This window comes from Xiphophorus maculatus, chromosome 14 (assembly GCF_002775205.1).
Source record: "Xiphophorus maculatus strain JP 163 A chromosome 14, X_maculatus-5.0-male, whole genome shotgun sequence".
Taxonomy (NCBI): Eukaryota; Metazoa; Chordata; class Actinopteri; order Cyprinodontiformes; family Poeciliidae; genus Xiphophorus; species Xiphophorus maculatus.
In genome coordinates this window covers 21,353,872-21,642,229 of record NC_036456.1, presented here as the reverse complement: position 1 = coordinate 21,642,229, position 288,358 = coordinate 21,353,872, and the positions used below count along the sequence as shown (strand labels likewise).

Here is a 288,358-nt window from a genome sequence, read left to right as displayed (position 1 = left end):
GTTTTCAGTGAGAGAACGTTTTGTGATGGTTGCTGTTTGTCCAAGTGGGTTAAAAGATAAAAAACTTTCAAAGATAACAGGAAGTGATGCGACAGGCGACATCATTTACAGAGACATTGGAAATATTCACACCCTTACTGATAACCAGGTCCAGTGTGTGTCCTTGAGTGTGTGTGGCTTGTTTGACATGTTGTGTTAGACCAAAAGTCTCTAAAATATTAGCGAGCTTTTTTGCCCCTCTGTCTTGGGGGTTGTCAACATGAATGTTGAAATCACCAACAATTATTAAACAATCATAATCAATACATATAAGAGATAGAAGTTCATTCAAGTCAGTAAAGAAATTTTCCACAAAAGTTGGAGTTTTGTATAAAGTTACTATCAAAGTTCGTTTGTGGCCTTTAACCTCATTTCCAAGATACTCAAAAGAGGTGAAGTGACCCAAAGAGATTTTACTACAATTTATGGTATTCTTAAATATTGAAGCCACGCCTCCTCCTTTTTTATGTTTTCTATTCTCACTGAAGAAATTGTAGTTAGGAGGCGCAGATTCAATTAGTACGATCGATTCATTATTATCATTCAACCATGTTTCTGTCAGAAACATAACATGGATATTATGCTCAGTGATGAAATCATTAATTAATAGAGCTTTAGCACAGAGAGATCTGGGATTTAAAAGAGTTTAAGTGACTTGGAGGCCAAGAGTTCTTCAGTCTGATGTTTGAATTAGGTCCCCTGTATTTTATGTTTCTGTTTCTTGTAAATTTTCTTGTAGTGATCTGGACAGGTAATGTCCTGTTCTGCAGTGCCGAGGGGCCAGACACATTCTGGAGCAAGAAGGGTGTAAAGATAAAGTCTGGACCCTCAGACCTCAGAAACGCAGAGTGATGGATCCTCTGGGACGTTAGAGTCAGGTGGCTTAAAGGAAGTGAGGTCTGCTATGTGAGCGCTAAGGAGAGACGTCCCAAGTACAACCTGTTGATTCATTCCATCTGTAAATTTAAGAAACTCCGGTCCAGAAGACATTTCTCCATGTGTATCTTGTGAATCCTGTGAATGAGTGGGTGAGCAGAGAGGGAGGGGAGAAGGAGGAAGGGAACCAGTCGCTCCGCCTCCAGTCGATGTATCAGTTTGTTTTTGTTCCTGATAAGCCGACGGTTCCTTCCTAGTCAGAAATCCTTGAGCCTGTTCTTCTGAAGCGATGATCACGTTGCTGTCCTTGTTGATAAAGTAAAAAAGATTTGCAGTGAGCAACTTTATCCCATGTTTATTAAGATTGCGTCCGCTTCTTCCAAAGAGGTGAAAGCGCTGCCAATAGATCCAGAGGTTATCGATGAAGGTCACTGAGTTGGCAGAGCAGCTTTTAATCAGCCATTTGTTTATCATGTCCAGCCTGGAGTGTTTTTCGTCTCCCCATTGAGGTGATGGAATTGGACCACTGAGAAATAACTTCATTTTTAACTTTCCCATAGTGTTCAGTAGAATATTAAAGTCCTTTTTCAGAATCTCAGATTTCTGCTTTGCCACATCGTTGGCTCCAATATGCACAACTAAAGACTCAATATCTGGCTGATCAGTGGTCAGCGAAAGAACTTTACGAGTTAAATCAGATACAGTGTCACCAGGAAAAGAAATCACTCTCGTTTTCTTAAGATTGCAAACGTGACTGATTCCATTTACTGCCTCATCTCCAACAATAAGCACTTTTGGCATACCTTTCGTTTTCCTGGTAGCCGCTTTGTCCTTTGGAGCTTTGGGGGGTGGATGTGTTGGTCTTTCCTCATTGTTGATGTTTGAAAGCGAGGTTTCACTCAGAGGGTCAGGCTGGAGTACAGAAAATCTGTTTTTCAGTGGGATTCCCACAGAGTCAGAATGTTTTGAGGCCCGGGCTGGTCGCTCTGTCCTTGGGTGCGGGGTCGGTGGAACCGTTTTGGTTGCAGCTGCTTGTTTGTTTTTCTTTGGTGGAGCAGGTGTTGAGGTTGAAGGTGGGTTTCGGCTCAGAGCCGGCCACGCTGATTCGTCCAGGTGAGGGGTTCTTCCTGTCAGTCGCCTCATCGGATCTGCGGTGTGAGACGTTCGCTTCGGCTTGGCACCCAGAGCGTTCCAGGGTGGGCTGCTTGATGCGAGGCGTACAACCTCTCCGTTGATTTGAGGAAGAGTTGTCTGATTTCCATAGTTAGCGTTGATTTCAAAGTTAACCTCCAGCTGTTTGATCTTCATTTCTATAGACTGAAGTCGTTGTATAATACTGCTAATGTCCTTGGGGTCGGCCGGAGGCATTTTGTCCTGGTTCAACTTGGAAATGAAGAAAAGTAAGGTAAAAATAAAAGTAAGAAAATCCCCCAATCCTTAGGTTTGTAGTAATCCAGTTATGATGTTGAAAATGTGAATATAACTATAAAAACTGTCTCTTTAAAAATAACTCAGGCAAAGTTATCAGTAAAGACGGGAGAGAGCAGGACAAGCTGTTGCTCCTTCAGCTGCCACACATGAACTAATTATCTGTTGATGTTTCTGATTTGATCTTACAGTCTCTGTATTTTCTCCTGATTGTTGCATCTGATCAGGTTTTGTGTCGTTGATAACACAAAAACATGAAACTATGGCAACACACCAAGCAAACACATCAATGCTGCAAAATGCAACAACAGAAAAATGTTCCAACCAGAGAAACAATCAGAGGAAACAGAAGCAGAAACCAAGAAAAATAAAAGATCCTCCAGACTCAAATAATACATAAAATGGAAATATTTATTTCTTGTGCGCTCCGGTACCAGGTGGCCCATGGACCGGTACCGGTTGGTCCATGGACCGGTACCAGTTGGTCCATGGACCGGTACCGGTCCACGGCCCGGTGGTTGGTGATGTAAAGCACTTTGATCTGCCTGGTTACTGACATGCCAAACAAATAAACTTCATTTATTGATCGATTAATTGACAGAAGATCATTTTCCTCCATTAATTTCTCTTCATTGATTGTTAAATCCAGAATAAAATGTAAGATTCTCCTTCTCACATATAAAGCCTGTAATCATCTCATCAGCACCAGAGATCTGGTGGCTCCAGATGTTAGTAACAGAACATTTTGGTATCAGCCTGCAGGAGATAAAGTCTGGATAGACGGTTTCCTCTGGCTCTTCCTCTCATGCCTCATTCTGAGCTTTAGGTTCAGAATGAGAGTGTGTTTGGTTTGATTCCAGATCAGAACAAACCAGATTCTACTTGTTCATTTCTCATCAAACTGGTTTCTCACTCAGTTCTCTGGAAAGTTCAGAGGAGCGGCTACCTGTTACAAGCTCCGCCCCTACCTGGAGGTGTTACATCACTTCCTGTGTCTGTAGTCCTGATATCTGCATAACTCACATTATCAAACATGTTGCTGCCTGTAATACAGCAGCTGCTGCTCTCCTTCATTCACCTTCAAGGTTTAGTTTGATCTGATCTGATCAACAGAAACAACCTGATCAATAATCCATTCTGCTGGGCTCCACACTCTGCACCTCATTAAGAGACAGAGACATTTTAACATTCATTTCAAAAGTTTAAATACAGCAAAACGCATAAAAGGCCGTTTTCTCTGCAGCTGCTCTGCTCAGCTGGTGCTGCCAGCAGGGGGCAGCACCGACCGTCCAGCTTCCAGAGCCTGAAACAGCAGAGAGCACCTCTGACCTATTGACCCTCTGAATCACAGCTGCCCAGCTCTGCTCCTCATGTTCAGGTTCACCTGCTGCTGCTCACCTGATTTAAATAAATGATTATCAGAATTCAGCAGCAAAGAATCAGAGTTAAAAAAGGAACAAGATCTTAAAACCCTGAACAACAACCCATATTAATCAATAATCTAATATTTAATCAGATCAAACTGTATCATGTGAACAATGAGAAGATAATCTAGTTTCCCTGATTTAATGTTTCTGTTTCTGCTGATCTGAGACTGAAGCTGTTAAACAAACCAGAGGAGAAAAGGTCAAAGGTTATGAAGTTATGAAATAAAAACATTTGATGATATTTTACTAAATAAACCCTGATAATATCAGGATGTCTGGTTCTGACCCACAGCGGTGGGACCGACTCAGACTGCATGTGGCGAACATTTAGTGAAGCACTGGGGCAGTTAGTGAAGCACTGGGGCAGTTAGTGAAGCACTGGGGCAGTTAGTGAAGCACTGGGGCAGTTAGTGAAGCACTGGGGCAGTTAGTGCAGCACTGGGGCAGTTAGTGAAGCACTGGGGCAGAATGATGAAGTTGAAGTCAGAGGTTTCTCTGCAGCTGAAACATTTCTGTGTTTAGGGGAGAATAGGTTTTTATTGCAGGACAAAATAAATGAAAATGTTTTTTCTAACTTCAGCATCAGACGCACGTTTTTATTCACAAGATCAGATTTATTGTCATTGTCATCAACAGATTACAGATTGAGATTTGCTCGACTCGAGTTAAGATGCAGGTTATGTGTATATACATAATATACCAAGATAAAGAAATAAATAGTACAAAATGAGAAATAAATAGACATCAGAAGATGGTTGCAGCGCCTGGAGGTGTCGCAACAGAATTGACATTTTTAACAAAGTGGTGTCAAAAGCAGAAGTTCTTATGCCTTTGAATTTAGTGCCATGATTGCCATCGGGTAAAAACTGTTTTTTAGGCGATTTGTCCTGGTTTTTATTGCTCTGTATCTCTTGCCTGATGGCAGCAGCTGGAAGAGACCATGGCCAGGGTGTGAAGAGTCATTTAAAATGTCCAAAACTTTCTTGTGGAGCCTGGAAATGTAAATCTGTTCCATAGTGGGGAGGGGGCAGCCTGTGGTTCTCTCTGCTGCCCTAACAACCCTCTGGAGCGCCTTCTTGTCCGCGGATGTGCTGCTGCCGTACCAGACACACAGACCGTATGTGAGCACACTCTCTATGGAGCAGTGATAGAAGGCCTGCAGCAGGTCTGAGGGGAGACGGTTCTTCTTGAGTATTCTCAGAAAGTACAGTCTCTGCTGTGCCTTCTTCAGCAGCTCCTTGGTGTTGGTGTTCCAGGTTAGCTTGTCCTCCAACTCCATGCCCAGAAACCTGAACACTGGGACCCTCTCCACACAGGTCCCACTGATGGTGAGAGGCTGGATGTCCGTTTTGTTCTTCCTGAAGTCGATCACCAGCTCCTTTGTTTTGGAGGTGTTGAGGAGCAGGTTATTGACTTTGCACCACTCTGACAGGTGCTTCACCTCATCCCTGTACTCCAGCTCCCCCTTCCCGCCTGAGATGAGACCAACAACAGTCGTGTCATCTGCAAACTTTATGATCTTGTTGCTGAGGTGGTTGGAGACACAGTCATGAGTGTAGAGGGTGTAGAGAAGTGGGCTGAGCACGCAACCCTGTGGCGATCCGGTGTTCAGGCTCAGAGCAGTGGAGGTGTGGGGGCCCAGTCTGACCCTCTGGGAGCGACCTGTTAGGAAGTCCAGGATCCAACTGCAGGTGGCTGATGGGAGCCCAAGGTTTGCTAGCTTGGACACCAGACGTTGGGGAAGTATGGTATTAAATGCTGAGCTGAAGTCCACGAAGAGCATTCTGACGTAGCTCCCCTGCTTCTCTAAGTGGGTCAGGGCAGCATGAAGTGCAGTGGATACAGCGTCCTCTGTGGACCTCTTTGCTTTGTAGGCAAATTGGAGAGGGTCCAGCTCAGCAGGCAGGCCAGCGAGGATGTGACTCCGCACCAGTCTCTCCAAGCACTTCATGATGATCGGTGTGAGTGCCACTGGACGGTAGTCGTTCAGGGTGTTGATGTTGGTTCTTTTCGGCAGGGGGACAACGGTAGAGGACTTTAGGCAGGGAGGGACAGTGGCTTGAGACAGGGACTGGTTAAAAATCTTTGTGAAGATTCCAGCCAGTTGGTCTGCACAGTCTTTAAGCACCCGTCCCGACACACCGTCAGGTCCCGCAGCCTTCCTTGGGTTCACCTTCCTCATCACCTGCCTCACCTCACTCTCCTCTACTGTGGGAGCAGAGCTGCTGTGGACATGCAGCTGTGGTGGAGCTGTGGTAGGTGTCACCTCAAAGCGGGCAAAGAAGATATTCATCTCCTCTGCCAGGGAAGTGGTTCCCTCGTGCGTGGCTGGTTGCTGGATCTGTAGCTTGTAATGTGCTGGACACCCTGCCACACCTGCCTGGTGTTGTTGCTCCTGAGCTGCTTCTCTATTCTCCCTCTGTATGATGCCTTAGCTTGGCAGATGCCTCTTCTCAGGTTGGCTCTGGCAGAACTGTAGAGTGCTTTGTCCCCAGACCTGAAAGCAGCATTCCTGGCTTTCAAGAGGCCCCGGACCTCCTTAGTCATCCAGGGTTTCCTATTCGGATAGATCCTCATGAGTCTGTTCCTGGTGACATTGTCCGTGCAGAACCTGATGTAGTCCAAGACTGCTGAGGTGTAGTTCTCCAGGTCCTGATGTGCAGAAACCTCCCAGTCAGTTCTCTGGAAGCAGTCCTGTAGTTGGTGAGAGGCATCCTCAGGCCAGATGGTGACAGTCCGGGTTGTACTGGGGACACGTTTCCACAGGGGGGTGTAAGCAGGGATCAGTAGCAGGGACACATGATCAGACTGGCCAAGGTGTGCTAAGGGTTTAGCCCTGTATGCTTGTCTGATGTTTGTGTCCAGCTTGTCCAGAGTTTTATCACCCCTGGTTGTGCACTTTACGTGTTGATGGAATTTGGGGAGGACTGATTTCAGATCAGCATGATTAAAGTCCCCAGAGACGATGTGAACTTGTTCTGGTTGTTGCTGATAGTATCATGCAGGAGTCCCACGGCCGAGCTAGCGTTAGCATCCGGTGCTATGTAAACCGCAGTGAGTAGAATGGCGTTGAACTCACGTGGGAGGTATCGGGGTCTGCATTTAATTGTGATGAACTCCACGCCTGGAGAACAGTGGCTAACAACTACTGTGGAGTACATAAACCATAGTCCACCTCCTCTTTTCTTATCGGAGCTCGCTGATCGGTCCTGTCGGTGTGCTGTGTAGCCTGCTAGCTCGATCTCCGGTCCGGTATGGTTGGATTTAACCACGTCTCCGTGATCAACAGAATGCAGCATTCCTGGATGAGGTTGTCGGTTGCAATCCACAGTTTCCATTCGTCCAGTTTGTTAGCGAGAGAAAAATGCTTGGTAGCGGTGGTTTGTGTGGCTGTTTCCTGAGCCTCGCTAACACGCCGCTGCGATGCCCCCTCTTTTGTTTACATCTCTGCGCCGTCGCCCTGTCGTAGATACTGGGATTGTAATCCAGGGAGAGCCCGGTGTCCGAGCAATATCGACCGGAATGTTGTGGACACGGAAAAGCTCCTGTGACAGACTTCCCCCGATTGCTTGACCGATGGCCAGTAAATTTTGTCAGTTGTAGGTGTTTTTAACCGAGCAAAGTGGAAAAGACAAACTTCGAGTCGGTGAGCACAGAGCCGCTGCGTCTACACGCGCCGCCATCTTGTTACCAGCCAGTGAATGTTTTAAAAAATAATCTTATCTTTCCATAATCTGATAGAGGATGAAGTTCTGCCCTCCTCTTCCTCACCATGGAGTCTGAACAACATGGAGGCAGAAACTGAGTCATTATTAGACTGAGGGCAGCCAGACTAGTTTATTTAGAGAAATTATTATATTTAGATCAATATTATTGCTGAGGTTAACAAGCAGGCCTTCTGACACACAGATAAAAAAATAAAAATATAAATAAAGACACTTGGGTCTCAAGGATAGATGGGGCCTCAGCCCCCCGCTGGCCCCCATTCTGTACGTGCCTGATGGGCCCAGATGTGTCATGGCGGAGGCTTTGGAGGCGTCTCAGATGTTGTGTTGATCTGATCCAGAGAGTTTTTCTCCCTCATCATTTTCCTGTGGAATCAGGACAGACTGATCTGGTTCAGAGGATGGATGGATGGATGGATGGATGGATGGATGGATGGATGGATGGATGGATGGATGGATGGATGGATGGATGGATGGATGACACACATGCAGCACATGGATACATGTCTGTGAAAATAGACACCAATAATTTATATAAACTAATATTTGTCTGATATCCTAATTAATGTTCATATAATAAACCATGAAAGTTTTTTCTGTTATTCACTTTGTCTTCCTGAACATCTCTTTCCAGCAGCTCCCACCAGGGGGCGCCACAGCAGATCCTCTTTCTCCATCTTCTGTCCTCCTTTATCTCCTCTCTCTACATCAGGGGGTCCAAAGTGGGTTCTGGAGGTTCTGGAGGTTCTGGAGGTTCTGGAGGTTCTGGAGGTTCTGGAGGTTCTGGAGGTCCGGCATCCTGCATGTTTTAGTCTCTCCCTGGTTTAACTCACCTGGATCCAACGATGATCATTAGAGGCCTAAGATGAACTTTGACCTGCTGAAAGGTTGTTGGTACCAGCAGGGAGGAACCAGAACCCGCAGGATGCCGGGCCTCCAGGACCCACTTTGGGCTCCACTGATCTACATCAGGAACCTTCTCTGGTTTCCTCTGTCCCTCCTCTACAACATCTCCATGTTCAACATCCTTCGTCCAATTGTACTAATGTAGTGAATCATTTATGTCAGATATTTGGACACATTTCCATTTAGTATTGAATATAAACAATAGTAAACACTGTCCTGCTTTTCATTGCTGTTATTAAGGTGGTTCCTGAGTGAAATGTGAGTTTCATCCTGTGAAGGTTTGTCTGCTGCTCTGATCCCTTGATGTGGAGGAAGGAGGCGGGTTCAGCTCAGTAACAGCAGCTGAACTGAAGCTGAACTGATCAGTCAGAGCTACGATGAGACCAACATCTCTAGCAGCTTCACTCTGTAAGTACAAACACTTTATGATCCGTTTGGGTCAAACTGCTGCTGGCTTTCATGATTCTCAGGGTTTTATTTTTAATCCCTTCAGAAATCAGAGCATCAAAGAAAATGAGCAGATTTATAAATTTATAGATTTTCTGTTTGACATTCAAGTTTTTCAGATTGTAAATTGTTTCAGATCTTGAACTAAAAATGTTCATTTTTCTTTAGTTCTGACCTTCTTGGTTTCCTGCACAGAGGCTGAAGGTTGGTTATACTCTGTAATATTAACTTTAAATGTTCCAACAAAATGTTTCAGAAAGAGAAATGAAACAAATCCTGATTTAAACAATTAAATACAATGCAACATTTTAAAAACGGATATGATGATTTTATTTTCCAGTCTTCCCAGTTCGTCTGACTGTGAGTCCCAGCAGATCTCAGTTCTTTAGAGGAGAATCAGTGACTCTGATCTGTGAGGATGAAAACAGATCTGATGGATGGACTGTGAGGAGAAACACGACCAGAGGAACCAGGACTGAGTGTAAAGATGGATGGGGAGAAGCTGATGGTTCTACATGTAACATCACCTCCTTGTATCCATCAGATACTGGTCTGTACTGGTGTGAGTCCATGTCTGGATCCTCCAGCAGCAGCAGCAGCATCCAGCTCTCTGTCTCTGGTAAGATCAGACTGTGGAGTTAGTGTTGCTGAAGCTGTGTGGAAATGGATGAAATGCTGTAGTTTGTCTCTGTGTTGAGGTGGATCAGTGATCCTGCAGAGTCCTGTCCTCCCTGTGATGGAGGGAGATGACGTCACTCTGAGCTGCAGAGCAGAGAATCCAACCCACAACCTCCCAGCTGCTTTCTATAAAGATGGCTCCTTCATTGGTGATGAAACTACTGGCAACAAGATTCTCAACTCAGTGAAGAAATCTGATGAAGGCCTCTATAAATGTAATGTCAAAGGTCATGGAGAGTCTCCATCCAGCAGGATCTCTGTCAAAGGTCAGAGGTCATCCTCTAACAGTGAATCTCATTGATAATGTCTGAGAATCCACAACCTGGTGATATATTTAATCAAACCTCTTTATTCTAGAGAAACCTCCAACCACCTCTCCACCTTCCTCCTCCTCCTCTTCCTCAGGTGAGCAGCTTCTCCTTCAGCTCTGAGTCTTGATGTTTACAGCAGACGGTTATTTAGCAGCTTCTTCTTTCTAGAGAAACTCACCAACATCTCTGACTCTACAGTCACACCTGGTCCAGGTTCTTCCTCCATCCTTCCCCTTGTTGGATCTGTTAGTGGTTTGGTTATCCTGGTGTTGCTGGTTGTTCTGGTTTTACTGGTGAAACGACTTTATAACAAACCTGAAGGTGAGACAAACCTCTTGGTTAAATCTCTTGATTTCATTCAGTGAAACTTTTCAGATCTTCCTGAAAAACTTCCTGGTACCTTTGGATTTATTTCAGGTGATGAAGGAGGAAGAGGAGAGGATGACATCACTTCCAGAAACATCAGGATGTTCCAGAGGAAACAGAAGAAAACCAAACGGTTTGGTGATAATGTTGATTATGTTTGTAGGAGCTATTTCTCCATTTTCAGTTAAATCTTAGAATTTAGATTATTTAGTTATTTGTATTTTTTGCTTATTTTCTAGCTGATCTATAATTAGAATTTTTGTTTAATTTGTTATTCAGAATAGATTTTTGGCTAATTATTCACTTAATTGGTTAATTAATTTCAGTGTGGGACGTGGGTGTGTCACGGTATAAATAGGTCTTGGATGGTCATATGGTTTTTTTTATCAGTTGTCAGTCGATCAGTAAAAGAACAGGTGCAGGAATCTGAGCAGAAGTAGCAGAATCCTGTGAAACCTGTAACCGCTTTTGTCTGAACATTTAAATAAAACAAAGAAAGAACTGCATTTTGACCCTTTTTGATCTTGTGAACTGCGTAAAGCAGAACCCACGGTGCATCAGTGACTATTTGAGTTGAATTCACTTTTTGTTTTGATCACATTTAAGTCTTAAGTTTTTTATTTTTTGTCTTGGAAAAAAACTATTTCCAATCACTGTTCAGGTAAAATCACTCAGTCAGGTTTATTCATATATTGATCAGAATACAGAGACAATCAGTGATGAAGCAGGTCTGGATGAAAAGCTGCCAGGCAGAGAAACACATGAGTTTTATACCAAAGATAAAGAATTAAAACAAAGGAGAGACAGTCTGGTTCTGATGCAGCTGCAGAAAACAACTTCCAACCTTCTACATGGAACCAAATAGTTCTTTTGGTGAGAGTTCACAATCATTCATATAACATGACTAGCAGATGTTAACTTGTAGTCATTTTTCCATCACACTCCTATAATTGATGGAGATATATAGATATTATTTATAATGTAAAAGTATTGTTTGTCATTTAATTAGCCCTACATCCTTAAGAAAAGAACAAAATATGGTGTTTTATAAGATAATTTATCTTTTACGGTGCCAGTAATGCCGAAAGAAGTAATAAATAATAAAGACTTTGTGGTATTCTGATATAGTAATGTAATTATATTGGTTGTGTTACCACCCCACGCCACTAGAGGCAGTATCAGGCCCGAAAAGATACAACACAGATTCAGAATTTCACAGAAAGCTACAGAATTAGTTAAAACTGTGAGCTGCTCTGAAGTAAATAAAAGAGAGAAGTTCAAATACATGCTGAGAGTGAAAATCCTTACTAAAGGTGAAAATATATCAGATTTCAAAAGAAAATAAAAACGGGAGACCGCGGATAACATAGGAAATAGCGCCCCCTTCACTTCCGGAATGTAATAGTGCCATTTCCAAATAAGGTCTGAGACTGACAGCGGTCCGTCCCGCCCCTTCCTGTTTGCTCCAGCGAGGTCCTTCTCAATGGGCTCTTTGCAGCTGGCGCTCTGACGTCACAACTGCATGCGCAAATGCGGCTCTCTTTTTTCGCTCTGAGTTACTATGACAGCTAGAAAAGACAAAGTCTTATTTCAGACGCAAATAAAACAATACTATGAACATTGCTGCCTTCCTAATATAATGGGCTTTTAAGTTTTCATGGATTTCCAAACAATCCTGAATTAAGAAGATGGTGGCTTGTAAATATTCATTGTTACCAGTTAAAGCTAAAGCAGCACAGCAAAGTTTACAGCCTTCACTTCACTCCGGATCAACTTGTTCAGCCTAAAGCAGAAGGTAAAGGAGCCTCCTGTGTTATTTCCATGGAATCACTTCTGTATTCAGCCTGAAAGGGTTTATGGGAACCAGAGAGCAGACCAGAGCCAGACAGCCGAGCTACTGATCCGCCTGTACACACTGCTGTAAACACCGTCCTGCTTCACAAGAAACATGCAAAACTAATAAAGCCAAATAACACGGAGACCTTAAGGAACACGGCCATATTTTTCTAAAAGCAACAACTGAACCTGAACCGTCAGCTGAACTAGAACTCCGACACCAGAGCTGCTCTACTGTTAAGCTATGGGCTTGTTGTTCCTCAGGCTTCAGAAGCAAAAAGCCTGAACCGTAAAATCCCAGTTACTTGGTCTCTGACACTAACGACAATAAACCACGTAATATACTTGAACACAAGGTAAAAACATTGTCCGTTAGAATGGATGAAAAATGTTCAGATACTTAAATAGCACATTTTTACAAGACAAATGTCTAGCATAAGCTAAAGCTAATGTTAGCCACAAAGTTTAAAGAAAGTAAAACTCACCTTCGTATCTGTGTATAACGAGCCGAACATCTTAAAACCTTTCTCCAGCTTATTGTTGGGGCATCATATCGATGTTCATCATTAATTGTTACCTTGGACAAGCCCTGCAAACACCCAGTGGAAAGAGCCTTTTTCAATAGGCTCTTTGCTCCTCAGCTTCCGCGTTCGGGGAAAAGCGGCTCAATCTTTTCCGATCTATTGCAAAAGGCTCTTTCCACTGGGTGTTTGCAGGGCTTGTCCAAGGTAACAATTAATGATGAACATCGATCCGAAGCCCCGACAAGTAGCTGGAGAAAGGTTTATTAAGGAAGAATAATTTATAAATTAACTTTGGACAAAACGTTTGGCTCTCTCTTCCTTAAACTTCCAGGTCCTCTCAGCGGGCGGTGTGCGGCCACAAGGAAACAACAACACTGCGTGTTGACGTCACAGAATCACAGAGTTTAATCCCATACAAAGCAACGTATAAATCAACAACAAACTGCAGAGGAACAGAGATATACATTCTTTACCTTATACAGACAAAGACAGACAAGACAAAGACAAACAAAAAACAAAACAAAGACGCGTCTTTGTAGAGAACGATGCAGAAAAGCAAAATAGTGGCAGCTCTCTGAATTTTTACTCCTGACACGAAGTCTTATACTAAAGGTGTGTCTTGTCTTTTTAATATATTCACTTAAGGCGTAGCTCTCGTCGGCCAACTGGAAACTACCTTGGACACTCAGAGAAACTTAGAAACTCCCCCTAATTTTACGCCAAAGATCAAAGACCATTTGCTCTCTGGTAAAAACAAAAGAGCCAACAGCTGCGTCCCGGCCCCCTGTGGTTCTTAAATCCAGTAATTTTGGTTCAAGGAAATGTTATCTTTACAAACCCCAGTTTTGCTCCTCTGCACCCAGCACCTCAAAAGATTGAGTCCTGCCAAAAATAACACATAAAATCAACAGAACAAAATGAGGTATAATTCCTGAGCAATTTTCTAATACTAAACAAAACATTTTCATTCAAACAATTTCCATTTGATTCCGATATAGTCACAGATAGTACAATTTTCAAATACATTCATCATTTCCTAGATTAGTAGTTTTAAAATGAGATAATACAATCTTCGATAAAAACATGCTATTAATACTTAGAAAAATGTCTTAGAAATTAAATGTTAGTGGTTTCAACCTTCTATGTTGTATTCAGTTTCACACCATCCCAGATGTTGGTTTCTGGCAGGCCTTTGATCTTCTGTGAACAGAACAGGCTTCTCTCCCCCAAGCTCCAGTGATTCTGCCCTGCAGGATATGCTAATTTTATGGCCTCCTGTCCTCTGGCAGCACAGCAGGAGACCCCATTGAGAGATCTGCATTTGGCCCCTGTTGTCTGAATGCTTGGTCATCTGGTCTAATTTTAAATCCTTAACACAAACCTGTTCAAAATAAAGAAATTTGTTCAAAATAAGAGTGTTCAATATACCTCTTACACATGCCGTAAGATTAACTGTATTAAGCACTAAACATAATAATTTTTCCTCAACAGGTTTTAAGATGTTCGCCTCGTTATACACAGATACGAAGGTGATCTGTGTATATTACGTGGTTTATTGTCGTTAGTGTCAGAGACCAAGTAACGAGGATTTTACGGTTCAGGCTTTTTGCTTCTGAAGCCTGAGGAACAACAAGGCCATAGCTTAACAGTAGAGCAGCTCTAGTGTCAGAGTTCTAGTTCAGCTGATGGTTCAGGTTCAGAGTTGTTGCTTTTAGAAAAATATGGCCGTGTTCCTTAAGGTCTCCGTGTTACTTCGCTTTATTAGTTTTGCATGTTTCTTGTGAAGCAGGACGGTGTTTACAGCAGTGTGTACAGGTGGATCAGTAGCTCGGCTGTCTGGCTCTGGTCTGCTCTCTGGTTCCCATAAACTCTTTCAGGCTGAATACAGAAGTGATTCCATGGAAATAACACAGGAGGCTCCTTTACCTTCTGCTTTAGGCTGAAGAAGTTGATCCAGAGTGAAGTGAAGGCTGTAAACTTTGCTGTGCGGCGTTAGCTTTAACTGGTAGCAACAATATTTACAAGCCACCATCTTCTTAATTCAGGATCGTTTGGAAATCCATGAAAACTTAAAAGTCCATTATATTAGGAAGGCAGCAATGTTCATAATATTGTTTTATTTGCGTCTGAAATAAGACTTTGTCTTTTCTAGCTGTCATGGTAACTCAAAGCGAAAAAAGAGAGCCGCATTTGCGCATGCAGTTGTGACGTCAGAGCGGCAGGTGCAAAGAGCCCATAGGAGGGAGGACAGTTCCAAGATGGCCGCCGTATTTCCTGCCCCAAGCAGCCAATCAGGGTCTATTCTTTGAACAGACAAGTAATTGTTAGGGAAGCACAAATATAAAAAAATGGGCCGATGTTGATATCCGATATTAATACTGATGTTATGGCAGCAATTACCAATATTTTACTTGATCAAACTTTTCATTGATTACTTGATTAATAAAATAATTGTTTGCAACATCCTTAAAAACATCAAACAGCCGCAGCACCAACATGTTATCGTTGCTCTTCGTTATGAAATCAGGCCAGTTTCAGAAAGTACATCATTAGTTTAAAGATTCAACGGGTTTCTGGGTTGATGTTGCTTCATCCAGGAAGTTGCAGCAACCTGCAGCTCAGGTTGCTTCATCTCCTCTGAACTGGTTCAGCAGATCATCATCACAGTTCATTTTGTTGTAAACCAGCTGAATTTTAGTTCAGTTTATCGTTTCAGGATCAGATTTATTTCTGTTCTCCGTGTGATGGTGACGATTCTCTCTGGGTTCTCCTGCTTCCAGAAACATCTCTGGTATTTTAACTCTTTAAATTATCCAGGTCAGTTCAGATCAGGTCCAAATATTAAAACCAGAAATATTCACATTATTTAGATCAGTGTTTCAACCAGCAGGGGGCGCTGCAGGCTCAGAAAGATGGAGGGAAGATGAGAAAAAATATATTATAAATTTAAAATCATAATTCCTGTTCATCATAAAATCTAATCTGTATTTCAACCTTTATTATAAAATTAAAACAATTTGACCTTTGCCCTCTGGAGTCAGGTTCATTTCTGCTCAGTTTGTTGAAGCTCTTCTGTCGTATCACAATAAAATGAAAAACGATTAAATTAATGATCTGAACTTTTTTATTAAAATGTTTATTTCCTCATAATTTAATTAATAATAAATTATTTAATTAATGCATTTTGCTGATAAAATTATGTCTCTATTATATTAATATTCTCATAATTAAACAAAACTTATCTTTGTCTGGCAGCTCACAGAAAAACTGATTAAAATAATAAAGTTTCTGAACTAATTTGTCCTTAATAAATTATCATCGAGATCATTTTAATTCATCATGTGATCAATTGATTAATTGTGATCAGGTTTTTCCTTTTTGTGAATTAAAACAAAAATCTCTGTTAATTAAAAACTGCAGAATCTAAAAGTCACTGAAATAAATAAGAACCAGAAATGAATCAGAATTAATCTGTTAGCTGGAGGTTCAATAAATTATTAAATACAGGTTATTTACATCAATTCAGTAAAATCAGTGCATATTAATGTTTGGATGTTTTAAACTTAGTAATCAGTTTAAATTTCCACCAAACATGAATTTAAATAAAACCAGTAGAATAAATGTAATTTTAGATTAAAAATATAAAGTTTATCTGAAATGTTGATCAGGAATCGGATTTAAAGAAGCAGAAACTCGATGAGTCCAGAAATGTTTATGATGTTAATCCTCCGAGTTCATCTTCGTCTCATCATCTTCATCATCGTAGTCATCATCATCCTCCTGCTGCTGCTGGGCCGCCGGGGCTGCAGGAGGACAGACAGGGTGAGCCGGGCCAGCGGCATTATGGGTAACGCAGTTCCACTCACTCACCTGAGTTGAAGTAGTGTCTGTACTTATACACCAGGACAGTAGTAGCAGTCAGAGTCACACTGAGCAGAACCAGCAGAACGATGACCCAGGGAGGAAACGGCTCTGTGGAAACACACCGGCGGACCAGTCAAAGTAACACAGCATGACCACAACCTGGAGAGACTACAAACATGGACCAGTCAAAGTAACACAGCATGACCACGACCTGGAGAGACTACAAACATGGACCGGTCAAAGTAACACAACCAGCAGATATTACAAACATGGACCAGTCAAAGTAACACAGCGTGGCCACGACCTGGAGAGACTACAAACATGGACCAGTCAAAGTAACACAGCATGATCATCATGCTGTGACCACGACCGTTCTGAAATGTATTTGCCAGTACAGTTTGTGAAAAGCAGCATGAACTAGAACTTAGTTATGAGATACTAGAGGAAGCTTGATGTTGAAACTTTACTTCTGCAGCCTGCAGTGTCGGATATTGTGGAGGGACAGGAAGTTGTCAGAGCTCAATGCTTCAGATCCATGAAGAAAAATGAGGAACCGCACAAGCTGCAGGTTTGAAACAGTCAGAAAGCCGGTTGGCTCTTGGTTGGTAGTTCAGTTCCTGTTCATATTTGACAGCTGAAGAACTTTAAGTACGATTTCTGGACTCAGAGCTTATTAACATCTTCCTGTTCAGTTGTTACTATTTGTTTTCTGTTTCTGTTGCAACATAGTCTGTTTTTTTCTGCTGTTGTTGAACCTTCAAACTAGAATCTATTACTTGTTTAAAGCTAAACATGCTGTATGTATTGATGTATATATGTGTTGCTAAAACACTTGTCTATTTTAGATATCACTGGATGTTGGAAAAGAAAAGGCTGAATTATTGGATTATTCCTGTAGCTGTGCAGCTGGTAAAGGTTTTTGCAATCATGTAGTTGCACTTCTTTACCAGACTGCACACTAATCCCAACTCCAGCTGCCAACTGATCCTCCTGCACAACTGATTTACTAAGATGGTACAAACCAAGAACACAGGTAAGAAAAACACAGTGGAACACTTTGTCCTGATATGTGATATCCTACCCTACCATATACTAAATTACATATACACTAAATTACACATACAGTGAACCCTCGTTTTTCGCGGCGGTTACGTTCTGAAAATAACCCATGATCGGTGAAATCTGTGAAGTAGGAACCTTTATTATTTTACATTTATTATACAATAAAATATTCCATAATACATTGAAACCAGAGAACAAAACCTTTTTACAGGCCCAAACATTTGTTTAACAAATAAAAATACTGTATAAACATTTTTTTTTTTTTTTACAAATAACTACTGTACTGTAAAATAATAATTTTAATACAAACTGAAAGCGGATTCCCGTGCCCGAATTGCGGAGATCAGCGCCGCCTCACCGGGACCTGAGTTATTGGATTAGAACGGGAGGAAATAAAAAATGATTATGAAAAACAAAACAAAGTACAGTAGCACAAATAGTGACTATCATGTATTTCACTGCTGTTCTGACTGAGCCGCTGCAGCCTGACTCCACTCAGTAGCGTTTTTTCTTCTAAAGCCCGCGGTGCAGGTGGGTTTTTTCAAGAGAAAAACATAGTTATCAGTGGTTGTTGTTGCTCTTTTTCCTTCTGGGCAAAAAGATTCTTGAAATTGCAAGAGAATTTGCCAACTTTAATTTGGCAAGCTGTTTTACGTACATATTAAACCGCGACGTTGTTGACACACAGGTAGAGAAGAAGCGGAGAGACTGTTTAGCCAATCAGAATGCAGAACACAATGCAGGTGGAAATCCGTGAAGCAGCGAGACGTGAAAGGTGAACCGCGATATAGCGACGGTTCACTGTACAGTCAGATATATGATCTTAAAATAATAGTACTATAGGAAGCCCAAAACTATGAGGAAAAGATATCTGCACTCCACACTTTACAGAGATTACACAGGTATAACGTTTGGTTTATTTTTTTGTATATATATTTCCTTTGTCAAAACTTATTATGATTATTATGATTTTGTCACTGATGTTTGTAGGACCACTTCCAGATCCGACATTCTGGCATCAGGAGAAAAACTACGCCAGCTGGAGTCCCAACCCCTTATGGCTCTGGTCCTGGATGGTCTTTCAAATCTGGAGCTGGTTCCATCCAGATCTGGGCCTGTGCCCCAGGGCTCACCAGTGTCTGATCAGTGCCCACCTCACAGTCCTCTGGTAGCATCATTCTGCACCACATGGCTCCAGACGTCCTTTCTCTTCCTTTGATGCTGCAGTCTTCTGAATATGTGTTTTGTGCCCAAACTCGGTCAACTTATGCATCTTCAGTCTCTGCAAGCATCACTGGAAATGTCTTATGAAATAGAGGCCAGAACAAGACAGCAGTCCAGATGTCCTGCAGGGGTACAACTTCAACAACCAAGACTCACTGCCAGCCGTTTCCCTGATGCTTGCAGAGGAGGAGTCTGCTGCCGCAGCACTGGCATCTCGGATGATCAGGGGTCACTAGACAACCTGCTGCCATGAAGCTTGGTCTGCAGATGGAGTCTGAGCTGCTGGCAAACTCTGCTGAGCCGTTGAGGGTCAACGTGCTCCCTGTGGGAATCATTGTTGGCCCTGACACATCAGATCTTGGTGCAACTCCAGATGGCGAGGGGTATGACCCGTCAGAATCAGCCCCGTTTGGACTGGTTGAGGTGAAAAGCAGCATGAAGAATGATGTGTCTCAGGTTGCTCAGCTCAAGGTTCAGGATGGCCAGGCTGTCTTGAGGAGTTCACAGGCAAACTACTGGCAGGTACAGGGTCAACTGGAAACCAGTGGATTGGAATGGTGGGACTTTGTCACGGCGTGACGAGTCTTTCAGAGATCAGATTAAATCTAAACTGGACTTATTTTACTTCAACACCTTGATTGATGTGTTCATGTCAATGCAATAAGAATTATAAAATGTGTAACTTACCCTTTTGTTCCTTTGCATTTCAGATATCCAATCTCAAATAGTAGTTCCTCATGAAACATACGCAGATGTTAAAATTTCTTTAAAAGGCTTCTGCATATTTTACGAAAATTAGTTTTAACTTGTGTGTTATTTCGCAATAGTCAGCTCCGCCCACTTCATCACAACTCCCTTGGGCTGACTACTGACCAGTTCTCCGTCTAACAGGTCCGGAAAATCTCTGAGACCTGGGTATTACCCTTAAAGAGATCTGTGAGAGATAATCTATTTAAACTGGTGGCGAAAGCGACTCGTCTAGTTCTAACTACCTTCGATCCAGAAGTTACGACCCTTTACAGTTAAGAAACAATCAGCTGAGTAGCCCTCGCAGCTGCATAATCCCAATAACCACTTCTGTTAACGGTAGCTCGCTTTCTGAACATAACTCACTCTTGGAACCGACTAGATAATTTTAGTGACTTGGATATAAGTCCCAGGGTCGTTATTTGCACTCACTAAAGGAAAGTACGAAGCCTCCTATTTACTAGAATCATGTACATTAGTTTTACCTTAATTAAAAGAAATGAAAAGTAATTAGATGACTCAAATAATCCCAATGTCCACCAACCTCACTAGAATTTTATAGTATAAATTTATTAAGCAAGCTTAAGCAGGGATATGTGACATACAGATCAATAATCAATTGTATATAATTTATAAGCAGTATAATAAAATCAACATGTATAATCATACCATACTGCCTCCTTTCCCTAACCTATGTCGCAGTTTTCTAAGATTGGCTTTTAGTCAGCAGATTCAACTCATACCCAGATGATGGTGGATCTTTTAGCAACAGGAATTTCTAGCCTCCTTGGTCGAAGTCTTTGTCTTGTGTGGAAAGTCCTCCTTAGAAAGGAAGCAAAGCAGAACGGGTCCAAATCCTTTTGCAAAACCCAGTTCCTTATCCCTTCGGGGTCTTTGTCCTTCCTCCAAGTCTTGTTGCAGAATTTGGGATTGTTGGGTTGAGACGGGACCGACGGTCGAATTAAGAACCAGAGCTGAGGCGATGGGATCCAGTCCTTTCTTAGCTGCGTGAAGTCCGAGCTTCCCCGTGGTTCCGAAGTGCGGTCCGTTACTCAATCTGCTTTTTCGTGTTGTCTCTTCTTCAGCGCCGCCGGACTAGGAACCCCGTTTTCTCCCTTCATTCCCTTTTTATATACTTCTCTACCATAGATGTGTATGGGGAGGTTTGGTCTGTGTGGTTTCCTGAACATCTGCTGAGTTTCACGGAAAACCCCGACGGCCCCTCCTGTCTGCTGACTAGTGTGGAAAGTCCCGTCCTTCTCCAGCGTGTTGTTCTTAGCTAACCACACCGCTCCACCCATCCTGTGCGTCCTGGCCATCTGTTCAGAACTGCTTGCGACAGCAGGAACTCACCCCTAAATTCCTCTTTTTTTCTCTAACTGACTATAGTATCTGGTACTACTCATTAAACACATTCAACCTGTATTAAGCAACATTTGACTTGATTTTCAAATCATCACACTTTGACATTCATGAAGAATTAGTCACATCTTTCACTTATTATAAATCATCAAACATAATCATTTCATTGTTGTTGCCGTTACAGATCATTATTCAGAATTACATTACAGAAAGTTATTCAGTGATTACTTATACTCATTCTACTAATTGATAATTATACATATTCAATTTAATTATTATCGTAATCATTTCACAAGACTGCTCTTTCAAGCCTTTATGCACCTTTTCTGCGTGTACCTGGAAGGATCTCACAACCCCATGCCAGTTTTCTTGACAAACTGCAGTTGTTGTGTAACCTGTTTTAAAAATGTTTCTTCTTAAGGTTATCTTTCAGTATTTGCAACTATTGTTGTTTAGATTTGATATACCGTATATTAATTTGCAGCATAATTTAAATTAATGTATGGTGTACAATGATAAGATATGAAATAGTTGAAGGTTTTTTGTTTTTACTAGATATTGTAAATTGCACTCGATTTGTTTTCCTTCCAATTAAACTTAAACAATAAAATAGAAAACAAATAGTACAATATGCTGCTCAAGTGTGTTTTAACTGAATATATTTATTTAAAGTCTAGACATTTAAATAACTTTTTACATAGCACTACAACAATTAACATACAGAAATAATTTAGTCTGCAACACAAAATGGGCCTTGATAATTTGCCAAAACACAACAGTTGTGCCAGATTTGATTGACAGTTCCTATTAAAGTGAGAGGAACCGGAGAATCCCAGATGTGGCAGAACTTTACTCTGGCGATTGTTCGCTCTACAATGATCCCCAGTCCAGCAATGGTCTGGGTCTCCTCTGTCTCTTTCTTGCTGAACTGGCCTGGATGCCTAAATGGAGGAATGATGAGTTTGGCTCCAACTTCATGAAGGAGGTTTTGAATGAGGAAGCCTTTATCTGCCAGGACTTCATCTCCCAGCTCAAGCAGAGCTCTTGCAGTAACTATTCACTAAGTGTAACTTTTTATATAGATTGATTCCAAACTGACTGAAGTATTCCAGCCTTTATTTCTGATGATGATGATTTTCCACTGAGCAGCTTAGAAAACTATGACAGTTAATTATTCTATCAATAAGAAATATTTATAACAAAAATCTGGGCTTAATGTGAAGTATGTTTAAAATCTGCAAACTGCTGCTAACTACTTCCTCTTAGATGATACACAAATACATAAAATAATAGATGATACACAAATACCACATAATGAAAATAAATGAATGGAAATATTACAGATTGTGTGGGATAAATACAGATATTCCTTAACATATCACAGATCATCATCATCATCTGATCTGAAATCCAGAACCAGGAAGCAGCTGCAGGTTCTGATCCAGAGACAAACTCTCACCTGGCGGAGGGGGCGGAGCTACATGCAGGTTGACTCACCTATTACGTCCAGGTAGACCTTCCTCCTGAGTTCCTCCCCGTGGGCCGTCTGAATGACTCGACATTCAAATAGTCCCGTATCGTTGGCCTGCACTTTCTTCAGAACCAAAGACACGTCTCCACCCGTCATCTCAGAATCCAGCAGTTCCACCCGGTCCTTAAAAGACGGATGCTGCTTGTTTACATCCGTCTTCCCGTCTTTGAACAGGAGGACGAATTTTGCCCCCAGGCCGGGTCTGCTCCACTCTATGACCTGGATGGGGTTATTGTCAGGGTCGCTGCATGGCAGAGTGACGTCCTCTCCAGCTGTAGCTTTGATGTTGGTCTGTTCTGATGGAGAGGAAACACAGAGAGGTCAGAGGTCACAGTGGGCCTCTATCCTTCCACATCAGCTTTCAACAGACGGTGAGCGAAAGAAAGGATCCGATCTCTGAACTCTGAGGTGTGTTTTAGTTTTAGCCATAATTTAGTCATCAGAATGTTTTTAGTCTAGAGCAGTGGTCCCCAACCCCCGGGCCATGGACCGGTACCAGTCCGTGGACCAATTGGTACCGGGCCGCGCAAGAAATAATTACCGTATTTTCCGCACTATAAGGCGCACCTAAAAACCTTCAATTTTCTCAAAAGCCGACAGTGCGCCTTATAATCCGGTGCGCCTTTTATATGGACCAATATTGAGCCACAACAGGTCTCGCAACTACGGTAAGCAGACACCGTCTTCATTTTCCCCCGTAGAAGAAGAAACGGGAAAGCAGCTGCCAATGCAGCCAGCGGTGCACGCTGGGTTTTGTGTAAAGACCCCAAAATGGCTCCTATTAAGAGACACGCTTACAATGCAGAGTTTAAGCTCAAGGCGATCAGTCACACAGTAGAACACGGGAATGGGCTCTTTGCACCTGCCGCTCTGACGTCACAACCGCATGCGCAAATGCGGCTCTCTTGTTTCCGCTATGAGTTACCATGACAGCTAGAAAAGACAAAGTCTTATTTCAGACGCAAATAAAACAATACTATGAACATTGCTGTCTTCCTAATATAATGGGCTTTTAAGTTTTCATGGATTTCCAAACAATCCTGAATTAAGAAGATGGTGGCTTGTAAATATTCGTCGCTACCAGTTAAAGCTAACGCTGCACAGCAAAGTTTACAGCCTTCACTTCACTCTGGATCAACTTCTTCAGCCTAAAGCAGAAGGTAAAGGAGCCTCCTGTGTTATTTCCATGGAATCACTTCTGTATTCAGCCTGAAAGAGTTTATGGGAACCAGAGAGCAGACCAGAGCCAGACAGCCGAGCTACTGATCCGCCTGAACACACCGCTGTAAACACCGTCCTGCTTCACAAGAAGCATGCAAAACTAATAAAGCGAAATAACACGGAGACCTTAAGGAACACGGCCATATTTTTCTAAAAGCAACAACTGAACCTGAACAGTCAGCTGAACTAGAACTCCGACACCAGAGCTGCTCTACTGTTAAGCTATGGGCTTGTTGTTCCTCAGGCTTCAGAAGCAAAAAGCCTGAACCGTAAAATCCTCGTTACTTGGTCTCTGACACTAACGACAATAAACCACCTAATATACTTGAACACAAGGTAAAAACATTGTCCGTTAGAATGGATGAAAAATGTTTAGATACTTAAATAGCACATTTTTACAAGACAAATGTCTAGCATAAGCTAAAGCTAATGTTAGCCACAAAGTTTAAAGAAAGTAAAACTCACCTTCGTATCTGTGTATAACGAGGCGAACATCTTAAAACCTTTCTCCAGTTTATTGTTGGGGCTTCGGATCGATGTTCATCATTAATTGTTACCTTGGATAAGCCCTGCAAACACCCAGTGTAAAGAGCCTTTATCAATAGATCGGAAACGATTGAGCCGCTTTTCCCCGAACGCGGAAGCTGAGGTGCAAAGAGCCCATAGAGCAGCAGCAGAGAATTTAACATGAACCAATCAATGGTGCGGAAGTGGAGGAAGCAACAGCTGTTCATTTTGGGAATGAACAGAGTTTTCAGAACGCTGGTTTGTAATCTATTAATAAAGTTTGACTGACCTATCTGACTATTTTGTCGACATTCCCTTTAGCGCAGCTCCATCTAATGGATGCATAACGTAACCGCAGCCTCTACTGTAGCCTCTAGTCTATGAGCCTTATAGTGCGGAAAATACGGTAAATATTTCCTTTTTATGTATTATTTGAGTCTGGAGGATCTTTTATTTTGAAAATCCTTTAACCGGATTCTCTCGGTTCCGTCTTGCCGCCAACATGGAGCCACAAGCAGCAAAATGAGTCAGAAACGGATCAGATTGTTTGGAAAGTTTCTTTATGAAGGGAGAAGAGACAGGAGGATGGATTTATCCCGGTAGGTGATTCCCACAGTCCAAGCTCTGCATGATATGGTGACCGGATGTTAATGAGGAAATGAAGCTTCAAGCTGCTTCTCCACTAGAGACCAAGAACCCTGAGCATCAGCAACACTTCCGGTCTCATTGTCTCTCATCTCTCCCAGATGGGAGAAACAAGCTCAGGGCTCCACTAGTCGTTATCGTGGGTTAAAATTTTCAGAAAGTAAAATGTTTGTTTTTGTGGCGCATCTGTATCTTATTTTGAAGGAATATGTAAACGTTACCATAGCGACCAGAGTCAAAGAGCGTTAGGGCAGTGGAGAGACGATGGAGAGAGATGGCACGATTTAAGGATTGTCGGTTGATTTTCCAAACCTCTGTGACCACAGAGCCGATAAAAGTCAGAGACTCTATAGGCACCCTTCTGTCAAATTTTAATCGGAGTTTGATGGATGATTGATTGATGACTAATAGATTTTGATTTCCGGTCACAGGATGCCCCTCCCCCTCCTTTCCCACCCATCCCCCCACACAGATCCGTTTTTCCCACGCCTTCAGACCTGTATGAGTTGTAAGAATAATACAAGTAAAGTATGGAAATTATGAGTTTTAAGAATAATACAATGAAAGTATGAAAAACAATAAGTGTTAGATAATTGAGAATAATATACAATATAGTATATTTAAATAGGATGTTGTAGTTACCCCCCGGTTTTAAACGGAATATCCTCCTGAGACACTGCGGAAACGGGGAAGGGCTCTGCGAGACAGGTTAAAAAAAATCCTAGTTGGGTGATTCTCATGACCTTTGGGGTCAAAACACATGTTGTGCAAGGAAACTCTATGTCACTGACATCCTCTGGCAAAGAATTGATAACAATGATGGTCAGTCTCTGGTTTTAAAACGGAATATCTTCCTGATCGGGTCTGCTATCAGCTCTTGGAATCTGCATATGTCCCCACTCAGACCCCCCTGCCATGGGTGCTTGTCTGTCTGTGTGTGTGTGTGTGTGTGTGTGTGTGTGTGTGTGTGTGTGTGTGTGCGTGCGCGCACCCGTAAGACTGAACACATACCTCTACAGAAAGCCTAGAGTTTTAACTGTTTTACTGCTTTATTTTATGGTAGCACGATTAGGCAGTGTTGACTATGAGTTTGTGATTTCCTTCATCACTTAAATTTTAAACTCTTATAGATTTTTTTTCTGTAACACTTGCTAGTGTGAAACATGTCAGTAAATGTTCCTCATTTGTACACGTACTTCTGAAGAACATGTGACAGACAGTAAACAGGCCTACGTGAGGCTGCTCAAATTTAACTTTTATCTTTCCGCAGTTAAAGAATTTGTCCAGACTTTTCCAGAATTTGTCCCGGCATCATTGTGAATGATTTTGTTCAGGTTTTTTTCTTGCTGTTGAATCAACACTGATCTTCCCACCAATTCATGTTTTCTCCAAAATAGTAAATCTTGGTTTAAATACATTTGAAACTCATAGATTTTTTTTTTTTTTTTTCTGTAACACTTGCTAGTGTAATACATTTCAGAAAATGTTCCTCATCTGTACACGTACTTCTGAACAATATCTGACAGGGACTAAACAGGCCATGGTGAGGTTGCTCATATGTATCTGTCAGCTTTCCCTCCACCCATTATCTTACACACTTTAGTGTGTTCACTAATAAAATATAGTACACCTCTAATTCTTTAAATTTTTCATTATTAAAACTTTTAAATGATCAATGTGAACCATCAGTCTGTATTAAAATAATTAATATAATTCATATTATTTATTTAGATTTGATGTTTTAATGTGTGCCCTTGGATTTATATTGATTTATTCAATGTGTAAATATTTATCAAACTGAATAGCCATTGCGTTTTTTATATAGTATTTTTTTCTTTTGGTGTTTGTTGCACAAATTTAAATATATGCTGGCTATCAGCCAACAATTAAATCAGTGAATTTGTGTTTTTTCTTAAATACTCCCTCTCACCGATACTTACTTACATCTTCTGACAGCTAGCCCAACTTATGATAACATTGACTAAGTTTGCTATTGGTACACTTTACCTAAAAATTAAAATTAAACATACTCACTACACAACCATGCTCCAAGAGTTGCTCACAAGATGGTGAATTGTTTTGTTACCTTTAAAATGATCTGCAGCTTTTGTTCCTTGGTCCTAATGATGCTGTTCACTAATGTTCACTAACAGACAGTACAACACCTCTTGTGATTGATAAGCTTATAAATGATCAATGTGAAGCATCAATACGCGCTAAAGAAGATCATATCAGTCAGATTAAGTAAAATATCATTAAACTCAAAGCAATCAAAATTATATTTCTCTGAAAGGTCATTTTTCCTTTTCAGGGAGCCTAGGCTGAAAGGAATCAGTGAAATATACTATGAAATATTTAATTTGCAGAATCCCCATAATAAAACTTCAATTGTGAATTGAATGATTACATTGCATCTAGATACAAAAGAATCAACCGTTAATTAGTAATCATACTGACTAACAAGATCTGATCAAACAAGAAACTTGACGACTTCAAGGGATTTTCTCACATCGGAGAATAAACCGTCTGACTTTCTTTAGCCACTAAATTTAACCTTACCAAAGTTTTGCCGTAAAGCAAACAGGTACTGAGTTTGAAGCGGATCAGACGCCTTCAGCCATCTGCTAAAGCTAGACTCCGGCCTTCCTCACTGTAAAATAAAACATTAGACTTAAAAAAAGTTCAAGCGAACATCACTTAATTATCATCGACTTGTTGTTTGTACTCATCTTAAGCAAGTGGCAGGAACATTTGGATATATAAAAAAAAAAATGCTTTATAAGTTAATATATTTAAGTTGAGTCCATGCAACAACTAAGATAAAATAAAAAGTGAACTATTTGAAAGTAGTGAGGATTTAGGGTGGTAAAAGTTGAACATTTTAACAAACCCAGACACTACGCCATTTCTGCTCAAGCAAACCAAAAGGTTTTGAACAGAACAACCATGTCAAATAATGAAACCATGAATCTTTAATCTATGTAGCAAATATATTGCTGCTGCTGCTGTAGGCAGAAAATAAAAGAAGTTTTGTGGAGAATAATATTCCGGATGAGTTTAAGAATATTGTTTGCCAAAATCACACGGTGTAACTACACTTGTCTTTTATATGTTGCAGTAATTGAATCTTTTTGAGGCAATTGGTTTGCATAAATTAAAGTAAATATGACCTATTTTCCTGCTCCCCATACTTAGCTAGTAATTTGCCAGTTAGCTTCCCAGTCTGAACTTCTGGGCAATGTCTTGATTCAGTCAAATCTTCTATCCTGTATATGCTGAACGCTGATATTCTACTATATCCACTCTGTGATTGTTTTGCTTGCTGGTCTTCATCATGCTTTGAATGGAGTATCTCGTTTCTCTTACTTTAACCCGCCCAACTTGCACCTGATTGGCATGTTAGCCTTTTGATTCCCTCCCAGCGAGGCGGTGCTTCACAAAGCAAACTGTTTGTCAAACTGTTGATCTGCCTGATGGCTGTTTAGAAGATATGGTGACTGAGTTTTAGACAGTACTAGCCAGCTCATGCAGCTTGTTTTTACTAGATGGCTGTCCTAAAAGTACATATCTTTAAAATATGAATAAATACGTACAATTCCATAATTATTCGATCCAACGGTTATAGAAGTTTTGTAATAATGCAATTCAGGTATTTTACATTTTCTGGACTAAAGGAGGATTTCAGTTCAACACCTGTGGTTTCTTAATGTAAGTGTTTCTGCTACTGGACAAGAAACAGGGTTAAAAGAGGATTTAGAAAGCAAAATACAAAGATGATAGTTGTTTTTACCGAGAGCAAGGCTGTGACTAGTTATCAGGACAGAATGAGACCTGTAAAACTGTTGGGCCCATATGACCAAGGAGGGAACCAGTCATCTGCTCCAATAATTTATTAGCCTTTAGGAAATATTTTTTGGACACAGCCATCCGCAGGAGCAAGATGAAGCAAGAACATCATAACATCAGATGTATTTTTTCATCCTTATATCAGTGATTTAAAACTATTTTTAATTTTGTGTCATCTTAAAGATGGAAAGAGTCAATTATTTTTCACCCATGGAAAAGTGTAAAGTGTTTATTATGAGTAGGATTAACCAAGCTGAAGGAAAATAAAGAAAAAGGATAAATAAATATTCATTGATACAGAACCGAATCAGCAAATATGAACTTATGAAACTATTGAAACCTTCAAGAATTTTATGTTGTGTAAGATATTTAAGAAACTAATATTGAATCTGCGCTCATGAATTTCTTTATTTGATCGTTATCTCTAAAATACGTTTACCTTTTGTTTTGTTGAACACCAGACATCTCATCTCTTTTCCACAGTTTTTTTCCACTTAGTTCCACTACTGCTGTGGATTTTATAGTCAATGTTTAAAGCCAACAGAGTCTGAAGCGATGGAGGAAATTTACGTCAATATGGAACCTGTTGGAAAAACTGCATCTAATCACACAGGTAAGAACAAAGTTACAGAGAAATCTAGTATGTATTGAATTCAATTTTGCTAAGGTTGAGGTTTTTGTTAAGGTTGGAGCAGCTCCAAAGAGGCTCTGCCTCCGTGCGGCTGTCTGTTTGGGAATCCTGAATGTTTTACTTTTGGCTGAACTCATCGCCCTCAGTGTACACAGTGAGTCTTGTTCTAGTCATCTTAAAGATGTAAAAAGACTAGATTTTATGTTTCTGTTATATTAAAAAAAAATCATTGTTCCCCTTTTGAAACCAAACTGACCAAATAGCAAGGGTTTAAAAAGAATAAAGCTTAGTGACTCAAAGTTTTGCAGAGAGGTGAAACATTACACTAAGACAAAACATTACACATGAGTTTGATTCATTTTCAACAATGGTTGCATTTGCAGCCATTTAGGTTAGCGTGTCTTTAATATCTTTTCTTTTTTCAAACTATTTACCCAACGATTTATTGTTCAGTGTTACCTCAGTTTAAATTCTACAGGCATAACCAAAATCATGAAACTATCTTATAAGTCTTAAGTGAAAATACGGTCTTGCCACTTCTTTTTGCAAACATGGTTGTTAATTTTTTTTTTTTTTTTTCAGCTCATGACATGACAGCAGATTTTTCTGACATCAGCAACATTCTGACCGAGCAGAACAGCAGCAGCAAGTTTCCCTCCATGAACGCTAACTTCACTGAAACGGCTCCACGAGCTGAAGACACTTTAAGGTTGGTCAAAACTTTTAAAAAATTCGGATCTCGTTAAAAATTGAATTCTACTCTGAATTGTAGAGTATAACTAATAACTTTCCTTTTTGGTCTAATTGAATATAATGTAAATGAACAACTTTTATTTTAATTTATTAAGCGCTCTATCATTTGCGTGTGCTGAAAAACAACAATGTAAAACAAACTAAACTTTGATTTTTTTCTCCTTAAAGGGAAATTGTGTCCTACAGAACGGACAAACATCAGTTGTTCCTGTTCATCCAGGGGCTGCGGAAGAAGAGAAGAACAGATCCACTAGTGATGGATGATATTATTCACCAACAATAATGTAGCTTACAGTGTTACATAAAACCCTAAATATAAAATGTTCACTCCCAACTGTTGTGACCTGCGTCTAATAACACAACAATTTTACCGGTTGTACTCTGTGTTTTTCTTTCTTGTTAAAATTCTGACGTGATAAACAAACATTAGAGGATGGTTTTGTGCGGAGGATCGGTTTAGCATGATGCGCTCTGAATGTGTCTAAATGTGACTTTTACTACGAAACTTTATGGAGTTCCAGTTGTGTCCGGTAATATCGGATTAAGTTCTATCTTGGTAAAATTATATTTCCAACTAGAAAATTTCGGAAGAAATTTAGCCGGGGCCTGCCAAGGCGCGCCCGTGGCTCTGGGCCCGGCGTTGTCACGCTACAAATCGGCATCGACGCTAAAGAACACCGCAACGTAATCAGTGGCATGCGGAGAATCGCAAGAACGTTAAGTAAGGCGGACGCGCACCATTCAGTATGATTTAAAATTTTCTCAAGGCTTTTATTTTGGAAGTTTTGTTAAACTTAATTTCAAAGGGCCAAACTAATCCCATGCGTAATAGTCCTTGGGTTAAAATAGTTATATAATGCTCAAAACACAAGTAGCTGATGTAAAAATATTCAAGGCTTTTATTTTGAAATTTTCAGTATGCTTCATTTTAAAGTTCTGAACTAATACCACGTGTAAGAGTGCTTTGGATGAAAAAGTCAAATAAAGCCAAAAAGAGCAATTACGTCATGTAAAAATATTCAAGGCTTTTATTTTGAAATTTTCAGCATGCTTCATTTCAAAGGGCCAAACTAATACCATGTGTAACAGTGCTTTGGATGAAAAAGTCAAATAAAGCCAAAAAGAGCAATAACATGATGTAAAAATATTCAAGGCTTTTATTTTGAAATTTTCAGTATGCTTAATTTTAAAGTTCTGAACTAATACCACGTGTAACAGTGCTTTGGATGAAAAAGTCAAATAAAGCCAAAAAGAGCAATTACGTCATGTAAAAATATTCAGGGCTTTTATTGTGAAATTTTCAATATGCTTAATTTTAAAGTTCAAAACTAATCCCATGTGTAACAGTTACTGAGTTAAATCAGTTATATACAGCCCATAGCAGCAATTAGTTCTAAAGGCCAGTTCAGTCAACCTCTGTTTCAACTGAGTATTCCACTATAGATAGAACTACAGTGATGCGTATTTGTAGTCCTGACCACCAGCCAATAGCCTCTTGAGTTCCGTTGCCATGGTAAATAATGGTCTCAGCAGGTGTGAGCTGTGAGTCATACATGCTCAAACACACAATTGTGTTTTTGAGCCAACACGTTTTACTGAAAAAAAGCATTGGAAACAAATCCTTCCTGTGCGGGAACCGTAATACATATTCGAAAAGCGTTTAAAGCGTATCAGAGGGCTATGTGTCTTCTGCGATAGTCCCGAGATTCATATCTGTACCTCAGTCAGAGCATTTACAGCGATGAGAGAAAGAAATGTTGTGCCCAGATCTGAAATTCTATTCAAATACATGGGAGAGAGCCTCAGACAGCCTCAGAAAATCCTGTCGCATGACTTTGCTCTGAAGCACACTGAGAAAAATTTGACCAATGGTTACTTAAAAAAATTGTGGCAACAAAGTGACACGTAATATAATTGAATAGATTTTAGGTTATACAATTTTGATTAAAACGTATTGAATATGTTAACTTAACTTAACTTAAAAAAATTAAGTACATCTTAATAAAAGCAACAGCTGAAATGTGTTGGATTTAGTAATATCAAGCCAAATGATAAGTTACATTGCCAAAAAATATTTAGTAAATCCAAGTCAATTTTACAAGGAAAACTTATTTTTATTTACTAAGTATCTGAGCAAAAATGATTTAGATTTACTAAATATCTGGGGGAAATTGATTCCTATTTACTGATAATCTAGGTGAAATTAACTTATATTTATTAATTAAATGGGTGAAATTGATTTAGATTTACTAAACATCAGCATAAAAATTATTTGGATTAAGTAAATAATATAAATGATATCAACTCATATTGTAGCACATTATTGCTTAATTCAACACATTAACACTGTTGTTCTTATTTATCTGTAGCTAAAATAATTGATAAATTTTAAGTTTTTATTTGTATCATAGGACTTTAAATCTATTCAATAATATTGAATGTCACTTTGTTGCCATAATTTTTCTGTGTCTAATTTACCCAATATCCTGACCAAACTTGAGTGGCATCAAAAAACAACAAATTACAATGCATAAAACAGCAGCAGCATTTATTTGTGCAACTTTATAAAACGTGTTTATCCAGCACCCAACAAGTGCAAAATTCTAAAATACAACAATAAAACAGAGAAGGGGCAATATATATCAGTATCAAGTCAAAAACATAGTGCCACTCTGCTCAAAGTATAGTTAACATGATTTTTTAGAACCATCACATCAACAACAATCAACTTGGACTCAGTTAAGCTTGCTTCAACAATTTATCAATCACATAAGAGTTCACTTTATGTTTAAGAGGCATGCAGAGCACAAAACAAGTATGCACATAAAACGTACCTGGGGAAAACACATGACAAGATGTGAGAGATGTGCGAGACCTTTGAGGCATAAAAACTTCCATTTTCTTTTTTTGTATGTTTATGCTACATCTTGTCACTGTGTTGGGGCCCTTGGCTCCATGACACTTATTTTCCTTTTCGAAAAATAAGTTGAAAGACAGAACTGAACAAAAACATATTATATAAAGTGCAAATGAAACACAACAAAGTTTTGCAGTCTGCAGATCATCACCCTTCAGTGGTGAAGCCTGCATGGACTCTCCAAAAAGGCAATAGTGGATGCTCTATGGTCTATAAAAGGCACAAGGGCTCATGTGACAGACCTGAACAGATCCAAAGCCATATAACAGGCCGCACTACCACATATGAGAACAAGGGGTCAGTCCTTAGAAAAAGGGTGGTTAACTGTAATGTACTGCAAGAAAAAATACACATGCAGAAATCCACTGAACTGAAAATTACCCTAATTGTAACTAACTTCACAGAGCATTTCACAAAGTTTTGCGTGTTGGTTTTCACAGTGACTTTGACTTGTCTATTCCCTTTTGTTTAGCAAGGGTCCGTTTTCTTAAGCCAGTAGTTTATTCCTGAGGCTGTTCACTTTTGGGGAGAGCTTTGAACTATCCAGCCCGAGGAGAAGTTTCTGAAACACTTCAAACGTGTATCTGAGCTCCTTTGGATAGGCAAGATTCACAGCATATGCCAACCCAACAAGCAGGGAGCAAGCCCTTGGAAAGTTACCCAGAGCAGTTAGAATTTTCACGCCGTCCACCACGATACCGATGTCTGGATCCTCTGACATGTTAGCTTTGACATTGTAGATCTTCAGGCTTTGAACAGCAAGGTCCTGTGACACACTGTCTTCATCAGCATCCTGTAATAGCAAGAACATTGTGCATATCAGACAGTACAGCCAAAGGAGAAGGTTCCATTTCCCAAATTGCTTACAACTGTTTGGACAAGAAAATCTGGAGTTTGTCAGCCGTTGCTTGTAATGCACTCTATTTATGTCAGTGTTTTAGACAAATCTGAGATAACACTAAAAAAAATGCACATCATTTAAAAATGAAAAAAAACCCAAATATAAATCAATCATAATAATATATTATATTATTATAATATAATCAATTATACAATGATGAGCTGAACAGTTACAAATATTTCTAAATGAAGTTTCTGAAATTAAATCACATTACACTATTATTTCTTCCTGGCACTGTCTTGATGAATATCTTATTCTGCATTGCCTCAGTCTTTCTGTAAAAATGTCTTTGTATTCACAAAGCAGCGTCTTGGCCATCATTTCTTAGCTCGCTTTTAGGGACAAATTGCAAAGACTTAAAAAAAATCAAGTTATGGTTAGGTAAAGCATTCTTAGGAAAAAAATTACATAAATTACTGACAAGTTTTAAATTATGCCAGTTGGTGAAATCAAATTGAGATAGCATTCTGCACTAGCACTTAAAAATTCCTTAATGGAAAATAAAAATGTAAACACACTTAACAGAGGACAATGATATAGCTTGCCAATAACTACTGGGAGAAATACAGTTATGACTATTTTGTGATTTGACTTTCCAACGAATACCAAGTAAAAGAGATGAGAGAAATCACCTACTTTATATTTTAACATCTACTTCAACTTACATCGTACTCTTTTAAGAGTTGATCTGTAGATTCCCCAAGGTACAGCATCAAACATCGAATGATAACATCTCTGGTCATGTTGATGTCAGGATTGCTTGGAGTCTGAAACGAAAAAAATAAACACCAGGTGGTTTATATTACTGTTAATAAGCTCAAGGATCCTTCCTGTGCCGTCTTGGGGACCAGTGTAATAAAACACTACTGAAACAAATTCTCATGCGATTATTTCATATTCCATTTATAAAGAGAATCACAGGCTAACCTCCAGTAAATTTAAGTAATGATATTCCAGAAGTTTAAACACAAAATTTTGAGAATAAAATATTAGCAACCATAATGCTCAATGAAGGATACCTTGAGTAGGATAGCCTGCAATCTCAACCCCATGTTTCCGCCCTTGGAGTGGAAGAGGTTCAGAAGTCGAGGAGTATATTCATCCAGTTTGGACATGAACTTTGATTCAAGATGCACCATTGTGATTCTGTGAAACTCATCCTGGATCTGAAAGACAAATCATGAAACCAGTTTTAAAGCCTCAAATATTACAAACATACATACTGTTCTTACGACATTTTTCAAAAGCAAGAAGACGGATCAAATTTGATCTATAAAATAGATGACAGTAACGCAACACATTTTGTATCAAATAGCTAAATGCAGAATCACAAATGCAATCCTTCACATTGACTAGGAACATTTCTGATTAGCATGCACTTATAACTCACGTGAGATGTCTCAAATAGAGCGGGCCATCTGGCTTTGATGTCCCCTATACTGGGTGATTGGTTGATGATTTCGTTTCTTCTGTGTGCAAATGTTTTGGCCATTTTTTCTTTTATCAATGCGTTGTTGTCCTTTTTCTTTACTTCAGTAAGCAACTGAATCCTCTCTTGTTCTTGACTTTCTTCATCCTCTCCAGCCGGGTAAGGAGGAAGGAAATTTACCTCTGCTTTTCGAGGCTTTTTTACATTCTTTGCAGACTTCTTGTCCGCAGGGGTCTTGTGTTTCAGTGCATTGCATAACACCTCAGGAACACCGTAGCCTCTGAGTTTGGTGCGATAATTTGACATCTTGTATTTAAGGCTTTGCTGCCAGCCATAGTAACCTGCAAAGGAACCGGGTTCCTTGAGAAAAGGATATTTATTGACAAGTGCCTGAGCAACATCACTTATCTGTGAACCTGATGGATAGGCTGTATAAGTATATACAGTTTCAGCCAGTTTCTCAAGTATGTCTGCCTTGATCTTAGAGGTAGTGAGAAGTGTTCCATTCTTCTTGTAGTCCTCATTGCCTCTTTCAAGGTACATCTCAGTTTCGTATGCAAACTGTGGAATGGGGAACTGCTTTGGCCATGGCTGACAGCGTTCTGCGGTACTGCGCCCAGACAGGATAATGGTGTCCTGTGAAGAAGATGTTCCAGCAGATGACTCTGCATTTGATGCAGTTGACTCTTCAAACGATGCAGAGTCACAGTCAGTGGACTGTTGAACAAAGGAACTGTCCAAACTTTCATGAGCTGCATACAAGTTCAGAAGAATAGGAGAAGTGTGAACAACCTTTATAGTGCCTTTGTGTTTGATAAGATCACTGTTGTGAAGAGTAAAATAATCTTCAAATTCCAAGTCAAAATACTGAAGACTGAACTCAGTAGAAATCCCAAAGGTCTCCTTCACAATATTATGCAGCTCCTCCACAGTGGGCGGGATTCCTGATGGAAGGACCAACTTCTCAATTCGGTCGTCAATTATTACTCTGAGTTTTGCCTCCATCTCTGCCATCCTGACAAGAATAGACAAAAGTTAAATATATTCTTATACAGTACATGAAAAAAAACCTGTATAAAAAAATGTATAAATAAAATCTGTACTTATTTAAGTGGAACACCACACTTATAATCATAACATTAAATGTGTGTTCCATAATTATGATTATTAAATTCCTAAAATGTCAACAAAAAAGGATACTGTTGTTATATTTCCAGAACAATGGGTTTAAAAACAGATGTTATGAGATGTAAAGGTTACCATAATTTATCAAACTTACCTAAAACAAATAACAGATGTGACGTTTGAGTGTAACCAAGCGTTTTCCTCCCACACTGTATGCAGCCAAGGGGTACACATCACCAAGTTTCTGCTGCTCAACAAGAGCCATTTTCCCAGTGTTCTCTAGTTGAAAAGATCTAAGATGCTCTTCATACCATGCATCTAGTAACTTTACAATAAAATGTGCACGGTTGTTTAAAATGGCTATCTGAATAATCTCAGCAAAGTCAGGAAGTCCCCCAGTAGAGCCATACGGCAAGATCATCCCAACAGTGTACTTTGTTCCATAGCAGGTGACAGTGTTAGCTAACTGCACGGAAGACAGAAGCGGTGATGTTTCTCTTAAAGCTTCCTGTATGTCTGAATGCAGCACATCTAAAGGCACCACAGATATTTTTGTGACACACAATGGCTGTTTTCCAACATCTGTATGTAAATGGCATGCCATCATCATCTGATGTTTTGTAGCAAGGGTCACCAATATATTTTTGAAGTTCTTTGTGTGCCTCACAACTTGCTTGAAAAAGCTGTGTTTCGCTTCAAAGCGCATTGTCCATACACCAACCAGAGGCCCATACTCTGCAATCAGTGCAGGGTAATGTTCTAAATAATGGTGTTTGGGTGTCAGTGTCTCTTCAGGAAAAACTGCTAAGAATCTGTCACGATGCTCAGATATTTTAAAGTCAAGGTATGCAATAGTTTCAACTGTATGAACAGGGGCAACCACCAATTCAACTATGTCTTTTAAAGTCAGAAGAACCTGCCAGGCAGCATCATCCTCAGGTACCCGTGAACCAACAATGACTGGCAACAACCGTATTAGGGCCCAATTTTCATGGGCATTTCCTCCTATCGTTCTGCGACGAATGTAGTTTTGAGGGACTGCTTGAGGGCTGTTGGCTTTGTCTGAGCCCTTATAGGGAAAACGTGTGATTAACTCGTTGAGTTCAGTCAAATTAAAGTACTTCTTCTTGGTGAAAGTCTGAAAACACAATGCTAGTTCTCTTGGGACTATTCCTTCAAAAAGGTCATGTAGTGCATCTGGTGGATACCCAGACACAAAATGAAAGTGATTCAGTTTATCAGTCAATGGACACGACCGCTTAACGCCAAAGCAATGGGTTAAATTTGGATTTTCTCTCACAGTTTGCACATGCAAACTATGGTCCTTCTTTGTCCGAGGTGGAAACACTCCAGTCCGCACTTCGTGTGTCTGGTACTCTGAAGAATGTCCAAGACAAAATCTACAGATGTACGGCCCCGTGAAACTTTCAACTAGTCCACTAATTGAATGTGCACCGAGATTATCGGCTACAACACAGTGTACAGTTCCTTTAACTCTTTTTCCAACACTGGAAATGAAAATCCCGTCCTGTTCTAGAGTGGCAAGATCTTTCAAGAGGGGTTCCAAAACTGCTTTGTATTCAAACTGTTTGACATCAACAGCTTTGCAAAGTAAAGCTAGGTGTATCGACGTTAATGCAGACTGCAACTGGAAAGGTACATTTGCCAAAATCCAATAAACGGCTGTTATTTTGTGTTTTTTTTTTTGAAGTTCCTAGTGGGTTGCACACCTCAAAGTCATCGACATAAAGGATTATAGAGAGTTTTGTCTCTTCTCCAGCATAGAAGGCATTTTGCTTGAAAAGTTTGCCATCAAAAGTTGACGTAATATATCCAGTACTGTTTAAATGTCTGGATGAGATTCCCTCTGCAATGTGTTTATTCTTCAAAACCTTCTGCAAAGTCTCGAGAATAGGTACATATTGAAAGGTCTTGTTCTTTTGGGAATCAAGAATATATTCAACAGGATCAACACACTGGAAATGCTCCTTAAAATACCTTCTTCTCTTAAAAGCTGAACCAAGTGGACCACCTACAGCAAGTGCTGTACTAATGGGATGGAAGTTGCACAACTGTTCTGCCAAGTCTGTTATGATGGCCTGGTCAACAATGCTCTTATTTAACTTCAATGTTGAATCAAGTATATCTCTAACAACTTCAACAGATGCTGAAGATGAAATGAACTGAAGGTCTTCAACCAAGGCATCAATGCACTTCACTGAGGCATTATAGACACTTTCTAGCTTCAGCAGAAGTAAACCGATTCTTTGAAGAACCAAGTATGAAGCACTTTCCTTATCACAATCTAAACTTGTGCCCTCATTATCACTGGCCTCTAATGAATCAGAATGGTCAACAATCTGATCGTGGTGACTCTCATACACACCTTGCTTAAAATCGCTCGAAGAATAGGATTTGTGTGTTCTACTTTTGTGTTTCAAAAATGTATTGTATATATTTGTCCGAAAGCTGCATCCTTCAAATACACAAAAGACAGTTTCGTGGCTCTTCAGGTGATTTCCTATATGCTGAAAGCAGTCCCTCTCTGTAGAACAACTAGCACTGCAAACTAAACACTTAAAAGCAGAGATGATTCCTGGCTGTATACTGACATGAGCTGTATGATACCTGGACAAATGTGTGCGAAGGGCACCCTGTGTTTTAAATGTGCAAGGACAACTGTCATATAGACATGGCTGGGTTTGCCCACGACCAAATGTTGCGTGTTGTAGTCTGTAATGTTTTAGTAGATTCCCCTTTGTTGCAGACAAAGACTTGCAGATCTTACACTGCCACCCCATAGGCCAGAACCTAAGACAATAAGAAAAAAAGGTGTTTTTAAATTAGTGTATAAATAGTAGCCTACATCACTAATAGATCTAGTAATTAAATAATGTGCCAGGGCTGAACAATTAATCAAAATTTGATCAAAATTGCAATACAGCCTACTGCGATTTTCAAATCACAGGAGGTACAATATTTCTTAAATCTTAAAAAAATGATTTTAAATGAAATGTTCTGCTGCAAAGATGTCCTGGCCTACACATCATAATCTAGAGACTTAAAAAAAAACATCTGTTACACATCCCTGCAAGAATCGTGCCATAATCATCTTAATATTTTCAATGAAAATAAGAAAACAATTATACAAAATTATATTTCCCTCAGAAATTGCAAATCATTTCGCAACTGTAATGTCACTGAAAAGATCATCACAATTAAGTATTTTTTCAAAATCATCCAGCTCTATAATATACCAACTATGGATGAATACCTCATCCAATCCCACTTCAAAAAATGAACTATCGTTTTAAGATGTTAGACAAAAATATGAAACAGATTTTAAAGTAATATGCACATCAACAAATGCAAAACAATAAATATTAAAATCAAAGATGCCCAAAACGGACTAACGAAACATTTCTCTCACTCTCTCTGTGGCAGATCAGAGTCAGTACGAAGCTCTACGTACTGATTTCAACCCAACATTCACAGACGCACCTCACTGTAACTGTTTATCTGTCAGTGTGAGCTGCAACCACAGTTTGAAAGCATAACGTTTTTCCGAGAAAACAGGAAAAAACGAGGAAGCCGTTTGTGCCATCTGAATGTAACTAACGTAACGTTAATGGAGAGCCTCAGTGAGAGCCGGTGAACTTGGGTTTAGCAAAACACCAGCCTTTGTGCTCAAAACACAATAACAGACTTTCGATGAAAATAACGCCAAATTAAAAGAAGAAAGAAGAAACAGCGCACTTTGTCTCAAAATGTAACTATGCAAAACGGCTTCCGAAATGTGTAACGTTATAAAAACTGATTAGAAATCTGCTTTTAACATGCTACTTGAGTAAAAATGTTACTTGAGTACATTTTAATTGTAAAAACTAAATGCAGTAACTTTAAACGATTAGCCTTCTCACCGTTGAAAACAACGTCTGTTCCTCCATTATGGTGCCAAACATGCTAGCTAGCTTGTTAAGGTGGGGGAGGGGGAGCTTGGGCTGAGGCCAAAAAACTCAATTAAATAAAAGAGTAGCTTGTATTCTACGGCCACTATATAACGGTATGACGTTAGTCACATTAAATTGTGACATTGAGACTACTTTTTCAATCATTGCAATGCATTTAGTCAAATCAAAGACGACATAGATTGACTTCGAATAACTTAATTGACTTGCTGTACAGTAAAGTTGCTATGTTTGGTAATTTGCAGTAACTTAAGACAATGTTTAACTGCTACAGACACTTGAATTGTTTAACTAAGAACAATTAAAACATGTCTTACCTTTAAGCAAACGGTAGTCCATGAAATGCCAAGCAGACTCGGTGTTCCTGTGATGAAAATGCCTTGGGCGGAAAAATCAAGGCCTCCCAAATGAGTAAAATTTATCAATTTTCTGCACTTTTGACTTTACCAATGAAAATAAATAAATTCTACTTATTGTTTTTCTGCTGATTTTATTTAAATAAAAACAGAGTAAAATGCAATTAAAAAAATGTTCAAATTTGGTTAATTCAGCTCAGTGAGATTCCAAACTGCACACAGTCTTTTTTATTATGTATAGTTTGCTCTTATTTATTTAGTAAATATTAATTAACCCTGATCACAGTTTTTTCAGTGCACCGTGACAGAAAACCGTACGGTCTAGATAAATTTCGAAAACATTTTACCGGAGCAGACAGGCGTATCAATGTCAGGACCGATTTTGATACTAATCGTGCGATATTTGTGGGCGTGATGGCGATTTCAAAAATGATTGGGGCTGAAAAAGTTGTCTTCATCTCTCACTCTAAGCAGCCAGAGACGCACTCTAACTTTAGGAAAAATGAGAAACTTTGGGTCGCTTAGAGGCAAATTGTGGACAAACCGTAACTGGTATCGACGAGCCGTCTTCACTTTCGAAGAGATCACAGACGTATCTACAAAATGAAATTTGAATGGCATTTCTAGGTGAATTTGTGACGACACAGAAAATCCTCAAAAATTGGGTATTTCTAGGATTTTTCCCATTGACTTATAATGGGGTTTTTTTCGTAGTTTTTTGCGAATTATGTCGCCACGTTAAGCCCAAATCCCACCAGAAGTAATAGCTGGAATGGCGTGAATTTTCTGCACGTTTTGATACCTCATTTGTAGGTGTGCACCAAGCGGTATGAGCCGCATTAACGGTTACGGAAGAAAAACAAAGAAGAAGAAAGAAACACTTTCTCCGACAATAGTAATAGGTTCCTGCCATTGCTTTGCATGGCAGGCCCCAATTATTTACTATCATTTGTAATAAAGTGATGCCAACACCACGGATTCAACAGTGAGGAGTTTGTTCAAGTCATCTTAAAGATGGAAAGAGTCAATGTTGTGCTGATTCTGAGTAACTGAATGATTAACTGAATGACTTTTTATTCATTTCAGAGTTCAATCAGCGAGGTTATTCATTTTGTGATGGTCCTAGTCTAAGAAAGAAAGAAACAAAGAAAGAAAGCAGCAAATGTACATGTTGGTTCCCCTGAAAATACGGATAAATTAAGTCATTGTAGGGTTAAAGTAATTTGAAGAGGGAGAAGCGTATAAACAAGTCAAGTCAATGACGAGTCAATGACTTGATGCATTCTGCATTTTTAACTCGGTTAACTTAACTTTTTGTTTTTTTACTGACTTTAATACATTTAAATCGCTACGTTGTTTGATAAGTAGAATGGAAATGACTTTCTTTGAAAATTGCTTTGTAAATAAAATTTAAGATCATGGTTTTTGACAACCTGTACCTGCTAAAACACCAGGCAACGGTATGTAGGAAAATGCAATTTGAAATTTTTAGAAATTTCTTAGTTTTGCCTCAAAAATGAACTTTTGATGTTACAAAAAAAAAATTAAAAATTAAAAATACCAATCTTTGCTTTATAAAACCCAAACCCAAAAAACATTGCTCATCATTTCTCTTCAGTCCAATCCGATGGTCAAATTTCTTAATTCAATTCAGTTGATTTATAAAACGCTAATTTACAAGACCATTTACAAAAAAAGTCATTTCCATTCTACTTATCAAACAACGTAGCGATTTAAATGTATTAAAGTTAGTAAAAAAACAAAAAGTTAAGTTAACCGAGTTAAAAATGCAGAATGCATCAAGTCATTGACTCGTCATTGACTTGACTTGTTTATACGCTTCTCCCTCTTCAAATTACTTTAACCCTACAATGACTTAATTTATCCATATTTTCAGGGGAACCAACATGTACATTTGCTGCTTTCTTTCTTTGTTTCTTTCTTTCTTAGACTAGGACCATCACAAAATGAACTAGAAAATTTCGGAAGAAATTTAGCCGGGGCCTGCCAAGGCGCGCCCGTGGGGTTTGGGCCCGGCGTTGTCACGCAACAAATTGGCATCGACGCTAAAGAACGCCGCAACATAATCAATGGCACGCGGAGAACTGCAAGAACGTTAAGTAAGGCGGACGTGCACCATTCAGTACGATTTAAAATTTTTGTCAAGGCTTTTATTTTGGAAGTTTTGTTAAACTTCATTTCAAAGGGCCAACCTAATCCCATGAATAACAGTCATTGGATAAAATCAGTTATATAATGCTCAAAACAGCAATAATCTCATGTAAAAATTCTCAAGGCTTTTATTTTGAAATTTTCAGTATGCTCCATTTTAAAGTTCTGAACGAATCCCATGTGTAACAGTGCTTTGGATGAAAAAGTCACATAAAGCCAAAAAGCGCAATTACCTGATGTAAAAATATGCAAGGCTTTTATTTTGAAATTATTATTATGCTCCATTTTAAAGTTCCGAACTAATCCCATGTGTAACAGTGCTTTGGATGAAAAAGTCACATAAAGCCAAAAAGCGCAATTACCTGATGTAAAAATATTCAAGGCTTTTATTTTGAAATTATTATTATGCTCCATTTTAAAGTTCCGAACAAATCCCATGTGTAACAGTGCTTTGGATGAAAAAGTCATATACGGCCAAAAAGAGCAATTACATGACGTAAAAATATTCAAGGCTTTTATTTTGAAATTTTCAGTATGCTTCATTTCAGAGGGCCAAACTATTCCATTGTGTAACAGTGCTTTGGATGAAAAAGTCACATAAAGCCAAAAACAGCAATTACCTGATGTAAAAATATTCAAGGCTTTTATTTTGAAATTATTATTATGCTTAATTTTAAAGTTCCAAACTAATCCCATGTGTAACAGTTCCTGAGTTAAATCAGTTATATACAGCCCATAGCAGCAAATAGTTCTAAAGGCCAGTTCAGTCCTGATCTGTTTCAACTGAGGGTTCCACTATAGATAGAACTACAATGATGCGTATCTGTAGTGCTAATCAGCAGCCAATAGCCTCTTGAGTTCCGTTGCTATGGTAAATAATGGTCTCAGCAGGGTGTGAGCTCTGAGCTCTGAGCTCTCAAACACACAATTGTGTGTTTGAGCAAACACGTTTTACTGAAAAAAAGCATTGGAAACAAATCCTTCCTGTCCGGGAACCGTAATACATATTCGAAAAGCGTTTGGAGCGTATCAGAGGCCTATGTGTCTTCTGCGATAGTCCCGAGATTCATATCTGTACCTCAGTCAGAGCATTTACAGCGATGAGAGACAGAAATGTTGTGCCCAGATCTGAAATTCTATTCAAATACATGGGAGAAAGCCTCAGACAGCCTCAGAAAATCCTGTCGCATGACTTTGCTCTGAAGCACCGTGACAGAAAACCGTACGGTCTAGATAAATTTCGAAAACATTTTACCGGAGCAGACAGGCGTATCAATGTCAGGACCGATTTTGATACTAATCGTGCGATATTTGTGGGCGTGATGGCGATTTCAAAAATGATTGGGGCTGAAAAAGTTGTCTTCATCTCTCACTCTAAGCAGCCAGAGACGCACTCTAACTTTAGGAAAAATGAGAAACTTTGGGTCGCTTAGAGGCAAATTGTGGACAAACCGTAACTGGTATCAACGAGCCGTCTTCACTTTCGAAGAGATCACAGACGTATCTACAAAATGAAATTTGAATGGCATTTCTAGGTGAATTTGTGACGACACAGAAAATCCTCAAAAATAGGGTATTTCTAGGATTTTTCCCATTGACTTATAATGGGGTTTTTTTCGTAGTTTTTTGCGAATTATGTCGCCACGTTAAGCCCAAATCCCACCAGAAGTAATAGCTGGAATGGCGTGAATTTTCTGCACGTTTTGATACCTCATTTGTAGGTGTGCACCAAGCGGTATGAGCCGCATTAACGATTACGGAAGAAAAATAAAGAATTATAACTAGAAAATTTCGGAAGAAATTTAGCCGGGGCCTGCCAAGGCGCGCCCGTCGGGCATGGGCCCGGCGTCGTCACGCTACAAATCGGCGTCGACGCTAAAGAACGCCGCAACGTAATCAGTGGCACGCGGAGAATCGCAAGAACGTTAAGCGAGGCGGACGTGCACCATTCAGTATTATAAAGTAAGTATATCAGCTAAAATCAGCAGAAACGCTAATGTTAGCGTCATTGCTTTCATCAGTATGTGGGAAATCACTAGGATATTTTCTGTAATTGAGTTACTCCATTCAGTATACTAAACATTGCTAAAAAGTAAAATAAATAGCTAATAGCTTATTGAAGCTAAAATGCTAACGCTAATGAACCTTGCATTGAACTGTTTAGTAACAGTTCAATGCTCATAAACTGCAGGAAGGCAGTTCATTAGCATTTACCTAATGATTGTCACAAATATAAATTTTCAATAACGCACACACACACAACATATTACAGTTTAAAAATATATATTGACCTTATGTTAAAGATTTCTACAAACGTTTTACAGGTAAAGTTTACAATGAACCAAAATTACAACATTTAAAGAATACCATAAATTTAAGAATCTAATGTCTCTGCAATAAAAAGAAATTGCTATCTTTTTTATTTTTAAACAACACCTCATATTGTTAAATAACTGATTTTATGTATTCAAGTTTTAAATATTACATTTGAGTTTGCATGGATGTAAAATTACTGCTCAGTTTAAAAATTACAGTATTTTTAAACTGAGCAGTTTAAAAATATGCTCAGTATTTTTAAACTGCTCAGCTAAACTTCGCTCTTTAGCTCGTTAGCTTGTCGATGTTTCAGTTTTATTCGCTGGGAAAATTAATAATCAGCTTGAGGTGACTCTGCTGCACTCTAGTGGCGAGAAGCCGTAATGTTGGTTGGTAAGAATCGGAAGGCATTATGGGATATGTAGTTTGTAGTCAATTCGTGCTCAAAACCTATTTTAAGTCAATCAATGGGGCTGTAAAACGGTGGTAGGGGGGAGAGGGCCACATAAAATGATGTAGCCGGCCACATGTGGCCCGCGGGCCTTGAGTTTGACACATGTGCAATAGAGGATCTATCTGCTGCTCATGCAAAACAGTCTATTTTAATCCCATGTGTAATAGTCATTGGGTTAAATCAGTTATATAATGCTGAAAACGCAAGTAGTTGATGTAAAAATATTCAAGGCTTTTATTTTGAAATTTTCAGTATGCTTAATTTCAAAGTTCCGAACGAATCCCATGTGTAACAGTGCTTTGCATGAAAAAGTCAAATAAAGCCAAAAAGAGCAATTACATGATGTAAAAATATTCAAGGCTTTTATTTTGAAATTTTCAGTATGCTTCATTTCAAAGGGCCAAACTAATACCATGTGTAACAGTGCTTTGGATGAAAAAGTCAAATAAAGCCAAAAAGAGCAATTACATGATGTAAAAATATTCAAGGCTTTTATTGTGAAATTTTCAATATGCTTAATTTTAAAGTTCAAAACTAATCCCATGTGTAACAGTTACTGAGTTAAATCAGTTATATACAGCCCATAGCAGCAATTAGTTCTAAAGGCCAGTTCAGTCCTGATCTGTTTCAACTGAGCGGTCCACTATAGTTAGAACTACAGCGATGCGTATTTGTAGTCCAAACCAGCAGCCAATAGCCTCTTGAGATCCGTTGCTATGGCAAATAATGGTCTCAGCAGGGTGTGAGCTCTGAGCTCTGAGCTGTCAAACACACAATTGTGTTTGAGCAAACACGTTTTACGGACAAAAAGCATTGGAAACAAATCCTTCCTGTTCGGGAACCGTAATACATATTCGAAAAGCGTTTGGAGCGTATGAGAGGTCAATGTGTCTTCTGCGATAGTCCCGAGATTCATATCTGTACCTCACTCAGAGCATTTACAGCGATGAGAGAAAGAAATGTTGTGCCCAGATCTGAACCGAGATCGGCTCTCACTCTAATTTGAGCAAAAATGAGAAACTTTGGGTCGCTTAGAGGCAAATTGTGGACAAACCGTAACTGGTATCGACGAGCCGTCTTCACTTTCGAAGAGATCACAGACGTATCTACAAAATGAAATTTGAATGGCATTTCTAGGTGAATTTGTGACGACACAGAAAATCCTCAAAAATAGGGTATTTCTAGGATTTTTCCCATTGACTTATAATGGGTTTTTTTTCGCAGTTTTTTGCGAATTATGTCGCCACGTTAACCCCGAATCCCACCAAAAATAATAGCTCCAATGGCGTGAATTTTCTGCACGTTTTGATACCTCATTTGTAGGTGTGCACCCAGCGGTATGAGCCGCATTAACGGTGACGGAAGAAAAATAAAGAAGAAGAATATTAAAGAGACGCTTCTCTCCGACAATAGTAATAGGTTCCTGCCATTGCTTTGCATGGCAGGCCCCAATAACTTCGCTGATTGAACTCTGAAATGAATAAAAAGTCATTCAGTTAATCATTCAGTTACTCAGAATCAGCACAACATTGACTCTTTCCATCTTTAAGATGACTTGAACAAACTCCTCACTGTTGAATCCGTGGTGTTGGCATCACTTTATTACAAATGATAGTAAATAATTGGAAATATAATTTTACCAAGATAGAACTTAATCCGATATTACCGGACACAACTGGAACTCCATAAAGTTTCGTAGTAAAAGTCACATTTAGACACATTCAGAGCGCATCATGCTAAACCGATCCTCCGCACAAAACCATCCTCTAACGTTTGTTTATCACGTCAGAATTTTAACAAGAAAGAAAAACACAGAGTACAACCGGTAAAATTGTTGTGTTATTAGACGCAGGTCACAACAGTTGGAAGTGTACATTTTATATTTAGGGTTTTATGTAACACCGTAAGCTACATTATTGTTGGTGAATAATATCATCCATCACTAGTGGATCTGTTCTTCTCTTCTTCCGCAGCCCCTGGATGAACAGGAACAACTGATGTTTGTCCGTTCTGTAGGACACAATTTCCCTTTAAGGAGAAAAAAATCAAAGTTTAGTTTGTTTTACATCGTTGTTTTTCAGCACACGCAAATGATAGAGCGCTTAATAAATTAAAATAAAGGTTGTTCATTTACATTATATTCATTTAGACCAAAAAGGAAAGTTATTAGTTATACTCTACAATTCAGAGTAGAATTCAATTTTTAACGAGATCCGAATTTTTTAAAAGTTTTGACCAACCTTAAAGTGTCTTCAGCTCGTGGAGCCGTTTCAGTGAAGTTAGCGTTCATGGAGGGAAACTTGCTGCTGCTGTTCTGCTCGGTCAGAATGTTGCTGATGTCAGAAAAATCTGCTGTCATGTCATGAGCTGTAAAAAAAAAAAAAAAATTAACAACCATGTTTGCAAAAAGAAGTGGCAAGACCGTATTTTCACTTAAGACTTATAAGATAGTTTCATGATTTTGGTTATGCCTGTAGAATTTAAACTGAGGTAACACTGAACAATAAATCGTTGGGTAAATAGTTTGAAAAAAGAAAAGATATTAAAGACACGCTAACCTAAATGGCTGCAAATGCAACCATTGCTGAAAATGAATCAAACTCATGTGTAATGTTTTGTCTTAGTGTAATGTTTCACCTCTCTGCAAAACTTTGAGTCACTAAGCTTTATTCTTTTTAAACCCTTGCTATTTGATCAGTTTGATTTTAGAAGGGGAACAATGCCTTTTTAATATAACAGAAACATAAAATCTAGTCTTTTTACATCTTTAAGATGACTAGAACAAGACTCACTGTGAACACTGAGGGCGATGAGTTCAGCCAAAAGTAAAACATTCAGGATTCCCAAAGATACAGCCGCACGGAGGCAGAGCCTCTTTGGAGCTGCTCCAACCTTAACAAAAACCTCAACCTTAGCAAAATTGAATTCAATACATACTAGATTTCTCTGTAACTTTGTTCTTACCTGTGTGATTAGATGCAGTTTTTCCAACAGGTTCCATATTGACGTAAATTTCCTCCATCGCTTCAGACTCTGTTGGCTTTAAACATTGACTATAAAATCCACAGCAGTAGTGGAACTAAGTGGAAAAAAACTGTGGGAAAGAGATGAGATGTCTGGTGTTCAACAAAACAAAAGGTAAACGTATTTTAGAGATAACGATCAAATAAAGAAATTCATGAGCGCAGATTCAATATTAGTTTCTTAAATATCTTACACAACATAAAATTCTTGAAGGTTTCAATAGTTTCATAAGTTCATATTTGCTGATTCGGTTCTGTATCAATGAATATTTATTTATCCTTTTTCTTTATTTTCCTTCAGCTTGGTTAATCCTACTCATAATAAACACTTTACACTTTTCCATGGGTGAAAAATAATTGACTTTTTCCATCTTTAAGATGACACAAAATTAAAAATAGTTTTAAATCACTGATATAAGGATGAAAAAATACATCTGATGTTATGATGTTCTTGCTTCATCTTGCTCCTGCGGATGGCTGTGTCCAAAAAATATTTCCTAAAGGCTAATAAATTATTGGAGCAGATGACTGGTTCCCTCCTTGGTCATATGGACCCAACAGTTTTACAGGTCTCATTCTGTCCTGATAACTAGTCACAGCCTTGCTCTCGGTAAAAACAACTATCATCTTTGTATTTTGCTTTCTAAATCCTCTTTTAACCCTGTTTCTTGTCCAGTAGCAGAAACACTTACATTAAGAAACCACAGGTGTTGAACTGAAATCCTCCTTTAGTCCAGAAAATGTAAAATACCTGAATTGCATTATTACAAAACTTCTATAACCGTTGGATCGAATAATTATGGAATTGTACGTATTTATTCATATTTTAAAGATATGTACTTTTAGGACAGCCATCTAGTAAAAACAAGCTGCATGAGCTGGCTAGTACTGTCTAAAACTCAGTCACCATATCTTCTAAACAGCCATCAGGCAGATCAACAGTTTGACAAACAGTTTGCTTTGTGAAGCACCGCCTCGCTGGGAGGGAATCAAAAGGCTAACATGCCAATCAGGTGCAAGTTGGGCGGGTTAAAGTAAGAGAAACGAGATACTCCATTCAAAGCATGATGAAGACCAGCAAGCAAAACAATCACAGAGTGGATATAGTAGAATATCAGCGTTCAGCATATACAGGATAGAAGATTTGACTGAATCAAGACATTGCCCAGAAGTTCAGACTGGGAAGCTAACTGGCAAATTACTAGCTAAGTATGTGGAGCAGGAAAATAGACCGTATTTACTTTAATTTATGCAAACCAATTGCCTCAAAAAGATTCAATTACTGCAACATATAAAAGACAAGTGTAGTTACACCGTGTGATTTTGGCAAACAATATTCTTAAACTCATCCGGAATATTATTCTCCACAAAACTTCTTTTATTTTCTGCCTACAGCAGCAGCAGCAATATATTTGCTACATAGATTAAAGATTCATGGTTTCATTATTTGACATGGTTGTTCTGTTCAAAACCTTTTGGTTTGCTTGAGCAGAAATGGCGTAGTGTCTGGGTTTGTTAAAATGTTCAACTTTTACCACCCAAAATCCTCATTACTTTCAAATAGTTCACTTTTTATTTTATCTTAGTTGTTGCATGGACTCAACTTAAATATATTAACTTATAAAGCATTTTTTTTTTATATATCCAAATGTTCCTGCCACTTGCTTAAGATGAGTACAAACAACAAGTCGATGATAATTAAGTGATGTTCGCTTGAACTTTTTTTTAAGTCTAATGTCTTATTTTACAGTGAGGAAGGCCAGAGTCTAGCTTTAGCAGATGGCTGAAGGCGTCTGATCCGCTTCAAACTCAGTACCTGTTTGCTTTACGGCAAAACTTTGGTAAGGTTAAATTTAGTGGCTAAAGAAAGTCAGACGGTTTATTCTCCGATGTGAGAAATCCCTTGAAGTCGTCAAGTTTCTTGTTTGATCAGATCTTGTTAGTCAGTATGATTACTAATTATCGGTTGATTCTTTTGTATCTAGATGCAATGTAATCATTCAATTCACAATTGAAGTTTTATTATGGGGATGCAGCAGATAAAATATTTCATAGTATATTTCACTGATTCCTTTCAGCCTAGGCTCCCTGAAAAGGAAAAATGACCTTTCAGAGAAATATAATTTTGATTGCTTTGAGTTTAATGATATTTTACTTAATCTGACTGATATGATCTTCTTTAGCGCAAACTGATGCTTCGCATTGATCATTTATAAGCTTATCAATCACAAGAGGTGTTGTACTGTCTGTTAGTGAACATTAGTGAACAGCATCATTAGGACCAAGGAACAAAAGCTGCAGATCATTTTAAAGGTAACAAAACAATTCACCATCTTGTGAGCAACTCTTGGAGCATGGTTGTGTAGTGAGTATGTTTAATTTTAATTTTTAGGTAAAGTGTACCAATAGCAAACTTAGTCAATGTTATCATAAGTTGGGCTAGTTGTCAGAAGATGTAAGTAAGTATCGGTGAGAGGGAGTATTTAAGAAAAAACACAAATTCACTGATTTAATTGTTGGCTGATAGCCAGCATATATTTAAATTTGTGCAACAAACACCAAAAGAAAAAAAATACTATATAAAAAACGGAATGGCTATTCAGTTTGATAAATATTTACACATTGAATAAATCAATATAAATCCAAGGGCACACATTAAAACATCAAATCTAAATAAATAATATGAATTATATTAATTATTTTAATACAGACTGATGGTTCACATTGATCATTTAAAAGTTTTAATAATGAAAAATTTAAAGAATTAGAGGTGTACTATATTTTATTAGTGAACACACTAAAGTGTGTAAGATAATGGGTGGAGGGAAAGCTGAAAGATACATATGAGCAACCTCACCATGGCCTGTTTAGTCCCTGTCAGATATTGTTCAGAAGTACGTGTACAGATGAGGAACATTTCCTGAAATGTATTACACTAGCAAGTGTTACAGAAAAAAAAAAAAAATCTATGAGTTTCAAATGTATTTAAACCAAGATTTACTATTTTGGAGAAAACATGAATTGGTGGGAAGATCAGTGTTGATTCAACAGCAAGAAAAAAACCTGAACAAAATCATTCACAATGATGCCGGGACAAATTCTGGAAAAGTCTGGACAAATTCTTTAACTGCGGAAAGATAAAAGTTAAATTTGAGCAGCCTCACGTAGGCCTGTTTACTGTCTGTCACATGTTCTTCAGAAGTACGTGTACAAATGAGGAACATTTACTGAAATGTTTCACACTAGCAAGTGTTACAGAAAAAAAATCTATAAGAGTTTAAAATTTAAGTGATGAAGGAAATCACAAACTCATAGTTAGCACTGACTAATCGTGCTACCATAAAATAAAGCAGTAAAACAGTTAAAACTCTAGGCTTTCTGTAGAGGTATGTGTTCAGTCTTACGGGTGCGCGCACGCACACACACACACACACACACACACACACACACACACACACACACACACAGACAGACAAGCACCCATGGCAGGGGGGTCTGAGTGGGGACATATGCAGATTCCAAGAGCTGATAGCAGACCCGATCAGGAAGATATTCCGTTTTAAAACCAGAGACTGACCATCATTGTTATCAATTCTTTGCCAGAGGATGTCAGTGACATAGAGTTTCCTTGCACAACATGTGTTTTGACCCCAAAGGTCATGAGAATCACCCAACTAGGATTTTTTTTAACCTGTCTCGCAGAGCCCTTCCCCGTTTCCGCAGTGTCTCAGGAGGATATTCCGTTTAAAACCGGGGGGTAACTACAACATCCTATTTAAATATACTATATTGTATATTATTCTCAATTATCTAACACTTATTGTTTTTCATACTTTCATTGTATTATTCTTAAAACTCATAATTTCCATACTTTACTTGTATTATTCTTACAACTCATACAGGTCTGAAGGCGTGGGAAAAACGGATCTGTGTGGGGGGATGGGTGGGAAAGGAGGGGGAGGGGCATCCTGTGACCGGAAATCAAAATCTATTAGTCATCAATCAATCATCCATCAAACTCCGATTAAAATTTGACAGAAGGGTGCCTATAGAGTCTCTCTAAAGTCCAACAGGTTCGGTCGGTTCGTGAGTCCAGCAGCAACAGCAGACAGCAGAAAGGATCATCGGGGCCCCCCTTCCCTCCATTCAGGACATTTCATCCCAGCGCTGCGTGTCCCGAGGCCGAAACATCGTCAGTGACCCCTCACACCCCCACCATGGACTGGTCTCCCTGCTGCCCTCTGGAAAGAGGTTCTGCAGCATCCGGTGCAGGTCCACCTGGTTCTGAAACAGCTTTTTCCCATTTGCTATCAGACTGCTGAACTCTTAACTGGACTGCACTTAAAATCTGGTCTCCACTTTATACCTTGCACATGTACAGAGCTAAGTAACTTCCTTTTTACTGTCAGTCCTGCACTTTATATTTTATATTTATATTCATATTTTATACTGTATTTTATTTTATTCTGGAGTAACCTCACAACATTAGAACCTCAAAACATTGTTCTGAGCCGTATGCAACGAAATTTGGTTCTGTATACACCCTGTGCATGCAAAATGACAATAAAGTCAGTCTAAGTCTAAGTCTAACACACCACAGAACCGATTCCAGTCACGAACATCTCGATTCCAGAAGAAAATCCAGTAAAACCCCCAACAGACCAAACATGAATGTAGAATAATCAAACACAAATGACGATGTAGAAGCAGCAGTCATAGTTTATGGACTCATTTCAAGCGATAAAAGACGAAACAAAAAGAAAAGGGTTTGATAAAGACAGCGGGAGCAGCTGCTCTATTTACTGCTCTCTGATTTGGAGGTGAGTTGTGTTTTTTCATAGTTAACATTTTTAACTGAATAAACATAACCACATATAAAAAACATATAAAAACATATATGTAAAGTGACCTTACATACAGTAATAAACATTTCCACACATCACCTCCGACTGCCAGTTGCCACGCCAGCTGTTTGGGATTCCCCTCCGTGCTTACGTCACCCCGCTTTCTGATTGGCTACCTGTCACATTCAACAGGCTGCGTTCTCACTCCCAGTCAGGGAAAAACCCCACAGGCTGAGATAATCGGGCCAAGACCATGTTGAATATGAACACACCACACACTACAGAACGTTGTAAGATTTTGTAAAGTGAAAATCGGGGCGTGCCGGCTTTGCCAACATGCAGAAGCATTATCTGACGCACCCCCCAAACCCCCGGGCCGCAGTAAAATTGCCAAGTCTTGACCGGTCCGCGGTAATAAAGAGGTTGGGGACCACAGGTCTAGATTATCTAGATAGACAGTTCTTCAGAATATGTAAATAAGTCAAAACGCCACGTGGCGGTTTGTTCTTGATTTTCTTGTGGCCACTTTGATAATAGCAATATGACAAACACACACTTAGAAAGAATGACCTAAACCCAGAGAATAAAAACGTCTCTAACAGCTTTGTAATGGGGATTTTTAAAAAATGCCACTCTCAACATGGCGGAGATAAACGTTAGTGATTCGAGCCGACTAGTTTGATGGAAAACCAGCCATCCGTGTGTAACTGAATCTCACCTGTAGCAGAAACAAACTGCCAGAAAACCACAGACAGCAGGAACAGAGACGTAGGAAGAGAAGAAGCCATTTCCTGGTTGCATCGATCGGAGAGATCGATTATTAGTATAGCTATATAAATTAGATTCATGCGACGTTTCTAAGTGGAAAATGTTTCCAGGAAACACCAAAAAATATAATTTGGCTGAAATAACTGTTAGAATTGCGGAGAAATTAGGATAAATAAAATAAACTGAGAAAAAGTCATAACTCACAGCGCGATGAGACAGAGCCCTCAGAGGCGGGAAACCGTAGAGATAGAGCTAGCTTACGGTTAGCACAAATCGTTAGGTGCACATTACCGCCACCAACTGGTGCATGATGTGTACTGCAGCAACGCTCAAAATAAATGAACAAAAATCTCATATCCTTCAAAATAAACGATTCAGTCTGAGATAATTTATCAAACCTTGAGAAATTGAGATATTGCACTTCTTTGTAATTATTCAATATGATTTAATCTTATCATTTTAGAAAGAATATAAATTAGCTGCAGCTAACGATTGTTATAGTAATAGATTATTATGTTATTTTGTTTTATTTTATTTACTTATTATTAGTCTTATTAGTTTTTTCTTTATTTTTTTTATCAACTTATTCGTTTTGTACATCACTTTGGTGCAGTTTTAAACCTGTTTTACAAATGCAATTGAAAAAAATGTGACATTAGTTGGATATACACTTTGTTCAGAGCTGATCTGGCGGTTATTTATTGATTAACTGATAAATAGTTGGATGCAAAATGTGCTTGATGGGAGAATTTTCTTTTTCAAAATCTGAACCAGATGAAGCTAAAACTGCCACTTGAGGAGTTCTGGGTAAAACAAATTTACAGGCAAATGTTTTTTGGTTTTTTACTAAATTTATATATTTGTTTGTAGGTTTGGTGTGTTGTTCTTTCATCTTGTTTTGTAGTGATTATTTGTTTACTAAAGTAGTTGATGGTTATTTAAAAAATCAATTCATCACAATTAATATGATTAATCGTTTCATCTCTAATCTCTATATTTCTGACAGAGGGAGAATAATCTCCATTTACCTTCTTCATATTCATTACATTTACTGTATTATAGTTGGGCTGCACGTTCTGTGCATGGTGGGGTTCTCTCCGGGTTCTCCGTCTTCCTCCCAGTCCAAAAGGTCTCTCTAAATCAGGGGTCACCAACCTTTTTGAAACTGAGAGCTACTTCATGGGTACTGAGTCATACAAAGGGCACCAGTTTGACACGCTCTTCTGAAATAACAAATTTACTCAGTTTGCCTTTAGTTATACATTATCAATAATGATTAATGATACTCATCTATGAGAAGACACTGATCATGTTAATGGTTTCTCCCAATAATTAGCAATGAAAACAAGGTGGGAAACAGATATCAATATTCAGCACTTTATCTCTTTTAATCTCAGTAATTGTCACATTTTTAGATAATCACTTACATCACTACATTTCATAGGAAAAATGTCCAATTTTCACTAGCCACTCACAAACATTTTTTTAGCAAATCATGAACTATGTTGCACCATGTTTCAAAAAGTTATCAATTATGTAATGTTAAAGAAAAATCAACTTACATATTTTTAAATAAATCTTGTCACATTTTGAACTCATGACCAAATCTGCTGCATTTTTAACAAAATTATAACTTATATGTCATGAACACACTTTTAAATTGAACACAATTCCTCAATATTTTAATTAAACTTTGCCATGACACTTCCATGTTGCCACTAACATCTGGCATTGGTTTCTTTATTAGTGAGAAGACTGGCATTGCATGCTGTTCACCAGTGCACTGTAATCTGGTGTGTAACTTGAAACTGCAACTGTGAGTGCATCTTTCAGATGTGCATCAGTGAGGCATGTTCTGTGTTTGTTCTTAATGAAGTTCATGTCAGAAAACGCTGATTCACAGAGATAGGTTGAACCAAACAGGCTGGCAACCTTCATAGCTGCTGTGCATACACCACTGTACTTCTCTGTGTCAACAAGGGACCAAAAGTTTGGTGCAGTCTGGTAAACTTTGAGGTGTAGGTCATTTTGCAATGTTATGATTTCCATCTCCACCTGTCCAGCATCCAAGTTGAATGTTGCACTTAGTTTCTCAGCAAAGTATGTTGTGTCCACATTCATGAAAGGATTGGAAATGAATGACACACATGGCTCAAGCTGATCAAGATCACAAAACCTATTCTCAAACTCTTGCCCAAGTCTGTTTATGACTTCACAGTACTTTTCTGCAACTTTGTCAAATGTCTCAGATGCAGAAGCATTGTTTTTCAGCACCAACTGCACAGAGGGAAAGTGCAGCACTTTTTTTCTCTGTAAATCCACAGAGAAAATGTTCATCTTGGCTTTAAATGCATTTAAAGCACTTATCATATCAACAACAGTTTTACCTTTGCCTTGCAGCTCGCAGTTCAAGACGTTTAGTTTCCCAGTAATGTCCGTCAAAAATGCAAGGTCAAGGGTCCACTCTGTGTCTTCTAGCAGTGAGACGTCTTCGCCTTTGGACTGCATGAACTCTTTGATTTCACCCAAAAGTGACAAAAAACGAAATAAAACTCGTCCTCTGCTGAGCCATCGGATTTCTGTGTGTAGCAGCAGTTCACCATATTCAGCTGACATCTCCTCCACTAGCACCTTGAAAATCCTGTGCTGTTTATGTTACACAGCAGGAAATGATGGGCCGAGTCACTCCTCGTGCAGCATATTTATTCAGTTTAAACTGTAAAAAGAAAATACAGCGGTTACAGTAGCGCTCCCCACATCCGCTGCAACAAGCTGTCCTCTCTGCAATGGCGGACTCCTACAGCCTGCCAGAGCGTCACCCGCTGTTGTATGTGGTACTGAGCGCCCTCCGATGGCGAAACCAAAACATTGTTAAATCTAATAAACATTAACTCTAATAAACATTGTTAACTCTAATAAATTCTAACGAGTGATCATCACCAAAAACAAAATGTGGGGGGGCTAGTTTCATGCCTCACTTTCCTAGTGCCACACTCTCCCCCACAAAATTAAATGTCTCCTGACATTTCTGGTTGCACAGTACACTCAACTATAAACTTGACACAGACCCACAGCCCATGGTCTCCAGAAGGCATTACTCTCAATAACCTGAGTCTTAGTCACCTTGCAGTCCCTCTGAACCAAAGTCGGCTGACCTAAAGTGTCATAACTCAGTACAAGCGGTTTTTGACTTTGTCTATGGGGTCGCTGTCTCACAGAGTCAGTCTCACCTTTGTTGGCAGCTGAAATGTCAATCACTGCCTCACCGCTCTCTGACCTCCCAAGGTCAATGTCAGGGCCGTCCTCTTCGCTCTGTAGTGGCACATCCTCTTCGCTCTGTAGTGGCACATCCTCTTCGCTCTGTAGTGGCACATCCTCTTCTTGAACGTGAAGACTTGTTTCAGGCTGGAACGGCTCCGCCAAAGGGTTGAGTGGAGTCTGCCTCCGTCTCCCTGGAACATCTCGGAAGTACCACTGGTACGTGCCGCTGTGGTCATCATCTGATGTGTCACTATTTCCTAGATGTTGCTCTACACGTGGACGTCTCAGCTTTTTCTTTGTAACAGCCGAAGCATCTTTTCGGGGCTGAACAGTCTGTGTTGATGGCTTTTCAAGTGGTAGGAAGTCGCAGGGCAGTAGGAGGTTCCTGTGCACCACCTTGTCTCTCCCTCGACCAGTTTCAGGGCAGATTCGATACACCGGGCTATCATCTGCCTTTCTCTCCATCACTTTGTAGATCTGGTTCTCCCAATAAGATTGGATCTTCGCAGGTCCACCTCTGGGAGTGAGGTTTCGGAGGAGGACTCTGTCACCAGGCTGAAGATCTCTCCCTTTCACTCTCCTATCATAGTATGCTTTCCCTCGAGCAGCTTCCTTGGTAGCCGTCTTGGAAGCTACTGTGTAAGCCTCCTGCATTCTCTTCTTCCAGCAGCTAACATAGTCATCATAGTCCACATGAGTTTCATCTTTTCTCAGATTGAAGAGCAGATCGATAGGCAGGCGGGGGGAACGTCCGAAGATGAGGTAATATGGGGCGTAGCCTGTTGCCTCGCCCTTCGTACAGTTGTACGCATGGACAACCTTAGCCAATGACTCTTTCCAATCCTCCTTCTCCTTGTCCTCCAGGGTCCGTAACATGGACAACAGGGTACGGTTGAATCTCTCCACCTGTCCATTACCCTGTGGATGGTAGGGTGTCGTATGAGAACCCTGGATACCTGAGAGTTCTTTCAACCGTGCCATGAGCTTGTTGTCAAATTCTTTACCCATGTCATGGTGAAGTCTGGTCGGGAAGCCAAACTTGAGTGCAAAGTCATTGAAGAGCTTGTCAGCGACAGTTTTAGCTGCTTTGTTCTTTGTCGGGTAAGCTTGGGCGAACCTCGTGAAGTGATCCATGACAACTAGTATATATTCATAGCCATGCTTGCACTTTTCCAGGTGGAGGAAGTCTATGGATACCAGTTGGAACGGGTAAGTTGACTGGATCGAGGTCAGAGGAGCACAGTTCTGCTTACTCGGCTTCTTCTTCTTGAGACACTCGCATTCTTTCGTAACAAAGTGTTCAATGTCTTTTGCCATCTGCGGCCAGTAAAACCTGTCTCTGATCAGGGCAAGTGTTCTTTCCACCCCTAAATGGCCCATGTCTTTATGGAGCTCTTTGAAAACCAGGGGATGATAGGCTTTAGGGACCAATAGCTGCTCTCGGTGAGCTGTTTTGCGGTGCAGGATACCATGTTGGTCGACGTGGAGCTTCAACCACTGCCTGAGTAATGTAGTTACTGCAGGAACCTCAGACTTCACCTCGATCCTACTTGGTCTCCTACCCTGTGACTTGTACCAGAGCACTCTTGACAGGACCTCATCTGCTTCCTGGGCTGTGCGGATCTCGTCTGGTGTAAGAGGCTGATTGGTGTTAGAATCTTTGATCAGCTTCAGAGCCCTAACCTGGATAACACCAATGCCTTGACACGGGTAACTCTGCTCCACCACCACAGACTCCATAGATGCGCTTATGGCTTCCTGTCCCACTTCAGCTGTACAGCTCTTCATGTAACTGTCAATGTCCAACGGCATTCGCGACAGGCCATCAGCGTCGGTGTTGGTTTTGCCTGGACGGTAGCGGATGGTGAAGTTATAGCTGGCCAGCTCCGCGACCCATCTGTGACCTGTGGCATTGAGCTTTGCCGTAGTGAGCACATATGTTAGCGGGTTATTATCTGTGTACACCACAAATGATGGTGCATGGTACAGATAATCTCGGAAACGTTCACATATGGCCCACTTCATTGCCAAAAACTCTAATTTGCCAGAGTGCAGGTGGTACTTTTTCTCTGCTGGACTCAAGGTGCGGGAACCATATGCTATAACTCTCATCTTGCCTTGCTGTCGCTGGTATAAGACTGCACCTAACCCAACTTGAGATGCATCACAATGTAACACAAAGGGCTCTGTAAAGTCGGGGTACCCAAGGACAGGAGGTCTGGTAAGTGCATCTATGAGCTGGCTCAATGTCACTTGGTGGGCGCTAGTCCATTGAATGGGTGACCGTGAAGGTAAGTGGCCTCTACTTTTCTTCACCCCCTTCCTAGTCTTGTCACCTGGGACTGAAACAGAGTTCTCAGAGGATGGAGGACTAAGCAGGCTATAGAGTGGATGGGCTATGCGGGAGAAGTTGGCGATGAAAGGCCTATAATAAGAGAGAAAACCAAGCATTTGACGTACCTCTCCGACAGTTGCAGGTGTTTTTTCCTTTAAGGCCATCACCGGGGCCAGCTCTGCTGGGTCCATTGTGTAACCCTGGCCTGTAACTAGCTTGCCCAAAAACTTGACACTTCTCCTGAACAGGTCACATTTCTTTGGAGTCAGCTTAACACCATGCTCCCTGTAACGCTGGAGGACAAGGCGGATGTGTCCTAGGTGTTCTTCAAAATTGCTGCTGTGCACCAGGTTGTCGTCCAGGTACGGAAGGCAAATAGTGTCTCTGAGACCTGCCATGCAATGTTCCATGCTCCTCTGGAACTCAGCGGGTGCGGAGCTCAGGCCAAAGGGAATGCGCACCCATTGGTAGAGCCCCCAGGGTGTGATGAAGGCGGTTAAGGGGCGGCTCTCATCATCCAAAAAACCCTGGTGGTACGCCTTGCCTTGGTCTAACACTGAAAACCAGGAGCTCCCGCCCAGTGCATCCAGCATATCCTGAATTCTTGGTATTGGATGACGGTCCGGAACTGACTTGCGGTTGAGCTCTCTGAAGTCACAACAAAGCCGAAGAGTACCATCCTTCTTACGGACACACACCACCGGTGATGAGTAGGGAGACCTTGATGGTGTGATCCAGCCTTTGTTAAGTAGATCCTGCAGATACTCTTTTACTTCATTGTGGAGAGGTTTTGGGACCGACATGTAGGTTTTCTTTACAGGACTTGTGTCATGAAGGGTTATATGCATTTTCAGGGAAGGGATACAGCCCACATCATCACGGTCGTATGCGAATGCCTCACATTCTTCCCGCAACATCATCTTCGCAGCTGTTTGTTGACTTTCTGTCAAGTGTTGAAGATCCACTGGTGGATCCCATGACTTTGGTCTCGGTTGAATGTTGTCTGACTGTGTGTTATTCGGGATGTGTGACTTTAACTTTGAACTCTGTTTTTCCTCTTGTGTCCACTCATTTACTTTTGTCTGGATGTCTGCTGCATATACAGTCTTTATTGGTTCAAGACGTCCGATCACTTTACGACTCATTAAATAAATGGTGTGGTCTGTGGTGTTAGTCACTGGGATAGGCACATATGGCACTTTTCTGTCTGGAATTTGCACCAGTACGTCACTGAACATGACGCCCTCTGGTGGTGAGTCAACCATGTCAGCTAAAAAAAACATGTCTTGACCCAGAGCATGTGGACTAACATGTGCCCGTGCATAGACTGTGGTAACTTGGTTTGCTCTCAAAGGCACTCTCTTTACTCCAGTCCTTACCACACCTGCCTCTGAGTCTTTTTTGCTGTTCTGCACCAGTCTGACAACATTATGTGCAGTTTGTACAGTTATTTCAAATGCTTTACTTACATAGTGTGCAAGTTGTTTTCTTCCACCTTTGGTCTTTACTTCTCTTCTGTTGACAACCGCCTCAATAACATTGTAGCCAATGATGGGATCACTGGCCACGGCTGGGTCACTGGCTACCAATATTGGCACTTGCAACTCACTGGTTGGGAAGCAATCACTGTCTAGTCTGAAGCTGACTTCTATCCATCCAGTGTAGGGTATGGTTGTGTCATTTGCAGCAAACACTGTGAGTGTCTCGTTATCTAACAGTTCTGACACAGGTCTGACAACTGTGTGGGGAAGGTGGTTCTGCCGCCAGTTTTCATTTACAATGCTGGACTGTGCCCCTGAATCCCACAATACTTTGACTGGATGGTTGTCCATAAAACAGTTAACAGTACAGCGGTTTCCCACCAGGCTTACTAACCTTGACTTGTGTTGAGGGGGTAGATAATGAACTTCAGTTACAGCTGATAAGGCAGCAACTGGCATTTCATTGGAGGATGGTGGTGGGCTTGACTGCTCATTATGGGACCGTGGATCCTGGACTACTGCTGGTCCCACCTCAGTAGCCCTTCCTCGTTTCCCATCAACGGTCTCGGTGCTCGGCATCCACGAGAGTAGTGGCCCTCCCGCCCACATTTGAAACAGTGCATACAGTTGTCTCCTTTTCCCTCTTCTCTGCACTTCTTACAGCCTTTTTGTCTTTGTTTTGGTGCCATGGTGTGGGAACTGGTTTCCATAGCAGCCACAAACATCTCTTTCATTTCTTTGCGAAGTTCTTCTATGATCTGCTGTGGGTCTGTTTTAGTCTCTTTATTTTTAACTGTTTTCACAGCCACTGTAATGGGGGATTCTTTGGGTTTCGGGTGGCTTTGAACAGATGTCAGGGCTGTCTGGCACGCTGTTTGGCGCTCTTGTACCTTGGGAATCTTGACTGCAGTGGACCTTCTTCGTTTCTCCAATCTTTCATTTTCTAGTTTTGAAGCTTCGTTAACCTTCTCAATCAGTTCTTCATCTGTTATGGTCATATTACTTAGGAGAGGCAGCAACTGATACTTAATGGAGTCACTGAGTAGCCCAGTTTCAATGGAGCGGAGAAACTTACGCTGAATTGTGGTCCTGCTGTACAGTTCATCGGTCTCCTCATTTGCTGCTTTCCAGAGAAGTTTTTCTTTGAGCTCGATAGCACGAAATACAAAATTTAGGGCAGTTTCTTTGGGTTCTTGGGAGATATTGAGAAGCTGATGGTAAAGTTCAGTGGGGCTATCGACCCGGTAGTGTCCCTTTAGTATGGTGAGCAGTTTGCTAAGGGTTAACCCACGTTTTATCTCCAACATGTCTCTTAGGGGCATTCCTGGGCTGATGGCCCTAATTACTGCTTCAACTACTTCAACCTCGGAGTGTCCTTTTTCAATCCCGTTTTCGATCTGGCGTACTAAACTGAGGTAGGACAGCTTATCCTTCTGCCCACTCTCTCCAATCTGCCCAGAGATTTTAAACTCCCTCCTCAATGTTACCTCCTGCAGAGCTTGTTTTGGCTCTGGTCGGGTTTTGAGTGGATAATCTGTTGCCTGGACTGAAGGGGTGCATGGAATAGTGTCCTCTATCTGTGACACAGACTTTTTAAATGAGGATTCCTCTTCGGACTGACACATTACTTTACTTAGTCTCTGGATATACGTGGCTGTTTCTTTATAAAACTGTTCCACTTGATCCTCTTCTTCACTTTTCTCTATCTCATCAAACATGTCCTCTGCCAATCTGATGAGTGTCCTTTTGGTTTTACTTTGAGGCTCTCCGCTGTCCAGGCCGGAACACTTCAGTCGCCTGCAGACGTCCACGAGATGCTCTCTTTCCAACTGCCACAAGGTTGCACTCACTCGATCGCGCAGAAGCTGTGCTGCTTCCATCTTTTTTTCTTTCTGGTTCGTCTCTTGTGAAGGAAGGTGGTTGGTGATGGTGTTGATTCACTAGCGCCACCTCCTGGCTGGCTCGCCAAAATATGTTACACAGCAGGAAATGATGGGCCGAGTCACTCCTCGTGCAGCATATTTATTCAGTTTAAACTGTAAAAAGAAAATACAGCGGTTACAGTAGCGCTCCCCACATCCGCTGCAACAAGCTGTCCTCTCTGCAATGGCGGACTCCTACAGCCTGCCAGAGCGTCACCCGCTGTTGTATGTGGTACTGAGCGCCCTCCGATGGCGAAACCAAAACATTGTTAAATCTAATAAACATTAACTCTAATAAACATTGTTAACTCTAATAAATTCTAACGAGTGATCATCACCAAAAACAAAATGTGGGGGGGCTAGTTTCATGCCTCACTTTCCTAGTGCCACATTTAGCTTTGGAGCGGATGTTGTTAATGATTTTTACAACGGGAGTCATCACGTGCTCAAAGCCGATCACTTTTGCACATAACGCCTGCTGGTGAATGACACAGTGATAATGCAGAAATGTTGGGAAGTCTGGGTCACCTTTACAGTGAGCGATGAAACCTGTATGTCGGCCGATCATAGCAGGAGCCCCGTCTGTTGTCACCGCCAGCAGTTTTTCCAATGCTACCTTCTTCTGCACGAAAAACTCCTTCAGCGTGTTATAAATGTCAACTCCCCTCGTAGTTGTCTTTAAGGGCAGTAGTGTCAGGAGTTCTTCTCTTGTGGAGAAATCTTCAAACACCATCCGGATGAAGACCAACAGCTGAGCTGTACTGCTGCTGTCCACGGACTCGTCGCACTGGATGCTAAACCACCTGCACTTTGCCAGATCCCGGTCCAGCTGATCGCCCAGGTTACCAGACATAGCTGACACTCGTCTAGCCATCGTAGATGCCCCCAGTTGGACGTCGGAGAGAGTACAGATTAGATCGGTTCCATTTTTGTCATCTTTCAGTACAGTGTTAGCTATTATCATCATTGCTTCTTTGACAACTGCTCCATCTGAAAATGCCTTCTTCTTCTTGATCAGAAAATGTGTAGCTCTGAACGAGGCTTCGGTTGCTTTTAATGACTTTTTTCCCGCCCTCGTGAAAAAAGATTGTTGCTTACCCAAAGCTGCCTTTAGCTCACTGGCTTTTTCTGCACGTACTGCGCTTCCCGGTGGGTAGTTAGCGTGGTAATTTTTGTGACACGTAGTGAAATGTCTCTCAATATTGTGCCGCTTTGCCGTCGCTACGGTCGCCCCACAAATGAGACACACGCAGGTTTCTTTCACAACCGTAAAAAAGAACTCCTTCTCCCATTCCTGTTAAAGTGATAAGTTTTCTTTCTTTTTTCAGCCATATTTTTGGGGAAAGAAAATGCATTCAGCACCCATCTTCGCTGTGTCCGCTAGCCTACGTTCCATTGGCACTGGTTTTGTCATGCGCACAATACTGACCATTGAATTAGAACTAGAGTAAGTCAGAGTTCACCCTAACTTTTCTAAACGTCATGTATAATGAGGATATTTTTAAGATACTGTCATTTTTAAAGCTATATAAATGCAAGTGTGATTAAAAAAAGAATAGCAACAGAATAAAAAAAATTTTAGACACAGCTCACTAGTGAGTTGTCCTATTTTTAGAACGGGCTTGCGGGCGACCAGGTGCCCGCGGGCACCGTGTTGGTGAGCCCTGCTCTAAATTCTCCCTATGTGTGAGAGTGTGTGTGCACGGTTGTTTGCCCTGTCTGCCTTGTGTTGACCTGTCCAGGTGACCCCGCCTCTCGCCCAGAACATTCACTGGACCAGCACCTCCTGACCCACTAGGGACAAAGGTGTTAGAAAATGGATGGATGGATTATAATTCCCTATTAAGGCTAAAGTACTATTAAAATCTTTAGTGATAATTTCTTCTATAAATCCATCAACATATTTCTTCTGTTTGCCTTTGCTTTAATCATATTTTCTTCATTTTCTTCTTCATGAAGTTGTTGATGCGGAAAACATCCCAACTTGTTCTGGTATCAAAGAAAACTCACCCACTGTAGATCTCAGGAGAAACCAGGTCAAAGGTCAAACCCTATTTCCACCATGTGAGAAGAAAAGGATGAGGAATATTCAGGGCTTCCACTTTTCCAGCATCAAATTTTGGATTTCAAACAAATTAACTAAGAAAAGATCATTTCAATTCACAATTATTATATAATTTATTACTGTTACCATTACAGTTTACAACAGGGACAAGGTAAATTAAAATATAACAACATTTTATGTTTTTAAATGTATCACACAAACAAAAACAAAATCTCCCAATTTCAATAGAGTTGTTTAATGTATAAATATAAGACAATTTTTATTTTAATTACATGGATCAATAATTCACAGAGACATTAGGAATAATAAATATTCATTACAATGAAACAATGTAAACAAATTGTGTTAACATGATTTGGTAAATATTTAAATATTCTGTTAAAAACTCTGAACACCTGTTAGAACTCCTATGATTCATTTTAAACGAACATTTCTGGTAAAATATGAAAGATGATTTTGAATAACATATCTAAATTCTTTGGCTATTCCTCAGGTGTAGGAGCTTAATGCTCCTACACCTGAGTAAGATGCTCCTCTGATTGGCTGAGAGGTGATGACTGACATATGAATATATGTTATGTAATTGTTTACATTCATCGCTGCCATGACTTAATGACTTATTGCATGAAAAAACTTTTTCACATGTGATTTTAATTTAATGTCTTATTTAATGGAAACAACACAACTGCAAAACAGCTTTTTCCCAACATTAGCAGAAAATAGTCAAAGATTTGTACATATTTGTAATGGAAACACAGCTATAGAAAACCAGAGTCTTCAGTCAGAGGATTCTTCAGAGCCGCTGTAATACAGACTGCTACAGGAGACTTTATGCCAACAGCCTAGTTTAGAAGTTTGTTCTAATGTAGTAAAATAAACTAGTCTGGCTGCCCTCAGGCTAATAATGACTCTCAGAGCCTCCATGTTGTTCAGACTCCATGGTGAGGAGGAGGAGGATCTGTTCCTCTATCTATCTAATTATGGGCAACAATATTTTCATTAACTGGTTTGTGAATAAAAACGTAGGTCTGATGTTGACGTTAGAAAAACTGTTTCTATTTATATTTTTATAATCGTCCTGCAATAGTGGGACAAAACCCGCCTCACCACTAAACTCAGAAATGCTGCAGAGAAACTTCTGACTTTAACTTCATCATTCTGCTAAAAGCCCGGTTCACTACAGGCAGTCTGGGTCGGAACCACCGACAGATAGAAAGAATATCTGTCTTTATATCAGACATCCTGATATAAGACACTGAGACTGTCACCGCGAGTCGCAACGCAGCTCAAAGCCCCGGTACCACCTGGTACCACCCGGTACCACCTGGTACCACCCGGTACCACCTGTTCTCTGCTTCTCCTTACCGTTTCTACCAGGCAGGTTAAAGCCGCTGGAGGTTCTGGGCTGTAAACAGAAGTTACTGCAGAACCTCAAGTGTTAAAGGAAGATTCGGCCCAATTAGAGTTCATGAAATAAACATCAGAGAAAATATTGTAGCAATAATCAGAACCGCAGCAAAAAGCCAAACATGCCACAATGAAATGAACCAAAATGTCTCCAAAGCATCGGGGGACTGACAGGGGCCACCGGGGGATTCCAGGTGGATTCCAGGTAGATTCCAGGTAGATTCCAGGTGGATTCCAGGTAGGTTCCAGAGATGTGCATGGCAGCAGCTGTTCCTCCAGGGCCGGCCCAAGGTAATATGGGGCCTTAGCCAGAACCCCCCGTCCTACTAAGAACCTCAGCATCACTAACATGTTTAAATGTCGATCAGGTGAATCTGTGAGAGGGAGACCAGGTTTATTGGCCCAGTTTAAAATCAATCACTGATTATTGGTTATTGGCTGTGATGTATTTGTGAACAAACCCAATTCAAACACAAAGATTACACCATATTGTAGCCATGGCAACACAACAATCAAACTATCAAGATGATTCTTTAAACTTTTACAAAGTAAACGTCCTAGTTAAATCCTAAATGTACTATTTATTTTTCTCAGCTGATGCATTAAATAAAATGTAATAACATTGTTATTCTCTATAAATGATGCTACAGGTTTAGATCTATGGTCTGTGGTACAATTAGACCATTTCTAGGGGCCCCTGAATGTCTGGAGGCCCCTGAATGTCTGGAGGCCCCTGAATGTCTGGAGGCCCCTGAGTGTCTGGAGGCCCCTGAGTGTCTGGAGGCCCCTGAATGTTCTAGTGCTTTTCTTTTATTTTTAAAGGTTAATCTTTTTAAATATGTTTTATACCAATGTTAAATTTCTGGAAAGTCTAATATTGTCATGTTGGGTTTGAATGTTAGCCCAAATGCAGAACACAACCACAGGAGAAGTGAAATCAGTTTTAAATGATTTATTAAAGATCACACAATAATCAAAGAGAGAGAGTCGGGGTGGTCTGGTCCAGGGGAATAAACAGTAATGGTAGCAACAGTTCACTGGGAGGGAAAAAAGCAGGGTGGTTAGTTCAGGGGTCGTGGGAGAGTGGAAAACTCTCGGGGGGAAAAGACGGGTAGATCTTACTTGTGGTTGTTGGAGCAGAGTTGTGGAGGGAAACTGGGTTGGTCCGGGGTCTCGGTCCCTAATGGATCCAGGGACAGCGGAGGAATGCGGCGGGGAGCGGACAGGTAGGCTCGGGTGAAACGGAGACACGGAGGAGTGGAACGGCCGCCAGCCGTGGAGTCCAGAGGAGATTTGCAAACAGCAGAGAGGTGAGTCTGGGAACTCGGGCAACCTGAAGGCAACGGAGAAGAACGAAAGATTCACTAGAAGGTTCAGGCAACAAGGAACTCTAAGAAAAGCTAAAGGGGGGCTCAGAGGTACCGTGACTGGCACAACACTCAGGCGACGTTGGACTGACGGCCCACTCCTATGACTGCTCCGCTGATGAAGGTGATCGGGAGCAGCTGGGGAAAATAATGACGTCACCGCGCTCCATCCGAAACCTGTCGCCTTCTGGTGGTAATATGTAGAACGGCGCGCAGGCAACCCCACCAATAGGACAGAGAGCCCCGGAACACAACAAATATATTTTATAAACTAACAGCAGCCATTATAGGTGGGTGTAGTACCCAGATGTGATACTCTAATGACGAGTAGCACTACTTCAATATAGTTTTAGTAAGTAACTGCAATAAACTACACTAGTAAGAGTAACAAAGTATTTGGTGAAATGGCTATTATTAACTACTGTTTTACTGATCATAATGTGTAATGTGATATTACCCATTTATTTCAGCAGACATGAATAAAAGTGAAGTTATCTGCACTGGTGGGTATTTTAAAACCAAAAATGAAAAATATTAATACAAGACAACAAATTAAGGTTAGAAGAAACAAACATTTATCTGTGTATCGTGTTTTATTATTTTATGGATTAAAATGTGTTCTTCACTCAGTTAAATTACTTGCATTAGGTTGCATATCAACAAAAGTTACAGAGTAATTGAGTAAATCTAATTAGCTAATACCTGCCTTTGGCTGTTTGAGCAATATCACTTTTACAATTTCAATTAATTTTTTGCAGAATATATATTTGGTATCTGGAAGCCATTGTGACTCAAAAATTAATTGTTAAATCCTACAAAACAGTAACAATAATGTTAAAGAATCTACAGTGATTAATTCAAACATGCCTTTTGTATATTTCCTGATGTGTAATAACCTTTATCTTTTATGTTAGTAGTTGTTACGTTGTGTTCTTGCTCTATTCTGAGTGGGAATGAACCACGTCTTGTTTAAACATATCTACAATGTATATAGATGTTGTCTCACATCTGTCTTGCATTCTCATACATGTTTATAATTTCTATGTTGTGAAATATGCCCTTGAGAATTTTTTACTTAAAAACTTTGTATGATCAGAGAAGTCTGTCTTCAGATGTCAGATGGACAGAATTTGCTGGCAATGATGTTCAGGTGAGATGTTCTGATTGGGACACTTGTGGTTCTGCTTATTTCCAACCGTTCCTGCTTTAAATGTTTAGAATCAATACTGTGGATATGCACAAACGTAGCACAAACGTAGCTGAGTTAATTGACACCCATTTCGTCTGATTTGAAGAAGGTGGGGGGGCTGGTTGACCTTTGATGACCTCTAAAAACATTTCTTTATATCTTTAAAATGATAGCAGCACAAACGAACATTTTTGCTGCACAAACGTTTGACACCAATTTTGTCTGATTTGAAGAAGGTGGGGGGCCAACTTCACTCAGGTGGTGGAGCTGCAGAGAGGTGGAGCTGCAGAGAGGTGGAGCTGCAGAGAGGTCCTATGTGGAGATGGAGCAATGCTTCTTCTTCTGTGATGTTTACTGGCGGTTGGGAAACAACGAAGATGGTGCATTACCGCCACCAACTGGTCTGGCGCCAGTAAAAAATAAAAAGCAAAACCAAAATCTCAGCCGAATCTTTAACTTGCTAACTAAATATTTAATGCTAAATATTTAGTTTGGAACACTGACATTTATAAATGTAGGAGTAAGCTGGTGACTGAATTTTCTTCATGACAGGCTAAATAACTACTGTACTGTTTATAAACGTGCGGCCCAGTGTCCAATCAGTGGTCAGAGCGACACTTCCTGCTGTTGATGAAGCTCCCAGTTTAGCGCCTTTAAGTATTTGTAATTATTGGGAAAGTTAAAACTTTGCTCCATGAAGTGCATTAAATCACAAAAGCCCTGAAATGAATTTTGCCTCTTGGCATTTTCTGATTTTTCATCATTTTTCTCAGTCGTCTTCTGCTTGTTCTGGAAGTTAAACTTCATCTGGTGCTTTGGTCTCAACTGGCTCTTTCTTTGAAGGACAGTTTTGTTTCCAGAGACTTCATGATTCATTTTATTTTTTAATATTGTTGTTTGTTTATTTTGGATATTTAAAATGTCTTCCAGTTCCAGTGTTAAATGCTCATTAGAAATCATTTTATTGATCTTTGTGAATGTGTTCTTATATTATTATGCCTTTACCACTGTCAGTAAATGGTCTCAATATAATATTATTCTGGGACAATTTATCATCCAGCACAATCTGGAGTTCTCTCCAGATTTCTCAGTTCTGTTATTTCTGTTTCATCATCTCCAGCTGATCTGCTGACTCCTGGCTGTAGAGACAAAGTGTTTGATCAGAAGGTTCTGATCAGTTCTGATCCAGATTCTGGATCTGAACCTATGAGGAGAAAAGATGGAGGATGTGTTGGTGGGCGGGTCGCTGTTCTGGCTGTGTCAGAGGATCTTCACTCATTGGCTGAATTATTTTAATGTGACATAACTCTCCAAATACAGTTTAATATCAACTTGTTTCCTGACCAGTCAGATGTATACAGATACAAAACCACAACATTTACCTTATGTCCAAATAAAATATTTTTTCACTAATGGAATTTATTAACTCCTGTTATTTGTTTTAATTGAAACTAATAACAATAACTCAGTCATAAAATGGTAAATATCACTAAAATTAAACGTTTGACTCATGGAATTGATCAAAGCAATGGACGTTATTATAAACACATCAATCACCACTACTATTAAAATGTTAAAACTTCACCTTCATGTGTAAACTGAGAATAAGCTTTAAGATTATTCAGGTGTGTTGAAGCAATAAAAGCTCAAAAAGAATCTAGAGATGTTTCAGATTAAAGTTAACGTTTAATATTTCAGAGCCTCGGCGCCCCCTGCAGGATGAACCTGCGGATGTTGCAGCGGATCACAACAGTCCAGCGATCAGAGCCAGCAGAGCCAGCAGGCCCACTGGCAGGACGGTGTTGGGTCTCAGCTGCACGTCTCCTCCGGGCCTGGGCCCACCTGCAGAGAGGAGCCAGCAGACAGGACAGGTTAACATCCAAACACTGGAAACACTGGAAACACTGGAAACGTTGATGTGTTGTTGTGACCGAAACAGAGGACTGATTCAGCTCTGAAACAGAGACTTCCTGCTCCATCCTCAGCTTCCTGTCCAGTTCTGTCTCACAGAAACGACTTCCAGACACACAACCAGCTCACATCATTTCCAGCAGTAACCTTCCTGACTTTTCACTACCGTTCTGAATATTTACAGAATTTGCTTTGACTCAGTTTTAACTGTAATGAGAAACTTGGAGAGAATATTTCAGGTTTAAAAGATGTTAGTTCCACCAGAGAATCATCAGCCTGCTGGGCTGCCGGGTTTTATTGGTGGTATTATTTTTAGTGGTGTGTCACTTTGTCTCCAGTAACAGTGACACATGGATGAAGTTGGTTTGTGGTTGAACGGTGAACTGGGCGCTGACTGCGCCCCCTGCTGGCCTCACGCTGTTAGTCCCACAGCATGATGCTGACTGCTCCTAGTATGTTCAGATACGATACCAGCATCAAGGACTGGTTCTGGTAAAGGCAGGCCGTTCCTCCTGACCCACACCAGTTTGATCCTGTGGCTAGACATCCTCCACACCAGGCGGGGGCGCTAAGGCATAAACCAGTTACCTACTGCTGGTGGGTAGCTGTGACCCTTGACCCCAGGGTTCAGCAGGAGTAGAGAGGGAGGTTCTGATCCAGAAACAGACTGACCTTCCACTTTCAGCATAACGATGCTGATTGGGTCACTTGTCAGAAAGGTTCCACTTCTTCCTCCTCTGCCGCCTGACCGGGGCTGCTCTATCTCTAGCTCTTCTTCTTCGTCTCCCGATCCTTCCAGTAAAACTCGGCACTCATACTTTCCGGTGTCTCTGCCCACCACTTTCTTCAGCACCAGAGACAGGTCTCCTTTCTCTGCGGCCAGCAGAGACGTGCGGCCCTTATAGGCAGCCAGCTGATTGTCATCCACCTTCTTGTTCCTGTAAAGAAGAACCGGCGCCAAGGTCTGGTCGGGTCTGCTCCACTCTGCCAGGACAACAGCTTTGGCCCCAGCAAATTTACACGGCAGAGTGACGACTGCTCCAGCTTTAGCTTTGACTGAGACCGGATCTGCAGGAGGGAACAACACAGAGGTCAGAGGTCACACCTCAAAGCATCAAATTAATGATGTACTTTCTGAAACTGGTCTGATATCATTTCAATCTGGAGAGACTCAGACGGAGAAAAGGGAAGCAATTAGAAAGTTTATTAACAGCATGAATTAAATCTTTGGCGCTCGGGCCCCGGCTGAGGACATTGATTATCGCAAACTTTGCGATGGGCTCGGATGAGCTTTCCATATGCTGTTAGGAACATCATCCCCCAAAAAGAGGTTGAGGCCGGAGAATCGGGGATGGAAAGCGCTAAAGGACAGGAGGTGCGCTGACTTAGACTGCGAGGTAAAAACCAAACAGAAGGAGGTGACGTCACAGTGACAGCATTCCATATGCTGATAGAAATGCCATCCCTCGAAAGAGGTCAAGGCCAGGGCCGAGGCCGGGGGTTAGGAGACTGGACGGTAAAGAGGAGAGGAGCTGCGCTGACTTAGATTGCAAGGTAAGAACCAAACAGAAAAAGGCAGCATGACAGCGACGGGAGGGGAGAGTGAGAAAGGAAGGCGAAGACCAGCAGGGAACATAGCGGGGCAACGGGAGGTAAGATGCACAGAACACAGGGAATGGGAAGCACAGAATGCAGGGCAGGGCATGGGGTGCTGGTAGATGAGAACCAGCTGGGGATGCTGCAGGGCGTGGGATAAGGGGATGCTGGTTATAAAGCCAGCATGAATGCGGCAGGTCATGGGATATGGGGACTCTGGAAAAGCCTTCGAGGCGTAGGGTGATGTAACACCAGGAGAAGAGAGCCAGCTGAGGGTGGAACAATTAGTATAGAAATGAGAGAGAGAAAGGTGCTAGCTAAGAGTTACTGAGTTAAAGGATGAAATGGTGAGGGAGAACTTAAAAGAGAGGTATAGACTGCTTCTTACAGAAACGGGAAGGTGGAGTAGGAATTAAACTCACGGTATATGGCCGAAAGAGGCGGGCGATAGGAGAAAATACTTCTGAAAGAAACCTGAAATGAGGGCGAAGAGCGGAAGGGGAAGGTGGCGTCACGATGTAGGGAAGGAGCACGTGCTTAAATGAGGAAGACCATCCACCACCAGCGGTTTGCACAGTGCTTATCAGGCACTGAAGGAGCTGCGAATACTGAGAACGAGATACGTATAATTATATGAAGAGAATACTGGAGATGACTACGAAGCTGTTGGCGTAAGGTCGAGAGAATACCTTGAATACTGGTTAAATGTGATCTAAAGAGTTGAATGGTGTCGTATAGATTATAGCCTCAAGGTTGCGAAAATGCAGGGGCTTGGAATGATGGATGAACACAAAGAGAAAACTAAGACTGGAAATGAGGATGAGAAACTGAGGAACTATGGAGAATAAAATTACGGTGCGAGACGTGGATGAAGGTTTGAAATGAATGATTTTGTCTAGTAGCTGGACTGGACTGAATGAAGGCTGGGAGAGACAGCTTATCAGCGAGTGTTAAAATGGCCAGATCTTTAATAAGCAAAGGTGATTAAATTGATTAATGGCAATTGGTGACAATAAAAAGGTGGGGGTTTGGCTTTGTGGGTCGAATATAACAGCTTATGGCGGAGAGCAGCAATGCGGGGACGCTTGCAGAGACCTAGAAGTGACGGGATGGCCTGGGAAATGATAACGTGCGAATTCGGATGATCTTGGATGGGAGATGAAGCCTAGAAGCGCCAGAAGGGACATGAGCTTGAAATGTGGGAATACGAGGCAGTGTACTGTTGGCCCCGGTTACAGCAAGTAACGGGGGGCTTAGACTTATTCTGGGGGCAAAATGAATCTGCGTAGCTGAGTGTAGGTAACGACTCAATAGCGCAGGCTACTTGTTAACAGGCTTAAGGCGCTGTAATATTAGCCGAGTTTCTTTTAGCTGACATTACCTGCATCCGACAGCGTTACTCAACTCAGTCAGTTAATTTGGGGGAAAACTTAGCAAAGTTCTGCGTTTGCTGGTATGATTATAATGCACATACGCCGCTCTGCACAGCAGCAGCGAGTCTCCTTCGCTGCCACACGGGTGTAAACCCAGCAAGTGTCTCAGCATTCAAGTTGCGTTTGAGGTCGGCTCGGAAAACGGGTTACAACGTTTTAACGGATTAAACAGTTTTAACTGCTAATAGTGATGGGGGACGCAGATACAGGTAAAAGCCAGTAAATTAGAATATTTTGAAAAACTTGATTTATTTCAGTAATTGCATTCAAAAGGTGTAACTTGTACATTATATTTATTCATTGCACACAGACTGATGCATTCAAATGTTTATTTCATTTAATTTTGATGATTTGAAGTGGCAACAAATGAAAATCCAAAATTCTGTGTGTCACAAAATTAGAATATTACTTAAGGCTAATACAAAAAAGGGATTTTTTAGAAATGTTGGCCAACTGAAAAGTATGAAAATGAAAAATATGAGCATGTACAATACTCAATACTTGGTTGGAGCTCCTTTTGCCTCAATTACTGCATTAATGCGGCGTGGCATGGAGTCGATGAGTTTCTGGCACTGCTCAGGTGTTATGAGAGCCCAGGTTGCTCTGATAGTGGCCTTCAACTCTTCTGCGTTTTTGGGTCTGGCATTCTGCATCTTCCTTTTCACAATACCCCACAGATTTTCTATGGGGCTAAGGTCAGGGGAGTTGGCTGGCCAATTTAGAACAGAAATACCATGGTCCGTAAACCAGGCACGGGTAGATTTTGCGCTGTGTGCAGGCGCCAAGTCCTGTTGGAACCTGAAATCTCCATCTCCATAGAGCAGGTCAGCAGCAGGAAGCATGAAGTGCTCTAAAACTTGCTGGTAGACGGCTGCGTTGACCCTGGATCTCAGGAAACAGAGTGGACAGACACCAGCAGATGACATGGCACCCCAAACCATCACTGATGGTGGAAACTTTACACTAGACTTCAGGCAACGTGGATCCTGTGCCTCTCCTGTCTTCCTCCAGACTCTGGGACCTCGGTTTCCAAAGGAAATGCAAAATTTGCTTTCGTCAGAAAACATGACTTTGGACCACTCAGCAGCAGTCCAGCTCTTTTTTTCCTTAGCCCAGGTGAGACGCTTTTCGCGCTGTTTCTTGGTCAACAGTGGCTTGACACGAGGTATGCGGCAGTTGAAACCCATGTCTTTCAAGCGTCTCTTGGTGGTGGATCTTGAAGCACTGACTCCAGCAGCTGTCCACTCCTTGTGAATCTCCCCCACATTTTTGAATGGGTTTTTTTTTCACAATCTTGACTAGGGCGCGGTGATCCCTATCGCTTGTACACTTTTTCTGACCACAGTTTTTCCTTCCCTTTGCCTCTCTATTAATGTGTTTGGACACAGAGCTCTGAGAACAGCCAGCCTCTTCAGCAATAACCTTTTGTGTCTTTCCCTCCTTGTGCAATGTGTCGATGGTCGCCTTTTGGACAGCTGTCAAATCTGAAGTCTTCCCCATGTTTGTGTAGGCTTCAGAACTGGACTGAGAGACCATTTAAAGCCCTTTGCAGGTGTTTTGAGTTAATCAGCTGATTAGTTTGTGGCACCAGGTGTCTTCAAAATTTAACCCTTACACAATATTCTAATTTTGTGACACACGGAATTTTGGATTTTCATTTGTTGCCACTTCAAATCATCAAAATTAAATGAAATAAACATTTGAATGCATCAGTCTGTGTGCAATGAATAACTATGATGTACAAGTTACACCTTTTGAATGCAATTACTGAAATAAATCAAGTTTTTCAAAATATTCTAATTTACTGGCTTTTACCTGTATGTGAAGTGCAGGAACCCCTATAGCAGGGGTGTCAAACTCCAGTCCTCAAGGGCCGCTGTCCTGCAACTTTTAGATGTGCCTCTGCTGCACCACACCTGAATAGGATAATTAGGTCATTAAGGCTCTGGAGAACTGATCTACACAAAGAGGAGGTAATTAAGCCATTTCATTTCAATGTTTTGTACCTGTGGCACATCTAAAAACTGCAGGACAGCGGCCCTTGAGGACTGGAGTTTGACACCTGTGCCCTATAGTATCAAATCGATATAGGAAAAACTGAGAATTTCCCATTCTAAGGTGGAAACAAACAGCTTCCGGTTCAGGGGGTGAGGAGGGGCACTGTTGACTCTGGGCAAGCGATACCCTTCGAAGCTCACCCGTACCGCAGGGCCTGGCGGGGAAGCAGGTAAAGTTCTGAGACCAGGGATATACCCAGAAAACGACTTGGACAATCCTAAAAACTTAAGCTAAGAAAAGGGGACATTTTGTTAAAGGCCTGGTGAAAAACCACTGCCAGATCATTAAGGTCTTCTACTTTACTCAGTACTGCACGTCTGGGATGAAACATGAAATAGCAATCAGCTTCTATGCATAATAAAACAGGGAGAATTACTGTAGGTCAAACACCAAAACGCATATTCTTTAAATTGATGATAAACCTCCTTCTATTTAAAATTACCTTTGATGAGTAGTGAATGGAACATTAAATGAATTTTGATGAGAAACGATGATGGGATGATAGCCCTGGCAAAAGACGATTAGTGACTTGGCTACCAATAGGTGAAAGCACTGAGCTGACTTGTACCGATGTGCCCTGGAGGGATTATTAGCCAGCTTCACGTTCTACGGCGCATGTTGCCTACTACTGAGACAAGAGGCACAATTAGGCTAATGATAATTTACAACTCGCAGTCAGTGCGGGTCGCCTCTCTTCTGCCAGCGTACAATTGCGAACGGCTGTCATAAAATGATGATGTTTAATGATGAATAAACGGTATGATGATCCAAAACAGTCCTAAATCCCAGGCAGCGCTGCTGAGCGGAACCCAGGGCTCGGCACAGGTGCAGCAGGGTGAACGAAGGACCGAGAATGCATGACAAATGACAGCTACGAACAGAGGACAAGGACCCGACAGAGACGCTGAGACATAGGTGACATTAGATGCACAGGGAGTAATCAGAAAACAGGACACACCTGGAAACAATCAAGGGGAGAGGGACAACACGGAGACTCGGAAAACACATGTTGAAGCAGAGAAATTAACGCAATAACCATGACAACCCGTAAACGGCTCTATGTAACTGGGTGTACATCGTCTAATGCAGAGGTGTCAAACTCGAGTCCTCAAGGGCCGGTATCCTGCACCTTTTAGATGTGCCTCTGCTGCACCACACCTGAATAGTATAATTAGGTCATTAGCAAGGCTCTGGAGAACTTATCTACACCAGGAGGAGGTAATTAAGCCATTTCATTCCAGTGTTTTGTACCTGTGGCACATATAAAAACTGCAGGACAGCGGCCCTTGAGGACTGGAGTTTGATTCCTGTGGTCTAATGCGAATAAACGTGACCAAACACAGCCGCTGACTTGAGAGGGACGGGAAAAGGAGCAGGAAGTCCAGTGCGGGCAAGATAAAGTTAAAGGAGGAACATATGGGGCTTAATGACAGTGAATGACAGAGGTTACTACGAAGAGCGAGTAAAAGAGGTTGGCGATCCACTTTGGGTCACCGCTGGGAGGGATGCTACTATTTGCTAATTTATTTATGCATTCATTCAATTAAAAGCTCTGAAGCACTTGAAATGCACCCGGGTGGCACATGCGAATAGGGCCTGCAAGTTCGGGAAGGGGATAGACTAAGTTCTGCGTTTCCTAACGCTGCAAAACATGAATGAGACATGTGAGGCTACGTCTTACCCTGAAAGCCCGAGGTGGGCGTAGCATGGGAAATCCGAAGGGAGGAGCTGATGACCGGGCTGCCAGCAGCTATGCGGAAGTGAGTGAAGCTGTTGAAGTGGCTGAACCAGAGCGAGGAACCGGTGGAAAGGCGATGTGATGAACGGCGGTGGAGAGATGATGAACAATGAGCTGGGAGGGCGACGGAGATCGGTGCAGCGAGACCTTGGCGGGTCGGCCAGGGCCTGAGGCGAAGAAAGATGGCCCGGGGATGAAGACAGTGGGATTATGTGTCCGCTTGCCAGAGACAGACCGTGGAGTGGGTGGCGCGGGAGCAAGGGACGGTGGATCCCAGTCAGGCGAGAGAGCGGCGGGAGAAGCTGCTTGGAATGAATGAGGCCGGGGCGAGAGTAATTCTTCTTCCATCTGAGGAGCGTCTGAGGGAAAGGAGGAGCCAAGCAAGCGGCTTTTATGATGGACATTAGAGGTGGAAGGACGAACAATCACGAAGAAAAGGATCTGGTGAGATAGCTGACTGAGGAGCTGAAGAGTGCGGCTGAACAGGTTGAGCTCTGCTGGAATGCTCAGGACGCCATGGATGGTGGTCCTTATCAGCTGGGGCTTGGACGGTGATTGGACGTGACAAGTCTTGGGACCGGCGCTGATCAATCAACGGTGATGACCCGGAAGCTCTGGTTGGATGATGCAGGTGGGGCTAAAAGAGTCTTCCAGTTTGAATTTGCGCCTAGGCTTCATAACAAATATGGCGGCCATCTCGGAGCGGTCGTCCCTCCTACTTGTCTCAGCACTGCCAGATATTTTTGTTCAGATTGACAGTCTGTTGACGTGAGATCTTGGGGGATAACGTTTCACAAGTAAGGTGGACATATTACCGTTTTGTGAATAGAATATTACTAAACTGTATTTATGTTCACCGGCAAAATAACAGCTGATATTAGCTTTAGTGTTTGGTGTAATATTGGGGTTCAGCCCCCGTTATGAAAGCTAACAGAGAGTCAGATTATCTGATACAAGAGCCAACCTTAGAAATAAAACATTATATATACCATTATAAATATAATACTATATGTTATAACATTCACTGGTTTACACAGGTGGCAAACTTTATTATTTATATATAATTCTTTCACTCTATCAAATGTAAGATACCTAAAAAACTCCTCTTTTTATTTTGAAGGCTTCCTAACGGCAACGATGTGAGGAAGAAATGGGAATTCGTCTTTAAAGAGAGACGAATTCATTGCACAGGATGAATCTCAGCTGCTGAATCACTAGGGCCAGAAAACATGGGAAATAACCTATATAGATATATACAGTATGTATGTACAGGTTTGCTATTTAGTAAGTTGTTCTTAATTAAACGCGCTGATACTTCATTGCGCCTGGCAAACAGATAATGCTGAGTGGAGCAATCGACCGGTCCAAGATGGCGGCTCTACGTCACGTTAGCTACAACAGGCAAGAGCGTTCCATATATGTTTCTATCAATCAATCAATAAATCAAATTTTATTTGTATAGCACATTTCAGCAGCAAGACATTTCAAAGTGCTTTACATCATATCAAACACAGAAACACAAAGCAACATAGAATCAATAATCAAAACGCAGCATTAAGTCAAGTTCCATCAATTAATTTGTAATTGATTACATTTCAAATACAATCCTAAACAGGTGGGTTTTTAGTCTAGATTTAAAGGAAGTCGGTGTTTCAGCTGTTTTACAGTTTTCTCGAAGTTTGTTCCAAATTTGTGGTGCATAGATGCTGAAAGCTGCTTCTCCTCGTTTGGTTCTGGTTCTGGGGATGCAGAGCAGAACCAGAACCAGAACCTGAGAGGTCTGGAAGGTTGATACAACAACAACAGATCTTTAATGTATTGTGGTGCTAAGCCGTTCAGTGATTTAAAAACTAACAACAGTATTTTAAAGTCTATTCTTTGAGCTACAGGGAGCCAGTGGAGGGACTTTAAAACTGGTGTTATGTGCTCTGTCTTCCTGGTTTTAGTCAGAACGCCAGCAGCAGCATTCTGGATCAGCTGCAGCTGTTTGATTGATTTGTTGGACAGACCTGTGAAGACGCTGTTGCAATAATCAATACGACTGAAGATGAACGTATGGATGAGTTTCTCTAGATCTGGCTGAGACATTAGTCCTTTAATCCTGGAAATGTTCTTCAGGTGATAGAAGGCCGACTTTGTAACTGTCTTTATGTGGCTCTGGAGGTTCAGGTCAGAGTCCATCACTACTCCCAGGTTTCGGGCTGATCGCTGGTTTTAGTTGTAATAACTGAAGCTGTACATTGACTCTAGATCTATAACTCTAGATCTATAACTCCAGATCTATAGCTCTACATCTATAACTCTAGATCTATAACTCTAGATCGTTCCTCTTTAGGTTCAAAAATAATAACTTCAGTTTTGTTTCTGTTCAGCTGGAGAAAGTTTTGGCACATCCACACATTTATCTGTTCTAAGCTTCTGTTCAGTGATTGGATGGGGTCAAAGGTCACCTGGTGACATCGTAATGTAGAGCTGTGTGTCATCTGCATAGTTATGGTAGCTAATATTATTTCCTGTTATAACCTGAGCTAGTGGGAGCATATAAATATTGAATAAAAGGGGTCCTAGGATTGAACCTTGGGGTACCCCACATGTGACCTTTGACCTCTTTGATGAGAAGTTTCCAATTGAAACAAAGAAATCCCTGTTCTTTATGTAGAATTCAAACCAGTTAAGCACTGGACCGGAGAGTCCGACCCAACTCTCCAGTCGATTCAGTAATATGTCATGGTCAACACTGAGGTCCAACAGAACCAGCACTGTGGTTCTGCCACAGTCTGTATTTATATGGATGTCATTGAACACTTTGACTAGGCCAGTCTCTGTGCTGTGGTAACCATGGAAACCAGACTGGAAGGAGTCAAAGCGGTTGGTTATTGTTAGGAAACTATTTAATTGTTTAAACAACTTTTTCAATATCTTTGCTGATGAATGGGAGGTCAGAGGTCAGAGGTCGGCCTGTAATTCTGCATTAGTGATTTGTCCAGATTGTTCTTTTTTATCAGTGGTTTGATTACTGCTGTTTTCAGAGCCTGGGGGAAAACGCCTGATGAGAGCGATGAGTTACTATCTGGATCAGATCAGCAGCAATAACAGGCAGGACTTTCTTAAAGAAATGTTCTAGAGTTATAGATCTAGGACATCCAGACAGCAGGAACTGGAGCTTATTGACTTATAATTTCCTGTAGGGTTTTATAATTAAGTAGTTGAAATTGGGTCATTTTTCCTGTATTTGTTTTGTTTGGGCACAGCATTGGTACTGACTTTATAGTGGATGTTCAGATTAATCCTCTGATTTTTTGAATTTTCTCTGAAACGAAGCTGAAAACTGGTTGCAGGCGGCAATACATTGGAATTCAGGCGGTAACGTCACAGGAGGGTTTGTGATTCTGTCAGCTGTTGCAAATAAAGCTGGAGCATTGTTAATGTTTTTGTTTATGACATCTGCAAAGAAAGCCTCTCTTGCATGTTTTAGTGTTAAATGATAGTTACGTAGACTTTCTTTATAGATGTCACAATGAACGTGGAGTTGAGTTTTACTCCATTTTCGTTCTGCCCTACGGCAGAGTTGTCTTGCAGATCAAACTGTTTGTGCATTTCTCCATGGAGATTTCTTTTTACCAGACACAACCTTCATTTTAATGGAATCAATAATATCTGAGACTTTAGACTGAAAATCTTTTACCAACTTATCTACATCATTACAGCTTAAGGGTGAGGAAGAAGAGTAGATTTGATTAAAAGTTTCTGCTGTGTTTTCAGTGAGAGAACGTTTTGTGATGGTTGCTGTTTGTCCAAGTGGGTTAAAAGATAAAGAACTTTCAAAGATAACAGGAAGTGATGCGACAGGCGACATCATTTACAGAGACATTGGAAATATCCACAGCCTTACTGATAACCAGGTCCAGTGTGTGTCCTTGAGTGTGTGTTGCTTGTTTGACATGTTGTGTTAGACCAAAAGTCTCTAAAATATTAGCGAGCTTTTTTGCCCCTCTGTCTTGGGGGTTGTCAACATGAATGTTGAAATCACCAACAATTATTAAACAATCATAATCAATACATATAAGAGATAGAAATTCATTCAAGTCAGTAAAGAAATTTTAGAATAGAATAGAATTCAACTTTATTGTCATTGCACTGTCACAAGTACAAGCAACAAGATGTAGTTTGCATCTATCCAGAAGTGCTCTACGAGATATAAATATTTATTTACAGATGTACAAGACTATGTATGTATGGACTATAAGGGGTTATAGCAAGAGATATAGATATTGTGTATAAATATAAATAAGGGAGCTATATGCACAGAATATACAAGAATGTTAGGGAATGGATTATAGATAAATAATGGCAGATAAAATTTACCAGTTGTATGTGTGTGTGAAGAAAACAGTCCGTGATGTGTGTGTGTGTGAGGATAGTCCATGTGTTATTGTTGTATGAGAGGATAGGGGAGTACAGTCCTTATAGTTTATGTTTTATGTCAGGAGGCGTTCAACAGCGTGACAACTGTGGGAAAGAAGCTGTTCCGGTGCCTGGTGGTTCTGGTCCGTAGGCTTCTGTAACGCCTCCCAGAGGGCAGGAGGGAAAAGAGTGTGTGTGCTGGGTGAGTGGAGTCCTTTGTGATTTTCCCGGCCCTTTTCAAACACCGCTTCCTGTAGATGTCCTTGATGGCAGGGAGCGGTGCCCCGGCGATATACTGGGCAGTTTTCACCACCCTCTGCAGCGCCTGCCGGTCGGAGACAGAGCAGTTCCCGTACCAAGCTGTAATACAGTTGGTGAGGATGCTCTCAATGGTGCAGCGGTAGAAGTTCGTGAGGATCTCTGAGGACAGGTGGTTCTTCCTCATATATGTTGGAGTTTTGTATAAAGTTACTATCAAAGTTCGTTTGTGGCCTTTAACCTCATTTCCAAGATACTCAAAAGAGGTGAAGTGACCCAAAGAGATTTTACTACAATTTATGGTATTCTTAAATATTGAAGCCACGCCTCCTCCTTTTTTATGTTTTCTATTCTCACTGAAGAAATTGTTGTTAGGAGGCGCAGATTCAATTAGTACAATCGATTCATTATTATCATTCAACCATGTTTCTGTCAGAAACATAACATGCATATTATGCTCAGTGATGAAATCATTAATTAATAGAGCTTTAGCACAGAGAGATCTTGTATTTTAAAGAGCTAGTTTAAGTGACTTGGAGGCCAAGAGTTCTTTGCCTCCTTCTATTGTGTGTAACAACTGAATCTCACCTGCAGCAGCGACAAACTGCCAGAAAACCACAGACAGCAGGAACAGAGAATCAGTCAAAGAAGCCATTTCCTGGTTGGGTCGATTTCTCCGTCCGAAATTTAGGGTCATGCGACGTTTCTGAGTGGAAAATATTTCCAAGAAACACCAAAAAACCCTTACATTTAACTGAAAACACAACAGTCAGTTAGAATTGCGGAGAAATTAGGATTAATCAAATAAACGACAGAGCCCGCACAGGCGGGAAAATATGGAGGTGGAGCTAGCTTAGCCGAGCTAGCTTAGCCGCGCTAGCTTAGCCGAGCTAGCTTAGCCGCGCTAGCTTAGCTCTGCTTCTTTTATTTTTAGGTTTTGTTTGCAGTTTAGCAAAAACACTTTAGCAGCGCAATACCGCCACCGTTTATTTTGTAACCGAAATACAACGGAACGTTTTTATAAATGAAATACAACAGAAGGAGAAAATACATTACTGGCCAATAGTTTAATCTTAATTCTACACTCAGACCGGTTTTAGTGACGGAAGGAAATATAGCCGATACGCAAATATTAACGGTACACTCAAAAATTACGTACACTGCTCTATATTTTATGAACCAAGGGAAAAACAACCACACGTATTTCTGAGTCTTTGTAAAACATAAATACTTACAAAGACAAACGTTTTCCGAGCTACGAAGCGTGTAATGTAAGTTCAATGTTCACGACCCGCTTACTTTCTCCTGACTAAATTACTGTTGACAAGGTTACTGGAGAAAAGTACGTCAAAGATAGTTTGTTCCTAAGAACGCTCACTCGGTCATGTTTCTAAAAATACAATACGATCTTCTACGTTTGCACAACATCGTGTTATTATAGACAACATGTAACATTATAATTACATGATTTTATTAATAACAGGTTCTGTGGGTCATTGGTCTGAAGCATGAAGCTCCAGGGCTGAAAATAAGTCCCAATGTTATTCCATTTGGTCAAATACTGTAATATAATTTGGTGGAAATTAGTTACATCAATAAGTTGGTAGTGAAGTTCATAATTAGTGCATAACAAAATTCATTCTAAGAATAGGCAAAATACTTCGGGTTTAAAATTTAATCAGAGTGTGACATATTGACTTAGGATATATTGTATTTGTAGAACCATGACCGAGTGAGCGTTCTTAGGACCAAATTATCTTTGACGTATTTTCTCGGGTAACATTGTCAACGAGAATTTAATCAGGAGAAAGTAAGCGACTCAAACACTGAATGTACATTAAACGCTTCATAGCTTGGAAAAGTTTTTTTTTGCAAGCAGTTATGTTTTAGGAAGACACAGACATGTGTTGTTTTTCTTTGGTTGATAAAATATAAAGAAGTACAATCTTTAAGTGTAACATGATATTCCTCGGCCCTTAAAGTCATGCTGCCTTTACGTGCTGCTGGACGGCTGGATCATCTGAGTGATCATTAAATTGATGCAGTATTTCCTTTGTTATTAAACTCAGTGATAAACCTTTTCTCATTGTTCCACATGTACATGTGGACAAGTACAAGTACAAAAGATGTTAATGGACAACATCACTGAACCTGCATCTGGACCACGGGCAGTTCCTGTAGTCATTGTGAATGACGATATTGGATGATATTGTTGTTGCGTCACCAACTTTCGAGCAGCATCTACTTGACCTAGAGGAGGTCCTTACAGGCTTAAATCTGCTGGCCTCTCATTGAAACTGAGCAAATGTCAATTCTGCCTTACAGAACTCACCTTCCTCGGCTACCGTGTTACACCATCTATCATTCATCCTGACCCCGACAAGGTGAGAGCTGTGACTGAGTTTAAAGTGCCAACCACTATAAAGCAGGTGCGACAGTTCCTTGGCCTAACGGGTTACTACCACCGCTTTGTACAAGACTATGCCAGTCATGCAGAGCCACTCTTCGCTCTCACAAAAAAAGATGTGACGTTCAACTGGAGTGACAAGTACCAAGCAGCTGTGGACTTTCTGAAACATTCCATAACTTCGGCACCAGTCCTCAAGTTCCCAGATTTTACGTGTCCGTTCTTCATCCACACTGATGCATGTGATGCTGGAGTTGGAGCAGCATTGATGCAGAAGGATGAGGATGGCAAAGATGTAGCTGTGGCTTTTGCTAGCCGTGCTCTGCATAAATCAGAAAAGCCCTATTCGACTCCAGAAAAAGAATGTCTGGCTGTTATCTGGGCATTGGAACATTTCCGTCCCTATGTCGAAGGTTTACATGTGACTATTTACCCTGACCACAGCAGCCTCAAGTGGTTGATGTCTCGACCCAATCCCTCTGGTAGGCTTGCCAGGTGGTCTCTTCGCCTTCAGGATTTCGACTTCAGCATCATTCACAAACCAGAAGAACGTAATAAGGTGCCCGATGCCCTTTCACGTAACCCCCTCCCTGATGTGGATGCACCTATTGATCTTCTTCCTCCCTATGCCATGATCGGAAGCATGGATCTTCGCGCTCTGCCTTCTGTGATTGTGTCTGACCGTCCTCATGTTCATCAGTTGCAGCTGGAGGACCCAGTCACAGGCACCTTGCTCCGTCAACTCGAAAATGACCAACAGAGTGAGGAGGATAACCAAGATCTGCAACAGCACATTGCACAAGATGGACTCTTATGTTTCATTGATCCAAAAACAAAGTGTGGTCTTCACCCACTCAAGCAGATTAAACTTTTTGCTCCTACTGCACTCCATAGTTATCTGCTCAAGTATTACCATGATCATCCTACAGCCAGACATCTGGGCATTGCAAAAACTCTGGCACGCTTGCGTCTCAGATACTTCTGGCCAAACATGAACTCTGATGTAAAAAAATATGTGGTGTCATGTTGTTCATGCCAAACCACTAAGCCAACTCAGAGAAAACCAGCAGGTCTTATGGTCCCAATCCAACCACAGAGACCATGGGAGTACAGGGGTGTGGACTACATTGGCCCACTACCCTGCACTCAAAGGAGAAATGCATATATCCTTGTTTTTGTGGACTATTTCTCCAAATGGATTGAAGTGAGCGCTGTGAGGGAAGCAACAGCTCAAGTTGCTGCTAATAAGTTCATCACCGATATATTTGCCCGACATGGTTCTCCATCCTACCTTATATCAGACAGGGGAACACCTTTCATCAGTGAACTGTTTGAGCATGTTGTGTCAAAACTTGGAACTGAGCACAGACTGACAACTGCCTACCATCCCCAAACTAATGCAACTGAACGTGTGAATCGCACACTGAAAACAGCCATTCGAGCATATATTGAGGATAAGCACACTTCATGGGACAAATATCTTCCCCAGATCTGTTTTGCACTGCGTACTGCACCTCATGAGAGTACAGGTTTGAGCCCATCAATGATGCTCTATGGACGGGAGTTGGACACTGCCTTGGACCTCATCACTCAGGCGTCGTGGGAAGGAATGGACGACCCTGAGACTTCTTACTCGGATCACCTGAGAGCTTTGATTCAAGATGCTCATGACCATGCTCGTACGGTTCTCGCAGAAAGTCATACAAGGCAAAAGCATTACTATGATCTAAGACGACGCCCAGTCTCTTTTAAAGTTGGAGACTTGGTCAGAGCAAAATCACACCCAAAGTCAGATGCATCATCTAACTTTTCAGCAAAGCTAGCACCTCTCTACAGGGGTCCCTACCGTGTCTACAAAAAGATGTCTGATGTGAACTATTGTCTAACCAAAGCAGACACTGGAGAGAAAGCTGGAGTATTTCATGTCGCAAACCTTCAACCATTCTACACCTGGGCTACAGCTCCATCTGACAAACACTCAAGGCGAAAGGCTTCTGCAGATTTGGATTTCAGTTTGCCAGACAGCAGTTTGCCCCCTGCTGTTTTGGACCCAGAGCCTGACTGTGATGTTGTCGACACTGCTATGGTCTCTGGCGACGTCCCAGCTGAAACTGACTTTGACTACATTGACCCTGTTTCACCCTTTTTGGACCAAAACTCTGTTCAAGACACTGACACTGCTTTGGAGACAGATGTTAACAGTTCACCCCCTGCTAGCAACGGGTGTGCTGTTGGGGTTTCTTATAACTTTAGACCAAGATGTGTTCCGAGGGTCACCACTGACTGGTCAGTCCATAAGTGGACCAACCCTTTTCATACTTCCAGGTTTGACCTGAAGTGACCTTATTTGCATTTTATGTGTTCATTGATGTTATGACTGTTGTTTAAGTTTTGTATGGACCATGTTTGAATGTTTCTCACATATTGTTCTGTGATTCAAAAAAAAAAGTACAAAACAGGAATTTCATTTTGTAATTGTCCTGAATGCTCTCAGTCTATTTTCGTTTTACAATATTTGTCCAAGTAGACATTCACTTTGTTGGAAACTGTCATGTATGCCGGCTTTTCAATATTGTGCTGTATATTCCCTGTTTACCTTTAACAGCTTATCCATGTATGGAGGCTGGTGAAGTATTGACTGTGCATTTGCTGTGTTCGGCTGAGGGCAGCCTTTTTTTGACCAGGGGGGAAAATGTAACAGCCGTAATTGTGTAGTTTCTCTTTAAGATACTCTAGTATTGCTAATGATGTCACAAGTACGTGCCAAGGCTTCTTTTTTTAAATTATTTTTTCTTATTAAACAAACAGTATACAAAGACTGGTTGAGGTATAAGAACATTGCAACATAGGTAGAAAAAATAAACAAAAACATGGAGCTAAGACTAAAGACAAGCACATAAATAGTAAGACAAATGAATAACAATAGGGCAAGATTTTAAAACAAAAGAAAAGTAGAGACACTGGCAGTTACTTTTTTGCAGAAACAGATTTCAAATGTTTTAATGAGGTGTAATACAATTTAAATTAAAGACCGAAGAGCATTCTGACGTAGCTCCCCTGCTTCTCTAAGTGGGTCAGGGCAGCATGAAGTGCTGTGGATACAGCGTCCTCTGTGGACCTCTTTGCTTTGTAGGCAAATTGGAGAGGGTCCAGCTCAGCAGGCAGGCCAGCGAGGATGTGACTCCGCACCAGTCTCTCCAAGCACTTCATGATGATCGGTGTGAGTGCCACTGGACGGTAGTTGTTCAGGGTGTTGATGTTGGTTCTTTTCGGCAGGGGGACAATGGTAGAGGACTTTAGGCAGGGAGGGACAGTGGCTTGAGACAGGGACTGGTTAAAAATCTTTGTGAAGATTCCAGCCAGCTGGTCTGCACAGTCTTTAAGCACCCGTCCCGACACACCGTCAGGTCCCGCAGCCTTCCTTGGGTTCACCTTCCTCATCACCTGTTGTATATTCGACTAATTGAAAGACGAAAAGGAGTCGGATGGATTATTCAGATGAACTTTAGTGAATTAAAAAAGGGATGAACGAATCGTACAGAGTTTAGTCATTCAGCTAACAGCTCTTTTCTCGGAAAAAAAAACCCAACGGTCCTAAGCTCACTTCTTCCTCTAACCTCAAGTTCTTCTTCTACTAGTTCTAAAGCATCATGGGATATAGAGTCCATTCTGTTAAAGGTCCACAATAGTCATTTTTGAACCAGATACTAACTATCAAATGCTAACTAGATTTATGAAACAACTGCAACTAAACTCATATTAAATTATAGTATCCCAAATAATAAGTCTTAAGCAAAACCTGCTTAAACCCAAAACAAATTCTCAACATCCTCCCCCCCGAAAAACAACAGTTTATCTAAATTTCCAAAGGATATAGCAGTTGGACTGGTCTCCGCCATACAGTCCCAGCTGTCGTTCGGACAGCACACGATCTCACCAGCCCGTCACGGCCTGGAAACAGTTCTTCAATTCTCCCCAGCTTCCAGCTCTGCCTCGGAGTCTTGTCCTCTCCAATGAGCACTATGTCTCCCACCTGCAGCTTGGACGGCGTCGGGGTGTCGCAACGATGCGCTGATCTTAAGTCCAACAAGTATTCCTTCCTCCATCGATTCCAGAAGTTGGTCATGAGTCTTTGCCTGTACCGCCATCTCCGGGTCATCTCTTCCTTGGTTGCTGTTGGATGCTTGGTATCAGCTGGGAATGCTCTTGGAGGCAAACTAGTGAGTCTTTGACCCACTAAGAAGTGAGCAGGTGTCAGAGGCTGTGGCTCATCCACCTCATTGTGCATGTATGTCAGAGGTCTAGAATTTATTATAGCCTCTGCTTCAGTAAGGGTCGTCCACATTTCTTCAAAACTTAGTTTTGCTCTGCCGAGTACCTTTCGTAGAATTACTTTTACTGACCTGACGAGTCTCTCCCAGAATCCTCCCCACCAGGATGCTCGTTCAGCAATGAATCTCCAGGTGATGCCCTTCTCAGAGAAGAAGTTTCGCAGCTGTGGGTCTTTAATGCTCTCCCAGAGCTTCTTTAAATCCTGTTCAGCTCTCTTGAATGTCATGGCGTTATCTGAGTAGACCACTTTACACAAACCTCTTCTTGAGATGAATCTTTTTAGAGCCAGCAGAAAGTTTTTCGTGGACAGATCTGAAACCAGCTCCAAGTGCACTGCTCTAGTTACAGCACAGGTAAACAGTGCAACATATGATTTTCTCATGGAACCTTGTTCCTTTACATAGAGCGGCCCAGCAAAGTCCACACCTGTGACATTGAATGGTGGAGATTCTGTTATTCTATTTTTTGGCAGTGGTGCAGTAGTCTGTTGTCCTGCCTTGGCGTTGAATTTCTTACAAAATGTGCATCTTGAGACAACCTTCTTGACTACTTGGCGTGCTCTCACAATCCAATATCTTTCTCTAGTTTGCACTAAGGTGTCTCGTATACCTGCATGCATCATTTTCTCATGTTGACACTGCACCAACATTTCTGTGTATCTGTGATGACCAGGCAAAATCCATGGGTGTCTTTCTCTGTATGAAAGTTCAGATTGTTGCAGCCTTCCTCCAACAGAAAGCAGCTCATCTTCATCTACACTGTTATCCTTTGCTGTATTTTCTACAGTTAAATACCACAAAATGCCCAGTAAAACTACCATAAGACATCTTTACAAGTAGTTACTGTAATTTGCATTGCATTATGGGTATAGTACATAGTATTACAGTAACTTACTGTATGTTTTGAATTTGCAGTAATTTACTGTTTACACATTACAGTAGTGGTACTGTACTTATAATATACAGTAAGAATTATATTTGATTCCCAACGGTCATCATACACTGCTAGCCTTTGCTGTATTTATTACAGTTAAATACCACAAAATGCCCAGTAAAGCTACCATAAATAGGGTGACCATATTTTCAGTTGGGAAAACCAGGACACGTTGTAGCGAGGGGGGTGGGGGGGTATGAAAACGGGGAAACTCTTTTGTAAATAGTAGGTAAACATACATTTGCGCTTTCGTATGTTGTTTTCGTACTGACAGCCACGCTATCTATCTTCTGATTAAGAACAGGGCTGCCCGCACTGACGCGGCTCAGGGATTACGTCACACGCAGGGCCGTGCGCAGTGCCCTAGTGCCTGTAAATATAATGGTCCAATGAAGGTAATTTAAAAAACAGGACATTTCCTCACTTTCTAAAAAAACCCCGGGACGCCCGGGACAGGACGTGAAATACGGACATGTCCCGGGAAATACGGACGTTTGGTCACCCTACCATAAGACATCTTTACAAGTAGTTACTGTAGTTTGCATTGCATTATGGGTATAGTACATAGTATTACAGTAATTTACTGTATGTTTTGAATTTGCAGTAATTTACTGTTTACACATTACAGTAGTGGTGCTGTACTTATAATATACAGTAAGAATTATATTTGATTTCCAACGGTCATCATAGCTGCTTCATCGTGGTTCCCTGTTTCTGTATTTTTACTCCTTTAGTGGTTAACATGTTTTTAAGGCAGAAAGAGAGCATGTACTTTTGTTTTTTTCACATCCTAGCTAACATTAATATGCAGTTTATCTAGCTACGTCATCAAGCGTGGCTTCGCTTCCAACTGTTTTCTGATGACGTTTGTTTTAAACTCCGAAGCTTTTCTCTCCAAGTGCAAGTGCAGCTCTGTCTCCGTGCTGTGGGCTCACACTGCTTCAGCTCTTCAAGACAGGTAAAAAAACACTTCTTAGAAAACTGTTTGAAGCCAAAGCCTAGTCTGGAAATGTACATTTTAGATGGAGTTAACGTAACTTATAGCATCATGCTATAATGCTATAACTTAGCATTATAGCATGAGCTCGTTTGTGCTGGTTAGCCTGGTAAAATAACGTTACCTTTACTAACTCTGGTGTTTTATATAACTGGCATATTGCAACCTTATAAGTTACGTGTCTGTAAATGAGGTGAAAGAAAGGAAAATATGATGGTGTTATTTTTTGAGCTGGTTCGGAATTAACGTTAGCAAAGGTGCTAATTTTACCGCTGAAGGTTTTAGCTTGACTTTTGCCGCTTAATCTTCCTCGGGCGGCTTTGGGTTGAGATGAGCTCAGTGCTGAGTGTCTGTTAGCATTGTTGTTACATCCTTTGTCGAACAATATAACCTTAACTGATAATTGATCCCCCCCCCTTCTCTTTTTTTTTTTTACATCTAATGACTGTTCATTTGTTTAAACCATGATCTTGCAGATGTTAAAAGTGCAGATTAGCTACGTAGGTCAGCAAGGATGAATTTCTAACTTTGTTCTTTTTTTTCTTTTCTTCAGATGACCTTTTTTTTTAACTCCCAAGCTTTTTCCCTCCAAGTGGCTGTGCAGTTCTGTCCTGCTGACTGCTAACATAGCTTCAACTCTTCAAAAGACAAGACAACAGGTAAAAAGCTCTTCAAACATATTTGAAGCCACAAAATAGTCTGGAAATGTAGAGGAGCAGCTAACCTAATCTATAACTTTGAGCTTGCTACAGCTGGTTAGCCTGCTAAAGTACCATTACATCTCCAACATAGTGTATAAGAGTCTGTAAATGAGGACAAAGGTGAAAAACATTAAAGTAGTTTCTGTTATTTTTTGAGTTGGTTCAGCCACAGTGGCAGGTGGACAAAAAAGTTAATTTCCAACCCTGGTTACATATAAGGACTGTTCACATGTTTAAACCATGCTCCTGTAAATTTAAAGTTAAGTCAGTACTAACAGGTGCAACTATGTACAGGTGTAAATTCTGCAGCATTTGTACTTCAGAATTTACAGAATTTTGTAGTCATGTGAAGAAACATCAACACACAGCTAATTATCGGTTTGCATGTGGAATAGAGCAATGTCCTGCTTCCTTCAGAACATTTTCTGCATTCAGGTCCCACATGCACAGGAGTCACCGCCATTGTAGAAGTCAGACTGAACACTTGTGGAATGTAATGCTTTAAAAAATGCATTTAGCCCCACAAACTGTCATTCACATCCGCTGTTTCAGAGTGGTAGCAGGATGTAGGAGTAAAATCTAGTCTAGTCTCCGGGATGAGGTTCTCAAAAACCTGTTGTAATCTGAGTGAACTGGCCCTTTAAATATAAATTACTACCAGTAATTCATATTTAAGAGAGTTTTCCTTTTATGTTTTAAAGGTATCTTCCACCAAGATGTCTGTTGAAATGGAAATGACCTTACCCACTACACCAAGGGTAATCATGCTTGGTAAGAGGAATATTTTCTATCACTATAATTTTTTCGTAGCAATGTATGTAATTGTTATGGTAGTCTGTACTTTTACTCACTAGCGTTAGCCTGACAAGGGTTTGTCTATTTTAGGAAATAGCTTGATGTCTGCAACCCGGTGGATGGTCAGTATGGAGGAGAAGGTATTTTTCCAGCCTGAGCAACTGCATGACTTTGCCAGCGTCCTTGCTGTCTTTTTTGGGTCATATTATGTCTTCAATCTGGAGTATCAGGAGTCAGCATCCACCACGCTGGAGATGATACAATGGCAAGTACTCTACACCAAGCCATTTATGAATTAAATTTAATGACAGTTTGACTGATGATGAAGAACCATAGCTGATTGCTGTATTGTACGTCTTCATTAAAAAATACAATTAATATATTTTATTTCTGTTAAAAGATTCTTTGTGAGGATCAATCCAGATGTTGGTACCAAATGCACAGCCAAAGTCGGTACAAGCCGCAAGACGGGAAGTCTTGTCAAGAAGAAAGTAGTCAGTGTCAACTCCCAGATCACCACCTTCTTCCAACAACTTGCTGAATTTGAATGGAGGACTTCCAACTAGGTAAGTATTTTACCAAATGTTTATTATTTTGTTGTCTTTTCCTCCTATCTTGCATGCTCTGACTTTACTTTAGCCTTTTTAATCTGATTTTAATGATTATTTATAAATGGCATGTGATTCCTACACAATAGCCCTTTAGAGTAGCCTGCATCTTTTCTGTGTCCGTGGTAAAAAGTGGATGTCGCTGCATCTCTTAATAAATCACAGAAATGTATAAGTGTGTAGTCGTTTAAGTGTGGTGTATTTTTATACTATGCAGTTTTCAGTTTATTAGGCACACCTTTGCAGTAATCCGTCAGCACCAACAAAATGACTAAAAAGATTGTTGTACTTCATCGTCCCCTTGGGGACATTTGTAGTACGCAATCTTTTGAATTACTGAAGACTGACTGCTTTTGCCATAAACAATCCAAAAACCTGAAGTGAAGCCAGTCCTGCTCATTCTTTATGCAGCTTCTATTATCACTTCAGTCCAATTGATTTTTTTTTAAAACAAATTATCAACTTAATGCTGCTTTATGACAAAGATTTTATGCATGTGAACATTGTCACTTCAGCTTAATTTGTCAACTTCCTGTCGATTTGAAAATGTAGATAACTTCCTGACCATCTCATGACCTCCCACATTGTCTGTCTTATTCTTTACAGTTCAGCTTCCACAAGATGGATCCCACTGATTTTGTTTGACGAATGGAATAAAAGTTCTTCTGATGTAGGAAATGTGTTCTATGGTTTTGTTGTTTTATAGCACATTATATTGTATTGTGACATTGTTTTTTATGACATTGCGAATATGTAAATGGATTTTATTTCTACAAATCTGCTGAAAATAAATACCTGTTATTCACAGTACTTGGACTAACATTTCTTTTATGAAATTTTTTGGTTTATGGTAAAATATTCTTATATTTAAAAAATGTAAACTTTAATTTACAGTAAAACTCTGACATTATGTTGTGAAACAAGTTTACAGTAGACCAGCTTTCCTGTAAAATACAATTACTGTATTATACTAGAACCTACATTTACAGTAATGCAGTTATAACTGTAAAGCACACTCACAGTAAAAATTAACTGTGAAATATCATAACAGTAAAGGTACTGTAGAATGGTAATTACAGTAACTTACTGGCAACACTGTTGCCAGTAAGTTACTGTAAAATTACAATAAAAGGTCTAACAATGTTGCTGTGGACACAGAAACGCTCCTGTGACAGACTTCCCCCGATTGCTTGACCATTGGCCAGTACATGTTGTTGGTTTTAGGTGTTTTTAACCAAGCAGAGTGGAAAAGACAAACTTCGAGTCGGTGAGCACAGAGCCGCTGCGTCTACACGCGCCGCCATCTTAGAATATTAAAATTGTTTAAAATATTGAATATGACTCAAGTTTCACAGAGGACAGTGTGTCTCATGTAACAGCATGAATTAGCACTTTTAGTGTCAGTTGGTCACAAAGGTTTTATTAACATTAGTTTGTCAGCAGAGTTTGGGTCGGACATTTGTTGACGGTCCCTGAGTGAAGCTCCAGCGTTGAGGAGAGCAGGGTTAGAGTTATGATTTATGTCTTTACCATAATAATATATTTGCATCTCTATCAACTACAGGAAAAAGGAAATAAAGGAGACATGAGAAGCAACATTATCAACTATAATAAAAACATTTACAATGTACATATTTCAGTTATCAATGAGTCCAAGATGAGAAATTGTGTTTTTTAGAAACTTATTTGAGAAAAAGTCAAAAACAAACCAATGAGAAACCAGTAAGCTTGCTGTGGGTTCTGTGGTCCTGAGTGGAACCAGCCCAGAAGGTTTATTATCATTATAATAATTATTATAAAATGATCTTAATTATAATCTTCTTCCAGTTGCTACCACTAGGGGGCGCCTGTCTGCGTCTCTTCCCTAATCTCTACTGCATCAGCAGCCTTCAGCATTTTCTTCTTCATCACCTCCATCACCTTCTCCATAGTCTTCCTCAGTTTGCCAGCTGAAGCTCCTCCATGTTCCTTTAGTCCAGATTCATTCAGTGTTTCTGTCATTTGGGTCCTCAGGTCCTTTTGTCCTGCAGGTTTTATGTTCCCCTTCTGTCACAGAGCTGAACTGAATCAGTGGCTGATGATCAGGCTACTGCCTGATTCTGCTGCAGAGGAGCTTCTGCAGTCATTAGAACCAGCTGTTGTGGACAGAGACACTAAATGTCCAACATGCTGGTCAGGAGGCCTGAGCAGCAGAAACACTGCTTTGGTCTATTAGAGTGGAAGAAAAGTGAAGTTTGTGAAGGAACCATGAGTGATGAAAGTGTCAGTAACCTGCAGCCCCTCCTCTCTCAGTGTCTCCATAGAGCAGCAGACGGACTAGCAGCAGGAAGAAGGCGGGCTCAGCTTCAGCTTCTCAGCTTCAGTGAAACATCGTCAGGTCAGATCACTGAGAAGAACAATGGAAGGCACATCTCACTGTCTGATCTGTAAGTAGAGCAGTTTTAGTCTCTTTCTGCTGGATCAGCATTTCTCTCTGTCTGACTGACACTGGAAACATTTGACTAAATGATCATCTGATAATAGAATTACTGTGGACTTTATGTTTCTGTGTATAAAATGGATCTGGTGTCTAATAAAGGGCCAGGAGATGAATTTAGTGAATCAGCTGTTTCAATAAACAACTGAACAAAACAATCAGTTATAATGTTAGAAATAAAAGCAGGTCAATACTAAAGTAAAGCTTTTCAAAATAAAAATAGTCTGAATTACACAGTTTCAGAGCTTTAATTTCTAATAAACATCTTTTTATTTCTCTCTAGTTCTGATCTTCTTGCTGAGCTGCTCAACAGATCCAGGTTGGGAAATTTATGTTACATTAAAATGATTTTTAATATTCAGAGATGTAGTTTGGATTAAAGGTTACATCTGAATTTATAAATAGTGGAAAAAAGTTCATTTGGATAATTACTGAATATAATGTTATTTATTATTATTAAGAAGTGAAATCATAATAATTGTATCTTTCCAGTCCTCCCAGTTCGTCTGACTGTGAGTCCCAGCAGATCTCAGTTCTTTCTATATGAACCTGTGATTCTGACCTGTGAGGATGAAAACAGATCTGATGGATGGACTGTGAGGAGAAACACAAGCAGAGAGATCAGGAACCGATGTGGAGATGGATTTGGTAACTTAGCTGTTTCTACCTGCACCATCAGTTACCTGTTCCCATCAGATACTGGTCTGTACTGGTGTGAGTCCATGTCTGGATCCTCCAGCAGCAGCAGCAGCATCCAGCTCTCTGTCTCTGGTAAGATCAGACTGTGGAGTTAGTGTTGCTGAAGCTGTGTGGAAATGGATGAAATGCTGTAGTTTGTCTCTGTGTTGAGGTGGATCAGTGATCCTGCAGAGTCCTGTCCTCCCTGTGATGGAGGGAGATGACGTCACTCTGAGCTGCAGAGCAAAGAATCCAACCCACAACCTCCCAGCTGCTTTCTATAAAGATGGCTCCTTCATTGGTGATGAAACTACTGGCAACAAGATTCTCAACTCAGTGAAGAAATCTGATGAAGGCCTCTATAAATGTAATGTCAAAGGTCATGGAGAGTCTCCATCCAGCAGGATCTCTGTCAAAGGTCAGAGGTCATCCTCTAACAGTGAATCTCATTGATAATGTCTGAGAATCCACAACCTGGTGATATATTTAATCAAACCTCTTTATTCTAGAGAAACCTCCAACCACCTCTCCACCTTCCTCCTCCTCCTCTCCACCTTCCTCCTCCTCCTCTTCCTCAGGTGAGCAGCTTCTCCTTCAGCTCTGAGTCTTGATGTTTACAGCAGACGGTTATTTAGCAGCTTCTTCTTTCTAGAGAAACTCACCAACATCTCTGAGTCTACAGTCACACCTGGTCCAGGTTCTTCCTCCATCCTTCTCATAGTGGAGCTCCTTGTTAAATCTGGTTGTGTTTTGGTTTTCCTGGTGTTGCTGGTTGTTCTGGTTTTACTGGTGAAACGACTTCATAACAAACCTAAGGTGAGACAAACCTCTTGGTTAAATCTCTTGATTTCATTCAGTGAAACTTTTCAGATCTTCCTGAAAAACTTCCTGGCAACTTTGGATTTATTTCAGGTGATGAAGGAGGAAGAGGAGAGGATGACATCACTTCCAGAAACATCAGGATGTTCCAGAGGAAACAGAAGAAAAGCAAACCAGGAACAGGAAATGGTGATTATGTTCATGTGTTTTTGTTTCTGTTAGATTTTCAGATTGATCAGAAAATGTTTCCTAATGAGGATTTCCTGGCCTCCATTTTAGATTCTGTTCATGTTATTTTTTAGAGTCTGAAGAAACAAGTAATAATGAATTCAAAACTCAAATGGGGATTATTTTACAGATGTTCATGCATTTAATTTATCTGTCTACATAAACAGCATCAGGTTTTATCTCCTCTCAGCAGCTAATAACCAAATAATGAATAAAAATTGTTTTATGTCGACATGTTTAAACTGAGCAGAGAAACTGATCAGCTTCTCGTCTCTATCAGCCTGAATCTCATTTCATCACAGGAACAGAAACTATCAGTTTCTAAAATTAGGATCAGAATAAATAAGCAGAAACCAGAAGCAGAGAAACGATCAGAAACCAGCCGACATCAGCAGGAAGCTGAACTTCTGACAGGAAACCAGAAATCAAACAGAAAAAGTTGAGTTTAAAGTTTCCTGCCATGATGGACAGATTTAACAGATTCATCTGGAAACAATTAGATTCATGTTAAACAGAAACAAGACAACCAGGCAATGCTGGAGATGACAACTACAATGAGGAAGTCATTCATAAAACATAATGTGTTTTATATTATTACTGCCTTTTATTCAGTCAGTGTCTCATTTTTCAGAGCTGCTTTAATTCTTGCTTCATTTTTCTGCTGTAAACTTTTCAACTTTTCAGTTTCTTGTTTTTGGGTCTGAAGTTTTGATTGAACAAGTTTTATAACAAATCTAATAAAGTAGAAATGAAGTTGACTTCACAGAAACACGTCATGCTGCAGAGTGACGATGCAAACCACCGACCACTTCTGCTTCTGTTCTCAGATCAGAGCTTCTGGGACTTTGACTGGACCGTTTGGGTCTGAAAAGACTCCAAATAAGGAGAGAAAAACGGCTGGTGATAAAAATAATTGATGTTCATGTGGTGGGCGGGTTGCAGGCGGCCTGTGAAGGCGGCCAGTGTTTACTGGTTACTGGTGGAAATGTGTTGCAGACCGCCATGTTTTCTGCTTTCACAGCCTTTTCCTTCAGGCCGGTTCTAACCTGTTCAGAACCTTCAGCGCCCCCTGGTGCTGAACAGAGGTAGTGTGGTTGCTGTTAGAGAGTCCAAAGTGTAAAGAAATATATATTTAATCTCTGTGATGTTGGAAATAATCAGTTATTGGCCCAAGTTTTCACATCGGTGCATTCCTGTTTAATAGGATCTAAAACTGCAGCTAAGAAGCAGCTTAGTGACTGAACTGATCAGACCGATCAGAAATCAATCACTTTTATCAGTGATTCTGTTTTCTTGTCTGTTTTCTCTTTTCTAACAACCTGTGTTATAAAACCACAAATTCATTTTGGTTTTCTGTCAAAATGACTGAATATTATTATCATTTTAACATTATGATGGTAGAAAATATTATAAATGTTAAAATAATCAGACTGTTACTGTTGGATTGTTCCTTTAGAGTGCTGTTCTAGTTTGATAGGAAGGCCTTTAATAGACCGTTGCAGCAATGAGGTGATTAGAGAAACAACTGATAAAGAAACAAACATACCAGAACCAGAACCAACCGTCTCAGAGACAGTTTCTACCCGATAGCAATAACAAAACTAAATGCAATCAAAAACAACCATTAATCATCATGAATGATGTATGTGAGAATGTGGCTGTTCTTATTTATTAGTTTTTATCAGTTATTTGTTATTTATTTCTTACATTGTGTGTGAATTGTAAGACAGTTTTTTTTTTTTGTTTTTAAGCATATGCACCGACTGATGGCACTTTTTAAATTTCGTTGTTCTTGTGACAATGACAATAAAGATTTATCTATCTATCTATCTATATGACTTAGTTTAAGGGTCCTTTGGCAGAATAACCCCAAGATATTTCAGTTTGTCCGTTATTTTAAATAATAGGTTATCTAAGAAGTCGGAAGTGAGGCTTACACCCAGTGACATAAATTCACTCTTCTGCCAGATAATAGTATAACCTGAAATCTCACCGAATGACTGAATAAGGTCTAGGAGAACTGGCACTGACTGCTCAGGATGTGACACAAAGACCACAACATCATCAGCATACAATGAAATGTGATGGTCAATGTTTCCCAATTGAATCGGTTTGATTAAGGGGTGTTTTCTAATACTAATGGCGAGGGGCTCCATAGCGACCGCGAAAAGCAAGGGGCTAAGGGGGCAACCCTGATGGGTCCCCCGGTGCAGTAGAAAGGGCTCTGACTTGTCCTGGTTTGTAAGGACAGAGGCAGATGGGTGAGCATACATTGTTTTAATCCAAGACACAAATTTATCACCAAACCCAAACTCCTCAAGTACAGTCAGGATGTAGGGCCACTCCAGCTGGTCAAATGCCTTTTCAGCATCAAGGCAAAAAGCCGCTCCCTTAAACCTACCGTCATATTTATGATACATAATGTTCATTAACCGTCTGATATTAAAAAATGAGAACCTATTAGGAACAAAGCCCGTTTGGTCCGGGTGTATAATAGAGGAAACATATTTATTTAGTCTATTTGCCAGTACTTTAGAGAAGATTTTAATGTCAGAATTCAATAATGAAATAGGGCGGTATGATGAAAGCTCCGTCTCCTCCCTGCCTTCTTTACATATTAAAGTTATATTGGCTTCATACATGGTAGGGGGAAATTTACCTGAATCAAGAGAATGAGTAAACATCCTCCGAAGGAGAGGAGCAATCCTCTCGGCATATCTTTTATAAAGTTCAGTTCCAAAACCATCAGGCCCTGGGGCTTTGGCCTTGGGGAATGCTTTAATTACATCCAGGATCTTTTCCACAGTGATGTCTGCATTAAGAGCCTCACCAGCGGCTTCACTCATCTTTAGATCTTTGAGCCAGTTTGAGATATTTCCTTTTGCCTTAGACATGTACAATACTTATTTTCCACCATATTTTGCAAATAAATTCTTTAAAAATCAGACAATGTGATTTTCTGGATTTTTTTTCTCCTTTTGTCTCTCATAGTTGAGGTATATCTATGATGAAAATTACAGGCCTCTCTCATCTTTTTAAGTGGGAGAACTTGCACAATTGGTGGCTGACTAAATACTTTTTTGCCCCACTGTATATGTATATTTATCTATATCTATGTCTGAAGATAGATAGAATTATATATCAATATATTGGTATACATGCTAGTTTATGTTTTTGATGTTGTGAAAAAAGATTAATATGAAAGTGGTTTTCTAATAATCACATTGCCATTAATCTAATGCTATTTTGTAGGAGTAGAACTTTTAAGATGATGAACAGCTTTGGCTAAACAACTTAAACTGTGCATTTCTGCCTGAAATATAATGTAGTTTATGAATTATATTGCTTTATTACATGGTTGATTTATTTTAATGACAATGGAAAGAGTCTGAAATAAGTACAGCAAAAATGTCTAATTATTCATAAATGTCATGACCTCTATATGACAATGTAATACTTCAAAAAAATATATTTGCCTTTACAGTTTGCAGAGTGCATACTGGAAAACAAGGACCAGAACTTTCCATCAACAGCAGAAGCTGTTAATACCATGTGACTCAACATTTCTTCCACACTTCTCTCAGAATCAGGTGTCTTTTGACATATTTTCTTTTCAGTTCCTATGTGGGTGGGATACTATGTTGTGTGTAAAATCATGCACGCACAAAAAAATTGTGTTAGGTCAGCTATTTTATCTAATTAGAAATATTAAAATATTGAACTTTGCAGATGTGTGAAGTACAATCATGTTAGTGTTTATGTCAAATTCAATTAGTGAAGAACATTTCAATACACCTGGCCTTGATCTCTAATAAATAAATTACACATAACAGCCCAATAGCTGTTGAGGCAAAAAACATAATCAACAAACTTAAAATTGTTCTAGGATACAATTACGTACACTTTTCTTGAGTAGCTTTAATGTAACTTGATAAGCAAAAAGGACTTGCAGTTTGTGAAAGTACAAAACTGGAATGAGAAGTATTATGTGAACCATTATATTCATTACTGTGTTTTCATAAAATTAACATTTACAAAATGACAAATTTCACAAGATGTACATACATGTATATGTAGACATATTAAAATTTTCTGAATGCCATTTTTATACCTTCAGTGGCTCAAGTTGGAGAAAATTATAAAAAAGTAAACACTAAATGATGCTTTCTTTTACCATAAATCCCAGAAATACCTTAAATAGATGTGTGTTTCAATTCATGAATAGACAGACACCATGTGCGCCTGCCTAATATGCCAATATGATGTACAGTTTCTATTACTTGTATTTGTTTATGAGACCAGACATTATCAAAAAGGGATGATTAGACAACTGAGATCTACACAGAGGATTATTGTAGTTCCACTTTCAAAAGAACACTAACAAATGGAATTATTTAAAAGAAAAAAAAAAAAAACGCAAAAAAATACCATTAAGATTATTTTATAACATTGATTTAAAGATGCGGTTTGTTTTTCTGTAGAGTCAGTGGAGACTCTACAGACTCTGCAGACACTGTGACAGTGAGGACACAGAAGATCACATGTGGGTAAGACAACAATGTAATGCAGTGAAAAATCAATTCAAGCAAACCATATACCATCCTTCAAATAGTTGCAAAGTATGTAGATATACAAAAATAAATCATAATAAAATAAATAAACACCCAAGGCAGGTAAGTGGGAAGTAGCTTAAGTTTTTTTTTTTTTAAGTACAGTCGTAAAACATTAAACACAGTTGCTTATGGTCCTAGAATTTTTTTACCTCCATACATGTCAGGAACATGCTGTCATCTCCTCAAATAAAGTTCTACCAATCATATATTGATAATTAAGAAGAAGCTTTATGTTGACAAAACCCAAAATCACCTTCAGTAAACAGATAAGGAACTAAAAAAAACATTCTTTATGTTGAATATTCTTTATGTTGCTATTTGACTATTTTGCTATTTTTATTTACAGATCACATGTGACAGATGTAACTGGTGGTACCACCAAGGCTGCATTAAGGTCCCACAAACCGACACAGACTGCTGCTGTGCAATGTGTTTATAGATTTTATGTTTGTACCAATCTAATTCGTTAATGACTGCAGTTCAGTGGATTTTCAGTTTAAACATGTGACATAATTTTCGTTGACTTAATTGGTTTTCCAAAAATTTTTGTTATGAATATTCTTTTGTTGAAATTAATAAAAAAGTGATTTAATTTTTATGTTAAACCAAATAAAAATTGTTTGTGCATGCTTTACATTTAGCATGGTTGCATTGTCAGATTTATTTCCTTCAGTATCCTTGCAATAGCGATAATAAAGAAATAACATTTTCTACATAATCACATTTGTTCCCTTAACTGCTGGTATGAGTTTTATATCAATAGGATGATATTTGAAGAAAATAGAGAGGGCATGCAGATATCGGCAGGAACAAAATTCATATTGCCAAAAAATGCATCCCCCTGCTAACATGGAGAAATAAATAGTTAAGAGGGATTTTACCTTTTCTACATAATCAGAGTAGTTCTATAACTGCTGGTATGAGTTTTATATTAATAGGATGATATTTGGGGAAAATAGGTATGGCATGCAAATATCGGCAGGCTCAAACCCCATATTGCCAAAAAATGCATCCCCTGCTAAAATGGAGAAATAAAGGATTAAGAGTGAAATAACTTTTTCTACGTAATCACACTTGTTCTATCAACTGCTGGGATGAGTTTTATATCAATAGGATAATATTTGAGGGAAATAGAGAGGGCATGCAGATATTTTCAGGCTAATAATAGGCTTTGTCAAAAAATGCATCCCCTGCTAACATGGTTAAGAGTGAAATAACGTTTTGTACATAATCACACTGGTACTATGAATTTCTGGTATAAGTTTCACATCAATAGGATGATATTAGAGAAAACTAGAAAATTCCTGAAGAAATTTAACCGGGGCCTGCCAAAGTGTGCCCGTCGGTTTGGACCCAGCGTTCTGATGCTAGAAATTAGCATCAATGCTAAAGAAAGCTGCAACGTAATCAATAGCATTTTTAGAATCACAAGAATGTTAAGTAAGCTGGACGTTCACCATTCAGCAGGATAAAGTAAGCTTCATATTAAATGCCCACACTCTTCCACTGTGTAACAGTGCTTTGGATAAAAAAGTCCTATAAAGCCAAAAAGAGCAATTACATGATTTGAAATTTTGTCAAGGCTTTTATTTTGAATTTTTTGTTAAGCTTAATTTCAAAGGTCCAAACTAATCCCATGTATAACAGTCATTGGGTTGAATCAGTTATATAATGCTCAAAAGAGCAATTACCTGATGTAAAAATATTCAAGGCTTTTATTTTGAAATTTTCATTAAGCTTAATTTTAAATTGCCACACTAATCCCATGTGTAACAATGGTTGGGTAAAATCAGTTATATAATGGCCAAAAGAGCAAATACATGATGTAAAAATTGTCAAGGCTTTTATTTTGAAATTTTCATTAAGCTGAATTTTTAAGTGCCACACTAAACCAATGTGTAATACTCATTGGGTTAAATCAGTTATATACAGCCCATAGCAGCAAGTAGTTCTAAAGGCCAGTTCAGTCAACCTCTGTTTCAACTGAGTGTTCCACTATAGATAGAACTACAGTGATGCGTATTTGTAGTCCTAACCAGCAGCCAATAGCCTCCTGAGTTCCGTTGCTATGGTAAATAATTCTCTCTGCCAACTGTCAGCTGTGAGTGAGACATGCAGAGGGAGACAATTCTCTGTTTGAGCCAGCCAGTTTCACCCAAAAAAAGCATTGGGAACAACTCCTTCCCGTTCGGGAACCGTAATACATATTCGAAAACCGTTTGAAGCGTATGAGAGGGCTATGTGTCTTCTGCGATAGTCCCGAGATTCATGTCTCTACCTCACTCACAGCATTAACAGCGATGAGAGAAAGAAATGGTTTGCCCAGATCTGAAATTTTAGAGAAATACATGGGAGAGAGCCTGAGACAGCCTCAGAAAATCCTGTCGCATGACTTTGCTCTGAAGCACCGTGACAGAAAACCGTACGGTCTAGATAAACTTCGAAAACATTTTACCAGAGCAGGCATGCGTATCAATGTCAGGACCAATTTTGATACCATGTTTATCCAGAACTGCCCTGACCCTGAACTGCTCATATTCAAATGTAGGCAGTTGAAAGACTGGACGGTGGTTGACATTCACGAGAAACTTGTTGAACACTGCAGAAATCGCAAGCGACTAACCAAACACAGAATGTCAAGTTTCTGGTCTTCCCAGCACCAGGAAGTCACCTCCTCTGTGCAAAGTGCGACACTCAGTACTGAAGTATTACCTCCAGCCCCAGTTGTTGCACCACCTATTGGAAAGTCAGCTGAGAACTCGCCGGACCGCCTGGACCGGGTCATCGCTCTGCTCAAACGTGTTCTGGAGCAGCAGCCACAGCAGCACAAGTTTCAAAGTAGGTTCAAGGCACACACCCAAGGGGACCAGCCAACGAAAGTAAAGCCTGCCGTACCTTGTGCTGTGTGCAGCGAGGGTGGGCACACTACTCAGTATCAATCCAATCATCCAATCATCTGTGCTTTAGCTGTTTTGCACCTGACCACATCCGAGCGGAGTGTCCAGGGGCTGTGGTGAGGAAGCCTAGGAGCGATAAGCAGGTGGTGCAGTCTCAGGAAAACTGACTGGCCTGCATGTGGTGGGGGAAAGTGTTGGGCCTAAAAGTGATCCCCCTGTTCCAAATTTTGAAGATGACATGGAGTCTATTTGTCAAAGTGCATATGAAGTGAGAGATATGGGATATACACCAATATTCCAAAACATTCAGAGACTCGAACAGCATGACAACTTGTTTTATGAAGATGTGACACTGGGAGGAGTGGTTACGGTCAGAGCCTTGCTGGATAGAGGGTCAATGGCGTGCACTCTGAGCTCTAAAGTAATACCTCAGCTGTTACATAGGGATGTTTTAAGGAGCCCCACCCTTGAGCCGACAGCGACTGTGTTGATTAGGTGTGGGGGATCCAGGACCTTACCTTCTGGCATGTGCGATCTGGGGATGGGTCTTTATGACTGCAAAGTGATTGTCCCGACATTGATTGTTGAGAACCAGAATGAAGAACTGATTGTTGGCAGTAACCTGTTGAGATACATTATTAACAGGTTTAAGCTGAGGCAAGATCTCCAGAACCAGGGCCCCACAGCACTCTGTGACAGTTGTGATGCAGAGCTGAAAATGCTAGGCTTGTTGGCAAGGGTGGAAGCTGCCGATGAAAACGTCCATGATGCAGTTGGAACTGTCAAAATCAAGCGAGCTGTTACTCTTGAACCTATGACAGAGCATCTGATTTGGGGAAAGTTGCCACAGGTGAATAATCTGTTGGCGGGATGTACTGTTGTGGTGGAGCCAACAACAGCAAGATCTACACCGAGGACAGTCTTAGTGGGGAGGTCGGTGTCAATTCTAAGAGCAGATGGGTGGCTCCCATTAAAGGTCATTAATCCATCAGACAAGCCGGTTACCTTGAGACGTAATGCTAAGTTGGCTGATGTGTGTACTTGTTGTTCAGTGGAGATGTTTGCTGGATCCCAACTTGGCATTCATCAACAAATACAAGTGCCATTGGACAACAGTACAAGACACAGCCTCGTCTCAGAGGACTCCACCTGGCCAGATCATCCTCACCTTGTGACACCTTGCACAGTTGACACCCCTCAGGCAATGCTTAGAGGACTGGGACTGTCGGATATAGACACCGAGTCATGTGATGTTGCCCCTGAATATAAGGCTAAACTGGCTGAGCTCATTGTTCAATACCAGTCGATTTTCTCAAGGGTCAAACTGGATTGTGGTAAAGCCACAGGTTTTCTACATCGCATCAGAGTCATGGATGAGAAACCATTCAGATTGCCATGTAGGCGCATACCACCAACCCAGTATGAAAAATTGAGAGAGGCACTGGATGAGATGGAGGAGCGTGAAATCATACGGAAGTCTAGCAGTGAGTTTGCATCTCCCCTGGTACTCGTGTGGAAGAAGTCTGGTGACTTACGGATTTGTAATGATTTCCGATGGATCAATGCACGCACTGTCAAGGATGCACACCCACTCCCTCATCCAGCTGATGCTCTAGCAGCCTTGGGGGGCAATGCCTTTTTCTCAACCATGGATTTGACTTCCGGCTATTACAATGTGGAAGTGCATGAGGCTGACCGAAAGTACACTGCCTTTTCATCGCCGTTTGGATTGTACGAGTATAATCGGATGCCTCAGGGACTCTGTAATAGTCCAGCGACATTCATGAGAATGATGCTAAACATCTTCGGTGACCAGAACTTTATGAGCTTGCTGTGCTATCTGGATGATGTCCTGGTGTTTGCTCCAACAGAAGACCTAGCGCTTGAGCGTCTGCACATGGTCTTCCAGAGACTCCAGAATCATAACCTCAAGCTCGCCCCAAAGAAATGTCACTTTCTGAGGAGGTCAGTGAAGTTCCTCGGTCATATCATCAGCATGGATGGGATCCAATCTGACCCAGATAAAGTGACTGCTATCGCCGCCATTACTGAGTCAGACCTTATGGAGGTTGGCACAAATATTCCCTCACAGAGGAAGATCCGTTCCTTCCTTGGCATGGTAGTCTACTACCAGCAGTTTATTGAGGGGTGTTCTGCTATGGCCAAGCCATTGTTTCGGCTGATCTCATGCTCTAAAGGTCCGCGGGGAGGTGGAAGAAAACGCCGACAAATCTGCAAACAGTTCCGTGCTGAGGACTGGACAGCAGATTGTCAGCAGGCTTTCTGTCGACTGAAGCAGGCTTTGCTAGATCGTGTGGTGCTGGCCCACCCGAACTTCAGTGAGCACTTTCTCCTGTCTGTGGATGCGTCTACTGACGGACTTGGTGCAGTCCTGTCACAAGTGCCTGCTGGTGGTTCAACAGCCAGACCGATCGCTTTTGCAAGTAAATCACTAAGTTATGCCCAATCTAAATATCCCGCGCACCGACTGGAATTCTTCGCCTTAAAATGGGTGGTGTGTGACAAGTTCCATCACTGGTTGAGAGGTCACCAATTCACTGTGTGGACGGACAATAATCCACTAACCTACATCCTGTCCAAGGCTCGGCTGGATGCGTGTGAGCAGAGGTGGATCGCTAGGTTGGCGCCATTCCAGTTCGACATCAAGTACATCCCTGGATCAAAGAATGTGGTGGCTGACGCCCTTAGCAGAGAGCCCTTCGTACAGTCTAGTGCGTCTCACCGTTTGACAAGAATGCCTTATGGCGAGCTGCTGGCAGAGGTTGCAGTGGTTGGTGCTCATGGGATCCAGGAGGTGTTTCGCTGGTCAGCCAACCCACCTGAAGTATTTGAGTGCGACCCACAGATATCTCAGGGTGTGGCGGTTGTTAAGACGGGAGCAGTATCATCACTGGAGGTTGCTGCTGTACTCCAGGGATGCAGTGGAAATGGTCCTGTGGTGTGCCCGAATGCTTTTCTCCTGCCACAGTTCTCACAGACTGTTCTAACAACCCCAAAAGTCAACTCTGAGGTGCTCTCGCTTGAAGTGTTGCAGGAGAGGCAGAGAAATGACCCGGTTCTAAGTAGGGTGATCTTCTTTATAGAGAGGAAGTGGAGACCTTCCAGGAGGGAACGTGTCAAGGAGTCATCAGAAGTCCTCAAGCTTTTGAAAGGCTGGGAAAAGCTGGCATTGAGAGATGGAGTTCTGTACCGGGTAGCTAAAAACCCTGTCACAAAGAAAAACTCCTACCTTTATGTTGTCCCCCGCTCACTGCGCCAGAAGGTGTTACAAGGTGTTCACGATGAGGCTGGTCACCAGGGTCAGCAACGGACTCTGTATCTGACTAGACAGAGGTTTTATTGGATTGGCCTAGTGCATGATGTTACTGAGTATGTACAACACTGCAGATGGTGTGTTGTCAGCAAGTCACCAGAGCCAGAAGCCAGAGCTCCTTTGAAAAACATAAGGACCTCGGAACCTCTGGAACTTGTCAGTATTGATTTCTGGACTGCTGAGGATTCTTCAAACAATTCACTGGATGTGCTAGTGGCTACTGACCACTTCACAAAGATGGCACACGCTTTCTTGTGCCCCAATCAGTCGGCTAAAGCAGTCGCACACCAACTGTGGAACAACTACTTCTGCATCTATGGGTTTCCCAAGCGACTACATTCCGATCAGGGGGCCAGTTTTGAGAGTTCACTCATTGCAGAGTTGCTGAATGTGGCGGGTGTGCAAAAGTCCCACACTACGCCTTATCACCCCATGGGGAATGGCTCGTGTGAGAGAATGAACCGGACTCTAGGCAACATGATTCGAGCACTGCCACCAAGAGCTAAACATCGTTGGCCTGAGGCCCTGAAATCTCTGACATTCACCTACAATTGTACAGTGGATGAGACGACAGGGTATGCACCGTTCCTGCTCATGTTTGGGAGGGTGCCACGCCTTCCAGTGGACGTCATCTTTGATTCGGTGCTCAGTGATCCAGAGGTGGTGGACTATGATCGCTATGTTGAGACCCTGCGAAAGGACATGAGAGAAGCTATGGCCGTAGCCCAGTCAACAGCAACTAAACAGCTCCAGCGTCACACTGAGCTATACAACCGGAGAGTACGTGGTGTACCGGTGGAAGTGAACGACAGAGTGCTGCTGGCCAACAAAGGAGAACGTGGAAAAAGGAAGCTTGCTGACCGCTGGGATAGCACGGTGTATGTGGTGGTTGGAAAGGATGATGAGAGCCACACCTTCAGGATCCAGAATCCCACTACAGGCCAAGTAAAAGTGGTTCACCGCAATCTGATAATGTCGATAAACTTTCTGCCTTTACCTCAGGATGACCAGGAGGAGGTTGTTCTGTCTCCGACATCAAGTTCACTTGACCTCAGTGTCGAGAGGTCAGCAATCAGTGATGTAATTTCTGACTCAGCAGAGTTTAGAACAAGAGTGTGGGTATCTGACCTACCTTTGGGAGCAGGCAGGGAGACAGATGCAGAAGATGCTGAGCAGGTGGAGGGCACTGTGCTGGAGGGAGCTGTAGAACCTACTAATGCCCTACCAGAGGTGTTGCCTCTAGCCCACCCAGTCCTTGATCAGTTACAACCCTCTGATGGAGCTGCTTTGATGGACAGCAGTTCAGCAGACTCTGGTTGCTCAGCAGTCCTAATGGCTTGCCCAGAGACCTTTCCGGCTCCTGTTACGGACACTCTCACTGATGTACCTGCTACTAGTACTGCTACAGTGACAGTAGTTGATGGTGCGACTGCCCGTAGATCTAGAGCTGGGCGATTGTTGAGACCAGTGACTAGACTTATTGAAATGATGCACCAAAGAACAGCATTAGTTTGATGAGTTCTTACTTATAAAACTCGGTTTTGTTTGTTTCAATTTTGACCTTGAGGTTTTGTAACAATTTTGATATTTCATGTTTGTTTTGCTATTTGCGAGGTGAGGTTGCAGTTGCATATTAACAAAATATGTAAATGGGCATATTTTTTTTCCCTATGTATGTAGGTGGGGTCTGGCCAGCCTTTTCTCATGCTGATCCTCATGGGATAGTCTAAGTGACTGGGTATTTGTAACTGTAAATTCGATGTGATTGTACCTCACAAGTGACTTTGGAAACGGTGGTTGTGTATTGGTTTCCTGTGCATTTGAATAGAGTTCTTACTCCATTTTGTGCGTTTGTACCTGTGGTTTTACTATATATTTTTTTTTTCTTTATCTTTCTTGCTTTTTCTATTTTTGTTTTGTTTGTTGTAATGGGGCAAGTGGAATTCAGCAGGAGGGAGTGTAACATAGTTAGGCCTGTCACGATAGCAAATTTTGCTGAGTGATTAATTGTCTCAAAAATTATTGTGATAAACGATAATATTGTTTGAAGACCTTTTTACACTGATTTAATGGAAATGACGTAATAATGCATGTGATTTCCTGCCAAAGATAGATACACTTTATTTTCAAAAGAACATTTAACACTGGAGCTGATAAACTAAATAAACAAAACAACCAAAAACAAAAATAAAATGGATTCTCAGTCTCCATTAACAAAAAATGCACTTGGAAAAAAAAACAACTAAACAACATAAAGCCAAAGTGGAAATAAATACTGCATTCAACCAAAAGAGTGCAGATTATGAAGTCTGTATATTATGTTGCCCTTCAGTAATAATTAGATTTAAATAGAGAAGATGGGCCCATCGACTACCTGATGCAATAGTTCACACTACATGATTTTTTGCTCCTATTTTTCCCCATACAACAATCTTAAAATGTTGGTCTTTCTAAGATTGTGTGGAGTGTTATGGTAGATCTTCGTTGCCGCTCTGATCCAAATCAGGGTTTTTCCCCGACTGGGATCTTAACGCAGCCTGTTGAATGTGACAGGCAGCCAATCAGAAAGCTGGATTCTCCTTTCTGAGGGGAAATTACGGAGGGGAATCCCAAACAGCTGACACGGCGCAACCGGAAGTCCAGCGGACATTGGAGATGATATGTGGAAACAACATTAATGTTTATTCAACATGCAAAGAATATAGAAATGACAAGAGGAGGAGCTGGAGCGAAATTGCTACCGCAGTTGATAAACCCGGTAACTTTTCAGCTGTTCTTCGTTAACGTGACGTAAATAGGTTCTAATGATTTTCATTCAGTCAGGACTTTACGCTGACACTAGCCACATGCATTGCAGGTAGATTGTAGTAAAGCATTGATTAATGCCTGGTTTTAAAATTAGTTCACTGGACTTGTAGCCATTATTTTGTGCCCATTGTTGGACACCACACGGCAGGACCGAACCCGATCGAACCGTTATACCAAGGATTTCTGTCGGCTAATGTGTGGTCTGTCAGGTTTTGAAAATGGGCCGACAATCGGCTGGCAGCTCTAAGATCATAGTGTGCACTGGGCTTTACATTAAGGAAATGAGGAAGGGAGGGTCAGTGGAGAGCACCGGAGTTGAGCCTTTTTTCATTCAGTCTCATTAGCTGAAAGAGAAAAAGGTCGGAAGAGACGATAGTGCCGATAATTAAAATGACGTCGATAGTTTTAATTTATCCTACAATTAATCGATTTATCGTTTATCGCGACAGGCCTAAACATAGTTAATGTTGTATAGAATTCCACTTGTCATTACTTCCAAGTTTGGGTTCATGTGTAATGGGTGAAACAGCACCCCCTTCTGGTGGTTGGCAGTGTTAAATATACTGAACACAGATATCTCATTGCCAGTTCATGAGAGATGAGCGCGAGGTAGGTTCACTGAGTTTAACGCTCTGGTAAAATGTTATGTTAGCTTGATGCTAACATGAAATACTATTCCTCGTAAGGTGCTGTACCCGCTGTGATGAACCTGATTCCTGATCAGTCGTTATTCTGTTCCATACAGATAAAAAATCATTTCATCTCATCCTGTCTCCTGGCCCTTATTCACACAACGCAGAACTGAGTTGAACTGAGCGATCACGATTATCGAGGTTACACAAAATCACCCTCCATCATAAGCTGAACACTTTCCACATTTTGAGCATCAGACTTCAATGTCTCTTTCTCTTTAATTTGGCTGGTTAGAGTGGCTAACGTTCGTCTTCTTAATCCTATGAACCGTTGTAATCTCTCCTCAGCGCCCTTCTCAGTTAGCTTGCGCTCTCTCTTCTGTTCCAATTTATCCACGCCACGCGTGTCAGTATCTCCGTCAGCCATCTTATAATCGCGGAGTTAATGTGCAGTAAGCAGGCACAAAGTTTAAAGCACTTGCTTCAAAGTTGCCTTTCTTCTCTAACTGAGTGCAAACAAACTGTTCATATTTCACAAAAGCTCCACATTGACCGAATCCGTTAAACTACGTGCACACGTGTCTCGGACAATTAACTGCATCCAGTGGAATTTTACTGACAGGCTTTAACTTCAATTTACGTAGTGGAAGCCAAAAATACTTTTCACAATAAAAGTATCCCTTTATATTAACTAAGTTATACATACTAGAAAATATACTCATCATGAATTTCTTAAATCTATCATGAATGAATCATGAATCTAAATTATTATTCTATATGAATTCCCCATTAACTGGCTCTTACATAATGCAAGAAATTGAAAGTCCTAGAACAATGTACAAATGTACCTACTAGGTTCCTTTTGAGTAAAGAAAAAACAATCAAATTACAAATTTAGAACATTTTAGTTCTTAAACATGTCTACCATAAAGACACTAAAATTCACCTTTTGTGGTAACATGATCAGCATTTTGCTTTACATTTCATAACTGGTGAATTTTTTTCATAACAGGTGAATTTTGAAACTGGTATGGAAGCTTATTGCTATGATCCAGGGGGGAAAAATCGAGCACATCACGTTATAACGTCATACGTATCTTATTAAAACGTGATAGTTATCTTGTTAAAACGTGATACGCATCTTGTATAAACGTGATAATTTTATGTCCAGGAAGTGGCGGTATTATGCTAGGCTAGTACAGTGGCTAACAGGACTTGGTCGAGTTTCCCTTCATGTTTAGCCTAAAACACGGAGATACGGATGCTGCTTTGCACTGTGGTTGAAACCAATAATAGCATGCACACTCTGAGCAGGATCCTAAACAGAACGGGACTGCACAGAAGGAAACGTCAGTCTGATCCTCTAGCTGTGGCGGCAATCCTAACTGATTCTGGATTTAAAAAAACTAGTTCTTGAGTGCAGATAAAGTCCAGGAAATCCAGATCCAGGGGCATACGTTCAAGGACATGCTCCAAACGATCACGGAGTCTATCAAAAATATGATCCAGCAAAAGTTCCTTGAAAAGAGAGAAAAAAAAAAACATGTCAAAAAAATTGTCAGTAAAATAAAAAAGTATTTTGAAATCAGTAGGTCAGTATTGAGAAATCACAGTAATATAAATTAAATTATGATATTTAATCTAAAATAAGTTAACAGATGTACTTACAAGCATATATTTTTCTTGAAAATGAGTTAAGATCAATTGAAAAAACAAAGAGAGTTGTTTGTAGTGTTGCTAGGTAACAGAACGAGGTTTTATACCGCAAAGTAAAAAGAATGTAAATTAATATTGTATATCAACATTTGTCAGATAAGAGAAGCAGTATTTTGGATGATGTTGTAATGACAATAAATTTCTTAATTAATTCATAGATGAAGTCACCTGAACAATACAGTAGCTGAACAGAATGGGGTTGTGGTTATAATTAATGTCGGTAGTTATCACAGCCCCTCCTTGAAGCCCACAAGGCAGCAGCCATATTAGCTTAGTACATTAGCGGTAGCATCTCCTGAAAAATTACACTTTACTAAGACTGCCTGTCTCAGTCTCACCTAAGACAACATCAAACAACCCAGAAAGTCGCCACCCATCAGTTCTCTTTCAAGATTCTAGACTTGGCGCAAGTGGTATTTCTTTTTGAAATAAAACGGGGTAAATTGGGTGTGGGGCAGCGGGTAGGGGCTGGGGGGGCTAGTAGGTAGCTAGAAGTAATATGGCAGCACTACATGGTGTAAGATGAACAACGGCCGAAAACCGTGTTTTAAATCAAGCTTTAAGATAATGTATCAAACTTCATGCGCAAAATAAAATATACTACAGAAATATGAAAGCATTAAACTCACCGTTGGGTTTGCGGTCGCCTCCATGGTCGCCAGCCTCGGTGACGCTGGTATTTCTTCAATATGACGGTTGCGTCACGTGATTAGCTGGGTCCTGGAATCTGACATCCATTGCTAATGTCTGTGACCTGAAGTAACCTCGCCATTTTTACAGCGAATTTTTAGACGCTGAATTTGAGACAGCAAATTTGAGCAAGTTGAATTGGAGGACACTGAAATTATTGCATTTGAATTTTGAAAAGTTGATATTTTTTATATGCTGAATTTTTTAACACTGAAAATTTAAACTACGAAAAATATGTTTATTGAAAATTTGATCACTTTGAAATAGGAATGTGAATTTTTTTAATAAATGAAAATTGCAACCATGTACAAATAATGATACTGATTTTTTTTTTTCATGTACAAATAATGACACTGAATTTTGTTTAGGTTAAAAATATATTCTGAATTTATTTTAACACTGAAAAAGTAAGCACTAATATACAACATTCAAATTTCAGAGGCAATTTTTATTCAAATTCTGATGGCACATATTTACTTCCATATCTTCTCTTCTTTTGCAGCCCCTGGATGAACAGGAACAACTGATGTTTGTTCGTTCTGTAGGACACAATTTCTCTTTAAGGAGAAAAAAAATCAAAGTTTAGTTTGTTTTACATTGTTGTTTTTCAGCACACGCAAATGATAGAGGGCCTAATAAATTAAAATAGAAGTTGCTCATTTACATTATTTTCATTTAGACCAAAAAAGGAAAGTTATTAGTTATACTCTACAATTCAGAGTAGAATTCAATTTAGACTTAGACTTAGACTGACTTTATTGTCATTTTGCATGCACAGGGTGAATACAGAACAAAATTTTGTTGCATACGGCTCAGGACAATGTTTTGAGCTTCCAATGTTGTGAGGTTACTCCAGAATAAAATAAAATACAGTATAAAATATGAATATAAATATAAAATATAAAGTGCAGTAATGACAGTAAAATAGAAGTTATTTAGCTCTGTACATGTGCAAGGTATAAAGTGGAGACCAGATTTTAAGTGCAGTCCAGTTAAGAGTTCAGCAGTCTGATAGCAAATGGGAAAAAGCTGTTTCAGAACCTGGTGGACCTGCACCGGATGCTGCAGAACCTCTTTCCAGAGGGCAGCAGGGAGAACAGTCCATGGTGGGGGTGTGAGGGGTCACTGACGATGTTTCGGCCTCGGGACACGCAGCGCTGGGATGAAATGTCCTGAATGGAGGGAAGGGGGGCCCCGATGATCCTCTCTGCTGTCCGCACCACTCTCCTCACGTTCGTCCAGTTGGAGGCGCTGCAGCTTCCACACCACACAGAGAGGCAGCTGGTCAGAATGCTCTCTATGGTGCTTCTGTAGAACGTCTTGAGGATGGGCGGGGGCAGGTGTGCTCTTCTCATCCTCCGCAGGAAATACAAACGTTTCTGTGCCCTCTTGGCCAGAGACGTGGTGTTCACGTCCAGGTGAACAGAACAGGTGTCCAGAGTCCAGGTGAGGTCGTTAGTGATGTGCACCCCCAGGAGTTTGGTGCTGCTGACCACCTCCACAGCCGAGCTGTTGATGAGCAGTGGAGCGTGGCTGGGCCGGTTCTTCCTGAAGTCCACGATCATCTCCTTCGTCTTGTCAACGTTCAGGATCAGGCTGTTGTCTCTGCACCAGTCCACCAGCTGCTCCACCTCCTCTCTGTAGTCCAGGTCGTTGTCGTCTCTGATGAGGCCCACCACCGTTGTGTCGTCCGCGAACTTCACCATGTGGTTGGTGGCGAACCTGGGGGCGCAGTCGTGTGTCATCAGAGTGAACAGCAGAGGGCTCAGGACGCAGCCCTGAGGGGAGCCTGTGCTGAGGGTGATGACATCGGAGGTGTGTTGTCCGATCCGGACTGACTGAGGTCTGTCGGTGAGGAAGTCTAGCAGCCAGTTGCACAGGGGGGTGCTGAAGCCCAGGTGTCCCAGTTTTCCTGCCAGATGCTGTGGGATGATTGTGTTGAACGCTGAGCTGAAGTCCAGGAACAACATCCGCACATGAGTGTTCTTCTCCTCCAGGTGAGCCAGGCTCAGGTGTAGGGCGGAGGAGATGGCGTCCTCAGTGGAGCGGTTTCGGCGGTAGGCAAACTGGAACGGGTCGAATGTGGAGGGGAGTCTGGAGACGATGTGTTCTTTTACCAGCCTTTCAAAGCACTTCATCATGATGGGAGTCAGTGCCACAGGCCGGTAATCGTTGAAAGAGGTGACTTGAGGTTTCTTTGGCACTGGAATGTTGGAGGCAGTTTTTGAGTTTTTAACAACATAGACGTGCAGTCCATTGATCGGTAGCTTTCGTGGTGCTTAACAGTATGGAAAGCAAAGCTGCCTTCTGCTGCAGTGACGGCTGCACTGTCTGACTTTGTCACAAAGAAATCTGTGACTTTAGCCGAAGAGCTTTTGCCCCTGGCTGCTTTCGCGTGCTTTGCTGAATTCACTTGCACTTGCAGGTCGTTGGCACCTTTATTTGCCACAGACACATAAGTGTCCTGCCTTACACGTCAAACACTCCGCCTCATAGGGATCACGACCTTGACGAAAGCACGGGAATCTTTTCTTTAATTCCTCCGTAAACGTACACTTTGGTTTAGGCATTTTTGCCGTAGAATCGGCGGACACACATGTGCTATCGCCTTAAGGTTTAACTAGTCTAGCAGCCGGTGTACAAGTCAACTCAGCTATCTTTACTTTTCCCACACACACTCGCACACATAATGCAACGTGATTGGATTTGGGGAGAAGGGCGTGACTAATTTGCCATACAAAGAAACCTGGAATGGAATAGTGGAACGGAGTGGCAATGTAATCACAATGCACTGTAAGCTATGTAATGTGTTGTTAACCTTTCCTGCTCAGTCTTCTGACCGTGGTCGGAGGACACAGGGGAGTTCTTCCTCCAGGGCCGAAGTGAAGTCTACTTCGGGGTTAACTCCTTCATACGCCTTGAACATGAACCACACGGTGGCACGAAGGTGGCTACAAGTTTACTTTTTTAATAGCGCCAGCTTACAGTTGGAAGTTAACAGGGTTTTTCCTTTAGCCACTGCTCTGGTCGTCGGCTGCGCTCACCCCTCACACATACTGTCTCTTCTTCGCTTCCCCAGCCTCCCGGTTCTTCTTGTTTACAGCACGCAGCGCCCCCCTTCGGACCGGAGGACGGCTGCCACACATCTCGCTCAACTACACTCAACATACACACCACTTACTGAGCTATCATCACATACAGTGGAGGCACTTTCCGCAACAGTGTTTTGAGGCAGTTGACCAAAATCCCGGACGATTTTTAAATTCCCCCCGGACATCTTTTTAGGTCTGAAAAGTAGGACATGTCCGGGAAAAAGAGGACGTCTGGTCACCCTATACCTGGGGGGATGAGAAAACTCAGTCTGGAGGGAGCAGTCCGTGGAGGCGCGGCGGAGGGCGGGCAGGTAAGTTCGGGCAGACCGGAGACAGAGAAGCGGTTCGGCAACCAGCCGGAGGAAACCAGGGAAGACGTGTAACCCAACGGGGAAGTAGAAGACGGAACTCGGGCAACCAGTGGGTACGGTCCACGGCGTCACGAGGGAGAGAGTCCAATAGGGGAACCAGACTTGACCGTCACTGGAAAATCCAAGGCGTCTCGAAAGGGAACACCTGAAGACGGGGAAAAAACACGAGAGGATTCACTCGGAGAAATACTCTTGCGAAAACACAGAGCCTAGATCTAGGGGGCTCAGAATACCATTGCTGGCTACCACAGATAATAAACTAAAAAACTCAAAAATTAGGGAATGCTTTACTAGGACTTTGTTTCCTTTTGTATCAAATCCAAATTTTATATCTCATTTCTATTCAAAGGTTCAAATAGTTAAAATTAGAACAAATTATTTAAATCTTCCTCCAGAAAGTCCACTTTAAAACCTTTTCAGGTGTTTTTCCCTCTAAGGAATCCTTAGACTTTGATTTGCTATTGATGATAAAACTTGTTTATTTTGTGATATCGAGCCGACTGAACATCTTTTCTATGAATGTTTATTGCAAAGTTTTCTGTTATAATGTTCACTACTGGCTTTTCCCTAAATCTCCAAACTTACCTGAATTTTCTAAGAAACATTTTTGGGACTCTGAGAAAAGAAAAGAAATTTGAAAGGCTACTAAATGTAATAATTATCAAGTTTTTCATTCACAAATGTGGTTTTCTTAAAGCCAAACAATCTTTCCTCACTTTTCACAAGGAACTCTGCCTCCTCTTCTTATCTCTACAATTCATGGACAAAGAACAAGATGCAGAAGAACTGGATAATATGATAAACTATTTGGAACTGATGGAGAACCCCTAATGTGTTTTTTTTATTTTTGTTTTTGTTGTTTGTTTTTATTTTTAATTGTTCTTTTTTCCCCCGTCCTTTCTGTAAGTATGGAAGCAACCTGGATTGGCTTCTTCAAGTTTTTCAGGTTTGTGTACATCTGATGCTGATACCATGTAAGTCAGGGGTCTCAAACTCAATTTACCCGGGGGCCGCTGGAGGTAGAGTCTGGGTGAGGCTGGGCCGCATTCACACACACGGCCTCCTCAGCAGAACCTTTCTGATTGCCTATTACCATATTTGGCTGTAGTCAGGCGCTGTAACAGCCGTAATTGTGTAGTGTCTCTTTAAGATACTCTAGTACCGTGGTCCGCAACCAACGGACCTCGGTCCGGATACGGACCCATATGCCATCCCATCCGGACCCGGAATAAATTGTTAAAATATTTGTTAATTTTGACGGGAGAATTAATTTTAAACCGGAGCATTTATTTTTTTCCCTATCTGACTAAAGTGCTTTTACCAGCACTGCTCTGAGCAAGGATTGGAAGCTACAAACCAATCGCGTGCGAGTCATACTAACCACGTGGTTCAACTAGCGAATCAAATCGCCAGCTTGAACTCAGAGCGAGTTGTATGAGCAAACCGAAGCAGAGGTTTGTAGCCAGGCACAGACATCCACGCAGTGTGATATAAGGAAGAGGAGGTGAAAGGCGAGCGAAAAGCGATTGAAGCGAGAAACGCAGGGAGGTGATACAGGAAGGCAGGGCGTGAATTACAGTCAGAAGAGGTGCAAACACTATGGCGCTTTCTAAAAAGAGAAAAGTAGATGCCGAAAATCGAGCGTTCAACACGGAATGGACTGATGCATACATGTTCATTCTTCCACCCGCGAGCACGAAACCAGTGTGCCTCACATGCTCCGAAACCGTGGCACTTATTAAAAGTGCCAATGTCAAGCGTCACTATGAGACTAAGCACAAAGCATTTGACCAATCATACCCCCCTAAGTCCGAACTCCGGACGCAGAAAATTCGAAGTCTCACTGCCCAATATGATCAGTCCACCAGGGTATTAAGCCGTGCTTTCAGCGCACAACAAACATACACAACAAAAATATCGTTCCAAGCTCACCAATGAGCATCTGCACATGTGCATGAGAATGGCCCTGACCTCCTTCAAGCCCAGATTTAAAATGTTGGCAGGGCAAGCCAAAGCTCAATTCTCACACTGAGCAAGGGAAATTGGGGGAAGACAGATGTAAGAGAAATCTGTAAGAGAAATAGTTCAGGTGTTTTGAGAGTTGTTTTGTTGAGCAGAAATATTGAGATTGTTCAAACAAAAGGAAACTGAAGCTGCTATTTTGTCTTAAGCACTTTCTTTATTTTTGAATACATAATTTAGTTATTTTTAATTTAAACTGCAGCCACACAATGTTATCCTGTGTTTCAGTGCTAATAAACTTTTTTGAAATTATTTTAACCTGTATTATTATTTTTTTTAACACCATGTATTCCGATATTGTCATACTGCAAATAGACGATATTGCGGACCTCTGCTTGAGGAAATTTCTTTGAACAGGACCTCCTCACAGTTTTCTTGAATACCCCTGCTCTAGTATCTTGGAACACAAACACCTCCCACCTGGTGAAGAAAGCACAACAAAGGCTCTTCTTCCTCAGGAAACTGAGACGGGCTGGACTTTCCTCACGGCTGCTCGTGAACTTTTACAGGGCGACGATCGAGAGCATCCTCTGCCTCAACATGACTGTGTGGTATGGCAGCTGCACAGCACTGGAGAGGAAACAACTGACACGGGTGGTGAGAACAGCACAAGGCATTGTGGGATGGCCCCTCCAAGACCTGGACTCCATCTACACAGACCGGGTCAAGAAGAGAGCTGGATCCATAGCCATGGATTCCAGCCACCCGGGCCACAGACTGTTTGTGCCGCTGCCATCAGGCAAGCGGTACAGGAATATACGGACTACAACAAATAGACTGAGAAACAGTTTCTTCCCCACAGCAGTCAGAGCCATTACTCCCTGCCGCCCCCCCCCTCCCACACATATTATAACCTCGCAGTCACACATACATATCCCCCACCCCCACACAGCCATATTGTTCTGCACTTTGCACTGTCACATTATCTGTACTTTGCTATAATTGGACCTGCTGCTACTTCTTTGGTGTGGTTGAGTGCCTTTAGTTAATTTTAGTTGTATATATTGTTATTATTATTATTATGTGTTTGTTTATTTTATTTATTGTATATATGTGACGTTTTGCACTGGAGCTGCAATAGAAATTTCGTTGAATCCTGTTCAATGACAATAAATGCTATCTGTCTATCTATCTAGTATTGCTAATGATGTCAGAAGTACAGTGGGGAGAACAAGTATTTGATACACTGTTGATTTTTCAGGTTTTCCCACTTGCAAAGCATGTAGAAGACTGTAATTTTTATCATAGGTACTCTGCAACTGTGAGTGATGGAATCTAAAACAAAAATCCAGAAAAATACAATGTATGATTTTTAAATAATTCATTTCCATTTTATTGTGTGAAATAAGTATTTGATACACCAGAAAAACGAAACTTAATATTTGGTACAGAAACCTTTGTTTGCAATTACAGAGATCAGACGTTTCCTGTAGTTCTTGACCAGGGTTGCACACACTGCAGCAGGGATTTTGGCCCACTCCTCCATACAGATCTCCTCCAGAGCCTTCAGGTTTCGGGGCTGTCGCTGGGCCACACGGACTTTAAGCTCCCTCCAAAGATTTTCTATTGGATTCAGGTCTGGAGACTGGCTAGGCCACTCCAGGACCTTAAGATGTTTCCTACGGAGCCACTCTTTAGTTGCCCTGGCTGTGTGTTTTGGGTCGTTATCATGCTGGAAGACCCAGCCACGACCCATCTTCAGTGCTCTTACTGAGGGAAGGAGGTTGTTGGCCAAAATCTCACGATACATGGCCCCATCCATCCTTCCCACAATATGGTGCCGTCGTCCTGTCCCCTTTGCAGAAAAGCATCCCCAAAGAATGATGTTTCCACCGCCATGCTTCACGGTTGGGATGGTGTTCTTGGGGTTGTACTCATCATTCTTCTTCCTCCAAACATGACGAGTGGAGTTTAAACCAAAAAGTTCTATTTTTGTCTCATCAGACCACATGACCTTCTCCCATTCCTCCTCTGGATCATTCAGATGGTCATTTGCAAACATCAGACGGGCTTTGACATGCGTTGGCTTGAGGAAGGGCACCTTGCGTGCACTGCAGGATTTTAATCCTTGACGGCGTAGAGTGTGTTAAAGAAAAATGATTATTTTTAATGCTTGATACAGTTAATCTTAAAAGTTACATTCAGCACTCTTATTTGGAACAGTTTTCTGTTAAGCATTCAGAGACACAGGAACCAAATGCAGATTAAGGGAGATCACTCAATGGGACCCCCACTGTGCGGCCAGGACACAGGCGAAGCCATAAAATTAGCATTTTCCTTGGGAGACAGAGACTTTAGATTTCTCAGGTATCTGTGAGATCTTATCTCAGGTCGTTCTGTACTCAGAATGACCGTGGGAGCCACGGGGGGTCGGGGCCAGCTATCTGCTCTTTTGTTTCGGTAGAAGGCAGATGGTCCTTTGATCTTTGCCGTAGATTGAGGGGAGTTCCAAGTTTCTCTGGGAGCTTCCAGTTGGTCAACAAGAGGAACGCCTAGAATGCATAAATTAAATAGGAAAACACCCACTCAGTATAAAATTTAGTGTCACCACTAAATTGTCAGAAAGTTGCCACTTTTTTGCTTTTTTGCATTGGCTCTCTCTCCAAAGACGTCTTTGCTGTTTGTCTTTGTGTCTGTTTGTCTTCCCCTTGTGTGTCTTTATTTTTATGAGAAAAATGCATATCTCTGTTCCTCTGCAGCTTTGTTGTTCATTTGCTTTGTATGAGATTAAACTCTGTGATCTATGACGTCAACACGCTTTGTTGTTGTTTCGTTTTAGCAGCACGCGGTCGCTGCACGTTGCCCACGGAGAACGCCGTCGCTCGCCAAGGACTCGGAAGATTAAAAGAGGAAAAAAAGGAGCCAAACGTTTTGTCCAAAGCTAGCATTAATTTACCTCTCTTTTTTAATAAGTGTTACTGATTGTTTTCTTTGAGACTGTGGTCCCAGCTCTATTCAGGTCATTGACCAGGTCCTGCCGTGTAGTTCTGGGCTCATTCCTCACCTTCCTCAAGATCAATGATGCTCCACGAGGTGAGATCTTGCATGGCGCCCCAGACCGAGGGAGATTTTCCGTTATTTTGTATTTCTTCCATTTTCTAATAATTGCACCAACTGTTGTTGCCTTCTCACCAAGCTGCTTGCCTATTGTCCTGTAGCCCATCCCAGCCTTGTGCAGGTCTACAATTTTATCCCTGATGTCCTTACACAGCTCTCTGGTCTTGGGCATTGTGGAGATGCTGGAGTCTGATTGATTGAGTGTGTGGACAGGTGTCTTTTATACAGGTAACGGGTTCAAACAGGTGCAATTAATACAGGTAATGAGTGGAGAACAGGAGGGCTTCTTAAAGAAGAACTAACATGTCTGTGAGAGCCAACATTCTTACTGGTTGATAGATGATCAAATACTTATTTCACACAATAAAATGGAAATGAATTATTTAAAAATCATACATTGTATTTTTCTGGATTTTTGTTTTAGATTCCATCACTCACAGTTGAAGAGTACCTATGATAAAAATTACAGTCTTCTACATGCTTTGCAAGTGGGAAAACCTGAAAAATCAACAGTGTATCAAATACTTGTTCTCCCCACTGTATGCACCACAGCTTCTCTGTAGAGAGCGTGGGAGAAACGTGCTAGACGGACATGTTAGCTCCCTAACTTTTCAGTAATGTTACGGGTTGTTTGGACGCTGCTCAATTTTCATGTCTGATATTATAGCAGCCGTTCAACCGGCTTTGTAAGGTTGGTGAAGAGCGTATTTATTAAAGGACAACACTGGGGAATTCCCAGTACCAGAGTGGTTGTGAGTTTTTGACCGTCCTGACGAATCTGCCGCCTCCTCTCCTCCCTTAAACACAACCCAAGCGTTACAGCGCCTCACCTTAATTACGTTACACTGATCAGCAACTTCCGGGTCCAGACTGGATGCTGAAGCACGTGAAGCGGGAGCGGCCGCGGAAATTGCGCATGTACCGCATGCAAATAATGACAACTAGAAAATGCAAATAGGCCCGGCCGATGTCCCGCCCCCGAGAGCAATATACTCCACCGTGATTGGTAAGTTCGTTCAGCTCCGCACACAACACTGAAAAGTGCCAATTATATCAAACTTGCGGGCCGCACTAACATTAAACTTTCATATTAAGGCGGGGGCCACAAACTATCGTCCCGAGGGCCGCATTTGGCCCGAGGGCCGCGAGTTTGAGACCCCTGATGTAAGTTGTTGATAATGATAAAAAAAAAAAAAGCAAAACCCCGGAAGTATTTCTTTTAAATTTCAATTCCTTTTGGGAAAGGGGAAGGGAAATCACTTATTAAAAGTAAAGAAATGGAGAAATGGCAAAAAATGTGGAATGAAGATAAGAAAGGAAGAAGATTATATGAAGTACAAAAGTCAGTTCGAATTCAAAGCATTAATGAAAGAAACAGAAGAAAAGAAATAATAATTAGTAGATTAATAGTTGGTCATACCTACTTAAATGACATGCTTTATACAATAGGGAGGGAAAATAATGATAAATGTGAGAGATGTGGAGAGAAAGAAAATGTAGAACACATATTGATGAACTGTAAGTCATATGAACTCGAAAGGGAAGAATTAAAGAGAATAGTTAGAAATATGGGGCATGAATGGAATCTTAAAGGTATATTAGGAAATGAAGGAAACATAACAGATATTCACAAATTAAGGAAAGCATTGTTTATTTATCTTAAGAATACAAAATTAAAAAATAGAATTTAATAGATGTGAAGTAATGCTTCTACACACTCATGTACAGTAGGTGGCGGTATGCACCTTAAAGTTGCTTGTGATCCGCCATAATAGAAAAGAAGAAGAAGAAGAAGAAGAGGGCTCCCTCCTCTGGCGCAGACCGTTACAGCCCCACCCTTTTCCGCCTCTGCAGATCTCTGTCGCAGCGCTGTGAGTTTCTCTTCCCAGACTTTAATTTATTCTAGTTTCATCGCTCTCCTAACAGACTGCTGTATTATAAGTTAAACTTTAATGTTTTTGGTGTTTCGTTACAATATTTTCCACTCAGAAACGTCGCATGAATCTATATTTCGGACGGAGAGATCGACTCAACCAGGAAATGGCTTCTTCTCTTCCTGCGTCTCTGTTCCTGCTGTCTGTGGTTTTCTGCCAGTTTCTCTCTGCTGCAGGTCAGATTCAGTTACACACAGTTTCATCAAACTACTGAAGAATTAACTTTAATCTCCGCCATGTTATGATTATTTTCATCATATTTCAAAGCTGTTGAGTTTTTATCCTGGTTTAGTATTTTTATAACTTTATATTCTGATGTTCTGCATTTCCAGCACAGTTTAATTTTATTGTTTTATGTTATTATGATCTTTTTATCTCACTTATTACTAGAACTAAAATAAGGACAGTTTACTGAAAACTATTCACTAGTTGGACAGAAAGTTGAGTGACTGATTCAGGACTTCATGTTGAAACATGACTTCAACATGAAGTCCTGTTTCTAAGGACTTCATGCCACTCCCAATATGGTGGACACTCTTGCCATGTTTCTACTGCTGGTTGCCAGTAGAATCAGCCTGTGGACAACATGGAGTTTTGAGTTTCTATGTTGCAACTAAAAGATTTAGTTGCAACATTTATTTAGATTTAGAGGAAATTTAAATGATTTCATGGACCTTTGCTTTAATTTTCAGCCCAGTTATTATTCAGATTTTTTGACTTATTAAGTCAGTCACATCATTTCATTGGTTCCAGTTGTTTTCTGAACCAGATGGTACCAGAACCAGATGTGTCTCTGTGTCTACAATCTTTGATACATCTATGAGTAAAAGACGATGCGAAAGCATAAATCATGGAACACAAAAGAGGTTTATTTAATCTAAAATAGCACAACCAATGTCAAACAAACTCCATGAACAAAACAGCCTGTTATCAATTCTGCCATATTGTTAGTAACTACATGTGGTCCATGCAACAGTGATACATTTGTCATATTCTTGTGCTGCATTTTCAGTTGTTGTTTCTGTGAGACTAGCAAGAAGCTTGTTCAAAAACGGCACAGAAGAAGAAATGCCGTCTGTACTTGATTGAATACCTTGATTATGGGTTCATAGCTTCTCCAACAAACACACAACTTCCACAGTGTTTACTGTGTTAACAAGGTTTTTCCAAAGAGGCAATGAAGCCATCATGTCTCCAGGAGCACCTTATGAAGATCCACACAGATAAAGCTAACAAGCTTCTTTCAGGCTCTTAAAGAGCAGCATGGTAGGAGAACATCACCATCTCTCTGTCTGGAAAAGCAGCCAGACTGATAGTGGGCCAGTGGCGTCCTATAACATTTCTCTGCTAGTAGCCAAATGTGGGCAGCCGTATACAATTGGAGAAAAATTGATGCTCCCTGCCATTAAATCTCTACTGTACTGGAGCGGGACCCCACGCAGGTTCTGAAGTCCATATCACTCAGCAATGACACTGTAGCAAGCAGAATTAATGAAATGGTGGTGATACAGAGGAGCAGCTGTGTGCCATCTTAAGGGATTCTCTGTTCAGACGATGATTCCCGACAACAACGCTCTGTTGATGGCTTACATCCGCATTAAGGCCCCCAGCAGTGAGGACTTGGCTGAAGAGTTTTTGTTTTCAAAATATCTGAAAATGGACGCAAAAGGTCAGACCATTTTCAATGCCCTTCATGGTTATTTACAGGAAAAGTCCGTCCCAATAACAAATATCCTGGCATGAGCCACTGATGGCGCCCCTTGATGGTTGGCAGGTACTGCAGCTTCACAGGTCCCAAAGGTCCTGACTGTCCATTGCTTCCTGCATCGCCACAACCTTGTAGCCAAATGTAAAAGTCCAGCTCCCAACGAGTCCCTCAATATCTCACTGGGAGTTAACAAAATAAAAGCCCACACCCTAAATGACAGACTGTTCCAACAGCTACGCCAGGAGAATGATGAGATTTTTGAGCGTCTTCTTCTCCACACAGACATGCGCTGCTCTCCAGGGGAAACTGCCTTGTTCTTTCTTGTCGTCTGTTTGACTCCATTGTGGAGTTTCTGGAGTCGGTAGATGAAGCTCTGGGGGAACGTGACTTCCAGTCACTGCAACATCATGCACCTCACAGACGTCTTTAAAAAAATGAACAAAGTCACATTAAAGCTCCAAGGAAATGATGTTACTGTCCAGAGCAAAGCCGTCATTCACTGTTTCATCTCCAGGCTGGATCTGTACAAACAGCACAGGCAGAAGGTAGTTGGCCTGTTTCACACAACTGACAAAGATGGATATAATTTAAGTTCAATTTCTGCTGCTTTTTCTTAAAAAGTGTTTTTATTTTTTGAAGCAGCTGTAAATAGCTTTTATTCTCAGGACATTTTTGCTTCCTGAGAAACTAATAAATCTGTCATTCAGTGATGTGAGTTAAGAAATTATCTTTTAATGATAAATTCAGAAACAACATAATATAAACAGTAATTGTAGCTCATCTCATTTGAAGGGTAAGTACCTGGATAAGTGGAGCCGGGTCCATTAGAACCAGTGGAAAAGGCCAATGAAAATGTTGGAGATTAAATTATTTATTCATTTCAAAGGGAAGTTAAATGTGTGTCATATTAACCAGATCATCAATAAGCCTCAGATTCTGCTGGTTTCAGATCTTCTGTTTATTTATTCAGTTCCTTTAATAAACAGGTGAGATATTAATAACTGGTGACTGGATTTTCATGAAGCTTTTATGTTTTGATCAAATGTTTTTTTTCTAAAACTTATGCTGTGAGGAATTTACAAAATGAATCCTGTAGAGATTTTGTTTCATTTTAACCATATTTTTAAAAATTATTTAAAATTATCTTCATGAAAACTGTTTTCTCTTTCCTGAATGTCTATACCTACTATGACCTTTGACCCTGATGTTTCTGCTGTTGGATGAATCTTCAGATTGATGGATCTGATCTCGTTGTTCCATCAGCAGAAACTGATGAGTCTTCATCACACAGACCTACACTGATCTCACTCTGACCTCTGACCTCTCTGCTCTGTGTTGTTTTCTCTCCTTCAGATCAGAACAACGTGAAAATCAAAGCTGAACCTGGAGATGACCGCATTCTGCCATGTAAAGATCCTGACCAGGAGCAGATTAAAGCCGTAGAGTGGAGCAGAACTGACCTGGAGTCAGGATTTGTCCTCCTGTACAGAGATTCACGTTTTGATCTAACAAACCAGGATCCATCTTACAGGAACCGGGTTGATCTGCTGGTTGGTCAGATACAGAAAGGAGACGCGTCTTTGATTCTGCAGAACACAACAACTGATGACAGCGGAACGTATGAATGTCACGTTGTTAAATCAGCTGAGAGGAAACTGATCAGCTCCGTCAGCCTGGTTGTAGCTCCTCCTCCAGGTGAGTGTTTGTCTCTGGATCAGAACCAGCAGCTTCCTGGTTCTGATCCAGATCAGATGATGAGACTCTAGAAAGCAGCTGGTCTGAGATCAGATGATGATGATCTACAGTCAGATCAGACTAGAGACTGTGTTTGATTGATCATGACCTTTAACCTTTATAATTAATGCCAATTGAATTTGATTGATTCTTTTGACCTTAAATACAAACTATGTTCATAAGTTATCAGAAAGGTCAGATCTGCTGGTGATACCAGAGGTTGTGCTAAAATCTTTGGTTGTTTGTCATTTTGACTGAGCATAAAAAATAAAGTCATTAAATTAAGTTGTAATATTGAATAACTTAAACTTTTATTTTGAAGTTTAGTGGGCAGTAGATATCTTACATAAACCAAAATTACATACTATTATTTTACTAAAGGATGCCTGAATGGTCTTGGGCCAAATGCATCATGGATCTTGTCTAAAAAACGACGGTCCAGTTCAGATCTGGTACTTTGGCTTTGGAGACCAGATTCATTGGTTCATCCCAGAGGAGGAGCAACGATGTTCTTTGTGTGATTTGGGGGAAACGTTGAGAAATAATTTATTTACTAAAATACTTGATATTAACGGATGGCGATAAAATTCATATTTATTTAAGTATTTTATGTTTCAGTTAGCACATTTTATTTTGAAGGCCTGGCACCTTAGAAAGAGGATGGTTTTAGTTTAAAGAATATTTATGTCTGTCTGCTTGTTTGTAATGTTTTTATTGTGCCATATAAACCCATATGGGCTGTAAAAGATTCTGTCTTATTCTATTTTTACCCGTCAAATTATAACCATATTAATAAAATCGGCCATTTAATCTCATTTTTATGCGGTTTAGTTCATATTCACCAAGTTGAACCGTGAATCCAGATCCCATCAAACATAAAGCAGATAAACGTATCTTAACTTTTTCTCCATAGTAACAAAAACCACTGACTGAGGCCTTAATAACTTATAATAAATCAAATTAAACGACTCCACTTAAATTACAGCATTTCACCTGCTGCAGTCTGAACGCTCAGCCTCACTGATTCCTCCTGGTTGCATCTGCAGAGAAATCTGTTGATCTGATCCAAACCGATTAACTTTAGAGGCCAGAGGCTGAATTAAACCAAGAACATTATATTAATGATGATTTTACAGCTTTACTCCACTATTTGACTAAGCAGAGCAACTTCTCCTATCTTAAACTTTTGTTCATTCACCTGCGTTCTTGAGAGACGGATCAGTTGAACCCTGCTAGCTCCCTGCTAGCTCTTTACCCTGTGCGCAATCTTGGGGGTTTTTATAGGATTTTTTTTACATGGTTTTGCTCCAAAACGGACAGATGTTACATCTGCTGCTCTCCTGAGCGTCTCTCCTTCTGGGTGTAGGAGGGAAACGTCTTCAGCTCCATTTGTTAAAACCGCAGGATGAGTTCAGTTGAATTCTTCTCAGTGTCGGAGCCTCGTCTGCATTAGTTGTGCAGCTGCGCATGTTACGCTCTAGTTAACTTCTGCAGCTTTATTTATTTCCTCAAGATAAACTGCCGGCTCCTCTGTTTAGATTATAAATGGATTAATACAACATCTCTTAAGTTTTCTCTGTTCTTTATGTAATAGTCAGAGAGACTCATTTAGTTCATAAGATGATTTTCAGAAAAGATTTTTTTATTGATTCTTTTGCCTCTGCAATGAACTGTTTGCGTAAAATCCATTCACCTTATTCTGAGCCCCCATGAGGCTTTGCGTGATTTATGGGCGCAACTTCCACTGCAAACTGGAACCGCCTTTTGTTTACATGTTAGCAACTCGCTAACCGGCTTTCGTCAGAGGTTTTAGGCTATAAAATATGCATATAAACAAACATTTAAATTAAATTGCTTTATGTATAAAACTCTTTCCTACGGTTAAAGTTCAGAACTGCGCAGACGCCTGCAGGATTTTATCGGAGGGCAGCAGCGCCTGCAGCTCCACCCACTCTGAGAACCTTGAGATTTTCCTTTAAGTAAGAAAAAATAATTTCTAGAATTTTTATTATTTAACCCTCTTTACTATTAAACTATTAAACTATTACTATTAAACTGTGGAGAGAAAACGATCTTTGGTGTCAAAACATCTTGTACTTGGCGCACATCAGTGTGAGTCTGTGGGGGTCAAAGGGCATGGCAAAGCTTAAATCTTATTGGTCAGTTTGCTTTTGTTTATTTGGTGGCTTGGTGCTTTTTCTAAGCTAAAAATGAAAGAGTGGAGTTTGAACCTCCTGTAGTTCTAAGAGGATGTTTGGATCCCAGCTGAGCTTTTTACTGTGTCGGTTCTGGCGGGTCTCCTGTTGGCTGACATCTGCTGCTCCTACTGAGCGTCTCAGACTGAAGCTTAAACAATTTAATCTAGTCGAAATGTCCCAAAAGAATAGAAATTAAGTGAACATTGTTGCTTCACCTTCTCTCCTCTGGACAGAACCTGAACCTGGTTCTTAATCGATTCCTAATGAGTCAGACTGAAAGTGTCATGGAGTCACTGAACAGCCTGGTGATATTAACACTGACATGAAGAATAATAGTGAAGAAGTAAATATATAGAATAGAATTCAACTTTATTGTCATTGCACTGTCACAAGTACAAGCAACGAGATGTAGTTTGCATCTATCCACAAGTGCTCTACGAGATATAGATATTTATTTACAGATGTACAAGACTATGTATGTATGGACTATAAGGGGTTATAGCAAGAGATATAGATATTGTGTATAAATATAAATATGGGAGCTATATGCACAGATTATACAGAATATACAGAATGTTAGGGAATGGATTATAGATAAATAATGGCAGATAAAATTTACAGGTTGTATGTGTGTGTGAAGAAAACAGTCCGTGATGTGTGTGTGTGTGAGGATAGTCCATGTGTTATTGTTGTATGAGAGGATAGGGGAGTCCAGTCCTTATAGTTTATGTTTTATGTCAGGAGGCGTTCAAAAGCGTGACAGCTGTGGGAAAGAAGCTGTTCCGGTGCCTGGTGGTTCTGGTCCGTAGGCTTCTGTAGCGCCTCCCAGAGGGCAGGAGGGAAAAGAGTGTGTGTGCTGGGTGAGTGGAGTCCTTTGTGATTTTCCCGGCCCTTTTCAAACACCGCTTCCTGTAGATGTCCTTGATGGCAGGGAGCGGTGCCCCGGCGATATACTGGGCAGTTTTCACCACCCTCTGCAGCGCCTGCCGGTCGGAGACAGAGCAGTTCCCGTACCAAGCTGTAATACAGTTGGTGAGGATGCTCTCAATGGTGCAGCGGTAGAAGTTCCTGAGGATCTCTGAGGACAGGTGGTTCTTCCTCAGGGTCCTCATGAAGAAGAGGCGCTGATGCGCCTTCTTAATGAGTTTGGAGCAGCTGGTTGTCCAAGTCAGGTCCTCGGAGATGTGGACTCCCAGGAACTTAAAGGTGTCCACACGCTCCACCACTGTCCCCTTAATGTGGATGGGTGGATGTGGGTCAGCGTTCCTCCTGAAGTCCACGATAAGCTCCTTGGTCTTCTCGGTGTTCAGCTGCAGGTTGTTTTTGTCGCACCACTCAGCCAGACGGTCTACCTCCTCCCTGTAAGCGGCCTCGTCATTATCTCTGATGAGGCCGATCACCGTGGTGTCGTCTGCGAACTTGATGATGGCGTTAGAGCCATGGACAGGTCTGCAGTCGTAGGTGAAGAGGGAGTAGAGGAAGGGACTCATCACACAGCCTTGTGGCACTCCGGTGTTTATGATGATGGTGGATGAGAAGTGGTTGTCCAGCCGGACATGTTGAGGTCGACTGGTCAGGAAGTCGAGCAACCAGTTACACATGAGTGGACTGATGCCGAGGTCTGTGAGTTTGGTAATGAGTTGTGATGGGATGACAGTGTTGAATGCTGAACTAAAATCTAAGAACAGCAGTCTGGCGTAAGTGTTCTTACTGTCCAGGTGAGAAAGGACAGAGTGCAGCGCTATAGAGACTGCATCCTCTGTGCTCCTGTTCTGCCTGTATGCAAATTGGTGGGGGTCTAGTGTGGGGGGAGACAGGATCTGAGGTGTGCTAGGACCAGCCGCTCCAAGCACTTGGTAATGATGGGGGTAAGGGCTACCAGGCGGTAGTCATTGAGTCTGGTTGGGTTGGGATTCTTGGGGATTAGGACGATGGAGGTAGACTTGAAGCAGGTCGGTACCACAGCGCGGGCCAGGGACAGGTTGAAGATGTCCGTCAGCACTGCTGCCAGCTCCCCAGAGCACGTTCTGAGGACACGTCCAGGTATGCCATCAGGACCTGCAGCCTTGTGGGATTTAATCCTGCTCAGAGCCGCTCCTATGTCAGTGGGGAGGAAAGTCCCCACTGACGTCGCAATATGTCAATGAGATCGTTCTTTATTATTCTGGGGAAGAAGAGAAAACAAATCAACACCTCTTCACCTCCCTCTCCCTGCACTCCAGCCCCACAGCAGCGTGGAACAACACTCTCAGCTAACATTTCATTTTCTCACATTCAACAAAAGTTAACAAAAAAAAGAAATCTTCTCACAAAAACCATAAACTAAAAACAAGAGAAAAACGCCATCTGGTGGCCACAACAACACAATACAGTGGGACAGAGTTAAATAAACAGATAAAAAGTACAATTTAAAATAAAGACACATACCAGGAGAAGAAGAGTAAAACAAATCAACACCTCTTCACCTCCCTCTCCCTGCACTCCAGCTCTAAATGTGAAAATAAAAACAATGTTCAACCGAGCTGCGCTGGACTAGCACCGGTTGTTCGCGCCAAAATAAAAAAAAGGAAATTATAATAAAACTGTTTATAAAAACCCACAATGTTGGTCAAAACTGCAAAATAACACAATAATAAACAACATATGGTAGAGACCTCTACATGAACAACATCATACAGAAAACAAGCATAAATCGCAGCAGCGGAACAGCGCTGAGGGAAAAGGGGAGGAGCTACGAGGGCTGGAATAAACTACGGAAGCCCAGGAAACACAAACGAGGCAGAAGGGCGACCCCTGCAGGCAAAAACAACAAAATACATAAAAATAACTGGATAAGATAAAATTCACAAATTTTCAATATAAAATGAATAATAATAAAAAAAACACATTTGTAACTCTGTTACAATAGCAGAGCAAGAAAAACAAACCCTGTAATCTGAGTTAGTGACGTTAGTGAATCTGTGTTAAACAATAATTTATAGGAAATCGACTCGTTTTTATCCTGACAATAAACTTTATTGAAATCGTTTGCTTTTCTCACCATCTGCTGTGGAAAAAGAAGTTTACTCCTGCACTGCTGTTCATTACTGTTGCAGTTTTATTTACCTAATTATTTATTTTTTATGGTCATTTATAAAGCAGTTTGTTTTTACTAATGACATCATAAATGATTTCAATAACAAACCAAACAAAATCGCAGGTGAAAACTTTTCAGAATCGATTCTGACTCAATGATGACTTGAAAAAGTTTGATGCATCATTAAACTTTGCCTTTTAAATTAAAATAATCCTTGTTTAGTTTTAAAAACTATAGTTTAGTTAATAAAATTATATCTTAGTTGTAAACTTGTAAAGTGAATTAATTGAGGTTTAATCTCTTGGCTTTTTCTGCAGCTTCATGTTATTAAATGAAGGTAGAAAAGCAGCTGCAGCGTTTTCAGCATCAGAACAGCAAGACGGCGACGGACAAAAGAGACGATATTTATTTCACTAATAAAACGATTTGACCGTTAGAGAAATATCGACACTTTTCTACAAGAACCATATTATTCAGTTAAAGGTTTCTTGGCTCTACTGGCCTTTATTTGTCAGACAGGAAGTTGTCAGACAGGAAGTTGGTGATGAGAGAAGAGGAAGTCATGCAGCAAAGGTCCATCAGACTGAAGCTGGAACCTCTGCCGGCCGCGTTCAGGACCTGGGTCACGGTTTACCTTCGCGCCCAGAACACCTTATTCTGGACTGCAGTTTATATATTTTTATCATTTTCTAAAGACGTTTGTTGCAGCTTTTCCAGAGCTGATGACAGTGAAAGAACCCAGTGACATTATTACCATGAGGCAAAATGTAACCTTTGGGCCGGACATTCATAGAGGTCAAGGCGACTCCATCCCTGTTCCCACTGCAGAATGAATCCAGAACCACTGACTACCAGTTTCCCCAGGAGACCAGGACGTTTCTTGCTAGCAAGTTAACATGTTGGATTCATTTAACCAAGTTAATCAAAACCTGCAGCTTTAAAATGTTCACTGATCAGATCAGGGGAGCCTGTAACTTTACCAAGCAGACTGGAGGGATTAGGATTATCCAAACCAAATATGTTATAAATCTGAATCTTCATAAATGGTTGTAATTATTAATAATTATAATAGTTTATTAATAAAATGAATTGTTTAGCTTAAGGGGAACCAGAAATGTTGGGAAGTAAAACTCTGGAGCCAAAACTCTGAGTTTCTTTAAATGTAAACTAAAAACCCACCAACTGATTATGAACCATAATCTGAATTTTTCTAATGAAATATTGATCAATATTTTGACTTGTAACGATGGTAAAATGTAAAGTTTCTGGTTTCCTGTGTGGTGATTTTATGACTTTGTGTTTTTATGATGTGAATCACTTTGAATGTAAAAAATATTAAACCTTCAGCAGGTTTAACTTTGGGTATGAAAATGATTATAATTACTTATGGAAAATTATTAACCAGTAATTTAGATCAGAAATGACTTCATTCCTTGTAGAGAAAATTATATTTTACAGCCAAAGAGTTCAGTCTGTTATTTCTAAAACCAAGGTTTTCTAACTGGAGGGATAAACTCAGTTCTGGTTTATCTTCAGGATCTACATGTGGAATAAACAGAAACATATTTAAATATACAAGTTTATTAATAAAGGAAACTAAATTTAAACATTTTATTCAACCAATTCATTAAACTAACACACAATTAAAACTACTGAGATTAAAATATGAAACTAAAATTACTTAAGATAAAAATTGAAGCATTAAAATTATTCAGTGATGTCATAGTGATGTCATAGTGATGTCATAGTTCAGTATTAATGGTGGATATTGGGAACCAGCTTCATTTCATGGGGAATGTGTTAATTAGTTATTACTAATTCAAAATATGTTTATTCTTTAAACTGGATCACCAGAAATGTTCAATAATAAAACCTCATTAAAAGGAAGTAATTTTTACTGGAAGAGAATCAATAACTTTAGTAAATGGAGAAGTTGTTTCCAGTTCACACTGGGAGGAAACTGATGATCTGATTTTTCTTTTCCTTCCATAAATGATCTCATAACAACAGGCCCGTCTGCTGGTGGACGAGGTCAAGATGTTTCTAACGTAGAGCAGGAGGATTCAGTTCAAACCTTCAGCTGTCCAGGCAGAAAAATATTTATGAGGCCAAAGTCCAACGATTTAATGTGATAAATAAATATTTATTTATATCTGTCGTTGATTTGACTATAAAATGAAATAAATTCAGCTTTATTCAAATACTTGTTTCATTTTGATAACATATCAAATAAGGAGTAAAACATGAAACTGTTTATGTTCACAAATGACTTAAAAAAAGAAATTGAGTTAAAGTTTGATTTATATTTTTATGTTTCATATCTGGACTCAACATCTCAGAATATTTCAATCATTTAAATGCAAGGCTCTGATTGGTTGAGCCTCACAGCCAAACATGGTCCAGACCTGCTAGGCTGCTTGATTTGGACCCGGAAAGTTGAATCAGAACCTTTTGGATCCAGAAAGTAAACGGATCAGTTCTGATAAAAATCTTTCTCCAGCTCATCCTGAGTCAAAATGTCTTTATTTATTAGCAGCTTTATTTACTTTATTTTCTCACAAAGTTTTTCTGCTAAGAAACTTTTGATCAAAACATGAAATATGTAAAGTAGCTTTTCAAAATAAGAGTCACAAAATAAAGAACCATAATGAAATGAATAGATGATGATGAAATCAATAAATCCTGAAATAAATAAAATAAAAAGGTAAAAATGTCTGGGGACATTTATTTGTTTCAAATAATATTTATTGATTTATTGATATTTATTTATATAATCTTGAATAAAAGTCTTTCTGTGCAGAACATCAACACTGATTTAATATCTGATTTAGACAGAACCAGCTGAGTCCAGAACCGGTTCTGGTTCTATCAGCTCCTCATCCTGACCTTCTATCAATATCAACCAATCAGAATCAGGATGAACTGATCAGATCATGTTCTGGTTACCAGGGCAACCAGCTCCACCAATCAGATCTCTTGTGGTCAAACTCTGAGTCAACCAGGTTTCCTGTCTGTTAATGAAACTCAGATTTAATGGAAAATCATCTGATTATGAAAATATTCTGTTATTATAACTCATCCGTCTTCATTTGTCTCCACAGAACCGTTTCCAGTCTGGGCCATAGTTCTACTGGTTCTACTGGTTCTACTGGGTCTGGCTCTGGTTGCTGCTGCAATTTATTACTTGTTCCATTGGAGTCCAGGTGAGTTACTAGAACTGCATTACCCATAATGCCTTTGGTCAGTGTCTGCTCTCCTCCAGAGCAGGACTGAAGAGAAGAACCTCGCGGCAGCAAACAGGAAGGGGCGGGACGGACCGCTGTCAGTCTCAGACCTTATTTGGAAATGGGACCATTGCACTCCGGAAGTGAAGGGGGCGCTATTTCCTGTATTATTCCTGATCTCCCATTTTCATTTTATTTTGAAATCTGTGATATATTTTCATCTTTAGGAAGGATTTTCACTCTCAGCATGTATTTAATCTTCTCTCTTTTATTTCCTTCAGTTCAGCTCACAGTTTTTAACAGATTCTGTAGCTTTCTTCTAAATCTGCTCCTTAGTTGCATCTTTTCGGGCTGCTACTGCCTCTGGTGGCGTGGGGTGGTAACACAACTAATATAATCACATTACTAAATCAGAATAGCACAAAGTCTTTATTATTTATTAATTTATCATTTTCTTAAGGATGTAGAGTTTATTAAATTACCTGAAAGTGGTTCCAGTTTCTCTCGATGGCCAACCTGTTGAAACTGAGGCTAATATTAAATATTTTGGGTCGTTCCTGGACAGTCAGTAAACTTTACTAAAACACTGATTATATTTTTAAGAAATGTTCTCAGAGACTCTATCTTTTAAGGAGACCCAGAGATCTTGGGGTTTCCCAACTAGAGCTTGTGTAGAAGACAATGTTGACGATGTTAACTTTTCATCTCATCGGCTGGTTTGGTCACATGAGCTGCAGAATAACAGACAAACTTTTAAAAATACTTTGAATGGCAGGTAAAACGACTCTGTCTCAACTGTTTGCTGAAAAAACATGGAAGACGTAGAAATATTTCATCAGAGAGGATTAATCCTCTATTACAGCAGCTCCTGGTGCATTGTGGGCCAGCAGCTCCTGGTGCATTGTGGGTCAGCAGCTTGAGGACAAACAGAAACTAAAGAGTCGGTGAGGATGGAGCAGAACTTGGTGTGTTGCTGCAGGCAGCAGCTGGTTCCACTTGGGACATGGACACATGTCTCTGTCCTCAGAGAGTCCAGGAGACACAGAGACAGGGAGGAGACATCAGAGCTGCTGCTGTCTGTCCAACTCATCTTGTCCTCTGTTGTCTCTCAGACCAACAGGTGAAGGTGGAACCAGGGAAGGAGTCTGTCCTGCTGCCCTTTAAAGTCCCACGCTGCCTGTGGTTCTGTAAATACAGAATCTTCCAGCGTGTGGATAAAGTGGAGTGGAAGGACAAAGACGACAGGACGGTCCATGTGTATCAGAACGGTTCTGATCAGCCTGGAGAACAGAACCTGATCTACAGAACCAAGATGGATAAAAACCTGCTGAAGACTGGAGACCTCAGTCTGACTCTGAGACGGCCCACTGGGAGAGACAGTAACATCTACACCTGCAGCATCTACAAGAAGGGAGAAAAACTGATGGAGAAACACGTCTGGCTACAGGTCAAAGGTCAGTGGTATAAATGTACTTTTAGAGGCAAACCAGAGGAACTGTTTGGATCAGAACCAGTTCCATCTTTTCTCTCTGTTTGAACTGGATCGGTTCTGGTTCTGGTCGGTTCTCATTGAGTAGTTGACATTGACATTTAGCTGGTTCTGGTTTTGAACCATTTAACCCATGACCTCCATCAGAACCCTGGATCCCTTCAGAACCAAGCATCAGAGGTCCAGAACCTCCAGGTCCAGGTGTAGGTTCTGGATCTCTGCTCGGTTCCAGAACCAGCAGGTCCAGTAGCTCCATCAACCCGTCCAGAACTCAGAGCTTCATGTCCATGTAGACTGAAGGACGTCCTCATGTGGGACAGAACCAGAACCCAGACAGAACCGGCCTCAGTCCAGCTGGACCTTCTGTCTCCAACAGACGACAGGAAGTCCTGAAGTTCTGCTTCCTGTCCTGTGCTGGTCTCCATGGAGACGTGTCCTCGTCTTTCTGCCAGTCTGAGTCCAACTGGAGACGAATGATGGACAGAAGCAGCTGGACACAGAGTCCATCTGCTGCTGGGGACAGTCTGCAGCTTCCTGCTGTCCTCACTGAGGACATTCTGTCCACCTGCTGCTGGTTGGACACAGCAGAGACACCAGTGGAGACATGGGACACATTTAGACTGGAACCAGTCCAACATGTTGGACCTTCATCCAGTCAGAGGAAATGTCCTCAGAGCTGCTGCTGTCTGTCCAACTCATCTGGTCCTCTGTTGTCTCTCAGTCCTACAGGTGGTGGTGGAACCAGGGGCGGAGTCTGTCCTGCTGCCCTGCAGAACCAGAGAGAATCTGGATGGAGTCGTTAAGGTGGAGTGGAGGGACGGAGGCAACAGGACGGTCCATGTGTATCCGAACGGTTCTGATCCGCCTGGAGAACAGGACGAGTTCTACAGAACCAGAACCAAGATGGATGAAAACCTGCTGGAGAGAAAAAACCTCAGTCTGACTCTGATACGGCTCACTGAGAGAGACACAGGGATCTACACCTGCAGTGTCTATAACAGAGACGGAGACATGCTGATGATGAACGAAATTAATCTCTGGGTCATAGGTCAGTGGTTTAAATGTATTTTTCCAATCAGCTGATTGGTTCTGATCAATATTGATGATTGTCTGATTAGAAGGTCAAAGGTCAATGTGATGTAATGAGTGAAGAAGATGAGGAAGCAGAGCAGGAGGAAGAGGTCCAGGACAGACGGGGACCAGAGTCCAACTGCTGCTGGGGACAGTCTGCAGCTTCCTGCTGTCCTCACTGAGGACATTCTGTCCACCTGCTGCTGGTTGGACACAGCAGAGACACCAGTGGAGACATGGGACACATTTGGACTGGAACCAGTCCAACATGTTGGACCTTCACCCAGTCAGAGGAAATGTCCTCAGAGCTGCTGCTGTCTGTCCAACTCATCTGGTCCTCTGTTGTCTCTCAGACCTACAGGTGGAGGTGGTATCAGGGGCGGAGTCTGTCCTGCTGCCCTGGAGAACCAGAGAGAATCTGGATGGAGACGTTAAGGTGGAGTGGAAGGACAAAGACGACAGGATGGTCCATGTGTATCAGAACGGTTCTGATCAGCCTAGAGAACAGGGCGAGATCTACAGAACCAGAACCAAGATGGATGAAAACCTGCTGAAGACTGGAGACCTCAGTCTGACTCTGAGACGACCCACTGAGAGAGACGAAGGGACCTACACCTGCAGCGTCTATAACAGAGACGGAGGAATCCTGATGGTGGTACGAGTTCCGCTCAAGGTCAAAGGTCAGTGGTTTAAATGTATTTTTCCCAATCAGCTGATTGGTTCTGATCAATAGTGATGGTTTTCTGATTAGAAGGTCAAAGGCCAATGTGATGAAGATGAGGAAGCAGAGCAGGAGGAAGAGGTCCAGGCTGGTTCTGGTTGGTTCTCCCAGAAGAACCGGCTGGTTCTGGTTCTGTTAGTAGGAAGAGATGAAGCAGAGGAAAGAAAACGGTAAAAAGAGGAGAGAGAGCAGCTGGAAGGACAACCAGGAAGGTAGAGAGAGAATCATCAGGTTCTGGGAAGTTCTGCCTCCATCCTTCTCCACCCAGACAGAATAAATCCTCCACCTCACTGAGGACGTTCACCATGAATCAGGATTTAATCAGGACTTCAGGCTCTGATCAATAAGCAGCATTGATCAATACTCAATAGTTGGGCTTTGTTCTGTAATTGACGGGTTGCCAGTTCTAATCCGGCTCAGTCTGTCTCAGCTGTTGTCCTTTGACTAGACCGTTTTCCACTTTGCTCCGTCAGACTGATGCTAATGTGTTGTAGCCGCCAGAGCAGCTGTAGCTACTGCAGTAGCTCAGCACTTCATTGGGTGAATGAATGAATGAATGAATGAATGAATGAATGAATGAATGAATGAATGAATGAATGAATGAAGAGAGAAAAGCTCTGCAGTCTGAGGACTGGATGAGTTCAGATTCATGGAGTCATTGACCAACATCTGGTTGATCCTGATGCTGCTGGATTGTCTCTAACTGTCCTCTGTCTCCTCAGCAGGGACAGACCGGGTCCAACCAGAGGACACCAGGACTGGAAGCAACTCTATTGATCCGTCTCCTCTAATGGGTGATCAATCAGTCTGATCGGATTGATCAATATCTGATTATTGATCCAGTCAGACTTTGGATCAGAGCCGATCTCAGTGAAGGTTCTGATGGACCAACAGAGGGACACTTCCTGGTCCTCTGGTCCAGTCTGCAGCCTCTTATTGATCACTATTGATTATTGATGACAGAATGAAGATCTGAAGGAACCAGTTCATGACTGGAACTGGAACTGGTTTGGATCCATCAGGGAGGAGAACAGTTCAGTTTGACCCAGGACCGCCGCCCTCCTCCTCCTCCCTCTTCCTCCTCCCTCCATCCATCATCATCTCCATCATCTTCATCATCATCATCATCATTTTCTCTTCAAACCCAAAAATCTCAGAATTTTTTGCTTCCAGTCCAGAATTTGGATCTTTAGTTTAGAGCTGCACTGATTGTAATTTTCTGGCCGATTATAAATCTTTAAAATTTGACCTGCTGGTTCTAATTTTGGCCTTTTTTCTGAAATGTTGCTACATATCAGGAGAAAGTTGCTGAGTTGCCAACAGACTGACTGCAAACATTGAGTTCTGACCCGGTGGGCCGGTCTGCCAGTCAAATGTCTCTCTGATTTCTAGACCTTCGCTGAGGAAGAGAAAATCGTCTTCATGTCTAAATATCGGCTGATATTTCAGGAAATCAGCTCAGATAAAATGACTGGCAGAGAAATTGTTGCACCAAAGAAAACCTGGAAATATTTTGTTCCTTTATGGTTCATGTAAAGTCCAGTTACACTTATTGCATTTATTAATCTTTATTACATTATAATGCAGATTATTCTAGTCCTGGATTATAATCTAACTCTGACAAACATCCTAAAGTGTCCATCTGGTTTCTATATGAATCCTGCCTTATTAATGTTTTCATTATAAATAATAGAAGCTTCTTTATTTCACTTTTTTATTTTAGACACAATTTGATTGTAAAAGTGAAAACCTACTAACACCATAAACTGTTATTTTATAAAACACAGAATTTGAACATAGTTCCAGATTTCTGATCACTAAATGTTTTCATTTCTGACTGAAATATATTTTATGCCTCATTTTATTCATTTGTTACATTTTGCTTTCATGTTAATGTGAATTTAAAGACAAAACGTTGAATTTTAAAACTCCACATTGAAGATCTAATTTATTACCAAAAGATCATGAAATAATTTGATCACTAATATAATTAATCAATATATTTAGTCAGACATCAGCTGAAGCTCTAGAATGAGTTTTTCTATACACGTTACTATATACAGTGTTGATATTCTATGCTTGTATATCTACTATAATGATATTTCATGCTTGTATTTTTTATTTCTTGTGAATTTTTAGATTTATTTTACATTTTCTCGGCGCTTTAAGGCTGAATGAATCTGATTCTCTGGTTTCTGAGTTTTTCTCTGCTGGTTTTATTTTCAGTCAGGATGAAAAAATATTTTTTATTTTAAATCTGGATGTTTCCTGAATCTGCAGAATCAAATTGATAATCATTTGAATTATTGATCCCTAATAACAGATGAACTGATTGGTACTGAAGGTTAATCAATATTTATTTAATCATAAATATCTATTTCACTTGCTGGACTTCATGGATATACAGAGTTTTTATTAATTTGGCTGGAAAATAACGTTTTATTTTCAGACCAAATCAGTTTCCAGATTTTATAGATTTTTTTAGTTTAAAATGAAAACAGAAAATATTTTCAAAACTTTGTTTTCTTTACTGATTTATTTCGTCCCTTCAGGGAGTCGACCTGAATCCAAACTAAAACATCCTGGTTGGTCCTGATTTCACTCTGAACTACAGAAAACCAAAAAAAATCCAGATTTTCCAAAAATTAAATCCTCAAACAGAAACTCAGTAAGTTTGATACTTTTTCATTTTTTTCTGTAAATGCCAGTTTTAGTTTTTAAACTCATTTTCAGGTGAATTTTATTTGTTTCTGCCAGGTTTTGTTAAACATGTTTGCTAAAATGCCAAGATGTGCTTAATAACAATAAAACGTGATAATAAACTAAAAACTTCCGTCTGTTTTGTGTTTGAATTCATTTTTATTTCGTTTTTCCAGGATCGTCTTGCAGTGACTCTTTTAAATCAGGTTCTTAAATCATTTTCTTGACTTTTCATCCCATTTTAAACTGCAGAGTAAAAATATCTCTAACACTTTATTAGTTCTGTTGATTTCAGGCTGATTCTGTTTTCACACAAACTTCAGACTTTCTCATATTTATTAAAATCAGCTCTTGCTGCTGCATCCTTGTGATGAAAACGTTCCCAGAAAGTCGTTCCTTCTGGTCTCTCCAGGCCAAAGTCAAACTGTCCCAGGTTGACCTGAAGCTGGAGACGTTTTCCTCCAGTCTGGCTGCTTTAGTATCTTCATATTTAGGAGTTTTGTGTTTCTCTGTGACGTTTCTGCTCAACGTTCATAATCAGCTCCAACTTTAAGCTCCAACACCAAACAACACATTTTACTCTCTTCTGCAGGAACCAATCTTCATTGTCTCTGTTTCCATCCAGCTGCAAACAGTGTGACACAATAAACATCCTGGAGCTTCACAGTGACAATAATTACAGCCAAATGAAAACTTTATATTAATTTAGAGTTTAGTATCAATAAACATCCATCATGCAGATTATGTTAAAAAAACACATTTTAGGAAAAACATCTTTATTTAGAAAACATCATTTATGAAACAGCAACACAAAACATTTTATACAAAATTAAAGGAGAAACATTAAAGTAAAAACATTTAATAGAAATAAACAAATGTTCAAATATATTAAAATATACATTTAAATCTTTCAGGGGTCAAAGTTCAGACTGGATCTCTGCCTGGGATCATTTATGGTCTGAACAAATCGATACACCAGACCAACACCATGTTGTTGGTCTCATCCTGCAGCCGGTTCTAAAGATGGAACCGGTTCTACAGATGGAACCGGTTGTACAGACGGAACCAGTTCTACAGACGGAACCAGTTCTACAGATGGAACCGGGTTTCGGGTCGATCTTCCTGTTCCTGTAGAGAAGAACCGGATCCGACTCCAGATCAGTTCTGCTGAAACAGATCCATTCTCTGCTCCACATGGCAGACTGATGATCTGATCTGCAGGAGAGGAAACAACAGGACACAGAGGTCAAAGGTCAAAACATTTAAAATAACATTAATTTACTTTGTTAAACTGGTTTATAACTGAATCAATAATTGACAATAAAAATTAAAACTCTTCATCCAAACTATCAACAATTAAACTAAATAATTTCCTGGTTGAATTAATCAGATCTTCATGTTCTGACACCAGGCTGTACTTGACCTTTGACCTTACAGACTTGCTGCTAGCTTAACAGAGTTTCACATCCTGGCTGCACCTTACATTGCTTATGTCAGTGCTGCCTTCAATGAGTGTGGGAGATGTCGGTATCAGAGACCCGACTGGACCAGTTCTGATCAGGTGAGTCTCTCTGTTCCTCCATGTGAACCTGAATCAGTAAAACTGTTTTCCAGCTAAAATCAGGTCAGTTTAACTTCCTGATGTTTCCAGGTTGGACTTTTACATTCCTGCTGCAGTTATCAGATCAGAATGTAAAACTGAATCACTTTAGATGTGAGACCTGAAAATGTTTAGATTTGTTTAAATTGATTAAAATATTTATCTATGAAAACAGGAATCAACAGAATCACCACAGGTTCTGTACATGGTTACAAAATGTTTGTTTTTAGGGGTAAAATGAAAAAGAGTGATAGTTTTAATCCCATCCTGTCACTAAAAACTTTATTAATTTCTAAGCTAAAACCTGTCAGCAGAAACAAACATGAAGCAGAAAATGGATCCAACAAGTTCGAGCCGTTTCCTGCAGCAAAGGCCACACATCCGTTTTTACATCTCTAAGAAAAGTCAGAGGAAACTGATTCTGTGATAAAACGGCTTGCCATACCGGACTCGCCCTGTCGGAGCTGAAAACAACCATGACGTCACAGTAAGATATGAACATCTGTTTCTGGTTTCCATAGAAACACAGAGAACAACATCTGCATCAAGCAACAAACTGGAATCTGATCCAACGTGAACCTCCTTTAAAATCCCCCAGAGATCTTCAGACTTTAATTAGGACATAAAGACGGACAGCGCCCAGATCTCTGAGGAGCTCACTGCGCATGTCCGGGTTCTGCTCTTCTTGTAAATCACGTGACTTCAGCAGAAGTGAAACTGAGCTGCTGGCTGTGACTGAGTTTATTTATAAAGTTTCTTCATCTGATCTGTTGAATCTGGAAGCAGAAAAAACAACCAACTGGAATCTGTTCATGTTGACGTCACTGGAACCAGTTTAGATCAGAAACTGGAGCCGGAAGCAAACAGGAAGTCAGAAACTTTAAACTGGATTCTAGAAAACTGATGTAAACATTCATTATTTACATTCTGCTTCCTGTCGGATCCAGATCCAGATTATTAGAAAGTAGTAAACATGTGACGTCATGTAAGTGGATCCTGCTGCTGGAGTCTTCCCATGTAACGATGCTGCCACCTTGTGGCCAGAGATGAACACTGCGCTCTGTAGTTCTAGTGGATCTCAGATGGTTTGAGCTTCCAGAGAAAAGTTTCTGCATCAAACTGGGAAATGTAAAAACTATCAGGGCTGAACTGGTCTCTGATGTAACTGAAGCTGGATGATGTCACACCAACGGTCCAATCATCTGTTTCTAAAGCTCTGAGTGACTTTGGTTCATCTTATCTAAATGTTTTAGTTTATATTCTACAAATGTTATTTGCATCTAATTGGTGTTTAATTAAGATATTTTTAGTAAACAGAGCTGATGAGTGAGTGGTGGTACTGGGAGGTGGACCGGACCGGGTCATTGGGTTTTTCTCCTCATCAGCAGAACAGGAGGAGAGGTCAAATGTTTAAACAGCAGATCCCGGTTGGTGACCTTTGACCCAGAAGGTGATAACATGTTTATCACAGTACCAGGTTCAGTTCTCCAGAATAAGAGTGTAACTGGACCACAGAGCAGATGTTCTGGTCCACTGAACCTCCTGGAACCAGAACCCTCCTCCAGAGTCCAGAAAACTAACTGAGCCAGGATTAGAGGTCCGATTGGTTCTGATGTTTTCTGAACGAGGAGGAATTAAATCTTTCCAAAGTGGAGATTTTTTAAAACTCAGTTTGTCTTTTATTCCAACTCATCCATCTGCCCACTAGGGGGAGCTCGTCTTCCTGCAGCTCCAGTCCTGCAGCTTTAAGTCTCTCTGCTTCAGCTGGATCCAGTATGAACTCCCAGTATAGATCTATAGAGCTGGACTGATGACACTTTAATCATTTCATTTCAGTGTGGAGGAACAGAGACACATCTTAAAGTCAGAGGATTCTGGACTTCAATGAATGCAGGTTCAGTTTGAGATTAATGGACCAGAACACAGAGGAGGAGTCCGGCTGCATCCTGCTGCAGGTGAGTCTGGCCCCTGGGGACTGGAGTAGGAAACCCCTGGTTTAGTCTGACTGGTCAAGGTCAGAATGAAGAGCTGAACTTTCTGAGGGAACTTATTGTTTTTTCCTAAAAGTTTTGATGAACTTTATTTTTCAACTTTTCGATGGTTTACTAAAATAAATGGGAAAAACAGCAAAGTTGAATATTTTACTTTGTAGATTTCCAGGATGTTTAGCTGCAGTGTTTGTCCACCAGGTGGCAGCAGAGCCTGCAGTATTTGTCCACCAGGTGGCAGCAGAACCTGCAGTATTTGTCCACCAGGTGGCAGCAGAACCTGCAGTATTTGTCCACCAGGTGGCAGCAGAACTTGCAGTATTTGTCCACCAGGTGGCAGCAGAGCCTGCAGTATTTGTCCACCAGGTGGCAGCAGAGCCTGCAGTATTTGTCCACCAGGTGGCAGCAGAGCCTGCAGTATTTGTCCACCAGGTGGCAGCAGAACCTGCAGTATTTGTCCACCAGGTGGCAGCAGAGCCTGGATCGTCTGTAGAAATCTCAGCCTTTCATCTTTTCATTCTGCTGAACTTCAGGAAAGTTGAAACATTTTAAATGTTATAAAAATCTTTATGATGATAAATGATGTTTATCTCAGCAGGTTTATTGATGGATTATTGATCCTCTGGTTGATCAGACATGATGTCTTTAACTCACTGATGGTTGATGGTGAAAACATGAAGGACTCTTAAAGCTGCAGCTGGAGCTCAGAGGAAACCAACTGGATCAAAACCAGTCAAATCCTCCAGTCTGATCCAGGCAGAGTCACTGGGAGAACTGGAGTCCAGACCCACTGGGACTGGTCAGATGTCCTTCATCACAGATCATCATCATCATCATCATCACAGATGTTCTGTCTGGTTCTGATCCATCTTATGTTTTATTATTTCGTTTTTTCTAACATGTTTTATGCTAACTTAGCATCGCTGCTAACCATTAGCCTTCCTGTTAGCAGGAGCTTCAGATGAAGCTTGAAACGAGGCCACATGATCAATGACATCACTTCCTGTCCAAACCTGCTGCCGTCTCTTCTGCTGAACTGCTGACATTGTTTCAAAAATTCACATTTTGGAAAATATTTTTAACAATAAGTAAAAACACAAAGTGAATTTTTATGTTTATTTTTTCTTGATATAAACAGAAATAAACAGCTGCTCTGCTGTTTGGGTTGGTTCCGACTCAATGAATATGAAAATATTTTAACTTCTAATCAATTATTATTATGATTCACTTTTGCATAAATGTTGATTTTCTGCCATTTTATTTTCTATTTTCCATTTTTAAATCAAACATTTTCATAAAAATCTTGGTGCCATTCAGAAACTTTAGCAGAAGAAACACCAAAGCTGAGCTGCATAGGAACACATCATATCTGACCTTTGACCTTTGACACGTCCTTTAGTTCCTCCCACCATTAAACTATTTAACACTTAGATTGTTACTGAAACCTGGACTGTTGCTGACATCTTGCTCTGCTGTTTATCTGAAGCTGTTTGGATGATTTTCACTGCAAGTCAAAATATAATTTAGTTAAATTTAGTTAAAAATCAGAAAAATTCTTAGATAATCCAGAGTAGATTAAAGAAAAGTCATAACTTTAATGTTTTCCTCCATCATGAAGATGTTTCTGGTTTTTCTCCAACAAACTGGTGAAACCAGAAACTGAACATCTGGACTCACATTAAAGTCATAAAGACGAATAAAATGACTTCATGCTGTTTGGACTGGATTTTATTCAGGAATATCAGAGGAAAATGAAGATACATGCCACACTTTTCAGATTATTTATAAAAACATTTTAATTCTCCTTCCACTTAATTATTATTCAATAATAAAACATAAAATTGTTCAAAATAAATGTAGATAATTTTTCAGTTGCTGCATTTTGTGATTATTGATTTATAATTGATTATTTTAAAGGGACATTTCACACATTTTACAACTAAAATACATTTTCAAAAAATTTTTCTTGTGGTTTATTGCTTAATATAACAAATTAAGACAAACAAAAATAAAAGTGAAGAACCAACCAGAACCAACTGGACCAACTAACAGAAATAAAACTCCCAGATTATTTATCTAATATTGATGTTCTGAATCCACAGACTCTTAATTTAACTTTAACTGCAGTTTATCACAGATTCTTTAAATATAAAATCAATAAACAACCTGAAGGATCAGCTTTACTTTCACACACTGGGGGATTTTTTTAGTTTTAACAGGTTTGTTCTGCGGTTCTGGTTCAGTTTTTCTCACCTGCTGCTGTGAATAAAAGTTTCCACTGGTGAACCGCAGACAGACAGACAGACAGACAGACAGACAGACAGACAGACAGACAGACAGACAGACAGACAGACAGACAGACAGACAGACAGACAGGCAGGCAGGCAGGCAGGCAGGCAGGCAGGCAGGCAGGCAGGCAGACAGACAGACAGACAGACAGACAGGCAGGCAGGCAGGCAGGCAGGCAGACAGACAGACAGACAGACAGACAGACAGACAGACAGACAGACAGGCAGGCAGACAGGCAGGCAGGCAGACAGACAGACAGACAGACAGACAGACAGACAGACAGACAGACAGACAGACAGACAGACAGACAGGAACATCAGGTTTGTTAGCAACAAGCGGCAGAACCGCAGGTTAAACTGGTTAAACAGATTAAATTGGTTCAACAAGTTAAACTGGTTAAACTGGTTCAACAGGCTTTGAGGTTTTAACAGTTCAGACATTTCAAATAAAAACAGTGAATTACTGAAAACATGAGACTGAAACATTAAATCCATTCATTTGGTTCTACAGACAGATAAATATTCACCAGGAGTCGATCGATCACTCTGGGCTTTAACTAGGCCGCTGGAGGTTCCTGCTGGACCTGGAGGATTACCTCAGGGTGGAATAAACTACTTTTGGTTCTGGTTTATAATCTGAAAAGAAAAACATGAAATCAAATCAAAATAAACCAAACTGAACCTGAACTGTTTGGTTCATAATGAGAATCGACTGGAATGGAAACGATTCAGAGTTCATGTGATTGAACTGAAATAAAATAATTCAGTTTATTTAAAGGACCACAGAAACATGTTATCACTTTAATATATGATATAAATAAATGAACTGAAACTTAATCTATAATCATCTCATCAGGTTTTTTAGCTTCATTTTGGTAAATTTGTAGATTTTTTCATGAACTTTCCAGAATAAATGATTCATTTATTTTCAAGCTGTTGCTTGTTGGAGCTTCAGTTCAAGCTGTTTTGATGCAAATATTTATTTTAAAGCTTATGCCTTTATTTATTATTAGTAATAAGAGCAGAAATCAGGAACACAATGCTTTTATTTTGTAATAGAAAGCAGCAGGCTTCATAAATCTGCATAAAATAATTTATTTTTCTGTCTTTCTGAGTGAATCTAGTTTTATTCAACATCAATATTTTCTGATTTTTTCCATTTCAGATTAAAGATCAGAATAAGAAGATTAATTTGTGCTCAGTTATGTATTTAGAGAAGTTTTACCTCTTTTTCTGGTTTCTCTGATGATTATCTGCCCATAACTGACTTCATCTGTCGTCACCGTGGAAACGACTGCAGACGGATTGTTTTCTGAAAAATGAACAATAAGAGGCTTAAAAAAATGCAACAATCAATCAATCAATCAATCAATCAATCAGATTTTATTTGCTTTCCATCATAAAATCACAAAAAACAAACAATTGAATCATTAAGTTTTTGGGTAAACATTTAAATGTTGATCCATTTTTCCTTCTTGATGTTTCAGTTTGTTTTTCCAGATTTAAAGGCTCTCAGTGTTTCGGCTGTTTTGCATTTTTACAGAAGTTTGTTCCAGATCTGTGCTGCATAGAAGCTGAATATTACAAAACTGTCGACCGTCATTAAATGCAGATGTATAAATAAATAGAACTGACTCACAGCTTCACACAAAATAAAGAGTTAAAGTCAAAATCTTTGCTTCTTATTAAGATATTTTTTAAATTAATCTTTATTAGAATATTTTTATCTTCTGCTTTGCATTTTAATCTGTTTGATCTTCTACTTATTGTTCTTTTTTCAGAATAAAATGAATCTTAAAGCTAATTTGACCAAAGTTTGAACAACCTGGTTCTGAAACAAACATATTTATACTTATTTTTAAGTTTCTTTCATTATTTTATTAGTCATTTGTTCTACTTCTCATTTTTCCTTCTTACTGTTTTACTTTTTGATAGTTTTACTTCTTTTTGTTATTCTTCCATTTTTATTAGTTATTAGTTTAACTGAGTTTGTTGTATAAAGTATTTTAATTGAAAGTTCAGCTTTAGGATAAAAACACTAAACATGCAGTTTTACTAACTTTAACATATTTAAAGTGGAGTTCATCACAATTAAATGCAGACCCCGATACCTCCATTCTACTCACTGCGGTTTATGTAGCACCGGATGCTAACGCTAGCTCGGCCGTGGGACTCCTGCATGATACTATCAGCAACAACCAGAACAAGTTCACATCGTCTCTGGGGACTTTAATCATGCTGATCTGAAATCAGTCCTCCCCAAATTCCATCAACACTAAAGTGCACAACCAGGGGTGATAAAACTCTGGACAAGCTGGACACAAACATCAGACAAGCATACAGGGCTAAACCCTTAGCAGACCTTGGCCAGTCTGATCACGTGTCCCTGCTACTGATCCCTGCTTACACCCCCCTGCGGAAACGTGTCCCCAGTACAACCCGGACTGTCACCATCTGGCCTGAGGATGCCTCTCACCAACTACAGGACTGCTTCCAGAGAACTGACTGGGAGGTTTTTGCACATCAGGACCTGGAGAACTACACCTCAGCAGTCTTGGACTACATCAGGTTCTGCACGGACAATGTCACCAGGAACAGACTCGTGAGGATCTATCCGAATAGGAAACCCTGGATGACTAAGGAGGTCCGGGGCCTCTTGAAAGCCAGGAACGCTGCTTTCAGGTCTGGGGACAAAGCACTCTACAGTTCTGCCAGAGCCAACCTGAGAAGAGGCATCTGCCAAGCTAAGGCATCATACAGAGGGAGAATAGAGAAGCAGCTCAGGAGCAACAACACCAGGCAGGTGTGGCAGGGTGTCCAGCACATTACAAGCTACAGATTCAGCAACCAGCCATGCACGGAGGGAACCACTTCCCTGGCAGAGGAGATGAATATCTTCTTTGCCCGCTTTGAGGCGACACCTACCACAGCTCCATCACAGCTGCCTGTCCACAGCAGCTCTGCTCTCACAGTAGAGGAGTGTGAGGTGAGGCAGGTGATGAGGAAGGTGAACCCAAGGAAGGCTGCGGGACCTGACGGTGTGTCGGGACGGGTGCTTAAAGACTGTGCAGACCAACTGGCTGGAATCTTCACAAAGATTTTTAACCAGTCCCCGTCTCAAGCCACTGTCCCTCCCTGCCTAAAGTCCTCTACCATTGTCCCCCTGCCGAAAAGAACCAACATCAACACCCTGAACGACTACCGTCCAGTGGCACTCACACCGATCATCATGAAGTGCTTGGAGAGACTGGTGCGGAGTCACATCCTCGCTGGCCTGCCTGCTGAACTGGACCCTCTCCAATTTGCCTACAAAGCAAAGAGGTCCACAGAGGACGCTGTGTCCACAGCACTTCATGCTGCCCTGACCCACTTAGAGAAGCAGGGGAGCTACGTCAGAATGCTCTTCGTGGACTTCAGCTCAGCATTTAATACTATACTTCCCCAACGTCTGGTGTCCAAGCTAGCAAACCTTGGGCTCCCATCAGCCACCTGCAGTTGGATCCTGGACTTCCTAACAGGTCGCTCCCAGAGGGTCAGACTGGGCCCCCACACCTCCACTGCTCTGAGCCTGAACACCGGATCGCCACAGGGTCGCGTGCTCAGTCCACTTCTCTACACCCTCTACACTCATGACTGTGTCTCCAACCACCTCAGCAACAAGATCATAAAGTTTGCAGATGACACGACTGTTGTTGGTCTCATCTCAGGCGGGAAGGGGGAGCTGGAGTACAGGGATGAGGTGAAGCGGCTGTCAGAGTGGTACAAAGTCAATAACCTGCTCCTCAACACCTCCAAAACAAAGGAGCTGGTGATCGACTTCAGGAAGAACAAAACGGACATCCAGCCTCTCACCATCAGTGGGACCTGTGTGGAGAGGGTCCCAGTGTTCAGGTTTCTGGGCATGGAGTTGGAGGACAAGCTAACCTGGAGCACCAACACCAAGGAGCTGTTGAAGAAGGCACAGCAGAGACTGTACTTTCTGAGAATACTCAAGAAGAACCGTCTCCCCTCAGACCTGCTGCAGGCCTTCTATCACTGCTCCATAGAGAGTGTGCTCACGTACAGTCTGTGTGTCTGGTACGGCAGCAGCACATCCGCGGACAAGAAGGCGCTCCAGAGGGTTGTTAGGGCAGCAGAGAGAACCATAGGCTGCCCCCTCCCCACTATGGAACAGATTTACACTTCCAGGCTCCACAAGAAAGTTTTGGACATTTTAAATGACTCTTCACACCCTGGCCATGGTCTCTTCCAGCTGCTGCCATCAGGCAAGAGATACAGAGCAATAAAAACCAGGACAAATCGCCTAAAAAACAGTTTTTACCCGATGGCAATCATGGCACTAAATTCAAAGGCATAAGAACTTCTGCTCTTGACACCACTTTGTTAAAAATGTCAATTCTGTTGCGACACCTCCAGGCGCTGCAACCATCTTCTGATGTCTATTTATTTCTCATTTTGTACTATTTATTTCTTTATCTTTGTATATTATGTATATACACATAACCTGCATCTTAACTCGAGTCGAGCAAATCTCAATCTGTAATCTGTTGATGACAATGACAATAAATCTGATCTTATCTAAAATATTGTCATGTATAGTTTAAGATTAGATCATCTTTAAATGTTAAATTTTCTCCTCTTTCCCTTCAGCTCTGGAAGTGCTGAGAATATTGAACTTACAGACATCAGTTTTATTATTTATGATAATTATAACATCATTTATATCACCGGTCTCTGGTTTCTAAATTCATTTAAATGAGAATTAATTCAATCATAAACTGATAAAAAGTCCAGTTTGGTAATATTCTCAGTTTGTAAAATCATAAATGAACATGAAGATGATCATCTGATGATTCTGCTGAGCTGCTCTGTCACTTTAACTGAGAAAACCTGAACAAAAAGCCACCAGAAGGTTTTTGCTCTCATTCATACAGGATTGAGTCCAATTCAGTCTAAAGACAAAAAAAGACAAAATTTTAAAAATCAAGTAATTTTTACCTTCAGCTGTTATGAAAATGATTTGTATATAAAATGACTTTAAAAGAAATTTGAGTTTGTAATTTGAAGCCTTGAAATTGGCCTCTGTCCCTTTAAGAAGCTCCTAATCTTTCCAACACTTCAGTTCATCGTCACAACAATGCTTCTCCATTATGCCTTTTCCAACTGTTCTTAGGAGCGTTGCTCTGAGCAGCAGCTCAGCAGCTCCAGCAGGTGTTTGCTAATTGCTGCTGGCTAGTCTGAAGGAGCTGCTCTGTGAGGCAGAAACCTGGAAACTGCAGCCAATGGGAGGAGCTGCAGCCGAAGGCGGGGCTAGGCCCACCCAGGCGTTTTGCACAGCTGGATGGTTGCCATGGAGATTATGAAGGAACCATGGCAACAATCCAGGTATGTTTTTGATGAAGGAATAAATTTATAATATGATGTAAAGCTAAAAATATATTGATATGATTCTGTTCCTTTAAATATTGTGCAGACTTTGGTTCAGGATGAAACCAACTTAAAACTTTTCTGTTTATTTAAAACTTCCTCATATCTGTGGCTAACAGCGTTAGCATTTATCACTCTGTGTTTTTAATACTTATGATAAAATCAATCTATGGTTTAAATTGAATTGTAATTAAAGCTCTGAGGGAATCAAGATGGAATTTGGCTTCAATTCTCCATCTGACCATCAGATCCATCATTTCCTCTGTTTCCTAAACAAACGGATCCGATTCTCTGGTCAGAGACGATGGAGGGAATCGCAGGTTTTCCGTCAGGTTGGTGATTTACAGATCAACCTTTGATTGGAAAGTGACATCAGACACTTTCAGGTTGTTGTGAAGACAAAGTTTCTAAATGAAACTCTGATCATTTCCTGCTTCATGACGATCAGGAGGCGTCTGCCTCACTTCAGTGGTATGTTCTCTTGTTTCTCCCATTTTGAAGAGTTTTCTTGTTGGGCTCAAAAGCTACAGCGGTGTTTGTAGTGAGGCGAAACTCAAAGCAGCAGCTCAAGGCCTTTTAGAGGCGTTTCTGTCTAAACCAGAGTCTGTTGGCTGCAGCAGCTGCAGCAGCTGCAGCAGCTGCTGTCTGAGCTTCGTCACTCTGGTTCCCCTCAGGGGGCGACTCTTCCCAGGTACGGAGCCACTGAACCTTTAGCTCCAGCTCAGAAGACCTGAGGGCCCTCGTGTCTTTAAACGCATCCAACTCCATTACATCAATGGAAACACACCAGTAACAGACCACACTGCCCAGTAGGAGGCCGTGTGGCTGCATACTGGGTCAACTGTTAAAGATATTAAGTTCATAAACTTAATAATCGCTCTCAAATTAAAGGTTGATATCTTCTGAATGGTATCATGTTAAAACTCAGTCCTGCTCTTTAAGGTACGGCTGCCAGGAGTGCCAGGGTTTGTGGAGAGCAGGGTTAGTCACGAGAACATGTCTGACTCTCAGCAGCGGAAACCACAATGCATTTCACCTCTGTTTACTCAATGTCACACGTTCACATCAAAGCAAGACGCAAACAGTTTCTCAAGTTGGAACGGAATCAACAGCGACGAAGTCCAAACCACAGAGCGACCAAACGGCAGCAGCTCAACCAGCCTCTGATGAGAAACGCTGCTGTCGTCCTGATGGCGTGAGAAGATCACATGACCAACCACCCAACGGAAGAATGAAGACCAACCGGGTCAGAACATGGAGATACTGAGGCAATAAACATTAATGAAGACAAGAAGAACTTTGTTAAAGCTAAATGTTCCTCTACTGGTGAATATTTCATTATTATGAGAAATAAAACTTTAGTTGATGGAACTGAGGCGGTTCTGAGTTATGGAGAGAAAATCAGATGAAAACATTCAATGGAAAAATAACTTAATAGTTTGGATATTTTAAAGTTATGATCAGTTCAGTTTAGTAAAAACATAAAAAACTTTCAGCTGATTTGATCAATTTAAAAGAAAATATTCTTATATCTATTGGATCAATATTGGAGGATATTAAACTTTACAAAAGTAAAGTTTGTTGTTGGTTAAAACAAAGTTAATGTTACAACATGAAGGACAAAATGGCTCCTTATCAGCTGCAACGTTTCAAACTGCAGAAAACTTTTTATACTTTTCACAGATTATGAGGAGAATATTGTAAAGTTTGGAGCTTTTCTAGGATGAGAAACGGAGAAGATCTTTGACCAAACAGACCCAGAGTCTGAAATCAGATTTTATACGCTGGAAAACCAGGTGATGATAGTTTAGTTAGTTAACTATTAGTAGTTAACCTTACCTCTAAAGCTCATCATAGCATCGACTGTTATAACTTCGTTCTCTACATGAACATCATGAAATATGATAAAAAGTCTCAAACAGCCACATCATGTCCAGATTAAAGAAGTTCAGGACCAGATGGAGATAAAGTTATGATCAGAGTTATGATGACATTATGGCTCTGAGGCTCCAGAGAAACTCAGATCATCCAAAATGGAGGAAACCTGGAGGAGTGAAGATCCTCCCAGGAGAGACTGACAGAAATCAGATCAAGTCTTTTCTCCAGTCTAACCAGTTACCATCTGGTTCTGGTCGGGTTCTTTGTGTCTCCACTGCTTGAGATTCTCACTATGTGGGCGTGAAAATGACTGTGGGTGGAAATGTGTGAACATGGAGCCACTGAGGTCTCTGTGAGCAGGACTCCACTTTTACAACATCTGTTTCTGTTTTAACCTGCATGTTCCCTCAGATGGCCAGGTTCTCCAAAGCCTCAGTTTCTTCCTCTGACCCTGCATGACCTCGTCCATCACAACCTGTTGGACCTCAAGGTCTGACCAACGGCTACAGTCTGGTCCTGGATTAAAGATGGCGGCTCAGATGTTGCTGTTGTTATAAGTACTGAAGCCAAAATCAATCAACAGTCTGCTGCCAATCACATTGATCAGAGGCAATACCAGCTTTTACCAGTTGTTTCAGAAACAGGAAGGAACCATGAAGGATCTGGAATGGAGACGAATCTGTCTGAGGTTAACTGGGGAAAAACCAGTTAAAGCCAAAATCCCAATCCAGAAGATCCCAGAGGAAACCAGAACAATGTTTTAATCTCTGCAGACCTCATGGCCTCAGTAAAGGTCAGAGGTCGTTACTCAACAATATGGAAGACAGACTGAGGCAAAAACTGCCTCCATCAGGGAGTTCAAAGGTCAGAGTCACTGGAGACCCAACAGAACACAAAGACCAAAAACATCTTGATGATCCTAAAGGAGTCTGAGGAAATGTTCTGATCAGACAGAACTGGATCTTTCTACAACGTTTGGATCAAGTTGGATCTGCTGTGGAACCAGAACATCAGAACCAGAACATCAGAACCAGAACATCAGATTCACTCAGAGACATTTCTCTGAATCTACCAGCTTCACCACACAGACCTGCTAACCAATCAGAATCAGAGTAAAGGCGGCTAAACTTTGACTCATATCCAGCAGTGGGTCCGTGTGGCGTTCAGGGTCTCTGTTTCTCATACTGGGAATGAACAGTAATGAATGGTTCCTCTTCAGACTTTGGTTCCCGCCTGATTTCATGCGGAGCTGCAGCAGGTGGAAACGCTGCATGTTGCCAGTAAAACAGTGGAAACTGTGAAGCTTTGATGCTGGAACTAAAAGACGTTTCGCATCATTTGAGGTAAAAAGTGAAGCTGCTGGGAATCAGATGTTACAGAAACCTGCCAGTCCTGAGCATCAGAGTCATTAATGTTCATGATGAAACTCATGTCAGGGATTTTACTAGAATATTTTGGCTCATCAACAGAAAGTCAATGACTTCTGGACAGTTTACAGCTCTAGATGCTCTAGATCTAGACGCTGGTTGTGAACAGTCAGACCAGTTCAAGCTGGGAGGGATTATGGGTAATGCCCAGGGGTCAAAGTGCACAGGGCCCTAAAGCCTGGAGCCCAAAGAATCCCTTACAGGCTCACACTGGGTTTGTTCATCTCCTTTATTGTTTAAGAAGATTTTTAAAATGTTCTGCTGGAGTTTTTAACAATGTTTGGATGACTGGAGTTAGACACTAAAGTATTTTATCATTCTGGGCCCCGGAGCCACATAGATTGTGCAGTTCAGGGTTTATTTTTATATAATATCATGTAAAGTGTTAAAACTGCGTCTCACACAGTATCTCTGTCCTGATGGAGGAAAAACACTCAGACTCTTTCAGTCCTGGTTATAGATGACGCTACATGTGACAGCAGTTAAACCCAAAGCTATTTAATAAAACATTAAAACAGTTTTACTGTCTAAGTCTAGTTCAATCTTTCCTCAGGTGAATCTGTTCAGAGCTTCGGCTTGTGAACCTTCAGCTGAGACACAGAAACAGGAAACTGGACGACCGCAGAGTCTGTTAGACCCAGTTAGCAGCAAAACCACAAACTGCTGCAAACGGTTCAACACAAACAACAACTTTTACTGTACAAAACATAAATATAAACATAAATATAAATATAAACATAAATATAACTATAAATATAAATATAACTATAAATATAAATATAAACATAAATATAAATATAAACATAAATATAAATATAAATATAAATATAAATATAACTATAAATATAAATATAACTATAAATATAAACATAAATATAAGTATAAATATAAATATAAACATAAATATAAATATAAATATTCTGTACATTAAGAACCGAACAGCAACATCACTAACTGACCCAACAGCCTGGAAACAGAATCCAATCAGAACGGAAACAACAATTTAATACATTTATTATGTTATAGTGTTAAACTGATAAATAGGTTAATTGATATTCATACAAGTTAATTCAAAATATTTACATCAATAAATTATATTTTTTATGTTCTAAATGGTTTAAATAGTGAAACTATTTATTAGTTTGATGTTTAAAACCTGCAGGCTGAACAGAGAATTAGTTATAATCAATAAACATCTGAATAAAACCTGATTCTGTTATTTACTTTATTTAGTTTATTTAGTTTTCTACCAGTCTAACAGTTTGTGGCTCCAGAAAACTAACAAATACAAGAAAACATTTTTACCTCCGTTTGGTTTGTCTTTCTGTTGTTTCCTCTGGAATATTTGAACATCAGTGTAAGTTAAACTTTCCTCTCCATCCTCCTGATTATCTGGAATAAATAATCAATATATAGTGGAAAGATGTACAGATGAATAAAAAAAATAACTTTTGCAAATATGAACTTGAAAATAAAAACTCAAACCTAAAATAATTGACATTAATCTCACCTTTAGATTTCCTGTTAATGTGACGTTTGACCAGTAGAACCAGTAGAACCAGTAGAACCAGAACAACACCAGCTGATAGAGACGAGAGACCATAGAGGAGAAACTGGGAGGAAGATGGAGAGGATGATGATGGAGGAGGAGTTGATGGGGACGATGTGGTTGACGGTTTCTCTGAAATAAATATTTAATAAGTTATAAATTCATGTTAAAACTTAAAGTTCAGGATTTATTTAACCCTCTTGACCTCTGACCTTTGACAGAGATCCTGCTGGATGGAGACTCTCCATGACCTTTGACATTACATTTATAGAGGCCTTCATCAGATTTCTTCACTGAGTTGAGAATCTTGTTGCCAGTAGTTTCATCACCAATGAAGGAGCCATCTTTATAGAAAGCAGCTGGGAGGTTGTGGGTTGGATTCTTTGCTCTGCAGCTCAGAGTGACGTCATCTCCCTCCATCACAGGGAGGACAGGACTCTGCAGGATCACTGATCCACCTCAACACAGAGACAAACTACAGCATTTCATCCATTTCCACACAGCTTCAGCAACACTAACTCCACAGTCTGATCTTACCAGAGACAGAGAGCTGGATGCTGCTGCTGCTGCTGGAGGATCCAGACATGGACTCACACCAGTACAGACCAGTGTCTGATGGGTGCATGAAGGTCATGTTACAGGTAGAACCATCAGCTTCTCCCCATCCATCTTCACATCTCTTCCTGGTTCCTCTGCTTGTGTTTCTCCTCACAGTCCATCCATCCTCACAGATCAGAGTCACTGATTCATATTCAAAGAACTGAGATCTGCTGGGACTCACAGTCAGAGCAGCTGGAGAGACAAAATGACATAATTAATTATGATTTCAGTTGCAGAAAAAAAACATCTGAAATTAATACATTTTTAAATAACATTTGAAAATGTAAAAAAAGTTTACAAGAGATTTTTACCAACCTTTGACCCCAGTAGAGCTCAGCAATGAGGCCAGAACTAAAAAAAAAATTTATATTTAGATCAAAAACTGAAAATCTTTAAAATGTGACTAGCTTGGGAGACAATGTGAATAATTATACATTTTAAAAACTTCTGATTTTCTGATTGTCTTTTAAATTTTGACTCCAAACTCAAAATAAAACCCTGAGAATCATGAAAGCCAGCAGCAGTTTGACCCAAACGGATCATAAAGTGTTTGTACTTACAGAGTGAAGCTGCTAGAGATGTTGGTCTCATCGTAGCTCTGACTGATCAGTTCAGCTTCAGTTCAGCTGCTGTTACTGAGCTGAACCCGCCTCCTTCCTCCACATCAAGGGATCAGAGCAGCAGACAAACCTTCACAGGATGAAACTCACATTTCACTCAGGAACCACCTTAATAACAGCAATGAAAAGCAGGACAGTGTTTACTATTGTTTATATTCAATACTAAATGGAAATGTGTCCAAATATCTGACATAAATGATTCACTACATTAGTACAATTGGACGAAGGATGTTGAACATGGAGATGTTGTAGAGGAGGGACAGAGGAAACCAGAGAAGGTTCCTGATGTAGATCAGTGGAGCCCAAAGTGGGTCCTGGAGGCCCGGCATCCTGCAGGTTCTGGTTCCCTCCCTGCTGGTACCAACAACCTTTCAGCAGGTCAAAGTTCATCTTAGGCCTCTAATGATCATCGTTGGATCCAGGTGAGTTAAACCAGGGAGAGACTAAAACATGCAGGATGCCGGACCTCCAGAACCTCCAGAACCTCCAGAACCCACTTTGGACCCCCTGATGTAGAGAGAGAGGAGATAAAGGAGGACAGAAGATGGAGAAAGAGGATCTGCTGTGGCGCCCCCTGGTGGGAGCTGCTGGAAAGAGATGTTCAGGAAGACAAAGTGAATAACAGAAAAAACCTTCATGGTTTATTATATGAACATTAATTAGGATATCAGACAAATATTAGTTTATATAAATTATTATTGTCTATTTTCACAGAAATGCATCCATGTGCTGCATGTGTGTCAATCTGCTCATTGTGATGGACTTTTGTCAAATGGTTCCATCATTTAATTGGATTAATCCCAATTAATCAGAACGTTTATCTTTCTAAGCCTGATATGTAAATAAGCATCTTTCAGAAATGTTGTCCTGCTAAACCCCAAAGAGAAACTTACTCAACTACACATTCATACAACTAGTAGCAGCTTGTTCAGTTTGGGGTTTTTAGGTCATTAGATTTTATTTTCTAGTTCTGGGATCCTCCACCCCTCACTGATGCCACCCTGGGAAACTACCCATGTAGCCCAAATCCCAAACTGCCACTGAATGCATGTTTTCTAAAAATTGTTCAATAAAATGTTTTATTGTTTTAGGCCGAATAATGTCTGAAGATTCTCACTTTTCCAGGTTTTTATATTCAGGAAGATTTAAAAGAAGTTATTTTGTTTTAAGTATTAATTGATAAATGTTCTTCTCCATTCATCTCCTGTGCAGCTTGTGCGATGAGGCCACAGTCTCTTGTCTTCATCCAGCCAAGCTGCCGCCATAATTTGTACATGTGAAATTTTGAGCTCGTGCACGTAGACGTGCACACATGGACTAACAATGCAACAAAGAAAAAGGAAATTCTTCACTTTTGTTGCCGCCTGCTGTCATTCCCAGTAAAGTGCTGCTGTTAACAAGGTAACCCTCCAGAGGCTATTAGGTCACAATCAGTCGATTAACTTCCATTACCTGATATTAACACGTTCATCCCATGCAGGGTTTTTTCCTCCCATCATTGTTCCTTCAGCTTCTTCTCTTCCAGTTTCCATTGTCTGAAACATTTACAGAGAACTTCATCCCTCTAGGCCTTCTTCCTGATGCATTTTTGGAGTTTGAATATTTCATTTTGGATTGTGGCTCTTATGCTCATTAGACCTCTGCCTCCTTCTGTGTGCTTAATGTTTAGCCCTGTATTTATATGGGATCCCTGGTCCAGTACAGGGATGCTATACTTGGGGCAGAATCCACCATCCATGGTGAGCATTCTTTATGTCTGAATTTCAAGGTATCTGATTACCCACAAGGCATTGCTGTTGATTATCTGGACCTTGATGTTGCCACTGAGTTTTCTTGCTGCAGGTATTTATGTGTTGCTGTTTCCTTGCCTCGTTGCCATTTGCCTGTAGAGTTCAGAGGTTCCTGTATCTTCCTCTGCTATCCCCTCTGTGTGGATCACCTTCCCTGTTTGTCACCATTTCTCCAGCCTGAATGAGGTTTTGATGCCTTTGTTGTAGATCAGATGTCTCACTCACTGTTAGCATACAGTTAGCTTACAGCTTGTAGAGAAAGTGACTGATTGTGACCCCATTTCTGAGGGTCACTATTGATGATGTGATTATCTGGCTGAGGGGATTCAGGTCCATGCAGAACTCCAACTCCTTGCTATATTCCACATTTGCTGGAGATTTGTGTTGCTGGCTGTCAAATGGCCTCCAGAGTTGCTGTCCAAAGCCTCATGCAGTTTACAATGAAGGCTCTCAGTGTTGCTGACCGGGTTCAGCTTTAGGCCCAGCAGGATCCATGTGTGTAGGCTTTCTTGTTCAAAGGACAAAACAAAGACATGAGTGAAGGTGGTGACATCACAGGGCCATGAAACCAGGTTGCTCAGCCTCCAGGCAGAAGTCTGATAAGATGTTATCGAGGCATGTCCTTGGGAGCGTTCAGCTCCACAGCTGCATGGATAACAGGAGGGGTAAGGTGGGAAGGAGGGTTTTGTTTAGATATCTTCAAAGAGATTGAAATATGCAGCACTTCCAAGGCAACCCAGGAAAGACAATTCAGACACGGAATGTCTTAGTTTGGGTAGATTATGAATTTCAATCTTCCCTAAAATCTCTCTGATACATCTCAGTTCCCAATTATCCAAATTAGTTTGTTGTTCCACTGAACTGAAATCAGCAACTTCTCCAAGATCGATTCTATCCCATTAGTGAGTTTTGAGTCCTCAGCTGGGCTGTGAGTCTCAGAACGACTCACATCCAACTTGGGTCTCTGTCCAACCAACAGTTTGAGTGTTTGCTAGTTCGGCCAAATCCGTCACAAATTTATCGATAAGCCAGGAACCCACAAGCTCCAAACAGCAGAAATCCTGTTATGAAGACATCCAGGTGAATCTCGTCAGGTGTGTCCCCGCAGTACAAGAGGCTCTCCTGTGCCCAGACTTCTCGAGAAAATTTGATCAATTGCATTGAGAGAGCGGTTGACCAGATCCATAATTTGTAGATTTGGAGGATGTAGAAAGAAAGGCTCCAAAAATATTTAAACAACCCCGAAAAAACAGAGCAAGCAGGGTAGGGAGGGAGCAGAGGAAAACAGCATCAGCCTTCACAAAGACCAAGAGAGAAAATGTCTGGTTGTTGTTAAAACAAGAAATAATACAAGAAAAAAATGAATCCTCCTTGGGCTGCCACCTTATCGTGGTGGAAGGGTTTGAGTGTCCCAATGATCCTAGGAGCTATGCTGTCTGGGGCTTCATGCCCCTGGTAGGGTCACCCAAGGCAGACAGGTCCTAGGTGAGGGACCAGACAAAGTGCAGCCCGAAGACCCCAATGATGAAGGAAAACCTTGGACTTGGTGTTCCCTCGCCCGGACCGGTGACCCGCGTCCGGGCGTCTGGAGCCAGGCCTGGAGGGGGGGCACGATGGCGAGCGTCTGGTGGCCGGGCTTTTACCCATGGAGCCCGGCCTGGCTCAGCCCGAAGAGGAAACATGGTCCCCCCTCCCATGGGCCCACCACCCGTGGGAGGGGCCAAAGGGGTCGGGTGCACTGTGTGATGGGTGGCGGCCAAGGGAGGGGACCCTGGCGGTCCGATCCTCGGTTGCAGAAACTGGCTCTTGGGACATGGAATGTCACCTCTCTGGTGGGGAAGGAGCAGGAGCTAGTGCGTGAGGTCGAGAGGTTCCGGCTAGAAATAGTCGGTCTCACCTCGGCGCATGGCTCTGGTTCTGGAACCAGTCTCCTTGAGAGGGGCTGGACATACTTCCACTCTGGAGTTGCCCAAGGTGAGAGACGTCGGGCAGGAGTGGGCATACTTGTTGCTCCCCATCTCGGCGCCTGTACGTTGGGGTTTACCCCGGTGAACGAGAGGGTAGCATCCCTCCGCCTACGGGTGGGGGGACGGGTTCTGACTGTCGTTTGTGCTTACGGGCCGAACGACAGTTCAGATTACCCACCCTTTTTGGAGTCCTTAGAGGGGGTACTGGAGAGTGCTCCTCCTGGGGACTCCCTTGTTCTGCTGGGGGACTTCAACGCTCACATGGGCAACGACAGTGAGACCTGGAGGGGCGTGGTTGGGAGGAACGGCCCGCCCGACCTGAACTCGAGCGGTGTTCTGTTGCTGGACTTCTGTGCTCGCCATGGATTGTCCATAACGAACACCATGTTCAAGCATAAGGGTGTCCATATGTGCACTTGGCACCAGGACACCCTAGGCCGCAGTTCGATGATCGACTTTGTCATCGTTTCATCGGATCTGCGGCCGTATGTCTTGGACACTCGGGTGAAAAGAGGTGCGGAGCTGTCCACTGACCACTACCTGGTGGTGAGTTGGCTCCGGTGGTGGGGGCGAAAGCCGGTCAGACCTGGCAGGCCCAAACGTGTTGTGAGGGTCTGCTGGGAACGTCTGGCGGAATCCCCTGTGAGACGGAGCTTTAACTCCCATCTCCGGCAAAACTTCGAACACGTCCCGGGGGAGGTGGGGGACATGGAGTCTGAGTGGACTGTGTTCCGTGCCTCCATTGTCGAGGCGGCCGATCGGAGCTGTGGCCGCAAGGTTGTCGGTGCCTGTCGCGGCGGCAACCCTCGAACCCGTTGGTGGACACCTTCGGTGAGGGATGCCGTCAGGCTGAAGAAGGAGTCCTATCGGGCCTTTTTGGCCTGTGGGACTCCGGAAGCAGCTGATGGGTACCGGCGGGCGAAGCGGCATGCGGCTCGGGTGGTTGCTAAGGCAAAAACTCGGGCGTGGGAGGAGTTTGGAGAGGCCATGGAGAAAGACTTCCGTACGGCTTCGAGGCGATTCTGGTCCACCATCCGGCGTCTCAGGACGGGGAAGCGGTGCAGCACCAACACTGTTTATAGTGGGGATGGTGTGCTGCTGACCTCTACTCGGGACGTTGTGGGCCGGTGGGCAGAGTACTTCGAAGACCTCCTCAATCCCACCAACATACCTTCCACTGAGGAAGCGGAGCCTGGGGACTCTGGGTTGGGCTCTCCAATCTCTGGGGGCGAGGTCGCCGAGGTGGTTAAAAAGCTCCTCGGTGGCAAGGCCCCGGGGGTGGATGAGATCTGCCCGGAGTTCCTTAAGGCTCTGGATGTTGTAGGGTTGTGTTGGTTGACGCGACTCTGCAATATCGCATGGACATCGGGGGCAGTTCCCCTGGATTGGCAGACTGGGGTGGTGGTCCCCCTGTTCAAAAAGGGGGACCGGAGGGTGTGCTCCAATTATAGAGGGGTCACACTCTTAAGCCTCCCTGGCAAGGTCTATTCAGGGGTCCTGGAGAGGAGGGTCCGTCGGATAGTCGAACCTCAGATTCAGGAAGAGCAGTGTGGTTTTCGTCCTGGTCGTGGAACACTGGACCAGCTCTACACCCTCGGCAGGGTCCTGGAGGGTTCTGGGAGTTTGCCCAACCATCTACATGTGTTTTGTGGACTTGGAGAAGGCGTTCGACCGTGTCCCTCGGGGAGCCCTGTGGGGGGTTCTCCGGGAGTATGGGGTACCGGGCCCTTTGATACGGGCTGTCAGGTCCCTGTATGACCGGTGTCAGAGTCTGGTCCGCATTGCCGGCAGTAAGTCGGGCTCGTTTCCGGTGAGAGTTGGACTCCGCCAGGGCTGCCCTTTGTCACCGATTCTGTTCATCACTTTCATGGACAGAATTTCTAGGCGCAGCCAAGGTGTTGAGGGGATCCGATTTGGTGGCCTTAGGATCTCATCTCTGCTTTTCGCAGACGATGTGGTCCTTCTGGCTTCATCAGGTCGTGATCTGCAGCTCTCGCTGGAGCGGTTCGCAGCCGAGTGTGAAGCGGCCGGGATGGGGATCAGTGCCTCCAAATCTGAGGCCATGGTCTTGAGCCGGAAAAGGGTAGAGTGCCTTCGTCAGGTCAGGGGGGGTGTCCTGCCCCAAGTGGAGGAGTTTAAGTATCTCGGGATCTTGTTCACGAATGGGGGAAGAAGGGAGCGGGAGGTCGACAGGTAGATTGGTGCAGCGTCTGCCGTTAAGCGGGCGTTGTACCGGTCCGTCGTGGTGAAGAAAGAGCTGAGCCAAAAAGCGAAGCTCTCGATTTACCGGTCGATCTACGTTCCCACCCTCATCTATGGTCATGAGCTTTGGGTCATGACCGAAAGAACGAGATCGCGGATACAAGCGGCCAAAATGAGTTTTCTCCGTAGGGTGGCTGGGCTCTACCTTAGAGAGAGCGGGAGGGACTCAGAGTAGAGCCGCTGCTCCTTCACATCGAGAGGAGCCAGTTGAGGTGGCTCGGGCATCTGGTCAGGATGCCTCCTGGACGCCTCCCTGGTGAGGTGTTCCGGGCACGTCCCACTGGGAGGAGGCCCCGGGGAAGACCCAGGACACGCTGGAGAGACTATGTCTCTCGGCTGGCCTGGGAACGCCTCGGGATTCCCCCGGAAGAGCTGGAAGAAGTGGCCGGGGAGAGGGAAGTCTGGGCCTCCCTTCTGAAGCTGCTACCCCCGCGACCTGACCTCGGATAAGCGGAAGAAGATGGATGGATGGATGGATGGAAAAAAATGAACGAGAAGCAAATAGAGAAAAGCTCATGAATACCAAGAACTTTTAGACTTCATTTATTTTCTATCTTCTTTCCTCTGAGTCGGATTATTTTCTGAACCAAACTCTGTTAAGCTCATGGAGACTGGGGTTAAGCTCATGGAGACCCCGGATGCACACACCCCGTGCTGCATCCGGGGTGTGTGTGTTTGATTCGGGGTGTGTGTGTTTGATCCGGGGTGTGTGTGTTTGATCCGGGGTGTGTGTGTTTGATCTGTGTTGCTGTTAGCTTGAAGGAAACACAGCGACTCGTTGCTGGAGTGGCAACATGTCACAACAGGAACAGAGCAGTACCCAGTCTGGACTGGAGGAGGCGCTGTTCTCAACCAATGAACTGAGTGATCCAGTGAACGGATCCGGTGAACAGATCACTGATCCGACCGGTTCAGTTCACTCAGATGAACGGTTCTTCTGCTCCTCCTTCTTCCTGTTTCCTTCGCAGCTCGTGGATTATCGGTGTTTCCGAATATTTGATATTTTATTGATTATTGGCCGACAAACAGCAAATATAATCAAGTTTAATGTTAAAGTGAATCTTCTGGTGCTTTGTTGTTTCTATGTAATGTCGCGGTAAGAGAAATAGGAGAAACTGTGACGGTGGATTGAAACCAGGAAATGGATTCTCTAGCAGCGACTTCATTGTTTTCGGCTCTGAACTTCATCATCATCATCTTCATCTCTTCTGTCTCTACAGGCGAGTTTCTGGAGAAAAACTTCAGATTCAAAGTTATTTAGATCAGAGATCCAGCGATAGTTAAAGTGACGCTATCCACGGAGACACATGTTGACGTAATGATGACGATCCTGCTCATTGTTTCTGGGACCAGTTAGTTTCTGGGACCAGTTAGTTTCTGGGACCAGTTAGTTTCTGGTACCAGTTAGTTTGTAGGACCAGTTAGTTTCTGGGACCAGTTAGTTTCTGGAACCAGTTAGTTTCTGGAACCAGTTAGCTTCTGGGACCAGTTAGTTTCTGGTACCAGTTAGTTTCTGGGACCAGTTAGTTTCTGGGTCCAGTTAGTTTCTGGGACCAGTTAGTTTCTGGGACCAGTTAGTTTCTGGGTCCAGTTAGTTTCTGGGTCCAGTTAGCGCTGGTTCCCAGTAAACAGACTAGATCATCACAATCAGTGACACCAGGAGTTGAACCGTCTAGTAAAGCCTGTTGAACCTTAAAGACCGTTAAAGACATTGAGACGGTTCTGGTTCTGGTTCTGGTGGTTCCTCCTCCAGGACCGTAGCTAGCCCTTTGCTCTCCCGGAGCACACATGCTGTGAACTGAGTGATCCGGTGAACAGATCACTGATCCGACCGGTTCAGTTCACTCAGATGAACGGTTCTTCTGCTCCTCCATCTTCCTGTTTCCTTCGCAGCTCATGGATTATCGGTGTTTCCGAATATTTGATATTTTATTGATTATTGGCCGACAAACAGCAAATATAATCAAGATTGACCCGTTCAATGACACAAAAACATGATTATTTTAAAAGATCTATTTTAATCAATAAGTTGTTTTTGCAGGTTATCAATCAGGTTTTGTGGTTTGTATCAGTTATTTAAACATCCTGTTCAGAATAAATCCTTTATGATTATTTCTAATGTGTTTACTGCTTTTTATTTATCATGTTTATATTTTAATGTGATCAACAGTCTAGTGCTGCTTCAGTAGAAAATATCTTCATGTAAAAACCTGTTTTGTCTACAACAGTAAAATAACTCAGTAGCTTCTTCCTGATCCTCTCAGGTATCACTCCCACTGCATTCTGGGACTTGTAGTCCTTTCTGCTCTGTATGGAGAAATGAATCCCTTCATGTTTTGGTCTTTGTAGCATCACTGTTCTGATGTTAAAGGCAGAAACTCTTATACAGCTGAATAAATGACCTTTAACCTCTCTGCTCTGTTTCCTCTCTTACAGATCAGACAAACATCACAGCTGAAGTTGGACAGGAAACATTTCTGCCCTGCAGATCTCCTGATAATAAACCTGTTATTGCTGTTGAGTGGATTAGATCTGATCTGGGGTCAGAATATGTTCTTCTGTACAGAAATAGGAAGATTAATCTAGAAAACCAGCATGTGATGTTTAAGGACCGAGTGGATCTGCAGGACAGACAGATGAAGGATGGAAACGTGTCTTTGGTTCTGAAGAACGTGACGACTGACGACAGAGGAGCTTATGAATGTCGAATCATTCAGACAGAAACAAACAGCAGAACTGAGACAGTGTTCATCATCAACTTGGATGTTCTTCTTCCTCCCCCAGGTGAGTTGATGTCTGCCTGTACAAATGTTGCACCTTTAAAAAGAACTAAAAAAACCTCAAAGGTTTTCGCTTTTGTGCAACTTTATTAAACAAAATCCACGGTTCGAGCATACAGCGTGTGTAGTTTTCTTTCTTTTCGGATCTATCCACAGGTCATGAACTTTTTACTCCCATCATGCATTGTGTCTTTTTTAAAGGGGCATTATCATAACAGAAATCTATGAAATAAAATATAATAAAGTAGTTTGATCACATATTTAGTCATAAACCAAATGAATTGTTCTAACTAAATACTAAATAAAATGAATACTTGCCCAATAAGATAATTATACCTATTAATTTAACATTATCACGTTCTTAACATATTTCCAGGGCTCTACACAAAACGCCTGGGTTGATCTACTTTCACTCCTCAAAAGTTTCCAAGTTTCTGCCTCCTCTGTCTCTCCCCTGCTCAGCTCCTTCAAACTAGCCAGCAGCAATTAGCAAATACCTGGTGGAACTGCTGAGCTCATTATAGGAGCTGCTGCTCAGAGCATCACTGGTAAAACTGTTAGAGTTAATAGAGGAGCCATGTTGTGATGACTTCCTGGAGGCGGAGTTTCAGAAAGAGCAGGAGCTTTTAAAGAGACAGAGGCCCAATTTCAAGGAGTTTAATTACAACTTAAATTTCTTTTAAGTTATATTTTATAAGAAGTGAAGGTAACATAGTTGATTGTGCTATAAAATGAAACTATATGGTTAGAAAATACATAATAAAACCCTTTAATGCAAAGTAAATACTGTTTATGATGCAAAAGGTAAATTTTAACTGTCAAATACACAAGAATATTTCATGTGACTAAATGTCTGGTTGTTGTTAAAACAAGAAACAATAAAAATGAACAAAAAGCAAATAGAGAAAAGCTCATGAATACCAAGAACTTTTAGACTTGATTTATTTTCTATCTTCTTTCCTCTGAGTCGGATTATTTTCTATCCAAAGTCTGTTAAGATCATGGAGACCAGAGTGTGTGTGTTTGATTCGGGGTGTGTGTGTTTGATTCGGGGTGTGTGTGTTTGATTCGGGGTGTGTGTGTTTGATTCGGGGTGTGTGTGTTTGATTCGGGGTGTGTGTGTTTGATCCGGTGTGTGTGTTTGATCTGTGTTGCTGTTAGCTTGAAGGAAACAGAGCGACTCGCTGCTGGAGTGGCAACATGTCACAGCAGGAACAGAGCAGTACCCAGACTGGACTGGAGGAGGAGCTGTTCTCAACCAATGAACTGAGTGATCCGGTGAACGGATCCGATGAACGGATCACTGATCTACGGTGGCCGACAGGTGCAAATGCGCAGCAAAAGAGAAAACATGCAAACAAACAAAAAACACGCGCACAAATTAAATGCGGCAAGCAAAAAGCGAATAAAATGCAGCAAACAAAAAGAGAGACGCAAACAAAAAAGAAGGCACCCCCGAATGAAATGCAGCAAACAAAAAGTGTTGAAAACGGAAGTGCTCCAGACCACTAGGGGGAGTCAAAGAAAATAGTATTCATTTCTATGGGACCAGATGCAAGATTCAGAGAAAGAAATTTGAAAGAAAGTAAAGGTACGTATTACTATATTTCTTTTCAGATACGCCGTCTTTTATAATATTATAGAATAACAGAATAATTTATGGGTAGCGTGATAGACTTTGTGTCAGTCATACCGTTCTGGGCTCGGTCTCGTAGATGCTTGCCCGAATTAGCAAAGCAATTATGCTAATCATACCGCAAGAAAAAATAGATAAATTACACATTCGTATAATTAAATATCTTTTTTGAGAATGACTCATTTCAGCGTTTTAGTAGGCAATGTCTCCACTTTTAATGTATTTATTTCCTGACGCTAAAAAACAAATTTTCTTTCAGATGTACTGTCCATTTTGTGGAACTGCCGCCATAAATTCTGCAGACTTTTGTTGTCAATGTGGCAGAAACATAAAATTTGTCCAAGATCATGCAAACAAAGCCCAAGATGAGAGGAACACTACCACTGCAACTCCCGATGTTCAACCAAGCACCAGCACAGGTAAACCGAAGCATGGGTTATTTATTTCAGCATGCTTAAGTGTTAGCATTTTAAACCATCTGTAGATGCAGGTACGATCATTGCAGTATTGATCGTACCTGCAATTAATAATTAATGCATTTAAATTATAACTAAAGTGCCAATCGTGTATTTTTTTATTACGAATTTCAGGTGTAGAGTATTTCATGAACTTTAGAGCTATAAAAGAGAGGGAAAGAAAGAAATTTTTTACCAAGAAGCATCAGAACAAAACACAGAAGGGAAATAAACTGAAGGTATGTCTTTAATTTAGTGCAAACACAAACTGGAAATTACATACTTCATCAAATAATTTAATTTGATTGATTAAATTTTGTCTCTCCCCAGATTAATGTTGGGCTTATGAGGATGCAGGGAGATTCCCTTAAGACAGTGAGAGGGAAGTTACTTCCAGTTGAGATTCACCCTGAGTGGGCATCGGAACAAGTGCTTGCTGCTGCTGTAAAGAAGCAAAAGGATTTCAATATAGACCTGAGAGATTGTGCCCATGTCTTGTTGTATCCTGATGCAAGGGAGGTTAAGAACATCCCAGGAACAGACATTCCTTTCACAGTGCAAAAGTACAAGGAGGCAATTGGAAAGCCTTACCAAAGAATTACGCTTTATATTTGCCCTGTTGAGGAATTTGCAAAAAGCTGTAAGTGCTTTTGATCTACATTCCAAATAGTTTGAAGATCAATTATGCTATAGTCTTATAGTTAAAATAGCAAAATTTCCTCCTATATCCAGAATTCTGTGCATGATTAATTCTAGCTATGATGTCATATATTTTATCTAAGGAAGCCAAAGGATTTTCCTCTTTACAAAACCACCTCCCTTTTGTAAAGATTGATGTACAAACATACATTTTATTAATTGCAAAATTTAGCCTTGCAAAAGAAAATTTATTATTTATAGTACACATTTATAGTATATTTCTTTTCACTGGTTGTTGAAATGATAGTAACCATTTTCCTTTGGTTAATATCAACGAACAAAACTGTGTGGTTCATAGTAATAGAAGACTTACTGTGTTCAAATAACTTTAATAACATAAACTTACCTAATTTTTAAAGTGCAATCAGTAATACTTTTATAACAAATTTATATCAGTAATGATTTCATAAATATTAATTTATGTTTTTGGCTATTGTTCTCTACCATAGATATCCAGTGCAGGTACATTGACTGAACTACACCAGTCAGTTGAAAGACATGCAAGCATCTTGCAAACTGCTGGCTGCTTGCAGTTCCCTGTGACTGTTGATGACAAATTGAAAATTGTAAAGGAGTTCATTGATTGGTACATCATTTACCGCAACCATTTCTCTATTCAAAGGTAATGTTTCTCTTCCTTAACTTAAAAAATAACTATGCTAATTTAGTTACTATTTTGTTGCAGTTAATACAAGCAAATGTACAATAGTGCAAGAATCAATCAATCAATCAACAGCACCCAGCAGCCAAATAAGTAGGAGCCTTATTGATTGGACGGCTTAGCTGGAGAAAATTAACGTTACTGTAGGTTAATTCACTGTGTACAGTGCATCAGCAATATTACCTATGCTAAATAAAAATAATAAAAAAAGATTAGACATATTAATGTTCTTTGTGTTACTGAAAAATATCAGCTCTTTTGATAATAATTAAGGTGATTTCTGTTTCAAACTTTTTATAGATTCAAGGATGGCCTTTCAACACTGAACTTCCAGAATGCTTTGGAGCAGCATGCTTCCGTCTTCAGGCCATTTATGTGTGCAAGAGCGGAACAGCTGACATCCAAAATATTGGAGGAAATATTTGAGGTTCAGCTCAGTGAAAAGGGTAGCAGCAGACGACATGAGGAAACAAGAGTGCTAGGATTCTGGAGAGACTTTCTCCTTGACACAGAAGGTGGACTTTAAGATTTATTGCTATATTCTGGTGTTATTGTAATATCTGATACATAAACTCATTGCTTCTTTTCTAGAACAAAAAACGGGTCTCTCTCTCCAGGACATCCTGATGTTTGCCACCGGCTTGAACACACTACCTCCATCTTCAATTCTGCCACCACCAAAACTGATCTTTCAGGCCACTTCTCGTTTTCCTGTCAGTAGCACCTGCTCCAACACTATCAAAATACCAATGTCCAAGACGTATCATCAGTTTAAAGAAGACATGGACTTTGGGATTCAAAACTCCCCTGGGTTTGGGCTTTATTAAGGTCAAATGCATAACAACAAAACAAAATGCTAACTATTTAACTTGTCAAACCTGTTCAGTTATGACACTGTTTAGTGTTTGTGTGCGACCTTCAAATTTGGATTCTTGTTTGTTTATAAGTCCGCCATGTTTTTCAGTTTGATATAGTTTTCGACACATGATTCCCAACTCTGTGGATGTGCTAGGCCACACTGTCTCTGGAGGTTCTCAAAATGTGCCTGAAGGTGTTCATCTCCACATTGAATGTTGTTAGTCTCTGTCACAAACTGTCCCAATTGCTCCTGGGAGACTGGGAAACCACAGTCTGTTCCACCAAACCTAGGAATAGAAGAAGCACAGTAAACATTTAGTTATATTTACATTTCTTCACTAAACTGTTACTGCTGTGACTATTGTTGTAACCTGTCTAAATGATTAATTGTATTTAAATTTACATTTTAGAAATTGTCATCTGAAATTGTTAGAATAAAAAGTGACATACTGTTAACACATTGTTCATTATTTTTGTTTTGGCAAATTATTTTTTAGAGTTCCCAAAGAGGTTTTAAATTAACCAGATGTTGAAGACAAAAACAACAAAAAATTACCTGTGAGGTAGATGATACATCACATCTGGTTTACCAGATGGACAGCAAGATTGTTTAACAGGTCTTATGGTATGTTTATTCCACCTGTCCTTGCATTCATCAAGATCTCTCTGTAGCATATCCATGAAGACAAACCGCACAAGGCATGTGTGGTCATGACTTCCATTGAAGAGATGTCTTTCCTTCAAATCGTTCATGAGATCCATCCAGAACTGAGATCTACAATAAACCAAAATTATAAGATAATTATATCAGCAGAAAGTAATAGGACTAGTTTCTATGTCATGAAAATATTTAAATATATGTTGACCTACAAAGTTAAATATAATGTAAGCAGACATCAACTGTTATACTTTAAATGTTGAGCTTCTGATTCATCCATTTCAAATGTTACACTATAAAATTAAGTTGTATATAGCACAAAAACATAATAATATCTTTTTACTGCCCAACACCAGGGAAATTAAGTTGGCACAGTAAAAATGTTACACAATTCAAACAATTAAGTTCACACCAAAATAGAATCTGTGTAAAAACTGAGTAACATACAGTACAGTAAGGGCAAAAGTTCTGTGCTGTTGTTAAAAGTAGCTTATAAATAGTCTACTCTACAAAACTATGTGCAGTTAGGCATGATAATTTTAAAAAATATAAAAAAAAATAGAATAAAACCATATTTATTGAGATAAACAGCTGGGATATATATCTAAAAAAAAGTGTGGCTTGTTAAACCAAAAGTACTTCATGAATATGTGCGACATCAAACGCGTTGCTAATTCAAATCCAGTAGACCATATTAAACTTACTTATCCAAATCACTGTGCGTTGCTATTTTCTTTTGTAATTTAATTTAATCCCTATGTACGTCTTGGGGAGCGACCGCCCTTTACATGTGACAGTTATCTGCGGCGACAGAAACATAAACAATACGGGGAGGAGGGAGATGCGTATGTTGTTGCTGGGAAAACAGGAACTATTTTGATATGACTGACACAAGGTCTATCACGCTACCCATAAATTATTCTGTTATTCTATAATATTATAAAAGACGGCGTATCTGAAAAGAAATATAGTAATACGTACCTTTACTTTCTTTCAAATTTCTTTCTCTGAATCTTGCATCTGGTCCCATAGAAATGAATACTATTTTCTTTGACTCCCCCTAGTGGTCTGGAGCACTTCCGTTTTCAACACTTTTTGTTTGCTGCATTTCATTCGGGGGTGCCTTCTTTTTTGTTTGCGTCTCTCTTTTTGTTTGCTGCATTTTATTCGCTTTTTGCTTGCCGCATTTAATTTGTGCGCGTGTTTTTTTTTTTGTTTGCATGTTTTCTCTTTTGCTGCGCATTTGCACCTGTCGGCCACCGTACTGATCCGACCGGTTCAGTTCACTCAGATGAACGGTTCTTCTGCTCCTCCTTCTTCCTGTTTCCTTCGCAGCTCGTGGATTATCGGTGTTTCCGAATATTAGATATTTTATTGATTATTGGCCGACAAACAGCAAATATAATCAGGTTTAATGTTAAAGTGAATCTTCTGGTGCTTTGTTGTTTCTATGTAATGTCGCGGTAAGAGAAATAGGAGAAACTGTGACGGTGGATTGAAACCAGGAAATGGATTCTCTAGCAGCGACTTCATTGTTTTCGGCTCTGAACTTCATCATCATCATCTTCATCTCTTCTGTCTCTACAGGCGAGTTTCTGGAGAAAAACTTCAGATTCAAAGTTATTTAGATCAGAGATCCAGCGATAGTTAAAGTGACGCATGTTGACGTAATGATGACGATCCTGGTCATTGTTTCTGGGACCAGTTAGTTTCTGGGTCCAGTTAGTTTGTGGGACCAGTTAGTTTCTGGGACCAGTTAGTTTCTGGGTCCAGTTAGTTTCTGGGACCAGTTAGCGCTGGTTCCCAGTAAACAGACTAGATCATCACAATCAGTGACACCAGGAGTTGAACCGTCTAGTAAAGCCTGTTGAACCTTAAAGACCGTTAAAGACATTGAGACGGTTCTGGTTCTGGTTCTGGTGGTTCCTCCTCCAGGACCGTAGCTAGCCCTTTGCTCTCCCGGAGCACACATGCTGTGAACTGAGTGATCCGGTGAACAGATCACTGATCCGACCGGTTCAGTTCACTCAGATGAACGGTTCTTCTGCTCCTCCATCTTCCTGTTTCCTTCGCAGCTCATGGATTATCGGTGTTTCCGAATATTTGATATTTTATTGATTATTGGCCGACAAACAGCAAATATAATCAAGATTGACCCGTTCAATGACACAAAAACATGATTATTTTAAAAGATCTATTTTAATCAATAAGTTGTTTTTGCAGGTTATCAATCAGGTTTTGTGGTTTGTATCAGTTATTTAAAGATCCTGTTCAGAATAAATCCTTTATGATTATTTCTAATGTGTTTACTGCTTTTTATTTATCATGTTTATATTTTAATGTGATCAACAGTCTAGTGCTGCTTCAGTAGAAAATATCTTCATGTAAAAACCTGTTTTGTCTACAACAGTAAAATAACTCAGTAGCTTCTTCCTGATCCTCTCAGGTATCACTCCCACTGCATTCTGGGACTTGTAGTCCTTTCTGCTCTGTATGGAGAAATGAATCCCTTCATGTTTTGGTCTTTGTAGCATCACTGTTCTGATGTTAAAGGCAGAATCTCTTATACAGCTGAATAAATGACCTTTAACCTCTCTGCTCTGTTTCCTCTCTTACAGATCAGACAAACATCACAGCTGAAGTTGGACAGGAAACATTTCTGCCCTGCAGATCTCCTGATAATAAACCTGCTGTGTTTGTTGAATGGATTAGATCTGATCTGGGGTCAGAATATGTTCTTCTGTACAGAAATAGGAAGATTAATCTAGAAAACCAGCATGTGATGTTTAAGGACCGAGTGGATCTGCAGGACAGACAGATGAAGGATGGAAACGTGTCTTTGGTTCTGAAGAACGTGACGACTGACGACAGAGGAGCTTATGAATGTCGAATCATTCAGACAGAAACAAACAGCCGGAGGAAAACCATCATCATCATCAACCTGATAGTAACGTCTCCAGGTGAGTTGATGTTTGTCTCATTTCAGCTGCTTGGTCAGAGTGAAACATCTGAGAGTCCAGAAGGTTTGTTATCGGAAACCTCTGAGTTTAGTTTAACTCTCAGTTTGGAAAAAATCAGGTTTTCTGTTTCAGAAATAGACATTAACTTAAATATATCACCATGGTAACTGATTCCAGTGTTGTAGTATTTAAAACCACTTTTTGATGTTCTCTGTTTTGGACATTAAAGACTCTGGATTTTATTTTAAGATTCAGTCTGGCTGTTGCCTTCCTGTTCAATTTCATTGTATTTAATCAGGGGCGGATCTACTGGGTGGCAATGGGGGGCCATTACCATCCCAACTCAGAGCCTTTCCACCCCTGTTGCCTCCCATGGCGACTATGAATTCAATAAATAGTTATGGCAAATTGGACATTAAGTTCATGAATCTCATTTTTCCAACAACATTGAATGCAACACAATGTAACCACATTAAAAGAGCCAACCTAAAGCTCCACTCAACTCAATCTTACACTGAAATATTTTCTGCTTTACATATTAACAAGAAGCTACAATCTGTTAAAAATACCAGATGTGTTCAAAGCCCATCAACCAGTGACTGCTGGAGATGGACACCAGTCCTCCCACAACCCTGAGGGACAAGTGGCTGGAAAGGATGGATGATAACAATTCCTGTGAAATGAGCAAAAGTCAGTGAGGTAGAAGAATGTGTGCTTGGACCCAACGATCACAGAACCAAGGACTGATAGTGTCCTGATCCAGATCACAGACCAGAGGACAAAGGGACTGGTGAAAAACTCTGAATCCCAGAAGGCCCAGCTCTTCACACCTCGCTGTAAAACAAAGATTTTTGGTTGAGGGAGATTCTAGTGAGGACGGATCCCTGTGACATCATAGAGCTTTAAAATGATCTCAGAGACAAGAACTGGCCTTCAGGTGAAATTCTGCATGGCAGGAATCCTGCAGCTCTGCAGAAACCAAGTGGGATCATCTTGAGTTAGCTGGTCAAGTGACAGACCTTCCTTTTACTTTGTGCATTGAAAGAAGAACCTTTGACCTGAAGCTGCTGCTTTGTAAATCTGGAAACATGAAACTGAGACCAACTGGGACCATCCAACAGTCTGAGTCCCTGCAGGATGAGATCTAGTCCTGGATCCTCCAGGATGAACCATGAAGTGGTTCCAGGTTCTGTTCTGACCATGATCAACCAGCCAGGAGAAGCTGGCCCCGTCCGTTAACCAGTATCAGCTGGTGCTATCCTGACCCGATCAGACATACCAGAGGACTGCATGTCCTGACACTCCATCAGGTCACTGTGGGAAGATGTATTGATGCATCATTGTGGCCCTTAAGGCCCTAAAGGTCCAGCCAACAACAATATTCTTCACAGAGTCGAGAGACCCTGACAGGAACCTGACTGATGAACCACAGTGTAGCACAGTTAGCATGCTAACACCTCAGCTAACACAGCAACCACAGGATCAGGGTCAGGTGACCTGGACATGAGGTCATGTGACTGAGGTCAAACAGAGAGGTGGCCATGAAAGACAAAACCAAAGCCAATAAAAAGTGGTCAGTCCTCCTTCAGCAGACAAACTCCCAGCTGTACTGGTCCACAGGCCCAACAAGACCAGCAGACTACCAGTAATCAGATTACTGAACTCAAAGAGACAGTAATCAGATTACTGAACTCAAAGAGGACCCAGCTCCCATGATGCATCACCCTCTGCTGTGTTTCCTCTTTCTGTCAGAAGGTGGCGCTGGTTTCATCAATGTCCCTCAATGAATCAACGACCTCATAAAACAGAAACATCAACTCTTTCATTCCTGAATCTGTGAAAACTTTTCACCAAAAGACTCACAAGGCTGCGTCTCCTGGCTGCTAACGCTAAAGCTAACGGCAGCAGTGACCTTTAGCTGCATCCGTTGACCTTTGTTTAACCTGACGCCACTTTTCAAGGATGATGATGTCACCACGCAGCGCCGTCCGTCATCTTGTGTTCCCACCTTTCACTTCAGCTGCTATGTAACTAGCCAGTTAGCTTTCCTTCCTTCACACGTTAAACCTTCATCCTGTCGTTTTATTTAGCCTCAGTGCTAATTTATCCTCATTCAGCCATTTTCTGTGTTGTTGTTACAGAGTTCACTAATTTAATCCATTGTTATAAATCCAATTTATTAATAAATGTCCTGCCACCTTATTAATGGATATTGATTTTTAAACAAGATAATAGATTTTTTAAAAACTTTACAAGAAAAAAACAAAACAAACAAGTTGAAATAATGAACATTGTTAGTCATAAACTTCATTTTTCCTGCTATGATAAAGTTTAAGAAAATAAAATCTGTGTAGATCAGCACTTCAGGTTGACCAATAGAAAAGCTGCTAGCAGCAGGTTATACAAGGATTGTGTTACCATGGCGATATATTGAAAATGTAGCTTTTCATTTTGAACAGGAAATCCAGGATTTTCCTCAAACTCAGAGTTTTTCCATCACCACCTTCTTTCTGACGTTTTCTAGAGATGTTTTAGTTAAGAGTCTAGAAATCAGCTGGTCTGAGGTCAGATGATGATCTGCTGTCATTTTCTACCTGGACATCAAACTAACACCTGGTTCTGTTCTGCAGGTGAACCTGATGGAGGGAACCGAGACGGACCTGCTTCTTGGATTGGTCTGGTGGTTGGTCTGGTGGTAGTTTCAGTTATTTTAGTTATTTTTGTTGTTGTTGTTTATTTGATCTGTAAAAAAAAGGCATGTTGGTGTCCAAAGCTGAAGCAGAGTTCTGAAGAACCACTTCAAGCTGAGCCGCCTTTAATGGATCAGAACCGACCAGCTGAGCAGTGAGTCCAGTCTGATCTGAAGGATGAGGGATCCAGAACCTTCATCATGAATCAGACTGACTGTTTTCATCGGAACCAAACAGAGGAAACCCAAACTGGTATCAGCTGGTTCTGTCCTTCACCAGAACCAAACCAGGCCGTTACAGAACCATTACAGAACCGCTACAGAACCCGTCCAAACTGGACTGAATGCTTCATTATTACAGAAACTGAATGAAGCTGCAGGTTGGTGTCAGGATCTGCTGACAGTTTGTGACTTTTAGACGTTTCTTCTGGATTTAAAATGTTTTTATTTTATATTTCTGTTTTTATTTTATGTATTTATTCAGGATGGATCTCACTTAGAAACTAAAACTCATTTTCACAAGAAACTTGTTCCAACCTCATATACAGTCATATTCAATAACCTGGAATATTATTGAAAAGTTCATTTTTTCAGAAACTCAATTCAAAAAGTGAAACAGAAACAGATTAAACTGATTGATGTTTATTTTTATTAATTGTAATTTTTCTGCTTAATGAAAACACATTGAATATTAATATTAATCAGACCAATAAATAACTTTTAATGCAGAAATGTGAATTTTCTAAATATACTTTTAATCTGACAAAAAGTTTCATCTGCACATTTATTCTGTCTTATTAAATATGACTGTTTTATATTTGTTCATAAACTAAACTGTTTGTGTTAAATGTTCCTCCTGGAAGCATCTAAATCATTTCATTTATTACGTTTCTGATGTTTCTGGTATTTATGCATCATTTCTCCAGTCAAAACATTTCACTGGTTTTACTGGTTTCACTGGTTCCACTGGTCTGGTCCTGCTGCTGTTACTTAAAGCTGCATGTTTGTTGCTTCAGTCTCATCTCAGAGTTCTCATGTCTTTAGTAACGGCTGGTTTCATTCCTGTCTGGCAGAGATAATGTTCATGGTTCTGGAGTCGGAACAATAAACTCATAAATTCTCCGTTTGGATCTTTATTGTAATAACTTGTAAAATAAATGCTGGCAGATTGTTGAACCATCTGAGGTCAGCAGGTCAACCAACATGTTCAGGAAGCAGAAACCAGTTCAGATGATGTTCAGCTCGTTCACATCAGTCCTGAATATTAAAAACATAAAACTCAAACTTACCGTCCTTTAAATCGTCGTTTTGTTTAGAAATGTTTCTTCTTTGCAGAAATTCTGGATTTTCTTCAATATCTTCAAAATGTTTCCATGCAAAACGTTTCAGAAAAGTTTGACACGAGTTTTTTGTTCGATTTGATGAAAGTGGGAGAGAAGCTGCTTGGTTCACCAGGGTCAACCTCTGGCTGACCTTTGACCTTTAAACTTTCATTTATAACTTCAGCCCCAAATCAGCTCAGGTTTAATCATTTCTGGTCAGACCAGATTGTTTTAAAATCAAAAATTACACAAATTGTTTCATAACTGTCACTTTATTATCAAAGTTATTAATTTGATTTTTATTAAAATATTTGAATATTTTCCCCAAAGTAACTGATTTTATGAATTGTTGGACTGTTTCTGTTTTAGGTCATTAAATACTGTTAATCATTAAAATATATAATAAACCTCTGATATACATTTAGTGTTTAAGAAAATATTTGAGGTTTTTTCAGCCATTTTGTTTCCAAATCTAATAAAATAACCCATAATCTAAATCCACAACCAGAGGTTAAAGGTCAGATCGTCCAATCAGCTCTTAGAACATGAGGATCCCTGACCTTGAGTAAAGGTCACATCTAGGATCTGTAAACTGACTGAACAATAACTGGATCAGAACATAACAGCAGTCTGGGTCGGTGCTGTTTATGTTTACTGTTACATAATGCATCATTATGACATCATCAAGACAATTTAAAGATAATTCTTACATCAGCTAGAAAAGCAACTTCAAAGATTTAAACGTTTCTGGTTCTAAACTTTTGGGAAACTGAAAATAAGTTTATAGATTCTGGAGTCTTTACCGCCCCCTGCTGTTCCAGAAGAAGAACTGCATGAGTACAAAGTTCTGAGCTTTTTACTTTATTCTTTGTCAAATAATTTACAGAAAATGAAGCAAATTAATAAACAATTCACACATTTATCTAGCTAGCTGTGTAGCTATGTAAGCTAGCTAGCTATCTAGAGAGCTGATTGGCTGAACCGGCCTCGACTCTGTTGGTTGTGGATTTATCAGGATGGATCAATATCAACAGATTTTGACATAAAACGTGAAAGAGGAAAAGTTCAGTTTGTTTTAAAGGCAGATTATTTTTTACACCATCTGTCATCCATTACATCACCTGCTGTAACAAACAGCATCTTCAGTTCATGTTTTTTTCTCTCTGCTGGTTTAATTTTACATTTTGTTTTTTGTCCAACTTAAAAAAACAAAATGTGTTTTCTTTAAATTAACTCCCAGACACAGTAAAGTTAATATTTATCTAGATAAAACCAGAACCAAAGCAACTAACCTGCTGAGGAGGAGGAGCTCCATCAGGTGGATGATGCTAATTGGACCAGGCTCTGTTCCTGGTTCCTCCATCGTCAGTCAGTCAGAACCAGAACCAGAACCAGAACCCGTCTCGGTCCTCCGTCTGGTTTTCTGGATCCGTCTGATCTCTGCAGAGGATCAGACTCTGACTGCAGCTCATTTCTGAGGATTTGATCCCAGCAGCTCAGAGTGACGGAGAGTCCAGGATCAGCTGAGATCTTCATCTGATCTGCAGGAGAAACACAAGTTAAACGGATCCAACGGATCCAACGGATCCAACGGATCGCTGGTCTCTGGACCGGGCCGGATCCTCACATCCTGAATGAAAACCTCATGTATCATAAACTGAACTTTACAGGAGAGGAAAGAAAAGCATCAACATTTAAACCATCTGATCAACATTAAATGAACTTTTAATGTTTTCAGTTCAAATGTATCAATAAAACTCCAGATAGAAACTAAAGGTCCAACAGAACCAGCAGCTGGTTGGAAATAAAATGTCTGAATCTTAAAACCTTGAAATGCAACAATATTTTAACATGCTTTTTATTAATGTTTATATATTAAAATAAAAAGTTTTATTAAGGATAAAAAACAAGGTGATTCCTGTCAGGGTTTAACATTTACTGAAAATGATTTAAAATCTAAAAAATTCATATTAACAAATGTTAAATCTTAACAAAAACCATTAAAACTATATTATTATTTATCATTATATATAAATTATATTTTTAATTCATTTCCTGATCAGCAGCTTCATTACCAGCTGTAAACATCACGGATCAGGAACCGGTTCATCCGGTCGGTCGGATTGAGGAACGTTCACTGAACCGCAGCTGAAACTCCGAGTTTCTCCTTTTGTCAGTGAAACAAAGAGAAGCAGCTGATTGGCTGAAAGGGTTTAAACCTGATTGGATGAGAGAGTTTAAACCTGATCAGCAGCTTCTGTCTCTAAAACAATAAATGACTGAAAACTTTCCAGATAATGAACCACTGATCCCTCTGATCACCTGTAACCTGAACACACCTGGGCTCTGTGCTGACGTCACCTGACAGAACAAACACCACCTAGTGGACGGAGTAGAGTACTGCAGGAGAAATATCCAGAAACAATAGTTGGTTTGTCAAATTTAAATCTATTCAACCTTCTGATGACAATAAATAAAATCATTTTAAAATCTGCTGCTTCTTGTTTCTTCACCCATCAAGTTTATCTGATTGTCTTTAAATAAATATTTTACTTTGATGTTTTTACTGATGTTTAGGGAAAATAAAGTTTATTTTTTGTTGAAATTTTTATAGTTTCTGTTTTTAAATTTTCATCTTCCATTAAGTCTCGCTGTGAAAATAAACTATTAATTAAACATTGATTGATCTTTGACATCTCTATATGATCCAGACTGATTTTAAAATAAAAATAGTTTAATGTTTGTTCTAGTTGAGTTTCTATCGACTGTAAAACCTGGTTTGGTTTAACAATCAGAGTCACAGTTTTATAAACTAAATGGTTTAACTGAAAACTAAACTAAATATTGAATTTAAATGAAAGCAGGAAAGTAAGAAAAGTTTCTATGGTCACAAAATGGCCGCCAGCCGACGCATCATTTCCTCAAGAAACAGAAAGTGGTTAGAAAAGAAATGATCCACAACTGGTCACCATGACGACCAGGTTACCACAAACACGACTTTCTGACGTCATCAAAGCTTTTAAAAAATGACATTTAGTTAAAATAGTTCAACTTGATCAAATCAGACGTTTGGAAAAAAAAGTTTTTATCTGTTGAACCAACATCTGATTATTTACTGTTGGACTGAAGCTTGAAGGAGGAAGTGAGGACATGCAGGGTGTCCTTATTTACCTGTTAGTCTGGCTGGAGCCAAAACAGCTGAGGGCCTCAGACTGGGGCCCATCAGGACCCATCAGAACCTCAGACTGGGACCCATCAGAACCCATCTGGACCCATCAGAACCTCAGACTGGGGCCCATCAGGACCTCAGACTGGGACCCATCAGAACCCATCAGGACCCATCAGAACCTCAGACTGGGACCCATCAGAACCCATCAGGACCCATCAAAATCTCGTCTGTTCTGGTTCCGTGTGAATTAAAGAACCAAAAAGAAGCAGAACTTTCTCACTTCCACATTTTCTGAGGATTTTCCCAGGAACTGGACCTGCTTTCTGTTTGGTTACCAAATGAAACAGAATCTGGTTTTGCATAAACAAATGATCCAACAGCAGGTTTTGGATCAGAACTGGGAGAACTGGTCTGAACACTGGACTCTTTAATCTGGACCAGATCATATCATCTGACTGTTTCCATTTTAGATAAATTATTTTCAATCATATTTTATAGAATCTATAGTTAATAAATGCTTAAATAATAAGATTTATTCTCATCTTCACTCAGTTCCTGATGATCATCAGACATTCAGGAAACAATCAGTGACAGTTTAACTCATGGAAACTTTTTTCTAATAATCAATAATCACTTTTCCACCATTAATATCTGTGGTGGTGAATTAATATTTACTCTGACAGATTAACAGATTTATTTCTGTGAATAAAATCATTTTCTCTTCTGCTTCATGTCAATCAGAAAGTAAATCTCACCTGAGCGGCTCCCTGCTGATCCATCAGACTGAGATCAGAACCGAACCCAGCCTGTTGTTGGTTTGACAGTCAGCTGTTGGGTCACATGATCCCAGCGGCTCTCCTCATTGGTTCCCAGCAGGAAGGCGTCTCTGTTGCTTCACATAGTTTCTGTTCTTCCTGATTCTTTGACTCCAGTTTCCAGTTTTTCCACCTGCTGAGATTTTAAAGGTGCAGCTCAAACAAACAGCAGCAGAAAAACTTTCTGTTCATGTCAGATTAATGTTTGCTGGAACAGGAACTGACTGGTCAGAGGGTCAGTTTGGATGACATCACTTTCTGCTTCCTGTTAGCTACTGAAATCAATGGGAATAAATGGAAAAGTTTCTCTGCAGCCTGAAAATCCAGAGAATCTGATCCTGATGTCACATGATGACTGAGATTCACATCAACCAGAACCTGACTGCAGCTCATTTCTGTTCCTGCAGAGAATCACAAACATTCAGTGTTTGAAAGATCCAAGGACAATAAATCAAGATGTCTGTAAACAACAAAGCCTTTCTGAGCATTATGGATAAAGAAGTCTACCAAAGTGAGGATCACAGCTGGGTAGCCCCTTTACCATTTTACTCTCCAAGAGCTTCTTCCAAGTAACCAGGAACAAGCAATGAAGCACCTTGACTCACTTCGAAAAGCTCTGGAGAAAAAGCCAGAAATGAAGCAACACTTCAAGGAGTTCATCCAGAAAAGTCTTGATAAAGACCAGCTGAACCAGCTCCCCTTCAGCAGGAGGTAGAGAAAACTGGTATCTTCCAACATTTGGTGTCTGAAACACCAGGACAGATCAGGGTGAAGATGGATCCAAGTGCTGCTGATGTTCTTCTAAAGAGACCAGACTGGAACAACTCTGATAGGAGATCTTGATCTTCTGAGGTTTCTGAGAACTGGTCGCTGTCACAGCAGATGTTTTCCTGTCAGAGAGGATCAGAGAGATTATCTCCGTTTCCTCTGGTATGAAGATAAAAACCTTGACAAGAACATTGCAGAGTACAGAGTGAAGGTCCAGGTGTTTGGAAACACACCATCACCTGCCGCTGCTGCAGGAGACGAGCTGCTGGACAGGCTGAGGAAGAACATGGTTCTGATGCCAGACAGTTTGTAGAGAGACAGTTTCATGTTGACCATCTGTGATTCTGTGCAGAATTAAATGTTGAGCTGAGATGATGAAATCTAACAGAAATCCAGAGTCGTTGTCCCTGAGAGATTTTCCTGATATGTTGACTTTTACAAGCTGAAACTCTTGGTTAACTCATCAAATATACATTTAGGAATCTCTCATTTCTCACAACTATATTTGTTCATGTGAATCTTCAGTCTTTATAGCCGACATTCAAAATGGCTCCTCTGTAGTTCAGATAACAGAGAAACTCTTCATGAAGCTGTAAATGATGAAAACCCTCAGACTTTGTCCTTCAAACCTTTTATTATGTCTGCTGACTTCAGCTCTCTGACCGTAAAGAAACTTTATCAGCAGGAAGTTTAAACACAGTGAATCTGAACTTTCAGTTATAATGAAAATCTGATTCCTGGGAAAGGGAGAGATCTACCAACAATAAAATACCTTTCATACCAACAAGATGAAACTGTTATAAACTGCAGTGTGAGGTGATGAGGCAGCAGGCAGTAGATCCAGGATGAGATGAATAAGGTGATTTAATGATGAAAAACACAAAGTCCAAAATCAGGCAGCACAGCTGAGCAGAAAGCTAAGGCTCGACACTGGTAGCACTGGTACACGAACGGACAGCAAAACCAAAAACCGACAGACTGGAACGAACCATCGACAAGGATCCGACAAAGACACAGAAACACAGGTGACATTAAATACACAGGAGATGATCAGGGAACGAGACACAGCTGGGAACAATCAGGGGGAGACGGGACAACATGGAGACAGAAACTCAAAATAAACACAGAAAAACACAGATCACAACAGAAACTTGTCTGTTATCAGCTTTGATATGATCCAAGTTGAACGTGAAGGAATCTGTCTTTAAGGACATTCCTGTTTTCTACCTGCCTGAACCTGAACTTTTCCCTGAATCCTTGGTTTGAAGGAGAGACTCAGAGCAACTGCAGATCTCTCAGCTCTTCTTAGTTTCAACCTGAAATGTCTGGAGGAAACAGATGAATGTGAACAAGAACATAAATATGATCTGCAGACACAACCAGCCTGGACTCTGAAACACCAAGTTTCAGCAGGTTGTTCTGTTTAAACAGTAAATCTGTGTTTGGCTGCTGAAGCTCTGCAGATGGGAAACCAAGCAGTTTTACTAAGTTAGCATGATGCTAAAGCCACTGCAGCTAAAGCAGAGACACTCTGGAGGAAATCTGATCCTGGTTCTTATTTATTTTATTTTATTTTATGAGTTTGATACTTTTTAATGTACAAATATAAATGTACATTTTGTACAATATTTGTTTTAATTATCTTCTTCAGCTGGATAATTTCTTTGGATCAGAAAATGATGTTTCAATAACAGCATTATGATAAAATCTTACCTTTACTCTAGATTATATTGTTCCTAAATTTGTTTTTTAAGTACTTTTAATACACTGAACAAAAATCTAAAGGCCCCATGTCAAGTATTGTTGCTATGTGGAGTTAATGGCTGTAAAGGATCATTGCTGACATTTTATTGTACAATATTAATATTTCTGTTGATGTGTGTATAATGTTTAACCCAACCTGCTGTCAGTGAGCTGCTGTTTTCCTCAGTGCATCTCCACTGGCTGATCAGACAGAACCAGCAACAACATCCTTGGACTGGACAACAAAAGGCCCCAAAATGTCTCATGATGTCATGAAGCCTCAGATGTTCTGTGGAGCCGTCGGCGTGTTGGATGCAGGGACGTCCACCAGCAGCTGCACGGCTCAGTGTCCGTTATCGGACCGGCAGACCGGCTCTGCTGCAGAACCTCCTCATCCTCGTCGGACCGCTCAGCACCAGACGGCCACATCGGCTCGTCCATCTGAGGATCGGCTCAGACCAGCTGGTGAGACTATTGGACTGAACGACAGACACATCAAACCTCAGACTGTCTGTAACCGCCTACGGGAAGCCAACTGGGTCAGAACCAGATTCCTCAGCCTGACCCTTATCACGGCTCCAAACGGCCGAACCTCCAAGTTATCAACGCTGATATGAACATCAGTAATTACTGAAAATATACTTTGACTTTCTCCATGTATTGCGTAACACAAATGTTCATAAAACTCTTCTGTTTGACATGGAGCCTTTATATTTTTATATTTGTGTGAACCAACATGTGAACAACATTTTCTCACTGTGGATTTATCTGTGTCTGCTTGTCATGGAAATAATGTGAAACATATAAATGAGATCAAATGATTGTTGAAAGCTTTTGAAACTGAAAGCTTCTGTAATATGAAGCCTAGACGCAAATACAAACTGGAAGACTCTTTACCCCCACCCGCATCATCCAATCGGCGTGTCCCGCTCATCACCGCCGACCTATCAACGCTGGACCAAGCCACGTCACGTCCAATCACCGACCAAGGCCCAGTTGATAAGGACCTCCATCCATGGCATCTTCCGCTTTCCAGCTGCGCTCAACCCTCCTCCACCCCTTCTCCACCTCCACTCTTCAGGCTCCCATCCTTCACCGACCTCCACCACCAGTGTCGGGTCCCGGGGGATGACATTCCTAACCTACATCGGGAATGCTCATCCGAGCTGATCGCAATTCACAGCTCAATGTCCTCAGCCGGGGCCCGAGCGCCAAAGAACTTTAAATTCATGCATGTCAATAAACCTTTTTAATCGCTGTTTTTTCCGTCTGAGTCTCTCCAGATTGAACTGTAATCTGCATCAGATTACAGATGATCTTAACCTGCTGCAGACACAACACAGAGCTGGAACCTGCATGTCTGCTCAAAGCAAAAAGTGTCTGAGTCTTTATTCTTTAGTTAGTGGATCCTTTATCAATACAGTTCATTTTATTTTGCACTGTTAGGATCTTATGGATTCTTTATGGAATCTACAGGGATTAAGATTTTTTAGAGATGAAACTTGGTTCTGCATCTTTTGATTCTTTTTTAAAGCTGTTATTGGCTCTAGAGGCCTTTATTGAGAGGTTAGAAGGAAATCAGGTAATAAGAGGAGGAAGACCCACATCGATGGTCATCAGGCCTCGAAATAATATTTCTGCTCTAACATATCCCCCCTAATTGTCATGTTGAGATTAATTTGTCAAACCCACATGCGCAGAACACACTCTGGAGACGGGTAAAGGTTATGGTGATTTATTAAATACAGTGCTAACAGGTCTGTACAAGGTGGTCCGGAACTGGTGCTCGTCTGTGTGGTTCTGGATCTCTGGGTGGAAATAAGACAGGTAAGAGGGGTTCAGAGATCGTGGGAATTGCAGTCCAGCCAGAGACCTACTTGCCGGTGAGCTCGTCAGAGCACGGAGAGGTGAACCGCTAGGATCCGGAGCTGCAGGCTGGAACGAGGGCGTGAGTTTCTCTAGAGGGCGGACAGGTGAATGGAGGGAGATCTCAGACAGGTGCCGGAAGGGATCCGCTTGACCAGGGATCTGCTGCCGACAGAACTGAGGGCTGGTCTCAGGGACGTGGCCACCAATGGGTAGACTCCGCGGGGTCTCGAGGATCTTAGGTAATCTGACCTGGTTCGTAGAAGTTTGAAGAAACTCAGGGCTTCACGGAACGACAACCTAGGAAAGGCAGCACAAAAGGAGGTTACTCGGAGAACAGGTGGTCGGAGGTGAGCTACAATGATATTACCATCACAGGCTAACACTCTGGCACTGGAGTGTCGGCGGCTCCGTCCTGATAAACCCCTCCAAACAATGGTAAGTGGCAGCAGGTGTGCAGCTCCAGGTTCACGCCCTCCAGAAGGTCCCAGGATGCCCCCTGGTGGAGAAACTAGAGACCCCCCAACCAGCCTTCCCCAGATCCTAACACTAATCTTAATTAATCTCAGCAGTTCTCTATTTATTGCTGCACTAAGGTTCACATGCCTTACTTATGAATATAAATTCTAATATATAAACATTTTGAAGAAATATAAGGTCCACTTAAGATGGATACAACTTAAATCATAAAGATAAATATTGCTAACGCCAGTAAGCTAAAATTAATATAGTAATTCAACTACATTGATTTAACAGTTGGTCATTGTTGTCATTGCTTTGAAATTCAGGCTGAAATGTCTGAACAACAACCGTATTAAATATTTCAGATTTTGTTTCAGGCTAAATAAGGATTTTGTTGTTATGAAGCTTTTATTTTTATGGCTTCATTTCCTATTAAACAGTATACACAATGTTTATAGAGCTTATTGATTTAAATTGGGAATAAGTATATAAATTTGAAATGATATAAAAGTATTGCAGCCATGTTTCACATTCGGCTCTTTTATTATGTTCTCTGTTACCATCAGTTTTCATGGCTTCAGTTTATTTCATATGGAAACTTCAGTTTCACTCCTTAAAATGTTAAGCAGGTTTATTAAGGAAATGTGTTGAATTTGTTCCTCTTTAAAATGTTTCACCTTCCCAGTTTAGAAGATATTAACCTTCTTGAACATTTTAAATGATTCCACAGAGTTAATCAGAATATTAAGTGTCTTCATCAGAAGAAAGCAGCTGGAATAGGACAGATTCTCAGCTTCTGGAAAAAACAGAACTGAAAGCAGAAACAATTAGTACTTTGATTAGACAAAGCATGTAATGAAAAGCTGGTCCTGTTTTTACTCTGTTAAAGTCCTAACAGAACAGAGTCAGCCTGTTCTAATGAGGCTGAATCTGTTTACCTGTGAGAATCACAATTTGAAATGAAACATCTGGTTTTCCATAATGTGTTTTCCTGACGGTTCAGACTGATGTCAGAGATAAACTTATTTGTTATCCACAGTTTTAGTTACAGAAACAAATTGATAACAAAACCCATGATATTTTAACATTGGTGTAAAATTTCAGGTCCTTTACATAAGTTTAAATAAAGATACAGAGAGATTTAACAGAGAGAGTTGCCTTGCAGCAAGAAGGTTCTGGGTTCGATTCCCGGCCCTGGGTCTTTCTGCACGGTGGGTTCTCTCTGGGTACTCCGGCTTCCTCCCACAGTCCAAAACCTGTCCAGGGTGAGAGGCGGTCAGCAGCAACCCTCCTGACCCCATTAGGGACAAGGCTGAACAGAAAATGGATGGATACAGAGAGAGAAAGATTAACTAACCTTTAGTCTGGCGTTAAATGCTGCAAATAAAACAACCTACTGTAGAGTTCAATCAAATTCATAAGTTTCATAACTAACCTTGTCAGGTTCACCTGAGCTTCTATTTAAATGATCAGAACCTTTTTTTCCTGAACTTTTAAAGGAACGGTATCTGTCTCCTGGCTAGCAGTGAATTATTAATTCTAATGAATTATTTTGTCATGGGAGAATTTATTATCTTCATTATTTGACAGAACTGCTAGTTTAGCTTATAAACTAGTTAGACAAGCAACTTTTGTCAACCTTTGAACTAGAATTGAGGACATTTGCTTTTTAATGGGAATAAAAATAACATTTACTCCCAATTTTAAGTTTGGTTAAATTGATTCATTTTCTTCTCAAGTTATTATTTTTATGTATTTATTTTGATCAGTTAAATGGCTCAAATTTAGCATTAATTTATCACCTTTTAGATCTTCCTGGTGGACCGTCCCAAGCCCGGGTTGCATGATGGTTCTGGTTCTGCTGATCTTTTCATCCATGGTTGTTGCCAGCCGGTGTGGAGACCATGTCCTGTGCTCAGCCGCTGCTGTTGCTGGTCTGAGCGTCGTTTGTTGCTTCAAATCGTTTTATTTTAGTTAAATCCCATTTACTGTCAATTTTGATGAATTGAACTTGTAGCTTGTTTGTATTGATTCTTGTGTTGAAGTTATCAGAGGTAACCAATAACCAGACAATTACATCATCATATTAACCATAGATTGAAAAGGAATAGTTATTATATTTCAAAGATTTATTTTCTTACAATCCTGTTTAAAATATATTATTCATAACCTATTACTGTTGCTATGACTGCACTGGTTCACTGTAACAAAACCAATTAATGCTAATAATGAACAGCCAAACTCCTAACAGAATATTCTCCTCCATTGATTCATTTCTGTGTAAACAGTCATTTCTTACTGCAGCTGTTTTAAATGGTTGGAAATGTGTTTGCAGGAAAAATCTAATCTGATCATTTCAATTATAGTTACAGTAAGAAAACATATTTTTTCAAACTTTGGCACATTGGAACATAAGAAGCAAGTATCTGTTTATATACATTTTTATTTTATGATAATTTTATATCCTAAATAAACTCAATAAAAAGTTTCTGATTAAACAGTCTGTGAAAAATAAAACTCTGTTTATGTAAGACAATTAAACTGCATAAAGGACAGAACCCAAACAATTACTACAATCATTTACTTTATAAACTGAACTCTAGAGAATCAGGGCCACCACAGATAAAAGAATAAAACTTTCTACATGCAGGAGAAAATTTGACCCAAACAAAATAAAACAAAACTTCTAACAAGCAAAAAACATGGAATATTCATAGAAGTAAAAAGAATATTTAGATGTAAAGCTGAATAAATTGGCCAGAAAACAAACTAAAGAATTTACAACATTAAAATTTAAATAATTTCTTGTAAAGTTAAGAAGTTGCATGAAAAAAGCAAATTATAAAGTCAGACATTTGCGACAGAAATATCAGAAGAGATTTAAGTGGTGAATTAGTGAGACGAGTGTTTGGATATTTTCATCCTGGTTCATTTCCTGCATCAGAACTTTTTCCGGGTCCAGTTTCACCAGAACGGCTTCAGCTGAATCCAGAATCCAGTCAGATGCTGGGAAGTTGCAACATATTTCTGCATCAGGCCTGCAGCTGCAATATTCATGACAATATTTAAATGTTTTCTTCTGAATACAGTGAACCCTCGTTTTTCACGGGTTTGGGTTCCAAAAAGAACCCGATCGGCGAAATCAACGAAGTAGTTACCTTTATTTTTTACAATTATTATGCAGCATAATTAAATATTCTACATTGAAACCAAAGAACAAAACCTGTTTTCAGGCTTAAGCATTTTTTAAACAAATAGAACAATTTCTTACAAATAATTACAGTAAAATAATCATTTTAATCATCAATAGAAGTTCAGTAGGACAAATTGTGACTCGTATTTCTCTGATCCTCTGACTGTGACTCTGCAGCCTGACTCTGCTCTCTGGTGGCTTTTGGTGCAGGTGAGTTTTTTCGAGAGAAGAACGTCGTTATTATCGGTAGCTGTTGTTGCTCTTTTTTCTTCTGGGCAAAAAGATTTGCCAAACTGTATGTTTAAATACCGTAACGTTATTGGCACACGGGTAGAGAAGAAGCGCTAGACTGTTTAGCCAATCAGGACGCAGAACAGAACAATGCAGTGTGGGAAAAAAAGAAGAAAAAACTACACAAAAACGTCCGCGAAGCAGCGAGGGTTCACTGTACATCAAATTATTTTTGAGATGTTTCTGCTGAAAATCTCCTTCTGTGTGATCTAACTTGTGTTTCTTTTAACCCACATTGATCTCAGTATTTACATTAACAGGAACCACTGCAGGTTGAGTTTCAGTCAGATCACTGGACGGTGAGTTTCAGTCAGATCACTGGACGGTGAGTTTCAGTCAGATCACTGGACGATGAGTTTCAGTCAGATCACTGGACGATGAGTTTCAGTCAGATCACTGGACGGTGAGTTTCAGTCAGATCACTGGACGGTGAGTTTCAGGTTGTTTCTTCTTCCACAGAGTTAAAGAAATAAACGCAGAAACAACCAGAGAGAAGAGGAAGAGAGAAACAATCAGTCCAGGAACCGTTCTGCTCTGGTTCTTCTTCTCTCCATCCTGGTTCTGTTGAACGAACTGAACTGTAAAACAGAAACAGGAAATTTTGGAAACAAAATCCTTTTTTATTTTTGTAGATTTTTCTGGATAAAACGTCTCCAACATTTTCTCCTGGTTTGATAACCAGGATCATTAAATCCGACTGATTCTCAGTATTTACTGACCAATGATATAAACTCTGTGTTAGAATATCAACAGCATCCTAATGTAATAATATTAATATTAATATCACATTAATGTCTAATGATCTGTTTCTAGTTCAGCTTCTAACCTGCTGAATGATCTGGAGTCACACCAGGAATAAAGACATTCAGATATTTGATGCAGAAGCAAGTCAGAAATAAAAGCCAAATATTAATTTAAAGTATGAAAATATGATTAAATGTGAAATATTTTCATTTTTTAACAGTAACTCCAGACCTTTTAATGCTTCAGCTAGCTGCACCTCCCCAACAAGGCTTCCTCCATATTTGGTCACTTCAGCTTCACTTCCTGCAGACAAGAAGCAAACAGGTGAGTTTTAGAAACAGACAGGTTGCTTAGCAACAGCTGGGTTCATGACAAGACAGGTGGAAAAACTCAGACATGACTTGAAACCGTTTATCTTAGCAGGTAGGTGAAGTAAATTCAAACGTTAAATTAGTAATCAGCTGTTGATGAAAAATCAATCAATTCATCAATTATCTATTAATGGATCAGAATTTCCCTCCATTATTCCATCGTTCTGATGACAGAAAGTCTCAAACCATCCAGGATCATAACAGAACCATCATAACAGAACCATCACATCAGAACCATCATAACAGAACCATCACATCAGAACCATCATAACAGAACCATCATAACAGAACCATCACATCAGAACCATCATAACAGAACCATCACAACAGAACCATCACAACAGAACCATCATAACAGAACCATCATAACAGAACCATCACATCAGAACCATCACATCAGAACCATCATAACAGAACCATCACATCAGAACCATCGTTCAGTTTTGTTCTTCATTAAATAACTTCCAGTGAATTTAGAGGGTGAAGAAATGAAGCTGGTCTCTGAACCCAAAGAGAAAAAGTTCTGACTGAACATTTGGTTCCTCTTGTCTTTATCTGATTAATGATCAGTTTTAAATCAAAACTGATCAGTTTTAAATCAAAACTGATCAGTTTTGATTTGATCTGCCATCAGTTTGGATTTCAAGGTTTAATGTGAACAATCTGCTGGAGATGAAGGAGGAAAAATGGAAACAAAGACAAAACAAATAACATTTAATTAAATCTTAAATGAAGCAGATCTAATGAGAATCTCTAAACCCAACAGGAAGAGGAGAGGCGGTACCAGCTGTAGGGTCAGAGGTCAACAGCTCCTGACTTCCTCCCTCCTCCTCTGATCCGGTCCGGGTTTTCTGGTCTCCTGTGAGTTTCTCAAAGCGAGCTGCAGAACAGAACCAGGAATTAGTCTGACCCGACTGGAGATCATCATCTGATCTGAGGTCCAGAACCAGGAAGCTGCTGGTTCTGATCCAGACTCTCACCTGAAGGAGGGGGCGGAGCTACAACCAGGTGGACGGAGCTAATTAGTTGCTTCCTGCGGTTCTTTCCGGTCTGAACGACCCGACACTCGTACGTCCCGTTGTCATCAGTCGTCCCGTCCACCAGAACCAGAGACACGTCTCTGTTCTCCAGGTCCTTCAGTCCGACCCGGTTCTGATAGGACGGATGCTGGTTAAACGGGTCGATCTGCTCGTCCCGAAACAGGAGAACGTAATCTGAGCCCAGATCGGTTCTGCTCCACTCCACCACCAGAACCGGGTCTCTGCTGGTCAGGCGGCACGGCAGAGCGACCGTCTGTCCATGTTCAGCTCGGATCGTCGGATCTGAGGAGAAAAACAAAAATATGAAAAATATGAAAAACATGAAAAATATGACGCTTTTTAACGTGATGACATCATCATCTGTCCAATAAAACCCGGTTACCGCCCATCAGGGAGGCGGCTGGTTCTGATCCGGTTTAAAGCTTCTGTCATCAATTAACACTTCAACACCAAACATGTCACTTGATCAATTGATTTATTAATAATATATTGATAAAATAATCAGTTTTGTTTTATTGCTGATGATATATTAATATTAAAACTTTATAAATTGCTTTTAAAGCATCATGCAACGTTGCTTTTATGATTAAAATGGATGTTTTTGATTTTTAAATGATACATAAAACATGGAAAACAAGGCGACGAGTTAAAATGATTTATTTTGTAAAAAGAAACATTTAAAATAAAAATCAGAATTTTCTCATAATTGTTTCTGTTTTCAGGCTTTATGAGGCTGATGGTTATTTCAGATTTTCATAACATGTTTTGACTTATTATAGTTATAATAATTAAATCTTTATTTATTTGTGAATACAAATTAATTTCCATCTCTAATCCTCAGGAGGCCAAGTGGAAAAACTAGGAATGATTTTCATCCAGTATGCAGGTTATGAATATTATCTGAACAAAAATGGCCGTCATATAAAGTTAAAAAATTACATTTATATTAAAGTCAAACTGAAGGAATCTGAAGTTTCCCCTGAAATATTTCATCATGTTTAGTTAAATAAATAAATATAAAAACTAAATTATTCACATGCTGCAACTTAATCTGTTAATGTTTCATGTTTCTCTTGACTGAAAGAAAAATTAATTATTATGCTGAAGATTAGAGTCGACAAAAATATCATTACTTGGATTTGGTTAATAAATGCTAAAATTGGTATTTTTATTGAATTAATGATCATTTTCTGTTCTTTTCTCATCCTTTGAAAGATAAATACATCAGAATCAAGATTCTTGATTAAAGGAAAATAAAAAGAGAAATTTTAAATCAGCCATGTTGTTTATATTTTATACGCAGCTCTGCAGGGAACATGAGGAAAAACGTTATTCTGAGTTCCCTCACAATAATCTACTGATCAGTTATGCAGCATAATTAAATACTGTAAGCCTTTCTTACGGTGGCTGCTGTACTTTCTGCTTTAATATAAGATTATTTAAGGTTTTTCCATGAATGTTAATATCTCCTTGTGAAATATCTGAAGTTTTATATATTTTTTCTTTAGTATAAAAAGGCACCACAAACCTGTGATATAAACAGAAACTTCTGTAAGTAGGAAAGAAATAAAAATACATTTGAACTATATTTCTGAGTTATTATTGTTGGTAATAAATCATCTGACAGTTTTGATTGAGTCTCTGTTGTTCTAGTCTGAATGGTTTAAAGAGCTGCTTCAGTTTCATCTCAACCTTAACAAACATAAACATGCAGGAAATAAAAAAATCGATTTTCAATCAGTTTTTGCACCAAAGACTTAATAATAATAAAAACATTTTATTATTATAAAACAAACTAATGATGGTAAAAAGCAGCACTGGATTAACTCTGGAATCTCATCTGTCTGTTAATCAATCAACTCCAGATCATTTCTTTGTTCTGTCACAATTATTGATTTATTCCAATTTGATTATCAGGCTCCAAACTTTACAAGGACTGACCGCCCCGCTCACCGCTTCCTCAGACACACAAAACCAGTGACCTTCAATTCATACCTGATGACGTCACGTTGACACACCTGAGTGTCAAAGCCTCCTGCTCCTGTCATATCAATAATTACTTATTTCATTCATATTGTTCTTACAGAGCCTCAGTGAAAACTTGTTTATTATTATTAACTGTTTGGTGCAAAAAACTGATTGAAAATCGATTTATTATTTCCTGCATGTTTATGTCTGAGCGGCACTGAAAGCCCTTTAAACCATTCAGACTAGAATCAAAACAATCAAAACTGTCAGATGATTTATTACCCGCGATAATAACTCAGAAATAATCCATATTAGGATGTATTTTTATTTCTTTCCTACTTACAGAAGTTTCTGTTCATATCACAGGTTTGTTGTGCCTTTTTATACTAAAGAAAAATATAAAACTTCAGATATTTCACAAAGAGATATTAACATTTATGTAAAAACCTCACATAACTTTATATTAAAGCATAAAGTACAGCAGCCACCGTAACAAAGACTTATAGTATTTAATTATGGCCCATAACTGATCAGTAGATCATTGCGGGGATCTCTCTAGAGGCCTCGGTCATTTTAACTTTCCTGCTAAATGAAACTGAAGCTGCTGCACAAAGATCCGACAACAAACAGGTTTTAGTTTAATGCAGTCGGTTTAAAGTTAAATCTCATTTCATATTTTTTCTGTTTCTGTATTTTCTCCGTTTCTGAGTGTAAAAACAGGTTGTAATGTTTTGCTCCTGATCCTCAGCTTGTTTACCTGCAGCAGTCACTCACCTGCGGAGACAAAGACAGGAGGTCTGGCAGAGAGCAGAGAGAGTCCGCAGAGCAACCAGGTAACTGCGGACATTTCCTAACACCTGGAATCCAGACAAACACCAGAACCAGAACCAGAACCGAGTAAAGAGATAAAAACAAAAACTGATGTTCAACTGCTAAACAGGAAGCGATGAAACTGCAGGTGTGGCATCTGGAATAACAAGTCTACAATTTAAAAATGAATGTTATGCCGACATCCTGTCACCAGAGGGCGCTGTTACATAAAATGAAAGATGAGGTCATTTTATTTCTGTCACATTTTCAGCGTGGTCAGCTGGTTGTTGAGCCTCAGGACTTCCTGTCCTTCATGTTTTCAGGTTTTAACACACCAGTGAGCTTTATGGGTCAGGACTGATGAACTCTGAGGTTTGGTCAGAATCAGATTCCTTACTCCGAACCTCAGCTCCAGCCTCCTGCTAGAATAACAACATAAACTCCTGAAATACTTTCTGGCTTTCAGATATGAATTATTGAACCAAAATCATTTTCCTCCCCTCTGGAGCTCCAGGGAAAAATCTGACCAGAGGTTTTAGTTTTAGTCTCTAAGGTCAGCAGCTTCCTGTTGCCTTATAATTAAATGGGTCATTAGCTGGATTCTGTGGAATTCTGGGTAATGTAGTCCTGCTGCAGCAGAGGAACATCTCAGACATGCATGGGGTCAGAGGTCATGGGGTGTCAGTGTGTTTCATGAGAGTTCAAAAACAAAAACAGCTCAGAGGAGTCCAGCTCTGGTTCTGACTGATGCTGCAGGTTCTGGTTCTGGTTCAGCCTGGTTCTCTGGTCCAGAGGAACGTGAAGCTGATCAGTTGAGTCCAGTAGTTTGATTTTATCTCAGACCTCACCTTCCCTCAGGTGAAGCAGTCCTGTCCTGCTCAGGCTCTCACCTGTAGCCCCGCCCACTCACAGCTCCGGCCAGTTGAAAAACGGTGTGACTGTGACATCACTTGTTAACTGGCAGAGTTCAGCTGAGGCTGCTGATTAAATGTTGATGCATTATATTATATTTCTGTGAGAAAAGCCATTTTTCTCATTTCTCTCTGTAAAACCTGGACTGGATCAAAGTTAGGACTGGACTGAATTTAATTGTTTCTTAGTAAAAACTGAATTGGATTTGTGTGAAAACTGGACTGAACCCTGTGAAGATACTTGATTACTGTCCATGATGAAAGTCCTCATTGTTTGTTGTTTTTATGTGTTTTTATTTATGCTTTTGTTTTTTTGCTGCTGTGACACATTTAGGTGATAAATGTGGGTTGAACAGAACATCAGCACAGGAAGAGGGCGGGCTCAGACTTCACTTAGTTTCTAAAAAAACGTCAAACTGCTCAATGAGTCAGAGCTGCAATGACGGAAACATCGTTTCACTGTCTGACCTGTAAGTAGAGAATCTCTGTTTTTATTTCATTTATCCTGAAACTGAAGAAAAGAAGAAACTCTAGTTAAAATGAGACAACAGGAAACAGCCACACATTTAAATGTCTATTATCTTTGTCACTTTGACAAGGTGCAACAAAATAAAAGGTGCTATCGACTCAGAAAAACTTAACAACAATTTAAAACTATACAATTGAGCTCTAAGTGAATCATTTAGAAAAAGGAACTGTTCGTGTTCATCCTCCATGGGAGGCGGAGAGACGTCTGGACTGGAAACATAATCATGACAATAAACATCATGTTGTATTTTCCATAAAGCAAAATAAGTGAAGCCTGTTTGGAGAAGTGGACACAGTAAATGGGTCTCTGGTCAGTAGTTTTGTAAAAACTGCCACTAGGATCATTTCATGTCTGAAAACTGGAAATCAGTTTTCTGCTTTTGGAAAAACAGGAAATGTGACAATCAGAACAAACAGACTATTTCTATCACACAAAGATAGAAATATGCAATAAATCAAAACAGAATAAAGAATAAAATACAGTAAAGGCACAACTATAACAAACTCTTTTAAATGTGCATCTCTATTTGACCATAAACAAACCTTCTACATTTAGTGACAATAAAAAGCTCATTGTTATTTATAAGATCTGATCCATGTTTTATTTTGCAGTCTTGACCTACTTGCAGGTTTGTCCAACCATTCAAGGTTAGTGAAGCTTTTTAGAAAGAACATTTTATGATTAGTTGGTCAACAGGTTTGGCTCCTTCAGCAGCTCTTTGATTTATAAAAACAAAACTACAATAATTTGTAAAACCACTTTTTGTTGTTGTTCATCACCAGCTGCTCTGACTGTGAGTCCCAGCAGATCTCAGTTCTTTAGAGGAGAATCAGTGACTCTGATCTGTGAGGATGAAAACAGACCTGATGGATGGACTGTGAGGAGAAACACGACCAGAGGAACCAGGAACCGATGTGGAGAAGGATGGGGGAAATTAAATGGTTCTACCTGTAACATGAACTACCTCCTCCCAGAGGATACTGGTCTGTACTGGTGTGAGTCCATGTCTGGATCCTCCAGCAGCAGCAGCAGCATCCAGCTCTCTGTCTCTGGTAAGATCAGACTGTGGAGTTAGTGTTGCTGAAGCTGTGTGGAAATGGATGAAATGCTGTAGTTTGTCTCTGTGTTGAGGTGGATCAGTGATCCTGCAGAGTCCTGTCCTCCCTGTGATGGAGGGAGATGACGTCACTCTGAGCTGCACAGTAAGGAAATGGGATTCAAATTATTTTTCTGTTTCAGAGGAACCCTCCATCCCTTCTACCCAAACTCCCCTTGCTGCCCAGGCCTCCTCCTCTCTTCTTCTCTACGTGTTGTTGCCTCTTGCGTCTCTGTTTGTTCTGATTATCTTCGTTTTTCTGGGACGGCGTTTTTGCAACAAGTCAAGAGGTGAGCCTCACTGGTTTTCCAGTCCACATCTCTTTCACCGTCATTATAAAAATACTTCATTTACATCCAGTATTTTAAAAATGTTCCAGTATTTTAATGTTTCCCTACTGTGGTCTCATCCTGGTTTCGTCTGATTTCAGATCAGAAAGAACTGATGAGCGACGGCAGCGAGACCTGCGACCACGTCACAACATCCGGTCATCATGAGGAGAACCAGAGGAGAAAAGGTTCTGATGGAACCAGGTTCAACACAACTTCACTGTTCTCACCTGGAAAACAGGTTTCAGTTCTGTTCTGCTAACACAGGCAGAAACAGTCACTGCAGTTCAGTCACACAGTTTAAAACCAGGTCATTATTTAAATGAGTTTAAAGTTGTTTCTGTTTATTGATGGACTCGGTTCTGATGGACTCGGTTCTGATGGACTCGGTTCTGATGGGCTCTGTTCTGATGGGCTGGGTTCTGATGGGCTCGGTTCTGATGAGCTCGGTTCTGATGGGCTCGGTTCTGATGAGCTCGGTTCTGATGGGCTCTGTTCTGATGAGCTCGGTTCTGATGGGCTCGGTTCTGATGGGCTCAGTTCTGATGGGCTCGGTTCTGATGTGCTCGGTTCTGATGAGCTCAGTTCTGATGGGCTCGGTTCTGATGAGCTCGGTTCTGATGGGCTCGGTTCTGATGAGCTCGGTTCTGATGGGCTCGGTTCTGATGGGCTCGGTTCTGAAGGGCTCGGTTCTGATGTGCTCGGTTCTGATGGGCTCGGTTCTGATGGGCTCGGTTCTGATGGACTCGGTTCTGATGGACTCGGTTCTGATGGGCTGGGTTCTGATGGACTCGGTTCTGATGGACTCGGTTCTGATGAGCTCGGTTCTGATGGGCTGGGTTCTGATGGGCTGGGTTCTGATGGACTCGGTTCTGATGGACTCGGTTCTGATGAGCTCAGTTCTGATGGGCTGGGTTCTGATGGACTCGGTTCTGTTGGGCTCGGTTCTGATGCTTTTTGCCTCAGTGGAAAATGAAGTGAAGTGGATCTCTGTGGTTTCCTGTTGAACCACAAACAATGAAACAGGAAATGTTGTCAGAAGCTTCATGTATTTTAAGTTGAGTTTTAAAATGATTGTTGCATAAATGTTTTTATACAATATTATTTCCTCCTTAATGAACAATGAAAGCAGCAGGGCAGCACTTTCTGTTTATTGAATTTATTTAACTTTTCTTTAACTGGCTGAGTTATTAAGAACAAACTCTTATTGACAATAATAGCTATTTACCATGAATATGTCATAATGTTGCTGTGTTTGCAATATTTATCTAATCTTAGGAGTGTTTTAACTGTAACTTTGTGTTTGCTGCTAAAACTGGTTTCCAGTAAGAAAAATCCAAACATTGTGTCTGATTTAATGTAGCTTTAGTAAAATTATAATCTCTAACTGGAGAGTAGTAGGAAAAAGCGTCAGAGAGAGGAGCTCAGTTTGTCCTCCAGCAGCCAGATCCAGAAAACTCAGGATTACTTAAACCAGACTAACTGAGAGGTTGATGAGAAAAGAACCAGCTTCACTTTCTGCAGTCATTTCATTTGATTAAATCCAGAATAATGAAGAAAATGTTTTTCATTAGTTAACTATCTTCACATTTCAGCGTTTGATACGTTCACCAGATATTTGGCAGAATTTCCCTTTAAGCCGTCTGACTTGGTTCATCATCAGGTTTGTTGTGATTTTGTTCCTGTTTCTCCTGAATGACCCAATAAAACTGGATCAGGTTCCTTCACATTTTTCCTCTCAAATCATTTCAGCACTAAGATGAAATGTTGACTTAAGCAACTTTATCACTAATTTGGGGACTTTGTCCATTAAAAGTCTTATTTTTCTCTGACCTTCATCTTCCAGTTTGATGTCTTCAGATGTTGCTTTAATATTTTCACATGTTTTTTAAATCCTGACTGATCTGAGAGTTTTGCTCTGACTGAATGTGAGCATCTCGTTTGTTCTGTGTTTTTATTTCACAGACAGAGATTCAGCTGCAGTCGACTCAACAGTGAGACAACAAGACAGCAGTTATGGAGAAATATTCATCAAACATATGCAGCACAAGTCAGACACAACAGGTACAGCCTCCATGTTGAGCTGCAGCCTGAGGAAATCAGATGGATGTGATGTTTGGGTTCAGCTCCACTGCATCGCGCCGTAAAACCTGAACTCTCTCAGCTCTGGCTGCCACTTTATGCACTTACTGAATCTACAAATACCTGGATTACAACTCATAATAATGACAACAATCAGGCTCTTCTGGACAGAGAGAATAGAAAAAGAAGTGGTCAGTTTGTCCTCCAGCAGCAGATCTACAGATAAAACTCAGTCTGACTGGTTCAGGTTATCAGTTTTATTGTAAAGGAAAGTTTTAATCCTAGTCTAGGAAGTAGACAGGATGTCTGACTCTCAGATTAAAGCTGCAGCCTGATTCTATTCTCAATACTTTGTGGAAAACTAAATGCTGCTGTAACTCATATTAACTCAAGATTCTTCAAAGAGTTACTAAAGTTGAGCAAAGTATAAAAAGTATTTCTAAAAATAAATCCAGCTGCTCATCATCCGACCCAGAAGGACCAGCTGTCCAAAAAAACTAATTTCCTGCCAGAAACACAGAAATGAAAGATTCAAAAATAAAAAATGAAACTGAAAGTAAGAGAAATAATCCAACGAGCTGCTACCCTGAGATACACAACTCTAGAAACTGAAAAAGAAAATTCCAGAAACTGATCAACTAATAGATAACTGATCAACTAATAGATAACTGATAAACTAATAGATAACTGATAAACTAATAGATAACTAATAAACTAATAGATAACTAATAAACTAATAGATAACTGATAGATAACTAATAGATAACTAATAGATAACGAATAAACTAATAGATAACTAATAAACTAATAGATAACTAATAGATAACTAATAAACTAATAGATAACTAATAAACTAATAGATAACTAATAAACTAATAGATAACTGATAAACTAATAGATAACTAATAAACTAATAGATAACTAATAAACTAATAGATAACTGATAGATAACTAATAGATAACTAATAGATAACTAATAAACTAATAGATAACTAATAAACTAATAGATAACTAATAGATAACTAATAGATAACGAATAAACTAATAGATAACTAATAAACTAATAGATAACTAATAGATAACTAATAAACTAATAGATAACTAATAAACTAATAGATAACTAATAAACTAATAGATAACTAATAGATAACTAATAGATAACTAATAAACTAATAGATAACTAATAGATAACTAATAGATAACTAATAGATAACTAATAAACTAATAGATAACTAATAGATAACAATAGATAACTAATAGATAACTAATCAATAACTAATAGATAACTAATAGATAACTAATAGATAACAATAGATAACTAATAGATAACTAATCAATAACTAATAGATAACTAATAGATAACTAATAGATGTGATGTTTTCTCTGAATGACGTCATTTTCCCTCTCAGACTCTGGAGATGCATTTTAATGAAGATGATTTGATTTGATGTGATTTGGTGAATAACTGTGAGCTTCATCATGATGATGATGATGATGATGTGACTGAAACTGATGAACTTTCTCTGTAACAACATAATATGAACTTTGACACCATGAATATTTTTATTTATGATGGTTGTTCTGACTGGAGGATGTAGAAAGTTTCTCATGTGTCACTGAATGTTGATAAAATCAGATTAATTTCACCTCAGAATGACATAAAGGGAACAAAGCTGCAGTTTTCTGATGAATCTTCTTCCTCCGGTTCATGAACATCATGCTGGTTTTTCCTACATTCTGTCTGTGGTGATTCATTTTCTGCATTGTGATTTTCAGAGAGCGACTCAGCTGTGATTTATTCAGCTGTCAGAACAGAACAATAATCAGAGAAAACAGAAACAGGTGAAGGAACTGCTGCTTTTATGATTTACTGCATGTTGATACAAAACGAGTTTTATTAAAGTAAAATATGTTAATTTGATCCTGAATCTGTTTCAGAGCCACATCATCTCCTCCTCACTGAGAAAATCTGCTGAAGTTCTGCTGCAGAAGTTAGATTCTTCCTCTTGCCTTCAGCAAGCCGTAGATCTCAGGAGCCAAATCATCATCATCACCTGAAATGATGAAGAAGCGTCTGCTGCACGTCTTCCAGCTCACTGACAAACACAGAGACGTTTGTCCTGCTGGCTGGAGGCCTGAGAGACACAATCATCCCGACGTGGAGAAGAAGAAGAAGAAGAAGAGCAAAGCAGGAAATCCCAAGATCTTCTGTCAGCAGATTGTTCTTGGTTCTGGATTGGAGGTTTCCCTGTGAAAGACTACAGATCTGATCCACTAGAACAAACTGATCTGCTTCCTCTTCAGGTTTTATCCTTCTCTGTTCAGGCTGCAGTTGATGGAAAACCTCTTAGTTTCACTGAAACTACTTTAGTTTTACTCATTTTTTTTGTTTTTCAGAAAAGTGATATTTTTCCTTTGCTGTCATTTGCTACCATCTCTATTAAAACTGTGGAGAAAAATAAAAAGTTAAGATTCTTTATGAGAAACTGAGAATGTTTCCAGCTGCAGTACCAGAGTCAGCCAGCAGGGCGCACACCATGACTCTCCAATAGTTTCTGTTTGTTTCTGAGCTTTTTGTTATAATCTGGCTGATTGTGGAAGAATTAAACACATTAAATAAAATAAAGATAATACTTTGTTTATTTCAATCCCATCAAGCAGCAGGTTTATTGATGGATTATTGATCCTCTGGTTGATCAGACATGATGCCTTTAACTCACTGATGGTTGATGGTGAAAACATGAAGGACTCTTAAAGCTGCAGCTGGAGCTCAGAGGAAACCAACTGGATCTAAACCAGTCAAATCCTCCAGTCTGATCCAGGCAGAGTCACTGGGAGAACTGGAGTCCAGACCCACTGGGACTGGTCAGATATCAATGATTCATCATCAATTTATGGGTTTTATGTAAATCAGACAGAAATTAAACAACATGAGAGTTACAGCAAAACTTTCAGCTTCAATCAGTTTAAACTGAACCAGGAAATCATCTGGGTTTTTGTTTCCTTTGCTTTTCAGAATAAAGTTAAAATCATGAGAATAATTTTAAACTTTGATTTTATGAATAAAGATGATAAAAAAGGAGAAAAACTTCTGGATCATTTGAGTTATTTTATTTCAAAGATATTTTTAGACAAAATAACAGAAACAACCTGAAGGTTCTGCTTTGGTTTAACACACTGAGGGATTTTCTGCAGTTTGAACAAATTTATTCTGAGGTTTTAGTTTAGTTTTCTTCACACGCAGTAAATAAGTTTCCACTGCTGAACCACAGACAGAGAGAGAGACAGACAGACAGACAGACAGACAGACAGACAGACAGACAGACAGACAGGCAGGCAGGCAGACAGACAGACAGACAGACAGGCAGACAGACAGACAGACAGACAGACAGACAGACAGGCAGGCAGGCAGGCAGGCAGACAGACAGACAGGCAGGCAGACAGGCAGACAGACAGACAGACAGACAGGCAGGCAGGCAGACAGACAGGCAGGCAGGCAGGCAGACAGACAGACAGACAGACAGACAGACAGACAGACAGACAGACAGACAGACAGACAGACAGGATCATCATGTTTGTTAGCAACAAGCTGCAGAGCTGCAGGTTCAACAGGCTGAAGCTGCAGAGAAACAATGGAGCTGCTGAGGTTTTAACATTCAGACATTTCAAATAAAAACAGTTTCTGAAAACATGAGACTGAAAACTGAGAATGAAACATTAAATACATTCATGAGGCTTACAGAGAAAAAACTCAAACATATTCAGATGGACAGGTGAACATTTTTCTGGAGTTTATTTTATTCTCCTGCATTAATTTATTGTAAGAATCATAAATCAGATTGTTCTGAATGAACAACTTTCTAATGTTTCCAGTTTATTAAAGAAACTCTCTGAGTAACAGAACTGATGTTTTCTTCCTGTTGTCAGTGGGTCCAGTTTCACATCAACAACATTTTCTGTCTCCAGGAGTTTCAGCATCAAAGTTTTTCTTCTTCTTCTGTCATGGTGGCGTACAGAACAGTAGTGAAGCAGCGCCGCCTCAGAGCTGCAGAAGAAGAAAACATCCAATCACTGAAGCTCAATCATTAAGCTGCAGCTAAGCTAGCCTCTTTAGCAGCACTGCTGTTAGCATAGCTAATGCTAACTGACTAGCCTGAAGCTAACTGTTGTTGCTGGTAACAGATGTTGAACTATAAAATGACTCATTGTTAAAACTTCCTGTCAGTAGAAATTTAATTATTCCATAAATATTGTAGTAATTATGGATCTGATCAGATGTTTCTGTCTCCATGTTCTGCTGAGGAAATCTGGATTCTATCTGGCTAATCTGGATTCTCTCTGGCTAATCTGGATTCTCTGGCTAATCTGGATTCTCTCTAGATAATCTGGATTCTCTCTGGCTAATCTGGATTCTCTCTGGCTAATCTGGATTCTCTCTGGCTAATCTGGATTCTCTCTGGATAATCTGGATTCTCTCTAGCTAATCTGGATTCTCTCTAGATAATCTGGATTCTCTCTGGCTAATCTGGATTCTCTCTGGCTAATCTGGATTCTCTCTGGCTAATCTGGATTCTCTCTGGCTAATCTGGATTCTCCCATCAGATATCAATGTTCCATTAATCTGATTCTCTAAGTTGCTGTCAGGAGGAACTCTGGATGTTTTCATGGATGTTTGTCCAGTGAAGAACCACAGAGAAAATGTTGATCTTGTTGATATTGTTGAATGTTTTCTTGTATTTGAGCCTCAACCTCTGATTTTAAAGTTAAACTTTTGGTTTTCAGTGAATAATTTTATGAGTTTCATTTACTCTGTTTCTTCCTGACATAATCTGATGCTGCAGGAAACTAAAACTCGTTGATTTCTCATCAGGCTGAACTGAGGGAGGATCTGAAAGCAGCAGAGATCAGGAACCTCTAAGATGATTCTTCACATTTTCAGACCAAAGTTTCCTCTGAACTGCAGCTTTAATGACTGAACATGGTGAATGTTGGAGAATCCACTGATCCACTGAGATCTTTACAGACAATATTCAGCCATTGTTTTCTACACCAGCTCATTCTGCCCCCAGTGGTCATTAAGAGTAATGCAGGAAAACCTGGACAGAAACACAGAGGAGCTGAGAGAATGATGACAAGAAATAAAATGTATGGAGATACACCGACCTATTCATTATAAATTAATATGAGTTTCACTTTCTGAGGCGACTGGTAAGAAACATTTTACTGAATATTGTAATAATTGAGTTGAACTGCAGCATTATAGCAGTTTGGCTTCATCAGGAAACGTTTTCTGGTCTCTACCAGCAGCAGAAACCAAAAAGCTTCTCACCTTCATTCACCCACTGAGACGTTTCCACATCACAGTGAGAAGCAAACAGTTTGTCAGGTTTGAGTCGACAGCTAGAGACCAAACCGCAGCCTGACGCTCAGCCTGCTGCTGGCAGCTAAACAAGCTGCACATGTTTCTGAGAAACAGCCTGATCATTTATAAACCACTAAACTGCAGAGGATAAACCAGGATCAACTGGTCAAAGTCACTAAATGAACTCAGTGATTAAAAAGATTCAGACTCTGTTTATTTTACATTTACTGATGAGAAACTGAACATTTCCTGCATTTAGATTCAGGAGCTCAAACTGAAAAACTCAGATATGAAGCGATAATCTGGATATTTAAAAGAATAAAAAATAAATCTGATTATTTTAAAGTCAGTATAAACTCATCCTGTGTGTTTGCTCAGATCTCTGTCTAGTTTTATTAAACTCTTGGCTCCTTTAATCTGGTTAGATTTTTCTACACATTTCACATTTTCTTTTTCACAAAACTTTTGTAAACAATTTATTTTAAAACTAAAATCTGTGAAAATATGCAGCTTGTTTTTCACATTGAGGTATTTTTACACTATTTGATTTTCTTCCTAAAATAAAACTTCACTTGATTCTCATTTAAATTTCTGCATTTCATAATAAAGTTGAACACGTCTGATTAAATTAAAATCTGAATTCCTCCAGTAGATAGTAACTGGTTTCTGGTCCCAGTTTGTCCAACCAGAATCATTTTCTTCATTAAAACAAACCAGGAGTTTGATGAGTTTCATCTCTGATGTGAATAAAATCAGATTAATGTGTTTCAGACGACACTAATATGAAGAAACTAATTCAACATGATGTTAAACTGTATTTTAGTGACTGTTAGTCGTTCCTGCAGTGAACTTGTTGGGTCGCAGCGTTGCCATGGCAACCTGAGGCTGAAACAGGAAGCTGGACGACCTCAGAGTCTGTTAGCGCCAGTTAGCAGAAAAACCACAAACTGCTGCAAAGCATCAATACAGAGAGACAAACTTTAACTTTAACCTGCTGAAATAAACAACCAAACATTTACAGACTAACTGGAATAATTCATATTTCATTCAGTTTCTATCACAAACTTTTGATCATTTTATATTAGAAATAAAGAGAGAAAAATAAAAAACATCTGACAACATAAAAACACATTAGAAACAGGAATTTCATTTTGATCCATAGTTCAATAATTTATAGTATTTAGGTGATTAAAAGGTTTATTGATATATTAATATAACTGATTAATTCATAATAGTGACATATTTTCTTGTGATTAAAATATTTAAAATTGGAAAACTATCAACTTTTATTTGTCTTGAGTTTTTGCACAAACATATTTGAACATTTAATTGATTAATAAACTTTTTCTGACTAATAGAAAAACTCAGCAAACTTCAATTCTTTAGTTTTTTCCAGATGAACCAAAAGATTAAAAATCTAATATTTTTATCTTTATTTGATTTGATTGATATTTTAACATCAGTGTGATTTAATCTTTTCTCTTCAACTTCCTGATTACCTGAAAATTAATTATTTATAAATTATTTTTGCTCCAGTTGAAAAATAAACTTTTGCAAATATAAAAACTGAAATGAAAATATAAAAACTTATAAAAACTCAGACCTAAAATAATTTAGAGTTAACATCTGCAGGCATCATGTTGATCTCACCTTTAGATTTCCTGTTAATGTGACGTTTGACCAGTAGAACCAGTAGAACCAGTAGAACCAGAACAACACCAGCTGATAGAGACGAGAGACCAGAGAGGAGAAACTGGGAGGAAGATGAAGATGATCTGGTTGATGGTTTCTCTGAAATAAAGATTTAATAAGTTATAAATTCACGTTAAAACTTAAAGTTCAGGATTTATTTAACCCTCCTGACCTCTGACCTTTGACAGAGATCCTGCTGGATGGAGACTCTCCATGACCTTTGACATTACATTTATAGAGGCCTTCATCAGAGCTGGAAACATGGAGGAGGGTCATGTGACCTGATGGTCCATCACCAATGAAGGAGCCATCTTTATAGAAAGCAGCTGGGAGGTTGTGGGTTGGATTCTTTGCTCTGCAGCTCAGAGTGACGTCATCTCCCTCCATCACAGGGAGGACAGGACTCTGCAGGATCACTGATCCACCTCAACACAGAGACAAACTACAGCATTTCATCCATTTCCACACAGCTTCAGCAACACTAACTCCACAGTCTGATCTTACCAGAGACAGAGAGCTGGATGCTGCTGCTGCTGCTGGAGGATCCAGACATGGACTCACACCAGTACAGACCAGTATCTGATGGGTGCATGAAGGTCATGTTACAGGTAGAACCATCAGCTTCTCCCCATCCATCTTTACACTCAGTCCTGGTTCCTTTGGTTGTGTTTCTCCTCACAGTCCATCCATCCTCACAGATCAGAGTCACTGATTCATATTCAAAGAACTGAGATCTGCTGGGACTCACAGTCAGATCAGCTGAAGAGACAAAATGACATAATTAATTATGATTTCAGTTGCAGAAACAAAACATCTGAAATTAATACATTTTTAAATAACATTTGAAAATGTAAAAAAAGTTTACAAGAGATTTTTACCAACCTTTGACCCCAGTAGAGCTCAGCAATGAGGCCAGAACTAAAGAAAAAAATAATATTTAGATCAAAAACTGATCTGTGAGTAAACTCTGTAAAATGTGACTAGCTTGGGAGACAATGAGAATAATTATAAATTTAAAAACCTCTGATTTCCTTTAAAATTTTATTTTTTCCATTTTTTTCTCCGAAGAGTTTTTGCGGCGCTAGTGGCTCGTATTTTTTCCACAGTAGGCAGACAGGAAGGAGGGTGAGGAAGACATGCAGCAAAGGTCGTCGGGACCGGGAATCGAACCCACGCCGTCCGCCTCGAGGACTAAGGCCTCCAAACGTGGGGCGTGCTAACCCCCTGCGCCACCACAGCACACGCCTTCCTTTTAAATTTTGACTCTAAACTCAAAATAAAACCCTGAGAATCATGAAAGCCAGCAGCAGTTTGACCCAAACGGATCATAAAGTGTTTGTACTTACAGAGTGAAGCTGGTAGAGATGTTGGTCTCATCGTAGCTCTGACTGATCAGTTCAGCTTCAGTTCAGCTGCTGTTACTGAGCTGAACCCGCCTCCTTCCTCCACATCAAGGGATCAGAGCAGCAGACAAACCTTCACAGGATGAAACTCACATTTCACTCAGGAACCACCTTAATAACAGCAATGAAAAGCAGGACAGTGTTTACTATTGTTTATATTCAATACTAAATGGAAATGTGTCCAAATATCTGACATAAATGATTCACTACATTAGTACAATTGGACGAAGGATGTTGAACATGGAGATGTTGTAGAGGAGGGACAGAGGAAACCAGAGAAGGTTCCTGATGTAGATCAGTGGAGCCCAAAGTGGGTCCTGGAGGCCCGGCATCCTGCAGGTTCTGGTTCCCTCCCTGCTGGTACCAACAACCTTTCAGCAGGTCAAAGTTCATCTTAGGCCTCTAATGATCATCGTTGGATCCAGGTGAGTTAAACCAGGGAGAGACTAAAACATGCAGGATGCCGGACCTCCAGAACCTCCAGAACCTCCAGAACCTCCAGAACCTCCAGAACCTCCAGAACCCACTTTGGACCCCCTGATGTAGAGAGAGAGGAGATAAAGGAGGACAGAAGATGGAGAAAGAGGATCTGCTGTGGCGCCCCCTGGTGGGAGCTGCTGGAAAGAGATGTTCAGGAAGACAAAGTGAATAACAGAAAAAACCTTCATGGTTTATTATATGAACATTAATTAGGATATCAGACAAATATTAGTTTATATAAATTATTGTTGTCTATTTTCACAGACATGTATCCATGTGCTGCATGTGTGTCATCCATCCATCCATCCATCCATCCATCCATCCATCCATCCATCCATCCAGAGGAACATCGTCCCTCCAGCGTGTCCCGGTTTTCCCCTCCTCCCGGTGGGACCTGAACTCCTCACCAGGAGGCGTTCAGGAGTCGTCCTGACCAGATGCCTGAGCCTCAACTGGCTCCTCTCGGTGTGAAGGAGCAGCAGCTCTTCTCCCTCCTGAGTTTCTCACCGTCTCTAACTCAGGAACTACTCATACAGATTAAACTGGTCGTTGTGCAGCAGTTTATCTTTATTCTGTGTTTTTCTTCTGTTTTAAACCAATTGATAAGTTCATGTGTTCTGTACATCAGGGCTGAATCACTGAAGTTTTCACTTCACTGTAGTTTGGTAAATTATCAACGATTTACAAGTTTTAGTAAATAACATTGCTGGGACTCCAAACCACCAGAGTCTCTGTCTGCTTCTGTAACAGCCATGGACTCCATGTTGGTAGAATATTGATGGAGGCACAAAGTCAGAACAACCTGCACAAACCAGCCTTCCTCAGTGCTTTAATCCCAAATACATGGTTACTAAGCAACAAGATGGACGACCCATGTTGTACATTACATTGAGCTGTTTGCATTACGGCGTGTTGGCATCACAACCTTTGACCCCACATAGTTTCTGAGAGCAGAGCTCTCTAACTGCTCTGAATGTTCCAGGTGTTTCTCTGCTGTTGCATTAACTGATCAGGTGATCAGCAGGTTCTGCAGCAGCTGGAGGCTCAGCAGGATCAGTTATTGGATCAGCTGTGCTGCAGTGAAACATTAAACATGGAGGATGGAGGAGAGGAACCTCTGAACCAGATCAGTCTGTCCTGATTCCACAGGAAAATGATGAGGGAGAAAAACTCTCTGGATCAGATCAACACAACATCTGAGACGCCTCCAAAGCCTCCGCCATGACACATCTGGGCCCATCAGGCACGTGCAGAAAGGGGGCCAGCGGGGGGCTGAGGCCCCATCTATCCTTGAGACCCAAGTGTCTTTATTTATATTTTTATTGTTTTATCTGTGTGTCAGAAGGCCTGCTTGTTAACCTCAGCAATAATATTGATCTAAATATAATAATTTCTCTAAATAAACTAGTCTGGCTGCCCTCAGTCTAATAATGACTCAGTTTCTGCCTCCATGTTGTTCAGACTCCATGGTGAGGAAGAGGAGGGCAGAACTTCATCCTCTATCAGATTATGGCCAAGATAAGAATATTTTTCCAACATTCACTGGCTTGTGAATAAAAACTTACATCTGATGCTGAAGTTAGAAAAAACATTTTCATTTATTTTGTAAATGTCCTGCAATAAAAACCTTTTCTCCCCTAAACACAGAAATGTTTCAGCTGCAGAGAAACTTCTGACTTTAACTTCATCATTCTGCCCCAGTGCTGCACTAACTGCCCCAGTGCTGCACTAACTGCCCCAGTGCTGCACTAACTGCCCCAGTGCTGCACTAACTGCCCCAGTGCTGCACTAACTGCCTCAGTGCTTCACTAACTGCCTCAGTGCTGCACTAACTGCCCCAGTGCTTCACTAACTGCCCCAGTGCTTCACTAACTGCCCCAGTGCTGCACTAACTGCCCCAGTGCTTCACTAACTGCCCCAGTGCTTCACTAACTGCCCCAGTGCTTCACTAACTGCCTCAGTGCTGCACTAACTGCCCCAGTGCTTCACTAACTGCCTCAGTGCTTCACTAACTGCCTCAGTGCTGCACTAACTGCCCCAGTGCTGCACTAACTGCCTCAGTGCTGCACTAAATGTTTGCCACAGTCAGTCTGAGTCGGTCCCACCGCTGTGGGTCAGAACCAGACATCCTGATATAAAGAACCGGTACCAACTGTCACAGTGATGCAGCTCAAAGCCCTGGTACCACCTGATACCACCCGGTACCACCTGGTGGTACCAGGTGGTACCTGCTCTCTGCTTCTCCTTACCGTTTCTACCAGGCGGGTTAAAGCTGCTGCTGATCTGGATCTGAGCGTCCAGCAGAGATCTGCAGCTCTAGTTCTTCATGCAGGGATGGTGGAGGTTAAACATCCAGATATTATCAGGGTTTATTTAGTAAAATATCATCAAATGTTCTTATTTCATAACTTCATAACCTTTGACCTTTTCTCCTCTGGTCTGTTTAACAGCTTCAGTCTCAGATCAGCAGAAACAGAAACATTAAATCAGGGAAACTAGATTATCTTCTCATTGTTCACATGATACAGTTTGATCTGATTAAATATTAGATTATTGATTAATATGGGTTGTTGTTCAGGGTTTTAAGATCTTGTTCCTTTTTTAACTCTGATTCTTTGCTGCTGAATTCTGATAATCATTTATTTAAATCAGGTGAGCAGCAGCAGGTGAACCTGAACATGAGGAGCAGAGCTGGGCAGCTGTGATTCAGAGGGTCAATAGGTCAGAGGTGCTCTCTGCTGTTTCAGGCTCTGGAAGCTGGACGGTCGGTGCTGCCCCCTGCTGGCAGCAACAGCTGAGCAGAGCAGCTGCAGAGAAAACTGCCTTTTATGCGTTTTGCTGTATTTAAACTTTTGAAATGAATGTTAAAATGTCTCTGTCTCTTAATGAGGTGCAGAGTGTGGAGCCCAGCAGAATGGATTATTGATCAGGTTGTTTCTGTTGATCAGATCAGATCAAACTAAACCTTGAAGGTGAATGAAGGAGAGCAGCAGCTGCTGTATTACAGGCAGCAACATGTTTGATAATGTGAGTTATGCAGATATCAGGACTACAGAGACAGGAAGTGACGTAACACCTCCAGGTAGGGGCGGAGCTTGTAACAGGTAGCTGCTCCTCTGAACTTTCCAGAGAACTGAGTGAGAAACCAGTTTGATGAGAAATGAACAAGTAGAATCTGGTTTGTTCTGATCTGGAATCAAACCAAACACACTGAGCTGCAGCAGAACTGATCCCAGAATGAGATTCATTGTTCTTAGGAGAGTTTGGTTCAGACATTTGTTGACGGTCCTTAAGTGAACCTCTGAGCTCTGGAGGAGCAGAGAACAGCTGGCCGACATTAGCCTTCATAAATCAGATCAACCTTGAGAATGAAAAAGAAAATATTTACATTTCTTGATGAAAACACGTGTAAGGAAAATAAAAATAAATAGACATTTTTGATGACAGTTAACAGCCAATGTTGTAGTTGGTGGACATACAAACCAACATTATAATAATAAATGTTCCAACATTAATCTGTCAGATCTCAACAGATTATGATCCATATCTACAGTATTTATCTGTGTTCTCTACTGGGAACCAGTTTGCAGGCTGGTGACCAGGAGAAATAAACTTAAAAACAAAACGAGCCTCATTAAGATTAACTAGTGACAGTCTAACGGGGTCCTCAATGCAGATGTTTGTAAAAAAATAGGTGGCTGTGTCGTTTCCTGATCAAAACACGACAAACGTAAATAAACAGATTAGAAAATGTCTCTTTCTCTATAATCTCTTCAAAACATAATAATTCTTTGTATGTGAAGGAAAATTGAAGAATATATTGAAACCAAAATATACCACACAAGTGAATATTATTTTTTAGACAATAAAATAAACTGGTCTAAAAAGGGAATTAAACTACATCTGTAACGGGACTCGTACCAGCGGTCGCTGAGCTCAGAGAGCCGTTTAATCCACTAAACTATAATCCAATAATCTGACCTGTTATTGATTCTGATTCACGCTTTAAAAGGCTAATCTGGATTAACTGGTGACACTTTCAGAATCTGTGAGTGAAAATTTTAACCCGTTTCTGATGTAAAAGTATATAAGACAATTGTTTTTTCAGCATTGTCTCTTATGGTTGAGTTTTAGAGTCACTTGATGAAAAGAATAAAGATTAATGTTTTCTTTATATATCAAATGGAAACCATGTTTTAGGAAATAAATAAAAACACTTATTTGTCTTTGGAAATAGGATTTAATTAGGAAGTTTATGTAGTATCAGGCTATCGGTGGATAGGAACCTTTGTGCTGTATTGTGTTCGGGGCGGACCAGAATAAAGGGTACCTGCTAAGTTGGAGATGTCTCACGCGTGCTTCTGTGTAGCCTCAAGATTTTATTAAATACACATATCGGAGAACAGAACATGGTGTCAGAAGTATAGACTACTAAGCGAAGAGAGAACAAGTGAGAACTGACGGCTCGAATAAAATAAGAACGACAACGTCATGAACCAGTTTCAAGTCACCCCGCCAGAAAAGTTCACGTTCAGAGCTGAAGACTGGACGAAATGGATAAAGCGTTTCGAGAGGTTTCGTATCGCGTCTGGTTTGGAGACACAAGCGGACGAAAACCAAGTAAATACGCTGATATACACCATGGGGGACGAGGCAGAAGATATACTGGTTTCCCTGCATCTAACTCCGCAAGAAGCGAGTGAGTACGAGACTGTTAAGGGACGGCTGGATGCTCACTTCGTAGCCCGCCGGAATATTATATTTGAGCGGGCGAAATTCAATCAGCGCCAACAGGAGACGGGTGAGTCCATTGACGGCTTTCACACCGCGTTACACTGTTTGGCTGAATACTGTGGATACGGGACTTTGCATGATGAGATGGTGCGGGACAGATTCGTCGTGGGTCTGAGAGATAAAAGACTATCAGAACAGCTACAAATGGACGCTGAGCTGACGCTAGAGAAGGCGTTAAACAGAGCCCGTCAGAGCGAGCTAGTAAAAAAGCAACAGGAAATGCTTTTCATAGCTAACTTCAAGTCAGACATTGCTGGCGCGCAGTTGGACCGCGTTCACGCGAGTGGGAGCGCGCGCTCCAGGCAACCGAAGGCGCCACACAAATATGTCGTCACAAAAGCTACACAAGATAAAAAGGCACAGTGCAGAAGATGCGGGGACACGAAAGGACACAGTATGCAGCAATGCCCTGCTAGAGAAGCAGCCTGCAATTATTGTGGGAAAAAGGGACATTTTGCTAGGGTCTGCAGAAATAAAAAAAATATGTCAAGTGAATGCTGGGTTTGCAACAGAAAGCACACATACAGACAATGATGTTGCTTTTCTGGGATCGCTTTCTACAGACATTAAAGACAATCCATGGATGACTGACATACTGGTGGACAAGCATAAGACTGTATTTAAAATAGACACGGGAGCTGATGTCACTGCTGTCCCAGAAACACTGTATTCGCAGTACCAATTTGGCAAATTAGATAAACCAAAGAAAATCCTGCAGGGACCAGGAGGCACCGGATTAAAAGTGAAAGGCATGTTTACAGCAACACTCAGCAACAACAGTGTTAGTACTGAGGAGGACATCTATGTTGTGAAGGATTTATGCACATCATTGCTGAGTGGGCGTGCCGCAATGGCGTTAAAATTGGTTGCCAGGGTAAACCAAATAGGTTTGGACTCGATTGATGCTGTGAAACAGGAGTTTCCTAAACTTTTCACAGGACTAGGACTGATGGAGGGCGAGTATAACATTGTTCTGTCACCAGATGCGCAGCCTTTCTCCCTCTCAACGCCGAGGCGGATATCCCTCCCCCTACTGCCTAAGGTTAAAGAGGAGCTCAACCGTATGCAGCAGGAAGGGGTCATCACCAAAGTGGAGGAGCCAACAGACTGGTGTGCACCTATGGTGGTGGTTCCCAAGAGCTCGGGCAAGGTGAGGATATGCATTGATCTCACAGAACTGAATAAATATGTCATGAGAGAAAAACATCCACTCCCATCAGTAGAGCACACGCTCGGACAGCTAGCAGGAGCAAAAGTGTTCTCCAAATTGGATGCCAATGCTGGATTCTGGCAGATTCCACTGTCAAGGAAGTCTTCCCTGCTCACCACCTTCATTACACCTTTTGGGCGCTATTGCTACAATCGGCTCTGCTTTGGGATTTCATCAGCACCAGAGCACTTCCAGAAACGCATGACACGGATTCTGGAGGGTCTGGATGGAGTCCTTTGTCAGATGGATGATGTCCTCATCTGGGGGACGACGCAGCAGGAGCACGATGAAAGACTGAGGACGACACTGTTTCGACTCCAGGAGGCGAAAGTTACGCTAAATGACAAATGTGAGTTTTCTAAACGCAGAATAAAGTTCTTGGGACAAGTCATTGATGCATCAGGAGTCAGTCCAGACCCGGATAAAGTGAGTGCTATACGAGCCATGGAGGAGCCCAGAAATATAAGTGAGGTGAGACGCTTCCTGGGTATGGTGAACCATCTTGGGAAGTTCCTCCCCCACCTGGCAGAGAAAACCAGACCCTTGAGAGATCTTCTGAAGAAGTCAAATATGTGGTCATGGGGTCCACCACAGCAACAAGCTTTTGACGCTATTAAAACAGATCTGACAACACCTCCAGGACTAGCATTGTATGACCCGAATGCAGAAACATGTGTGTCAGCAGATGCATCATCGTATGGACTCGGTGCAGTTCTTCTCCAGAAACACGCTGATACAGGATGGAGGCCAGTGGCGTATGCATCACGGTCTCTCAGCGACACAGAGCAGAGGTATGCTCAGATTGAGAAAGAGGCTCTCGCTTCAACATGGGCCTGTGAGAGGTTTGCAGAGTTTCTGACCGGGAAGAGGTTCCACATTGAAACCGATCATAAGCCATTAGTTCCGCTGCTGGGGTCGAAGTGTCTAAACGAGCTTCCTCCTCGCATACAGCGACTGCGAATGCGACTAATGAGATTTTCTTACAGTATTTCCCATGTGGCTGGCAAAAATATTGCTACAGCTGATGTTTTGTCCAGAGCTCCAATCCCCAACGATTTGGGAGGACTGCAAGAAGAGGAGATCAACTTGTATGTTGACTCAGTCGTTGCATGTTTACCTGCCACGGAACCACGACTGAGGGAAATCCAAAGACATCAGGACAGCGACAGCATACTCAAACGACTGAAAAAATTCTGTGTGGAAGGATGGCCAGATAAATTCTCTATTGAGAAAGGTTTCCAGCCTTATTTGCCATTTTCAGGTGAACTCACTGTTCAAAATGGCCTGCTTCTTTATGGTAGCAGAATAGTGATTCCAGCTTCTCTCAGAAAGGACATTCTGTCAAAGCTACATGAGGGTCACTTGGGGATAACTAAATGTAGAGAAAGGGCCAAACATTCAGTGTGGTGGCCAGGTCTCAGCAGCGAGCTGATTAAGCTGTTGGAGACCTGTGACACGTGTTGTAGGGAGAGAACTAAACACAAAGAGCCACTACTGCCCACTGAATTCCCACAAAGACCATGGGTCATGGTGGGAGCTGATCTTTTCCAGTTTAAGGACAAACAATATTTGATGATCGTGGATTATTTCTCCAGATTTTTTGAAGTTGCAAAGCTTACTACCACAACATCTGAGGGAGTTATCGAACACTGTAAGTCCATCTTTGCACGCCATGGCATACCAGAGCGTCTCCGTTCTGATAATGGGGCACAGTTTGCTTCGGATTCCTTCAGAAGATTTGCACAAGAATGGGGTTTCAGTCATGAAACATCCAGCCCAAATTTTCCTCAGAGCAACGGGGAGGCTGAGAGAGCAGTCAGAACTACCAAGAATCTCCTTAAAAAGGCGGGGGATCCGTATCTTGCTCTTATGGCCTACCGTTCCGCTCCATTAGCAAATGGATTCAGTCCAACTGAGCTTCTCATGGGAAGGAGGATAAGGACAACTGTTCCTGTTACTCAGTCTCAGCTAACGCCAAAGATTATTGATATGGAAAAGCTGAGGACTGCAGAAACCGATTATAGACAGAAACAAAGACAAAGCTACAACCGGAGGCACCGGGCCCGCAACATGTCACTCCTACATCCAGGTGAGAAGGTGTGGGTGACAGATCTGAAGACCAGAGGAACAGTAGTGTCTGGAGCAGGGTCACCTCGATCCTACATCATTGAGACACCCAGAGGCATGCTGAGAAGGAATAGCTACCACCTTTCACACACTCCTGGAGCAACTGAAACATCTGTTGTTCCACCTGAAACTTCTGCTGTTCCACACGAGACATTACCTGAAGGAAATCTTCACAATTCTCCACACATACCTGTTCCAGATGAAGACCAGCAGGAGGTTAGCCATCAGACTCCACCACCTGAGAGTCGAGTTTCACTGAGAAGTAGGAGACCTCCAGCCTATCTGGATGATTATATTTGTTCATAGGAACTGAGTGAGTTTCCTGCATGGGGCAGAATAATCCCCACACTCAGATAGAGGTTTTGGGTAGTCCACCCCTTCCTCTTAGTAGCTAAAGTTAAATGTTATAGAGAATACTTAATGTTCTGAGATTTATATATGTCTTAGTTCTAATGCTGAACTGTGACTGGAAAGAGATTTAAGTTTGTGCACCTTTAGTGTAAAACAGATAAATAAACAGTAATAACAAGTTAAAGTTCTAGCACATTCTACTGTGGGAAAAGTACTAGTAAGATACTGAGTTAATCTTGGGTATTCCACAGGGTGCATCTTTCTGGTGTGTGATTTAAGTTTACAGTTCTACATGTTCGTATATAAACCCTCATAACATATCCCATTCAGAAAGGGGGATGTAGTATCAGGCTATCGGTGGATAGGAACCTTTGTGCTGTATTGTGTTCGGGGCGGACCAGAATAAAGGGTACCTGCTAAGTTGGAGATGTCTCACGCGTGCTTCTGTGTAGCCTCAAGATTTTATTAAATACACATATCGGAGAACAGAACAGTTTACTTTGTAAATGTGCAGTTTGACCTGATAACTGCCATTACTGTTTATTTTCTGTATTTTTCAGGTGGAAATGACTTTTAACCCCCTCAGTGCTGAACAGGTTAAGGACGCTGCCAGGGTCCAACCTGGAATATCTTTTCATATTGGACAGAGTGTTGACCTCCGACCCTTCAGCAGCAACAGCAAAGTGACTTGCTAAGATAAAATCTGCAGAGAAACAAAAAGTTAACAGTTAAATAATAGAACAAAATGCAAATTGGAGAGTAGTAGGAAAAGAAAGTGAGAAAAAGTGATCAGTTTGTCTTAATGCAGCAAAACTACAGAAACAGATCAGGAGAACCTAAAGCTCAGAATGAGGCATGAGAGGAAGAGCCAGAGGAAACCGTCTATCCAGACTTTATCTCCTGCAGGCTGATACCAAAATGTTCTGTTACTAACATCTGGAGCCACCAGATCTCTGATGCTGATGAGATGATTACAGGCTTTATTAGAAGTGCTGGAGTTAGTTCATTGTGACATATACCTATTCAGTCTAGAGATCATCCAACTGACCTGAAGGATTTTATCTAGCAGTTGCTTTTGTTCTGTAAATAAGGCCATTACCTTATAAGTACCCTGGTAACGGCCTCAACGCATCTCACAGTTGCACAATTGTTCCTTCGACTGACTTTGTTGTCATTTTGCATGCACAGGGTGAATACAGAACGAAATTTCGTTGCATACGGCTCAGGACAATGTTTGAGGTTCCAATGTTGTGAGTAAAATAAAATACAGTATAAAATATGAATATAAATCTAAATATAAAATATAAAGTGCAGGACTGACAGTAAAATAGAAGTTATTTAGCTCTGTACATGTGCAAGGTATAAAGTGGAGACCAGTTTTTGAGTGCAGTCCAGTTAAGAGTTCAGCAGTCTGATGGCAAGTGGGAAAAAGCTGTTTCAGAACCTGGTGGACCTGCACCGGATGCTGCGGAACCTCTTTCCAGAGGGCAGCAGGGAGAACAGTCCATGGTGGGGGTGTGAGGGGTCACTGGCGATGTTTCGGCCTCGGGACACGCATCCTGCATCGATGGTTGACCTGACACTTCGCCCTTTTGCCTGAGCTGGGTGTGGAAGGTTGTTGCCGAAGCAGTTTCTCCTTGTGTGCCTTCTTCTCACTCACATGAGAGTTACCCAACTCTTTTGCAAGCTCAACCAGGAAGTTCACCCGTCTCTCCTGCACCCCAATGCATGCCTGATAAAGCACATGTGCATTCAGTGCTGCCATGTCAATCATGTTTGCCAGGTTTGCTGACCAGCTGTCACATAGTGATGGAACCTTGGTCACCCCCCGCAACATTATGACTGAAATAAATGCCATTAGTTCTTGTGAACTAAATAGGTGAAGCAGTCACCTATTTATCCTCCACAGCACAAAAGGCTGCATGCAAATTTGCATGTGCAAAGTCTCCCAGATTTCTTTTGCTTACACTTTTTGCATGATTTTTTTGAGGTGGATCAACACAATTAATTTGGTTAGTTTATTTCTAAACTGTCATTTTAAACCCTCTTAGCTTTATTTCAAAGAGAAACATTACTAATTTCTTTTAGAAAAACCTTTGCATATTTCTTGAAACAGATTGTATGTTTTGCAAACTCTATGTACATTTGGCAAAATGACCTGGATAATGCAGCACAACATCATGGATCAGCTGCAAAAGGTCACATCTCTCCAAAAACACTTCATGTATGCTTCAAAACTAAACTGACTAGTTGTAGGTATCATAGATACCCACCCCCAACATGGACTATTCACATTCCTACCTTCTGGCCTGACGGTCAACGGCCACATGTACAATAGAACAATAGAAGAATAGATGAATGGATGAATGGAGGCTAATTTGAGCCATCAGAGTCGTCAGTTTGGACTCAGGGTCTTTGACCCTGTATCGGTAAGTCTGGGGAGAAATCAAAAACCTAGCACTCCTATATGTGAGAAGGAGAACCTTACATTTGTTCAGTTTGGATTTAAATGTTTGGATCTTTGAAATAAAATCTTTTTAGCAGCTCACCAGGATGATGATCCAAACATTTAGCTAAAAACACAGACGAAAAAAGTTCAACCATTCTGCAGTGACCTCTGACCCCTGACCTGAATCCTACTGAAGGAGCTGAAACATGTTTGCTGATGAGCAAAGAGATAAAATACCAGAATCTCACTGATAGTTTCAGGAATTGTTTGGTTGATCCACTCAAAAGGTTGAGCAACAAAATATCAATATATATTAATTTCATTTAATCCAGGCCTGATTCATGAGTTTAATTTTAAATAATTCTGTTGAAGATGTTTAAAAATCAATGTCTGTGTCATGATGGGTTTAAGTTTTCTAGCCCACATGCAGAACACAAGACAGGAGAGTAGGAATCAGTTTAAGTGATTTATTAAGATTACACAATTATCAGAGTGTGGGAAGGTGGTCTGGTCCAGGGAATCAACTGTAACGGGCAGCAGTGGTTCACTGCGAGGGGAAAGAGCAGACTGGTGAGTTCAGGGGTCGTGGGAACATGTAAATCTCAGATCAAACGCAGGCTGTTCTTACTTGGTGGTGGTTGGATCTGAATCTTGGGAGGTAACTGAGTATGTCCAGGGTCTCGGTCTCTTAGTGGGTCCAGGAACGACGGAGGAGTGCGGCGGAGAACGGACAGGTAGGCTCGGGTGCAACGGAGACACAGAGGAGTGGTTCGACCGCCAGCCGTGGGATCCAGGAGAAACTTGCAAAACAACGGAGAGGTGAGTCTGGGAACTCGGGCAACCAGTGGGTTCTTTCCACGGCGTCACAAGGGAGGTTCTGAAACCAGGAAAACTGCCAGGATCTGGTCAGTGGGTCCAGAGTGTCAAAGGGATCACCTGAAGGCAACAGAGAAACACAAAGAGAATCACTGGAAGGCTCAAGGTAACGAGGAACACAGAGACAGGGCTCAAGGGGGCTCAGAGGTACCGTGACTGGCAAACACTCAGGCGACGCTTCTTCTTCTTCTTCTTCTTCTTTTGTTTTTTATTGGCGGCTGGCATCCAACTTAAGGTGCATTTACCGCCACCTACCAGACTGGAGTGTGGTCATCAGAGATCTCAGAGGGAATTAAATCCACCTCAATGATGTGTAGGATGTGCAAATTCACATCCTAACACACTCATTAATACCTGAATTAATGCATGAGCATGCACTGGCATACACACAAATACTTGTTCATATCCTAAATACGACTCATTAACCCAGTGTTATTTAAGAACCTAAATAATAGATTTCTAACATAACTTGATTTATTATCTAATAGACTAATCATAGACAGTCCTATATTCTTTCTGCTTAGTAACAACTTTAAAATCTGGCGTTCCTCTGAGTATTTATCACATTCTAACAAGACATGCTCCACTGTTTCCACCTGATTGCAATAATTACAAGCCCCATTCTCATGCTTTCCTATTTTAAAGAGCGAACTATTAAGTCCAGAATGTCCAATTCTAAGTCGAGACATAACTACTTCCTCTTTCCGCCTTCCACTCATATAATTACTATCTCCCACACTCCTCAGGCGACGCTGGACTGGCGGTCAACTCCTAAAGTATGCTCCGCTGATGAGGGTAATAGATGACAGCTGAGGATGATGATGACACCACCGCACTCCAACCGGAACCTGTCGCCATCTGGTGGTAAGAGGTGGAAAAGGCGCACAGGAAAAAACCCCACCAAGAGAACCAGAGAACCCCGGAACATAACAGTCTGACTTTCATTTCTTCATTTTCATAGAATCTTTATTCATTATTATCTTTGTCAGATTCCAGTGATTTTCTGTCACCATTGTGGGTTTTTCCTTCACTAACTGAGGGAACCAACAGTTTTATCCATGTGAACCAACAGTTTTATCCATGTGAACCAACAGTTTTATCCATGTGAACCAACAGTTTTATCCATGTGAACCAACAGTTTTAATCAGATGAATTAATGTGAGATAAACTCTGAGGTTAAAGGTCGACATTTTGCCTCATTTCTTTTTTTAAACTGAGTTAAACATTTCAGAGAAATCAGATATTTAGAACCACATGACCAGGAAGCTGAAACTTTTCCTGTCTCTGTTTTTAAACTCAAGCATTTCTCACCATCAACAGCATCAAGTTTTCACAGTTTTTTAATCACTAAATATAAATCATGTAGAGAAGAGGAACTGATCGGCTTCTCGTCTCTATCAACAACAATAAACACATTTCACCACAGAGGAGAAAAACGGTTCGCTGCTAAAATTATGATCAGAAAAAATGATCAGAAATGTTCAGCTAGCAGCTGCAACATGTGATTTTCTGCTTTTAGGTGTCGCCTCTTTCCATCCCATCACTCCTTCATCACTGAAGCTCTCAGCTGTAAATAAAACCTCCATCTGAACTCAGAGCTGATAAAAACTGAAAATCCTCTTTTAGTTCATGAAACAGTTTTAAAGAAGCTTCATGTCTGAGTGAAATCAGTATTTTAGGATCTCCAGCTTCTCATCCATCAGGATAAATCAGACTCTGATGTTCAGCTTCAGCCACCATGTCTGGATTTAAAGCTGATCAAATAACAGCAGAATCTTCAGTTTTCACCATTAACTCATTTTCTGCTGTTTTATCAGTAAATTAAGATTTATATTGTAATTCAATCTGTTCAGGGTAACAGTAACAAAATGACATCTGTTGTCTCTGAACTAAACACAAACAAGAGTTTAGTAGAAATTAAGTTATTATAAAATCACCTCTAAACCTGAGACTAACATTAAAGTTACATAAAAAACAGAATAAATTTATTCATTTATTATTTGATGCAGATTCTGAGACACCAGAAAATTATTTATTGTAAAGCTTAAAATAAAATCCTTTCCATCTTCAGAAGCTAAATTAGCATGAAGCTAATCTGAAACTTAAATTTCCAGATTAAAAACATTCAAACATTTAAATCCAGAGCTTAAAATCCAACATGGCCGCCGCACAGTAACAGCTGCTGTGATGAAATGTTTTATTTCCTCTGCTGGTCAACATGTTGCTGCTGAGTTAAAATACATAAAAAGCAAAGAATTAGCTTGTTGTTAGCTTGTTGTTAGCTTGGGCTGCTGTTAGCCGTTAGCCCAGTCTCTGAATGCAACACTTAGCTCATGCTACTGGTTTCCTGAGCTGCTACTGGAAACCAGTCCAGCTAAATCCCAGTAGATCTGACTCAGCAATGAGAAGCTAACAGCTGCTGGAGGTCAGAGGTCAACTCTGGGCGACCTCACTGAGGAGTAGAGAAGATTTGGGTCTGGTTGATTCTCTGGAAACAAAAACAACAAAAAGTTTGATAAAGATTTTAAACTGCAGCAAAGAAACAGAAAAACTTATTTATAAATGTGAGACGAGAATTAATGAGTTTAAACAAACGTTTCATTTTTCATGTTTTATTATTTCCATGTTTCTGTTTTTGTCTATTTCATTGATAAAAGAGGATCAATCCTCCTGCCTTCATTTCAGATTCCTGATGTTGATTTAAAGAGAAAAACTAAATAGTTTGGATCTTAATCTGTTGATTTCCATTAGATTTTCATTTCATTCAATAATAAATATGAATAATTCATGTAACTAATAGAAATCATGAGTGAAAAGGAGCAGAAAAAAGAATAAAAATATAATTTCTGTCCTCTATTCATGTAAAGATAATATTATCTCTTCACCTTAAAAAACTATTTTAGACACAAAAACACAGAAAACATCAGTTTGTTCCTGTTTGGTTCTGGTTCTGTTTCTCCTCTGATGGACCGGAGGTCGGTCCAGTCGGTCCTCTGGTTCTGCTGGAGATGATCAGCAGAACCCAAACTAACTTCTCCCTCTTCAGTCTGGAATATTCTGTTATTTTAAAGTTATTTTTTTACAGGTTTGTTGAATAAAGCTGATTCTTTTGGGTTCAGATTGTGCTGTTTGGACCAGCAGGTGGACCGGTTCTGTTCACATGCAGAACAGCAGCGGTTCTGAACATGGATGGATCGGGTCGACCTGAACAGGCAGCAGCAGTGAAACTCACTGCAGGATGAAGTCAGAAACCATCAGGCCTTCAAACGCTGCGGCTCCACATCTGGTTCTGATATTTATCATCAACTGTTTATTTACCAAACCAGATCAGAACCAGTACCATGTCTGCAACTGGACCTGATCAGAACCAAACCGGAGAATTTCATCTGGATCCTGAAATGTTTTGATCAGAAACGCTGAAATGATCAGAGATAAAAACCTGTTAGTAGAAAGTAAAGGTCAGGACAGTCTGACCTCTGATCAGATTATCAGATTAATCTGATATTAATCTGATATTAGTCTGATATTAATCTGATATTAATCTGATATTAATCTGATATTTATAATAAATGAAGTTTCATCCTGAGAGCAGGAGGATCAGAAACTTTCCCTCCTCTGTTTCTGTCATGAACATCTTCAGGTTTTCAGTTTTTTATCTTTCCTCTGCAGCTGCTCAGCTAATCACTAAATATAAATCCTGCTGATGTGTTTAAACCTGAAAACAGGAACTGATCAACTTCCTGCCTCTACCAGAAAAACTGAACACATTTCACCACAGAGGAGAAAAACGGTTCTAAAATTATGATCGGAAAAAATGAGCAGAAAACAGAAGCAAAGAGATTCAGATAACAGCTGGAGGAGGAAGATGAACTTCTGCTTTTAGATGTGAAAACAACAGAAAACATCAAGTCAGGATGAAACTGAGAGACTAAAAGCATCTGATGTTAATCTGGTGGCGGATTAAAGTCCAAACGTTTCATGTCCAGAATCTGATGGACACTCAGAGTGGAAAAACTTCATCTTTAGTTTTAAATGTGACTGAAAACATTTAATCTTCCCTCATTTTTCTCCATAAAAGCACCAAAGAGGCAGATTTATTCAAACCTCACTGACTTTGTTTTACTGTTTCAGTGAGAAACTTAAAGTTTGATGTAACGATCAGATTCTGTTCTGCTAAAACTCATTTCCTCATTCAGACGCTTGGATCTAACGGACATCAGGAATCCAGACTGCAGTCAGAGTTTCAGATTCATCTCTGCTCAAACACACATGGTGAAAGGAGAACAGCAGCTCTGCAGCACCTGGACAATCCTCAGGTAGAAAAACACTCAGCAGGATCAACATGACAAACTGATTCCTCCAGTCAGAGTCTCTCAGCCTCCGATTCACAAACATGAAGCCTTGACAAGTTTCTAGAACTCAGTTCTGCTCTTTGCTCCAAACCACAAGAAAACTCTGAAAATATTTAACTTTCTGTTCATGATCTGATGGAAAAATGAGAAAACCTGACATTATCCTGGAGAAAAGGAATAAAAACGATAAATAATGTTGATGTTGAAACGTTTTGCTCTCAGCTTCTGATGGAAAGTTTCACCATAAACACGATGATGAGACGATGATTGTGGTTTCACAGGAACGTTTGGTTCAGAGAAACTGAATGACGAAGCAAATGGATCACTTCTGCTTTCTGCCACAATGAGACTCTGCTGCCGGGCTTTGACTAGACACTGTCTGAAAGCTGCTCCTCTGATGAAGTTTAAATAAAGACATACTTGATTTACAGCAGCTTGGTAAAATATTCATAACCCCTAAACTTCCATATTTTGTCACAAACAAAAACATAAATAAATTTCACTGGGATTTAATGTGAACCTCAAACACAAAGTGACATAAAACCAACCAAATAAAATACACAGTGCATCTTATGTTACACTAATATGTCTTTCCATTGCTATATTTACATAAAATAATGCTCTTAGTTGATTTAGAAAAGTAAGCAAATTACTTAATAGCTACATTTACCCTTTATATTATTTAAATATTAAAGTAAAGGAAAATACTAGTGTATTTCTTTGAATATGAAATCCATAGCTGTCAATAGGCCTGTCACAATAACAAATTTTGCTGAGCGATTAATTGTCTCAAAAATTATTCCGATAAACGATAATATTGGTTGAAGTCCTTTTTACACTGATTTAATGGAAATGACGTAATAATGATGCGATTTCCTGCCAAAGATAGATACACTTTATTTTCAAAAGAATATTTAACACTTGGAAAAAAAAAAACTAAACAACATAAAGCCAAAGTGTAAATAAATACTGCATTCAACCAAAAGACTGCAGATTATGAAGTCTGTATATTATGTTGCCCTTCAGTAATAATTAGATTTAAATAGAGAAGATGGGAACATCGACTACCTGATGCAATAATTCACACTACATGATTTTATTGCCACGATTTTCCCCTTAGACAATCTGTTTACTGTTCTAAGATTGTCGCTTGCGATTTCATAACCGATCATCCTGTAGTGTTTGGTGTGTTACGGTAGATCGTCGTTGCCGCTCCGATCCAAATCCGGGTTTTTCCCCGACTGGGATCTTAACGCAGCCTGTTGAATGTGACAGGGAGCCAATCAGAAAGCGCGGATTCCCTCCACGCTTTCTGAGGGGAAATTACGGAGGGGAATTGTGGCGACCACAAAAGTGTTACATTTGTGTTTATGACTTGAAATTGTTAATACAAGTTCTGTACTTTATTTTGGAGAAGAGTTTTTCTATATTTTTTTAATGTGCTCCGTAACATTTACTCCACGCCAGCAGGGGGCGGGTGGCGGTTTTGGTGTCCTGCTTGTATTTTCCCTCATTGCTGCATGACACTTGAGGTTAACAAGCCGTTTCCTCGTCTTTCTCCTGTTCTTCAGGTGGGTAAATATGCGAATAGGTTTTTAATCCAGTAATTAGACATGCTGGAACGTATTTGGAATATTTGTGAACGTATTTGGAATAGTTGTGTACTGTATTAGTTATTCAGTTTTTGACTTTGTGTCGTTGTGTTTGAAGAAAGTAACTACGCACGGTGTACATGCTAATATTAGCCATTAGCCAAGTCTGTTTAATACATGCGCTTCACCCACTTCAGGTTATGCTGGAATAACCGTTAGAAACTGAAGAACTCTATGTCTATTTTTCTGTTTTGGCTTTTGTAAGGTCCCCACCACCAGTGTTAAAATAGTTCTTTTACCATTAGGATTCAGGATGGAAAAAAAGCGACTTTAAAAATGATGTTTGGTTCTATTAAGGACTTTAGTTTATTGAAGGTCAAATGCAGTACTGTCTTAAGTTAAAAAGTAGCTGGTTAATGTAACCACTGTCCAATGCGTTTCATTTGGGATAAACAGCTAGAAAGCTAAGAAGAAGAATGAGTGGATATGTGTTTAGGAAAGAGATGTTTGTTTTGTCGCTAAAAGATGTTTGTTTTTGTCACTTATGGACACTGAAATGTATTAAAAAGGTTGAACTTTGAATATATAAACTGTAAAGAAAGAAACTCAATACAACAAGTATGTTTGGATGTAAAACTTGAATAAATTGCTGCATGACACTTGAGGTTAACAAGCCGTTTCCTCGTCTTTCTCCTGTTCTTCAGGAGTATATCTGTCAACAGCGGTGCTGTCGCTACGGTACCGTTACAGAATCCCAAACAGCTGACACGGCGCAACCTGAAGTCCAGCGGACATTGGAGATGATAAGTGGAAACAACATTAATGTTTATTCAACATGCAAAGAATATAGAAATGACAAGAGGAGGAGTTGGAGTGAAATTGCTACTGCAGTTGATAAACCCGGTAACTTTTCAGCTGTTCTTCGTTAACGTGACGTAAATAGGTTCTAATGATTTTCATTCAGTCAGGACCTGACACTAGCCACATGGATTGCAGGTAGATTGTAGTAAAGCATTGATTAATGCCTGGTTTTAAAATTAGTTCACTGAACTTGTAGCCATTATTTTGTGCCCATTGTTGGACACCACACGGCAGGAACGAACCCGATCGAACCGTTATACCTAGGATTTCTGTCGGCTAATGTGTGGGTCTGTCAGGTTTTGAAAATGGGCCGACAATCGGCCGACAGCTCTAAGATCGTATCGTCTGCGCTGGGCTTTACACTAAGGAAATGAGGAAGGAGGGTCAGTGGAGAGCACCGGAGTTGAGCCTTTTTTCATTTGGTGTCATCAACAGAAAGAGAAAAAGGCCGGAAGAGACGATAATGCCGATAATTAAAATGACGTCGATAGTTTTAATTTATTGTACGATTAATTGATTTATGTCGGGAACCGGGGTTTTGTCCCTTTTGAGGGTTCTGTTTTTGTTCCACTTTTGCTACTCACCTTCTGTCCACTAGATGGCGCCAGACCCACCTTTTTCCGGAGAGGTGTGCCATCACCTTCCACACCATTACTCAATCAGCTCATCAGTCCTGGAGTACAAGAGGGCCGCACTACCAATACTTCGACGCTGGAGTGTTAGCCTACCATGCGTCTCCAGTTTCCTCCGGCAGGCAGTCATACTTCTCATCAGTCCTCCTTCACGCCCGAGCCTACCCGTCCGCCCTCCACCGCTCCCTCACGTCAATTCCCGGATCCTCCTCCGCCAAGACCCTGGATCACCTGGAACCACAACAAGATCGAGACTTCGGACCTCCTGAGAAAACCCCCAGACAAGTTCCCTTCTCCACAAGTAAGATTGATCCATTACTGCTACCAACATCCCCGTTTCAGATTACCGTGAACTCACCACCTCCCTTGCCGTTTTTTCCTTAGTGTGCCGATTGTTTCCTGAGCCATACCCCCCGGATTTGGACCGTTTTCCACCTATCATTTATTTTCCAATAAACTGCCTTTACTGATTTCGCCTCCCCTGTGTAGTGTTCTGCATATGGGCAAAACAAATTGAACCAAACATGACAGAACACTCCAGCCAACCAACCAGCCCAGCAGACGCTATCAGGAGAACGCTATCCGAGCAGCATACTCTCCTACAATCCCACGAAACCGCTTTGCGAGAGCTAAGTACCCGTCAAACCGAAACCAATCGACGGCTAGCGGAACTCACTAATTTCCTTCAACACTCGGTTCCTTACTCCCCGTCTCCGGAGCCTGTTTCAGTCCCAGATCCAGCCCAGTCAGCCCAGCCTGTGTTTGCTGAGATCCGACCCCCAACTCCTGAGAGGTTCTCCGGTGACCTGAGCAAGTGCAGAGGTTTCATATTACAGTGCTCTATCATATTTAATCACTCACCTAGGAGTTTTACCCAGGACAGTGCCAAAATCGCTTATGTTCTTTCTCTATTGTCAGGTCGGGCGTTAGCATGGGCGGAGGCCCGTTTTTCTTCCTCGGCAGATTATGGGTGCACGTTTGAGGCTTTCCTAAAGGAATTTAAGCAGGTGTTCAGTCAGGATGCGGACAAATCATTCAATTCACGCAAGCTTTGGAAAATCAAACAGGGACAGCGAACGGTGGTGGATTTCGCTGTCGACTTCAGAATAAGAGCCGCGGCAGCTAGCTGGAATACCGCCGCTCTAAAAAGTGCGTATTTTCACGCCCTGAATGACTCTATCAAGGATGAGCTCGCTGTCTTAGACGAGCCTGAAACGTTAGAGGAGCTAATAAACTTAACCGTCCGTCTTGATAACAGGATCCGGTTCCGGGTTAGGGAGAGAAGCCGGAGAGGTTCCCCGGCTAGGCCCTATGCAGCCGCTGTCCCTATCCCCTCGATCTCCCCTCTACCTCCCACAGATCCCAAACCCATGCAGGTAGGCCGCACTCGCCTCACTCCGGAGGAACGACGCAAGCGGATTACATCCCGCCTTTGTTTATATTGTGGCTCTCCGGGACATTTCCTTGCCCAGTGTCTGGTACGGTTAAACCCCCAGGTCCGCCAGTAGAGGCGAGGGGGCTGGTGGACCAGTCTATGAGGAACGAATCTCCTCGTCTTCTGTTACTGGCCACGTTGATCAGCAATGGTCAGGCGTTTCTGTTGTCCGTCCTTGTTGATTCGGGGTGCGAACAGAATCTTATGGATTCAGCGTTCGTTCAGCAAATGTCAATTGAAACCGAACCTTTAACCATCCCTCTACGAGTCACCGCCATTAGTGGTAAAACCCTTCCAGAAATAACGCACCGGACAAAACCCTTGCAGTTAATAATTTCTGACAACCACAGCGAACTCACATCCTTTTTTGTCTTTTCCACGGCCAACTCGCCTCTAGTCCTGGGTTTCAACTGGCTGAAACAGCACAACCCTCACATCAATTGGGCAGACGGACATGTCGAGTCCTGGTCCATTACCTGTCATTCGTCCTGTCTCCGCCAGAACCGCAAGAGGCGGAGCCTCCCGATCTGTCTACCATCCCACCGGAATATCACGACTTGGCTCCAGTTTTTAGTAAGTCCAAGGCTCTTTTATTACCTCCTCATCGTCTGTACGATACTATAGACCTTTTGCCCGGTGCTCCACTACCCTCTAGTCGCCTGTATAACATCTCCAGACTGGAACGGGAAACGATGGAACAATACATCAAGGAGTCCCTGGCTGCCGGCCTCATTCGTCCGTCTTCCTCTCCTCTGGGGGCAGGATTTTTCTTTGTGGCTAAGGATGGCTCGCTATGACCATGTATTGACTACAGGGGGTTAAATAACATAACGGTAAAGAACAAGTATCCCTTACCTCTGTTATCATCCGCGTTTGAGCCAGTTCATGACGCAACGATTTTTTCCAAATTAGACCTGAGAAACGCTTATCACTTACTCCGGATTCGTCAAGGAGACGAGTGGAAGACCGTGTTCAAAACTCCCATCAGCCATTTTGAATATTTGGTCATGCCGTTCGGGTTGTCCAATGCCCCAGCTTATTTCCAAGCCTTGGTCAATAATGTGTTGAGAGACTTTCTAAATGTATTCGTTTTTGTATACCTGGATGACATTCTGATTTATTCTAAGTCCCCAGCAAAGCATAAACGTCATGTCCATTTAGTTCTTCAACGTCTCTTGGAAAACAGACTTTATGTTAAAGCAGAGAAATACGAATTTCACAAGGCATCTGTCTCCTTCCTTGGTTTCATCCTAGAGGGCGGACAGAAGATCCGGGCGGTGTTGGAGTGGCCGGTTCCAGAGACACGGAAACAACTGCAACGTTTCCTTGGCTTTGCCAACTTTTACCGCTGGTTCATCCGCAACTACAGCCAAACCGCCCTGCCGTTAACCGCTCTAACATCCACCAAGACCCCTTTCAGTTGGACTCCAGAATCAGACGCTGCTTTCAGTCAACTCTTAAGACCCTCTTCTCTAACCCTCCCGTTCTCATTCAACCTGATCCCTCCAGGCAGTTCATTGTGGAGGTCGACGCCTCGGACACCGGAGTGGGGGCCGTACTGTCCCAGGTATCCAGTTGCGACAATAAGACTCACCCCTGTGCCTTCTTCTCTCGCAGATTAACCCCGCCAGAGCGTAATTATGATGTGGGAGATCAGGAACTGTTGGCCATTAAGCTGGCCCTGGAGGAGTGGCGGCACTGGTTAGAGGGAGCGGGACATCCGGTTCTGGTTTGGACCGATCATAAAAATTTATCATATCTACAATCAGCCAAGAGGCTAAATCCCCGCCAGTCTCGGTGGTCGTTGTTCTTTTCCCGGTTTAATCTCTCTATTTCTTATCACCCAGGAACCAGAAATGTCAAACCAGATGCTCTGTCCCGCCTCCTTGCTCCAGATGACGCAGAAGAGAAATCGGCCACCATCCTTCCTCCCAGCTGCACTGTGGCAGCCGTCACATGGGAGATCGAGGATCTCATCAAACAGGCCCACCAAGCTGAACCACCCCCCGACTCTTGTCCACCAAACAAGATTTACGTTCCAACTTCCATCCGAGCCTGTTTCATTCAGTGGATCCACGCGTCCCGCTTCTCAGGACATCCAGGTATCAGTCGAACCATTTCCCTCATTAAACACAAATTCTGGTGGTCCTCCATTCACAGAGACGTGAAGGAGTACGTCTTAGCCTGCACAGTCTGTTCTAGGAACAAATCCTCCCACCAACATGACAAACATGACAATTTATCGTTTATCACGACAGGCCTCGCTGTCACCAATGTTATGCATTAATAAATAAGCGTTTACTTTTAATATATTTGGGTCTTATCTTGAACTATGTAAAGTTTAACATACCTTAACCTTAACATACAGTCATTACAGTAAGCTCAGTTTACCACAGGGCTACAAGTAGAAATAAAATTTTACAAGATTCAAATCATTTTTAGCAAATAAAAACTGAAAAATGTTTTCCAAGCTGCTGTAAACGATCTGAGCTGTGTTGGATCAGCCTGTAATAATGGATCCAAACGGATCCATTTGGCGGTTAAACTTTCAATGATTTAGCCGCCATCCTCTGACCAGATCCACTATAAAATCTCATCTCTAGCAGGTTTCAGAGGAAATGATTTATTTTCTGCTCATGTCAGCAGAAGCTGCTCTGATCTGTAAAAAACCTCCTGATTATTTGATGCTGAATCAGGATCAACATTCAGACCATCTCACCTCCAGCAGGAGGAAACATCTGTTAAGGTTATGATCAATTTTTATCTGTTTTGGATTGATGATTAGTTTTGATCAGATCAGATTGGGTTTTACTTTTCTAGATCAGTTTGTTCTTAGTTATTTCAGTCAGATCATATTTATTGTTGTTTTCTTGTGTTTGTTAGATCAATGTTTTCTTCTCTTCCCTCTCAGTAATCAGTCCTGATCTGTTGTTCCAGGAAACTCACTCATTCAACCTGACATTATTATCCTCGTTCATCTCCTCTCTGGTTTCTTCTGTTTTTTCAGTCTCTGTTGTTTCCTGACTTCCTGGACATTCATCAAAGTCTTTATAAACTTTTTTGGATATAATTAATGAAAACTTTATTTCATCAACGACTTGAATTCTGCTTGTATTTTGGTCCAACTTCATCCACACATCATGACAACATTAATTACTACTGATCATTGACAGGCTGGTGTTACATCATATTATGTAACCACCGTATTTTACTGTAGGAGGAGCTTTTGAGTTTTTACACTTTAGCTGCACCTTGAAAGAGAACATCTTATGCTAAAAATAAGTTTGGGCAGAGAAGTCATAGAAAACAAACAAAACACAAAACAAAGAAAAACTCAGAAAACTTTACCTTTGGCCTTTGACCTCTGCTTCTTCTTCTTCTGGTTGATGACTCTCTCTCCATGAGTCTCATCTCCTGTTTTTACTGCTGAATAAACTCCAGCTGCTTCACTGCCTGATAAAAGATAAAAAGTCATTTATTTCTGTCCAATCTGCTGCCTGCATGTAAAGATCAAAGATCAGTCAACAGTGAAACCTGCTGAATTCTAGTTACAGTCAATTACAGTCAAAGCTAAAGTAGAAAATTAGGCACAAATAATTATTAGTTAATTATTGTTTAGATTCAATTTGCCTGGAAAAGTGTTTGTTACATGCAGTGGTGGCTGCATGCAGGATTTCTCCTCCCTCTCAGGTTGCTGCTGAGCTCCAGCAGGTTGAGCAGGTCCAGCTGGTTTCACTCTGCCTCTTGATTAGCAGTATAAGGCTAGCTGGGAAACTGATTTCAGGGCCTCTTGGCCAATTGGGCAGCATCCTGTGTGCTGCAGCTTTGTGCTGCTGTGATGGAGGATTTGTTTGCTAGAAACCCTGGTTTTTGTTGTTACTCTCCCCTTTCATTTCTTTTAGGTTTGTGAGCTATTATTGTTGCTAAACTACAAAAAAGTAACTGTTAGGGACGCTCAAAAATGAAAAACTGGGCTTCCGGTTTCCCATGCGGACAGGGTAGAGGTAGCAACGGACTTCTCTGGAAAAATCCAGCCTCTTAACTAATTTCATCCCACAGAAAGCTAATTTTACTCATCAATACAAAAACATCTTGGCTGGTGTTTTTGATTATTTACCCACTACTGATGGCCTGTATGAGCACGAAAGGAAGTAAGAAGTAGGAAGCTAGATTAGCGCTAGAGTCTATCACTGCACTGCTTCAGCAGCACAGTGAGGATCTAAAATCTGAGTTCAAATCTTCTGCCAACAAGCTGAGCTCCAAGCTGGACCAGGTGCGTCAGGCCCTGGAGGAACAGGCAGAGCCAGTCTCCTCCTTAGAGGATCTGGGCCAGCGAGCGGCTGGCCTCGAAGACTCATGTGCTGCTCTCTGTGAAGACAACGCCAAGCTAAAAGACAAAGTGACCTGGAGAGCCACAGCAGATGGCAGAACATCTGCATCCTCTGTCTGCCCGAAGACACTGAAAGTGGGCGCCATACTCACTTTTTCTCCAACCTTCTCTGTGAGTTATTTGGGAAAGAGGAGCTCCGTCTCCACCAGAGCTCGATAGAGAGCACCGCTCTCTGGCAACTAAACGGCCCGCAGGACGTCCACCTCACCCGGTGATCCTTCGCCTGGATCAATACCTGACCAAAGACCTCATCATTCGGGAAGAGAGGAAAGCTCGACTAGAAAGGTGCGTCTGTTCGTATTGTTGAGGACTACAGCCCAGACGTCCTGGCCCAACATGCAGAGTATCAGGACATCATGGCGGAGCTCTACAAGCGGGGCCTGAAGCTGGCTCTTCTCTTCCCAGCCCGTCTTCGCATAACGCAATCCAGCGGTGCCAAAAAGTTTCTAGGTTTGGTGGAGGAGGTTCAACATTTCATCAAGAGGCTTTCAGAACCACAGGAAGACCAATAAAGGAGCAACGCTCTACCGAGGGCTTAGTCCAGAAACACAGGCGGGCTGCTTTTCCTCAGGGCGCAGCAGGTACTGTAAATATAGCCTGTTATCATATTACTTTTTTTTTACCAATGGACTTATTCTGTCCATCCTTTTGGTTGGTATTGGACTTTATGAATGGAAGGGCAGCTCTATTAATACCTGTTTGTTCTTCCCAGCAGTGTCTGGAGCCTCTTTCGGACTCATAAATACGACTACTCTAGCGTGTTTACGTGATCTCGGAGTGCTACGGAGGCAAGACCCAGCGGCCCGCAGCGCAGCGGACTCGCCTAGCAGCACTAGCCGGAGGAGGAGAAAGCGAAAGCGGTGCGACCGGCAGCGGAAGCGCGGCTGTCGAAGTGGACTAACAGCTAAGCTAAACGCTAACCCCCACAGATCGCCGCTTCCGTCCATCTTCCTCTCCAACGTTCGCTCTCTGGACAACAAAATAGACCATCTGCAACTAGAACTGTCTTCAAAGAGAGAGTTGATGAACTGCTGCGCTCTCATTCTGACGGAGACATGGCTCAACTTGTCCATACCGGACAACGTTGTTAGCCTGGAGGGGCTCGCTACATTCCGCGCAGACAGGAGCAGCGCTCTCAGCGGTAAAACCCGAGAAGGGGGGCTGTGTATCTACATCAACAACAACTGGTGTAAAAATGCCATGAATGTCGCCAGTTACTGCTCCCCGGACATCAAGCTTCTGACTGTTAACTGCAGACCATTCTACCTGCCCAGGGAGTTTACTGTTGTTAGCATCACTGCCGTATATGTGCCCCCCAGTGCTAACACTAAAGAGGCTATGAGTGTTCTCTACCGGACCATCAGTGAGTTGCAATCCTCACACACAGAGGGCGTTTTCATCATTGCTGGGGATTTTAACCAGGCCAACATGAAGACTGTTCTCCCTCACTTCAACCAATATGTGGATTTTCCAACCAGGGGAGTGAATACTCTAGACTTGGCCTACACCAACATCAAAGAAGCATTCAGAGCAGCCCCCGGCCCCCACCTCGGTTCTTCAGACCACCTATCTGTTATGCTAATTCCTGCATACAAGCCCCTGCTGATCAGAACAAAACCTACAGTGAAGCAGGTGAGAATGTGGACTGAGGGGGCCATGGAGGCACTTCAGGACTGTTTTGAGTGCTCTGAGTGGGAGATGTTCAAGGCAGCAGCCACTTACAACGACCAGATCAACATCGATGAGTATGCCATGACGGTGTCAGCCTACATCAACAAGTGCACAGAGGACGTCAGCATCACTAAGAACATTATCACCCGGACCAACCAAAAACCCTGGATGACTAAGGAGGTACGGGAAATGCTAAAAGCACAGAACTCAGCCTTCAAGTCTGGCGACAAGGAGGCACTGAGGACAGCGAGAGCCAACTTGAACCGTGCTATCAGGTTAGCAAAGCGAACCCACAGTCGAAAAATACAGGAGTTCTTCCACGACACCAGCAACACCAGGAGTATGTGGCAAGGCATAAAGGCGATCACAGATTACAATCCATCCTCCCCCCCAGTGGGCGAAGTTGATGCTGACTTTCTAAATGGACTCAATAACTTCTTTGGGAGGTTGGAGGCACTGAACAGTACTCCGGCAAAGAAAACTGTTCCCCACCAGGAAGAGGACCCACTCTGCCTGGACACAGCCGATGTGTTGAAGACTCTGAAAAGAGTCAACCCACGGAAGGCCCCAGGCCCCGACAACATACCTGGGCGGGTGTTCAGGGAATGCGCAGGTCAGCTGGCTGGTGTCCTAACAGACATTTTTAACACCTCACTGGACCAAGCCACAGTGCCAGCCTGTCTCAAAACTGCCTCCATCATTCCGGTGCCAAAGAAACCTCAAGTCACCTCTTTCAACGATTACCGGCCTGTGGCACTGACTCCCATCATGATGAAGTGCTTTGAAAGGCTGGTAAAAGAACACATCGTCTCCAGACTCCCCTCCACATTCGACCCGTTCCAGTTTGCCTACCGCCGAAACCGCTCCACTGAGGACGCCATCTCCTCCGCCCTACACCTGAGCCTGGCTCACCTGGAGGAGAAGAACACTCATGTGCGGATGTTGTTCCTGGACTTCAGCTCAGCGTTCAACACAATCATCCCACAGCATCTGGCAGAACAACTGGGACACCTGGGCTTCAGCACCCCCCTGCGCAACTGGCTGCTAGACTTCCTCACCGACAGACCTCAGTCAGTCCGGATCGGACAACACACCTCCGATGTCATCACCCTCAGCACAGGCTCCCCTCAGGGCTGCGTCCTGAGCCCTCTGCTGTTCACTCTGATGACACACGACTGCGTCCCCAGGTTCGCCACCAACCACATCGTGAAGTTCGCGGACAACACAACGGTGGTGGGCCTCATCAGAGACGACAACGACCTGGACTACAGAGAGGAGGTGGAGCAGCTGGTGGACTGGTGCAGAGACAACAGCCTGATCCTGAACGTTGACAAGACGAAGGAGATGATCGTCGACTTCAGGAAGAACCGGCCCAGCCACGCTCCACTGCTCATCAACAGCTCGGCTGTGGAGGTGGTCAGCAGCACTAAATTCCTGGGGGTGCACATCACTAACGACCTCACCTGGACTGTGAACACCACGTCTCTGGTCAAGAGGGCACAGAAACGCTTGTATTTCCTGCGGAGGATGAGAAAAGCACACCTGCCCCCGCCCATCCTCAAGACATTCTACAGAAGCACCATAGAGAGCATTCTGACCAGCTGCCTCTCTGTGTGGTGTGGAGGCTGCAGCGCCTCCGACTGGAAGAACGTGAGGAGAGTGGTGCGGACAGCAGAGAGGATCATCGGGGCCCCCCTTCCCTCCATTCAGGACATTTCATCCCAGCGCTGCGTGTCCCGAGGCCGAAACATCGTCAGTGACCCCTCACACCCCCACCATGGACTGTTCTCCCTGCTGCCCTCTGGAAAGAGGTTCTGCAGCATCCGGTGCAGGTCCACCAGGTTCCGAAACAGCTTTTTCCCACTTGCCATCAGACTGCTGAACTCTTAACTGGTCTGCACTTAAAAACTGGTCTCCACTTCATACCTTGCACATGTACAGAGCTAAATAACTTCTATTTTACTGTCATTCCTGCACTTTATATTTTATATTTATATTTATATTCATATTTTTATACTGTATTTTATTTTATTCTGGAGTAACCTCACAACATTGAAAGCTCAAAACATTGTCCTGAGCCGTATGCAACGAAATTTCGTTCTGTATTCACCCTGTGCATGCAAAATGACAATAAAGTCAGTCTAAGTCTAAGTGTTGGATAAACACTTTTATTCACAAACTGAATACAGAAAAGGAAAAAAAACCTCAATAAATGACAATGATTAAAAAAAGAAAAACTGGACTGATTGATATCCGATAGTAACACCGGTGTTATGCCAAATTTATCAATACTTTATTTTACAATTTTTTAATCCGATTTATTAATCGTAAGAATAATTTATAGATCACTTGATTACTAAAATATTCGTTTACAACAGCCCTCTATCAAATGCTTTAAAATCCAAAACCAGAACGTCGAGGAATAAAAAGAAAAACAAATATTAGAGTGAATTGGAGAAGAACCAAAATGGCAAAGGTTCAGCCAATGATCAGCTCCAGGAGGATCAGAGAAGGTCTGTGATTGGCTGTGAGTTCTGCAACAATCAGATGATGACTATGTGAAGCCAAGCTACCAGCAGGAAGTCCCACAAAGTCCCATTGTTAAAAAAACAGACGTGCTGAAGCGGCTACAACATGAACATGTTAACGGGCCTAAAAAGAAATGACGTAATATTTTATGGACTGATAAACTAAAATTGTTCTTTCTTGTTCTCAGACAGTTTGTCAAACTCTGCAGACTCTGAATTCAGCCACAGTGAAGACGATGAAGCACAGTGGTTCAAGCATCATGATGTGGGATGTTTCTCATGGTGTTGGTCCTTTTATTGGATACCAGGGATGATGGATCAGTTTGAGACAACAGAAAACTGGAAGAAGTCGTGTTGATGTATCATGAAATGGGTGTTTCAACAAGACAATGACCCCACCCTTACAGAAAATCACATGAAAACCAACCATGTGGTTCACACTTTTTACATGTGAATGATGTGTGAAAGATGTGAATCACATGTGAAAGCACATGTAATTCATACATTTCCACATGTGGAAATATGTGATACGCATGTGATTCCCATTTGATGCACACGTGTTACACATGGAAAACATGTGATACACAGGTGCATCCCATGTATATCACACATGCATTACGTTTCACATGTGATTCCCATGTGATACACATTGATACAGAAGATATGTGAAACACATGTGGATCACATGGTATACACATTTGCAACACATGCAACAGGTGTGAAACAGTTGAAAATATATACAATTATAAAATAATGGGACCACCTTTTGTTACCATGAAATGTCCAGTTTCTTCATATTATTCACTTTTCATGATGAATATGAGGTCACATGTTAATCTCATATAATTTTCTAAGACATAACTGCAAACTAAAGTAAACTTGTAGCTATGAATCAAGACTTCTAAGACAAGTATATATGTACACAAAACAACAATTTATTTACTTCTGGTTGAAACTGTTCAGAACCAGAAACAACTTTTAACATCTGAGAATGACATCATACAGGTTTACCCCAAATTAGGCCCAGAAAATAAACGTGTGGAAACCAGAAACGGGTTTAATACCATCAGTGCCGGTCCAGAGAGGGAAAACAGAACCTCAGCATCTGGTCCTTCACGTTGTTTCAGGAGAGACTGTAGCATTCGACTGTGAGCCCTCTGAGTCTCCTTAATGTCTTCATAGACAGTTAGAACCCACACACACACACGTTGGCATTGGTGGCTTGTAAAGGGGTCTTCCTATATGTGCCAGTAAGCACAGGTGAAGGTGCTGTGGGTGGTGATGCTCAGGTGCAGAGTTTTCCTTCTCCAGTGCTGAAGGTGATCAGGTCTCTGATGTTCTGATCTGTTGCCCCATTTATTCCTCATCTGAGCTTCACTGGACCACTGGCCTCCAACAAAATGTAAAAATTAATAAACAAAGCTCTTATGATCTTGACTACATTTCATGTAACCCCCCCCACACACACACACACACACACACACACACACACACACACACAGCAGAGTCCTACTTTTACAATAGTATGTAATTGACCAGAATGACATGGGAAATGGCCGTTTTATTATAACGATCCTCAACTTTAACTTTGACTGAGTAAACAGCTGCCGTCTGTTGTTCCCTCCATTAAAAAATAGCCGAAGTAAAGTTTAAGTAGTGAAGCATCAAATCCACACTAATTTGTTTTAGGAGCTGTAGGACTCAGGATAACGTTTAGCTAGCTTAGCATGACTTCAGTACTGAGGAAAAGTTCACCAGTACATCAATATCAGTACGTGTTACTTTCCAGATTTATATTTAGACATTTAAACATTTTCGATACACCTCGAGATTCAAATCAAGTAAAACATTTCTTACCTTTGGTTCAGGAAAAACAAAGCAAACTCTTCAAGTCCATTTTATCCATAAAAAAAGAGAAAGAAACCAAAAAACTATCTGCTTTTTTTTCTTCCTTTCTTTAAATCGTCTTCAACTGTTAGTAATGAAGAATCTTCTAGAGTTGGGGGGTTGGGCTTGAAAACATCTCGCGATATTTTCAAAATAACACGAAATATAAATATATATAGCTATTAGAGCAGAGCTCTAATATATTAGAGCTAGCAGAGCTTTAAACCCTTTATTTTGTATTATTTTATTTTATAAAGCATTTTAAACTTTTATTTCACACCAGTTGGTTATTTTTTAGTTAACTATATACTTTACATTATTATCAAATATTTCTATTAACACATAAATATAAGTGTCGCTTTGTCTTAAAGTTCAAGTTTATGCCTCTGGCATAAATAAACTTAACATTTATTTAAGTTATGTCAGAGGCACATAAACCTTAGTTTATGTGCCTCTGACGGCATGGGTTAGCGGCATGGGTTGTCATAGTTCATAACAGCGAATTTTAAAATGAATGCTACTACTGCATAGTATATTGAAATATTAAACTAATCAATGTAGATTTTCGTTTATTTATTTTGTTTTTGTTAAAAAATACATGTTTTTTTTTTTTAAATTAATATGGCAAAAATTGGTCGGGACTATTTTATATCCCTTGAATATTGGTCGTGACATGTCACGACCGTCCATACCCGAACCTACGCCCATGAATTAAACCATGGATCACATGAACAAAATACTTCATCACATGTGTTCACCTGTGATTTTCATGGGATTTGTTTGTAAGAGCAAACACACCAGCAGGCAGCAAAATTATGGTTCCAGACAGAATTCAAGTAATAAAGTGGGTAGCACAATATCTGGACCTTAATCCATAGAAAACTTGTGGGCTGACAGAAAACATGATGTTCATGAGCCAAAACAAGAAATATAGAGGAGGTATTGCAGAACCTGCTGACCGGCGCCAGAAGTTGGTCGACTTCATGGACCCCAGATGTGAAGCAGTTATCAGAAACTGTGGTTATGTAACAAAATATTAGTTTATGATTCTCAGAAAATATTAATTTTTCAACATTTCTTAGTTTATATAGTTTATTTTTGAGTTTGTAAAGAAAGATGTCAACGCTGATATTTTTTGAACATTATATTATTGTAATATTCAAATACTTTCTCCACTTTTTTGCTTTTACAATGTGCAATGTTCCCAATGCATTTGTGTTCGTTAAAATGCTATTTATTGAAGAATTTTGAGGTTTACTCACAATTTACTGCTATTATTATGAACATAACTGTAGCTCTTAAATGGTTTTGGTAACACTTTATTTGGTGGGTTGTGAATAAGACTGTCATAACACCGTCATAAACATGACATAACACCTTGTAATGAACGTCAGTAAGTCTTCATGAATATTTATGACTGTTGTCATAAAGTGTAATTCGGTAAATCGTGACACTTAATACAAGATTGACATTATTCAAAATGTCTTCATTATGACAACTTGACATTAACCAAGAAATCATGATCTGACATAAATTTGTTATAAAAGTATTACTGATTAAACTTTAGCTTTAATAACATAAAGCTACATAATTTTTAAAGTTTAATCAGTAAAACCTTTTTACATCTAAAAGATTTGTCTCTGTAATTCCTCCTCTCATAAACTTATAAAGATTTAAAATATTAATGTTAGTTTTCTTGTTTCACTCGCTGCTGTTTGCTGTTGCATTTTGGGACAGTCAGGATTTTTAGATGTCATGAAAAGTTTTTGTGAATGAATTTTGCTTTACATATTTTAACCTGTAACTCCTTTGTGCTTTTATTAAATGTAGATTCCCACAGAATGTGACGACTGTTGTGACCATTTTGTAATTTAGCAAAAGAAAAAATAGTTCAACCAAAAACCAGCAACAGTTTGTTTTAATCATATGCAGTGACTTAATAAATAATGAAGTATTTTTGAATTGAGTTGATCATTTATATTCATTACTGCTAACAGAGACCAGTGAGAAGCAGAATGCTCACATTTACATACTGTATGCTGAAGGCATTTCATGTTTTTCTAAACTGTAAATAGTTTAATTAAAGTTTCATTACAGGAACAGAAAGTTTTTGCTTCATCCTCTTTTCTGTTAAAAACATTTTTTAAAAATGTGGTTTCAGAAAAGAAGAAGCTTTCTGCAAAAGAAGAAGTTTTACCTCTGGCCTTCGGTTTCTTCTTCTTCTCATTGATGATTATTTCTCCATAAGTCACTTCTCCTGTTTTTACTGCTGAATAAACTGCAGCTGCTTCACTGCCTGAGGAAAAACACAAACATCTCATTTATTTCTGTCCAAGCTGCTGCCTGCATGTAAAGAAATTAGATTATTCACAGAAATACCAACCTGCTCAAGTCTAGATATAATCAATATATATTATATAACATAATCAATGTTACAGCAGTAAATGTAAAATAAAAGGTAGAAAATGAGATACTTTGAACTATTAGTTGATTGTTTATTAGAGTCAGTTTGTCTGTAAAGGAGGAAACAGTTGTTATAGTAGAATTTACATTTTAAACATTTGGCGTTTCTTTTTAAAGACAATAATCCTGAACAGAGCAGCAGCTGGTATCTAACTGTTCAGGTATTTTATTTGTTTTCTAACATGTTCAGCTTCACATTCAGCTGAAGAACAGAAACAGGAAGCTGGACGACTGCAGAGCTGTTAGAGTCAGTTAGCAGGAAAACCAGGCAGCTCCTACAGACTAGCGGCAGCATGTGGAACGCCATCCATCTTCTAACATGTAATCATCTTCTCTACATGTTGTTTTTTATGACATAAATGGAGGTTTGTGTCTGTTACTGATGATAGGCTGAGTTGCTAGTTTTTATTTTAATATGTTTCTTTATCTCCCAGACTGCATCCATCTTTGCTCCAGTCCACTGAGCCTTTCACTGGTTCAGTCTCCTGAAAGACGGGTTTATAGTTGATGCATTGAACAGGGTGATGCTGGTGCTAATCACATCATTAGCACCTTTTCACATTAGCTGCCTCGCACGCTGTCATGGCTGCATCTCTGAAGTTTAACTCAACATGGAGATTTTACTCAAAACTGACTAGAAGAAGATCAACAGAGTCTCCAAACTTCTGGACCGACTCTCAGATCCTCTTTTTACATTCCTCCTTCGTTGCTCCAGACTTCAGGATCTTCTGTCGCCGGTATCTTCCAAGGTTCCTGTTCCATCATCACCACCCATCTTCCTGTGGCCTTTTTGAACTGATTTAAAACTATCTAGTTTGTTTCTCTCAGACTTTCCTTCCACACTCTGGTTGGGTTAGTTTTAGTTTTTGGCTACACTTCTGGAATCTGTCAGTAACTGAAAATACCCCCAAGCAGACTTGCTACTGCTGTTGCTGTGGCCAGTCAGATATATGAGAAACGTTGTTTGGAGTTTGATTTGTGGTAATAATGAGCCAATCAATGAATGTGATCAGCTGTCAAATGGTTTCGGTGCCGAACCCTGAGTTGGTGCTGCCAGTTCTACCCCAGAAGTTGGTCCTAAAATCCTGAGAACAGCCGGACTGAGTGGTGCTGGATCTGCTAATGGCAAATTAATCTGTTCGGGGCGAACCGGGACAGAACCGGTAAGAGACGTTCTAGTGGAAAAGTGTCTGCAGTCAGCCAAAACCATCGGCACCAGTCTGAGTTACTGGTGATCTTTGTACTCCAGAAGGAGTTTCCCAGCTGAACCTTTTGCCCTAAGGACACAACTGGCCATTTTATTAATACATTTACCTGGTTAAATAAAGGATATATATATAAATATATAAAGCAGGAAACAATATTTACTGTCATAAATTTACATAGTTTAAATCTGGTTCTGATTTTTGGTCCATAAGTAACAATGGAGTTCATGGGGTTTAGATCAGTCACTGCTAAATGAAATAAAGACTCATTACTATACAGAACAACTATTGTTAAGACTCTACATTCATTAAAACATTTTATCTGACATTATGAAGAAAACCTGATAAACAGCAGCAAGTTTTTAAAACTGAACATTTGATCCTGACTGATTTTAAAAACCTGCAGGAGAAAAAAAAGTTTAAACACCTGTAACACCTTTAAACAGTGAGTCACTAAAGATGTGATGGAAACTGATCTGAAACTAAGACCACAAGATTCTTGACCATCTTTAGAGATGAAACTTTTCACCACAAAGTAGAAAATAACAAGAAACCACTAAGACCAGACCACAGAGAGGCCCAACCAGTCTGAGCTGCTGGAAGTAACAAGGTAAAGTTTCACTTCTCACTTCACGTCAGAGCAGCTATGATTCAGTAGAAAAGGAATAAAAATACATTTAAACTCTGGTTGTTCTGCAGGTGAAGACACGACTAAATGTTTCTGAATTATTTATTCTATTTGCTTTTTACAGCTCAACTTTACAATCAGCCATAACATTATTAAGCCTCTCACTGAATCCAAAACGAGTTTCTGAGGGTTTGGGCCTCCAGAACCACAGAGAAAACAGGAGGCAGCAGGGAAACGATCCAGCAGCGGCTGACCCAACAAAATTACTCATTTTCAAACTTAAAGTATTGAAATGGTCAGGATCTGTGTTTTTCTCTGTGTTTATTTTAGGTTTTCTATGTCCTTTGAGTCTCTGTCCTGTCCTCTTTCCTTGATTAACCCCAGTGTATTTAACCCACCTGTGTTCTTTGTTCCTCGTCAGGTCCTTGTCTAAGCAGTCGTTTGTCTACGTGCTTGTCTATTGTATTCATGTCCATTCGTGTAGCCAGTTGCTACCTGTATTGAGCCCTGGTTTTCCTCTCAGCAGTGCTGCCTGATTTTTGGACTTTTTGTTGGATTCTCATGATTAAATATCATCATTTTTCACTACAACCTGGCTCCACCTCGTCTGCCTCACCACCCACCTCACATCACACCGTGACAGAAGGACCCGACCAGACCAAGGTGAGGTATTTGCTACCATCATGAATCAAGCCGGATTAAGAAAAATGATAAAGGACTATGTCGAGGAGGTGGAAAAACCATATTATGCCCATCAGCACCTTAATATCGAAATACGCCTGGTGCTATTACTGGATTATTGGATCCCCGTGTCTTCTGCACCTGGGGCTGGCGGAGTTGCAGCAGGAGGCAGAAGTGGAACGCCTGACAGTCATTGATGTGCTGAAAGGCAACCCTCTGCCTCCCAAGCCGGACTATCTCTCCGTCAGCCGACACTCCAGCGTCTCCGGGACCAGCACCACCTCCAGCCCCAGCTTCTGCTGTCTCTGTGCCTCCCGCAGCCACATTCTCCGCGCCCCCAGCCGCAGCTGTGTCTGCGCATCCTACCCCAGTAAGAGGGTCTCCTGCCCCAGTTAGTGGGTTCTCAGTTCCTCCTGAGCTTCCTAGTGTCCCCTCCGAGCTCTTTAGTGCCCCTTCTGAGTCTCCTAGTGTTTCCCCTGGGCTTCCTAGTATTTCTTTGTCACCCCCTAGTGTCAGAGTTCCGGTGTGAGAGCGTGTGCATGAGAGTGTGAGTGCGAGTGTTGCATCTTCTTTCAGCGAGGATCTTCGTGAGGAGTCTGTGGAGCCAGTGCAGGTGAAGCTGATCTGCCTCATCAGCGTGCTGGAATATAGGAGCGGCAGAACCCTTCAGCCTTCGCTAGATGGTTAACGCATACCGGTAGTCACTCTGGCCTCACCTGTTGATCTTGTTTCCAGAACTTTGTTGTGCAACTCGTAGCGACTAGCTCTCTGTGTCCTGTTCGTTTGTTTAATGAATTTTTTGTCTTCGCTTTTCAAGAACTTGCCGAGAATACCTGCCTGCTCCGCCGTTTCCACCGACTCCATCTCGCTCCTACCACCCGCGATTCCGCCTCGCACCGGACCCTGGCACCTCACCCCCCCCACGCTCTGAAAGATCCACGCCAAATGTAAGAAAGTTCCTGATTCCTCCTCCACACTCTCTCACTCCGAGCCCATTATAATTCAGCTCTCGTTTCAGGCCACCTGGTCGGGCGACCCTCGCCCTCCTGCCGAAGTCCAGAGGACTGAATATAATTTGTCCTGTTGTAAATAAATCACTTACCTTTTCCATCCAGCGTGTGGTTTCTGCATGTGGGTCCGCAAACTAAATCAAACCATGACACCTAGTGCTCCCATTGTTCCCTTGTTGCCCCCTAGTGCCTCTCCTGAGTTTCTGCCTCCTTGTGCTCCTCCCAAAACCCAGCCTCCTAGTGCTCCTCCCGAGACCCCCAGAGACTCCTCGTCCCCGCCTCCCAGCGCCCAGCCCCTGCGCGACGTTGACCACCGGACCAGCCTTCAGGGGCCCGGCCCCTGTGCTGATGTCACCTGCCGGACCCACCTTCAGCGCCATGGACGCCCACCGGACCTCCCCCGAGGATTTCGCCTCCTGCGTTCCCGCCCACTCTGGATGGGTTGTTTTTTGTTGTATTTTGGATTCTGGTCCCCTGTCCAGCGCTCCTCCGCCCACCCTTGTTGTGTTTTTTTTTTCTGGGACAATTTTGGGCTTCTGGTAGCCGCCCTTGAGGGGGGACGGGGGGGTACTGTCAGGATCTGTGTTTTTCTCTGTTTTTTTTTAGTTTTCTATGTTCTTTGAATCTCTGTGCTGTCCCGTCCTCCACTTGATTGTTCCCAGGTGTGTCTCGTTCCCTGATTACCTCTTGTGTCTGCTGTGTCTCTGAGTCTTTGTCGGGTTCTTGTTGTTAGTCATCTCACTTGGCGTTCTTTTCCCCGTCGTCTGTGCGCCCAGTCTCTCATCTTATCCTTCGTGAAACCGGTTGCTACCAGCGTCGAGCCCAGGCTTCTGCTCAGCCGTGTCGCCCGGTGTTTTTGGATTTGCTGACTGTGTTATTTTGGACATTCTTCATTAAATACATTTATTCTTCACATCCTGGGTCTCCCCCCTGCTGCCTCACCACCTCACACCACCGCAATTCATGACAGAAATAATATTTGTTTCACTTCACAAAACACACGGCTGCACAGTGGTGCAGTTGGTAGAGCTGTTGCCTTGCAGCAAGAAAGTCCTGGGTTCAATTCTTTCTGTCTGCATGTTCTCCCTGTGCATGGTGGGTTCTCCGGCTTCCTCCCAGAAACATGACTGTTAATTGGTCTCTAAATTCTCCCTAGGTGTGTGTGGTTGTTTGTCCTGTGTGTCTCTGTGTTGCCCTGTAACAGACTGTCTACCTGTCCAGGTGACCCCGCCTCTCGCCATTAGCTGGAGAGGCAGCAGCTCCTCCTGACCCCAGTAGGGACAAGGTGTTAGAAAATGGATGGATCTACTGAACATGTGTGAATATGTTGAATTTTCTGTATTCAACAATTCACAACAAAACACTAGAACAGCCAAATATCTCCAGCAATAACTTTGGAAAGCAAAAATATCTTTACTGTTATCTTTACATTTAAAAGATTCTGTTTTGTTTTACTTTTTAGCAGCATGAATGCCTAAACAGTGACCAGTTCCTCCATTTTGGATGTTGAAGTTACGACACCGAGGACGACTGTCTCCATTATCACAGCTGCTTGTATCCTGAACATTTGAAGCCTGATGTGACTTTGACTGAATTCACTTCATAGAGAGGCGCAGGCTGCAGCAGAGCTTTGGGACCGGACTCAGGTCAACCTACCAGACCTGAGATGAAGATGTTATCATGTGACTGATGTTTTTCTGTCTCTCATCAGTTTTTATTTTGTTCTTAGAAGGAAAAAAATCTTTGTTCCAAGTTGTAAAAGAATCAAATTTAGAGTTTCTACTGTTGAGGTTTCTCTGCCAGCGCTGGGTTCAGATCCAATATGGCCGCCCTGCCTCAGCATGTAGAGAACAAACTGAACTGTGCGTCTGATCAGATCCAGACAGAATCAGTGAGGATGATTGTTCACTGCTGGACGGAGAGAAATGAGTTTATGGATGATTTGGAAAAACTGGCAGCTGGTTTAAAACATGACCACATTCACAGAACCGGGATCAGAACCAAACATGGCTGATGAACTTCACCAGATGAAGGAAAGGAAAAACATTGTTCTACAGTAACAAATACATAGATGTATTTATGTACAGTAATAAATGTCCAGTGATCAACATTAGAGCTTTGATTTAATTATTAACTATTTCCTTAAACTTTATTCTCAACATGACATTAAAGAGACTTTAAATGTAAACCAGATTCTAATTAGGAAACATTTTCTGATCAATCTGAAAATCTAACAGAATAAAAACACATGAACATAATCACCATTTCCTGTTCCTGGTTTGCTTTTCTTCTGTTTCCTCTGGAACATCCTGATGTTTCTGGAAGTGATGTCATCCTCTCCTCTTCCTCCTTCATCACCTGAAATAAATCCAAAGTTACCAGGAAGTTTTTCAGGAAGATCTGAAAAGTTTCACTGAATGAAATCAAGAGATTTAACCAAGAGGTTTGTCTCACCTTCAGGTTTGTTATGAAGTCGTCTCACCAGTAAAACCAGAACAACCAGCAACACCAGGATAACCAAACCACTAACAGATCCAACAATGGGAAGGCTGGAGGAAGAACCTGGACCAGGTGTGACTGTAGAGTCAGAGATGTTGGTGAGTTTCTCTAGAAAGAAGAAGCTGCTAAATAACCGTCTGCTGTAAACATCAAGACTCAGAGCTGAAGGAGAAGCTGCTCACCTGAGGAAGAGGAGGAGGAGGAAGGTGGAGAGGAGGAGGAGGGTGGAGAGGTGGTTGGAGGTTTCTCTAGAATAAAGAGGTTGGATTAAATATATCACCAGATTGTGGATTCTCAGACATTATCAATGAGATTCACTGTTAGAGGATGACCTCTGACCTTTGACAGAGATCCTGCTGGATGGAGACTCTCCATGACCTTTGACATCACATTTATAGAGGCCTTCATCAGATTTCTTCACTGAGTTGAGAGTCTTGTTGCCAGTAGTTTCATTACCAATGAAGGAGCCATCTTTATAGAAAGCAGCTGGGAGGTTGTGGGTTGGATTCTTTGCTCTGCAGCTCAGAGTGACGTCATCTCCCTCCATCACAGGGAGGACAGGACTCTGCAGGATCACTGATCCACCTCAACACAGAGACAAACTACAGCATTTCATCCATTTCCACACAGCTTCAGCAACACTAACTCCACAGTCTGATCTTACCAGAGACAGAGAGCTGGATGCTGCTGCTGCTGCTGGAGGATCCAGACATGGACTCACACCAGTACAGACCAGTATCTGATGGGAGAAGGTAGTTTATGTTACAGGTAGAACCAGCTGGTGTTCCCCATCCATCTTTACACTCAGTCCTGTTTCCTCTGCTTGTGTTTCTCCTCACAGTCCATCCATCAGATCTGTTTTCATCCTCACAGATCAGAGTCACTGATTTATGTTCAAAGAACTGAGATCTGCTGGGAATCACAGTCAGACGAACTGGGAGGACTGGGATGGAAGAGATAAAGAACACATCTGTTATTCCAGCAGTTCTTTTCTTTTGAGAAAATTGATCTAAAAATATTTTAAATGTTTAAAATGAAATATGACCAACCTTGACCTGATGTCCAGAACAGCAGTGAGATAAGAACTGAAATGAAATAAAAGTTTTTATTTTAGGATAAAACTTTCTAAAAGTTTTTTTAGAAAATATTAACCAACATCATAAATGTGATTCATTGATAAAGTTGACATTTAAAGTATTTAATAAACTTCTTGTGCTAATATTTCTGTCGGGATCTGTTCCTTATCTGTGTTTATTTTGAGTTTCTGTCTCTGAGTCTCCATGTTGTCCTGTCACCCCTTGATTGTTTCCAGGTGTTTCTTGTCTCCTTGATTACCCTCTGTGTATTTAACCCCACCTGTGTTCTTTGTTCCTTGTCGGGTCCTCCTCGTGTCTGTCTAGTTTCCAGTTGTCACCTGTTGTGATCATTGCTCTTTGCTTCTCTGTGTTCTGGACTTTTGGATTTTGGATTTGCATCTTATTAAATCGTCTACTTTATCGCTACCTGGGTTTGCTGCCTCTGCCTCATCACCACTCACACCACAAAACCTTGACAGTTTCAATTTACATGTTTTTCATGATTTTTCTGTCCTTCATTTGGAAATATTAAAATGAACTGAATCAAATATTTTGTGGTTTTATTGGTTTCCTCTTGTTGTCAATCAATATATTTGCTCATAATTTTCTGTTTTCTTCATAAACTAATTATTTAAGGTTTTTTCTGCAGTCAGTCTGAGTTTGTGATGACATCATCACACTTTTATTGAATCATGTTTATTTGACATACAAAGGAACAGATTTTAAGCTTCTGACTCTTAATCTACAGAAAGTGTAAATGTTGCTGGGATCAGGCTCAGATGGCGTCTGGAGTTTCTTTGTCTTTTATTTACCGTCACATAAATAACTCAGGTTGTTTCACTCGGTGCCTAAAGCTGCTCAGCAGAACGTAGCAGAGCACCGCCTGGCAACAAGGCAGTTCAAGGAACAAACAGTAACATTCAGGGACATCTAGGAAATATCAGTACTGCTGATTAAAGCCAGGAGACAGACATAAAAACCAGGTTTGGACAAACTAACAAACTACAATGAAAAATGAATTTCTTACAATAAGCAAAACAAACCTGTGAACAATAATCCATAAACAGTAACAACATATTGATATGTGATCTGATTGTAATAAATCATCATCTGGACATTCAGGTCTACCTGCTCATTAATGTGTGGAGACAGAAGAAAGGAATGGATTATTATACAGGTTACATTACAACCTTCTCTTGAGCTACACAGACTACTGTCCACTGCAGCCTCACATTCCTGATGTCATCAGTTTAGCTTTTATTTTAGTCCCATATTTAGTTAATAATATCCAAACTAATTATCCTCCTACTTGGGAATGTGTTTATTTCTACATTTCATTTCCAATCTCTACATCTGTCCTGTAGTTCATATGTATCTCATCACTTTGTAACAGGAACCTTTGTTACTGTCTGAAACCCAAAATGGAGACGTTTTTATGTTCTTCACCAAAGCTGCCATACCTGCTACATTTACACATTTACTGCTCTGTCTGTCAAACTTGGTTCTCCAAGTGTAAAATAAGTCAAAGTCTCTGGTCTCCTTGTCTCTCTGGACTCGGCTGTCTTTCCTCTACGGCCTGTTGGATGTCAGAACCTCTTTCCACATGATGAGCCCATGATGTCCACATCCTCTGGTTCGGTACTGTTGGCATTTTCCTCAGCAGTTTCTGCAGGATCATCCTGACCATCTTCTGCTTTGTTGGCACAATTAGTGGCACAACTTCTGCAGCCTTGGGGTCCAGTGCAGGTTTACTGCTAATCACACCGAGTGTCCGTTCTGAGCCCCATTGACCCATTTGTTTATGTGATTCATCTGGTACCAGAGGACGGTACACTGAAGGAAGGACTCAGAGCTTTTTGTGTTTGGTTGTTCTAAACATTGTTCCATCCTGGGTGGTTTTTAGTTTGCTCCTCTCTCTAGCCAAAGCTTTAAACTCAGGACTCTCAGTGTGGAGTTCATGTGCAGCAGGTCTTTCGTTCTGCAGCCTGAACTCAAACATTTTAACTATTACAGGGTCTTGCTGCTGGGCTGCACAGAATTTCTGTCCAGTTATTGGTTGAATTGTCCAAAAGTCTCTCTGCTCCTGTTTGTTGCTGCAGGACATTAAAGGAGACTGGATTCAACGTTGGTTCTGGTTCTGCTTGCTGCACTAAGATGCCCTGCTGTGTGGCTCCTGCAGAGTCCTGGCTAATTGTGTGCAGCTTCTCATCTAGTCTTCAAAATCAAGGGGCCTTCCAGATAATCCATCTGCATCTGCATCTGTTTTCCAGGTCTGTATTTTATGGTCAAATTAAAATCTGCTAACTCAGCAACCCAACGCTGACCTGATGAATTTCATTTAGCTGCTGTCAGAACATCAGTGAGTGGATTATTGTCGGTGTGAACCACAAAAGATGAAACCAATAATCCCTGAAGCGTCACAGAGAGACCATTTAGCTCTAAGAACTCAAGTTTACCTGCATATGATAGTTTTTCTCAAGTTTGTTAAAGTTCAATAATCCTTAACTTGCCGTTTCAGTGTTGATAGAGAAAAGCCCCTAGTCCTGCATCAGTATGCAACATTTCTGCTTATTTCCACTCATATTAATATCAGTTATTAAACATTATTTCTGTACTTACAGATCAGACGCTGAGCAGCTGCTTCCTTCATGTTTGCTGACTTTGACTGGACCGGTTCACTAGAGGAGAGTTAGAGCATCAACTAGAGTCCGCCTCTTCCTTCCTTTATCATCTTTTTTCTCCAGAAATGTTACAACAGACAGAATCCAAAAATGGTGCAGACTAAAAGTTTAAACACACACAGCCTTGATTTAGTTTAGTGCAGCTCAGCAAATTCAGCAGAGTTAAAATGTCAGTGTTTTATCAGAGTTGATACTTCAGTGTTTTCACCATAAATAACTCAAACTGCTGGAACACCTGAGTGAAGTTTCTCCCACAAATCAGACAAAATGGGCGTCAAACGTTTGTGCAGCAAAACTTTTTGTTTGTGCTGCTTTCATTTTAAAGATATAAAGAAATGTTTCTAGAGGTCATCAAAGGTCAACCAGCCCCCCCACCTTCTTCAAATCAGACAAAATGGATGTCAGTCAACTCAGCAACATTTGTGTTTGTTTGAACAGCAAAAATGTTCCTTTGTGCCACTTTGGCTTTGGAGATATTAATGAAAGTCTAAAGGTCAAAAGGTCAACCAGCCCCCTACTTTTATAAACCGTTTGTCACTGATTTGAAGTGGTGAAAATAAGTGATGATGGTGATGATGATGATGGGTGTCTATCATGAAACTGAGCTGGAAACAGCTAACTAGATAGCTAGCACATGTTTAGCTCTAGTCTTACTTTTTGTATTTCTACAGTTCAGGTTGTCTAACAGCGCCCTCTGGTTGTCAGAAACTAAAATTCAGGTCACCAAGTTTATGTTGGAGGTTTTGTTCCAGTTCAGTCTAAATAAGATCCAAGTAAATTTCATCCATGTTAAAATTAAATTATTCATGTTCATAGGTCAGCAGCCAACAATTTCAGATGAAATTCACAGATCCTGCATGAACTGATGTTCACTGACCTTTGATGACCTCTAGACAGTGATGTCAGGTTACTGACGTCGGACCACTGTTTTCAATAACTAGTAATCTAACGTGTTGCTAGTTCAAATCCAGTAGTCAGACCACAGTTACTTATCGAAACCACTTTGCGTTACTATTTTCTTTTGTAATTTTATTTTATTTCTACGCGTCTTGGGGAGAAACCGCCGTTTCTATGCGACAGAATCAGCATAAAACTAATTAGATCTAATTAGCACACATCTATATAATATTTCAGATTCAGAGAGAACAGACATGATCAACTAGACGACTAAACATATTATACTCAGGGTGTTTGGTTAGTTTTTCGTTCTATTATAATGAACTAACAACATGTTTAATGAGTATATGTGGCCTCCACTCTGTTAAGAATTTAATCAAGTTTAAAAAAAACTACTGATTAGACAAATGTTGATCATTAATATTACATTTAATTTAAAATACTCTACTGATAAGGCTACAGGTTGATCAAACCTTGAATCTAAAGCTAACCAAAAACCAGCATAATCAATCCAATACTTCAACATTAGCTAAAAAATTAAACATTAAAAACTAGAATAATTAAGCTAATGTTCCCAACACCAAGACACATGAAAACAAACCTTTATCTTGACATTTTTCTATTCTTCCTCTTTCTTTTCTCTCTCTGAAGGATAAGATCTTGTTTGTGACATTATTTTGCTAACATATCTTCCACTGGCTCTTTAAAGGTTTCCATTATCTGCAGCTCATTTTACTGGTGAAGCGTGACCTACCGCGGCCACGAGGGGGCGTCAGAGAGCAGCTTGTTATAGTGTTACTCCTCTCGAGTTTAATCGAGGCTTAACGCAGTTCTTGGTTTCAACAGCCATTTATTATGGACATGTCTTACAAAGTCCCCAAAAATGCCGTCAGAACTAAAAACAAAAGGTAACACAAACCCAAATCAGTTCACAATAAATGGAGGATTTACATAAATAAAAGATACAAATAAACAAAACCGTACCTCATTAGCCGCATTGACTCCAGAGGAATAAAGTTTAATTTCTAGCGATCAGCTTCTTGAGCTTGAATGCCCCATGTGGCTCTAAGTGCGCCAGCTAATGCTTCCCCGGGCAACACATGGTCCGCGGAACAAAATAAAAGGTCCCCCCACATTTAATGTTTAATATTAAATAAACTTTAACTACTGCCACCTTAAACCAAACATCAAAACAATAACCATGTGCAGTTGTCTTGACAGCAGCTACAGAGCGTTATATAGTCTTTTATGATGTTTACTTAAAGAACTCCAAAAGTTCACTTACAGAAAAAATGAAAGGCTCGGTACAGATCGGTCAAAACATTGTGTTGCTTCCACCGTATCCAACTGCAATCTGACCTCAAACGTGCATACGAGCAATGTTAATGTTATGCATTACGTAGTGGAAGCCAAAATTACTTTTCACAATAAAAGTATCCCTTTATATTAACTAAGTTATACATTCTAGAAAATATACTCATCATGAATTTCTTAAAATTAAATTAAGCATATTTATACATTTTTAATCTAAATTATTATTCTATATGAATTCCCCATTAACTGGCTCTTACATTACCCGGCCCCTAATTGGTTAGGCTGGAAAACGAAGCAATTATAAACTTAAAACACCAAGAGCCAAAATCCTTAAATAAAATGTCCACATATAAACTTGTCTTCTTCATTAGTCCTCTGGCGTAGCTTCCTGAAGCAGGCATAGCTTGTTCACAGGTCGCTCCAGCGTGCTGGTATTGGTCTTCAACTTCACTCTTCTCACTGCTCCACTTGAGTCTGGCAGCGTTTCAACTACTCTTCCCATGACCCAGGAGTTGCGGGGGGAGGAACTGTCCACCAAAAGCACTACATCGCCTGCCATGAAGTTTCTTCTAGGCTTCAGCCATTTCTGTCTCTCCTGAAGAAGTGGAAGATACTCGCGTGTCCAACGAGCCCAGAATAAGTCTGCGAGATATTGGACTTGCTTCCACCTTCTTCTGGTGTAGATGTCATCTTCGCTGAAGACGCCTGGAGGCAGTGTTGGTTGAGCCTTCAGAAGTAGCAAATGGTTCAGGGTTAAAGGCTCAAGGTCATTGGCATCATCTGAAACACTTGTGAGCGACCTACCATTGATTATACTCTCGACTTCACACATTACTGAATGTAGACCGTCGTCGTTCACTGACTGATCTTTCAGTAGGGAATTGAGAATTCTTCGTGCAGTGCAAATTTGCCTTTCCCAAACCCCACCTTGATGAGAGGCAGCTGGGCTGTTGAATATCCACTTTATCCCCTTTGGTTGTAGGACTCTCTCAATTCTTTCATTATCCAACTGTTGGATGGCTTCCCTTAGCTCTCGTTCAGCCGCCACAAAATTTGTGCCATTGTCTGACCTCATGGTGGTAACTTGACCTCTCCTACATACAAAACGGCGGATGGCGTTTATGCAGGAGTCCGTATCAAAGCTGTCAGCAATTTCAATGTGCACAGCTCGGAGAGTGAGACACGTGAACATTACCCCGTATCTCTTGACAGTACCCCGGCCCCGTTTAACCTCAAACGGGCCGAAGTAATCAACGCCAGTGTTCGTGAAAGGAGGTTGGTCTGGAAGGAGGAAATCTTCAGGTAAGCTTGCCATCTTTTGCTCACCAACCTTGCCAGTCATCCGACGGCACACCATGCATTGACCGATGATCTTCCTGATTGCAGAATTGGCTTGTGGAATCCAATATTTCTGTCTTATTTGTGCCAACACATAATTGCGTCCACAGTGGCCTGTTCTTTGATGTACGTCCCTCAAGATCAAAGTGGCAACTTTGCTATGTTTAGAAAGAATCACTGGGTGTTTGGCACTTTCTGGCATAGCAGACTTGTTAATCTTCCACCTACTCTTAAGGTGTCATCTTGAAGAATCGGGTCAAGTTTATACAGCACACTGTTGCGACTGAGCTGGCTTCCATTTCTCAGGACCTTGATTTCTTCCTCAAAGTGTTGTCTTTGACTGAACTGTATTATTTCTGCTTCAGCAGCGTCCAGATCATCCAAGGTGAGTATTGTCTTTTCAGTTTGAAATTTCTTCATATGTTGTTCTAACTTTTTTCTTTGTTTTTCAGGGTCAAGTTCGGTCTGACTGATTGTTCTTAATGCCTCTTTGCGTTCTTCTTTATGCTCCCTCAGAGCATCTTTTACCTTTACAATCCAAGCCACTGATCGTTTCAGTTTGTTCCAATCAGAGTGATAGGTAAGTAGCTGGTTCATTGGTGCCATACCTTCTTCAACTTTGACCATGTGAACAGCGACTGTATTCTTGACCTCTGGGTCATCTTCTGGGCTTTCCTTCTTTCGCACAGGCTGTTCTGGCCAATCCTTTTCATTCAGCAGAAAGTCTGGTCCACTTATCCACATTCCTCCTTCGACCAAGCTCTTTGTCTTCAGGCCTCTGCTGGCTTGATCTGCAGGATTCTCATTTGTTCTGACATACATCCATTGTGAGGGCTTGGTTGCTTCTCGGATCATTGAAACTCTGTTAGCAACAAACGTTTGGAAACGTGCCGTGTCACTGTCGATGTATCTAAGCACGTAGTGCTGTCTGTCCAGAAGACAGATTGTTGCAGTAGTATTTGCAATTCTTCGTGCAACATCTTGTCGACCTTTACTGCGACAACCGCCGCGGTCAACTCAAGCCTAGGGATTGTGACTTTCTTCAGTGGGGACACTCTTGCTTTTCCCATAAGGAAAGCACAGTGTTTCTCGCCATGTTCATTCTCCAGCAGTAGATAAGACACAGTGCCGTAGGCGTATTCTGAGGCATCCGAAAAATGATGCAACTGCGCTGAGGTAGTGCATCCAAAGTTGATGGGTTTCAAACATCTACTCACATGGAAGTTGGAGAGGTAGGTGACATCTTCAAGCCATCTGCTCCACCCTTCAGCATGCTTTCCATCAAGATTTTCATCCCAGTCAAGGTGTTCCTTGCAGAGATCTTTCAACAAAAGTTTAGCAGGCAAAATAACCGGCGAGGATCGTAGATGGAGTTGACGATTGACAAGATACCTCTTCTGGTCACTGGCTTGTCTTGCAGCTCTATTTTGTACAGGAAAGTATCCGATTCTGTGTCCCACTGCACACCAAGTGTTCTTTCCACTGGTAGAGTGTCGTGTCGTAAATCCAGGTCTCTGACTTCAGTGGCTCTGTGCTCTGCAGGTATTGATGTTAGCACTTTTCTGCTGTTGCTCATCCACTTTGTTAAGGTGAACCCTCCATTGCTACACAAAGCTTGAAGTTCCTTGACCAGTCTCACTGCATCGTTTTCTGTGGCTACACTTTTCAGGCAGTCGTCTACGTAGAAATGGCGCAGGACTGTTTGAACTGCGTCTGGAGATACAGTGTCCCTGTGATCCTCCGCAGTTCTTCTCAGTGCATATGAGGCCACACTTGGAGAAGAAGTGGCTCCAAAAAGATGCACTGCCATTCGGGATTTCTCCATGGGCTTGTCTAATCTGCCGTTGGGCCACCAAAGAAAGCGGAGTAAGTCTGCATCATGTTCTGGCACATTAACTTGATAGAACATTGACTCAATGTCTGCCATTACTGTTACAGGCTCCTCCCGGAATCTGAGGAGGACACCAACCAACGTATTGGTCAGATCGGGCCCCTGGAGCAACTCACTATTCAGACACCGATCCTGGTAGGAGGATGTGCAGTCAAATACCACCCGAAGCTTCTTCTTTTTTGGGTGATAGACTCCATGGTGCGGTATATAGAACACCCTGTTGTCCTCTCGGGTCAGTTGGTTTGTTGGAACCCGGACTGCGTAGCCCTTGGTAATGATTGCTTTCATGAAGTTCTTATAATCTTCAAAGAACTCAGGACTCTTCCTGAACTTCCTTTCCAAAGACGCAATGCGTTGCTCTGCCACATTACGATTGTTAGGCATCTGGATCTTCTCATTACGGAGTGGCAATCCGACACAGTAATGCCCATTCTTAAAAACTGTTGTCTTTTCCACAGACCGCAAAAAAACTTTGTCTTCATGAGACAGCTCTTCCTTGTCCTCATAATTGCGTTCCGGGAAGTCAGTGTTGTACTGTTGGATCAACAGGTTCTCTATCTCCACCAATGAGATTCTGTTCACGAATGAGTGAGGTGTTTCATTCTCCGCTTCATTTCTCCTTACAGGTCCACTCACAACCCAGCCTAAGGTCGTCTTGATGGCGTAAGGACCTCCATCCTGGCCGTTAATGATGCGCCAGGGCTTCATCGCTTTTGAACAGTTTGCTCCAATAAGTAGCCCTACATCAGCCTTTAACTCTGGCAAGTTCACTTCACTTAGGTAAGGCCACTGTTGGATATCAGACTGCTTGGGTATGTTTCCGGCATGAACAGGTATGCTGCTGTGAGTAAACACCTTGGGCAACTCGACGTACATACTGTCCTCCAGCCCACACACTTTGAGCTCTGATAGAACCAGACTGTCCATGAGCTTCTGGTTTTCTGGTGCATCTTGACCCATGGTGCTGAGACGTATTTTGGTTGGTTTCCCTTTCACATTCAATTTCTTTTGCAGGTCTTCCGTACAGAATGTTGCCGTGCTTCCCGGGTCTAGAAAGGCGTACGTTTCCACATACTGTTCACTATTTTTCGACTTGACTTTCACCGGTACTATCCACAGCACACAATCAGCTTCTCCAGCCCCTGTGAGGGCGCAAGACTCCTGTGTGATGGGAACCTCAGCAGCTAGCAACTCTTCACCAGTAGCGCCATCATTCTTTCTTGGTGAGGCGGAACTGCCATCTTTTTCTTTGTGCAGAATATCAGGGTGCTTAAATCCACATTCTTTGCACTCTATTTTTTGTTTACAGGATTTACTGAGATGGCCAGGGATCAAGCAACTAAAACATAGACCCTTTGATTTCAGGAATTCCACTCGTTCTTGATGAGACTGGCCTTTGATCCTACTGCATGAAGCAAGAGCGTGTGATTGCTGACAGTACAGACAGGGTTTATCAAAGGCGTTCACCGCTTTTCCATTGCTAGCAGGCTTGACCTTGGCAGTTCTTTCTTGAGGCTCTTTGGATTCAGGAACAACATTGGTTGCAAAACTGCTTCCACGAAACTCCTTTTTCACGGCCTGCTTTCCTTTTTGGTTCATCTTAGCAGCTATGGGTGAGCGACTATCAGATATGTCACCAAAGAGAGGATCGATTGCTATTTTAGCTTGGCGGTCTATGAAGTTCACCAAATCAGTAAATCAGTAAATCTGGCCCTGTGACCCTGTGTTGTTCTTTGAGGTTGAAAGCTTCTGTTCGCCAACGTTCTTTCATTTTGTAGGGCAGTTTGGATATCAACGCGCGCAGATTGGTAGGATTATCCATCTCTTCCAAGAACTCAATATCTTCCATAGAGTTACGACATCCTATCAGGAACATTGCGTAAGGATTTAACGCTTTCCCATCATCTGCTTTCACTTGTGGCCATTTGAGAGCTTTCTCCACGTACGCACTGGCGATCCGAAGCTCATCTCCATAATGCTTATGCAGAAGTCTCTTGGCTTCTTTGTAGCCCTTGCATGGTGTCATGTGAGCGCAACTACGAACGAGCTCTTGGGGCTCACCATCTGTGAACTGTTCCAAGAAGTATAGTTTATCTTGGTCATTGTCTGTTTTCTGCTCTATGGCATGTTCAAATGCTCTCATGAAGGACTTGAACTGCAGCGCATCACCTTTGAACACAGAAATGTCCTTTGTAGGTAGCTGCGAAAGCTGTTGTTGCTTTACTAGCAATTCAGTTATTGCGTTCTGCTTCTGCATGACTGACACAATGTCATTCCCTGTTTGTGTTCTAGAAGTTTGGTTTGAAACTGGCGGTGATAGTTGTGGTATTTGTGTGCGCTGCACTTGTCTTGGTGCTTGAACATTCATTGTAGCATGTTGCGGTAGCGACATGCTAACTCTTTCCTTCTTTATGTTTCCACTTATTGATTTTTGCGCTGACACGTGACTACCTCTGTCATCTTCCAATGTTTCATACTCTTTAAGCACTTGTATTCTTGCTTGGCTTTCAGCTAATGCTGTCTCCAGTTCTAATTCTTCCTTTTCAGCTCTAATTCTAATTTCTTGGAATTCAAGCTCCTGTTTTTTTTTTCAACGTTTCTTGTCGTTTCATTAGAGCGGCATGCTCTGCTTCCTGACGGGCACGTGTGGACGATACACGTGAGGTGTTGGAAATGTTACTTACATGAGAGTGTGCTTTAGCAACATTACTGTCCCCTATCTGTGAAACACTGTCACTAGGCAAAACAGTATCTTCTTCTTCTGTCACTTGTTCAGTAAGATCATCTAAGAGCAAGTTTTCCCCCTCTGTGGAATCATGCACTCCTGTCAGCCATCTTTTAGTTTTTTTCATGAAGCCTGTTATCTGATCCATTTTAGGTTCGTACCAATTGTTTTGGTAGTGAAATTTTTCATCTTCAGACAACAGACTGCAAACTTCAAAATTGAACCTATTAAACTCGTTTAGAGACTGTGCAAAATCACCCTCCATCGTAAGCTGAACACTTTCCACATTTTGAGCATCACACTTCAATGTCTCTATCTCTTTAATTTGGCTGGTTAGAGTGGCTAACGTTCGTCTTCTTAATCCTATGAACCGTTGTAATCTCTCCTCAGCGCCCTTCTCAGTTAGCTTGCGCTCTCTCCTCTGTTCCAATTTATCCTCGCCACGCGTGTCAGCATCTCCGTCAGCCATCTTATAATCGCGGAGTTAATGTGCAGTAAGCAGGCACAAAGTTTAAAGCACTTACTTCAAAGTTGCCTTTCTTCTCTAACTGAGTGCAAACAAACTGTTCATATTTCACAAAAGCTCCACATTGACCGAATCCGTTACCTACATGCACACGTGTCTCGGACAATTAACTGCATCCAGTGGAATTTTACTGACAGGCTTCAACTTCAATTTTCGTCAGAGCTCCTTCATTCATCCGTATGACGTCTTTTCTTTACAATATTCAAAGATAAAGAAGCCTTTTCGTTACCTTTTCTAGGAGAATCATTCAAAGGGTTACCCGTTTCAGTCCTTTTTTCTTTCTCAGCGAGGCGCGAGCTTCTTTTCTCTTCAGCCGCGTTGTCCAGGCAAGAAGAAATGAGGCTCCATTAGCAATTTTTTGACTTTATGTAGTGGCACTCTGCGTCCCAAAAGTTCGTTGTACCACCTTTGCAGTTTGTCTAACAACCAATATTTGAATCACTCGACTGAGACCAAGTCTTCTTTTATGATGTTTACTTAAAGAACTCCAAAAGTACACTTACAGAAAAAATGAAAGGCTCGGTACAGATCGGTCAAAAAATTGTGTTGCTTCCACCGTATCCAACTGCAATCTGACCTCAAACGTGCATACGGGCAATGTTAATGTTATGCATTACGTAGTGGAAGCCAAAATTACTTTTCACAATAAAAGTATCCCTTTATATTAACTAAGTTATACATTCTAGAAAATATACTCATCATGAATTTCTTAAAATTAAATTAAGCATATTTATACATTTTTAATCTAAATTATTATTCTATATGAATTCCCCATTAACTGGCTCTTAGACCTATCTAACTGTAATAATAATAATTATCTTTGTTAGTTATTAAAATGATTTGTAGAGAAACTATAAATTAGTTATAAAACTAATTTGTAGAGAAACTCAGCAGATGCCACAGACACACCACACACAGCCTCTCCATCGCTATCCGCCATCAGCGAGCCAGATTCAGAAGACACATCCACTTCATCCTGCAGTGAAGCATCCTCGACAGGCAGAAAGTTCACTGGTATTAACAGGTTACGATGTACAACCTTCACCTGCCCGGTGGACGCATTCTGCAACTTAAAGGTGTGACTTGTGTCATTCTTATCCACAACTGTATAGACAACATTCTCCCAGCGATCAGCAAGTTTTCTCTTGCCGCGTCCCTTTTTGTTGGCCAAAAAAACACGGTCTCCAATCTCCACTGGGGATCCCCGGACCTTCCGGTTGTAGAGATCTGTGTGGCGCTGCAATTGTTTGCTTGCCGTTCTTTGTGCAATATCCATTGCCTCCTTAAGGTCTTTCCTTAGTGTCTGGACATATCGGTCATAATCTGTGACGTCATGATGGTCAATGACAGAGCCGAAGATTATATCAATTGGGAGTCTTGGTACCCTGCCAAACATCAACAGAAATGGAGCAAAGCCAGTTGTCTCGTGGACAGTGCAGTTGTATGCAAAGGTGAGGGCTTTCAGCACATCAGGCCATCTTTGCTTAGCTTTTGGAGGTAAGGCACGAATCATATTGCCCAAGGTGTGGTTCATCCTTTCACAAGAACCATTACCCATTGGGTGATATGGAGTCGTGTGGGACTTCTGGACACCAGCAACACTCAATAGTTCAGAGATGAGTGCACTCTCGAAATTCGCTCCCTGATCAGAGTGTAAGTGTGTTGGAAAGCCGTAGATAAGAAATAGTTATGCCACAGTTGGTGCGTCACTGCCTTGGCAGACTGGTTGGGGCATAAAAAGGCATGCGCCATCTTTGTAAAATGGTCGGTGACCACAAGCACATCCACTGATTTGTTTGCAGAGTCCTCAGCCGACCAGAAGTCTATGCAGACTAGTTCAAGGGGCTCTGATGTCTTGATGTTCTCTAAAGGTGCTCTAGCCTCTGGTTCCGGTGACTTGCTAACAATGCACCGCTTGCAGCACCTCACATACTCTGCCACATGTTTAGCCATGCCAGACCAATAAAATCTTTGCCTGGCCAGATAATGTAATGTTCCTTGTTTTTTGGTGTGTTTATTTCGAGTTTTCTGTGTCTCTGTGTCTCCGTGTTGTCCTGTTCTCCCCTCGATTGCTCCCAGGTGTTTCTCGTTCCCTAATTACCCCGTGTGTATTTAGTGTCACCTGTGTGTCTGTTCTTTGTCGGGTCCGCGTCTACTGTGTTCCGAGTCCTTCGTGTTAGCCATTCGTTTTAACGGTTGCTACAGGCGTCGAGCCCTGGCTTCTGCTCGGCCGTGCTGCCCATTGATTGGACTGTGTTTCTTTATTAAAAATCAATTATTCATCTTACCTGGGTCTGCTGCGTCTGCCTCACCACCCTCACCCCGCATTTCATGACAGATAAAGGGTTCGTAGTTGGCCTCGGTGGGCTGCTTCATCATGGACTCCCTTCAGTACAGCAGGACGCAGGGCAGGCGGGACAACATCTTTGTTACAGGATTCTTGGAGATTTGATACAATACACCATTTTTCACAGTCAACTTGTTCCATGCCTTCAGAAGTCTAATTGTATCAGTCACTTCTTTGGCACACTCTCTCCTTGATGGTTTTCGCCCCCTTCCTACATAGAAGATTGCCCTACTCAGTGTATCATCACACCGCTGCTGCCTCACTAGTTTGTCATGCGAAAAGATTTCAGAATCCGTTTGGTTTGGTGTGAGGAAAGTCTGAGAGAACTGAGGCAGAAGGAGAGCATGTGGCCACACCTGGGACTCATGTTCTGTATGAACCTGGAAAACAGCGCCCACCTCAGAAGATGTCAGCCCCCCGGCCTGTACAACAGCTGTGCACTGAGAAACAATAGGCTGGTCATCGCCTAGGGTCTCCTCAGGTGAGTGAACCGTCCATCTGAAGGCCTCCTGCACCCCACCTGTGGCAACTAGCTCTGCCTCAACCAGCAGATCATTGTATGGCACTCTTATGAGACGATGGGAGGCAGTTGGTTGCACAAAGGGTTCTCTGCTCAGTACATCAGTAACCACATTTTTAGGACCAGGGATGTATTTTATGTCAAACTGAAAAGGTGCCAGCTTTGCAATCCACCTCTGCTTACATGCATCTAATCTTGGCTTAGACAGTATGTAAGTCAGAGGGTTATTGTCAGTCCATACTGTAAACTGATGACCCCTAAGCCAGTGATGAAACTTATCGCACACTGCCCACTTCAAGGCAAAGAACTCCAGCCTATATGCTGGATACTTGGACTGTGTGTGACTGAGTGTCTTACTGGGAAAGGCGATTGGCCTTGATGTTGAAGCTCCAGCCGGAACTTGTGACAACACAGCACCAAGGCCACTGCTGGAGGCATCAACTGATAGAAGGAAGGGCTCCTCGAAGTTTGGATGGGCCAGGAGCACTCGATCCAACAAAGCCTGCTTTAACTTGAAGAACGCCATCCTGCAGTCATCTGTCCAGTCCTCCTCACACAGCTTAGCACGTGCTTTCTGGCGCCTTCTCCCTGGACCACGTGGACCTTTGTCCCCAGATGTCAGCCGGAACAGGGGTTTTGCAATGGATGAACAGTTCTCAATAAATTGTTGGTAATACATGACCATTCCCAGGAATGAGCGGATCCTCCGCTGGGATGGAACCTTAGAACCATCATCCATGAGGTCTGCTTCCATAAGGGACGTAATGGATGCTATTTTGTCAGGATCTGACCTTATTCCATCAGCATTAACAATGTGCCCTAGGAATTTCACAGACTGCCTCAAGAAGTGGCACTTCTTTGGGGCCAACTTAAGATTGTGAGCCTGCAGTCTCTGGAACACCATATGCAAGCGCTGCAGTGCTGCTTCTTCTGTGGGGGCAAAAACCAGGACATCGTCAAGATAACACAGCACACTGAGGAAGTTCTGGTCTCCGAAAATGCCCAACATCATCCTCATAAAGGTCGCTGGACTGTTGCACAGTCCCTGTGGCATACGATTGTATTCGTATAACCCGAATGGTGATGTAAATGCTGTGTACTTGCGGTCCTGTTCATGCACCTCCACATTATAGTAGCCTGAAGTCAGGTCCATTGTAGAGAAAAATCCATTTCCTCCTAAAGCAGCCAGTGCATCTGCTGGATGCGGAAGAGGATGGGCATCTTTGACAGTTCTAGCGTTAAGCCAGCGAAAGTCATTACATATTCTTAAATCACCAGACTTTTTCCAAATTAAGACCAAAGGTGATGCAAATTCACTGCAAGACTTTCGGATTATTTCCCGTTCCTCCATTTCATTCAGAGCTTGTCTTAATTTGTCATAATGAGTCAGTGGCACACGTCGGCAAGGCAATCGGAATGGCTTGTCATCTACTACTCGAATCCTATGAAGATAGCCTGCAGCTTTGCCGCAATCTAGCTTGTCTCTCGAGAAAATGGACTCAAACTGGGCTATGAGATCAACTAGTTTCTCTTTGCTAGCTTGTGACACTTCACATGAGTCGATATCAATGTCAGACAGCCCCAGATTTTGCAGCACTGCATGTAAGGAGCTATTGTCACCCATTGCTCTCTCCGAAGATGGATGATCAGGCAAGGTAGAGACATCAGTAACTAAACTCTGCTCATCATTGCACTGTGCTGATTCAGTAGTTGGCAGTTGTATATTCTGTTGTAAGCAGGAGCCAGTGGGACTGAAGCTCTCCACTGCTGCACAGGTAAACACATCAGCCAACTTCATGTTTTGTTTTAAAGGCATTGGCTTGTCAAAGGGGTTTAACACCTTTACCGGGAGCCACCCATCACTATTAAGATGTGCCACAGTTCTTCCAACCATAACTGACCTTGGCCTTGACCTTGCTGCTGTGGGTTCGATCACTACAGCACTGCCGACTTCCTCATTGTCTCCTAGCTGCAGCCTGCCCCAGACCAGGTGCTCTGTCAAAGGTTCCAAGGTTATGGCTTTCTTTAGCCTGACAGTTCCAATCTTATCACCTGAACTCTCTGGAACCACCACTTCTGACATTAAACTTAGCACATTGTGATCAGACATATCTTCTGCATTTAAACTCTTGCTGCATTTCACCCCCAAATTATCTTTTGTCTTCAGGTGATTGACCAAATGCCGCATAAGGTTGCTGCCTATGATAAGGTCCTCACTTTGTCCTGCAACCACCAGCATAGGTACAACAACTTTGCAGTCACACATTTCCACTGTAATGTCACACACACCTGACGGGATTGTCTTTGAACCACCACAACCAATCAGTACAACATCAGTGGGTTGCAAGGTGGGGGACTGCAGCACTGCATGATCTAAGAGGTGGGGCATCAGATTGGTACTGAGGGTGCAGGCCATGGAGCCACTATCAAGCATTGCTTTAACAGATACTTTTCCATCAAGGGTCACATTTTCATAGAACAGTTTATCGTGTTGTTTCAGTCTTTGGGTGTTCTGAAGTACTGGTTGATAACCAAGCTGTCGTTCTTCACAGACAGTTTGGTATACAGACTCCAAATCATCAAAATCAGTCTCTTGGGGCGCAATTTCAGACCTAACACTTGCCCCCTCCACATGTAGGCCAACTAGTTTCCCAGCTGCTGGGCAGCTGATTCAGGCCCTCTCGCTTTGTGAGATACGGCCCTGGGGCACCGAGCCCGTGTGTGATCAGCAGCATAGCAGATGAAGCACAGCTGATTGGCTCTACAGTGGTAATAGGCAGAGTGTGCTGTGTCACCACAAATTACACAGGGCATGACTTTGTGTGTTTGGTTTCGATGAGCTCTGACATCAACTTTAGCAGGTGACTTTGCTTGTCGAAGCTGACCCTCCAGAACTCTCTCCAACAGAGCTATCACATGATCAAGACGATCAGCAGGCGCCGGTGCATTAAGTCCAGTAGAGGTAGAGGTCGGTGATGGTGTGGTACATTTACTGCTGCATGTCACCTGTTGCACATGAGGACTCACCTCCTGTCGCTGAAAACTTAAAGCACTGGATGCACTCAGCTGAGGACCACACTTCTGATCTTTGCTGTCCTCCAGCAACTTCTCGTGCACATCAGCAGGCGTCCACTGCTGCAACGGCTTGCATTTGAAAATAAGAGACAGTTCTGAGTCTGGGCAGTGACGAATGAACATTGCAGTCAGTTCTTTTGTCAGATATGCAAATGACTTATTCTGTCGTTTGAGACAGTCTCCTCTGTGAGTTCCATGGCTCTGTTCAGCCGGAGCCAGTAATCGAAAGGTGTCTCACCTAAGTTAGGTAATGTCGCATAAAAATCAGCCAAAGGCATGCTCGAACAGGCAGTGTCACTAAAGTGCTGTTTTAAGATTTCAAAAATAGGTTCTGGGCCTTCCTTAAGACACAAGGATGGCTGACTACATATGCCCACCCTGACTATCTCTCTTGCCCTCCCTGCCAGTTTACTAAGCACTTCATCAGCTTGTTCAGCTGTCTGTACCCCTTTTTTCTTCAAATAGGTCATTATCATTTCCTCCCATTCCTGAACACTGCATGTGTCACAACCATCCCCTCTAAAACACACAGGTTCTTTAACATCAGATTTCACAATCACATTCAAAAGTGACGGTTCTGAGAGCACATTACTGGCAGACCCAAGAACACTGTTTCCCAGTCCACAGCCCAAGCGAGACTCAATACAAGAGGCAATGCTTTCTCCAATAGAAACCCCAATTTGCGTTGCTATCTCTGCATAAAGGCTCTCTTTAGTAGGTTTCGTATCTGAATTAGAATGATGGGAATCATCACAGTCACCATCAACAGGTTTCTCATTTAACTCAGCAAAGACGGGCCTAGGTGTGGATGAGACTGGGGCTGCCAGCAAACCTGCTCTACCCCTGCCAAATGACTGCAGTGGGCTAAAGCTAACTGTCCCCCTCCCTCTGCCAAGACCAGGAAAGTCCGACATGATGTAGATCTGCTTCGTTCTTTTTTTTTTTTTTTTACAACCAGATGTACAGAATCCTATGGAAGCCCGTTTCCGCCACTCTGTAAAAAAAAAAAAAAAGATCTCATTATAATGAGATAGTATCTCATTATTTTGAGATATTTTGAGATTATAATGAGATAGTATCTCATTATAATGAGATACTATCTCATTATAATGAGATACTATCTCATTATAATGAGATAACTTGAGTTGGCCCTATAGCTTGAGATATGCTCAACTTGATAGAAAGAAATGGATATTGATAATATCATTGAGCAATACTTCAGAAGTGGTTTTACTAATCTTGAAATCTTGCGAGTTTTGGAAGAAACCCATAATGTTAAATTAAATCTCCGGACGCTGGAGAGAAGACTGCAAAAGAAGCGCCTTTGGCATAGAAAAAATAAGACAGATGTTGCAGAAGTGGCCTCTTTTATTGAGCAACAACTAAATGGATCTGGGAGACAGCACGGCTACAGGTGGATGCACCAGAAATGTTGGATGGCTGGCATAGTCACAGACAGGGAAACAGTACGTCTTTTGATGCGCCTATTGGATCCCAACGGGGTTGACCTGTGTGCACAAAATCGCTTGAGACGACGCTTATATGTCAGTCGGGGACCAAACTATGTCTGGCACATCGATGGGTACGACAAATTAAAGCCTTATGGGATATGTATTAATGGATGCATAGATGGCTTTTCAAGGAAAATGATCTGGCTAGAAGCTAATAAGACTAATAGTGACCCTCACATTATTGCTGGCTATTTCATTGATGCTGTGATGGAGTATAATGGATTTCCACAAAAGATACGAATGGATCATGGCACAGAGAACACTTATGTGGCAGCGATGCAAAGATTTCTGCACAACACCGAGAATGAAAATGGTTTTGAATCTGTTATTCTCGGTCCGAGTACAAGAAATCAAAGGATAGAGCGATGGTGGTGCACTTTAAGAAGTGAATGTGCCCAGTTTTGGATGGACCATTTCGACCAGCTGAAAGCCGACGGCTATTTTGTTGACAGCTTTCTGGACAAATCACTGATCCAGTTTTGCTTCCTACAAACAATACAGGTACTATAAATTTACTTCTTGCTTTCAGCACACAAATTTGAAATAAGTTACAAATAATACAAAAGCATGAATTTGTTTTCTAACAATTATGTTCTTATTTTTTTCCCTTTTTTTTTTTTATCAAACAGGTGGAGCTGGATCAAGTTGTCCATACATGGAATGACCATCATATACGATCTACAAATAATCCTGGGGCTCCTCCTGGTCGTCCCACATTAATGCATGGTGTTCCCAACCTGTATGGGGTTCCAAACTTTTTACAGTCTGCTAATCTAACAAAGCTGGAAATATGTATAGAAGAATGTCGTTTCAAGGACTTTCCCTGTGATGTTAATGTGTTTCACTTATGCACTGAACTCATGACTGAGCACAGACTGGTAATGACAGATGATGTGTATGAAATTACTAATCTTTATGTAAGACTCCGTCAAATGATCAGTGACGGGCTGAGGGAATAGTTTCTCTAAGTCACCCAGGTCCACAAAACATCTAACAAGTCAGATATTATGTCTATATGTCCTGTGTAAACACTGATTGTAAAACTAAAATGCATGAATGAGTTACAATTTGTTTCCATGGTTTGCCTAAAAAGACTAAACATTTTAGTTTCCTTCAATGTTGTGGTCAAGGTCAATTTATTAATTTCTGTGTTTAGTCTTATTTATTAAAGCAAAATACTAGCCTCCTGTTCAAAACAGTACTAAATAGTACCAACATTTGCAGGCTCTGTTTTCTTAGCCTTACTTGTTCAGGGAAACTGTTGATATATGGACAGGAGTGTTACATGTACAAGCAATGTTTTAATCATGTTATTAGTAACAGATAACCAATATGCTATTGTTTGCAGTTGGTATTAATTTGATAAGAGTACAAATGTTGTCCTTACTCTTGACATATACATGTTTTCTTAGTATTAGATAGATAGATAGATAGATAGATAGATAGATAGATAGATAGATAGATAGATAGATAGATAGATAGATAGATAGATAGATAGATAGATAGATAGATAGATAGATAGATAGATAGCATTTATTGTCATTGAACAGAATTCAACGAAATTTCCATTGCAGCTCCCGTGCAAAAGGTCAAATATATACAGTAAAAATAAGCAAACACACAATAATAATAATAACAATATATACAACTAAATTAACTAAAGGCACTCAACCACACCAAAGAAGTAGCAGCAGGTCCAATTATGGCAAAGTACAGATAATGTGACAGTGCAAAGTGCAGAACAATATGGCTGTGTGGGGGTGGGGGATATGTATGTGTGACTGTGAGGTTATGATATGTATGGGAGGGGGGGCGGCAGGGAGTAATGGCTCTGACGGCTGTGGGGAAGAAACTGTTTCTCAGTCTATTTGTTGTAGTCCGTATATTCCTGTACCGCTTGCCTGATGGTAGCGGCACAAACAGTCTGTGGCCCGGGTGGCTGGGATCCATGGCTATGGATCCAGCTCTCTTCTTGACCCGGTCTGTGTAAATGGAGTCCAGGTCTGGGAGGGGGCATCCCACAATGCCTTGTGCTGTTCTCACCACCCGTGTCAGTTGTTTCCTCTCCAATGCTGTGCAGCTACCATACCACACAGTCATGTTGAGGCAGAGGATGCTCTCGATCATCGCCCTGTAAAAGTTCACGAGCAGCCGTGAGGAAAGTCCAGCCCGTCTCAGTTTCCTGAGGAAGAAGAGCCTTTGTTGTGCTTTCTTCACCAGGTGGGAGGTGTTTGTGTTCCAGGAGAGGTCAGACGTGATGTGGAGGCCCAGGAACTTGATGTTGTCCACACGTTCCACCACTTCTCCATCTATGAGAAGGGGAGTGTGATCCGTCCTCCTGGACCTTCTGTAGTCCACAATGACCTCCTTGGTCTTCCCTGTGTTCAGCACCAAGTTGTTGGCTGAACACCACTGAGTGAGCTGCAGAATCTCCTCTCTGTAGTGGGTCTCGTTGTTGTCTGAAATGAGACCCACTACTGTTGTGTCGTCCGCGTACTTCACGACTGTGCTGGTGGGGTGGATGGCCACGCAGTCATGTGTAAACAGGGTGAAGAGAGCTGGGCTGAGCACACAGCCCTGCGGCGTGCCTGTGTTGAGGACCAGTGGGGACGATGTTGAGCCACTTATTCTCACCACCTGAGGCCTGTTGGTGAGGAAGTCTCTGATCCAGTGGCACAGTGAAGCGGGCAGCCCCACCTCGAGTAGCTTCAGCACCAGCTTGTCTGGGATGACGGTGTTAAATGCTGAGCTGAAGTCTACAAATAGCATCCTGACGTAGGTGTTGGGATGCTGCAGATGGGTCAGGGCTGTGTGCAGAGTGATGGAGACAGCATCCTCTGTTGACCGGTTCGCTCTGTAGGCGAACTGAAGGCTGTCCAGGTTTGCGGGGATGAAGTCTCTGATGTACCTCAGAAGAATCCTCTCAAAGCACTTCATGATCACTGGGGTCAGAGCGACGGGCTGGTAATCGTTCAGGCTGGTGATGGACCTCTTCTTCGGTACAGGGATGATGGTGGAAGACTTGAGGCACTCAGGAACCGTGGCGAGCTGCAGGGACAGATTGAAAATGTCCAGAAACACTCCTGCCAGCTGGTCGGCGCAGGTTTTCAGCGTCTGGCCTGACACCTTGTCCGGTCCTGGAGCTTTGTGGGTGTTGATCCTCCTCAAGGTGGACGTCACCTGATGCTTCTGCAGGACGAGGGGCTGGTGCTGCTCTTCCAGTTGGGGTAGATGTACGGCTTCTCTGCTGCCCGCCGTGTCAAAGCGGGCAAAGAAACTGTTTAAGGTGTCAGGCAGGGTGGGGTCGCGGCTGGTCAGCTGAGTGCTGTGTTTGTAGTCCGTCATGGTTCTAATGCCTCTCCACATGCTTCGGGGGTTGTTGTTGATGAAATGTTCCTCAATCTGCTGTTTGTACTGGAGCTTGGCCTGCTTAATACCTTTTTTCAGTTCCGACCGGGCCCTGCTATAAGCCAACCTGTCTCCAGACCTGTAGGCAGCATCCCGGGCTTTCAGCAGGGCCTGTACTGTGCTGTCCAGCCATGGTTTCTGGTTTGGAAACACTTTTATGGTCTTAACAGGGAGGACAGCGTCGGTGCAGAACTGAACATAGGACAGAACGGACGATGAGTATTTCTCCAAGTCTGCGCCGTCCCTGAACACACTCCAGTCTGTATGCTCAAAGCAGTCCTGAAGTGCAGAGGAGGCCTCCTCAGTCCAGACCTGAACTATTCTGGTGGTCGGCTTAGTTCTGCAGGCCAGAGGCTTGTAGACAGGAATCAGCTCCACTGAGATGTGGTCAGACATGCCCAGATGTGGAGCTGCTACAGCCTTGTAGGCTCCGGGGATATTGCAGTACCTGATCCAAAATGTTATTGTCTCTGGTGGGAAAGTTTATGGATTTGTAGAATTTGGGAAACACAGCCTTCAGTTCCACGTGATTAAAGTCCCCCGCCACAATCACGGCCGCCTCCGGGTTGGAGTTCATCTGCACGCTGATCAGGCAGTACAGCTCCTCTAATGCTAACTTAGCATTAGCCCTCGGTGGTATGTAGACGGTCACGATCACAATGGACGAGAGTTCTCTCACCAACTTGAAGGGTCTGCATTTCACCGCCAGATATTCCAAGTCAGGAGAGCAGAATGTTCCGACAGAGTGTGTGGCTGTACACCAGGCATTGTGTACATACAGTGCCAAACCTCCGCCTCTGCCCTTACCCGAAGCTGCAGTCCGATCCGCCCGGAACAGAGCGCACCCCGTTATCTCCACCGCTGCGTCCGGGATGTTGTCATCCAGCCAGGTCTCTGTGACAACAGTCACACAGCTGTCCATCCGGCGAGAAGTAATCCGGAGTCGCACCTCGTCGATTTTGTTGACGAGGGACCTGGCATTGGCGAGGAAGAGGCTGGGGAGGGCCGGTTTATGAGGGCTAGCTTGTAGCCTAGCACGCATGCCGGCTCTCTTACCCCTCTTTTGTTTGCGCTGCCTCCTCCGTCGCCTTGGCAGCAGGGGGGGAATGAGCATAGTCCCAGGTGTTCGTAGCAGCTCTGGAGGAATAAAGTCCAGCTTGGTGGGTGTGTGAAGTCCAAACTGTGTTCCTATGTCCCACAGTTCTAATCTGCTGTACGTTGTCACGGCTTCCAGTAGTGTGTTGAGCGAAGACATCAATAAAAACAAGCTAAAAAAACCGAAAACACGGGAGCTCCGAGCCGCAGCGTCTACACGCGCCGCCATCTTGTTAGGCGGTCATTATGGCCAATCAATTTATTTACAGTGCAACAGCAAATCATAAACAGGCTCTAAACTTTATTCAAAATGTATTTATTTTGTATTCTGTCAACAAAGAACAATCCATTACTTTGACATCCCCAAAAATAAATCACAAGTGCTTAAAAAAAACTTGCCTTGGTGTAAAGTGCATTTAATAAGTTTAAGATAAAGGAATTTACCAAGTTGTGTCCAGTAAAACAAAAAAGACTCTTTTTATAACCTTCCACAAAAGAAATCCAATGTGCAAAAAAGAAAAAGAAATTAGAAAACGATTTTATTATGAATATGAATGCAATGTAACAAGTACAACTGTCAACATAGTTGTGTCTCATAAAAAGATACAATAACAATAAACAGTTCCTATTTTTGTTTATTTTGGCTGTGAACTTCTTAATACTTCCTACAGTAATTTTCACTTTACCTCTTATGATTTATTATGTCAGCTAACAATTAACATGTTAATTATGGCATAACAAAAGTCAGCTACATTTTGTTGTCTGGCATCATGGCTTTCCAGAGGTAGAATTTTGACTGCTCTTTTTAGCATCCTTTGATACATCGACCTTCCTTGTTCCACCACCTCTTCTTGCTCTTACTTGTTTAAAAGCCTGTTGTTCTTCATCATAAAGCAGCCAGCCTATTTCTATTTTTCTCTTTGACTTCAGAGCATTCTTCTTTACAGTTGTTTCAGATTGCTCTTCTTTTTCCATACCACAGCCATCTTCATGAGCAGTTTTTCTTTTACCCAGCTTTGATTTCAGGCGCTCAAACAGTTTTGATTTGCGACTGCTTGGGGGGCCATTTTCCTTCCTTTTACAGTATCCTGATAGGGCTATGCAGTCTCCATATGATGGCAAATAATTCTTTAGCTCTTCATCTGTCATGAGCTGGATGACGTTGGTATCAATCTAAACAAGGACAATAAAAAATAATTTCTTTAAAACTACAAAAATGGAACTAGAATTGCATGCAAATTATTTGAATTAAATTAAATAACATTGCTAGACACATGCTTTAAAAAGAACTGTAGTTTTTGAAATACTGATTTAGTACCTTCTCTCTCAGCATGGTCTCGATAGTTTCCTCTGGAATATTCCTTTGCCTCAGGAAATCACTCAGGTCATCCATTCTGTGATCATACACTGGAAGAGAAGATACACAAGACCATCATCATATGTTTCCAATAAAATGTAAAGCAAGTCATACTACAAATTATAATTTTACCTAAAAAACTAATCATAATATAGTCATTCATAATGCCATCCCTCCATTTTCTACCACCCTTGTCCCTAATGGGGTCAGGAGGAGCTGCTGCCTCTCCAGCTACGTTCCGGGCGAGAGGCAGGGTCACCTGGACAGGTTGCCAGTCTGTCGCAGGGCAACACAGAGACACACAGGACAAACAACCATTCACACACACACTCACACCTAGGGAGAACTTAGAGAGACCAATTAACCTGACAGTCATGTTTTAGGACTGCGGGAGGAAGCCAGAGTACCCAGAGAGAATCCACCATGCACAGAGAGAACATGCAAACTCCATTCAGAAAGACCCTGGACTGGGACATTCATAATGTCTTTAAGCACTATGTTTTTTCATCAAATGATTTTACTAAGGCTAAACTCAAACTATTTCAACGTCACAAATAAATTCTTTCACAAAAATATTTAGCATCTTTTTAAACTTTTGTTTTATAATAACTATTACCACAGTTATTTCATTTGGGTAATTACACAAATGTATGCATATACAGTAGTTTTCCTTTTAAAATGGGCACATCTTGAGAAACCTCTTTAAATTCACAGAAAAGATAAGAAAGTATTTATTGGTAGTAACAATAAATTTTCTACTGCTAATCTTTAGCAGAAAATTAAGCCATCTGTGAAGCATAGAGGTCTTTCAATAGAGAACTGGAGAAACACGCTATGGCAGAGAACTCACTCTGAGAACATACCTCTTGTGTGATCAGACAAGGCCAGTGAAACTGCAGGTGCTCCACACCATCAAGTCTTCTGTCTTTCTGAAACAACCCGCACTGTACAAAAGCAAGCACATTTGGTTTTGATTGTTACTTGAACTTACTGATTAAATCAATAAAAAAGATTTGCAGACAGACAATATATAAAAAAAATTTAAAAAAATTCCCTTCTCACCCACCGCGGGTGGTTCTTATCCTCTGAGCTCGGGTCCTCTACCAGAGGCCTGGGAGCTTGAGGGTTCTGCGCAGTGTCTTGGCTGTGCCAAGGACTGCACATTTCTGGACTGAGATGTCTGATGTTGTTCCTGGGATCTGTTGTAGCCATTGGTCCAGTTTGGGGGTGACTGCCCCGAGGGCCCCGATGACCACAGGCACCACTGTGGTCTTCACCTTCCAGGCCCTCTCCAGTTCCTCCCTGAGGCCCTGGTATTTCTCTAGTTTCTCGTGCTCCTTTTTCCTGATGTTGCAGTCGCTTGGTATTGCTACATCTACCACAACGGCTTTCCTCTGTTGTTTATCCACTACGACAATGTCTGGTTGGTTCGCCATTACCATTTTGTCTGTCTGGATCTGGAAGTCCCACAGGATCTTAGCTCTGGCGTTCTCCGCCACCTTTGGGGGTGTTTCCCACTTTGATCTCGGGGTTTCCAGTCCATATTCTGCACAGATGTTTCTGTACACTATGCCTGCAACTTGGTTATGTCGTTCCATGTACGCTTTCCCTGCCAGTATCTTGCACCCTGCTGTTATGTGCTGGACTGTCTCAGGGGCCTCCTTGCACAACCTACACCTTGGGTCTTGTCTGGTGTGGTAGATCTGGGCCTCTATTGCTCTGGTGTTTAGGGCCTGTTCCTGGGCGGCCAGGATGAGGGCCTCTGTGCTGTCCTTGAGTCCAGCTTTTTCCAGCCATTGGTAGGATTTACTGATATCAGCCACTTGGGTTATTTGCTGGTGGTACATCCCATGTAGGGGCTTGTCCTGCCATGATGGTATCTCTGGCACCTCAACCTCCGTTCCCTGTTGTCTGAGATATTCACTGAGCACACTGTCTGTTGAGGCTTTGTCCCTGATGTATTTATGGATCTTAGTTGTTTCGTCCTGGACTGTGGTTCTCACACTCACTAGTCCTCTGCCTCCTTCCTTGCGGCTCGTGTACAGTCTCAGGGTGCTGGATTTGGGATGGAACCCTATATATATATATATATATATATATATATATATGTATATGTATATATATATATATATATATAAGGCAAGTCCTGAGAAGCCAGCTCAATGGCAAGAACAAAATCCGTGCGATAAACAGCTATGCCCTGCCAGTAATCAGATACCCTGCTGGAATAATTAGCTGGCCAAAGGACGAGATAAAAGCCACGGATATTAAGACTAGAAAACTACTAACAATGCATGGAGGGTTCCATCCCAAATCCAGCACTAACAATGCATGGAGGGTTCCATCCCAAATCGTGCTGGATTTGGGAGCTTGAAGCCCCTACATGGGATGTACCACCTTGGCACAGCCAAGATACTGCGCAGGACACTCAAGCTCCCAGGCCTCTGGTAGAGGACCCGAGCTCAGAGGATAAGAACCACCCGCGGTGGGTGAGAAGGGAATTTTTATATATATATATATATATATATATATATATATATATATATATATACTGTATATAGCCTATTTACATTTCTTTGCTTGGGGTGCAGTTACATAAGTTATTTAGAATTTAATATTAATAAAAGAGAGACAGACACACAGAGAGACAGAGAGAATGTGACATAAAATGCCATGACATATTTTAGTTTAACTTTAAAAAATATATATACATAGGCTTAGAGGTATTGTTTTGGTGTCGCAGTGGTTTGGGAGCGAGATGCAGCATCTACGAACTACTCACAAGTTATTACACCTCGATTTTGTGGTAGACTGAACATGTGTCATTACAGCAAATAAACGTACCACGTAATCCTTCGATATTAACTACAGTTACCGGAAAGTCAGTTGTGGACTGACGAAGTAAAGAAACAGAAAACGTTAGCTTCAAAGATATGAATGCATCTTCTTAAGCTATCTTCAAGAATAGCTACCGTCGTCAGTATGCCAAATTGATGACTTTATACTATGCTAGCTTACAGACTTAACTTAAATTAACAAAACCACATTTCTTACCGTTGTAAACAGCTATGTTTAGCTGGGTGCTTGCAGGCAGCAGGCACGACTGACGGTACAGTCAAACCGCTACAGGTGGACTGAACCAATTCGAAATAGGGGTTCAACCTCCACAGTCTCCAAATGTCCTGAGCCTGTGTAGACTATCTCATTATAATGAGATACTATCTCATTATAATGAGATAATTTTTTTTTTTTTTTTTTTTTTAACAGAGTGGCGGAAACGGGCTTCCATAGAATCCCACCTCAGTGTTCCAATAGAAAACAGCAAATGGTGGGAAGGAGGGAAATCCCACGGGGTTTCCCCACAGTCCACGTGGTGACTCCAACCACTGTCCAGGAAATAGACAGCACCGCTGAATACAGGATCGCAGAAGCTCGGGTCACGGCACCAATGTAACCGGGTTCTGCTTCACTCCACTGTACCAGGCTGGCCCCAGTAACCCCTCGACTCTGCGTTGTGTAGATTCTTAATGAAGAAGAGAAGTTTCTGGGTGATCAGGCAGTTTATTTCCTGAATGGGAACATATGGGGAGTTCAGATCAGTGCAACGGCTCCGCTTCACTCTGCACACTACAACAGAGCGTTAAGTTAGCCTTTAACTTAGCACATAAAGTGTTTTACAATATTAACTAAACGAAAAGTACAAATATTGGTGCTAGGCACACATCTAGTAATTAATAAACTTCACACTATTTGTCTAAGTTTATAAAAATGATGTTGTATTATGTTGCTAACACGTTTCTACTGTGTGCTGAAAAACGCAACTCACCTCTGGTGCAGCTTTCACAGACTGGCACTGAATGCAGGAGCCAGCAGCATTTAACCAGCCACACAGAGAGGGGGCGCTGTTTCCCCATTGCACTGATACCTATAAAGCAAGTGGGATTCTATAACTTAAACCTAAACACTGTTACACTCAGCTATAAAGCTATCTGCCCCGCCCACCAATCAACTGCGCGCTTCTTGCTACACCTGGTGCACATAGTTGGGAGGGTGGAACACCATCCCACCACAATACTCACTATCATTGATCGTTTTTCGAAAGCCTGTCATTTAGTTCCTCTCAGGAGGTTACCCAATGCGTTTCAGACCGCCCAGTTGCTCGTGAAACACGTTTTCTGTTTGCATGGAACCCTGCAGGAGATCCTGTTGGACCGCGGGCCTCAGTTCATCTCCCAGGTCTGGAGGAGTTTCTGTTCTGCACTTGATGCTAAAGTCTCTTTAACTTCAGGTTTTCACCCTCAAACTCATGGCCAGACAGAGCGCATGAACCAGGAATTGGAGTCGACCCTCCGCTGCTTCACATCTACTAACCCGTCTGACTGGAGTCAATTCCTACCATGGGTAGAGTATGCTCATAACAGTCACATATCCGCTGCCACAGGTTTTTCACCATTTGAAGTTTCCATAGGATACCAACCAGCTGCTCTCCTCTGAGGAAAAGAACATTTCTGTGACTTCTGTGCAACATCACATCCGCCGCTGCCAAAGGGTTTGGAGAAGTACGGTCCACGCCCTCAACCACACAGCGGAGCAAAACAAGCGCCAAGCAGATCGCAAAAGGATCCTGGCCCCCGTCTACACTCCAGGTCAGAGAGTATGGTTATCCTCACGTAACATACCGCTAAAATCCATGTCCAAGAAACTGTCTCCCAGGTTTATCGGCCCATTCGAGATCACATCGGTAATCAGCCCGTCTGCAGTTCGTCTTCGCCTCCCTTCTACCATGCGCATACATCCAACCTTTCACGTTTCACAGATTAAGCCCATACAGGCCAGCAGTCCCCGCACCTTCCCTTGGAAACGCCGTTCGTCAGTCGGAACACTCCTCTGTCTCCAGCCCTCCAGATCCTGCCTGTCCGCCTTCCGCCGCCAGCTCCTGGACCCAGCTGGTCCTCAGACAAGCCCGGACCCATTGAGAAAACCCTTTGGACTAAACGACCTCGATCCAACAGTTAAACCCTCCCGGACTTTCACCATTAACTCTGCAAGTATGATCAGTCCGTTTCTCATTCACTCACTCCCTTTTCCGACGCCCTCGAACTCACCTTCTTTCTGTTGCCTCCATAGTGTGCCGCATTTCCCGAGAGCCGTATTTCCTGGAGCAGGAGCACCTCTGCTGATTTTCTGATTATTCAATAAACCATTTTTACTGATTATCCGTTTCCCTGTGGTGTTCTGCATGTGGGCAAGAAAAGTAGACCCCAACATGACACAGGTTCCATCAATAAATTTGTAATTGATAACGTTTCAAATACAATTCTAAACAGGTGGGTTTTAGTCGAGTTTGCATCCATAAAGGTTTACCTGTTACACTCCTACTGTGTTATATGGAACAAAACACCTGTTGCTATTTTTATTCCCCCTCATGTTCACAATCACAGTTTAAAACGAGGTAAACAGCATTTTAATGGGCTCCGTTCACCTCTCACGTCCAGTTGAGTTCTGGACCGGAGAGTCCGACCCAACTCTCCAGTCGATTCAGTAAAATGATCAACACTGAGGTCCAACAGAACCAGCACTGTGGTTCTCCTACAGTCCGTATTTATATGGATGTCATTGAACACTTTGACTAGGCCATTCTCAGTGCTGTGGTAACCATGGAAACCAGAGTGGAAGGAGTCAAAGAGGTTGGTTATCGTTAGGAAGCTAGTTAATTGTTTTAACAGCTTTTTCAATAACTTTGCTGATGAACAGGAGGTCAGAGGTCAGAGGTCGGCCTGTAGTTCTGCAGTAGTGATTTTATCAGTGGTTTGATAACTGCTGGTTTCAAAGCCTGATGAGATCCATGAGTTACTATTTGGATCAGATCAGCAGCAACAGGCAGGACTTTCTGAAAGAAACGTTCTAGAGTTATAGATCTAGAATATAGATCTAGCGTTATAGAGCTAGAACATCCAGGCAGCAGCAACTGGAGCTTTACTGACTTATTATTTCTTCCAGGGTTTTATAATTAAGGAGCTGAAATTGGGTCATTTTTCCTGCATTTGTTTAGTTTGGGTTCAGCTTTGGTTCTGGCTTTAGAGCTGATGTTCAGATTAATCCTCTGATTTTTTACATTTTCTCTGAAAAGAAACTAGAAACTTGTTGCAGGCGGCATTAGACTGAAGTTCAGGTGGTAAAGCTGCGTTTTTGTATTGCAGCTTGTTGCTAACAAACATGATGATCCTGTCTGCCTGCCTGTCTGTCTGTCTGTCTGCGGTTCAGCAGTGGAAACTTATTTACTGCATGTGAAGAAAACTAAACCAAAACCTCAGAATAAATTTGTTCAAACTGCAGAAAATCCCTCAGTGTGTTAAACCAAAGCAGAACCTTCAGGTTGTTTCTGTTATTTTGTCTAAAAATATCTTTGAAATAAAATAACTCAAATGATCCAGAAGTTTTTCTCCTTTTTTATCATCTTTATTCATAAAATCAAAGTTTAAAATTATTTTCATGATTTTAACTTTATTCTGAAAAGCAAAGGAAACAAAAACCCAGATGATTTCCTGGTTCAGTTTAAACTGATTATATTTCACTGATTGAAGCTGAAAGGTTTTGCTGTAACTCTCATGTTGTTTAATTTCAGTGGTGGGCCGTCAGGGCCTGCAAGGCCTTCTCTGCTGGCCTAAAAATATCTGAATCACAGACTGATGTTAATTATATTTTGTCCATGAATACGTATTAAATAATTCCAAATGGTCTGTCCACTTCCTTTCATTGCTAGCCCCCTGGCTGCGCTGCTTCCAGACGTGTATTTTCATATTTAAGCATTTAATCACATTTCAGCCGCTATTTGTTGCCAGGGTCAATGAAATCTGCCTGGAGGCCTTCACAATCAGTTCTGCGGGCCCTGTAGCATAAAATAAATGTCGATCAAACTGTTGCTTCAACCAATCAGATTTTGAGTTGGCGACACCAAGGCCCTCTAGCAGGCGTACGGAAACATCAGCGTATTCACACGCTCTGATTGGATAGTCAAAGCGTGTACTAGCCAGAGCTAGCAAACTGCATCTGTAGCGAGCTGCACAAGCAAAGATATTGTTGTGTTGATTTAATAGCTGGTTTTCAACCCACAATGGGTGAAGGAGGAGAAGAAATGGATTTGGTTGGAGATTTACTGTCAAAGCTATTTTCAAGACGGACTTTTCAAGAAAAGCTGGACATTGGTAAGCAAGGTCGGGTAACTCCGGAGCTAGCGAGCCTGTCACAACCGGGAAAAGGATTTGTCCGCCACTTTCAGTCTACTAACTAAAACTTGTGCCAAAAATACGACAGGGCAGGCTCGACTTTCAGCATCAGCTTCGATGGCGATAGAAAAGGACTTCTTCTGAAACGCACAGATAATCTGCACAACAGAGTAATTGAAATCTTGAGGAAAGAAAGGAGGATGGATTTTGTGTACAAATAATCAGGATTTTTGGTGAGTAAAATGTTGCTATATTCCTAAATAATATTGCAATTTTATCAGGTTATTTTTGATGCTTTTTTTTATGTGTGTCGCAGCTGTAGAAGTTTTATAGCCATAAAATAGTTATTGAAGGTTGGATTGATTCAGACGGAGCACTACTGAAGGCCTAGCTGTGAAATGCACGGCCTGCCACTGATTAATTTAGGGTTAGGGTCACATCCTTTCACTCTAGAGACTGATGCCAGTCACAGTGGACTTGGGGCAGTATTATCACAGGAAACGGAGGACGGAGTGAGGCCCATTGCATATGCCAGTCGAGGTCTTAAACATTCAGAGCGTAACATGGCTAATTATAGCTCTATCAAGCTGGAGTTTCTGGCATTAAAATGGGCCATGACTGAGAAGTTTAGAGAAAATCTCTTGGGCCACTGGTGTATGGTCTATACAGATAACAACCCTTTGAGTTATCTTCATTCAGCCAAGCTTGGTGCCATGGATCACCGTTGGGCTGCTCCACTTGCTGCTTTTGATTTTGATACGCAGCAATAACAATGCTGATGCACTCTCCCGCCAGCCAACATCAGGTACCAGCCTGGCAGAACTCTTGTCGTGCACCTCCGTCCCAGAGGCTCTTCAGCAGGGGTCTCCAACCTTTTTGAGACTGGGAGCTACTTCACGGGTCCAGAGTAACATGAAGGGCAACTTGTTTGATAGAGACATAAATTTTCTTGGCTCAGCCTTTATAACAATAATACATATTTATATATATATATATATATATACATATTTATATATATATATATATATATATATATATATATATATATATATATATATATATATATATATATATATATATATATATATATATATATATATATATATATATGTATTACATGCTGCCTAACCATATTAATGTTAGGGACTACTGACGATAGTTATCAGTAATAATTTACAATGCAGCTATGTTTAATTGCTATTATATGATCAGACTTTCTTAGTTCAGAGTTTTAAGTTTGATTCCCTTTTGGAGATTTTCTGTGTGATTCTAAATTACCCACAAGTGACTGAAGAGTCTGGATTGGTGCAGATGGACGCACTGAGTACGTTGAGATTTTCCTTTAAATTAAAAAAAGTAGTTATTGTATGTTTTATTATCTAACCCTCTTTACTATTAGTAGAATTGTGGAGAAAAAAATATCTTTTGTGTTAAAAGATATTGTATACACAGCTGTGTACAGTCTCGGAGGGGTGAGGTTGGGCACGCCAAAGGCTAAATCTGATTGGTCAGTTTGGTTTTTCTGTGAGCTAAACATTGATTTGGATTTGGAGTTGATTTTATTCTTCTGCATTAATTTATTGTAAGAATCATAAATCAGATTGTTCTGAATGAACAACTTTCTAATGTTTCCAGTTTATTAAAGAAACTCTCTGAGTAACAGAACTGATGTTTTCTTCCTGTTGTCAGTGGATCCAGTTTCACATCAACAACATTTTCTGTCTCCAGGAGTTTCAGCATCAAAGTTTTTCTTCTTCTTCTGTCATGGTGGCGTACAGAACAGTAGTGAAGCAGCGCCGCCTCAGAGCTGCAGAAGAAGAAAACATCCAATCACTGAAGCTCAATCATTTAGCTGCAGCTAAGCTAGCCTGGCTAATGCTAACTGACTAGCCTGACGCTAACTGTTGCTGCTGGTAACAGATGTTGAACTATAAAATGACTCATTGTTAAAACTTCCTGTCAGCAGAAATGTAATTATTCCATAAATATTGTAGTAATTATGGATCTGATCAGATGTTTCTGTCTCCATGTTCTGCTGAGGAAATCTGGATTCTATCTGGATAATCTGGATTCTCTCTGGCTAATTTGGATTCTCTCTAGCTAATCTGGATTCTCTCTGGCTAATCTGGATTCTCTCTGGCTAATCTGGATTCTCTCTGGCTAATCTGGATTCTCTGGCTAATCTGGATTCTCTGGCTAATCTGGATTCTCTCTAGCTAATCTGGATTCTCTCTGGCTAATCTGGATTCTCTCTGGTTAATCTGGATTCTCTCTGGCTAATCTGGATTCTCTGGCTAATCTGGATTCTCTGGCTAATCTGGATTCTCTCTAGCTAATCTGGATTCTCTCTGGCTAATCTGGATTCTCTCTAGCTAATCTGGATTCTCTCTAGATAATCTGGATTCTCTCTGGCTAATCTGGATTCTCTCTGGCTAATCTGGATTCTCTGGCTAATCTGGATTCTCTGGCTAATCTGGATTCTCTCTAGCTAATCTGGATTCTCTCTAGCTAATCTGGATTCTCTCTGGCTAATCTGGATTCTCTCTAGCTAATCTGGATACTCTCTAGATAATCTGGATTCTCTCTGGCTAATCTGGATTCTCTCTGGCTAATCTGGATTCTCTCTAGCTAATCTGGATTCTCTCTGGCTAATCTGGATTCTCTCTAGCTAATCTGGATTCTCTCTAGCTAATCTGGATTCTCTCTGGCTAATCTGGATTCTCTCTGGCTAATCTGGATTCTCTCTGTCTACTCTGGATTCTCCCATCAGATATCAATGTTCCATTAATCTGATTCTCTAAGTTGCTGTCAGGAGGAACTCTGGATGTTTTCATGGCTGTTTGTCCAGTGAAGAACCACAGAGAAAATGTTGAATATATTTTGTTTCACAAAAGTCGGATTCAGAAATCCAGGATGAGACATAAAGCCGGGCTTAGCAAATTCTGCAAATTCAATATTTCATAATATATTTCAATTATTCTGTTCATACAGTTCAGGATCCATGAACAGGAGAAATTACCTGTTAGAGAAGATAATATTTTTTATTGCTTTGAGTTTGATGATATTTTCCGTAATCTGACTGATATGATCTTTTTACTCATACGGATGTTTTGCATTGATCATTTATAGCTTTAGCATTGGAACCTTATCAGCCACTAGAAGTGAACTGTATTAGTTAGTGAACATTAGTGACCAGATGCATCATTAGGACCAAGGAGCAAAAGCTGCAGATAATTTTAAAGCTAACAAAACAATTCACCATGTTGGGAGCAACTCTTGGAGCATGGTTGTGTAGTCAGTATGTTCTTTTGGTTTTTAGGTAAAGTGTACCAACAGCAAACTTAGTCAATGTTATTATAAGTTGGGCTGGTTGTCAGAAGATGTTAGTAAGTCTCCATGAGGGGATTTAAGAACAAAACAGATTCAAATTCATTAACATATAAACACTTCATAGAGACAAAAGGTATTTTTATTATGTAAATAAATATTTGTTTAAACGATGTTTGAATTAAATTGCCCATTAGTTTAATTATATGAGGAAACTAAAGTTATTGACATTATAAATGTTACTTCAAGCTAAGAGGGTTAATTTCTATCAAACCTAGAAATGATCAGTAAATGTCGTCCTTCAATGGAGGGAGTTTGCTACATGCTAATATGACTTAGTTTAGTTAAAATACGTTTGTTTCTTTATCAGTCGTTTCTCTAATCACCTCATCGCTGCAACGGTCTATTAAAGGCCTTTCTATCAAACTAGAACAGCGCTCTAAAGGAACA

The 288,358-nt window shown here is 41.2% G+C and overlaps 12 protein-coding genes, 5 long non-coding RNA genes and 1 pseudogene across 24 annotated transcripts in view; 9 read left to right on the top strand and 9 right to left on the bottom strand.

The window, feature by feature from the left end:
- Positions 1-8,421: 8,421 nt before the first annotated feature.
- Positions 8,422-10,391, top strand: LOC111611111 (high affinity immunoglobulin gamma Fc receptor I-like). Its single transcript, XM_023346756.1, has 7 exons — positions 8,422-8,809; positions 9,017-9,052; positions 9,189-9,467; positions 9,547-9,792; positions 9,884-9,931; positions 10,006-10,158; positions 10,255-10,391. The coding sequence occupies exons 1-7, from the start codon at positions 8,779-8,781 to the stop codon at positions 10,389-10,391; spliced, it is 930 nt and encodes a 309-aa protein (XP_023202524.1). The 5' UTR covers positions 8,422-8,778.
- An 18,688-nt stretch (positions 10,392-29,079) lies between these two features.
- On the top strand, positions 29,080-30,145 carry LOC111610923. Its single transcript, XR_002753813.1, has 4 exons — positions 29,080-29,185; positions 29,258-29,357; positions 29,786-29,912; positions 30,125-30,145. It is a non-coding gene; the product is annotated as an uncharacterized LOC111610923 (long non-coding RNA).
- Positions 30,146-32,895: 2,750 nt separating this feature from the next.
- On the bottom strand, positions 32,896-35,266 carry LOC111610919. The gene is made up of 4 exons (XM_023346020.1): positions 35,165-35,266; positions 34,794-34,940; positions 34,440-34,541; positions 32,896-33,666 (listed from the first exon to the last, which is right to left on the bottom strand). The coding sequence occupies exons 1-4, from the start codon at positions 35,264-35,266 to the stop codon at positions 33,361-33,363; spliced, it is 657 nt and encodes a 218-aa protein (XP_023201788.1). The 3' UTR covers positions 32,896-33,360.
- Positions 35,267-67,637: 32,371 nt separating this feature from the next.
- LOC111610921 lies at positions 67,638-68,200 on the bottom strand. Its single transcript, XR_002753811.1, has 3 exons — positions 68,123-68,200; positions 67,823-68,033; positions 67,638-67,737 (listed from the first exon to the last, which is right to left on the bottom strand). It is a non-coding gene; the product is annotated as an uncharacterized LOC111610921 (long non-coding RNA).
- A 2,722-nt stretch (positions 68,201-70,922) lies between these two features.
- LOC102217237 (hyaluronan and proteoglycan link protein 4-like) lies at positions 70,923-83,951 on the bottom strand. Its single transcript, XM_023346021.1, has 4 exons — positions 83,890-83,951; positions 83,243-83,360; positions 71,840-72,235; positions 70,923-71,098 (listed from the first exon to the last, which is right to left on the bottom strand). Exons 2-4 carry the CDS (start codon positions 83,349-83,351, stop codon positions 71,001-71,003), a joined length of 603 nt encoding a protein of 200 aa, XP_023201789.1. The 5' UTR covers positions 83,352-83,360; positions 83,890-83,951; the 3' UTR covers positions 70,923-71,000.
- Positions 83,952-92,754: 8,803 nt separating this feature from the next.
- Positions 92,755-94,073, top strand: LOC111610920. The gene is made up of 3 exons (XR_002753810.1): positions 92,755-92,795; positions 92,910-93,385; positions 94,034-94,073. It is a non-coding gene; the product is annotated as an uncharacterized LOC111610920 (long non-coding RNA).
- A 1,700-nt stretch (positions 94,074-95,773) lies between these two features.
- LOC111610917 (high affinity immunoglobulin gamma Fc receptor I-like) lies at positions 95,774-97,589 on the top strand. The gene is made up of 6 exons (XM_023346017.1): positions 95,774-95,853; positions 96,187-96,222; positions 96,396-96,674; positions 96,754-96,999; positions 97,091-97,397; positions 97,494-97,589. The coding sequence occupies exons 1-5, from the start codon at positions 95,826-95,828 to the stop codon at positions 97,183-97,185; spliced, it is 684 nt and encodes a 227-aa protein (XP_023201785.1). The 5' UTR covers positions 95,774-95,825; the 3' UTR covers positions 97,186-97,397; positions 97,494-97,589.
- Positions 97,590-124,644: 27,055 nt separating this feature from the next.
- On the top strand, positions 124,645-142,854 carry LOC111610948. Its single transcript, XM_023346164.1, has 8 exons — positions 124,645-124,731; positions 124,850-124,970; positions 127,856-128,197; positions 136,612-136,713; positions 137,847-138,188; positions 138,945-139,271; positions 139,648-139,974; positions 140,738-142,854. The coding sequence occupies exons 2-8, from the start codon at positions 124,859-124,861 to the stop codon at positions 140,824-140,826; spliced, it is 1,641 nt and encodes a 546-aa protein (XP_023201932.1). The 5' UTR covers positions 124,645-124,731; positions 124,850-124,858; the 3' UTR covers positions 140,827-142,854.
- Positions 142,855-143,612: 758 nt separating this feature from the next.
- LOC111610949 (high affinity immunoglobulin gamma Fc receptor I-like) lies at positions 143,613-184,827 on the bottom strand. 4 transcript variants are annotated; one of them, XM_023346167.1, is made up of 10 exons: positions 184,754-184,827; positions 182,122-182,370; positions 160,033-160,200; positions 159,788-159,823; positions 159,410-159,664; positions 159,085-159,330; positions 158,834-159,004; positions 158,629-158,715; positions 149,817-149,903; positions 148,837-149,227 (listed from the first exon to the last, which is right to left on the bottom strand). In XM_023346167.1, the coding sequence occupies exons 3-10, from the start codon at positions 160,061-160,063 to the stop codon at positions 149,184-149,186; spliced, it is 957 nt and encodes a 318-aa protein (XP_023201935.1). In that variant the 5' UTR covers positions 160,064-160,200; positions 182,122-182,370; positions 184,754-184,827; the 3' UTR covers positions 148,837-149,183. The 4 variants fall into 4 exon arrangements, 3 of the variants coding, with proteins under 3 accessions (XP_023201935.1, XP_023201933.1, XP_023201934.1); XM_023346165.1 differs by having other exon boundaries at positions 160,033-160,162; XR_002753829.1 differs by lacking the exons at positions 182,122-182,370; positions 184,754-184,827 and adding an exon at positions 143,613-143,930 and having other exon boundaries at positions 149,119-149,227; positions 160,033-160,583.
- On the top strand, positions 170,441-173,487 carry LOC111610951. Of its 3 annotated transcripts, none has more exons than XR_002753830.1 (3): positions 170,441-170,482; positions 170,787-171,221; positions 171,313-172,857. It is a non-coding gene; the product is annotated as an uncharacterized LOC111610951 (long non-coding RNA). The 3 variants fall into 3 exon arrangements; XR_002753832.1 differs by adding an exon at positions 172,934-173,487 and having other exon boundaries at positions 170,480-171,221; XR_002753831.1 differs by having other exon boundaries at positions 170,480-171,221; positions 171,313-172,303; positions 172,643-172,857.
- Positions 175,131-180,795, top strand: LOC111610950 (annotated as a pseudogene).
- Positions 184,828-193,236: 8,409 nt separating the features above from the next.
- On the bottom strand, positions 193,237-198,600 carry LOC111611041 (cell surface A33 antigen-like). Its single transcript, XM_023346657.1, has 5 exons — positions 198,034-198,600; positions 195,232-195,573; positions 195,036-195,131; positions 194,112-194,183; positions 193,237-193,714 (listed from the first exon to the last, which is right to left on the bottom strand). Exons 1-5 carry the CDS (start codon positions 198,104-198,106, stop codon positions 193,551-193,553), a joined length of 747 nt encoding a protein of 248 aa, XP_023202425.1. The 5' UTR covers positions 198,107-198,600; the 3' UTR covers positions 193,237-193,550.
- On the top strand, positions 197,803-205,650 carry LOC111611038. 2 transcript variants are annotated; one of them, XM_023346652.1, is made up of 10 exons: positions 197,803-197,889; positions 198,008-198,092; positions 199,315-199,450; positions 200,121-200,156; positions 200,292-200,561; positions 200,749-200,895; positions 201,036-201,138; positions 202,900-202,998; positions 204,793-204,858; positions 204,955-205,650. In XM_023346652.1, the coding sequence occupies exons 3-10, from the start codon at positions 199,420-199,422 to the stop codon at positions 204,977-204,979; spliced, it is 777 nt and encodes a 258-aa protein (XP_023202420.1). In that variant the 5' UTR covers positions 197,803-197,889; positions 198,008-198,092; positions 199,315-199,419; the 3' UTR covers positions 204,980-205,650. The 2 variants fall into 2 exon arrangements, with proteins under 2 accessions (XP_023202420.1, XP_023202421.1); XM_023346653.1 differs by having other exon boundaries at positions 197,819-198,092.
- Positions 205,651-206,547: 897 nt separating this feature from the next.
- LOC111611043 (high affinity immunoglobulin gamma Fc receptor I-like) lies at positions 206,548-211,116 on the bottom strand. Its single transcript, XM_023346660.1, has 6 exons — positions 211,092-211,116; positions 210,953-210,988; positions 210,575-210,829; positions 210,250-210,495; positions 210,029-210,169; positions 206,548-207,061 (listed from the first exon to the last, which is right to left on the bottom strand). The coding sequence occupies exons 3-6, from the start codon at positions 210,669-210,671 to the stop codon at positions 206,994-206,996; spliced, it is 552 nt and encodes a 183-aa protein (XP_023202428.1). The 5' UTR covers positions 210,672-210,829; positions 210,953-210,988; positions 211,092-211,116; the 3' UTR covers positions 206,548-206,993.
- A 5,164-nt stretch (positions 211,117-216,280) lies between these two features.
- Positions 216,281-217,295, top strand: LOC111611037. Its single transcript, XM_023346651.1, has one exon. It carries the CDS (start codon positions 216,445-216,447, stop codon positions 217,279-217,281), a length of 837 nt encoding a protein of 278 aa, XP_023202419.1. The 5' UTR covers positions 216,281-216,444; the 3' UTR covers positions 217,282-217,295.
- A 13,803-nt stretch (positions 217,296-231,098) lies between these two features.
- On the bottom strand, positions 231,099-255,325 carry LOC111611110. Its single transcript, XM_023346755.1, has 11 exons — positions 255,290-255,325; positions 252,644-252,679; positions 252,259-252,537; positions 252,051-252,179; positions 251,934-251,972; positions 251,777-251,842; positions 251,550-251,672; positions 251,358-251,453; positions 245,306-245,404; positions 235,981-236,085; positions 231,099-231,428 (listed from the first exon to the last, which is right to left on the bottom strand). The coding sequence occupies exons 1-11, from the start codon at positions 255,318-255,320 to the stop codon at positions 231,385-231,387; spliced, it is 1,047 nt and encodes a 348-aa protein (XP_023202523.1). The 5' UTR covers positions 255,321-255,325; the 3' UTR covers positions 231,099-231,384.
- Positions 255,326-276,352: 21,027 nt separating this feature from the next.
- On the bottom strand, positions 276,353-278,363 carry LOC111611045. The gene is made up of 3 exons (XR_002753870.1): positions 278,219-278,363; positions 277,317-277,405; positions 276,353-277,171 (listed from the first exon to the last, which is right to left on the bottom strand). It is a non-coding gene; the product is annotated as an uncharacterized LOC111611045 (long non-coding RNA).
- Positions 278,364-286,341: 7,978 nt separating this feature from the next.
- LOC111611036 (high affinity immunoglobulin gamma Fc receptor I-like) overlaps positions 286,342-288,358 on the bottom strand; it is a 9,438-nt gene continuing 7,421 nt past the window's right edge. For both annotated transcript variants that reach the window (XM_023346649.1, XM_023346650.1), the window contains exon 10: positions 286,342-286,388. In XM_023346649.1, coding sequence (XP_023202417.1) covers positions 286,383-286,388 — 6 coding nt within the window. In that variant the 3' untranslated portion in view covers positions 286,342-286,382. The remainder of the gene's footprint in view (positions 286,389-288,358) is intronic.

Bases quoted from the DNA above. Each gene is read 5' to 3' on its own strand.
- LOC111611111 (XM_023346756.1), top strand. From the start codon at position 8,779: ATGAGACCAACATCTCTAGCAGCTTCACTCT. The intron at 9,053-9,188 runs GTTGGTTATACT...TTTATTTTCCAG, and splicing joins TTCCTGCACAGAGGCTGAAG to TCTTCCCAGTTCGTCTGACT. The intron at 9,793-9,883 runs GTCAGAGGTCAT...TCTTTATTCTAG, and splicing joins CAGCAGGATCTCTGTCAAAG to AGAAACCTCCAACCACCTCT.
- LOC111610919 (XM_023346020.1), bottom strand. From the start codon at position 35,266: ATGGCCAAAACATTTGCACACAGAAGAAACGAAATCATCAACCAATCA. The intron at 34,542-34,793 runs GTATCCTTCATT...TTTTCGTTTCAG, and splicing joins TGCAGGCTATCCTACTCAAG to ACTCCAAGCAATCCTGACAT. The intron at 33,667-34,439 runs GTAAGTTGAAGT...TTGCTATTACAG, and splicing joins AACTCTTAAAAGAGTACGAT to GATGCTGATGAAGACAGTGT.
- LOC102217237 (XM_023346021.1), bottom strand. From the start codon at position 83,351: ATGACCCTAAATTTCGGACGGAGAAATCGACCCAACCAGGAAATGGCT. The intron at 72,236-83,242 runs GTGAGATTCAGT...TCCCTCCTGCAG, and splicing joins GCAGTTTGTCGCTGCTGCAG to ATCCGGTCTCAGTCAAAGCT. The intron at 71,099-71,839 runs GTCAGTCTGTTT...TCCTCTCTGCAG, and splicing joins CGTTATGCTGAAAGTGGAAG to GTGGGCCCAGGCCCGGAGGA.
- LOC111610917 (XM_023346017.1), top strand. From the start codon at position 95,826: ATGGAAGGCACATCTCACTGTCTGATCT. The intron at 96,223-96,395 runs GTTGGGAAATTT...GTATCTTTCCAG, and splicing joins GAGCTGCTCAACAGATCCAG to TCCTCCCAGTTCGTCTGACT. The intron at 96,675-96,753 runs GTAAGATCAGAC...CTCTGTGTTGAG, and splicing joins CATCCAGCTCTCTGTCTCTG to GTGGATCAGTGATCCTGCAG.
- LOC111610948 (XM_023346164.1), top strand. From the start codon at position 124,859: ATGAATCTATATTTCGGACGGAGAGATCGACTCAACCAGGAAATGGCT. The intron at 136,714-137,846 runs GTGAGTTACTAG...GTTGTCTCTCAG, and splicing joins CTTGTTCCATTGGAGTCCAG to ACCAACAGGTGAAGGTGGAA. The intron at 138,189-138,944 runs GTCAGTGGTATA...GTTGTCTCTCAG, and splicing joins CGTCTGGCTACAGGTCAAAG to TCCTACAGGTGGTGGTGGAA.
- LOC111610949 (XM_023346167.1), bottom strand. From the start codon at position 160,063: ATGAGACCAACATCTCTAGCAGCTTCACTCT. The intron at 149,904-158,628 runs GTAAAAATGTTT...TTCATTTTTCAG, and splicing joins GAAAGACAAACCAAACGGAG to AAAACAATCCGTCTGCAGTC. The intron at 149,228-149,816 runs GTAAAACTTCTC...TTTTCTTTTCAG, and splicing joins CAGAGAAACCAGAAAAAGAG to ATTATAAACCAGAACCAAAA.
- LOC111611041 (XM_023346657.1), bottom strand. From the start codon at position 198,106: ATGTCCGCAGTTACCTGGTTGCTCTGCGGACTCTCTCTGCTCTCTGCC. The intron at 194,184-195,035 runs GTACCGCCTCTC...TCTTGTCTGCAG, and splicing joins GACCTCTGACCCTACAGCTG to GAAGTGAAGCTGAAGTGACC. The intron at 193,715-194,111 runs GTCTGGAGTTAC...TCTGTTTTACAG, and splicing joins GCTAGCTGAAGCATTAAAAG to TTCAGTTCGTTCAACAGAAC.
- LOC111611038 (XM_023346652.1), top strand. From the start codon at position 199,420: ATGACGGAAACATCGTTTCACTGTCTGACCT. The intron at 200,896-201,035 runs GTGAGCCTCACT...GTCTGATTTCAG, and splicing joins TTTTTGCAACAAGTCAAGAG to ATCAGAAAGAACTGATGAGC. The intron at 204,859-204,954 runs GTGAAGGAACTG...AATCTGTTTCAG, and splicing joins ATCAGAGAAAACAGAAACAG to AGCCACATCATCTCCTCCTC.
- LOC111611043 (XM_023346660.1), bottom strand. From the start codon at position 210,671: ATGACCTTCATGCACCCATCAGATACTGGTCTGTACTGGTGTGAGTCC. The intron at 210,496-210,574 runs GTAAGATCAGAC...CTCTGTGTTGAG, and splicing joins CATCCAGCTCTCTGTCTCTG to GTGGATCAGTGATCCTGCAG. The intron at 210,170-210,249 runs GTCAGAGGTCAG...TCTTTATTTCAG, and splicing joins CAGCAGGATCTCTGTCAAAG to AGAAACCATCAACCAGATCA.
- LOC111611037 (XM_023346651.1), top strand. From the start codon at position 216,445: ATGAACCAGTTTCAAGTCACCCCGCCAGAAAAGTTCACGTTCAGAGCT.
- LOC111611110 (XM_023346755.1), bottom strand. From the start codon at position 255,320: ATGAAGGAAGCAGCTGCTCAGCGTCTGATCT. The intron at 252,180-252,258 runs GTAAGATCAGAC...CTCTGTGTTGAG, and splicing joins CATCCAGCTCTCTGTCTCTG to GTGGATCAGTGATCCTGCAG. The intron at 251,843-251,933 runs GTCAGAGGTCAT...TCTTTATTCTAG, and splicing joins CAGCAGGATCTCTGTCAAAG to AGAAACCTCCAACCACCTCT.